This window comes from Passer domesticus, chromosome Z (assembly GCF_036417665.1).
Source record: "Passer domesticus isolate bPasDom1 chromosome Z, bPasDom1.hap1, whole genome shotgun sequence".
NCBI classification, from domain to species: domain Eukaryota; kingdom Metazoa; phylum Chordata; class Aves; order Passeriformes; family Passeridae; genus Passer; species Passer domesticus.
Window position 1 is genome coordinate 60,903,386 of NC_087512.1, and position 288,358 is coordinate 61,191,743.

At 38.9% G+C, this 288,358-nt stretch overlaps 2 protein-coding genes and 2 long non-coding RNA genes across 20 annotated transcripts in view; 3 read left to right on the forward strand and 1 right to left on the reverse strand.

Annotated features, from left to right (window-relative positions):
- SLF1 (SMC5-SMC6 complex localization factor 1) overlaps window positions 1-3,403 on the forward strand; it is a 34,444-nt gene extending 31,041 nt beyond the window's left edge. For 6 of the 7 annotated variants that reach the window (XM_064405533.1, XM_064405537.1, XM_064405538.1 and 3 more), the window contains 2 exons: window positions 39-221; window positions 2,590-3,403. In XM_064405533.1, the coding sequence (XP_064261603.1) occupies window positions 39-221; window positions 2,590-3,086 (680 nt within the window). In that variant the 3' untranslated portion in view covers window positions 3,087-3,403. Of the gene's footprint in view, window positions 1-38; window positions 222-1,453 lie in introns of all 7 variants that reach the window. The other variant, XM_064405539.1, reaches the window with a different exon arrangement.
- Window positions 3,404-10,306: 6,903 nt separating this feature from the next.
- On the forward strand, window positions 10,307-27,517 carry LOC135291395 (uncharacterized). Its single transcript, XR_010354201.1, has 3 exons — window positions 10,307-10,450; window positions 18,142-18,260; window positions 24,387-27,517. It is a non-coding gene; the product is annotated as an uncharacterized LOC135291395 (long non-coding RNA).
- Window positions 20,844-235,041, reverse strand: MCTP1 (multiple C2 and transmembrane domain containing 1). 9 transcript variants are annotated; one of them, XM_064405543.1, is made up of 21 exons: window positions 234,828-235,041; window positions 176,903-177,017; window positions 173,447-173,589; window positions 170,620-170,699; window positions 169,858-169,963; window positions 161,588-161,626; window positions 151,170-151,340; window positions 149,572-149,702; window positions 138,749-138,935; window positions 133,887-133,980; window positions 121,591-121,693; window positions 119,408-119,510; window positions 118,962-119,063; window positions 118,544-118,618; window positions 116,836-116,955; window positions 73,628-73,747; window positions 58,604-58,657; window positions 30,297-30,406; window positions 27,511-27,620; window positions 23,973-24,070; window positions 20,844-22,860 (listed from the first exon to the last, which is right to left on the reverse strand). In XM_064405543.1, the coding sequence occupies exons 1-21, from the start codon at window positions 235,020-235,022 to the stop codon at window positions 22,789-22,791; spliced, it is 2,328 nt and encodes a 775-aa protein (XP_064261613.1). In that variant the 5' UTR covers window positions 235,023-235,041; the 3' UTR covers window positions 20,844-22,788. The 9 variants fall into 9 exon arrangements, 7 of the variants coding, with proteins under 7 accessions (XP_064261613.1, XP_064261610.1, XP_064261614.1 ...); XM_064405540.1 differs by lacking the exon at window positions 234,828-235,041 and adding an exon at window positions 233,822-234,818; XM_064405544.1 differs by lacking the exon at window positions 234,828-235,041 and adding an exon at window positions 221,986-222,123.
- LOC135291394 (uncharacterized) lies at window positions 200,794-216,906 on the forward strand. 3 transcript variants are annotated; one of them, XR_010354198.1, is made up of 4 exons: window positions 200,794-200,912; window positions 208,772-208,904; window positions 212,829-212,931; window positions 213,698-216,906. It is a non-coding gene; the product is annotated as an uncharacterized LOC135291394 (long non-coding RNA). The 3 variants fall into 3 exon arrangements; XR_010354200.1 differs by lacking the exon at window positions 200,794-200,912 and adding an exon at window positions 205,065-205,311; XR_010354199.1 differs by lacking the exon at window positions 200,794-200,912 and adding an exon at window positions 205,928-205,960.
- Window positions 235,042-288,358: the final 53,317 nt, after the last annotated feature.

Consider the following 288,358-nt stretch of genomic DNA (forward strand, 5'->3'; position numbering starts at 1 on the left):
TTCTGCGGTTTTAAAACTTCCCTTGATTTATAATTCAGATTATGCTGGCTGGACGCCTTTGCATGAAGCCTGTAACCATGGTAGCACAGTGTGTGTCCGTGAAATTCTGGAGCGTTGTCCAGAGGTAGACCTGCTCAGTCAAGTGGATGGGGTGACTCCTTTGCATGATGCACTGTCAAATGGACATGTAGAAATTGGCAAGCTGCTACTTCAGCATGGGGGTGAGTGCATTTATGCTAAACTAGTTTAGGGAAATTATCCTCTGTTCTGAATCCATATGAAGTTCTCAGTGTTTTTCTTGATAGTTTCCTAAAATACAAAGTTATTATTAAATATTTTAGAACATTTTTAAGCCAAGCTGGTTTGTTTACAGTGAAAATAATACTGTTTTCACACTTATCTTGATCAGCTGAATATGAAATTAACCAGGATTTCCACGTTTTTCTAATATGGTAATGTTTTTATCCTGCATTTTACACCATATGTATTGCAACTATATTCTCCACTAATGGAAAAAAAAAAGATTACCTAGTCACCAATCAAGGCTAAGTATTTTCTATTGTTTTGATCTATTTTTATCACAACACAAAACCAGATCGGTTAAATCTCTATATTTTCATGTATATTAAACATAAATTTATTCAGCATTTGTGAAAATTGATGTGATGGTCTCTGAACACAATTAGGTTAGCAATTAGTTTAAGAAAGTAATGATATTGTAATCATAACTTCTGTTTAGGGATAGTAGTGGGAGGGATGCCTTAGTTTCTAAAAAACATACTTTTCCCCTTAGGCAAGCACACAATGTTTTAAACAATACTTTTTGTTCAGAGACGGGGTATTTGTATCTTGAAGTATGTACTGTACCAATGTATTTAATTCAGCATGTGTAAAAAAACCCCCAAATATCTGCAAAGAATCATCTTGGATAGCAACTCTTCCTTATTTTAATTAATTTATTAAAATGAGTGTTTGCAATATCTGTACCACTGCCCAGTGTGTAAACTGTGGCAGTGTAAACTGTGCTTTATGTGCTGAACCCAGAGTTTTTCAGTAAAAATCATTCTGTGCTTAGTCATGAGGCAGAAGAGTATATTTATGCAGCCTATTAATTAACATAGAGAAACTAAATTTTAATGGATTCTTGGCATATGACCCTCTGTATTTACAGTCTTCTCCTGCCCCCTAAAGGCTGTGTCTGTGTCTGTTGTGCAATCACCAGATGATAATCAATACATTCCTTCTGTAGTTCTACCTCTGTTTACAGAGTCTCAGTTCTGTTGCCCCCAGGTGTTTTATATCTCTGCTGTGCCATGTCACCTTGGTATCTAACATGCAAGCCAATACCTGGATTTGGTTCTATCAGTTGAAGTGATGCAACAGCCAATATTATAGTAAGCCCAGCTCCTCAACTGGAAATGGCACTGCACTAACAGATGTGCATTTTTCCTAGGCTGTTGTGAAGAATAGGTAGTGGAAGATCTTGTTATCACAGGAGAAGAGCTCTGTTTGCACTTGCATTCATCAACGTTTTCTGGCAAGTGTGAGGCTGTGTGTACGTTTATCTTTGCCTTTGTCACACTCTTGAGTTATGGCCTGTAAAGTAACAGACAGGCCCATGGTAGAAAGCATGTTACCTATTCAGTGTGAACTTACTTAGCTCAATAATTTAGAACACAGAAGTTAATGATACTAAATAATCAGTAATAATAATGATACAGCTTTAATCTGAGCAAAATTAAAATATCTATTGCTGATATGAAATGTGGGAGTTTACCTTTTGTGAATATATTAAATATATTAAAATATCAACATGAACACTTCTTCAGAAATATATGGTATCATTACTTTAGCATAGTAATACAAATTTATGTAAGAAGATTCCTGATGGTTCATATTTGAAGAATACTTGTAGTGTCTTAACAGCTTTCATTTTTTCTTACCGATGCAGCCTTTCTTAAACTTCCCAAGAGATACGTAAGCTCTTTAAATATTAATAGGTCCCTTGTACTAATAAACAGGAAATACCAAAAGGATTTATTTGTTCAGACTAGTTCTGAACAAGTATGTATGTCCCATTTACTTACTTTAAATCTGTTTATTAGAGTAATTATGTTTCGTGTTTCAGAAATCTGTTAAGATGAAACTTTTAAACTTCCCCAGTTGTTGGGGAAGGCTTGGATTCCTACCCCACACCTTTACCTTGCTGCACAGCATAAGGCATAAGAATGGCCACACCATTCAGAAAAGTAAAATAAAGACCATCATAGTAACATGCCTTTAATTTGAAGTCAATGTCAGCAAATAACTTGGTCTACAAAGTACTTAACAAATTTTGCAAAAGTAGTAATATTACATTTCTTCATACTCTATGCAAGTTTGTAAAGAAATTGTTACAAAGGGTCTCTCTACAGGTTCTATCTTGAGTTGCAAATGTGTAAGTCATCAGTTTTATTAACATAAATTGGTACAAAAAAGGAACATAAACAGACACCTGGCTTCTGGCGGTAAGCAACCCAAAAATCTTGTTCAGCTGCCAATTCATCACAAAATGTGCTGTTGTTATTAATGTTTGTGTTTTTCCTGAAGGGCCAGTCCTTCTAGAGCAAAGGAACTCCCACGAGAAATTGCCACTGGATTATGTTGAGTCAGTCGCAGTAAAGGAAGAACTTTTGAATCTTGTTTATCCAGGAGAGAGCATTGAAAATTTCTATGAATGCAGAGAACAAGATTTTTGCAATCAGAAGAAAGAATTGTGTTTGATTTCATTTACTAAGATGCTGATTAATTTTTGTTCTGTTTATAATTTGTCTACACCCCTGACTGTAACTCTGAGAGCGACAGCTTGTTCAAATGTACTTCCAGTAACGGTTTATGATAGCTTTGAGATGAAAAATGCATCTTCTGGAGATTGGGTGGTAGACATGTATTTTAAAGAGCTAGAAACTTTTGAAAAGCTACCACAGTTTCTTCAAGAAATATCTGAAAGCATGTTATTCTTCCCTGGTGAACAGGCAAAGGCCTTATTAGCAGTTCTGGAAACTATGGTAGAAGCATGTCAGTGCCTAAATCTTTCTAGCAGTTAAATTCCAGACAACCACTTTGGCTGAATCTTGAGTATTACTACCTTCTACTTGCCTGACAGATCTGCATGTGTGTGATCTTAGGAATGTGCTGTGTCATTTACACTCAGTTAAACTGTCTTGGAAGTTTGTTGTTTTGGTTTTTTTTTAAGTGCCTTGTGCCATATCCCTTTGGTTTTCAGAGGCAGTGACCCTGAACTTAAACCAAACAGTTGACTGTTTCATTTCCTGAGAAAGGCTTGTGTCTACACATTTTGTTATCCTTTTATAAAGGTAATGTTATAAATATGTCATGAAATAAAAACATATGGAAAAGCAAATTCATTCTGTTTTCATATTATTTTTTAAAAATATATTATGTAAATTAATTGCTTATTATTTTACATCGTATATGCATATTCATTAATATGCATGTTAATTTCATATTAATTGCCATTTAATTGCAAAATTCAAAAGAGAAGGCACTATATATTTACAGAATGAATATTTAACATTTCTCATGTCTTTGTTTGATAGAAATAGTCACACAAAGACATGTGGAAAACATTGTTCCTCATCAGCACTACGTTGCTTGTAGTCTTATTTATTTGTGCAGTGACCCAGTGAAGGAGACTGGCTCGGAGACTTGGGTGATCTGCAAAATTCCAGTGCATACCACTTGCTGCTTTCCAAGTCAATGATGCTTTGAAGAACTGAATTCATCCTCAGCAAAACTTAAGGCTGTCCTTGGCTCTGCTTCAGCTCATACTGGCTTGCAGTGATTTGATAAAACCATTACTCTGGCATGTAATGATCTGGTATCACTCCTGGGACTACCTCAAAGGAAGATACAGGTGGAAGCAGTGGCAGAAATGTAGTTATTGGCAGAGTTACAAAGGACAGAACAAGAGTTTAAGTATATATTGGACATCATATTCTGAAACTAAGAATAGATATCCTTAAAAATTATGCCCCACTTAATATGAAACTTTCATTCTCCATTCTGTGAGTACACATAAACTACACATGATAAACCCTCTAAACTAATGCCCTAACCTAACAATTTAGGATTGTATGCTACATATTCTATCAGACATTTAAATTAAGGAAAAGAGAAATTCCCATACTGTTCTTTAAAAGGTATTGAAGGCAAGGCAGCTGAATTACCTAATTATTCGTGAGAGTTTGGGTTACAGAAGAGTTACATGTTTTGGGGAGGCCTTACTGCTCTTTATATAGCAACAACTACAGTTCCTGCCCTGCATCTTTGCAGAGATCTAAGCAATTCTGGAAGAGACACAAACAGCAGTTTATCCCTTTCCCTTCCAAGCGAAGAGAAATAAGAGCTGCTTTAGAGTGAGGATACGTGATTTATTTTTTTCTAATAGATTCAGTAATAGATGACTTAGAAACTTAGCCTTTAAAAGGTAGGTATGAATAAGCAACATTCCAAATTCCAGTTCTTCTGTAATAGCCACTTATAATATTTTAAAAAAAGGGTGTGGAGTAAGAGCTGCTTAAGTAACTGATCTTGCTAGACCAGAGGGATTAAATTCCATTGATGCATCTGGCATGCAGCACATTAAAATTTCCATTTAGCCTTTCTGCAGCTGAGATATATGATCTTACAGCAATCCACAGAAGATGCTCAAACCAAGCTGACTTTGGAACCAGACCTTCCTTACAAATGTTCCATGCTTAATGACCTGTTATTATTTTTATATATGCAGGCAAAACAACCTGCTCTAATAGACTAAAATGTCAGTGCATATTGGATTTGTTTCTGTCTGTGCACTTTTAATTTTTCTCTAGTAAGAAACACTAAAAAAACCTTTGTCATACATGAAATGGGACTAATAAAACTTCACTATTTCCTTTTGTAGAACAAAAGGAAAGAAATGTTATGTGTTTACTTTCTAAGGAGTGCAAAACATAAGTTTACAATAGTAACATTTGCTTTTAGTTAGTAATTTTATGCATAATTGTGAATTTTCACTAAGTGGGACTCAGAGGATGCTGAAAAACTTCTGGTGGGTCTCAAAAAGCAAATCCTTTAGAATTTTCAGAATTCTAACATACCACTGACTAAAATGAAAGCAGAAAAAGCTTTCATTCCATTCATTTTGGCCTGATGGTGACTGCTTATTTAGGAAAGATGTGCCTACAATTATTTGTTATTATTTATATCATTTAGAAAGAAAAAAACTGCACATTAATCATTTAAGAAGTCATACTTCACTATTTAAAGTAATATCAAGTACCTCCCTCCAAGACAATGTAGGTAACATATGCTAAATAAACATAATTAACATTGGAAAACGAAACAGTCAAAAGTTAGCAAATATGTTAATTATGTTCCAGAAGTAGCCTCAGCTAAAACATTGTCTGTGCACATCATCAGTCTTTATATGGTAGCATAATTCTGTTCTAATGTTCTCTTAGTTTAAGGATCATACCTTCAAGGTTTTCCTGTTATTTCCCAGTTCTTGCAGTTCAGTTTTACATATACTCAAAACTGAAAACTTCATACCCTTAAAAGGTTTTAAGCATATCTGTCATATTTAACATAAAATGCTTAATCCAATTTGTCAGAGACCTGTTCTTTTTCAGTATAGCAAAACTTTCCTGTTAAAGTGAGATCTATTAATAAGTGATTGTTTGCTTTTTTAAATCTCTCTTGGTATGTAGGGTACCCTGTCTTAGCTAAAAGAACAAACTAAATCACACCTCTCTAAAGGTGTGATTTCACATTTCACACACTGCCATACTTCAGAAGCACACAGGTGTATCTTTCCATATACAATACAGAATGTAAATATACATATTTAAGTATATGATTCCCTCAATCAATCCTATTTTTCCTAAGCCTTTAAAAAGTTCTTAATTATGTTTCACGTTCATCATACAGACGAAGAATATATGTACCAGATGATGATGATGCTGCAATGCTACTTCCCAGTCAGGTAAGTGACAGGTCAGCAAACTTGACAGCAGTAAAACAAACGGTAGAGGACACTGGGATACACAAGTCAAGAATTTTACTTGCACACAAAGATGTCGGTCAAGCTTTGAAAGTTGCCCAAAAGGTTCCATTAAGCATTAATTTCAGTGTTGTATACTCTTGTGTCCCGTCCCACGGGAAAACGGAGAGTCAGGGAGGATTCTTTTTGATAGATTTCTCAGAGGAGAATAAAGCGTAAACGCAGCAATATTAGATCTGAGACCCGTTTACTGATAAAAAAAGGGTAAGTGTAGTTAGGAAAAGGAGCACAGAGCGAAAAAGAGAGACGGAGAAAGAAACCGAAGACAGGGACAGCGCTACCACAAGAATCCCGGCGCTCCGTCACCGCCGACTTGGCAGGCGCAGCGTGTGCGCTGCGAACAGCGCTGCGTTTGCGTAGCTCCCATGGCGCGCTGGGCGCCATTTCCAAACAGCAGCAGGCTGCGTGTTCCCTCCGTCGGCAGAGAACAGGCTGTTGTGGTCCGGGCGCAGTCCTGGAGGACCTGCGGGTTCCCAGGTCTGGGCGCCGCGGCTGCGGGCGGGACCGAGTGCAAGCAGCGGCAGTGGCTGCGGCTGCAGCGCGGGAAACACGGTGAGGGCCTCGGCGGCGGCTGGCGCAGCAGGCGGCGATGGCCTGGTCGCTAGGGGCTAGTGCTAGGGCAGGTTAGTGGGGCGGGCAGCGCAGGAAACACAGCGACAGTTAAAAATAGGTTAGAAACGTTTGTAAAATAGTTGATAATTGTTAAGCATATACTGTAGTTTGGTTGTTATATTGTAACAGGGGTTAAACGGATAGTTGTAAGAAATACGGTACTCAACGTACCATAATACACCTAAGCAAAGTGCAGCACGCCCCAGCGAAACGAGCCAACCTGGTCAGAACTGTAATGGGCCAAGCAAGCGCCTAAAACCTTCATGCAAATGAAGGATCCAAAAAGAAACCAATCCAGAGGGGCAAAAAAAAAAAAAAAAACAAACCAGGATAAAATGGGGCATCCGACGAACTAAATGTGTGCCGCTCACCTGAACGTCGGGGACATCGCTGATCAAGAAGACCCAGCGCCGGCGCTGCAGCATCCTTGACAGGAATGCTCCTGCTTGGCCCGTGGGCCCCCATGTTTCAGGCCTTTCTATTATAATAAATGCTGAATTCACTTTTAGTACCGGGAGTCTGGTCCCGTTTTTAACAGCGACGGTGGCGGCTGTGGCTGGTACAGGCTGGCGTCGGCTGTGCCCGGGAAACGACGGGGGCGACTGGATGCAGCGGTGCCCGCTCCGTCGGGGAGGCAGCAGAGCACGAGGTCGTCCCTGCAGTGAGGTGGTTCGCTAAAAAGGCGATGCAGGGCGAAGCACGTATGGGCAGAAAGCAGGACCACTGGGAGAAAAGGAGGCCGGAGGCGGAGGAGAAAGGCCAAACTGACCCTCCGAGCGGGCCCCCGACCCCTCTAAAAAACCCAAGGAGAAAATGCCTGGCGTTGTGTCGCGGCTAGATGCTCTCATGTGCTATGGCTCCGCCCACAGCCCGGCCGGCCGGGCATTTGCCCCACCCGATGCGAGGGCTTGCTCCTTGCCCGAGTATGGAGGTTTTCTCTGCCCTGCTTGGTTGCCAGGCGAAGCCTCCCACGGGACAGGCCGCCAAGCACATGTACGACCCCTGTGATACATGTTGAGCCATAAATAAAAATAAAATTGGTCTCTTTCACTGTCTCATATGTTCTTTGTTTCATGCTACTGCATTACAAGGTAGGAAGCGCATCACATCAAAAATTGTTTGTAAGAAGTTTTGCAGAGCATTTCTTGATTTCAAAATGGTCACCCACAGTGGCAAATAAGTACTGCCAGAATATCAGTCTGACCTCAATGGCAAGTTTTGCCATTGATTTGTTTTCATATGGAAGCAAAATTTAGCATAAGAAATTTTGAGTATTGCTGCAGCTTCAATACCCATTTAAAATTTGTTGTAACAGAAGAGGTTCAGACCTCAGAGTCTGAGCTCCCTTAAACAATCTAACTGAATAATCCTGAAGCTCTTCCTGCACCATCTACAAGTCTGACTGCAGTTAAGTCGCTGTATTGCAAAAGGTACCAAACCATGTTTCATCCCCCCCATCAACTTTTGAATACTGTGCTGTTTTGTGACCCTCTTGGCAAGAAAAATGCTGAGGTGACAGAGCATGTCCAGAGAAGGGCAATGGGGCTAAGGAAATGTCTGGAGCACAGGTCAAATGAGGAGTGGCTAAGGGAGCTGGGGGACTTTGGCCTGGAGAAAAAGAGGCTGAGGGATGACCACTCACCAGAACTGCCTGATAGGAGGGTGTCAGCCAGCCAGGAGGGGGACAGGCTCTTCTCAAGTAATAAGTGACAGGGCAAGATGAAACAGCCTCAAGTTGCACCTGGTTTAGGCTGGATTATTTTCAGGAAAAATCTCATGGAAGAGGTTGTCAAGCCCTGATACAGGCTACTCAGGGCAATGGTGAGGTCACCACTCCTGGAGGGATTTAAAAGTTGAGATGTGGACTTACGCATTTTTATGGAAAAAATGCATAAGTCCACATCTCAACTTGTAAATCTATTATGCATTTTTAGGAAAACAGCCCTAAAAATAACTTTGGAAAATATTCATCTCTGTGCTCATATTCACATAAAGATATGGAAGTGCACGTGATTTATCAACAATACTTCTTCTTCAAGGGGGAAAAAAGGATTTGATTAGTCTAAGAAGCTGGTTTAAGTCAGGCTATCAATAATACCATTATAATAGCATATTTTAGGCATCTGAGTAAATAAAAAATGCCTTTTTAAAAAAATGGATGAGCTCAGTAGAATGTCCAGGAGGCAGGCACTGAACTCCCTGCAGAAGAGGTGAAACAGTAAAGCTGCAGAGCTCCAGTAACAATATCTACACAGACATCTGTGAAACAGTGTTTGGAGACCACAATTAAATTGATCAAAAAATAATTAGAAGTATTAAGAAACAATATCTCTATCTCCTTATAGCTGATAATAATATATATTTGCAAAAAAAAGGGAAATTAGACTATTTTGGTGATTTTCAACAACATCAGGAAGTACTTTGTATTCACATTCAAAGATACTGCTGGCTGGAAAGGGAACAAAAGGAAGAAGAGACCCCAAGTTCAAGTCTAGCTAAGAAATTGAGATGCTATTTCAGAGTTCTTTCAGTGCTAATTTCTTTTGTCTTTTGAAAGAACTACCTAACTGATACTGGAAATTTGCCAATAATCTTGAATGTAGCAGAAATTAAACAGTCAAAGGGTGAATATTCAGCTTATACCAGTTATTAAAGAGTACTGACACAGAAGTTTGCCTCTTGTGGTTTTCAAGGCCCAAGCTGGTGTTCCAGGTAGTGGAACAGGGTATATCTCCAGCCATCCAGTGGTTCTTAACACCACTGTCAGAGCACATATGCCTGCCTTGGTGAGTTTGTGGGAGTGTGATTATCTAATTTGGCAGGTAATTAACCTGTCAAACATCCCTGTATTTGTAGTTTGACCATCATCCACGACACCACAGGGGCTGTATCTGTTTGGCCTGCTTGATCAGTGCATGTTTCACAGTTATGGATCACCTGGGAAGTAGCGTCCATCGTTAAATCCTCCCCATAGTTAAGGCACGAGCCCATCTGTATTGTTACCTCTCTTCCCTGCTGGCCTGCAGCATCATGGGCCCACCAGCCAGAAATAATTCACTCTTATGCTCCCAGTCCTGATCCGCCTGTGGCAGTTTAATCTTGGCAGCCCAATTCACCTGTCCATTCTTCAAATGCTCTTCAGTAGCCCAACTACTGCGTACAATTCCACCTACATGACATACTTTTACAGCCAACTTCTCTACCTGGGCAACAGTGTCTTCTCAAAATTCAGCAGCCTGGTCCAGCCACCCCTGCAGTGCATTTACTGTCATCCAGAAGTCAGTGCAGAGGTACAGCAGTGGCCATTTCTCTCATTCAGCAATATCTAAAGCCAGCCAGATGGCTTTCTGCTCTGCGACCTGACTTGATGCACCATAGATACTGTGACATGCTGTAAAATTGGCTGGTCCCTCCCGAGGCCATGCAGGTCCAATCCGACCAACTCTGGACCCTGGCCCCTTGCAGCCTTTACAAGAACAAAAGTAGAAGTCTGGAGGCACTCTTCTCCTCTCGAGACCATCAATCCCACAGCTTTATTGTGGAATTACTCCAGGGGATTGTACCACACGCACGCGGCACCCCAGGAAAAAAAAAAGAAGGAACACTTTATGGTGGGAGACTTTTAAGCCCGGGGGAATGGGGGGCGGAGGAACAGGACCACAGCCAATGGGATACAAGGAACAGGACCACAGCCAATGGGATACAAGGAACAGGACCACAGCCAATGGGATACAAGTGAGGAGAGGGGTGAGGGGAGGAGTGAACCTGGGACAAACCATCACCACCGGGGCTTTTGGGCGGGGGAAGGGGAAGTGGGACGGACCACCGGACAGTGCCAATTACCAAACACCCAGTGCAAAAACAACAACTAAATAAACTATTTGGTGCAATACAACAACATGCCATGTAAAACTCCATACAGCAGCTTTTTATTTTCCATGTAGCCCTACAACATGGCAGGAACCATCAGTAAAAAGAGTGTATTACTGTTTCTGGTATCTGAATATATGGAGGGACTACCACAGGACATGTCACCTTCTCCTCCTATGATCATGATGATAGTCTGAAATTTTCACGTTCAGGCCACTTCATGATGACTTCGAAGGTCCCTGACTGGGGTTTCTGCTTGAACGCACTGTATGATTGGTGCAATCCACTTACTGTATGTGGCATCAGTGCCATGGTGTGTGGAAGGAATCCAGCCCAGCACTGGCAGTCATGGTGCCAGGATAAGCTGTGCTTTGGTGCCAAACACTTCTGAAGTAGCTTGAACTCCTTCAGAAGCTTTTTTTTTAGTTGGGATGTAGGCCTCAGATCCTTTGTATCCCAGACTCCAGAACCCAAGGGTTTATCCTCTAGTCTCCTCAGTTGTTCTTCCAGAGACTCCAGGTAGGCAGTGTAGAGCCATTTTTCACATCTTTGCTGTCCTGACTGGCCCCAGGCTACTGCATCAACAATCTCCTGTTTGATTTGTTTAAAAGCTTCTCACATCATTCTCGGTCACATGACAAAGAGAGTTTACAATGTGACTGTAATCTGGAATATGCATCTTCCAAAAACCCACAACACCTCGGAAAGCCTGTGTTTCCTTTTTGGTGGCTGGTGTGGACACAGCTGTTACTTTATTGACCACACTGGAATCTGATGTCTCGATCTTGCCATTTTACTCCTACAAACTGAATTTCCTGGACACGTCCCTTGACCTCGCTATAGTTTGTGACAAAAGTTATTCAAAAGGATTTCTATTATCTTCTCTCCTTCCTCAAAAACTTTCTCTACTGTGTTATCCCACACAATGACATCCTCAATGTATTACAAGTGTTCTGTAGCCTCAACCTTTTGCAGAGCAGTGTGGATCAGTCCAAGGCAAATAGTGGGCATGGGTTTCCACTCCGGGCAGTTGGTTCCGATGTATTGAATGCTATACAAAATACCCTGTGGCCTGCACTCTGCTGCTGGAGAATGGAGAAATACATATTTGCAATGTCAGTGGTGGCACCACTTTGCTGTCCTGGACTCTAGCTCATACTGAAGTTCCAGCGTGTCTGGCACAGCAGCGCTCAGTGGTGGTGTCACTTCCTTCAGGCCACAATAGTCCATTGTCAGTCTCCACTGTCCACTGGACTTACACAGTGGCCACATAGGGCTATTAAAGGGTGAGCAAGTCTTGCTGGCTACTCCCTGACTCTCCAGTTCATGAGTCATCTCATGGATGGGGTGCACAGAGTCCCAGCTGGTGTGGTGTTATCAAAGGTGCACTGTTGTGGTAGTGATGGTTTTCTGCCTTCAGCAGTCCCATAGCAGAGGGGTCCTCTGAGAGACCAGGCAAGGTGTTCAGCTGCCTAACTTCTTCTGGCTCTACAGGTCTCCCAAAAGCCCGGCAAGGCTCTTTTGATCTTTGAAATACCCTTTCCCGAGGCAATCTCTGCCAAGGAAGCACAGGGCCGCTGGGCCAGTCACAATGAGGTGTGTTTGCCATTTGTTCCCAGTCAGAATCACTTCAGCTTCCAGTACAGTCACGTGTTGGGATCCGCCTGTCACCCCAGGAATAGAGATGGATTCTGCCCCTGCATATCTTGATGGCATCAGGGCATGTCATGTGCTGGTGTCAACTAAATCTTGATAGTCCTGTGGGACTGACATGCCAGGCCATTGGATCCACACAGTCCAGTGTTGCAGTGCGTTAGTTTATTGAGTGGATTGTTTTGTTATCTTGTGAGATGTTCAAGTGTCCCCTGAGTTAGTTTCTTTCCTGTGTTATGCCCTCCTACCCAACTGTCCCTCAAAGAATCCCCTCCCTCCTTACTAGATCTTTCCCTTTCCTTCAAGTCAGCCTGGCCCCTTTGCCCTGTCCATCAGCCCAAACCCTACCCTTTGTTCCAGAAAGTTCCCTGTCCCTCATCCTAAGATCCAATCCCTATCCCAACCCCCTCTTCTCCCATTGTTCTGAGTTATTATAGGCGTCAAAACCACACCTTGAGAGTTGCTTATTGGTCCCTAGATGGTGCCCACCCCCTGTTTTGAAAGATTTTTAAAACCTGTATACAGGTGCGCTTGGGGCTCTTTTTGCTTTTGTTCCCCTCCAGCTTTCCTCTCATGTGTATCTTCCCCCCTCCTCTCCTGATGGATTTGCTGGACTGTACAGCACAAAAGAGCCTCCTCTGCCTCCTTCACTCAGTCCTCATCACTCCTCCAGGGGTCTCTACTGCTCGGCCTAGATGTTCTGGCTCAGGCAAAACCCTGGCCTAGCCAGTTCCCCACTCTCGCCATTGCCCTCCAGAAATCACAGAGCTAGCCAGGGCTCTGGAGGACAGTGGCAGTTCAGTAAATGCTATTGTCCTTTTCCCTCCACCTGGCTGGAGGGAGGGCCCCTCTAGTTATGGTAACGGTATTTGTTGATTATTTCTCATAAATATAAAGTGGAGAATTTCAAGAGGATTGAAAAAAAAAATCAAACCTTCTACTTTTTCTGAGGACTTGCCCACTGGAAACTGGAGCTGCATTTGTACTTGAATTTCCTGTGGTGGTTATTCCTCTCAACTCGTGTATCTGTGCTGCCAGCAGAGAGCTGGGTTTTCCATCTCACTTCCTCATATCTTCTCTGGGGTCACACAGCAAAAACCACAGGTTACCTTGTGGTTTGTACCCTCTCTCTTGAGCAGAGGGGTACTTGTTCCAAATAGTCCACACTCTGGCCCACAGTGGAGGGGCATGGGACTTTTCCTCTCTAATCTGCTGAAGTCTTTTGAGTCTGTCTGCAGTCTTGGACAGTCTTTCCACAGGCAAGGTGCAGGTCAGTAGGGAGGAAAAAAGACAATCATCCCATGGCTGTAGCTAGATAATCACCTAAAGCACTCCTATCATGGACATCAATGCCAATAGCTGGTGTACAACAATCATGTGCTCCATACAAACTTCTGCCACGTGGATTGTGCACACCCGACCTCATCTGGATCTGCAGGAGACTGCACATTATTTGAAGAAATATCTCCAGAACACTCATTCTCCCAGGTACTGGATACCTTCCTCCATGGTGTTCCACCTGCCTGGGTGCACTACTAGATCATCCTTGAGAGAGTACCTTCCTCTCATGTTTGACAGGAGTCACCTCCAAAGGCTGAGAGCTTCTCTTCCCTTCCCAATGCCCTTGTCAACGCCCAGATCCTGGGACAGGAATTCCAGTTGCTTGGCTTCACTACCATGTAGTTTCATATCATGGACCATGATATGGCAGCATTGGAGCAGCTGGGGCTGATTCAGCTAGTGACAAAATCTCTTTGCAGATCTCACAGCTCACCCAGGGATACGGATCAATGATCATCTCTGGCCCTGCCTCTTCCTCCTGTTGTGAGGGTCCTTCTTCCTCTTCATCCCTTACTAAAGAAACTGATTTGGCTTTGGATTTCTTCTTCTTTATAGGGGCAACTTCTGCTGGCACTGGTTGTTCCTGCGGTTCACCTGCAGTTTGCATGGCCCCACTGCCTGTTTTTCTGCTTTCCTCCTCTTCCACTTGAGGGTGCTGTCTAGTTTCATGCAGTGTCCAATAAACAGTAGCCAGGGTCCAGGCTCATTGTAGAACTTTCTTCTTGTCTGGAAATGCCACACCATTTTTCTTTCAAGTGTTCTGCTACTTTAACAAGGTCCTGTAGTTGTTCAGGGGTGAATGGAGACCCTTCCAACAACAGACAATACCAGAGAGCTCCCTCTGCCACAATTTCTTGACTGGAAGAAGCTCTTTCTTCCTAGAAGAGAGTCCTTTTTCAGAAAGTGCAATGGCAGGAAGTGATAAAGAATGGCCTCTCTATGCTGGCCATTCCCACTCCCAGCTACTGCAAAAATTAACCCTGTTCTACCCAGAGTGTTTTTTTGGTTCAGTTTGGTTTGGTTTGCTTTGCTTTCTCCTCAAATTAAAAAAACCCTTTCAACTTCATGTTGTACCTCAGAAGTACAAGGTTTAAGACATGAAGGGTTGCTTTGGTATTATCTTGTTTGCCTATAGTGACTGCAAGCCCTCAATGAACAACACTCTGTGCATCTGCTCAAGGGTTTCATTTTGGGCTGTCCACGTGGAAAGAGCAAAAAAACTTCCTTTACATAATAGACTACAAAGAGGCAATCAGGCTGTTGTTTCAAATATTTGCTTTTTATAAATTTAAGCACAAATTTTGTGCAGGATTGTGAAGGAAAGGCCTGTAAATAAAAGACAAATGAGTTTCTAGCAAGTGTCTATTCCAGAGGAAAACTTTCAGGTCTCTTCTAGGCTTCTATGTAGTGACACTGGGGGAGAGAGGTCCCTAGAAAGCAGAATGGGAACTTATCTTTCAAAAGTGTATCCTACTCCAGAAATCTCTGTAGGTCAGAGTGTTGTAGTGCGCTTTTATATTTGTAATACTTTGTAATAGTTTTGGTTTTGTATCCCCTTATTTTCCCAAATGATGTACCCCTTTTTTGTACCCCCTTCCTCTACCTGTGTAATCATTCTCCTGTGTTGAGATCATCCCCCAAATCCCCACCCTGACTCTCTGTCAGTCACTCAGCATCCCATCCTCTCTATCTAGAACTTTCAGTCAAAGTCGTCCAGTGATTAGTCCGAGGCCAGGGGTCAGCCCCCTAAGTATTATTTTATACACTATCCCAAATGTCCATCCCTAAGGTTTCATCCCTGAAGGGTCTTTATTGGTCAACAAATGCATCTACCTTTGGTTTCCTCCTCCCCTTTAAATGTAACCTTGACATTCCTTTTGTTTTACTCTGAGCAAGGCGCATCAATGAGGTGCGGGGATCCCTGGGGAGTTCCGAATAAACCTTGGACTGGCCCCCTGCTGAGAGTCAGCCTTTATCCTCTACCGATGTCTCCAGTGTCTCCTCTGATGCAAAGGCGACTAGCCTAGCTGCCCTCGGTACCCTCGGGGCACCAGAGCGTGTCCCCCCCGCTGTCGCTCGCTTTGGGGCTGCCGCCGCGTTTTCTGCTGACCCGGGGCTGGCCGGGGTTCACTGGGAGGCACCCAGAGAGACGGAGACATCTTTTCTCCTGCTGGGGATCATATGTGCACTCTTTTTTCTGCAATATTTTCATGAAAATTGCACAAATCACAACTCTGCATGTCTGTACCTGCCCTCCATGAGCCGTGCTGAAGCTGACCTCTGTCCCCTGCTGGTAGAGGTCAACTGGCAAGTGTTCAGGGCTATATTGACACCCCTCTTAGCTATTGCCTCTATTACCAGAGTAAGACTTATTTCTGAGGTGGGAATATGACCTCCAAACACTTCTAACAGTTTATGAGAAATTGAAGGTGTTTTATCAGTCCTTGTGGAAACACGGTCTTCATTTTAGACAAGCTACAACGTAAGAGTGGCTTTTCCTTTGATGAGTGGAAAGCTTTGATCTCACCTGCTCATCCTCCTGACCCCTCATCATGCTTTAGCTGTGGGTTTGGGTGGTAGGATGCTTTCAGTTCTACTCTGAACATAAACCATGTCAGTTTTCAAAGCTGTATCCTTCTTCCACCAGTCAAAAGACACTTGATTTTTGAAAACCTGATACACATCTTCACTCTGCAATAAATCAACTGCACCAGTCAGCTTGGTGTCACCTGCAAATATGTTGAGAGTATGCTCAATCCCACTATGTCATTGATGATGATACTGAATAGTATTGGTCCTAGGACAGACCCCTCAACCACACCACTTACTACTGTTCTCTGTTTCAACATCAAACTGCTTGTTGGCTGCAATATTTTGGATTGCGGCCATTCAGCCAATTCCTTAACCATCAAATAGCTCACCCATCAAACTTCCTCCATTTTAATATCACTTCTTAGAAAAATACTTGTCCACTTGATCTGTGTCCTTAAGTAGCCTGGTTAGAAGTTAAAATTGAAAATTTATTTACTCACATAATAGCAGAATCTGTTTGAATATGTATGCAGTTCTTTCATGGCCAAATGTCTGCCTTTGGTAACTATTCAGACCCTATTCAGGCCTGAATAGGGCTGAAATTTGGAGAAAAGCTGCCAGCTGCATTTAGTCACTGAATGTCTGGACTGAGGAATTAAAACATATTATTTGTAAATAACATCAGAGTTTACGTATTTCTTATCATTGCGATATGTGGCCTTGCCTTGTTGCATTAATGTGTGATGTAAGGGGAATGGCTGCTTCCAGTATCAGCCCACTCTGTGCAAAGGAACTGAAGTTTCAGAGTGGGAACTGGGGTTTCCAAAAGCTCAGGACTTCTCAGTTAGCTGCAGTGATGTATGTTATGTATCCTTAACTATGTATTCATACTAGAAAGAGGGTTTATCATTCAGGTTGATATGGAGAAAGCCCAAGAAACTCCCTTCTTTTCTTACACCATTAAGCATTTTCATATTGTACACTGATCATTTAAATTAGAACTCACAAAAAAGATGAACTAATACACTTGTTTGAGATGAGGCAGCTGGGCAGATGCTCTGTAAAGCTCTTCACAGGAACTTCAGCTCGAGCCTCTTATGTTACAGCCAAGATAGTCTCAATTACTGTCAGCTATGCAGTGTTGGCAGCTCTGGGACAGCACACTTCAGTGTTCAACTCTGTACCCTCAATAAAACATGCGGCCAGTTTCCTACTACTGACTGGCTTTCATACCTATCTAGATGAAGTTGTTTGGCTGTCAGGTGAACCATAAAATGATTCCTAAAATAAACAAAATATTGCATACTTCTCTTGTGGCATCTGACTGGCAGGTGCAAACTCCCTGCATCATACAGGCAGTGTGCACCTCTGATTCTCTTTTGACTCTCCCTTCACTTTATCAGAACTATGCTTTATCACAACTTAAAAAAGGTAAACATAAACGCTGGTTTTAAACTTCCTGGCACTTGACAGCTTTGACACCAAGTGACAGAAAATGTCAGCTAATTAAAAAATTAATTTTTCAAGTGCCATTCTTTGTTATGAAAATGTCTACTCAAAGTGCAGCCTACACATTACCCTGTAGAGAAGGAACCCAAACTGCAAAAATCATAGTGCTGTACTTAATTATGAATCAGAGGATTTTACAAAGAACAGTATAGTGAAAGCCGGTTTTCTGTGATGGAGAATACATTAAAACAATCCTCTGCAACCCCAAGCACCCCATGCTTGCTACAATTGCTAATTTTAGACACAAACTTCATAAAAAATAGGTTTTCTGCTTTGGAATGCATCTATATTAATTGTTTTCCCCCCAGATCAAGTGCCTACTATGATCTGATGCAAATCACACAGAGGTCCAAATGCTTTAACTAGAGCAGAGCAAAACAGCAAGCTCAGACATTTCAGAAGCCAGTAACAACACCAAGATGAATGCATATTGCAGGAACAGTTATACAACTTCCAGAAATTTCTTCTCCTTTAAACTCAGATTTTAATTTCCTTGACTGTTCTTTTCTGCACTGTCATAGAGAACAGCTTCAAAATATATCACCACGAGGGAGGAGTCAGCAAAGTCTGAATGTGTGAGGACATTGGTCTAGATGGGAGTCACTGCAGGTCCAAGAGAAGAATAGCTGATGAAAGACAGGTATGTATGACTACTTAATGCAGCAGTGAGAAACTTAACATTGAGCTTCAGGTAGGAGGTATGTGAGGGAAACCTGAAGTGCTGACATGAAACCAGCAGCTGAAGCTTTGACCTTATTGTCAAGGAGCTGTATCTATGAAAAGGTGAATTAGTCAAAAAATGTGGATGAGGAAAAGCAGCCTATCAAAAGAACAAATAGGGAGAAGAAGCAGGAGAGGATGACATACAGTTTCTAGTTAAGGTTTAATTGCTAGTATCAGTGGTGACCAGGAAATGAAGAGTTTGGTCATGTAGAGACTGCAGGCCGAAGTGGACAAAAGGAGAGAGGGACCTTTTACATTCAGAGGTGTAGGGCCACCTCCATGGCATGCCACAGCAATGTCTAAAGTTGGGAAGAGATGGGGAATGGGGTGGCTCTTGGAACTGTCTGAATGCAACTGTGGTTTTGAGCTGTGGTCTTTATAGGCATGTCAGGGGAAAGTATGTGTCTGCATTGTGAAGAGAAAACAGGAACAGGCTGCTTCCAGCATTATAATCCACTATAATTATTCCCCAACTCTTTTCCAATCCTGTCGTCTCAAAACTGTACTCTGCCTCAGCAAATTGCAGTGATTGAACTTTCTTCTAATTAAGAAAGATGCTTCTAGAAACATAGTGGAGAAAGACTTGTCTTTTACTCAAATCCCAGTCCTTAAAAAAGAAAACCCTGCAAAAATTTAAGATATATTTAGGAGTTACCCAGTTTTTCAGTAAATATTTTATTTAAGCAATCCTTCCCCATTTCTTCTTCCCTTTCCCAACAGATGTGTTCAGGAACACTCAGCCTGAATAATACAAACACAGTTTGGGAAAGGTCTTGCTTTACTTTTCAGGGTCATTTCTTCTGATCAAGTCATTATCTCATGACTGTAAACAACACACTCCTCCTGATACAAATACATTTGCTTGTTGAGCTTGTTACATGTCCCAGGGCTAAAAATCCTATGAGGTAGGAAAATAGTTTTCATATTTTTTACCATATTTGTTCAAGAGGCAGCAAAAAACCCTCCTTTTATGAATGTAACTCAAGGATATACATGCACAGCAGTCTGGTTCTGAGGTCTAAACTTTTGCAAGTCAGAGAAATGGTCAGTGTACCACACTGCAAATCAGCAAGGTCAGTTCTATAATGTGGCAAAAAACACTGGAAAAGAGATTTTTTTCTTGACTACCCAGCTCAACAAAAAGCCAATACCTTTTGCTGTTACCATTCAGTGAGGAGGTGGTAGTGGCTTGGAGCAGATTCTGGGAGTTGAGGTCAGATGCAAGTGGGTCAGTGTCATCTGAAGAGTTTCTGCCACAAAGGACTCAATCTCTGTGTAAACCACAAGTTAGTTAAACCACAGGTTGGGAACCCTGCCTGCTGAGCAGAGAGCTGCAAAGCTTTTCATTATGTTTTGTAACATGTGTAATCTAAGAATGATGAAAGAAATTAGTTTTCCTTTACCTCCTTTTCTTCATGGAAAAGGATTATCTTCATGTTAAATGCCTTAGCATCATGCAGTGCATTTGCTGGCAGCTCTTCCTCCTGTTGGTGAAACCTGTGCTCTAAGGGACCAAATTAGCTGATAGACTGTATGCAGACTGCTTAATTACTTTCTTGTTATTCCACTGTTGGTTTAATTGCACTAGAAAAAAAAAAAAACAAAAAAACCAAAAAAAACCTTCAGGGTTATTGCACTTGGATCTAAAATACTATGTTATAATACAGCAGCACTTCCAGTTAAAAGCTCATTGCTATTATGAAAAATACTTAGGTATTCCTACAAAGAGGAACAACTGTAAAAACAGGGTAAGCAAGCTCTGTACTGTGAGTTATCAGCAGGTGGGTAACAGTCAGCCTATCAGATTAATCAGCTTTAGTGAATTCTGAGTGCTCTGACATCCAATCTAAATATGGACCCCAACTAAACCAATAATTTTCTATGAACTTACATAAAGTTAAATTTTATTTACTGAGAATAGAGACTATTCTCAGTAGACTATTCTCATCTCACAATGTTGTGATTGTGAGATGCCTTATTCTTTTTTGACTGTTTATGAATAGACAAGTTGCTTTCAGAATAAACCTGCCAAATCCAACAGGTTAGAAATGGACTTCAGAATCAGTCTGGAAAAGGATGGTATGTTGGAATATTCATGGCATAAGACAGGATTGGCTCTTTACAGAGGCCACCTACACAAAGCAGCATAGACAAACTGCAAGTAGTGAAAATGGGTTCACTCACAAACTATTTAAATTTTTATTTTAAAATGTCTTCTTGTGGCAGGAGAATCATATTTTAATCAATCAGCATTTTTAGCCTTCCCTCTGTGTGTTATATTTTCAGTGAGACCAGTTTTGAGTGACTGAGGCATTTAAAAGGAGTTCACCATTTTTCAACAAACAGATGCTTATTGTCTCTCCTCCCCCTGCCCCCAGCCCATCCCTGCATGTTATAGAACTTAAAATACTAAAATCCTGCACAAAGAAATTCACTTGCCCTTCAAAGCACTCATGGAAAAACGACAACATAGAATTTCAAAGACAGAGGATTCAGAATATCTAATAGAGCGATGCTTAGAAGTGTGTTTAATTTTGGAAACATGCATAACCAGCTGAGATATTACCACCAAAGTAGACATTTGAAATGGTGTACAATAAAAAAGACAAGAAATCACACGCAGGCTGGTGGGCAACGTTAAGAAGGTACAAGGCTTGCAGTGTATTAAAGAAATGTGCAAAACTGACAACAGGCAACAAACATTCACATCTTGTTGAGTCACAAATTTGGGTTTTTTAAAAATAAGATACGCTGACCAGTGCTTCTGATTTCATCAATAGTATGTTGCTCTTCAGGTAGGATACAGCCAAAAGGTTACACAAGCTGCAAAATTAAACTCTTTCAAAGTGATGTAACAAGAGCTTGTTTAAGTCCAAGGCTTTCTATAGACCATTCATTTGATTGGCATTCTTTTAAATGTACAAACAGAAAGATCAAAGTAACTGTCACATAAGAACTTGGCTATCATCTTATCTGCAAAACAAAGAAATACAGGATTATCCTTCATGAGCAATGCAACTAACACATATTTCTTTGGACAAATACATATTCACATGTGCTTGCAAAGTATTTCTAAACAGACTTTTCAAAAAGTATTTTTAGAGTAGTGCAATATAACTTTATCTTCAGTTGCAACCAGTGAGAGGTAATCCAGAGAGGACCACAGCCCCCCTGGAGGATACAGTCCTGTCACTCTCTCCTGGGCAAAAAATCCCCTTTAATGTCACTGGGAACTAATAATGAGGAGCTGTGCACAGGTAGTCCCTCAGGAATGAATCTCTGCTCACTATGTGGGGAGCTGAGTGTGGAAGTCTGCATGCAGCTACCAGAATATATCCCCAAGTACTCGTTATGCAGTGGCCACTAAGACATTTGAAATGTAAATGTTCTCATCTATGTTCCATGTAATTTATAAGATAATGCAGTTTCCATGCAGTAGGGAAAGTTTGTATCAGAAGAACTGACAGTATTAACTAAGAAAAAAACCCTGGTATATTAGTTTTACCACAACTGCATTTTTTTCCTCTACACGGTATTTCACATTGGTAACAGGCAATGTTATACCATAAAGCATATTAATATGATCTTTTAATTTGAATGAAAAAGCTTTTTTGCAAGATATCCATATTAAAATAGTTATATGCACAAAAAGTGTTCATAGCATGACACCCAAAGCAGTAATGGAGTTAGTTTTACCCATTAGAGCTAAGCTATGTAGTACAAATGAAGACTACTGGTACATGTAGAAAAATATGACAGGCAATCAGCTACAAACCTGGCAGTATTTTGAAACAGAGATCTTTAGGTCTTACAATGGAATGATAAAGACAGAAGGAACTGCTTTTGGGAGCTCCAGAAAGAGATTTGCACTTGGTGTTTCTCACTGTCTTATAAGCAGCCCTACCACATAGAAAAATGTTGCACCAGGAGTTAACATCAGGGTCCAAAATTTAAAAAAAAACTTCTAAAACTTAAGTGCAGTAGGCTCCACTACATTGTATTTCTCTTGTAATATATAAAACATAGAAAATTGTAATGATGACTTTCTGGATAAAAATATTAATGCTCACAAATAAAATATGAGAAATTTCTGAGTCAGATTTAGATGTTTTGTAGGTTTAGTTCACATGATTTGACAATCTCATGTGTCTTTGACCACCAAATATCAATATATATTCTCCATTTTAGATTGACTCATTTTATGTGTTACATTGTTTCTAACAAGGCTTTAAAATGACAAAAAAGCCCACTTGAAACAAATGTCTTTACAATGAGAAATAGATTTTACATGAGAAACCATTTTCCATGTTTTAATACTGTTACAAAATCTCTCCACTACATAAAAAGGCAAGATAAATAAAAGTCTTAGAGAAAGGAAACGCTTCTTAGGCTTGCTCTTTTATCTTCCCCTTGCAACTGCTGGTCTCCTCAACACATGATGTTGGCTAGGCAGGATTGTTTTTCTTTCTCTTGCTTGGGCTGTGGGCAGGATCTTGTTTCAGTTCATGGTATTGCATCTGTTTAGACAAAAAGTTCAGAAAGAAAATTGTCAGGTGGCACTTGTTAAGAAAAAAGAAAGGTATAATTTTTTTTGTCAGGGGATAAAAGCTTAAAAAAGGAAGACTTTCCCCCTAAAAACGACACAGGATTTGCAGATGTGATTCACCAACACCAGAATGACAGATCTAGAATAAGAAGGAAAATAACACCAGGAAAATCCTACCAGGAAATAACACTGCATGCTGATATAAACTTAGAAAAGACTAGGATTTTTTCTGTTTTCTCCATGAGATCTAGCAGACTAAACATTATTATTTTGACCATGTTGGATACTATTCTTCATAATGTTTCTTAAAAGCTTGGTTATTTCTAAATGCTTGCCACAGTATCAGATACAGAGAGAATGTTTGCACCCATATCTCCTACTTAATACCAGCTCTGAACTGAAACTAGAAATTTGGGAAGTCTATAATCTTTGTGACACCAGATGTGATTTATGTGCTTGATGCTATCTTAAATCTTGCATTCTCTGTGGGGATTGTGTACTGCATCATAAAAGCTTGTAATTCACAACCAGCTTAGGTTTTTTTGCTTGTTTGTAGTTGCTGTTGTTTTTTGGTTGGTTGGTTGGTTGGTTTTGGTTTGGTTTTTGGTTTTTTTTTCTTAAATGAATTTATGAGCCCAGTGGAGCTGTGGCCACAACAAAAGCTTTCACCCCTTGGAAGGGAAAGGCCAAAGTGTTCTCAGAGTGCTGAGGAATGCTGTCTGCCTCTTCCATTATTGACCTTCCTGTTCCTTCTCTGCCTTCTGAGAGCCCCAGCTCCAGTGTTTCCTTATACAGTGCCTTATCCCAGCCAGATTCACATCTTGCTGGATGCTGTTTAATACAAGCTCTAGCTACCATCTCACAAATACTTGTCCTTCTACTGATTGTTTCTAAGGATCCTAAGAGGCACAACCAATGCAGGAACTTCTTTCCCATTGGATAAAGATCTAACAGCCTCTTTCTGGTTAATGGATTATCCTCAGCTTGAGTTTGCAATTTCTTTCTGCCAAGGAATATAATAGTAAATCAAAATAACTTCTTTAAAAATTACCAAATCAAATCAAATGAAATAAATATACACACCACTTGCACATCGGAAGGGACTCTGGACAGAAAGTCAAGTAGCTCATTGTTATCAATTGCATATGGATTTCGAATCTTCTTTGTAAATTTATTGATGCCTGCAAAAGTGAAAGTTCAAATGTTACTATCATAAGATATAAGATATCAAAAGATACATACTTTTGGCAAGGTTTTAAAAGAGATTTTAGGATCCATTCTGAATCCTGACAGTGGTACCGAATGAATGCATGAATTGGAAACTCGGGCTCCAAAGGCTGGACTCTGCTTCTGTAGTTCTCTCTTTCAAAATACAAAAGTTCTAGGGACATTCTCAAATTCCTTCAATATATTTTTTTGGAAAGTAACAGAAACTGTGATTTTTATGAGGAAATTGGGAAAAGCAGAGGCATAAAAAGTATTTAATTTCTGTAACAGAGAGGAAGAGAAGAAATGGGCTTAATTGGAGGACACAAGATTCATACAAGATTCAGAAGATTCAAGGAAAGTATTTTTCATGCTAATAACAATGAAACATGTGGGAAGCATGAAGTCTGCATCATATGAAAACTTTAGAGGAGTTTACACAAACATCTGTGTGGAAATGACAGACAGAGACGAGCTGATGGCAGTGCAGAGAAGAAAGGATATGTCTCCCTTAGGCACCATGGTCTTATAATGCCATGACCTTATAACTGAGAATTAGTATTCAGAAGCACCAAGAAAAATTGTCCACAAAATAATCAGGAAGCAGGCTTAAATTAGACGTATTTTCTTAATTACATACCAAGTCAGATTCATACATTTTGACATGTCAGATGAGGTCTGTGGGCTCTGGGAACACATGTCTAAAACATGAACAGGAACAGTGCAAAGTGCATTGACTCTCATATGAGCAGGAGAAAGCTAGGACACTATTAAGAATATGCCTTTCTGTGTAATTTATCCAAGCTCTATCAGGTATAAGATAACGTAGTTTATCTTCCACAAAGTCTTTGGTGCCCAGACTTTTCAGAAAGCTTTAGCAAGAGCATAAAGCCTTTGGATAGGGCATGCAAGATTCAGTGTCAACAACACCCACAGCTTCCCACTGCATAAATCTCAGTTCTGCTGCATAGATAGGAGATGCTGCCCTCCCTTTATATGGTGTTGGATAGTGAGTGTTCAGAAGGAATATCTGACCTTCAAATACCATTGTTTAAGAAGACGTTTTGCATCAGCAAGTGTCTGCAAAATTTAAGGTTGAATGCTACTGTTTAGTGCACATGGCCACTGGACCACCCATGGATGATTTCCGGTGGTATGATATCACTTTATCACATCTGATAAAGAAAAATACCAGTCAGTGTGTGAAACCTCAAGAAAGGAAAACACTGCACGGATGAGAGGAGACTCTACAGGAGAAGCAGAATAAAACAAGGAGATTGGTCTTTTCCAACAGTTTGAAAATTTTCAGATTAAAATAATTACAGTTTTTTTTCCACATAAACAGCTGTAGCTGTTACCAGGACTCAGCACTTCATCAAGTGGGATTAGGATAGAGAGGTGGTTTCTGCTGCACCCCACCTAACACACCACATCTTCAAGGACTGGTAGCCTCCATTGAGAGAGAAACAGCCAGGAAAGGATGGAGAATTTCTTGCTAGGGCAGACTGAAAGGGGCAGACCCTGTGGATGCCATGAAGAAAGACAGCTATACAAAAGATGACACATAATATGAAGAAATTTTAATTTAAAATATCTGCCTTCCAAAGAACAAAATGGACAGATGCTGCTACCGATCAGCTCAAACATTCCTACGGAAATAAGTAAAAAAAGAGAAATCAATGGCTCCCCACAGGCAGGATGGATGAATAGGATGAAGAAATATACACAGGAGAGGCTATAAACATGCAGTGATGGAGAAAATAGGTAGGTGTTTGGAATACTGCAATTTTTGAAGGGACAGCTGCTCAAAGCTGTTCTCAGCATGACATGGCTCTGTGAGAATTCATTTCACCCTGAGGAGGTCTGGATTGTAGGACCTGCACCTCTGCAGTACCTGTCTGGTCTCCTGCCATGATCCAAGAAAAAAAGATTCATAAAGAGGGGATCCACATATACTTGCTGAGTAAGAAGTCACCTGAACTGAAATGCAGAGAAAAATGTGGAGTCAAAACCTCTAGTGAACCAAGGGGCTTGAAGTTATCTATCTACATAGCCTATGTAACTTGAAGGCAGGGAGGGAAGAGATGCAGAGAATGCAAGGTGCATTTATAATAATTTATGCTTACGCTATCCATCCACGGTTTGGGAGGCTTGGGAGTTGAGACTCTGCCTTATCTGAAACAGAGATATTTCTGTGGGAGTGCGACACTTCCAGGGGTATGAGTCATGAGCTTTTCAAAGAACAGTTCTGGCTCTAATTATGTGGATCTTGGAGGGGTATTATAATCTCAGATTATTGGATCACACCTGATGTAAAAAAGCAAGATGTCAGATCTGTCTGAAAAATTACAGACAAATACTTTGAACTTTCTGTGTGTGTGCTGGAAGAAATGAAATTTTGGGAACAAAAGTTTGGGTTATACTTAAGCGATGCATGGTATGGGGGAATAAGTGAAAGTCAAAGACAGGAAGAGAAAGGAAGCCCATTTGCTTGCTTTTGTTTGTTTTGTAGAAATACTTTTGTTCATAATCTTCTTTATTGTTTTGTCTATGATCATTTGAGAAAACATTCTAAGAAAATTACAAATACTGACTGATAAACAAAAAATAAATTCTTTGGAGTCCATTCAATGATTTTATGCTGTCTCCTGAATTCAAAACTTTTTCACGAAAGGCTGGCTGCTATTCTTCAGAAAGAAAATCTGGCAACTGATGTAACTGAGACTGTGCTCTTCAAAAGTTTGTGTTATTGGGTAAGGGTACAGCAGTTGGTGGTGTAAGATGTATGAAAAGATATACAAATGAAAACCTGGAGCATTATTTACAACAGATATGGCAACAGTAGCTTTTTAAAATCAGTATAAAGAATAGATATAAGCAGAAGTAGTAGTGAAGTAGTGAAAGCTTGGATCAATCATAATTCCATCTCCTTACCTGCCCAGAGTTTCTGATCATTATCAACCAACCAAATACCACATATTCCTTTCTGTCTAACTAAAGGTGACCCCTTAAACAGGTTTCTTGCTGCTATGTTTGCATACACTTTCACAAGATAAAGTACTGCAGTAAAAAAGGCGTATTGTCCTAAATGCAATATATAGATTGAAATGCCTCTGTTTGTGTATTGGTGGTGAAAATAAATCAGAGTAATATCTAGACAAAGCTACAGTTTGATATATGATGAATCCTCAGGGCTTCATGTTTATAGCATGATTGAGTATAAAATGCCAGCCAAGAAAAATGTACTTTGCAGGTGGGCCTAAATATTTACACTGTTGCTGTTAACTAACATGCCGAATTCCATTATAGGGTAGCTTCGTGACCGTAAATACCAACAAAGTAGTGCCAGTGTAAGTCATCCATTAAACACCAGGTTTTTAAAGCAGTACAGACAGTTTAAAAGGGCTTTACTTACCCCAGACAAGGACAATGTATCTCAGTGGAATGAAATACAGGATGATGGTGAACACAGAGAGGGCAACAATTGCCAGCCAGCTCAGGAATGGGACAGTCCAGTTGAATGTACTAAAGAAAAATTAACAAGAGTCAGAACTGAGGTCAGCCAACAAAGCCAATAAAGAGCAAAGGACAGTGGAAGAAATGTCAGTTTCTATCAGGGAGAACAAACTGAGTCTACTAATGAAAGCATGAATGAATTTGTCATTCATCGGGGATAGCCTGGGCTTGGATCCAGTGTCAGTGGAAATGAAAGGAGTTCCTAACTTTGCCCACTTGCCTGGTGAATTTCACCTCTCCCAGCCCAGCAGTGCACATCTGCCAAGTGAACAACTGCTCTGCTTTTTGGTATCTCAGTGCCTAACCCCAGTTTCAGCACCAGGAAAAACCCACAGAGCTCCCTACTCTCGAAATGTATTCGCACAGGCAATCTCCATTCCCTTCTCAACTCTGTGGTAGAGTAGGATACAATAGCTGGAAGACTACTGCTAAGGCTTTCTTGTTTTATCTCCTCCCTATTCCACTGTAAGGATAGCACAAGGAGTTAAAGGCTGAACAAGCACATTCCCCTCTGTCTGAGGTACAAGTGCACTCCTCAGACAGGTGCCTTTCCAGCTTTGGGGGAAAAGGAAAAGGTAAGTGCATAGCTATGCAAAGATGGAAGCTCATCCTTGTGCACAAGAAGGAGAGGGCCAGGGGAAAAAAAGGTGGTAGAACAGTCTGTCATGAAGACAGGGATATGCAACAGCAGTGGTTGAGGGAAGAAATAAAAACCTTCTGGATGTCAAAAAAAAAAAAAAAGATAATTAAAAAAACCTGAAATAAGTAAAGGTTATTTATCTGTGAATAAAGGAAGATAATTTCTGGGATCTCACGAGAGTTCCAGAACATTACGTTTCCAAAAAAAAGGCACAGATAAAAACATCCTCACTAAGGGTCCCAGACTCTATTCTGATTAAACTGTGCTGGTCACCACATTCTGCAAAACTGAGGTGTGAGGGAGAGTCAATGGATCTTGAAAAGGGTGCTATGGCTTTCCAACTCCAGTATTCAGTGAAGAGAGAAAGACCAGATGATAGTTTTATGCATATGTCCCAAAGGTTGAGGGGAACTTGGGTCAGTGAATTTGTTCCATGAAGGCACTGCCATCTCAAAAGTGTTGCATGACATTTATCCAGAAGGATAATGTGCCTTTAAATCGAAATAGTCTCTTGATACGCTTTAAAGTATTACTACTAGCTACATTCTCAGTCAATGTGATTACATGATTTTGGCTTCTCTAGATGAATAATTGCAATTACCTGAATTGCAAATCATATTTTTCATAATGAGCTCTGGCTTCCTATATTTATTTGTCTTCTTTTTTCTCTGGCAATTTTGATATGTCTCCACTAACATTATGTTAGCATCACTTAGTGTAGGATGCCTCCCTTTATCCCTGGGGACACCTGCTCTTTCCCCCTCTTCTGTAGGCATTTGGGATGAACAGAAGGTTGAGGGTCTGCTCATGTTCCTGTGACTCAGCTTTGTGCAATGGATCACAGACACACCATGATGTGTGGGAGCACTGGCTCCTCACTTAGCAAAGCTCCTTATGGGCTGTGTTACCACGGCATTCAGTACAGGTTTCCCATTATAGTTTTAGGAACAAATTACAAAGATTTATAGTCTCACTCAGTTTACAAAATTCTGTAGCTCCCATCTGGTATATAATAGGACAAACCCTACCTCCAAAATGCACAATTAGAAGTACTTAATCATCAAGACAACTTCAACGAATAGCCTGTTGATAAAAGACTTTTTTCAGAGACTGGTTCATTTTTCTAACTGGAGAACTTGTGTGATACAATATGCTTGCACCTGCCTCTCCTACTGTGAATACAGCCTGCCTGGAATTGTCCCTAGGGGAACACTTTCCCAGGCTTTCCTATTAGGGACTTTGCTCTTAAATGAATAAATGGCAATGTCCTTGTCATCAAGACTGAACAGGACAGCATTAAAGATTATCCTCAGGATTCCTGCAGACTGAACTCCACTCAAGGCATAGGTTTCCTAAAATTCACTTCCAAAAGTGAATTGGGTAGTAGTGAGATGCTCTTGGCTTTTGAGGTGCAGAACACCAAGTCACTCCTCTCCATGTTTTGCAGCTGACAGCTGGAAGGTGTTTTTCTGGAATCTGTCTCACCTCAAGTAACAAACCTTGTGCTGCTGTCCATTGACCATGCCAGAAATACACCAATACATTTCCTGCAGTAAATCTCAGAACCTCTCTTTCTTAATGTCCAGATTTGTTGGCAAATTTTATATATTATGTATTAGGTGTTACAAATTACAAATACTCTAAAGGAAAGGTTTTGCTGACCAATAAATAAAACTTCCAGCAAGGCAACATATTTACATCCTTAAATTATGAAACTCCTATTCAGTTCTGCTTGTTTCCTTTACCAAAATTGTATTTTTTTATTATTACTTTTAAATAACAACCTCACAATATTATGCTCTTTCTGTTTTACTTAAAAACCTTACTTTTTATTTTTGTCCCAATTAATATAGTTCTAAACTTCAGAATTAATGTAACAGAATTTCCACTCATTGAGGGCCTCCATAAAGCAAAGTAAATATAGGTGAGTTTGAACAATGGACTTCCCTGGAATAAGTAAGTAAAAATCTAACATATTATATCTCTGCATGAAAAAGATGTTAAAAAGTATTGAAAAACAATCCAGCACCTGTGTCAGCACTTACTTCTTGATCCTCTCACCAAAGGAAGCAATTTCATCTAGGATATTCTGGACAGTGACACACACCTCCTGGATGGCATAAAGTCTATTCATAAATCCTTTCTTTTCACTGTCCTAAATAAAAGAATAGGAGTAGTTGAGTAAAAGAATTTCTGACTGTAGGAAAAGGATTGTGTAGCCATCAATTAAGTATCAGAAGGTCCTGCATTACAGATTCATATAAAAGAATTGGTAAAACCTGGCAATAAGAAAACTATTTCTTGTCCTGTAAACAGTGCTTATTGCAATACATATGGTTTCGTATATATGCTGAGCTCCACACAATTTTGTCTGCCACTGCATTAGCTTCTAAACACATATTTTAATAAGCCAGCTCTCTAGGTTTTAAACATGCTGAAGGTGCCAACCTTGTATGTTGTGTACTCTTTCAAGTGACAAGTGTTATAAGTAGAAAAGTTATCAATTTTTCATAAGTTGCAGAGTTAACAAGTTAAACCAATTGCTGTTGTTAATAACTTCATGTTGTAATCACCTGCTGCTAATAGTTTTTCTTCAATTATCTGTTAATGGTTAGAAATCAGTTCAATTGTCCCCCTGCTGTTTCCTGGAGGACACCTGAAGCTGCAGGTAGCGTGGGGCGGGGGAGGTGATGTCGAAGCTGTTATGCAAATGAGGAAGCCTCTCACCAAATTTTGCAAGAAAAAGCCCTAAAACAACGAGCCAACATGGAATTAAGAGATCTAAGTGAGGTCTAAAGGTGAGGAACTGAATCCCATGTCTGCTAAGATCCTTTTTACCTCTCACCCTAACCTCAAAGGATATTGGCTAGAAAGAGGACCTTGAATGTCAGACTGAAAAGCTGGAATCTCCTACTGCTTCTCGTGAGGATGGAAGCCCCAGCTCTGCCTGTATTCCAGCAGACACAGCTGCATCATCCTCCTCCTCCATGCCATTCCTGGGAGCAGCAGCGATGTGGGCGAGACCCATTGTTTCTCCGCACCTGAGCTGATTTTTTAAATAAAGCCATTAAAAAAGGAGAAAGATCTCCTGCCCTATTTATTTCACCAAGAGTCATATAGTGGAATAAATGCAGTTTGTTGAAATGCTGGTTCTTGAGATGATGTAAGCAGAGGAAAATAAACATTTCTGATGGAAGGCACAGAGCAAGAAACCAGAAAAACTCAGCCCCTATAGAGAACTGTTCTTTTTCCCCAAAATATCTGTCTCTAAATCTAAACATTGCAGCACCAAATCCACTACAATACTGTGTTAGATGGGATTAAAATGAAGTATCACCATGGAAAAAAAAAATAGTTTGTCTTCATTTTATTCCAGACCACAGACAAGACAAAAGGTTATGTTCAACATTTCCAATGAGTTGTTGCCATATTACCCTGCCAAGTTTGAATGTGATTATTGTTTTCTGAAAATAAGAAATGGAAAGAAAATTTTGTGCTCTTAGGAAGACATTTCATTAATGAAGTTCAACTTTTTGTAGTCACAAACCACATGATACAACAGTCTCTGTCATTGACTCCAAAGTTCAGCATCTAAAAATATATATGTTGAATTTAATTTTTCTTTTCTTCCCCTGATGGGTAACTATCAGACAGAACATTTGTTCACTCATTTTGTTGACATTTTTGCTACCTTAATAAATTAGATTGGAAGAAAACATGATTCATCATTTAATAATTTCAACATCACCGGTTCACTGACAATGGAGTTGTCAAGATTACCTGTGAAGATGTTTGAAACACAGGTTATCTAAAAAACAACCACAAGAGAAGCAGACAGTGATTAAGTGTAATTTATAAACCAAGCACTTCAGACAAAGCAAAACCACCAGTTTCTTAGGCAATGTGAAAAACATTGTATTTCACATAAGATTAATAACATTTATATCACAAAGAATTTTGTTTTCTGAAAATGACTATAATGGATCAGAACTAGTGATATCAACTACATCCAGTGCTGCACAGCAACACAGACTCATTTATGTAAGTAATTTCCTTAATATTTGCTGCATTCTTGAAGCCTTTGCAATGACGCCATTAATCTCCTCAGGTATACAGCTTCTGAAGATGTGCATCATATATCCAGCGTGCTTCATTTGTCATCAGGAAATATGCTCAGAAAATGTCTGCTCTATTCCTTCATGTAAAACACATACTTCCAGTCTAATGTTCTCTTGTACAGCAGAAATGAACAATAAGCCATCAGGTATTTTTATGCTTTCTAAATATGTATACCCCTTGCCTCTTCAGTTTTAAGAGATTCTGCCCTCCATGTAAATTCGTTTTGGTTTATAATTAACTTGTGTGAAAAAAGAATTATGTCACTCTAACAAAACCTGTGGCATATCCAGAACTCAAGTGGGGTTACATTCAAAGGTCCTAAGGCTGTTTTAATTTATAAGTATCTAACACGATAAATTTGTACCTTTATTGGTGTCATGATTTAGGAATGGCACTCTCCAATTTAGTGCTCCCACTGAGGTTTCCAAATCCTGCTGCTGCATGCACTCTCGGTCCCTCCCTACCCCACTGGTGGGCTGGAGTGGAGGCACAAAAGATCGTGGTCGAGATAAAAACAATTTACTGGGAACAGCGATGAGATAAGGAAACAACAACAGCGACAATGTCAAAAACAAAAAAGTACAAAAGAGAGAGGGTGATTTACATGCAAAATGCTCACTACAGAACCTGACCCGCCCACAGGCACACCACTGGCTCGGAGCCAGTGCCACACTTACTCAACCAAAAGGAACCCCTCTTCCCGGAAGAGAATCCCTTTCCCCTGCCCCCAGTAACTATGTGAGATGGCAGAAAATAACCTCTGGGTTCCAGCCATCTCTCCTCCTGGCTACTCCAAAAATTCATGCAGTCCTAGCCAGAACCAGACAATCCAAAAATATGTCAGTTTTAAATCACTTCCCACAAATTCCATAAAGACAGAATGAGACAGAAAAACGATCACTATTTCCAACCCACTGCACCTTCTGAGCTTAAAAGAAATTTGTTGACATACTCTGAGGCAGGATTAGACAAAACAGCACAGGAAAGATGAGGCAGTCAAAAGAATCATGGTTCATCGTTGCTTAAACTATTCCAACTACTCCCAAATGTCCCACAACTATTAACTGTTTCTTATTCCCTGCTCCAAATATTTGTGTAAAAAAGTAGCTGGTCTAGGGAAAAACTGCAGTTATTTTCTTCCAGCAAGATGCCATGTTATCAAATACAACACATGAGCTACCTAGAGTAAACCAAGGTTCTTAATAATTAGTTTTTCAAACACTATTGGCATTTCCTTTCCAGAGAAAGATGCTGTGAGAGACTGGAGAAGATTAGTGGTTTGAAACATTTCAGTTGCATGAATGGGATAAGGGGTAAGACAAACCTTGCCCTGGTGAGGTTGCTCCCTCCACCCCACCCCCTAGAGCCTGTACCCCAGCCTTGCAATGGCACAGTGGATGCAATGTTCCAAACCTGCCCCTGGCGCCCCTAACCCAGCCCCAGAGTGGCTACCAGATGTCCCACATGGGGGAAGGACCCAGGAAAGCCAATGGGTACTCATGCTAGAGCATGAGGCAAACACTTGATCACTGGAACCACCAGTGGTAGTAATATTTTTTCTTTTCTATATCTCTTCTATATTTCTCTTTGTTCTTTTTCTTCCAAATACTTCTTCTTGAAGCCTAAGTAACTTAAAATCAGATGGGTTGGAGTTTGGCAAGTTGAATGGACTTGGAGCTTGCTCAATTAATGCCTTGTGAAATACGTTACGGTGATTCAATGTTGCTTTACACTTTTGCCAAAGTTCACCGATTTTCTGAAGTTGCCAGTAAAGTTTTTGTTGTTTTGACTCTTGAGAAATATCTTGTCAGTATTTCTCTTTTGCATCTAACTCTGAGTAAAAGAAAACACCAACCTGTAAGCCTCTTTAAGGGATTCAGCAAGAGAGTTCTGGGGCCTTGAAGATGGGCCGTGACTGGAATCAATTTCATCATTTGCACGACTACAACTGCCAATTTTCTGGAGATAATTGTCATTTAAATAGTAGATAAAATTTATAATACAAAGCTAACAAAGCTTAATACAAAGCTTTATTACTATTTCATTTGTGTGATTTATTTGTTTGCAGAAGGCTTAAGGTATCATAGAAGCAAGAGATTTGCTAGGGCATAGTTGTGAGCACAAACTGTGAAAGCAGAGTCAAATTGATGATGATGGTCTGACCTGAATTTTAAAAAGGGTATGAACCCAAAATAAAGACGGAGAAGATGTCCTACTCCACTTTCACAGGAAATTGTAAATTAAAGAATGAGATGCTGTTTGGTGAATAGTAATACTTAACATTTACACACTGATTTTCAGCCAGAACTGTATTTTCCTTTTGATGAAACCAAAGCAAAACAAAGCAAATTACTAGCTCTAAACTATGTCCAGCTAATTTACACAAATCCCTAAATAAAATCCATGTTATGTGAGTCTTTTTATTCAACAGACTGTTCTTCCAACCCCATGACGAAATAGGGTGACTTAGGAAAGGATTACATCTGTAACCCCAAACCTCTCTCCTCTCCAAGTGAAAGTGCATTTAAAAACTAAACATTTCAAATTACAAGGAAAGCAGGAGAAATAAATAAGCCAGACTCAAAAGTATACTCTGGTACAGGTTTAAGCCAGAAAAGGGGGGGAAAAAAGTTTTAAGTACAGAGAATAAAACTCTGAACATTTTATGGTGGATAACTGTCCTACTAGTAACTTCTAACTTGGAGAGAAAGGCACAGATCATAAGAGCAGAGTTTTGAATAGAGTTTTGAATAGAAGTAAATGCTGAAGGCCAGGATATTATCCCACCAGGGAAGGCCTGACCCCTTCCCCTCCACACAGGCATCCAAAACCACCTTGAACATCAACCTTTCTAGGCTCTGTCACCTGTGGCTGCAAAAGCAAATGTATAGCCCTGCTGCTATAAGTGAAGAACCTCTCTAATCATCCTTGACTTTTAGTAACAAGCTAAAAAATCTCTATTGCTTAAACAGAAACTTCTGTGAGAAAACTCTTCAGATTATTTCAACTAATAATTGGTGTTGAAAATAAAGTCCATAAATAGGCACCCATATCATCCCTCAGCAGGAAACTCAGCTATACACAGGGCTCTAACACTGTGGCAGACTGCCTTTGTGGACTGATGACACAGACCCAGAAGTAGTTGGTAGTACATGCATTAGTCCTTTACTGGCAGGAGTCATTAGTACTGACCAGAAAAATATACAGATACAGACTGTGAAATACTAGTCCATGGTGTGGCCACTGCTTAAAACCCCACCTCAGTAATTGCATTCCAAACCCTAACCACTGCTGTCTGTGAAGCCCACAAAGAAGAAGATAGTAAGCCAATACTGTTTCAGCTCTGAAGGCCTTTGATCTCCTTAAAGTCTTCTGAATCTCTATCAGAAGGCCTCAGATCTGGTGACAGACATCCAGTTAAGTTTTTATTTTATCAAATGTGGGAGACAGAAATCCTTCTGGTGAGCAACATAAAGCACTCTGAGAAAGGTTTAACTAGCGGAGAGGTGAAAAACAAGTCCTGTAACCAGAGAACGGGTTGCATGGCTCGTGTGTGGTCACCGTGTGCGTGGGGCAGTGATTGTTTGGGGAGATGCATGGACACCACGTGATCAGAGAGCTGCAGAGAGCCACTTGGGTAAAGGGACACGTGAACAGCGACACTGTAGTGGTAGGCAGCCAACGCATGCTAGGTTTGGTTACGTTTAGAGCACAGAAAGGCTTGGTTTGCTGCAATTAACAATCTTCTTCAGCGCAAGCAAGAAGGTCCATGTGTCTTTGTTTCCCATGGCTACAATCAAATTCTCAGATAAGTAGAAGGAGGACAGACAACCATGATATTGTTATCTTAACTGTAGTAGCAGGTCTTGAGGTAAAGCTGAATGGTCTACAGGATCTGGAGAGATGCATGATGTGACTTGAGACTGGCTTCCTTATTACATCCTATAATGAGCTGACAGAGTCAGGTTATTTTAACTGTTTTTCCCCCTTGCAGGCTATCACTGATGGAACAGCACAACCACATTATTCTTCCCAATTCTTAAACTGAAAAAGTATGGGAAGACTCTTGGAGATATTAAAGCTTCTCAGTGGGACCTTAATGATTCAGAAATTCCCACCCTTTCAGTAAGCCAGATTGCAACTCTTGAGACTTTCACTTATTTCAAATAGTGACAGATAGCATGTCCAGCAGACAGATACCTGTGTATGTTCTCTTTTCAGCATCAGCAAAATAGAAAACCTTTTTGGTACTCCTTCCACTCTGAAAAGGACCAGCAGGAGCAGGCTGCCACTTCACCTCAGACATCAAATACGTAGGTTATGTAGATAATCAGAACTGAGCTTTTAAACTTGGGGCTTCAACTTCACCCATATTACTGGGCACCACACCTTAAGTGACCACATTTTTCAGATACAATCAGCTGTCTACAAATGGTTATTACATCATCTTTAAAATCTATGTGCTAGCATGTGTCTTTATGTGTGCATGGTGATGAGGTCTGAAAATAATTGCTCATGCCTAACTGAAAATCAAGCTGAGGATTATAAAATATTGAGAAAACCACTTAATAATGAAGAGTAGAATTTTACAGAGAGAAATTATACTTGTGGTCATCATTATTAAAAATAGAAACAATAAACTGTTATTGACTAGTAAGATTCCATATTTAAAACAGGAGACACTAGGTACAACAGAAATTATAAAAACATATGGAAGAAAATACTGAAGATTAAGGAAAGAACTGTTAAACAGAGACTTTTTTTACCATTGCCCAGCCTTTGATAAGATCTGCAGTTGAAGACCTGGTGTGATAAGGGGCCATGAGCATCCATTGATAATGGGCCCATGATAGTGGCAGTGAATGTGCCCAGCTGTAAAGGTAAGTGGACTGCAGGGCCAGCTGACTATCACCTACATCGGGAATATCCTGTGAATATCCCGTGAATACTGTGTCCATGGTCCTAAGCTGGAGTGGAACTGCCCAGTCACTGCCATAAAGCACCACAAAGCTCTGTATAAGTGAGTGCACAGCAAGTTTGTCAGACACCTCCTCACCAACAGACAAAGGAAGAAGGATCTTCACAGGATGCCACAGATTCTTGGTGGTGATTACCTTTCTTGCTTTCTGTAGTTCTTTGTTTTTTCCTACTTTTCTGTTTTCTTTCTTGCTCTTTCGTTGATAGTGAGAAAATCAAAAGTTGTTGATTATCAACATTTGACCTCCTTTGTGTCATAATCTCACTCTGGGTATATTGGAATCCTACCCCTCCCTGTGTTTGCAGTTTAGGACACATTTCCAGATTGGGACAGACTCAGTTTATGAAGATACTACACCTGTGAGCATGAATAACCCGCTTTTAGCAGTGAGGTAAATATCTCCAGTGTCCCTTCCAACCTAAGAATTCTGTGATTTTGTGTGAATATTATAACAGTCTGTTCTTCCTCAAACCTTACACTGAGAGTTGATAAAAATAATTTTGAACCTTCTGTGACCTTTTGGCAGTACCACCTATGTAATGAATTAGATTTTTTTTCATGGACTGCTGAAGAGCTAGAAGATAAATATAAAACCGGGGGAAATATGCCAAGAGCTACAGTAATGATTCTAAAGAAAAAAGATATTGCAACCTTTCCAAAGTAAAGAAATAACACTGTAATGGCAATTATGTAAATTATATTTAAATTGAGATTTTTTTTACTAGTGCTCTTTATTTTCTCTTTCTTCCTATCACATTACACAGTGTTGCCCAGTGCTTTTTTTAAAAAATATGTTCCTTCCTGATCTCTCCTTCACTGCACACTTGAATGCTGTAAGGACAGCACCCCAGATAAAAGGCAGAAACATGGAGGCAATAGAGCAAGTTTATAGAGCAACTTGCCATTCCACCAAAGGGCCTTCTAGTGGAGAGAAACAAAAATTTAAATTTTCTTTGCATAATACCTTTCTGACTAATGCTAAATCTTATGAGGTATTCATTTCATATATACTCTAAGGAAATATATTACTTGAAAAGGGTGAAAGGTTGTTTCTTCATGGTGATACATACAGGAGCAAAAAGTCAACAAAAGGCATAAATTTTGCTTTGCCTTTCTTGGCCTTGTTTTGGAAGGAAACTCATAAAACTAAGGCTGTAGGGTTGAGCACTGGGGTGATTAGAACATACACAATTAATGTGCTTTAGGTATATGTTTTAAGTACCTGAAATTCTTCTTTTGTATGTCTTTTTCTTCACCCCTTTGACTATGCTTAAAGAAGGGAAGACAGAATATCTTACTTTACTTGAGTCAGAACAACAATGGAGCTTGACGGTGATCTCATTAATAGTTCTTTCGTACCCAGCCACATCAATGTAATCCAAAAGAGGCTAACACAGAAGTTTTGGCATATTGAACATCAGCTGTTTGCAATAGTTAATTTAAGAATGCAGTCCTCATATTCTACTAAAGAACAAAAGCTGGCCATGATTTTACAGTTGAGATTATAAATTCCAGTGGTTCTAATGTGTTTACCCTATGCTGAATGAAAGCTGCAATTAATAAGGTCTTATATAAATGTGAGGGATGATAGATACAAAAGTTAAATCTCAAGGGTCTAATAACCCTCAAAATGTAAGGAAAGATCCTGCTAGTTGTATTGGAAAGAGTTATTTTAAATAAGAAGAACTTTGATATGCAAGAGCCTTGAAGAATGGTGCAATAGAAACAAGACCTAACAGCTAGTATAAAAATTCTGCATGCAGGTAGGGATGAAAGAAACAGACGGAGAAACCAGAAAGAGAATGCTGAAAGACTGAGCTCATCAGAACATCTGAATCCTTGAGATAGTCTGTAATCATTGCTTATCTAAATCATACACACACATTTTTGTTATCCACTCATTATCAATAAGATAATCAAAAATAATCATCAAAATAAAACAGTACTCTCTTTTGAAAGTTAAATCTAGCCTGAAAATTTATCTTTTAATAAGTGCCTATACACGTGTCACTAACTGATATGCAGGGAATTGATATGCAGCAGTACTGCTGGAGTTAGTCATCTAAAATTTCAGTTGCAATTCTGAAATACATTTTCTTGGATGTAGCAGAACTAAAAGTTAATTTGATATTTTAGTGTATATAGAAAACAATTTTCATTTTCTCCTTGTAAATATTACAATGTTACATGTGCTTTTGCACAAAGATCAAGATTGACTGTTCAAGATTACCTCCACGCTGGGCTAAGACACTCTGCATTAAACTCTGCAGATTTAGATTTACTGTCTCTGGAAGTTTTCCAATCCTGTGTTGACAAGATATTGTGATCTTGGAACTCCTAATATGCCACATACCTAAACAAACAGCTCCGTTGTTTCTCTCTCAGACTCCCCACTATTAACAACATCTTTATATCAAACACAGAAAAAAGTAATTTTGTATTTCAAAATTAATGTGATCACATCTTGGACTGCTCATGTTTTTGGTTCTCAGAAATCACAAGACATTTTCTGAAACTTCCTTACCCAACTAGCACAGTATGGTATGAAACTGCCTGGGCCTGGTCAAGCACACTGCTGAGCAGAGTACTACAGAAATGTCTTTACTGTTAGTATTTGCTGCCCAAACAGTGCTCCTTTAGAAAAATCAATCCAAACTTTTTAATGTCTGTTTTTGATTCCGGTGATTTAACTCAATGGCAAGTTGCTATATGAAAAAAAAAACAAACAAACAAAACCATTTTCCTGGGGACACTGTTTGCGAAGAGCAACTGCACAGAGAGATAAAATTCTTAGTGACTATATGTTGCTTCCATATTCTGATGTCAACAGAGCCCAGATGGCCTACACCAGTTGAGGAACAAACCCTAGAATCTGAAACACTTGATTGCTGTCAAGTGATTAATCATTAAGAATATGATCTGGAAGAGAAAAATATCACACCGTAGCTCAGCTAAACCAGCAAGTGTAGATTATCAAAATAATTAATTCTAAACACAAACCTATAGCAATGAAGATGAAAACAGTAGTATGGGAAATCTGGTTGGGATTGTTTTTATGAGTTGAATGCTTAAAGGAAGTAATCTTGAAAGCACTCTGGGATTGAAAAGGATGGTCAAAAGAACCATGACTATTCAAAATCAAGAAGAACAATTCCATGATCATAATCACTGTTACTTTAGCTCAGAAGAAATCCTACCATGTCCAGAGTAGAAAAGATTACATGATGTTCTAAAGACAGTGGATATATAAATACACATTTCAAACAGCAGGCACAGTTATCCAAGGAATGTATCAAACTGATACATTAAAGAACGAAAGAAAACAAGCCATTCCAACCAACTCCTTTTTTACATGATTCCCCTGGATAAATGTTCAAACTGTGCTTTTGGAAAATTACATAGTGAAGAAAAATATTTTGGCATTTGAGGCAAAGCAATATAAAATGGAAGAAAACAGTAGCATCTAGAAAATAGATGCTAGAAAATGTACGGTGGACAAGGAATCATGAGTGAATCAGGAATTCTAGCATGTCTTTTAGAAAATCTTGAGAACAACCTGAAGGTGCTCTATTGCCCATTTTCTTTCTATGTTTATTTCACTGAACTCAGAAAAAATACCCCCAAAGCCAAACAAAATTAAAAAACCCCAAAACAATAACAAAAAAAAAGCCCAACCCAACCCAGCAAAAAAAAAAAAACCAAAAACTCCACAAAAGCCAAGAAAGCCCCAACAGACACAAAAAACCCCACGCAAATGAAAAAAAATCCCACAAACCAAACCCCACCCCTTTTAATTTGTTAGGAATTACTGACATTTTGGAAAATATCTAAATCTGAGCCATGTAGTGAAGATGGGGTGATATTGTGAATATGCAAAAATCAAAACAAAAGGCAATTTGTAAACATGTTATTTTAATGTCTGCCCACTACAACAGTCTGTTCTACATGCATTTTAAATATGCTTCAGCGTGCTAATTTCTCAGAAGTAAAAATGCACATATTTATGTTGGACCACAGTAAATCACACTGACTAAAAACTGTGAGAGGTGCTCACATTCAGCTGATGTACTGCAGACTACAATATCAGAAAGATAAAAAGTAGCTCAAAGGCATTTATTTTCTCAATTTTTTTTTCCCCAGAAGAAAAAATATTTACAGTGTAGGGAAAGGCTGGGACTGTGCACTTGCATGTATGTATCTGTTACTTCACAATAAAACATATAGAAAAAGCTACTAGCTTGTCTTCAGTGACTTAAAGCAAATTTCCTCCTAGAATTAAATAATAAGACTTGCTGACTTGAACTAATAATGAATGGACCTGGATTAGAAAGAAAAAGGAAAGCAGAATGTTGTTAAAATAAATACAAAAAACCATATGATTACTGTAATGTTGGAATGACAGCTGAAAAAAACAAATGGCAGGAAATACAAACAGTTGTCATTCTTCAGGAATGACTAACTCAGCCACTGAGCACTCATGACACAGGAAGCAGACTGGGTCACAGATATTTATACTAAATCTTGCAGTTAAAGAAGCAAAAATCCTGCTGAGACATACATAATATAAAAAATAAGTATTCAAAATAATTTATCTGCTTTCCTGAAGAAACAAATAAGCAAAGTGCTTTAACCAGTAACCATGTGACATGTATTTCCCCAATTTACCTTTTTTTTCCATAATCTCCTAACTTGCCTAGTGCCTATTTAAGAACTTTAAAGCACCAAGATCAACAGATCTACAAATGCCAGATGAGGAGGGCTGGGAAACCTGCAGCTGACAGCAAATTAACAAATCATTGCTGTTTAACAATTCAGAGTGGATATTGGACATTAAGGAAATGTATGAATGAGACAGACTCTAGAATGAGCAAAACAGGGCACCCAATAGCACTCAGCCTGAAAAGCTGCAAAAGAGCTGGCATTCAACACATGATGCATCCCTGCTCAAAGGGGATGCTTTTGAACACAGAATTATTTTCAGTAGAGAAAACAGGAAATTGTAAAGAGAATTGAAGACCCTCTCTCCCTTCCTAAATTCCTGAGCCTTTTGCATCTTTTTCACAACTGCCAGTGATCCATGTAGGAAGGCATCAGCTTCAAAGGTTTGCTGGCACCAGCTGTCCACAGATGCAGAAGCACTGTGCTTCTCCAGCTCCACTACTGCTGCTCTGATGGTGCATGTTGTGTATAGCGCATCATCCCTAACAAAGTGCAGACTGTTTAGGATAGCTATTTTATTCACAGAGGCCTTTTCAGCAGAGAGAACAAAACAGCCCTCCATACTTAAAAAGCTTGCTTCTTCCAAAATTTTAAGCTCATTGCTTGTTTTTGTGATACTCAGAAAAGCAACAACCACCAGCCACACTAAAAGAATTCAATGACAGCTCTCTTCTTCAACTTTCAGTAGTCTTTGTATTATTTATTGTCTAGTAATAAACTTGAAATGCTTTGCAACCTTGGTTGCAAACTCAGTACCCAGCTGCAGTCCGACAACAGCAGGGAATAATGCTGCCAATGTAAAAATATCTTTTTTTATTCCTTTGTGACTGCTTTCCCTAGATTTCATTATTTCTCCTGGATCTGCACTTTGTCATATCTAGGGCACAGCAATACTAAGTAAGCAGGCAGAAGGGATGTGAAATTTTTATCACAGAAACAACTGGCTAGGAGGTTATACCATATTCAAGCTTTTCCCAGAGAAAACATGGAAGAGAGCAGGTGCCATTCTTCTAGAAAGTTGTGCTATTCTAGTCTGACAATTTGGGATTAAACATACAGACACTTGAGATGCTCAGACTTTGTGGCACAATAATTATCTGAGAGGCTAAGCAATACCACTGGATTAAAACAGCTTTTTGAAAAGCAGCAGCTTTGTGTGATACTTAAAAATAGCCTTTTCTATTTTAGCACAGTTCTTTGCTATCAAACAGATGGAAGGATGGCTCATGCACAACACAGGGTGGATTTGTGCTTGTGCAGAAACAGAATAGCCAAGAAAAATGAGCACATTAAGGTCAAACAGTTATACCATATTATGAAAAGATTTCTCAGGCTTTTAGAGAATGGTGGGGTAGGAGTTTCCACAGCTGTTTTTTCCAAGTTACTCTCAATGGCTTTCCTTCCCTGAGTTTGCCCACTCTTATGTTGGACCTACATAAGCTTCAAGAACCCACACCACTGTTAGTGTTTCAACTATTTCCCCCAAGGTTCCTTCAGAGTTTTTAGGCAAACACCATCAAGTGCTGATAATTTGTTATTATTAATTTTGTTGATTTTTTTCTGTAGCTTCTTTTACCAAAACTGGATTTGAAGCAGACAAACCCTATGGAAACTTCACCATGGTCTTCCATAACGAATACACACACAAGAAATTACAATTACATCTCTTAAATCCAAGGCCCATGGGTAGGTTGTTTTGAGTTCCTAGTACCATACACTGAAATTTGCAAATTAGTTATTACAAAGTTCTTGAAAATGTCAGAATTTTAAAGCCATCAAATCAACAATGAGAAGGCAATTGATAACTTACATTGTGCTTAAAATAAATGTTAGGCTGTTGCTGGAAGAAAAAGGATATCAAAATAACTATGCAAGGAGAGTGAAGTAAAAGAGCATATTATATATATACACAGAAAGATTAATTGTAAAAATTAATTGAAACGATGTTTAACATATTTATAAATCTAGATCAAAAAGAAGGAAGGTTGAGATGCTCAGTTTGGAGGTGGCAGAATTACTTAAAGATATTATGTCAAACTTCTGAGGAATATAGTGAAGATAATTGATTACTAACACTAGTAGTTTACTTAGTGCCATTGTATAAACCTAATAATTTCAGCTAAAGTACTGAATCCAAATTAAAAAATAAAAATAAAAATAAAAAATCAGATTCAGAAAAGCAGACATGATATTTGACATAATGAAAATCATGTGAGGAAAATTAAGATGAATTCACTACAAATTAAAAAAAAGTACTAGGACATTTTAATTTACACAGAGGATGAATGAATATAATCAAGATACTCAAAAAAATGAATGGTTTAGAGAGAGTAAATTAAGACTCTTAATTACACTCATAAGACTGTAGAGAGAAATGGTCTAAGAATTTGAAAGGCAGAAATAAAGCTGATAAAAGTAAATTCCTTTTTTCCATTCAATGGAAAACTCACCGGTGGACCTTTCTGACAAAGCAGCATTAGTATGAAAAACTTAATAAAACCAACAGTAGAATTAAACCCATATACCATCATTTTCCTAGTAGGAAAGGTACTAGGTAGGACAACTATCCATCATTTCACACAAAAATATGACACTTCAAAAACATCTTTAGAAACTTGAACACAAGTTTAAGTCAGAATACAGAGCAAAACTTATTATGAGAATTAAGTATAGACAATATATACATGGATGATCTTAAAGGTCCCTTCTACCCTAAACTATTCTATATGATTCTATGAGCTGAAATCTTTCCTATTTACTATTTGAGGCACTTGCACATTTGTTAAAACATTTCAGAAGAGTGGTAGTAGAAGAAGAAATCAGTACACAGAATCATGGAAGTTCTGACATTTTAGCCTAGACAGAAAGTACTGAGAAGTACTGTCCACTACTTTCTATAGAGGATTGTACAGATATGAAAACACCTTAACCTTATAGTAAAAATAAACTTCCTAGGAACTTTCCAAACAAACAGGGTCACAAGATTGTTTTCCAATGACAGCACTGATTTCTAGTAGAAGGAAAAAAACCTTGCAAATACACATCCTAGGTGAATAAATGTGTAATTTTATTGTGGTTTTTTTTCTGGTTATGAAAACTGGGACTAAGAGAACAGCTGGCATGCCCACAGCTGCAACACTAATCACTTGCACCAATCCTGATGTCATAAGACCTATTTTGTTTCCTTCAGGTGAACTCTGCCAATCCACACTTTGAAACAGATTCATTTTTACTATACAGTTGTATAATGAAGAGAGCTCTGGTGTGCTCAGGGAAGAGATCTTAATATCAAAATATCTTCAACCCTATCTCAAACTGAAAATCACATGAGAACTTTTTTTTTACATATCAAAATACAGAAATGGGGAGGGTGGGAGTGGTGGTGGTGCAGGGGTGTTTGGGCTTGCTTACTTTTTAGGTAGAAATCAGCTAACTACGAGTCAGTACCTCTGTACTGTGCAGTAACTTCTTCCTCTTCCTGAGATATGAGACTTCACTTGGACTCCAAGCTCTGTAGAAGCTGGCACTCCTGAACACACAACTCCCACAGGGCACCCTACTGCACTGCCTTGGCCCCAGAATGTCACCACCTTTGTTATGATTTTAATGTTCTTGATTCATGTGAAGCTGAAAATACTAATGTAGTGGAAAATATTAATATAGTGCTACAAGGGAGAGAAACCAAGAGTGTTCTCTAGCCAGCCTTACTCAAAAGCAAGGGAGCACAGATGTGTGCAGAATTCAAAGCATTTCCCTCCAGTATCTGCAAGACATCCGTGTTGTGTTATGATAATACAAAGGGAATGTAGGGAAAATCCTGTGACTCCTAGGGATAGCACAACCTGACTGGGCATCCTTCCAGGGCTGCCTTTGAGACTGCTCCCCACCACACAGAGATGGATAAAGCTCTTTATTAGTAGCTCTATTGACATTAATATGTAATATTATTAATATTAATAAATAATTACTGTCATTAAGACGTTTTTGTTGTTTGTCCTAGGAAGGGAAGGGGGCAGCTGTCAGAGCAGAGCCTGCTGGGTCCCAGCATCCACAGAGGATGAGTCTACCTTGAAACAGGGGGCAGAAAAACAATTTTCTTCTCCAGAGAGGATGACTCCAGCATCAAAAGGGTTGAGATCTGCTCAGTGGCTAGAGGCTATTAACTATTACACCCTTATGCATGGCCATGTGTTTCCAACTTTTTTATATCCCATTTACATTGTATAAATCCCCTGCTTGATTTCAGTGGCAGAGTTGCACTGAGCTTTCTGCTCCCCACCATGACTAATCTTATGGAGCAAAACAGAAGTGCTGTTTTTTGCAGCACTGTTTTAATCTCATCCACATCACATTCAATTTTCCTTACAGTTACTACTTTCAATCAACATTTTTAAAACCACAGCCACCACTGAAGAGGTTTAAACCTCAACCTGTAAAACAACTAAATGCTGCAAAGTATATGTAGTTTATGGTGGAGATAATTTCATGTATATAATCAGTTTAAATTTTCTCCTAGGTCATGACAGTAGGATGAATTATTTGTGGAAAAAAGGACAGAAATAGAAGAAAATAAAGCTTTCGTAAGACACTTTTCAGTTTCTTAAAAACAGGTAATGTGTCTAGTATATCATACTTTATAACCTTGTGTCAGAGCTCTAGCTATGCTCCTGCTTTGTGTCCTTACATGTTTTTTAGGATACAACTCTGAACAGTGATATTGAGAGTGACCTGAAGAAAAGTATAGTGCCTGGGTGTTATCAACATCTCTAAAGGGAAAGAAAACTTCAGGAAGGTCAAGGTAGTATAGCAGTGCTGGAGTGCTCCCCATCCTTGACTAACCCCCCTCCACCAATGATGGGAAAAGCAAAGCAGGATATTTTAAGAGCATGATTTTGACAGTGTTCTGCTAAAACTAAAGTTTCATCCTTGATTAGATATATCCTTTCTGACTCCCTGGAAGCCATTACAGACATCATCCTTACAAATTACCTTATTCAAAATATTAAGGAACATTGAAATAAGAATATAGTGTAAGATGTCACTTACTGAAGATACTTTTATTTTAGTGTTTTTAAAAGGTAATACTATTTTTTTCTGAATGTTTTTCATGTTCAGATTATGAAAAATTAATTACTCCAACCCTACACAATTATTATCTATATTTTATAGTTAGTCTGATTTGGTAATCCAGAAAAAAAGTCCTTTTTTTCCCTACATATTTCATCAAACTTTGTATATTGTTCTACTTTTCCTTGCACTGCAATGTTGACCTGCTTTTAATAGCCAATGGTATTTTTAGAAACTCAATAGGTAGTGTTTATCTGCAGTGACATCTTAGGTCCCAATCAAAGCATTAATTTTGAATTGCAAAATTGGCTGAACTTTCCCTATATTACTCTCCCAGCAGGCTCCCAAGGAGGGGTTATGCTGTCCTTTGACCAGATTCAAAGATGACTTGTCAAACAGCTGTGATACTCACCAAATTCTTTTGGGGAGTTTCAACAGTGTGAAGTGCTGCCTTTCAATCTGGTAGTTTTTGATCGGACCTTTTTGGCATTATGGTAGATCTAAAAAGTCTAACTGACATCAGAGGAAAACATAGCCACAGACCAAACTGCTGTGGTTTCCTTTCAAAGGCAGTTAGTCTCAAAAACAAAGAAACTCCAGTGTTCAATAAACAGACAACATTTCACTGGGGAGAAAAAATCTTTAACATTTCTGTATTTATGTATTAAGACTCCAAAATTCAGCATGAATTCATTCTTCTTTCTAAAAACATTAAGGTGTTAAAATACATTTTCTTCTAAATCAATGTATCCTGAAATAGATGAGTTAAAAGGATTACACAATGTAAGAACTGCTTGAAACAATTATGTAGCAACAAAGTGACTCTTATTATATAATGTAATTTTTGATAATGCAGCTTCTAGCATTCCCTGAACAGACTATAAAATCTTAATCTTTAAGAGACTATAAAGGAACCGTAACTATTACTACGCAAACCATTCTTCTATCAAAATGCAGAAGTGTGTAATATATTTCAAAAAAATAGCTGAGTAAACTGTTTCTTGATCTTCACGATATGCTGTGTATTGATATTCAGGAAGCATTAGTTCTTTGAGAGTGGGAAGGAAAGCACTCCTATGAGTACAGAAAATACAAAAGAAGATACTTTGGTGTGAACATATCCACAAATTTCAAATTCACTACAAATTAAAAAAAAATCCAACTACAAATTAGCAGCAGAGAAGGCATTACAAAGAATTTCCATCTACTCTTCTTCTCCTGTTTGTATTTAAATTTTTACTCATACAGTAAGTAAAGGTCAACAAATGGCTTTTCCATAGTTAATTTTGAATTATAGCTCATACCATGCATTAAAGGCATAGCAAGGCACAGGCTAATACATTGAGGGTAGGAGAAATTGTACCATTCTTTTGTGTAAAATACTAAAAAGCACATCTGCTGAGCAGCTGATCTGAAATTACTATTTCTGATTGCAAGGAACCTTCAGATTAGCAATGCTGTTCCAAGTTATTCACTCTGCTAAGGACTAACCAACAGCAATACTTTTTCAATAGAATTATTTTCTCTCAGAGCTCTCTGTTACTCTGGCATTAAATTGTCTATGACATCACATAAAGGAGTGGTATCCATTTTGTTTTTCTAAAGCAGTTAGCCTTCAGAACAAAAATAGTTTACTAGGATAACTCTGTAAATTGTTTTTCCCATTCTGGACTTAGTTACCTTAGCACCTGAGCAGACCAAGAAAATATAGAAAAGAGAAAGGAAATAGGAGAAAGAGAAAGAAGAAAAAAACAATACTTAAATATTTATTAGTAATTTTCTTATATATTTTGATATGTATTAAATAATCCATACACATTTCTCAGCTCAATTACTTACAAATAACTTATCTGCAGAATCAAGTAAATCTCTCAGCTGTGGAAGTTTATTTTTCCATGTGCTATCTTGAGATAAGCAGGTCTGTAATATTATATTTCCACTGACATAATTGTGCATGAATTCTGATCTGATTTAGTATTACATGGTGCAAAAGGTGACACATTTCCTTTAATACAGCCCATTAGAAAAGGAAAGGAATTGCCAGTGTATGAAATCTAAAGAGTTTGATTGAAAGACTCTGGGACTTGGGGGGTCAACTCAGTGGAAAAGTAACTTGCTCAACTACCCCAGGCATTAAGCACTATGACAAGCAAACTTAATACCCTGGTGTATTTACTGAGATAATCAATAAAAACACTGCACTATCAGACTGATACAGCTGTACATTAACCTACGATATTACCTCAACTTCTCCTGAACCAGTCAAATATGCATTTGCTGATCATGCAGATAACACAGATACCTCACTGGCCCTTAAGTCACATTTAATAGCAAGTCAGAGTGCTAAACCAACCATTTATTGCTTTTCCATATGCCACAAATTCTAATTTTCAAATCTATCTAAATTGTACACCGAAGACTATATTCAAAGAACTACTGAGATGGCAAAGCCAACTGCTCTGAAATTAATGTATGGGATATTTAAGATACATTGCTACTTGGATTCTCAATCCACACCTGTTACTCCAGCACAACCGCACCTGGGGTTTTGTGGCCTCTCCCTGCCCCCTTGCCTTCTCCTGATACAGGTCTCAGCATCATCATGTCCTTGCCTGCCCGAAGACCAGCCATTCCTGCTCCCTAACTTGTCTATGTTTATTTTTATATCTTATTTCTGCTACTCTTTCTCCCAGTTCCAGCTCTAGTTCCTGCAGACTCTTCAGCTCACAGCTGCTCCAACAGGGTTCATGGGCGGGCGTCGGTACTCTTGCATGCAGCTCAACAGAAAAGTCAGTAAATCCACACAAAAACCACCGCCCTCCTTGGCACTTGGCCCCAGTGCTTGACCTCTCATGAGTCTGGGGAGGAACAGCCTGGACATGCTTCCTACCTTTGGAACTTTCCTAATAGTTCAGTAAATGCACAGAATCTACCAGAGAAAAAAACAGAAACAGAACAAAGCACTACACAATATGCACTATTTGTCCAAAAGCATTATGCTAAATTTGCCTCTTAATCTGCCAGCAGATTACAACTGAGTAGAGACAGACTCTGCTCTGTACCATGCTGTGATGTGTCCTAGATGCTGCTGCACAACACCAACTTTTTAATTCCATACCACACTTCTCTAGGATGAACTTTGTTCTTAAATACTTTGGGCCTCTTTCATTTTGTCAGGATTATATTTTGCCTAGATGATCTGTCCTGCAGCTTCATCACTAATCCATACATCAACATTAAGTAAACAATATAAAATTTTCCACTGACACAGATATTTCAAACTGTAAACAAAAATGCACGTTGCATATTGTTTGCATAATCTTGCAGTTTATTTTCCTGTATTCCTATATTTTCCTCCATAAAGCACAGCAAAGCCTGGTCAACTGTCCTGGCAAATTTTTGTAGTTGAGGTTGCAATTTTCCTGAGAAGTCTATCTGTGAAGTCCAACACCCACCTTAAGCTGTGGATTTTCAGCTGTGTTGTAGTGCAAGCCTCAGCATCAAATCTCAGTTGAAAACCCAGACTACAATACAGCACCCATTTTGCACACAGCTGTGTTGCTGAGTACCCTCTTCTCCCACAGCATCATCTCTGCCACTCATTCATTCTCATTCACATACACTGTGTCAACCATATGCTCCACTGGGAACTGGGTCCATGCAGCACTTACCTCATGCTAGCACATCCTAACCATCACTTTTCTCTACATGGCTTCCAAAGTTGTATCTCACAGTAATGCATTTGCATGGCCAGGTTTTGGAAGGGGTGGACTACAGAGAAGCTGCTGGAAGCTGCTGGAAGCTTCTGTGTCTGGCAGAGCCAGGATGGACCCAATGCTGGCCATGGCTGAGCCCACCAGCAGTGATAGTAATGCCTCTAGTAATGTGGTAATGTATTTAGGAAGGAAATAAAAAGATATTGCATAGATGTTATTGTGGCAAGGGGACAATGAAACGAAAATATGTTAGAGGAATAGCTTTGCAGACACTGAAGTCAGTGAAGAAGGAGGGGGAGGAGGTGCTCCAGGCACCAGAGCTGAGATTTCTCTGTAGCCCCAGATGAAGATCATGCTGAAGCAACTGTGTCTCTGCAGCCCATAGAGATGTCGCACCTGCAGCCTGGGAAGGAGACCAGGCTGGAGAGGGTGGATCCCTAAGAGGAGGCTGTGATCCTGTGGGAAACCCATGCTGAAGCACGGTCCTGGTAGGGACCTGCAGATCCATGAAGAGAGGAGACCTTGCTGGAGCAGGCTTTCTGGTAGGACTTGTTAACCCTGCAGGGGACCCACTCTGGCACAGCCTGTGCCTGAAGGAAGGTACTGTGCAGAAGAGTGACCCACATTGCAGAAGTTCGTGGAGAATTGCTGCCTACAGGATGGACTCAGGGTAGGGAAATCTGTCAAGCACTGCCTCCTGTGGGAGGGGCCCCATGCTGGAACAGGGAAAGGACTCTTCTTCCTGAGAGCAGTGAAAAGGACAATCTGTGATGAACTGACTGCAACCCACATTTCCCGTCTCCCTGCACTGTTAAAGTACTGGAGGTAGAGCTTGGGAAGGAAAGAGAGGTGGAGGTAGTTTTAAGATTTATTCTCATAATTCTGCTCTGATTTTGGTAGTAATAAATTACATTAATATCCACAAGTTGTCTCTTTTTCCTGTGATGGTAATTGGTGAGTGATCTCTCCCCATCCTGATCTTAACCCACGAACCCTTTGTTATATTTTCTCTCCCCTGTCCAGCTGAAGAGGGGAGCGATAAAACAGCTTTGGTGGATGCCTGGCATCCAGCCATGGTCAATCCACTTACACCTTACATCTCTGCTTCCTGTGGGACTCGGGGGATTTGTTGTGTATTATGGGCTCTACACTTTGCTGTAGAAAATGCTCAAAAGGCATCTCTCCAAAGCTGTTTGGGACTGTCCTTTGGAAGGTTAAAAAAATGGAGTTATGAATAAACCTGAAGAAATGTTTAGGTGGCTGGCAAATCAGTCGCTACATGGCTTGCTTAGAGTTGCAGGTGGTTCACAGTAGTAGGTTAAACAGAACTCAGATCTCATAATTCTGTGTGAAACTACTTCAAAGAAATTTTGTTAGAGAATGAAGAATGGTGATTGTCCATTCTCGCCACTTTTGAAATCACATGGAGCAAAGGTATAAACCAACCTGCACACGCAGGAAGGTTTCAAAGCAAACCCAGCAGTAAAGGGCTTTGGTTGCTTCCTTTCACACTCATTATTTCTCTTCCAAGTCATGGAGAAGACCATACAGATGTTTTTAATTAGACCCTAAAGTTACTTTTTGAGGACCTAGGTGAAAACAGCACTTTGCTTGGCCTCAAAGAACTTAAAACTGATTAGTTACATTAAGAAATAATATTAAGTGTAGAGGGAAAAGTATGTCCCATTTTTATATAGCTAACATAATTTAGACATTCTTTATTTGATTTAATAATTTATTGAATTATACTTGGATATAAGGAACATCACCCATACTATACTGGTCACAGGTGAAGAACACCATGTATAAGGGTAATTCATTCAACAGTTTATAGACTGTCCTGAGGTAATCCATAATGTAAGTACATTCCACATCTTTCTGCGCCCAAAGCTTGTTCCTGTATCTTTAAAACCTTGCAAACGAGGGCCTCGTGTGTGGGGAGTGCTTTTAGGGCGTTCTTAAAACCGGCCCTCCCCAGGCCCAGACCTGCCTTTTGCTGTGTGCTGTTTGCTTGGCTGGCTGTTTGGTCGTTGCTTAGGCAGAGTTTTGTTCCCCTTTTGGGTTCTGTTTTCAGTTGTTTGGGGTTTTTCCCCCCTTTTCTCTCGTCTCGGAGAGGCTGCCTTGGGGCGATTTCCACAGGCAGTTTCCCTTTCTGCCGAGCGGGAAGGGCCCCGCTGCCGTGCAAGCCGCTGCCCCTCACGGGCGGTGGCCAGCGCGGGCCTGCAAGCGCAGGCCGGCCCCGCCCGGAGCGGCCGCGTGCCTCCGCCGGTCCTGCCTGTCCCGTTGCAAGGAAGGTGAAGTTCCTCCCTGAGTTCTAGCCTCTCGATCCGGACAGTACCAGCTGTCGGGGAGAGGAGCAGAGCGGGGAGGGGGCAGGAGGAAAGCTGACACCGCCTTTCGCTTTGTCCCTCGAGCCACGCACTCGACTGCGGAGCACCACCTTGGAGGGGGGGATGTCCCCAGCGTTCTCCGGCCTCTCTTTATTCTCGAGATATAGCCATTTTGCCGTTATTTTTGCCTGTTGCTGTTGCGCTTGTTAGTAAACTGCTGGTTTTTTTCACTTACGTCTACTTTCTTTCGTTCCTTAGTGGTGGAAAGGGACTGGTGAAACCTATAAAGGAGACAACTCATTCCAGAGTATTCTTTAAATTGTCTCAAGCCGTGACATAGACCCATGGTCCCCCAGTGACTATCACATACATATACCCCCCTCCTCAAGTGCTGAACTTCAGATATAAGTCTTAGATTCTGATCTCATTAATTCTTATTTTACTTCACTGATTTTGATAGTATTTCAAGACTGCACCAGGACAAAGAAACGTGATCTCATTAAAACTAAACCTCTCAGAAGGCTGTCCAAGTACCTCTTTTCAAAGATGTGTATGTTAATGATGAAGACTATATGATGTCCCACTACACGGCAGGATGAAAACGGGTTTTTTGTGAAAGTTGCTGTGCAAAGGCTCCACAGGATCTAAGGTATATCCAAGCAAAAGTAACTTAATGGCTGTGACTTGGGGGTGATCCAATTATCAAAACCAGGTGATAGTCCAGAGTACACACTGAAGCAGTCCACACCATCATCCCATACTTTATGTACAACGGTTATTAAAACTACACACCTCTTAGCAACATATCTACATGAATAACTAAACTGAGCTGAAACCAAACTGTACTGAGAAGTATGACTTCTGCAACCATGTACTGTAGAATGCCCTGTTGTAGAGATTTTTTTTGTAAGTACACACAGTTGTATCAGCTAAGCTTTGAGAGGATAACAGATTCATACATAGCTACAGTTTTCACTGAAAGCTGCTGTTGTTTGGCTTTTTATTTACAGTTAGTATTTAGATGCTATGTTCATGTAGAATATAATGGTAGAATCCAGCTATAGGTGGACCAATAGATTTACTTGTTCTGGAATTTTAACTCCACTCTCTCTGTGTCATTTCCCCACCATTTATTTTATAGAAAATAACTGCCACTGTAATAGATTACAGTCTTCTCTTTTATGGAATATAAAAATGTAGGTTACGTTGGAGCTATCTTTCTTCCTCCTCACAATCTCCTCTCAGTAAAAATGCAGGGCATGCTTCTGAGACAGGATGCAAACACGTCTTGGCTTGAGAACAAAGTTGATGCCTTTCAGCAACAATTATTAGAAGCTTTAAAGCATATTTTAATTTGACTCAGCTACAATTCATTACAAAAGCTTTTCGTTATCTTGAAGTACAATTTCATTGACTGAGACCTGCAAAGAATTTTTCAAAGAATGGAAGGATAAAGGGTAACCAAAACCGCAAATGTTTTGAATATTTTTTTCATAATAAAATGTTGATGAAGGTAAAACAAAACAGTGGTCATAACATGCATCTTCCTCCCTTTATGCCTGCAGTGGTAGCAGTTTTCACTGGTCTAATTCTGTAGTGTGCTTTTTCAGGCTGACCTGAAAAATCTTTGAGATTATCTGAAATCTCACCTGGAGATTGTTAAAAGACTAAAGCTATACGAAAAGCATATATAAACTTCTTAAAAACTAAATCTTAGATACACAGACAAATTCTAGATACATAAATTATCCATATTGACTGCTACATTATTATAACGGCACAAAAATCCTTTTGATAGCTTATTAATAACTTCACTTCATGTAATTTAACTGACCTATATTTGCTAAGGTATTGCATAAGCCATTGTTTGAAAAGGAGCCAAAAGAAAAAAAGGAAAGAGAAATCATATTAAACTGCAAATCCCTGGTTGACATAGGTTTAGCAAACGTTACAGGACATATGGAATGCAGAATCCAGTGCTATTTCTTGGAAAAACTGGTATTAAATGCCTGAGCCGAACAAACTACATCTTTTAAAATTTCTAAATACGTAACAAGACAAGGAAGAAAAATCAGGAAAAAAGTGTTCTGCTGCTAAGCACCACTTTGTAACCAATACAAGTAGCATACCTGCTGCTTTAGTTTATTATTCATATTGCAAGTGAAGGTGAAAGTTAAGATTCTCCAGTAAAAAACACATCATGTGGCCTTAAATTAACAGTCCTGTCTTGACTGCAGCAGAGGGTGAAAAAGTTACTAAAATCCAGACCATTAGAATGAGACGTGGTAGTGTAAATCTATCTTGTCAGACTGCTCTCAGTATTACACAGCAATATTAATAAAATGCATTACATTAACTAATTTAATATATTTTGGCATTCATCATCCTCAGTTTACTACTTCTGTAACTCTGCAATTTGGGGATGTCAAGTAATGTCTGTCCATGACATAACCAACATCAGGGCATGCCCGCACTGAGGTAGTCACTTAGCAAGTCACTGACACCCAAGTCAGCTCTAAAGAAAGACACTTTTCATAATCACCCAACAATCTGATAAGTGAAAACATATGGATAGGTTTAGGTAAAGCCTGCAAGGAGCCTTTACTAAATGGAAAACAGGTGCTCCAGTTCCATGCCATGTAATACCCTATTGATCATAGAGCCCAAAGGTTACAGGACTAATAGCTTCCCTGTGGTAATCAGGGAGCAAAGACACTGGCCATGGTCAAACAGCTGGGGCATATTTTACATATTTGCAACATATGCTTCAGTTTTAATGAAAGTAAGGGTTTGGCACATTTATTAATATTGTAACTTTCTTCACTTAAGGAGACCCATTTTCCTGAGTTTTTTATTTTACCACATGAAAAAAAACCAAGAGAAATAACAAAAGCCAAAGGCCACTACCAGCTGGTGTTACAAAACATGCATTTATGCATTTTTTTCTCACAAAAATTAATTTTGCACATAGCTTTAAGAAAACACACACAAACTAAACACAAAACTGCACCCCTCCAATTAGTCAAAAGATGTAAAACGAATAGCAGGAGTTAAGAGAGTATGTCTAGTGCACCAGAAAGGAAAAACAGCTTCTAACAACAAACAAATTAATCCTAACCATGTGCTTATTATTTACAATTTAACCTAGTGAAAAATAACACCCACTGCAAACACCCTGAATAAATAGTCTATACATGCTTCTTTTAAAAAGTGTAGGGTTTCTTTTTCCAATTCAAACAGCATATTTAATCTTGAGAGCTCAAAACATTTGCAATAATGAAGACAGCTTTGAATTTATGAAAATCAACCTTAACACCTTCTGTATAAAAAACCAGCTCTTAAATATTCAATAAAAGGGCTCACTGAATGCACACAGTAATGTCAGTACTCACTTTAATTCAACCTTGGTAACTAGATCCAGAAAAATGTTTGAACTCTGGTGTCAGTTTGAGAAAGCTGAATATTAGATCATAACATTGAAACCTAGAGTGATATTTCTAATTAGGGGTGTTTGCTCAGAGAATCACCAGAGAACTGGGTGGAGGGAGGGGCTGACCTCTGCCTTCATCTTCTCTTTTAAAGGAGTTTGGTTAGCAATTTCCAAAACCCACTAAGCAGTAACTACACAGGCTGGTTTAATCTACAAGCAGTCAAGTACTATTCTTTGTGAACTAATCACAGTGGTTAAAATGTCCAGGATACACACACTACTGGTATGACACATTTGCACCAGATCTAATAATAAAGCAGAAACAAACAGGAGAAAATGGCCTCAAATGGATAGTAAATCAGTGTGTATCAGAAAACAAACAATGACTGAAAGCTAGCATATTGAGATAAAATTCAAGCCTTCCACAGCTACATGATAGATGGACTTTTACAGTCAATCATATATTTTATTGCTAGAAATGTATGCTCATATCATTTAGCATCAAAAAACATCCCATATGCATTTTGTAGAATAAGATTTTGTTAGTGCAGTGTTATGAAATTATGTAGCTAACAATTTAGCTAATGTGTAGAATAATTTCTCATATAAATTGTGAAGTGTTTGACCTGGCAATAGAACAAAGAAATACTCTTATTTGTATGAGATAGAAATCTCTTACATCTTAGGTGTTAGCTAACAGAAAAATAATCACTCAGGGAATTAACTAATTACAGTGAATTTTCTGGCATTTCAAATGCTGCTGCCAGCATATGAATTCTTACAGTGGTATATAAATGTACATCTCAGCCAGAAAAAAAGGTCAAGAGCATAAATTAAGATGCACTGTTTTTCTCCTCTCAGAAAAAAAGAAAAAAAAAAGCTATAGTACAACAGAAGTTGGGGAACATCTGTGAAGGTCAAAATAATCTGAATTTTAATACAGAGTTGTTGTAAAACTATGTATTTCCTTAATTTTTATTTTCTTTCACAAATATCACCCTTCTGATAGGAAAATACCAGCAAGTATTGGGCTGTCTTCACTCATCTCACCAGAAAGCCATCCTGCCAGTGCTGGCCATTGTTTCAGTGGTGCAAGGTCATTCTGATTTATTTTCTTTGGTTTTTCCCTCTCTCTGGGGGACAACCAATCCAAGAAGCCACATTGATTGGCTCAATGATATGTGGAAATGAGCTGTTATTTACTATGGTTGCAATCCTCAACCTACCTGGCAGCATCTAAACTGAATCACATCCACTCAAATAGGTGCGTGATCTGCTGTGGTTTCCCAGCTTGCAGGGCTACAATGCAAACTTCAAATCAAATGGATATCTATGAGAATTGTGATTATTTAAATGTCATATGTGATTATATAAATGTCATTCTTCTATCCAGCAATTCTTTGAAAATTTTAGATGTCAATATCCTATCCTTAACCAGAACAGAGTTGCTATTTCTACACCATTTTTCTCCTGAAGTGCAGCACTATTTGTAGTAGTCAAGATAGGAGGAATTTTTTGTCCTTCAAAACCTGTTGTTACCTTCACAAGAGCTATCAAGTTTCAGACTGGTAGAGATACTCTTGTTCCTGGCTGAAAAAAAAAAGATTGATCCAGCTCTGAACCAAGAAAAGAGAAAAAAATAAAAAGGAAAAAGAAGAGGGAAAGCAAAAAGAAGAAGAAAGAAAAAGAAAAAGAAGAAGAAAGAAGAAGAAGAAGAAGAAGAAGAAGAAGAAGAAGAAGAAGAAGAAGAAGAAGAAGAAGAAGAAGAAGAAGAAGGAAAAAAAACCCAGAAAAATAAAGAAAAAGAAAGCAGGATTTATAGTCCTATAACCTTTCCATCAACATGCTATATCTATTATTATAGGATGATAAACAGCTCTGTCCAATTTTCTGGACTAAAACACATCAACTCCTTTTTTAACTGTCGGTAAAAACAGTGTCATGTCTAAATTCTCCCATCCCCAGACACCCAAGTGCTAGGGAAGATAATTACCTTGTCATCTCTGTCATCCTCTTCTTCCTCGTCCTCTAGCATGTCCTCCACTACCTGCAGACAGAAACAGTAGTAGTTGTCATCATTTAAAAAGAAAGAGTTTTGTTCTGTCAATTCTAAGCCTTTGGTAGATGAAAACTTTATTAACATTTGAAATAAATGCACAGAGGGAAAATGTACAACTAGGAAAATACACTTGATCTAGTGATTCAAATTTAGGAGAGTATTATAACTTTAATTGACCTACATTGGGGAATTATATACTGAAAACCCTTCCTTTGCAAAACGCTTGCTTGACAATTTAAGTATTTAAAAGGTAGTTCAAAATTCAGTAAATGCCTGCTTTAACTAAAGGAATCCTTTGTCAGCTCCTCTGGTGCCTATGCAGCACACACACATGCTCACTTCAAATTTATGGTTACCTACATAAAAGGTCAACACTTTTAATAGAATTTACAGTATTCACCAAGAGATTCTTGAAGAATACAAAGCCAGAAATAAATTCACAGTAGCTTTTCTCCTTATCGTGTTCAACAGTGATATATACCATATGCTCTATCAACATTAGCCCTGTGTTTCTTTAATAATAATTTTGTACAATCTGTGCATCTAACTTTATGCACATTAATTGTGAGCTGCACCTGCCACTTGTCTACATCGACGTATTTTTCCATATATAGTTATTCAGTCCAACACCATGAAATATAAACATACATTAAATTCTTTCTCCAAATATTAATAATTAATAATCATGCCCTCAGCATGAAATAAGCCACTAAGTTTAGTTTACAGAGAGATCAAATGATTTTCTAAAGATGGACCATGGCAGATTCAAACTTAAATATCTCTCTCTCATTACACTGTGATCAATGACCCTAACAAGAAAATTCTCTGTTGATAGAAAGTTGTACCATCTTATAAACAGAAAATAGTGTGCCTCTTTATATTTTTATGTATATATAAGTACCTATTAGGATATAAGAAAATCCATAATGAAGGTCAGCAAAGATCCAACCAGCCCAGTGTGCTATTATGGGTGCAAAAATTTTATATTAAGTATTATAAAGTATGCATAAAAAGGAAAAATTGGAAGTAAACTCACTGATATGAAACAATTTTTGTGATTTAAGACAACATACTAAAATTAAACTTCATAGCCACGCCCGCAGACAATGCTGCAAGAGTGTTCCCACATCTATATACAAGAACTTCAGGGACTTCATCCAAGAGCCAAATTCAGGTAAAAGAACAACTGAAAAATAAAAGTATATGAATCAATTTACTTTCCCACAGTTAGCTCTACCATCAAGAAGGTCCCAATTAGCCATGTTACATGGACCCATGTAATGCATAAACAACATATGGTTTGATGTAACATGCCCGTCTAGTAGAGCACTGTGCATACATGCAAGTCACCACACAGTTCAAAACATTTGCAGTTTCAGCTATTCTTCCTTGTTTGAACCCTGGCCCAGAACCCCTCTAACAACAGTACTTTGGAGGGGAACCACCAGTTCTGCCTACTGGCTGCTCTGTCCTGGAGGTTTGAATGAGATAAAACTAGAAATGCAAAAACCCATAAAGAGCAAGCATGTCTAAGAGCATGAGAAGGAAGCATGACAAGAGCATGAGAAGGAAGCATGACTTGAGAAATGAAGGAATTACTTTTGAATTCTTCCATGCCACAAATAACAGTTTTAGCAGGAGGAGCCTGACTGACTAAATCTTCTGCAGCCTCAGACCTACTACCAGCCAGGCACATGTACTTCTGAGTCCGCTTAGACAGAAGAAGGAATCTAGGCTGTGCTCTAGCCACTATCCATGAAGAAGTTTCCCTCACCAGTCTATTGGCCTTTTAGGCCAACTCTGCTCCATCTCTCAAAGATGGGGCATCAAAGACAGATTTGATCACAGGGAAATGTTGAGAGCATGTTGCTGAAACAGATGTATCTCCTGCTTAGTTCAATACACCTTAGTTCAATACACAATTACATCCCATTTAGAGGTGTCTGAGTGATCCAGTTTTTACTGACCACTGACCACTCTGAAACAAAGGCATTTTCTGTTCCCACACACCTGCATCATCTTCTTGTTCCTCTCCGGATTGCTCATTGCTATATTCTGTGTGGTGTTCAAAGTCTTTGGGGAGCTGAGCTGTAAACTGCATCACTGGAGTAATTGAATTGTTCAAAAACACACATCCTCAAACCTTTAGTGCAGTTAGTTCCAGTGATCCAGTTTACTGAGCAGCTTCACCAGCTCTACAAAGAAAATGGTAAACTGAGAAAAGAGGAGGAAAAAAAGCTGTTAAGGGCTGTAGCAAGATGGAAACTCTCTTAGATCAGTTTTTCCACATGCAAAACACCCACTTAACTATACCGTTAGTTGACTAAAGCCCTAGATATAAATCAGATCTGTTGGCTCACACACTGCCTAATGCCCGGAGCTCACTAGGTCAGCAAGTCTCTTACTTTTCAACATTAACATTACCTATACACTTAAAGATCTCTTTTATATACACCCAGAAATTCATTGTCTTGAGAATGTTGAATAGCAGAATGCCTACCTCACATTAGCATTCAAGTTAGCATGGTGACAATTAGTTGAACTGGAAATCTCTAAAATTATTGTAAATGAGGGCATCTCACAGAAATCACTTGCATGACAATAATTCTAAAATATCCATATAATAACACTTCAGATTCAGGTGTGGGGTTTTTTCCCCACATCTAAAGATCTCAGACTACTTTGCAAGCTTCTGTAGAGAGGCAAAATGTTAGTTTGTTCAAAGGGCATAAAAAGTCCTTTGAAATACTTGAAGTATCACACTAAGCCCAGACTTCCATCTCCTCCATTCCATTTTTTAATTCAAAAGCCTATGCTCTTTTTCTAGTTTAGCCATGCTATCAATTACCTTTAGATCTGGAGTACTGAATTGTTTGGGAAGAAAAACAGAATTCAGTATTTGTAGCAAAATAAAGTGTAATGAAAATGTGCCAATACCCAAGATGCATAAATAATTCTTTAAAGTATATGCTTTCACTTGTCTTGAAATTCAAAAGAAAGGGTTAGAAGAAAAAAACAGAACATACACAACCATTAAGGCAATATGGATATTATAATATAATTCATTAAAGCACCAAAATAAGTGTTTTCAGAACTTGGCCACAAATTAAAACAAGGAATGTATAAACACAGTCATACAACATATTAATTACTGGCACAATGAAGCCTTACAAAAGCTGTATACTGAAGTAAAGTCTACTCCAGAACAAAGCAAGGCGGTTCAAGAGAGGTGAGGTAGATACGAACACAGGTTTTAGTTAAACATTGTATTAAGAATACAGTAGGAAAAAAAACCCCACAATTGATTTTTTTATCCTTTGATTCTACCTCATTTCTTTTCAAATAAAGTGCACAAGTGCCACTCTGTTTGGAAGGAATACAGTAGTTATTTGGATCCTTATGTTGAGCATTATACATGGAGGAGGTATAAGGGAGGGAGGGACGTCATGGGGAAGGAGGGAGAGGAGAGAGAAGGTGGGCAATAAAACAAAGACAAAATGTAATGTTACATTTATTTTAATAAAAGTTCTGTGGCAAAAAACGTACATTGTTCTTAGAACATTCACTCTAAATGATGCCTTCTGATATCTTGTTTGAAATCAAGTAGTATTAATCAAACAACGGAAGGGCACTAGGGAAATCAAGGATCTAATGCAAGCAGCTAAAAGTGACATGACCTTCTGTAACATCACTTGTCACAAACTTATACGCTGCATACTGGTAGATGGTCTTGAAAGAAATTTCTTGGTACTGACTCTTGAATGTAGTGTGAATACACATGACATTTAAAAAACCCCACACACAGATGGCCTCAAATACAACACATAAGCTACGTCTCAGCCAAAAGGTAAGGAGATGATGTTTAAATGTTGCAAAGTAAGACCCTCTGCAATACATACCTATTAAAAGCTTATAAATCAGAAGCAGCATGTAATCTAGTTCTATTATTCCTGATCCATTCCCAACATCTTCAAGGAACACAGGCCAAAAATACTGTACAACTCATAATCCATAAAAGACTGGAGGACCGTTGCTCTGTTGCAGCAGATACCTTAAACCAGGTCACCAGAAGGAAGCACAACCATCACATTTGCACACCAAAGTAAACCTCAGCATCTGTGGGTTACAATGCAGTCTTCTGAGTAAACTGACATTAAATATAAATTGCATTTATTGTAAAGATCTACTGACTAACAAAGAGGATAGAATTGCTGAGAAAATAATTCGCTTTGACTTCTAACCTCAACACCTGCAAAGCAGAGTTAGATTCTAGGTATTTACAGGCATGTTAAATCAAAGCCCTACAGCTGCAGAGGACTTAGAAATACCTTCTGAACCTAAAGAATCAGTGGCAAAGTGACTCACTGAAACTTAACACAACCTCTAATGAAAGGTCCTTCTTTCTTAGCATCAGACTGCCGTTTCTCTCAGTGTGTAAAGCATCATTAATTGTTTCTGTTCTATGTTTTTCAGCTGATCCAAAAGAAAAACCTGCACAGAAGATACCCTGATTATTTACATGTCAATAATACCAAGTATATGCTCTGCATTGAGATTTAAAATAAATAAAAGGGGGAAAAAAATGGGCACTAACTCTGCAGATAGCCATGATGACTGTTACCTTAATACTTCAACAATGCCCCTCATTAGAACTTCTTTAAATCTGCTTAGATCTTACTTGATGTAGTCCTTCAATGCTAGGTAGTTTCCAATAAAACCGAAACAGAAATATCTACATATGATCTCAAAATATCTGCAGATATTTGTATATTCATATGTAAGTATTAAAATTATAAACGAAATCAAAGGTGAGGGTGAAATTTGGTTCCAAATTGCATCTAAATGCATTTTAGATGTGCAATAAATGTAGTCAGAATTATACTGTTCAGGACTGTTTGGAATAAAATTCATATTGTCCTGCCATGAAATGTATGGTAAGTTTGTGAGCTATGCAACTCAGTGTACAGCTGTAAATGTAATATAAACTTATGCAATTTGTATGGATTTAGAAGGATGCATAAAACCACTTGGGCTTTTTCAGATAATTTCCTGGTACTTAATTTGAAGAAAAGATATCCATTGTCTACAAGCCCACTACAGCAACAGTTATGTGCTCATCTTCACAATATGATGTCTCCTTTGATGGAATTGCCAAGGAGAAACTGTACAGAGATAAATTTCATTAAAATGTCCAACTTTTATACCATATTTTAAAGGAAAATAAAAATCAAATTAACAGATTTTCATTTAGGAGTACAGTATATATATACTGCACTCCTAAATGAAATCTATAAATCTATATCTATATCTATATCTATATCTGTCTGGGTCCAACCAGATTTATACGTTTTGAACTTAGAATAACTGAACTACTAGATGTGATAATTAATGTGATATGCTTCTCAGTAACATTGAATATATTGCAGTACAGAAGACAGGAGAATAAAAACAAAAGCATTAGTACTTTTCTACTAAATTACTTGCTGGTTTTTACATAGGCACTCAAAGTATGTCTTCTAACAGAATGCATTTTGTTAGCTTATTCTGGGAAGGACTCGATATTTAGTCTGATTCTTAATAGGAAATGAGACTACTATGGCTATCAGAGGCCCTTTGATGCATGCTGCTGATAACACAGAGTACTGTAATATCAACAACACAATTTTTATTTACAGTATAATGCATTTCTTGGAAACATGTTTCAGTAATAAATACAGTTGATTATACAAGAACATGTAATTTTTTTGCTGTTGCCAGCTTGATACGCCCACAATATTCAATTGCCAATGTAGTTAAGAGTAAGTAACTTTTAACATTACCATGGTACAAGTAATATAACATTTCTTTCATTTTCTTTCAATATTTGGTTCTCATTCATTTTAGCTTTCTTTTGTATTTACACAATGCACTGTGAACTGAATATTATGTGTTTGTTTGAAGTATGTCTCCATCTAAAGGCTTCCATATGTACTGTACATTTGAAATGTCAGATCTCTCAGAATGCAGTTATTTTTAGTTCAGCAGAATAAAAATAACTGCATTCTTTGCTTGGCTTAGTATCAGTGAAAGATTACTATGCAGGACTATTAAAAATAACACATTCACAAAATATTGTGAACTGGAATTCTTAGGCAAAACCTCATTTTAAATTATAAAGAACACAATGTCTCATTATAGGTTTAGATTGTTAATATTATTTCTTTTCAAATATATTGTTTCCAGATTCTAGTAGGACCAGATATGCTTCTGTTATAAAACAGCATTTATCCAAGTTATATTAAGCTTATGGGTATGCCCTATTACACTCAGATTTGAAGCTGACTGAATTTTTGGTATAAAAAAATTTTATATTTCATATAAAGGTGAAAATGTATGTAATACACATATTGTTGTAATTTCAGTTAGCTATTTTTGCCCTGGTATTTATATATTTCTGTAAATACTGTAAAATCCAAAAATCTCTGAAGTCTTGGCTCAATGAAAATGTGCTAAAGTGATAGAAAGCCAAACAAAAATGAATAAAAATCTCACATTACTTTGCAAATTTTTTCTAGAAACTCAACTGACATTAGGTTATATAGTATTGATTATTTATAATAGCCACTACAATCTGTCTATGAATCTTGTTGCCATTTAAACCTTCAGGCAAATGCAAAAAAAATTTCAGTATAACAGTCTTATATAAAAAAATGCTTCCTCTGTGCTGTGAACTTCAATTTTATTTTACATACCGGCAATATTGAAAGACTGTGGAAATAAAAAGTGGAAAAAATTAAATTTAAAAACCAGTTGGTTTCTGACAAGAAAAAAAAAGATCCAATTTTTAAAAGAATGCTGGAAATATTTACAGCAGGGTTTTGGTTTCGGCCTTTTTTCTAAAGATGGCCAAAGCTTTCCAGTTCTGTAGTGGGTTTGGGTTTTGCAGCTGTTGCTGGGGTAAGAACAGGCATGTAAAGTTTTACCAAGGAGTTTACTATGTACTCTGCTACTGTGTGCAAACCTCTGGCACAGGGATTATGATTGCAGCATGGACAGCCTCTTTTATCTGTAACCCAGACAGCCAGTTGGAGCACCATATATTTCTTTTTACGCTGCAGAGGAGAAATGCCTACCACCCAGTGTGGATCTTTACATAGTGTACTGTAGGACTGTTGAATTGAATTGATGCACAATGCATTTAAAATATTTATAGTACCAACATTTAGTTAAATAACTTTTATGTAAGATTTGTGTTGATTTGTTCAAGTCTCATTTAATGGCAAATTATGGAGAGAATGTTTCATAAAGATAATTCACTTAAATGCAGCAGGCCACCAAACATTATGGTGCAATATAGAGCAAATTTGTCCAGCTTCAGTGATTATGTGCTATCATAAAAATTAGACTTGATCAACAAAATCTAAATGCATGATTAGGCTGACATTTTTGTGTTTCTATTCTGATATATTAAAAGAAAACCCACCCTTTCCCATGTGGAACACTGTATTATATATTTATTTCTTTACTGTATGGATCATATAGAAAAAAACCTAAACATCTGTGTGGAGACAGCAATGATTCTTAGCGGACTATGTAATATTCTGGCACTTGTTGCCAGAAGTCCTCGTTCTTCGACAGCACCCACCCTGCCCACATATACAGATTACAACTCATCTGCAAAAGCCTTCTAAATTATTTTAGTGATAATAAATGAAGGCAAAGTTTATGATTAGTTAGGAGCTAGAAAATACAAGGTAAAATCAGTTCTGCATAACATTGAAATAATTTTATAAAAACAATCATTCTTTCCTTACTTTTACAGTCATAAATCTGGCTAGCTTCACACACATACTTTTCTGTGGGTATCTCTGTGCACTCCCAGCAGCCCTCCTGCTGGGGGTGGTTTGTGGCTACTGCCATTGCCATTGTACCAGAGGCAAAACTTCTCAGGAAAGTACAGTCAGAAAGCAGGCAAAATTTACTTGCTAACCTGACAACATCCTTTTGTACCTTGTGCAAATGACATACTCCAGAACACTGTCTAGCTAGAATACAGAGACAATGACATTTATTTTTTCCAATAATTCACAGCAAGAATTTAGTCTGCAGCTAGAAATCTCTGCAGATTCCCTGGCAGAATAGAACTTCTGGACTTGAAGCTGAAAAACCCAAAGTACCACACTGGCAAGGGATCTGAAGCACTTGGTGTTTGCCCTGTATTCATTGGCACATGAAAGCCTTTGAATGTAAGGACCATAAGGACTCAGTCTTTAAGACCATTAAGTGAAGAAACAGGAAAAACTCAAGTTCCTGCTTTGTTTACTTACTTGGTAGCTCAGTTTTCAACTTCTAGGAAAATGGCTGGTTAAAGCCAGGCACTTTCCTGTTAGAGTTAATTTATGCATTGAATGTACTGCAAAGTGGCACTCTTAGCCCCAAACAGGAGCAGCAACAAATGCACCTGACAGTGCTCTGACAGACACTATTGCCTAGCTCCTAGAAAAAAGTGATAGGATTCTAATCAGAAAAGATTTCCTATGTGCAAGTGAGCTGGTCTTCTATGACTAACTCAAGCTCATTGTGCTGACCATTTTTTCTTGAGTGAAGAAAAAGAATTCACTGAGATGGATATATTCATAAGCATCATTCTTCCCATTTTCACTTTTGTTTTATTTTTAATTTGCCAATTTCCTGTACACACATGAAAATTTGAGTCATTGTACTGGAGACTACAGAAAAGTACCCAGAGAAAACTGCTTAAAATCTTAAAATAAAAGGCTGTTTTTAGTAAATTTTCTTTTCTTCTGTTCTCAAAATTTCATCCTAAACATAGGTAGTTCTAACTTGTAATAGAAACATACACATATAAATCATCAAAGTCTATGTAGGAGAAAATCTACAGTAAAATTAGAAAATGACTCATTGTCACTTTATATCATTCTTGAAATATAGGTTTATATATATATATATACACATATACACTCTATTATGCAAATTCATAAAAAATTGTGTATGGCACATTAACTCCCAGCTGTTTAGCATAATTTGCTATGCAATGACATGTGCCTCTCTTAAATTCAAGAGGAAATTGGCTACTTCATATTTCCTTAAAGGCTCTGAATATTAACTGTCAATGCAAGATGTGAAGTGATCAAACCTCTTCTCCATGGAAGTTTATATGGCAGAAGAGCATTCACAGGTACTTTCAGGAATGTGCATTATTATTCTATTAAATGTCAAACTACTTGGAAAAAAATCCCTAATAGATAATAGACCAAAAGGAAAGAAAGATTAGTATCTTCAGTTGAGAGAATATCAGAGTGGCAGATATTGGCAGGGCCATTCTATCCTCCGTAATCAAGCAGACAACATCAAGCCCAATCTCCCTGCTCAAACAAGGTCACCTCTGAGCATGTTGCCCCAGACCATGTCCTGAAAGGTCTTGAATATCTCCACAGATGAACACCTCACAACCTGTCATAGCAATCCGGCAATGGTTGTCACCACAGTCACAATGCAAATGCTTTCTTGTGGTCAGATGAATTTTCACATATTTTGGTTTGTGGCCATTGTTACTGTCAAGTGATGGAGCACCACTGAGAAGAGGCTCTGTCTCTCTCCCACTCCCTTAAGCCATTTATACACATCATCAAGAACCCTCCTCCATGCAGAACAGTATCAGCTTGCTCAGCCTCTCCTTGTATGCCAGATGCTTTGATCCCTTCATCATCTTCCCTTTGCTGGAATGAAAAGAACTCCCACTCCTCAACCCCCCAGCCTGCGCTGACTAAAAAGCCAGAATACATAACACTGCATTTTACCATGTCTCTGTGATTGTGAGTGAATGTAGCTACATGTGGACCTCTGAACTCCTACTGGTTCCTATATTATGCAAACCAATTACCTAATGTTCACGCTAGTACACTTCCCTCAGACATGCTAGGTTCTCAGAGAGGGTGTGAGGGACTTTTCCAGAGCCTTTTCCTTATTTGTGTGCCTATACCTGGCCTGGGGGGCACATCTGTCTTGTTGGATTGGTTTTGGCCATTTCCTTGGCCATTCACCCTGCACCCTTTTCTTGCCAACTCAGACCACCAATTTCACAACAGGACAAGGGGCAGTAGCTTCAAACTGACATAAGGCAGGTTTGGATTAGATATTGGGAAGAAATTCTTCATTGTGAGGGTAGGAGGAACTGGAACAGGTTGCCCAGAGAAGCTATGGGTGCCCCATCCCTGGCAGAGTCCCAAGGCCAGGCTGGGCATGGCTTTGAGCAACCTGGTCTGGTGGAAGGTGTTTCTCCAAATCAAACTATTCTGTGATTCCTCACTTGAGGAATCACTTTAATGGGTCACCATCACCTCCCTCCCCCATTTGTTTTTAGTTGAATGCTTTCCTCATCAGGTTGGACAGCTTCTGGGAAAAAAGACTTTGCTCCATGTGGTGAAGTGAATCTCTTCCTAGTAGTCTTCAATCCTCAAAAAGTATCCTCCAGTTGTAAAAACCAAGTCCCTGCTGTCAATAAGAGCTGTGCAACTGGTTGTTGTCCTTCTAGATCTGTACAGTCCTCCACAGGGAGGATGTGGGAGAAAATGACCTGCACTCCCTGTCTGCAACCTATTTGGTCATGGCAGAACAAGAACTTACAGTGTCACCAGAGGAGATCCAATATGCCTGTTACCTAAGTTAAGTATCAACAGCTGAGAGACTGTCATAAAAATCTCCACATGACATACTCCAACCTTATAATCAACTGTTTCATCCCAGGGAAAGGGACAAGAACAGCTGGATAGTGGGAACATTTTAAATCACTTTGAGAGATTATCTGACCATTCCTTAAGTTAGGCAGCTCCAGCAGGCAGTCAGAATACACAGAACATAGCCTGAAGTAGAAATGCACAAGTAACAAAAAAAAAAAAAAAAAAACAGAACCAGAGCCAATAATTTTTCCCCCATTAACTCCATGCAGTTATAAATGACTGTGACTTTTGCTTAAAAATAGAAGAAGATCCCAGACACCAGACAGGAACACTGCTGTTTTCTCCAAGTTACAAAGGTGAGGGGCTTTTTTTGGTGTATTTGAAATCATCAAAGTATTAAATAACTTCTTAAAAGTACTGAAAATAAGCTTTTAAACCCACCATACTTTCTGTTAGTTTGCAGTCCGTCACCATGCCATGCTTTATTATGTGTAGGGGCAGCACTTCTATGCTTCTTCCCACCACACAAATCCAGCACAGGTGACAAGGAGCAACAGGGAGTGGTGACAGAAACACAGCAGTTGATACCTACCCCACAGACAATGTGAAAAAGATGATGGGAAAAAGGCAGAAGAAGGAAAAAATCTCAGCCTGGTAAGATTCACTTGGTTCTAATCTCGTATGTTTAACTGATCATGGTTTAATATAAAAACAGCTGTGCTAATAATAAATTATTTTGTGAGGTCAGATACTCAGGAGTACAATTACAAGAAAGTGTAAGTATCTTTGGAGAAAGCAGCAAGGTGTACTTCAGGCAAAAATGTTACTGCAAAATTCAGAAGAAGGCCTTAAGAATGGCATCTTAGTAATTTTTTTCTCACTTAATACTGGCAGATTTTTCTACCTGTCACATGACTCAATGACATAAATTCATTTGTTTTACTTCAGTTCAGAACTATCCATTAAGTCTACATCTAACTACAGTCACTTACACCAATGTTTAATGCAAGAGTTCCTATTTCATGTAAGCATATCTTTCAGAAATACAACTAATCTTGATCAAAATGTACAAAAGGTAGGGAACCACTATTTCTTTTGGGAATATGCATCAATGTTACACTAAAACCACAATGATCATCAATCCTACAAGGAGTCCAACGGAATCCGTGGAGATATAGCACACTGCTTCACCTATGTTGGGCATTCCAATAGACTTATCTCCTACTAGGAAATACACTTGGGCCTCGCCCTTGCCCCAGCCATATTGCACCTTGAATTCAAGAAAGAATTTGCATATATAACTTGTTAGGAGTCATAATAAATGGCAAAATAACTGTACTTGCATTCAAATAAGTAGTACAGGTTCATGTTATAACAGAGGTACCCAGATTCTTGCTTGGCAGGTGAATTTCTCCATGAGGAAATAAGTTTCAAACTACTTAAAAAAAAAAACCTGATGCCGGAAAAGAAAAAGCAAATGGTATATTATCTAGAGAGACAGTCAAACAAGGATGACTTAAGGCTGGTCTGTCTGCCATATCCAGACTGAAACTCAGTGATCACTAATCATTGACCAGCAGAAGTGTGGTCCCAAGCACCTGAACTGATGAGACAATTGACAGTTGTTTTCTCAAAGAGATATTACAATGGAAATCAACTCTTCTGAGCTGCTCTGCATGATCCCAAATTTAAGTATGTTCCATAGACATTAAACAAGTATAAACCATATACAATTTTAAACTATGCTTTTCTAATATTAATTAGGTAATAAATACATTAAATACATTTATCTTTGTGTCTTACCATTAGCTTTAGGATTTCAAAGTAACTTCTAAAGATAGATGATATATCTAAGATAAGTAATCAATGATTTCACAGAGACACACAAGGAATCTCTGAAGACTTGGGGAGAGAAGCCAGATCATGTGAATGCTGAAACATCCTCTAGCCACTGCTTCATTAATTTAGATAAAATTTACACTCTGCATAGGAAAACGTAGGTATTTAAATTACTCCTGTTGTAATGATACTGAAGACTCATGAGTTAATTAGAAAGGCTTACAATAAATCTGCAAATTACTTCACTCAAGGCAGATGCTCAACATGATGATAACCAAACTTAAATCATTATATAAACAAGGTCGTTAATGGCACAGATACCAAATATTTGGGATCAACATGGTTGCTTGATATAGGCTATATTAGCTTGGTCTGAAGCTCTCACAGCAAGAGGAAAGTTTTAGGAGCAGCATTTGGTATTCTTAACTGAGAATCCATCACTAGTTTCATTATTTTGTTAGAAAAGTTACATGATCAGATAATCTTTCCAGGCAGGTGGTATTTCAGAGAGAAATTAAATGTATTTGTATGCTCACAAATGAAATGTCTCCTTTCACCAGGGACTTCAGGTACTCATAAAATCTTCAGATTGAGAAGCTTTAAGCATTTCAGCCATCAGGAGACAGTGGGCTGTGTTTTAAATCTTTTAAATCTTGATCTTAGGCTTTTTCCGTAAATGTAATCACATTTGGGATTAGGGAATACCTTTATCATTCCCACCCTTATTTTTAGATGACCCTTGCAAGCATAACAGTCTTAGTGATGTAGACAGGTAACAACAGTGTTGGGATCAGGGCTGTATGGGTTCTAATAACTGCAGTTGCAATACACTAGGGAATCATTCAGGCTGGAAGGGACTTCCAAACTCCTGCTCAAAGTGGGGCCAGCCATGAGGTCAGATCAGGTTCCTTAGAGTTTTACGCAGTGAGGTCCTGGAAACTTCCTATAGCAACTGCAGTTTCCTAAGCAACCTCCTCTATTGCTTAACAATACTTATAGCAAAAAAGGTTTTTTAGTCTGAACCTCTTTTGTTTCAAATGAAGCTTGTTGCCTCTTCCACCACAGAGCACTTGTACATCTTCTTGTTAACCTCCTGATAGGGCATTCCAGACACTAAAAGCCTTTTATTCACCAGGATCTCTCAAGTCCATTTCCCTCTTCAAGGGCTGGTTCATGAGGGCTTAAGCCCCTGATCATATTGGTAGCCCTTCACTGAACTTGCTGAAATCAACCAATGACTTTCTTGAACTGGCATGCACCAAACTGGACACTAGTCTAGATGCATTCTGGCAAGTGCTGAGGAGTGGAGATAACTACTTTCCTCAATCCACTACCCGTGCTTCTGATCACCTCGCTGTCTTCTAAGACCCCTAGGCCCAGTTCAGACAGCTGCTTTCAGACAAAGAGTTTCCAGTCCTTATCACTGCAACAGGTGATAGCTCCCCAAGAGCAAGATTCTTCCTTCTGAATTTCATGCAGGTCCTACCAGTTCATTTATCCAACCCACATAGATAGATCCCTTTGAGGGGCAGATCCAGAGTCAAATGGTCCCACACACCTAATGTAACCCAAAAACTTGATGGGGATGCATTATCATCTCCTATACATCACTGGAAGAGATGTTAAACAAGACCTTGTACTGTGGTAGGCCACTTGTTACTGACCACCACCGTCCTCAGAGACCAATTATCTAATCTGTTTTAGCTTTTTCTTCTGCCCATTCAGTTATCTATTCAGATCATAAAGTAGTAGACAATATGCTGCTTCTGGGATACAAAAACTAGCACAAGTATCAAATTCATAAGGCTCAGTAGTATAGCATGCAAAATCCTTTAACTGCCTGGATGCTAGAAAATTTGCACAGCATGGAATACAACTTCAACTTTTAATATGTACTTCTGAAAATCGAAAGCCAGTTATTAGCAAATGTTTGCTACATTATATCCCAACTACATATTAATTAAATGATGGCATTAAATGAGGAGAAGAAAATAAGAAAAGGCTAATATTAAGCTCAATGAATATTAATGATTTATTATAAAATACAGTAAAATGCTATACATTCTGAAACTGTTAACAAACTGGAATAGTTTTAATCTTTATTTCAACATGTTAATAAAATATGCAACATAAGGACTTAGCCATAAAAAATAATTTCAAAGAATTTGCCTTTTCCTCAACAATAAGCCTCTCTGCTCCCACACAGAACAGATTCTATAGATAGTGCATGTTCTATTGTATTTTTACATTATATTTCAAAAAAATCAGATACACTTTTTGGACAGTCAAATAAAATTAAAATGCAGGTGGGAAAATTGTCCACAGAACATTGTGAAGTGAGACATTTTGAAAAAGATAGCATATTTAAACCCAGTTTAAAAATTTTACCTAGTTAAAGAAAGAAAAGAACACATATGCCCTTGAAGTAGAAAAGACTTACTGTATCATGTTGCCTGTTATCTTTTCCTGATACAATCAAGAAGTAGTTCCATGCCAGCAGCAGCAACAAAGCCAGTGGTATCATGTAGAGCTCAAAGTTCCAGACCACAAAAAGAAAAAGCTAGAAGACAGAGCAGGAAAAAAAGTGATTGAAATCAGCATTAAACTCTTGTGCAGAGTTAAGACCAATCAATTGAAACAATTCTAAAGAAATCCACTTCTCCTTGTGGAGTGTTGTTCAAGCACCTTGCTGACTCACACTTACCTCCATAATACAACTGCTACCTTTCCCAATCCTTCCTACCTTAATTCTTGGAAAAGAAAAATTGATGTACTGTCATCAAGAGAAATATTAATTGTTGTCTCATAAAATAATGCTTTTGTGAATAATGCAAAAGAGCATAAAAATAAGATTGCATTTTAAGAAAGGTTAGTTGCTTTCATGAATCATAGAATGGCTTGGGTTGGAAGGGACCTTAAAGTCCACTTAGATCCACCCCCCTCAACACAAGCAGGGATATCTTTCACTAGACTAGACTGCTCAGAACTTCATCCCACCTGGCCTTGAACACCTCCAGAGATGGGGCATTTACAGCTTCTCTGGGCAACTTGTTCCAGTGCCACCATCCTCAACAATAAAGAATTTCCTCCTGATATCTAATTTAAACCTCTCCTCTTTCAGTTTCAGTTTTTCTTGCAGGTCACAGAGATGTGATAAATTTAAAGAAGACCTCAACATATTTATTATTGAAGCTGGTTATAGCTTTGAAACAACCCTGTAGCAGTGTAAAGGTGTCACAAGAATTGATTAAAGACTAATCTGCTATTTAGAAAAAAAGAACATGGTCATTTTGTAGTAATGTCATACAAACAAGCAGAAGTAGCAATCAGAAGTCTTTTGCATGGAAAACTAGCAAGAAATCACAGTAAAAGCTATAATCATATGATTATTTTAATGAAAGTATAGGAAAATAGAACTGACTACAGATTCATCAAAACTAGGTTTAAAAAGAACTCTGAGAAGCCACCTAAGTCCATCACTTTGAAAACTTTGACTTATTGCAGTGTTAGCTCAAAACAGCTCAAGTGCTCTGTGACCAGTGGCTGCCAGAAGCCTGGCTGGGTTACATCTCCTAAAGATGTGTGCCTAAATAACTGGGGCTGGTCTTCAGCATGGGATCATCTTGGTCATCCCACCACCGGAGAAACCCATCTCACTGCCAGCTCCATACACCACTGTCTAGACATTGTTCCCTATCCATGCTGCTACAAAATTAATGGTTTACAGGAAAGAACTAAAGATAATTGGACTAAGATAGGGCCAAACTAAAACCATTTTTACCTCCAATTTTCCTTATCCCTTTTTATTTAAGCCAGCTGTAGCCACAAACACAGGGGTTTGTTTTCTTCAACAAATAACAAAACAATGAAACACAACAACAACAAAAAAGTGAAAGCAAATCACACTATGTACTACAGCTGAATAAACATCCAGAAATCTTGATAAGCCTTTTCATCCAAATAGTAAATCTTTTGAATATTTGTACTTTTAATACCTTCTAAAACGGTTGAAGGTGTTGTCCTATAGAATTCGCAAACCTAAGGCAATGCCAATACCTAGGTAAACAAAAACAGAGCTCATTTTTCCAAATTAGCCATCAAGGGGTGTATAAAAATCAGCAAGAATAAAATGGAGATTTTAATAGTCTTCTGCTAGATTTTTGTTTGGAGTCTTCTGCTAAATTTTTGTTTGGAGTTAGAACAAAATGCTCTTATCAAATACAAGCACCCATGTAGAAAGCAAAAAATAGGTCTATATCTCAGGTAATTTTCTCAAGATCAGGTAACTTACCTCATCCCCATACTTTCTACCCCTTTTAACTATGTAAATAGTTAAAAGCCTATGAAACTGCAAGACTAACATGATAATTACTGAAAGAACTGTAAAAGCAGTGTTTGTGAGACAAAACCAAGGATATTGGCACTTCTAGATGTTTTTCATTTGAAAGAAAAATGTTTTTTTCAGGTTGTTTAGTTTAAAAGAAAATCTGTTAGACGTGGTAATGCATAAGAAGATATGTTGGTTTCAGCTAAGGTAGAGTTAATTTCTGCCCTAGTAGCTGTTTTGGATTCAGAATGAGAATGGTGCTGATGACACACTGATGGTTTGGGTTTTTTGATAAGTTGTGACTATCCAAAGTCAAGGACCTTTTTTTAAATTACCTCATGCTCTGCCAGTGGAAGGTATTCAAAATAAACTGAGAGGGAGCACAGCTGGCACAGATGACTGGAACAGATCAAAGGGGTATTTCCATATCACAGAACATTGTGGTTAGGATATAAACTGTGGATATACCCAGAAAGGTAGATGATGTGCTTTCAGGAAGAGGGGTCTGGCAAGGGTCAGTAGGTGGTGAGAAACTACATTGCATTGTTTTGTTTGGGTATTTTTTTTCTTTTTTATTACCGTTATTATTTTTATTTCCTTTTATTATGGCATTTCACTTTACTTTCAATTATTAAACTGTTCTTATCTCAACATAGAAACTTTACTTCAATTCTTCTCCTCATTCCACCAGGATGTGGGGGAAGAGAGGAGGGGTTTGAGCAAGTGGCTGTGTGGTGTTTCATCTCCAGCTAGGCTTAAAACCACAACAGAAGCAAGCAATATCTCATCTTATTCAAGAACTGTTCTGTGACCTTGCTTTCTGTAAGAAAGTGGTAAATTAGATGTAACCAACTTACAACAAATTTTGTGTCTCAAAAGAAAAGCAAAATCTCCTTGCATGCTTTAACACCAGAAATACCCTGAGTCAACAGATGCACACTGAAGGGTGCTCTGGAAGCCAGCAAAAAGCATGAAGTATCAGAAAAGTAAATATTAGAGATTACCTGTTGAGAACAGGCAACACATACAGTCTTTAGCAGGGCCCTAGCTGAACTTTGGTTAAAAAGTGGTTAAGAAATGAAGTACTATTTAAACACTCCCTGGCCCCAGAGGAAAAAAGCCAACAATCTACATACAGTCTCAGGAGATATGAACCTGACTGGAGTCTGAGGAACATGGTCATCATGTACTCTGTACTCCAGAATCTGTTGAATTGATGAATTCCAATACAAAAACTTCTCACTTGAAGTTTCTAAAGGCCAAATGACCTTCAAGGTCATTAATTCCTTGCAGTACAGCCATTAAAACATATTAAGATAATACCTTTTTTACAAATTGTACGGACATGCCATTAAAAAGTGTGGATATTACACCTGTCATCTCCTGAAGATGATTTTGCTGACCTGCCACCTTAATTTCCATCTAGTCTGACTGAATTTTAACCAGTTCCTCCTTTCAGGCAATTGTCTCAGCCAGGTACTACACAAACATTGCAGCACAAATGAAATGTGTGCTGCATGAGACCAGCACAGTTATGGCCCTCTGACCTAAAAGGCCTCATTATTCTTCCCAGACAAGAAATGCACTCATGAAATGTGTATGAGAGAAAACAAGCAGATTTCCAGTATCAGACAAAACTTTTAAGTAAACACAAGCAAACCCAAAATCTGGTGCAGAACAGCAGGAAAACTCCAGGACTCAGTTCTTATGGATGAAAGGCCTGATCGTAAAGGTGAAAGAGAAGGAAGTGATATGTACAAACCTTCATGAAAGGTAGAGAGATAAACCAACCTTCCATTAAGCAAGTATAGGCCAAAAAGTCCCTAACACAAACCAAACCAGAAAAGCTAATGAATAAGTATAAAAAGAACACTTCTGAGAGTTGCCCATGTCTGTAAAGCATCTAGTGGACTGTATCTGACATGACACCTTCCAAGAAAATAATGGGTGTGTGTGTAAAAAAGTATGCTTATCACTACTAAAACAAGCTAACTATTTTAAGAGATGAGTGTGAGTCTCAAAGGTTACAATTTAATACAACTGCCATTTCATATACAGAAGAATATAAGGAAGGGCTGTTTTCATCTCTCCCATGAGATCAAAGTTTTCAGAGTCACAGGGCATGAACTGGTCATTTTCAGTTTATACTCTTAGTGAGAGACACATGCATTAAATCATCATTCAGGAAGACACATGACACTATCCCTAATGTACAACACTTCAAAATTAATTTCAGATAGGATGTTGAATATCCTATTCTTTTACAAGCTACACTATATTTTAAAAAGAAGTATTACCCAAAATTATTAACACTTCCTACTGTTCAGAAAAAAAGCCTGCCCTTTCAGACTAGCAGCTGTGGATCATTAGCTTTCCAGTGATGAGATGTGCCTGATGAGTATTTTTCTTTCTAATTAAGAAACGAGATTCTCTATTTGGCTATCTTCTGATAGAATGAAGAGAAAGATTTATGCCTATGTGGAAAGGCCATATTCTACAGACAATTACTTCAGATTTCTTTTTATCTACCTCCACCCAACCTCTTTTCATTTTTAACAAAATCATGTTTGCACCCATTCACAGCATTAACCCCCGTTTTTCTCAACTCTTCTCCTTTTTTCCTTCCACTTCTGTTTTGACTGCTAGCAGGGAAGACCATGTAAAAAAAAAAGGATCATTCCCACAGGGGACACTGACCTCATCCTGAGGTACAGAAGAGACCAGAGGACATGATGAAGGAGGGCTGCAAGAACTACTGTTTGAAAGCTTTATGACAAAACTAGAAAATGTTAATTCCACAGAAATGCCTGAGTTCGGTGGACCAGGTATTGGCCCTGGTAGCACCCAAAGCCATGAGCTGTAATGTGTTGGGAATAAAGCAAAACACAGACATTCCCACTACCATTGTCCCGCACAGGGCACAACACTCATGCTGCAGTCTCCTTCTCAAATTGTGGCTTTCCCTGATCATTTTCACAGGACATCTTTACAGCCCCATTTACATATTATCTATATCCTTGCCTTGTATTTATAACCAATCTCTTGATTACCCTGGAAACACAAAAGTTGGCTGAACAGCATTTTGGCACAATCACAAACAATCACAAATGTCTATGGCTCCAAATACTGCAGTCCAATCACAGGATCTTCCATTTCCCATTTAAGCTTAAAATGAAAATTTTATTACCTGAGGTTTTGTCCCTTGATGTATTCCCACAGGACTAGAAAGAATAAGACAGAACCCATATATCTGCTTGATACAGACTGTGTACCGAGGACTGCAGGTTTTAAGGCTCCTGCATGGTGTTTTATGCTATGAAACACCGGCAATTACTTTGTATTGTACTTTGGAGAGATACTAGCTTCTTCCATTATGAAAGTAGTCAGTTCTAGCAATCACAACTCCTGTGATCTTGCAAAATACTTTTATAAAAAGATTAGAAAGGAAGCATTTCTTTTAGATGCAACAGATCTCAAATACACTAGCATTAATGTAAACACTTTTAGGAATCCACTCCAAATACAGTGCCTTCATTCAGATTTAGGAATCCAATCCACATGCAGTGTCTTCATTCAGTGCATTCATTCAGTCTGCAAGAAATATGTCTTTTAAACCTACTCTAAAGGATACTACAGCAGTTTTTCTTATCACTCTTGCAATTTTAGTTCCAATTACCTGAGTGCTAGGAGGAGGTGCAGTATGAAAGATTTGAGTTTGAAAGACATTATCTGTTACTCTGCTTTTCTGTACACATAAAAAAATAACTTGAAAATAATAAAAGCATGCAACATGTAAAAAAACCAAAAACAAAAAACAAAAAAAACCCACAACCAAAAAAAACCCAAAAAACCCCCAAACAAACAAAAACAAAAACAAACCAACCCCCCCCCAAAAAAAACCAGAAAAAAACCAATAAAATTCCCACTTGCTTTATTTTGACAGATTTTCAGTTCAATCTTGGATTAGTGTTGGTTCTCTTTTTTAAATGCATGAGGTCTTGGGAGTCTGAGAAATGCAGAATAATTAGTATTTTTGATTCTCTAAGATTTTTTCCTTTATCTCAGAAACTAACATGGATTTGTTTGAATTGTCTGTCTCTTTGCTGGAGTTAGAAGAACTGAGTTCACTTTAGATTTAGTTCACTGAGTTCAATTTAGATTTTTATTAGCATTCTTTCTATTTGTTTCATGTAAAAAGAGAAAAAAGAGATATATTCATGACAAATAAATCAAGAACTTAACAGAATGGATGAAGTATTAATTAATGCCCGTCCAAATGGGGCTTTTCATGTATTTTGATGTATTGAAAGACATATATTAGCACTTGCTAGAGCACTCGGGTCCTGTATCTAGAAGAACATACCAAAAGAAAATTTCATTAAACGATAGCATTAGATGAGAAGAAAATAAAAAAAAAGGCTAATGTTAAGCTCAGTAAATATTAATGATGAATTGTGAAATACATTAAAATATGATACATTCTGAAACTGTTAACAAATGGAATAATTTTAATGTTTAGCTTCAATATGTGAAATTTAAAAAAGACAACATAAGGACTTACAGGGTAGGATATTTTTCCTCATAGGTTTTCCATGCTTGTAATCTGTATAACAAATCCAAGGTTCCAAGGTTCTATTTAATCTTATTCCTTTTATCTATGTACAGTGCACACACTTGTTACTAAAGCAACAATTCTGACAATTCTAGATGTGACTCATTTGATCTGCATCAAAACACCCAGTTAGTGAAACACATTAACAGCCAGAACAACCTTTGTGCTGATACTGCTATCCAATCACACCACAATGTATGTTGCATCTCTACAAGACTGTCAGCACAAAAAAAAATGTTTTATTTAAAATCCTGAAAATTTTATTTAATTATTTGCTTACAAATAATTATTTCCCTTACAACTTCTAACTGATGTTTCAAAATAATTTTTTGGAAGTACCACAATCTTTACTTTGAGAATCTCAACAACTCCAAGAATGCAAACCTCAGAGCATGAATGAAGTGCCACTTTAAACAGCACATGAATTACAGATATAAAAATTGTAGTGCTGTAACCAGTTGCTATTCTATCTATAACAAAAGGTAGGTGGAAATAAAAATGATACTACCAAAAAATATTTTTAAAATGTGGAATCTCTTGAGTCATTTTTTGCCCTTCATTTAAGAGTTTCTGAGCTGCATTATTATATCTGGGTAGTTAGTATCGACAATAAAATTAAAGGGCAAAATATAGTTCACTAAGGTAATTCCCATACACACAGCTTTCTGTCATTCACAGGCCATTTCAAGATGGACTTTTTCTGTCAGACTGCTAAAATGCTGGCAAACTATGAGGAATTGACTATGAGAAATTCCTATGAGCACTGACACCTGACATCAATGACCAGCTAGGGTACACTAGATCAAAAGCACATCTAAGAATGGGGCTATTAGGGTCACTGAACCTCCATCCCATCTTAATACCACATTTTCTGAACAATACCCAACTGTTCACTGAACAGCCCATGTTTTATCTAAGTGACATTACCTAAAAACTGCTCTACATATTCTTTTCCAAGTAAAAAAGTGCTTTTGATGTCCCCGGATTGATTTTCAGAGAATCACAGAATGGTTAAGTCTGGAAGGGACCACACTGGGTCATCTGGTCCAACCTCCCTAGTCATGTAGGGTCATCCCAGAGCACGTGGCACAGAACTGTGTCCAAACAGTCCTGAATATCTCCAGTGAGAGAGAGATAATCACTGCAGAAGAAAAATCTAAGGTGTTGACTTTATGAGAATTGTAAAATCACAACATAGATCACGCTAGACAACTACAGGTATTTATGCACAATAAATTGATGATCTTAAGAGCTCTGTAAAGTTTTAAATTGTGTTGTGCTGAAAAAGATCACATGCAACCAGGGATCTACATATTCACATGTATCTATCTTCATTTTGTAGCCATTTTATCACTTTACTTGAGAATCAATTTTCTGTCATCTATGTCTTGCAATTCAATTTAAAAAATGTAATTTCTTCAGACAATCCAGGAACAAAATATTATCATTGCCCCCTTCCTTTCTTACTGCCTGATGAGAAGCTGATGGGCTTTGAACCTGCCCCCTTTTCTCCCAAAAGCCTGAAGATTGTAACATTAAATTGTCCATCAAAAGTTATTAAACTGGGTATAGAGAAAAAATATTTGGTACCTTGTTCAGCTTAATTATACTTCACTGTATATGTACCAGAGTTCAGACAACATACATACTCCCCAAACACCTGTATGGAAGTTGTTAGAAATACTGTTTTCTGTACATCAATACTGCATTAGATTAACTTTTTCTTAAGCTGCTCCCTCCCTTATCTTCTTTTGCATCCACTTTTGCAGATGAAGGAAGATCATTTAACATTTTAAGAAAACACAGCAAAAGTTTTAATAGGGTAGAAACAGTCACCATTACCCAAATAATGGAAAGTACAAAACTTTCAGACTTACTTTTTCCAAAGCAAAGCAGAAAATACTTTTTAAAATGACAAGTAAGTCACTTACTTTAAGAATTGTGAATATGAACTACATAAATTTCACAAATGCTTAAATTGTGCCCGGATTCATTGGTATGTCAGAAAACCTATATAAGCCCTCCTCACTACTCATTCATTAATAATCACCACCACCAAAATAAGGACCATTAGGACCAAAGGATATTAGGAAGCACAACCTTTGATAAAGTTAAGTCCTTTGGTTGAAGGAAAATGGACACTTTACCAACAGTCAGAGTGAAAAGCAACAGCAATAAAATTTAAACTGTATGAATGAAGACTAAAACCATGTAGCTAAAGGTGTTAAAGCAGACTGTGATTTCCAGCAATAAAATGCAAAAATACTGGGTTTTGGTTTGGTAACTACCAGTATGTCTGGAACACAGAGAGACACTGGCTTCCCTATGGAGAGACACTTCCATAAGCTGAAGTCTCATTTCACAGACTGGAATTGTAATGTCCTTATTATATTGAAGAAACTCTGTCCAAGTAGGTCTAATTATTAAATTATTTCAACTTTTCAAGACCATCAGTCAACCTCAGTGAGCTCACCAGGCTAATTTTCATACTCATGATTTATGACTTGCTTCATCATGTTGTTTTGTGATGTGTGGAGTATTGGTGGAATATAACTGTATAACAGCAAATAAATAAAAAGCCTAGGATTTGTTCCTCTATCACTGACCAGCTCTTAAGTACATAACCTGCAATTTGTTCACACAGTGTAGGAAAATGTTCTTCTACCTTTTAATGTACTTATTTGTAAATAAATTTTAATTAATAAATTAATTTCAGTAATTAATCTCAGCTAGCTTGCCATTCATTGTAACTTGATCTCCCAGTCCATATTGTATTTTAAAAAAAATTTTCCTTCATTGATCTCAAGACTTTGCCTCCAAAACTTCAGTTCTCGGAGTTTGCAGATGCAGATGTCTGCTGTGTCATCTATAGCTATGTGTGCCTGTTCCTATTAACAACTCTAATGTTAATCCAGGGCTGACGTTACCAACTCCTTCTAGTCTATTTACAGTCTTTGACTTTTTCCCTATGAACATCCTGTAGCTTTCCACCCTCAATTATTTGTTTGAAATAACTTTGATGCCAGATATATCTACATTTTAGCATGTAGGCTATATGTTTTTCTTCAGTATTTACCAAGTCTTTAAATTTCCCTGTGCACAGTACAATTGTAGGTTGCAGAAATGAGAACTTAGCAGAAAATAACAAGTTTAGATCACAGAGTGAAGCAGCTCCAGGTGTTTGAATAACCCGAATCTTGTACTTATAAGTCTGTCCCCAGGCTGATGTCATTGAGACAAGGAAGTATTTTTTGTTCTCTAGTAGGATAGCTGCAATTATATTCTGCAATGCTTTCTTTAAACAAAATGCAAAACAAAACTCTCCAAGGTCATTTTTAGCTGGTAATTTTTTGCAGTAGACTGGAGCAGGTCCCAAGAAAGCTAAAGTATATTCACATACTTCTATGTAAAATTTAACAAATTGCACTATAAAGAACACAATGACTTCTGCTAGCAGCATAAACAGTGCAAATTCCAAATATTTCAGTGAGATAAAGAGAAGGCAGAAGTTAGAATGCAGTTCATGAATATGTACATCTTGTACATTTTTGTCTCTTTTTATTGTAAAACACAGCACAAAGGAATGGGAGGACGTCTATTAACAGTCTCTTCACAATTTGGTGGAAGCAGCTATGAATTATTAAAAAAATGTAATTTATAACATAACTAGTGTATCGTCATGATATTTACTAGCGTATCATCACTCAGTCTTTGGCTGAGTTTACTTCTTCATGCCTTTGCTAAACTTCTCTGCTTTGCCAAGCTCCACTCAGGTGCATTTGAGAAATCACATTAGACTCATACAGCCTTTCCTCCAAGAGCAACATCCTGAACTGCTGGGAGTTGTACAAGAAATGGAGTCAGATACCTGGTTAACAAATACACTTTTCACACCTTACAATGTGTGATGCACTTTCAGTCACCTAAAAAGTTTCTGCCAATGTGTACATAACTGACCTGTTTAACGAGGGCAAGCACAAAACTGACATCTTGGAAAAACCAGAGGTGCTTCATGGAAAAGGAAAAAAAAAAGGAGTATCAGAAGTAGACTTACCGAACAAAACTGAATTATTTGTGTTAAGAACTATAGAAAGCCCCCTTACATTTTGTTTAAAGTTAAGTAACCATTTCTATAAGTGCTGGAAAAAGACAAGAGCGGTGAAGGCTGAAAGAGAAGTAAAGGTGAACAATATTCAGAAGATAACATTTTTGAATCATATACTTTTAAGCAACAGCAAGTTCTGTGAGCAGCAGTAAGTTGTTTAGGGCATCACCTATCCAAAACACAGAAAGACTATACCATATAATTAAACAGCCTACCAACATTTTTTGTATTTTTAAATCTGATTTTAACGTTCACTCTTGTAAAATATATTGAGAAATAAAATTTTTAATCTATAACATGCAATGTTATTTTTCAAAATAAATAAATTCAACAACAAAAAATCTTTTCTTTCTTATGATCCTAGAAACTGTCTTCTGATGCTTTCATTGAGTGATGTTTCTGCAGGGAGAAGTATATTTTCATGCTACTGAAAACACCAGTTGTTTTTATATAATAAATTTAATTATATCTGTATTTTTACAAACTACATTAAATCATATTTAGCACAGAGATCTGTGTCCTGGCAACTATCGTATGGTTTTTATAGTTTATCTTTCCAGTCAGCAAATGCTAGAATCCAAGCTGTATTCCTCTCTCCATATTTGCAGGAAGTAATGTTGTATTCTCCAAATATATGATGTTTCATATAATATACCTCATGTTTCATTGTTTTTTTGTTCAGCAGAATTACATTTCATTTATTTAGTTGATTGCCACTCCAACATGTTTAGCCATACTTTAACATAGAAATGTTCCACAGCTGTAAAAAGCATTTTTTGAGTCAGGACCATCATCAATAACATTTACTAACCAGGGAAGAAGAGCAGTACATTTTATAGATTCTTACTTCAATGCACATCCTTAAAATGTGAATAGGGAAATGCAGAGTATTTTACTGCTACCTACAGAATAGTGTATCATCATTAGTAGCCAGTGATATATTCTCAACTTTGTTTGGTTTTGCTTTGTTTTGTTGGGGTTTTTTTCCCTTTTTTTCCCCCTTTTTTTTTGTATAAAATAACATATCAATGAGATCACAACCAGTATTTTAAAAAGTACAGATTTTGTATGTGTGTTTAAACTTGCTACATATGGCAGGAAGAAGAGAGTTCTCTTTTAAAGGACCAAACTCTGGAAACATGTATTTCATAAATTTAAATGAGCAGGATCCAAGACCTGGAATTATACACATATGGCTTCTGTACTTTTACACTCTGTTCAAGTCTCAAGATCTTTCAGTCTAACCAAAACAGCCAAATATTCTGTTAGAGAATAGTCTATTCTCTAGGTCTGAGGTCTCATTATTAAGTTGTCTACAACTTAAAAGAGATTTTTTTCAATTTTATGCAAGATTTAATGCATTCATTAATCATAAAAAGTCTTTGAAACGCAACAAGAAACTGTCCTTAGGGCAAAGGAGTACAGTTTCTTGCTCAAACCCTGAATCATTAACATCATTAGAGATTTATGCACATGTGAAAAACCTCTCTACTCACTGTTGTGTTTCTAGCAAGGCCAAATAAAAATTACATTTAAAATTCAAGATGGAGGCTTGATCTTATGATTCTCAGAGTCACAGGTATGTACAGCATAATTACTAACCTTCCTTTTTTATTAGAGATAGAGCAGACTTGAGGTTTTAGCGGACTGTCTTTTCAATGACACTCTTCCTTCCCCAGTTCCCCGGTACCTCCCTTCCACCCGAGCTTTGGGTGACACCAAGGAGAGGAAGGCAGGAGTAACTTCACCTGGGTTTTTAATAAATCTGTAAAGTCCTGTGGAACTGACCTGTCACACTGAAGCAGATTGATGATTTGTAAGCAGACCTGGACTCTTCAGAGCTGCAGCTCATGTCTACCACTCGAGGTAACTCTCTCAAAATGGCACTGCTTGGCCAATGTCTTCACAACAGCATCTGGAGAGGGGGATAAATGTTTTGCTGATGCTCAAGAAAGCTTTTTGCAAGACTCAGGAATTCAACTACCTGTTCTCCAGGCAAGCGTATTCCAGCAGGTATAGACTCCTCTACCCCTCTGCTCATTCTCACCAGACCTCTGATCAGCTCTGATGGATGTCCTTCTCTTATTCCCTCAAAGATGATAGTCTAACCTTTGACCAAAACCACCATGTCAGCTAAACCACAGAACTATCAGGTCCAGCCTGTTTTGAATACATTCAGGGATGGTGACTCCATCCCTTTACTAGGCAGCCTGTTCCAGTGCTCAACCATCCTTTCAGTAAAGAAATTCTTCCTAATGTCCAACTGAACTTCCCCTGACACAGCTTGAGGCTATTTGCTCTCATTCCAGTATTTAACAACCCTTTCAGTAAAGAAATCCTTTCTGATGTCCAACATGAACGTTCCCTGGCACAGCTTGAAGCCATCTGCTCTCATCCTATCACTAACCGACTGCAAGAAGAGACCAACCCCATCTCGCTGCACCCTCCTTTCAGGCAGTTGTAGAGAGTGACAACATCTCCCCTGAGTCTCCTTTTCTCCAGGCTAAACAACCCCAGCTCCCTCAGCTGCCCCTCATATGGCCCTACTCTCTACACCCTCCACCAGCTCTGCTGCCCTTCTTGGACACATATTCCCACACCTCCATGTCCTTCTTGAAGTGGAGGGCCCAGAACTGAACACAGGACTTGAGCTGGGGAATCACCACTGCACAGGGGGACAATCACTGCCCTGGTCCTGCTGGCCACACTATTGCTGATAAAGACCAGGATGCCCCTGGCCTTCTTGGCCACCTGGGCACGCTCTGGCTCCTCTTCAGCCAGCTGTCAATCAGCATCCCCAGGTCCTTTCCTCCTGGGCCACTCTCCAGCCACTCTTCCCCCAGCCTGTGGTCCTGCATGGGGTTGATGTGATCCAAGTGCAGGAACCAGCACTGGCCTTATGGAACCTCACAGCAGCAGTGTGGGCCCCTTGACCCAACCTGTCCAGATCACTCTGCAGAGGCCACCTATGCTCCAGCAGATCAACACTCCTGCCCAGCTTAGTGCTGTCTGCAAACTTACTGAGGGTACACTCAATCCCCTTGTCCACACCAGCAATAAAGACACTAAGCAGGACTGGACCCAGCACTGAGCCTTGGGGATTCCCAGTAGTGACTGACCACCAACTGCAGCACCATTCACCCCCACACTCTGGGCCCAGTTCTTAACCCAGTGAAGTGTGCACTTGCCCAAGCCATGGGCTGCTAGCTTGCCTTAGTTTAATACAGTTATACAAAAGAGTGACTCAAAAGTGAGTTATTTCCCTTTAGTTTTAACCATTCCCCTTTAATCAATAAGGAAAAATGAATGTGGGAAGGTCTAAGTGAAAAAATAAAAGCTTACTAAAAAGAAAAACAGCAACAACCAAGATACTATTTTTTGTCCAAAACAAATCAACATTGCTGGGACACTGGAAGAAACTTCCCAGATGCTGCAACACTGACCACCCTCAGGGGCTGGAACTCACGGAGAGATGGTTGAACTTCCCGGCACAGCACAGCAGCTGCAGGCAGCGGCTGGAACTCGTGCAGTAGGTTTGATCTGTCCTGGTTTGGTGTGGCAGCTGGAGAGAAAGGTATTGTGAGATTCCAAAGCCCCAGGAGAACAAAAGAAAACTACTTCACCAAACAGCACAGCACAAAGCAGCAGCAGTGAAAAGTTGTTGCAAAATTCACTGTGGAGAAGTTTTGGATGGCAAAATGTAGCTTCTTGGTTGTGACTCAGAGATCTGCCCCATGCCAATCCATAGATAGCCAGAAGACAACAGAAGAAGAGCTCCACACACATTTGTTTCTAGTTTTTAAAGGGATCCCCGATTCCCCTTCTGTGAACCCAGTGTAAAACACCCAAGTTTGGTTTGCTGAGTTGCTGAATCTTAAAGTGACAGTAAAAACAGGCTACATGGATTAATGTAGAGGAAATATGGAATACACATTTTTTGGGTCACCTAGCACACAGCTTCCCCAGAAGAATGCTGTGGGTGACTGAAGTCCAAGGTAGACAACATCCACAGTCTTTCATCATCCACTAGGTTGGTAACCTCATAGTAAAAGGAGATTAGCTTGATCAAGCAGGATCAAACCATGCTGGCTGGGCCTGATCCCCTGGTTGTCCTATATGTGATGCATGACAGCACTCAAGACATCTGTTCCATAACCGTCTGAAACACCACAGTCAGGCTACAGCCCTCTAGCCCTGAACCCTCCTTCCAACCCTTCTTGCAGGTGGGCACTACATTGGCCAACCTCCAGTTGTCTGGGACCTCCCTAGTTAACCAGAACTCATGATAAATGACGAAGAGTGGCGTAGCAAGCTCTCCTGCCAGATCTCACAGTGTCCTTTGGTGAATCCCATCCATCCCCACAGACTTGTGAATGTCTAAGCACCACAGCATGTCACTACTACCTCCTGCATTGCAGGGGATCTGTTCTGCTCCCTGTCCCTGTTTATCAATGCAGGGAACTGGCTGTCCTGAGGATAACAGGTCTTTATGTTAAACACTGATGCAAAGAAGGCATTAAGTACCTCAGCCTTTCCATCATCCTTGGTGACGAAGTTCCCCTCCATGTTCAATACAGGATGAAGATTTTCCTTGGACATCCCTTTGTTGCTCATTTATTATAAAAGTACTTTTATTATTTTTCACAGCAGTGGCCAGGTTGATTTCTAGCTGAGCTTTTGCCTCTGATTTTCTCTCTATACATCCTTGTACTTTTCCTGGGTTTCCTGCTCCTTCTTCCAAAGGTCATAAACTCTTTTATCCCAAGTTCCAGCAAAAGTCGGACCAGTCTTCTTCCCTGATGGTTTGTCTTTCAACAATAGAGCATGCTCCTGTGCTTTTAAGATTCGACCCTTCTTGATCCCTTTGTCATCAAGGACTGTTTCCTAATGGACTCTCTGTGTCCTGAACAGGTAGGAGCTGGGTTAACCCCACTCCTTACTTCATCAAGAATCAAAACCTCTATAATTTTATGGTTGTGACACTCAGGATGGGCATTCTGACCACTGCATCACCCACCACTTTCAGTTTATAAGCAGCAAGTCTTATAAGCAGCAAGCACCACACCTGGTAGGTTCCCTTACCAGCTGTGACAGAAAGTTCTCTTCCACATAAACCAGGAGCCTCCCAGACTACCTCCTTTCTGCTGTGTTGAGTTTCCAACAAATATCTGGCGAGCTAAAGTCTTCCACAAGAAAAGGGCTGGAAATTGTGAATTACCAGTCAGCTGCTTAGTTACCAGTTCACCTGCCTCTTCATCCTGGTTGGCTAGTCTGTAAGACTCCAACAAGGATATCTGCATTGTTAGCCTTCTCACTAATTCTCACTCAACCTTAACAACACTATCCTTCCTTACCAAACAAGTTCTAGCTTCAAATCAGGATCCTTATTCCTTTCCTTTGCCTGGAGAGGAGAATAAAAATACATGGGATTTCCTAGTTAGCAGCTCCTGTATGTGGATCTCCTCGACCTGGGACCATTTGCAGTTCTTGGTGCTTCAGGACAGAGCATCAAGGCTGCTGGGGAAAAAAAAATCTATAGAAGATGACAGCCAGATAGACACATTGTACTGCTTTCATGTGAAGAGGTTTTGTTAGTGGGGGACTGCAGGTGTGGCTTCTGTGACATGCTGCCAGAAGTTTCCCTTTTGTCTAACTGAGTCAATGCCACCTGGCTCAAAGAAGGACTCACCGCTGTCCAAGACTGAGCCCATCAGTGATGATGGCAGCATCTCTGGGATATTGTCCTTAAGAATGTGAAGAAGAAAACTGTACAACTACAGTGAGAGAGAAGAGTGAGAATATGAATATATATAAGTACATGTAAATATACTCTGCAAACACCCAGGTACATGAAAAAGCATGAGGAACAGGTACTCCAGTATATATATATTGTATGTATGTATGAGCAAAACTCCCCATGCAGCCAGTTGTGAGGCAGGCTGTCTTTTAAGTCCGTGGAAGTCCACAGTGGAGCAAATATCCACCACGGAGGACCCCACACCAGAATACTTCAATACCCAGGGAAGGGACCCAGTCTGTGCCTGAAGGACTGTACCTCCTGGAAGAGACAGGCTACAGACGGACAAGCAAGGGCAAGAGGCAAGGGCCAAGGGCAGCAGCATTGTGACAGCAAAGGCTGGGAAGAAGGGCCAGCAAGGAGGGACCAAGAGAAGGCAAGGCCCGGGCCCAGGGTGATGCACTCCACGATTTTTTATATACTGCACAGCCTCGCCCACAGTCCAACTGCCCAAGGAAATCATTGGGTCATCTGGAGAAGCACCTCTAAAAGCAGGAAGGAGTTCTCTCTACCCTCAGGGAGAGTGGCCCAGAAAAGTCCTCCCAGTGACAAAGATTTTAAAGGCTTTCTCCAGCCCAAGAGGCACCCTGGGATAGTCCTCCTAGAGACAGAGCTCCTCTCCACCCCTTGATAGGGTAGATTGCCAAGAGACAGAGCCCCTGTTCACCCTCCTCCCTCCGCACCAGTCACAGGTCCTTGCATGTGCATGTGCTGTTGCTGCTAAAGCACGTGCACATTTTCCAGTAATTTTCCATTTAAACAACAGATTTTTGAACAACAGTTCGGAATAAAATCCAACGTTGAGACAATTTGACTCTAACATTAATAAGTCCCTCACAAGTAAGTAAGAGAAGAAATAAAATCTGAAACAAAAGAAGGCATCTCATGAAACAAAAAAGAGAAGTAACACCAGTAAATATAAAAATATGATGAACTAAAAGATGTTTTGGAAAGCTGTGTGTACTCCTTATGTTCTAAAACTGATCAACACATAAAGTCAAAAAACAATGGCAGTGTCAAAACCTCACCAGATAATTATATAACTTCTTTCTAAGCTACTCTTTCATTCCTGTAACTGTACCACATAATGTTCAATACTATTACATAGTATTCATTATATGTGAAACAACATTAAACTTGCTGACATATAACATCTTATATTAAATATATCTCAATTACAGGATACTCTCTTTAATTATCTTTAATATAATTCCAGAGCAAGTAGTGTCAGAAGGTAAAGAAAAAAAATTATTTTACATATATATATATATATATGTATATATCATATATGTTTTAGATATATATATATATAAAACATGTACACACTCACACACACACATACACACACACACACACATATATATACAGCATCTACGTACAGGTTTAGTTATATTTCTCCGTACAAACAGCAATTTTGGTTCTAAGAATAAAAAGACAATTGTTTGAATTACTTCTGTAGTGAACTTTTATACTAGAATATATAACTTTTAGTATTGCAGAAGTTGAACTGTGATGTCAGTCTTTGAATACTTAAGTAGGTGGGTGTCTTCTGTTGTTTTTCTTCTGCAAACCACTAACATGAAATTGTTATTCCCATCTCAAGCAGAAAAAAGGAGCAGAATGGGTTTTCCAGTAGTACATTAAAATAAAAAATAGTTTGCCTCTAATGATGCCTTTTTAAGCCCCCCAAATGCATTGTGAATGATGACTAGTAGAGAAGAAGAAAAGATTTATTGAAACACAACTTTAGCATACTGATCGACCATGATTTCTAAAGAAAAACAATCCTTGTTTAAAAAAATCAGTAAAATACTATTTACTGTCTGCATGAATTTCCTGTATTAAAATATCTTTAACACCTCTATTAATATTTCTGGAATTTCTTTTTCAAAGTTCTTTTGAAGAGTGACTTTTGTACAACCTAACTTTAAATATATAAACCAGCATAAGTGAAAGCTGGTTTTGCAGACTGGGAAAAAGGTACATCTCCCATGTCCCATTTGCGACAAGGATGGAATCTCCTCCTTGGGTAATTCCTTTCAGAAAGAGGCATTTCTGCACACATAAAAGCACACACAGAGTAAGAAGGGAGTGAATGCTGCTACGCTCTGCTGCACCCCTGCCAGACAAGGCAATTTTTATTTTCAGTGCTTACATACAGATGTTGGTGTCCAAGTAGCCAAGTACACTATGGCTACTGCCCTTAAAAAGCAAAAAACAGCTAATAGCTCTTCAGCTACTCCCAGCTCTTTCAAAATTGTGGCAGCAGAGAGAATTCATGTAAGTCATGGAAATTGTCACATACCTGGAGAAAGTTCTATATGCAATTGCTGGAATATAATTTATTCTGACTGTATGTGCTTCAAACATCAGAAACCAAAAGTTTATTTCCTATGCACTTGCTTTTTGCATGAAACCCCAAATGCTGCAGAATTATTTTCAGTGTCAATTTCTTGTTTAGCACATTTTCCACCCTCTATGTTTTGTAGTATCAGGGAAGTCTCTCTGGGATCTAGCTACATCTCTGATAAAGAGCTGTTTGACAACTCATTCTTGATACAAGATTTCTCACTCATTTTAACTACATACAAATATACAGAAAGGGCTTACACATATTTATTTATAAGTATAGGTGTTGCCAGTATCACATTCAAACACATACAGAAAGTAAATGCACGTGTGCTCACATATATACAGTAAAACAATGAGATTTCCATGGGGAAGTGTAAAAGTTATTGTTAAAATATCTGTCATCCATGTAAGAGAAACAGACATGAGCTGGGCATTAAATTTGCATACAGCCCCAAGCACAGAGGTTCCTGCATGTGTAGCGTTCTCCTGCTCTTGAAAATAGGCATATCTGGCAGGGAGAGTCTGTCAGGATTAGCTCAGGAAAAAACACCTGCAAGAAGCTAATTTGAAGACGTATTGAGAATTTGCCTCAGTATATGAAAATAAACACAACTATGCATACTGAAAGTTATCAGAAACACTATGCCCATACATCAGGGAATAAATTAACACACAGCCATACACCACACTGTGAAAAATGGTAGCCACTTAGGATTGATTTAGGTCTTTTTCGTAGGTTAAGAAGGAAGTGAGGTTTTTGGGAGGTTGTGGTCAAACCAATCAATGCTTGGCTTTGAATATTGGCACCTGGTTTGGCCACTGAAGGTATGGACTGCCTCTGAGAACACAGGGGGTTAAAAGCAAGAACTCCCAGGAGAACTCTCTCTCGGTCCCGGTCCGTGAAGGAGCTCAGAGCTCCCCTGCCCAGCTGGGGCTGGCTGGGAGAGGGAAGCCGTGCGGCCGGGTGAGGGAGGCCGGAGCCTCGGGCAGAGAAGGGGGGTGAAGGCCTTGCAGGATGGAAGGGTGGAGGAGCCCTGAGAAGCATCAGGCCCCAACCCCCTGGGAGATAGAGAGAGAACCACTGCCTGTGCTGCCTTGAAATTCTGTATCATGGACTGGCAGCACGGCCAGCCAGAAGGAGAAGTGGGGATGTGGCGAGAGAAGGTGCCCGGCCGCTGTGGGAGTGCTGGGCAGACAGAGGCGAAGACTTTAACCCCTTTGTAGAATAATGGAAACCTCACAAATACTGATCCTCCTGGATCAGAATGAGGAGAGAGAGGTGAAGCATGATGAAATGGGAAAGTGTGAGGAAAGTTGGAAGAGGTGAGAAGAATCCTAGGTGGATTCTCTCTCCCTGATGGACTAGAGAGTTGATTATTTGAGGGGTGGTGATGGACTGAAAATTGATTATCTGAGAGATGGTGACAGTGTGGAAATCTATGGTGTTATTTCATACTGTGGAGGAAAAGGGGGGAGGAGGAGGAATGTATTTAGAGGGTTTTCATTCTTAGTTTTGTGTCTGTTCCTTTTTAGATGTTGTAGTTAATAAAGTTTGTTTCCTTTATTCCTAAGATGGAGCCGGTTTTGCTCTGTTCCTGATCACATCTCACAGAAGCCACTAGGGAAAGAGTATTTTCATAGGGGACACTGGCATTGTGCCAGCCTCAAACCATGACAGTCTTGCACTGCTTAGATTTGGAAAAGAAAGGGCTTTTTGAATGTTCAGACTGAGAAGAAAGAAAAAAGTTATATAAAATTAAACTAGTTGTGATATAAACAGGCCCAGATTCACTTGATGGCTTAGTGAATAACAAGGCAGCATAAAGATGTCAATGCTTCTTTTATGAAAAATAACCAAAAGGTACTTTTCTTGATTTTGAAGCTGCTTTTGACAAAGACTATACTAATAGCTTCTGCTTCAAGTTACATTCAAGATTTTTTTTAACCTAATAACTTAACTTGTGTAAATAGGGTGTGTCTTTTACCAACAAAGCTGGCTGCTGAGGTAGAAGTTATTGTGACTTAAAATTCTGGTAGGAAATGTAGGCATTACTGCATGTGATTTGTATTTTAAAAAAATTATACAATCTATCTACATGTGAAAACAACTTGACCTGAAACAATTTAGCATGTCTTTCCTTTCCTCTTCTTCTTTTTCCCCCCAAATTAATCCTCTTTTTCTTTCTATCTTTTTTGTAATAAAAGAAAGCATGATGCCATTTCATAATTTATACTTTCTTAACACACACACGGACACTCAAACACAAGGAAAATAACTAATCATATCAAAAGTAGGACAAGAAAGCATATCTCCAAATGTTCACAGCTACATGTCTTATGAGTCTTTATTACTCTTAAATAGCAATTTAAATTACTCCAGAGATTTCACACATTTCTGGCCTGCTAACATGAGTTTAGTTATTCCATTGACAGTACATAGATACTACTGAAGAGTAATAAAATATATATGATTGGGAAAAAGCAGTTGAAGATTGCGCACACACCCCACAAAACGTTTTAGCCAGACTGCAAAGCAAGAATATTGAGGAGGGGTCACAGAACTCATCCAAAGAAAACTGAGGTATTATCTGTAGCACTTTTAGAATGTGCTCAGCTGGCAGTGGCCTCTGCACCTTCAAAAAAGAATGACTACAGAGGCATGGCTACAGTTTGAGGCAGTGACAGCTAGTCTCCAGGCACCTGTCTTTGGTTCAGCAACACTGCGCTCAGGATGTGACACTGAGTCTGCTGTCTTGCCAACAGTACAGTCAAGGAGCCTGGCATTGACTTCAGGCTTGAGTCCCCAGCAAATGTGAGGGTACCCTGTGCATTTCTGGTAAAGGCAGAAGGAGACAAGACTACTTAACAAGTAAAACTTTAAAAAAAAAAATTACTGAAAAAAAATCTGATTACTGCCAACCCTCCTTAAATAAAAAGTGTGTCCTTCAACATACACATGTCTTGGGGGCGTCTCATAAGGACAAGGTATCCCAGATCACAGAGGCCCGAAGATTGTTACTTAATGTTTAAGACTCGCAAGGAGAGACCTTGTGTGTGGAGGCAGTGGGGGAAGCGGGCATCCCTATTCCCCCTCACAGTTCGGGAGGACGCGCACACCGCCTGAAAGGCTCCCTGTTCTGCCCGAGGCTTCTCTCGGTGTGGGTCTGTCCTTCCGTGCTGCCTTGCTCCCTTCCGCGGGGGGACTGGGGACATCGGTCGGGTGTGCTGCAGAGGGTGTGTGCTTGGCCAGAGATATTGCAGCGCCGCAACTCGGCACTAGGGTCGCATCTGCCTGCCTTCCCCGGCTCCTGCGGCGCCGCGGTCGGGCACTGCCCGGCAGGGTGCCAGAGGCGCCATTTTCCTTCCTCCCCGTCCGCCGGGGCGAGCCAGCGGGCCCCGCGAACGCCCCCTGCCGGCGGCCGCGGGAATCACCACGGCGAAGGGGAAAAGCCGCACGAACCGCTTGGAAAACTCCTGCTGATGTTTTGCTGCTCCGCTCTCTTGCATACATACATAGCCTGGTAAAGAACTGTTATTCTTGTTTTCTACATTTTTGCTGGAAAGCTCCATAATTTCTGAAGTTACAATAATTCAGAGGGAAGGGTCTTCTCTCCATTCCAGGAACGTTCCTTGGTAGACATTTGTCTTTTAAACCAAGAAATTAATCCGTGCCTATTGTGTGGCTCGAGAGGAAAGGATGAAAAGAGGATAACAGCTCTTGGGTAACCCATTTGTGTTTGGGTTACAGAAACCTCATTAGGCATCACCATGGTCCAGCTTACCACAGTTCAGTTGGCAGATGATCATGGTCATGGTTTTTTTCCATTTGCGAATCACTATCTAAACACTAGCCCTAAAACTAATGCCATGATAACTGTTATCAAGTTTGTAGAATGGGTCAGTTGGGTGAGTAATTCAATGCTTGTAAACATCTTCTGGCTATCTAACTACCACAGCCTAAGATGCTGGCATTGGGGATTCGCTAATAATGGTAAATTCCTCCTGTTTGGAATGCAGGGGGTATGTCTTTCACCCACCTTTTCAGGCCAACCACAAGAGCTTTGGAAGGGTTTAAATTCCCCCCCGATGCTAAAGATACCATGTTTTTGATGATGTTTTTGCCAAGTTTATTCAACACGGTCCATTTAGTATTTAGAGAGAGGGTGAAGTTGTCTTGGGTAGCTACCCCAAAATCTGCCCCAGAGGGAAGGGATGCTGCCCAGATACCTGCTGCAGAGGCAAGGGAAACTCCCCAGCAGCAGCACCTGCAGTGAGAGGGAAAGGTCGGTAACACAGCAGCGCACCTGACAGATGTCATGGTCATTCTGGCTCCACGCAAACCAGAAGGACAGCCAGCAGCCATCACCCCATTATGCAGGCCAATAGGGTAAAGCCTCTGTGGCAAGGTGAGTGGCAGAATAAATGTAGGCATGGAGAGGTCTGGCAGGTTGCTTATGTCACACTGCCGCAAACCGTCCCAGGTAACCCTCTGGCATTCCTTTTGTGGTCTGGCAAATTTGGCTGGGGGTAGGCTCTCCCACTGGGGTTTTTTTTTGGGAACTGCAGCATAATGCTGCGAGAGGTGTTGGGCTGATCCAAGACTTGGCTGGGGATTAGGGCTCCCTTCTTTCTGCTTGTTTGGGCATCGAGCAGAGTGGTCACTGTTGGGGTTTTTATGTATTTGGCTCCGTGACTTTGCTGTGCTGCAATTCAGCACTCCGATAGAATCTGCCTGCTTTCTCTGCTTCTCCCTGCTGCTACTTGGTAGTGCCAAAACCAGTTGCTGCCTGTGGGAGTTTCATGGGAATCACTCCCCCTTCTCCCTCTTGTCAGAGTCTCTGAGGAGGGACTCTGAGGAGGGTCCATGCTCGCCCTAGAATACTGCAGCACCTCCGCCTCGCCCGAGCCACCAACACAGCCTGCCAGCCATGCTCACAACTACACCAGCATGGAAAAATAGCGCTCAACGCGTGGGAAGCCTCTGTTACTGTGTTCTTGTTTGCTCTGTTCTATTTTTTTTTTTTCTAGTAAGGAACTGTTATTTCTTTTCTTATCTTTTTGCCTGGATGTCCTGTGATTTTCAAAGTTATAGTAATTTGGAGGGAGGGGTCTTCTTTCCATTTGAGGAAGGTTTCTGCCTTCCTTGGGAGACATCTGTCTTTTAAACCAAGACACAGTGGTATAAATAAAGCCTTTCACATAAGAACCTGTAAGATCTGTGATGTTTCCAAGCCCATCTGTGTGCTGTTTTTCAAATAGGTGAATATTTTACAGTAGGGGTTCTTGGTTAATAGCCTTCACAATGCAGATGGGTTAAAGAAACCTTTTGTTTATGAAGGCAAAATTAACTAGATAGGATCCAGCTATTTATATGTATATATGAATAGCTATCTCTCTCTCTCTATATATGTATATATATACACAACAGAAAGCAAAAAACAGAGCAGTGTTAACATCCCACTCTAAAACCACCACACCAAAATGAACTATTTCAGGTGACAAAGAGCTCGCTGTAAGCCTCTTCAGTTGTCTTCTCTTGAATTTTTAACTCACAACTCTAATTCAGGCAACAGCACCCCAACAGCAGGAAATGGAAACCCCCTTCTTAGTGGGGACTGTAAACATAAATGACAAAAAGGCATGTGGTGGTGGAAACCCAGCCACGCCTTCCCAATGACAGGAATCCAGAAAGCAGAGACTTCAATATCCTGTTAGAACCCACCTAAATGAATTAAAGCCTCATTTCTAAAACATTCTTTCTCATCGACTGTCAATCTGCCCTGGCAAACTAGGCTCAGCAACAAAATGCCTAAAATTTTATTAAAAAGGGTGTAAGCGAGTGGAGAATCAAACACAGGCAAAACCCTGATGTAAAAATAGCCTCATGAGAACAGAATTTGGCTGTGGGTTTTTCACATTGTAGAACAAAGTAGTACTAGTAATCCCCTAAAACAGTATGCCAATAATGTTTATCCATGTCAGAACTCAAAAACAAAAATACATTAAAAGAAGAAGTACAATATCTCATGAAAGTTCATGATTGCATTCCCATTTTTTCCTTTGAAAATTTGATGTGTGTGACAAATTGCATGTTATTTGCTCAGTGGACTTTCCTGATAATAGAAGATATTCTTCCCCAAAAGAAGGTATATTTCAGGCAAACACATTCACATGTACTGAGTCTGTCCTTTACTGAAAAAGAGCTTGATCTAATAAGTAGAATGTCATCATGGAACAGAAATTTTTAAAATAGATTACCAGGTAAACTTTAAATTACTTCAAACATTGAAAATGTCTATTTTTCTTAAGATACTATTCCTCAGCTATTGATATCTGTGAAATGCAAGTTTTGCACTGCCATATCACCTGCTCAATGACAGCTACATAGTATTTATCTCCTGAATAATTCTTAAAGACCAGTCAGTTCACCTAAAAAAGAAGGAAGACAGAATAGAACAGAGCAAAATTGATCTATTACCATTGTAGCATAATTTTATCATAAGATAATTGTTTATACCCTTGAGATTTTCAAAGTTTAGGGGAATCTATTGTAAAGGAATATATATGTATTTCTCTGTAATCTTTCTGTCACAGAACCCAACAGATTTTTATATATAACTATCTAACAATGAAAAAGTTAAAAAATAAAACTTGCAGCTCATCCTCCAGACAAGCAACTGAACAGTTTTCTATCATGCTTAGGTAGAAAATAAATGCAGCCTTATTCTTTCACACAATGAGAACCGAAAAAGAGAAAGTAATATACAAAAAAACCCCAAAAAAAGAAACAAACAAAAGACATACCAGCCATGCCTGTGTACACTTTTAATTTTTCCTTGCTACACAAATATATAGCTGTGTATGACCTGCATACAAAATACCTGATGTAGAGATGTGTAGTGCTGTGAGGATGCAACAGCAAAGTAAAAAAATAAACTATTACTAAACCAAGATTTTTTCAAATGTGTATTAGATGGAATTGCCTCCTTTCCTTGTGTTAATGTTTTTCCTTCTTCTCTCTACACAGTATATGTTCTGTTTTGACAACAGTCAGTCATTATGTGGTCCTGCTTTCCTTGGTGCCCCAAGCTGGGAAATTACTCTCATGCCTTATGAGTTACAATATGAGCATTTGCTATGGACAGCAAGTGCATTTCTAACTTGGCCACTGACATGACAAATTAAAGCAGTGCCTTCAGAAACAAGTCAGCTTTCCTAGTTAACCATGCAGCTTTTGCTCAGGCAAAACAACCAATAAAACATACCTTCCTTTCCATTTTTTTTAATGCTTGCTTGAATTCGTGTAGCAATTTGAAAGATGAAAAGGTTTGCATTTTACAAAACAAAACAAAAACCCAACCCAGACAAAGAGTGGCTCAGTGCATGTGGGAATTCAATCCGTGCTTCCCTCATCCACAACAAAAATGCCTTCTATTCTAGTGAGAAAGGGAAAGGCTGGAAACTCCCATGCTGATAGTCCTGATGTTTTTCTGTTGCTACAGTGTGTCAAAGGTTGTTCCCTCCCACCTGCATCACACTTTTCTTCTTCTAATACACAACCAAGCATTCAGACAATACGATTAAAAATCATCTTGCTCATGGGAGTCTTTCTCAGACATTCCATGTTCCCTTCTCAAATATCCAGGACAGAGATAAAATCATTAGCTTGCACCTTAATAAGAGCTTGTATGATTTTTTTCTTTTTATTTTCTATTTATTCTTTCTATTTATCTATTTATTTTCTATTTACTGACTCTCACTAAAACTAAGCACAATCTCAGTAAAATCAAATTAATCTCAGCAGTTTTATTCAGCATGTTTGTGATCACGGGTAAGAGTGATAGACAACCAGACCTTCTTTGTTATGACCTCTTAGGAGAAAAATAATAAGCCTAAAGACATTCTGCATTATGTGACCTAAGAGCAACTCCAAAGGAAAACAAACTCATTTTAAGAGATGATATGCTATCAGTGGGTTCTAGAAATGGAAGCAGTGATATACTGATGCATATACTTGAGGGGGAGAAAAAGAAATGTTAAACTCCAAACATTTGTTTGCAGAATAGCTCAGATTTAAAAATAATGTCTATGTTAATTTTTTTTGATATTGCATGTTGAAGTTGAAGAAGCAAGTAATAGCAGCCTTGGTAATGAGTCATTCCCCAGTACTGACAGCAAGGTTGGTATTCTTGTGGGGTAGCCTGATCCTGCATTGCAGTGGTTTTGGTGCAACTCTCTGACCATCAAGCCAGCACCAGGTTAGTTGATGACTGTTGTAAGTGATGGGTCAAGCCCAAAGGGAGAAGGATGAATTGGTTAAATGTGCAGAGTTTACCTTACTCAGCAGATGAAAGAGACCGCTAATATAATTTAATTTACAGAACAGAAAAGAAAATGTGAGAATTATGAGAATTATGCTCGGTTATTAATACCTTATGGACAGTGCATTAAAACAAATAGTTATGAGAGAATGTTGTACATCTGAGGTACTTCATGAGAGTGATCTGCTGTTTTAAGACCACATATTGTCAACAAAGTCTGGAAATTATGCAAATAGTACTAGCTACATTTAGAGGTCTGCACAAGTAAATCTTTCCCACCTAAATAGTAATTGTCCCTCAGGAAAGGCAATGATTTTTGTATGATGCAAAGGTGCTACCTACAGGCTTGAGCAGAGAATGACATGCAGGGAAGCTCAGGAAGAAGGATCCCGTTTTATAAGGAAATATAATTGAATTAGCATTACCACTAAACTAAATACCTTTTAATTTCAGGCTAAAGAACATGTTTTACCAAAGTTTTAAAAATTTATAATATCAAAGATTTTCAGTCAACGCAATTTAACTCTAAATATTACAATGGTCTCTGTATTTTCCTGGGTTTTTTTTATTTAAATCAGTTACAATACAACAACAACAACAACAGCAACCAAAAAAAAAAAAAAAAAAAAAGAGGCTTTCTTTTTTAATCAACAAACGTCAAATAATCTGTATGGTCTTCTAATGCACTTATTTCAGGCATGTTTTTCTTGACAAATAAACTTGGCCACAACTATCAAAAGATCACATCTGAACATCAGAATTTATGTTTGGTCTTAAAAATACAGTTAAGTGACAGTCAGGAAGTATTTGTACCCTATTAAATATACATCTATCCTACACCACTTGTATAAACAATATTTTATTGAACTGTGCACAGCTGTACTGAGAATCACTTCCCTAAAAACAATAGCATGTCCAGTATTTTTGAGATAATGAAAAAATGCTTGGGAAAGTGCTTTAATTTAAGAGCATGCTTTCTCTTCCTCTTTTGCTTGTACCCAATCAGATCAGATGTGGCAAATATTTATAAATATGTGGAGATTTACTGTTGGGGATATTCATGCTGATTTGAATGAACTTAATTATATGAATTTAAAAGCACAGGCTCTGTTTGTTAACTTTTAGGAACAAAGGTGTGCCCACCACCCTATACATGATACTGCAGTATACATCCAGCATATAATGATAACTGCAGTAGCAGCAGTGTTCTCTTGCATTTACCTTCAGCTAAGACTAAGGCAAGACATGCAGTTGAAAACTAATATATTCTGCCTTTCAAAAAAATTCTGACATCCTTTTTTCTTTTCCATTTTTGGGGGAGGGAAACAGTTTCAAAAGTAGTACAAAAATAGAAAATAAAAATATAAATATTATTAAATGCATTTTGTATTATATAATAGAGTAATAATTGAGAATATTTTTTCTTTTAAATGTATAATTCAGCAGTTCTCTATTTATAGGCTGTATTTTTCATATCTATAGTGACAAAAAGACAGCACCTGTTCACAAGTACAATTATATAAATATTAGAATCCCTACCATGCTATGAAAGCATGAATTTTAAAATGAGATTTTCTTTTCTGTCCATTGGTTCAAATTCTGAATTCCTTTTAGGAAGGAAATGTCCATGTAAATTTTTATTTGTATCAAATAATTGCAATATTCAGAGTCAATTATCTGATGAGTTGAAAAAATGTCTTAGTTTACTGTCTCAGATGAACAGATAATCTAGATAAAGCACTTTTCTGAAATAATTAAGATATATTAGTAGCTAATTCCAGCTTGTCCAAATACACTATTCCAAAGAAATAAACCACAACATAAGCTTAAATGTATATGAAAAATAAGCTCAGGGAAGAACAGATGGTACTGATGTATGCTATAGAGTGACGAAAAGGGAGTTCAGCAACAATACGTATCTTTTGCTTTATTCTTAAGCAACTAAAATCTCTCTTAAGGACAAGATCCTATTCATACCGTTTCTGATTTTAGATTGAAATTATTATGCAAAATATCCAATTATTATTCATTTTCAGATGAAATTTCAAGAATGCTGTGGTCAAAACCTATCAGCTATTCCTATTCATATTTTTAAAAATTGAGTAAAGAAAAGGTTTACATTACTGTAAGTCTACATATACATTATTCTACATACAATATAATTACATCACAATTAAATAGACTTAATTCTATTTTATTTATGAAGATAATACTGAATAATTTTTAATATAAATATCTCATTATAATTAAACACTTCAGAGTACATTTAAGTGACTGTTGATGAGAGAGAGAACCACACAAGTGGCAGCATGTTCATAACAACTTTACTGTGAAATTAAAATTTAACTAATTTTAAAATACTTAATGCCTCCTATATAGTTGTCTGTAAATTAGTTCAAGTTGCCTTTGCCACTAGTTGAATTTATTAATATACTATTGAATTCTCCCAATTTTCAATCAGAAAGTCCGTGAGCATTAGTGGTAACGTTCATGGGTAGCTGGAGAAACAGAAATAAAGAGAAAAGTTCCTACTAGATTTCTCATTATGGTAACTAAATTTTCAATGATACGCTCAAATCCTTCTATTAATAACTTTTCTGTAACAAATCAATGCATCAAAATGTAATGCCTTTTTGGTGCTATTATTTTAGATTATATTTTTTCTCCCTTGTTAGATTTTCTGAACCCATAGCCAATGTTAAATTCTTCCAAAGAGTAGGGATAGCACATGTCTATAAACACTCCTAGTTTCATAGAGAAAGGAAAACAATGGCTTATGGATTACTACAAAAATATTTCTGACAGGGGAAAATTCAAAATGATTCAGTCACATGCAAATATTCTTAATTTTGCTGCATGTCTATGCCATACAAGCATTTCCAACATTTAAAACCCAACCGTGATTAGATAAATCATAACTGATTAACTAAATATTCATAACATGCTGTAGTCCTAAAATTAATTTCTTCTTTGAATTGCTATAACAGAATTTGCATGAAGTTCCTTGCAGGAAAACGGCTATTATTTTTTCCTTTGTACTTTTCCCTGAAATGTTCACAGAGTTCTTCAGAACACTGATCAAAACGGAAAAAGTAAAATAAAATAATTTTCTTTATGAATGCTTGATGACCTTTGACATCATTCACTATTTAGAGGCCCATAAAAGAATAGATAACATATATAACTCACAAATTACCAATTATGAAAAATTATCTAGGGTAGAATGCTACAGTAATGCAAAAAGATGGATTACTTCTCATAAACCAACAAAGCTTTTGTTTGCAAATCCAGTATCTCACTTCTTTTTTTCATGCTGGGAAACTTAAAATTATTTTTAAACTGCTTTAACTTTAAAAAAATGCATCCCCTCATTCAGGTCAACACTGAAAGTGACCCAGAAATAATCTGTTATTTTTTAACTGATATATATTTTATATTTGACTATCAGTTCTAAAAATCAAGATTCAGCAGAAATAAGATACATCACAGAGCAAGCAGATAGTCCTGTACTTCAGACATATTGGGGTTGCTGGTTCTACCAGCCAGATCTTGAAGTGGTCTCAGAAAAGTGCTGCATTTGTCATTGCCAGGTAGGCAACAGAAATTAATTAGTCAATAATCACATTTTATAGCACAGGCATCCCGTTTTAAAACACTCCTCCTGCATTAGAAATTCTTCAGAGTTTTGGGTTTACTTTCTTCTCTGCATCGTGAGGGAGACAGACTTTTCAATTTTTAATAGAAAGAATGTGAGAAAGAATTAATGTCTGCAGAAAATAATATAAATACAAGCTTTAGAGTACCACAGTGCTGTGTCATCAGCTATCGAGGAATTATCTATGAAAAACTCTGTCTGGTGATGCAGCTGAGCATTCATTACACTCTCTGACTGGTAAATGACAGGACTGCTCAAATGAGAGACAAACCAAGATGAACTTCATTTTCATCCAGAAACCAAAACCCCCCTTCTCAGCCTTTTGCCTTCCTTGCAAACAGTGAATCCATTGCTTGTGGCACAATGCTGAGAGAAAAACACCAGCAGGAATGCTTCTGGTGCTTATAAAAGTAACTGCTGTATCTCTCAGTTCCAGTTTAAGTGCTGACTCTCTTTTCACATACACCTTTTGCTCTGCCTATGCCAGAATCCATGCTAATCTTCGGCTTAATAACTTTGGGCAAATCAAGAGGGAACACCTGATTTATAACACCACCAGTTACAGTTCTTAACTGTCTTGCACTGTGAGAAACAGTGGAATGATTTAATTAAAATAATTTAATTCAAATCAGACATATTAGACATTGTAAGTAAAGCAGCAGAAGGGTGAGCGCAGTGATCCGTAGACAATGAAGCATACTAACCAGAGTTTCCCAGGTTCAGATCCCAGGTCAGATACTACTCCCTGCTCCCAGCTTCAGCCGAGAGTGTGCCCGGAGGTGGCTGCTGCTGCTTTGGGGAGAATGGAGGAGTAGGCTTGTGTGTCGGGGTGGGGAGGAAGGGGGGATTAGCTGCATTGTCATTCACTAATGACAGCTGCCGGATGATTAGAAAGCACATTAAGTTCTTAACTTTAACTTTGCTGATCAGCAAGATCAAACTCCTAACACCAAATTGGGGTTTTTTAATATTTAAAAAAAAAAAAAAGAGGAAAAGAGCGAGTTAGCACATTTGCTGCCTAATCAGGATGTAAGGTGGTGAACAAGCACACGGTTGTAAAAATGGACTTTGATGGAATAATATACTTGACTGTTTTGGATTGGCCTCAATAGCATCATTTGCAATGGCTACACATACAGGACTAAGGTTTTAAGCAGTATGAGTTCTTCCAATGAAATTCTGACATTCAAGAACCAACTAACAAAAAGGAAAGTGTATTTAAGTATTTTGACATCATATTCTTCAAGAAGATGGCACTTGAGAACAGCACAGCTCTGCTACATTTACTGTAAGAAAGCAAAACTAAACCAAACTGAAAACTTGTGGAAAAAGAGCTGAGTAGCCTTTATCATGGCTGTTCTCTGAGTAGCCTGTTGATCAAAGCAAATGTACATTAACTTCTGGGAAATGTGCAATTTTTCTATATTGTCCATATAGACAGAAATCTTACTTTAACTCTATGTTTGAAACAGGTTCAAAATAGATGGTTAATGGTAAACCTGTAATGAATGTATTTTCTTGACATTTGGTTGGGGTTTTTTTGTTTGGTTGGTTTTTGTTGTTGGGTTTTCTTTGTTTTGTTGTTGTTGTTGGGGTTTTTTTGGTGGTTTTTTTTTTGTATTTTGTTTGTTTTGTGGGGTTTGGGGTTTTGTTGTTTGGTTTTTTTGGTTGTTTTGGTTTGGATTTTTGATCGTTGTTTATTGTGTGTGGTTTGGGTTGATTTTTTTTTTTAACTTAACCTCTGGCTTTGATACAGCCGCTCTTTGATATGCAAGGGTTACCCAACCATTTAATGGCTTTAACAAACCCTTACTTTCTGCCTCCTATTCTATACAATGTAACCTCTATTTGCACCCAAGTGCTACTAAATTACAGATAAAGTTACAGCAAATTTGTTTTCTCAAAAAAGCAGTGAGGCCTAACATCCCTTGAGTAATAACAGCCTTGCATTTAATTCAGAAGTAGGTCTGGAATAATTTTCCCTCAGAAAAGGCAACAATAGAGCTGTTCTTGCAGGGCTGAATGGGGCATGTCTCAGTTTGCAGGTGTGCAGGTGGTGCAGTGGAGTGGCAGAAGAGTGCCTGACCTGGGTGGGCAGCCCAGGCTCTGGCAGGTAACTCCAGACTGGCCCACCATCTATTGGATGGGGCTGACAGAGCTCTCAACTCTGAAGCAAATAAACATGCTCCAGTAAATCAGTAATTTATAGAGATGTATCTTGCTTATACTGATGAAATCAAAGTAGCTAATAAAAATCTGAAGCACACTTGCAGCAAAGCAGGAATATTAAAACTCCATAAACTACAGCCAAAGCAATTCTTGAATGTGAAATTACTACATTATAAAGACCTACCAGCACACTGCAGTTATTTTCCAAATTTCCAGCTAATGGACTGTAATGAAGAAATAACTTCTTTTTAATGTGTTTCACTGGAGTTGTGTTAAAGAAGCTTCAGGATTAGATTCCCTTTTCTGGCTGATGTGAAGCTGCAGTGCTATGAAGAGAGTGATATAATAGAGAAACAAAGCTCAAGCAAGGCGTTAGTTACCTCTACTGTAAAATAAATCACTCCAATACATTTCCATGTTTACTTGCTGCAATATTTTGATACTATTTCGTAGAGATGAAAATCAAGCACATTTAAGGAACAAGCATTAGGTGTTGTTAATGTGGTCTTATGCTGGTAATCATTGTCTTGGGAAAAGTACACTGTGTTTTATACACTAATGCTACGAAGTGTTTATTAACTCAGACTCCCTCTGCTAACAAGCTTTAAGCAAGTAATAATTAATATGGTGGCAAATATTAAAAAACCTACCTTTAAATTTAACTCATGTTAAAGGAATACATTATCTGCTGGTATTATTTCTTCTTCAAGACAAAAGAGCAACAAGAATATTGTATATGAAACAAAAATTAGTCACTCTTTCTTTTTAAAGAAAAACATGCTTTAATAAACATTATTGGTATCCCTTACAGTATTGATTACCCACTTTCAAAGGAATTAGCTGGTTTTAATTTTAAAAACAGACTTTTCCTGGAAAATGAAGGATTTCTCATTGGAAAATAAAGATTCAAATGCATGCACCTGTGCCTTCTGGTCTGAGATAAGGAAGAGATTTTTTTCTCTGCCTTGTAAATGAGCACCAGGAAGAATCAGAGTGAGAACAGCTAAACAGTCACAAGCACTTAAGAACTGAGGAGAAAGGTAAGGTAATACCAAAAGTTCCAATGACACAATACCAGTTTTAACTCTGTAGTGCTAATAACAACTGTGAGAGTGGTGGTCAATACCAAATAAATAAGACTAAATTATGTTAATTTTTCTATTTTTGAAAATCAGTGGGTTTTCCATACAGTACTTGTATACCTGGAAAGCAGTTGTTTCTTGTAACTTCAGAGCAACAGTAATAGTGTAGATTTTATTCATGAAAATGTACAAACTCACAGATCTGCCATACAGTTGTAAGTCAATTCAACATCAGCTACAGCCATTTGGTTTACAGCGATCAATTGTTTTTTCTCTTCAGTAACAATTGGAGTCCCAGCTCTAGTTATTTCTACTGGTGTTAATACTTACCCTGGAATAAATACAATCTGCCACTGAACCCAAAATAAACAATACTTTTTAAATTGTCACCTTGTTTATTGCAAAATATTAAACAGATTGCATGTATAAACATGTCTTTTTTTTCTTTCTAAGAGTAAATAAGCTAAAAAAAAAAAAAGGAAAAAACCTGCTTTCATCAAACAAATGGTTATGACATTTACAGTCTTTTTACTTCAAGGTCAACTGAAATTCTTCTTTCCTGCAGAAGTTAAATCACTTAAGCATGATACTTGGTAAAAATTTAACATTCTGTCCACACTGTTAAGTTTCCACGTATTAAAAAACTATCTAGACGACACTGTTTCTTACACTGATGCTTAATTAAAATGATCTTTGAGGCAGTTTTTGCTCCTCTTTATATTGTCATGACCAGTACAAGAAGTTACTGTGCAAGATGGACCATTGCAAACATGCAGGCTTTACCAGTGGTGTGGCTAAAGCTACAAGAATATTTTCTTCACAAAACTGCAAACACATGTTTGGCCTTTAACTGAGAAATTTAAGAAAACATTGTGCCTGGATAGTAATTTGTATGATTCACCTTTGTCACCAAGATTTTAGGTGCTGCCTTGGGAAGGATAGGAGAAAAGCACATATACAAGTAGTTCAGGAAAGCACTAGTTTTTGGAAAATGTTTTAATCTTTCAGGGATGGAAAACAACCTGAGTGGAAACCTCATTAACCTTGACTGGCACTATACATTAAAAATTATGCTAATAAACTGCTGTATAGGTCATACATAATTTAGCAGAAAAGTAAAAATATCCAAACTTTTTAAACTTCATAAGTGTTTTTTTCTGCAACAGCGCCCTTCAGAGATTTGTCCCCTTGACATTAAAACCGTCTGCTCAGTACACAGACTTGTTATTCCATATAAGGGACAACTTCTAGTGCTACGGCTTTTTCACACTCTGTCACAAGGGAATTTCCCTGTCTCACAAAAAAAAAACCGATTGTAAAAGACCACTGCTTTCACAGGACTTCCCTACATATCTCAGTGGAGTTGCACTGGAAACAAAGCTTCTTGCATTGCAAGTCCACCTCACATGTGGGGTATCATCATCACCACAAACAGCATCACCACCCACCAGGGATCTACAAGAACAAAACAAGCTTTCAAACACTTTCCAGGTCCAAACCATACATTTATGGAATGGGAAGCATGCAGCATCTCTCTTTTGCTAAAAACATAGGATAAAGCTAGGTGTGGCAGACACTTCCTCTTTAGGAAAAAGAGACAAAACTTCACATGTAAAGTTTTGCAATGATGACTTAGGGTTGTTTTTGTTTTGTTTTGTTTTGTTTTGTTTTTTAAGGCTTTACTTACATCATGAATAAAAGCAATTACTGTTAGTCATATAGCATTATGTAGCACACATATAGCAGACACAACCTATGCTCTAAGGCTTTTTTCTATGTTAACAGCCTGGATTTCCCATTCAGCTACCAAAACTGAAATTATAAAATTGTGAGTTAAGCAATATAAGCAATATAAATATATTTCTTATGCATATCTGATATGTTACAAAATGGTCTAAAGTGTTTTTACTCCAGTAAAATCCAGCACATTGAAAATTCTTCCACTGTGACACTTATGTCATCCCCTACCAGCTATGTACCTACTAAAGAAACAACTACTCTACAGGAATAAGTACACTGAAGATTCCTTAAGGAGCAATAGGAAGAAACTGGTAGATTAATTTCTGAATTTAATTTCTGTCCTTTCTAAGCCTTTTGCACACTGTATTTTCAAAAAATTTGAAACAATTGCTTCTCTGTCTGATTTACCTTACTTGAGGTTTTTTTTTACCAAAACACAACATACCTGCTTCTTTACTACACTGCTACTTTTGGCAAACCCATAACATGACATTATTTTAACTACTGAATGGCCCAGAGAAATCAGTGTGTCCTACAGTTCTTTCATTTCAAAACAAACCTTATAATACCCATTCCTACTAAAATAAAAAGGAAGTAAAACACTCTGTAATGTGACTTTATAATGTGTTGGTTCTCATAATACTTATCATTAAAAGATGATGAAAAAGAGGTCTTATAACTCAACCATGTGCAGTATCTAAGTCATGAAAGTTTAAATGCCAAGATCTTCTGAGATAACTGTGAAATGGCACCTCAGGGAACTGGAGGATGATAGGGTACACAACTACCTTAGAATACCCAAGCTACTTAGTAATTATCCAAATTCAGTGTCAATGATGTCTGAATTCCTTCAAGTGCAAAGTTTTTAATTCAATACTTTTTTATGCAATGAGGAGAGTGCAAGTAAGAACTGGTGATGCAATGCAAGCCGTCTCTGTGAGCCCAGTGGTCCACTCTGCTACTCCTCCAGTAAACCAGGCAGTGGAGGACTGTCTTGTACTTACCTTGGGTTATCAGAAACATCCTGCATAGTAAGACTGCAACTCACACTAATTGGCTGCCCAGATTTTTAGTCACATTACTGTCTTAACAGGAAATCTAAGCTTGTTTTTAGAACTTTTTAGGTAATCCTAAACAGACCTTTTGGAGTATCAAACTATAATAGCATTCAAAAAGATCTGGTAGTTAAATATTTCCAGAATATTGTCAGCTTTCTAAGGAGAATATGTGGGAAAAATGGTATAGTATTGAAGGAAGAGTTTAAGACATGGGATACCAATGTTTTATGCTGCTGTCGACTCCTGTTTGATAAAACACAAAATAAGGAAAGTAATTCCCCACACAGCATATGTGTGGGGGACACATATAAGATTATGCAGAAACTAAGAACAGCATCTAGTTAGGTACTAAAATGTATATGCAGGAAAAATAAACGCCTAAGGGAGCAATTAAAATGCTTAAAGGTAGAGCTAGTGCCATTTTAGACACCCTTGGGTGGGCACCCCAGTCACCTGGATGGTAATGGCAGAAATGACAGAGAACCTAAGAGAGACACATACTCTTCTGGGACAGCAGCTGGACGGCACACAGGATGCTCTACATTACTGAAAATGGCACAGGTCTGTGTTGGACAATAAATCTCAGTGTTAGACTGGTTTAGCAAGTATGCAGGCACTCTGTGAAGAAAGTAAAATGATAGTGACTTTTTATAAACAAAATAAAATATTTAAAGAGGCTTTTACATATACAAATATTCCTGAGTCTATCTTTGTATCAGATTTGCAAACACACAATTTATGAAACAAAAGAAATGGACTGATAACACCAGTTTTTCCACACCACTATCATTACTTATTTGTTATAGGTAAGAGGTGTATATTAATCATAGCTGGTGCTGGTATGTTCTTTCAGTATTAATGGCTAATGGATCTCTTTGGTCCTATATACCAGGTTCTGTTATTTTTTTCTTTCCTATTCCACCTTCTAAAGCCTGGCAAAAAGGCTAGCTAAGTGTTATAAAATGCTTAAATTCCACTGTAACTTTGAAGAGGTCCAACATTAGTTCTGCTGATATATAGAAAATCAGGGGGAGAGGAAACAGAACTTAGAGCACTTTTCTTTTTGTCTGCTTTACTTTGGAAAAAAAACACCACCAAACCCCACAGCAGTCCTGTCCACTTATTCTTCTAACCTGTTGGTGTGGATACAGATGACAAAAAGCTGAAAGACTCTTACACATGTGTGTAACATGCATCAGAAATTAATCTTGTTCCTGGCCTTGCCATTGTCGTGTCACTTTACCTCTACAAATCTCTCTTTTGACAACAGGCAGTTTTGACAGCAACAACAATTTTTGGAAAGGCTTTTTTTTGGGAGATAAGAAAAGCTTTTCTACCTTACCAGCACTTATTCAAATTTCAAATTCTAGACAAGAGATTGCAAGGACAATTTGAAGATACATTTCACCTAGGTTTAGGAAAAAAAGCTATTTGAGGGTTGTATCCTCAATAATGGTATCCACAATGGGAACATCGACAAGTTTTTTAACAGATGTGGAATTCTGATTCTCTTACAATTACAGTGTCAAAAAATAAGGAAAATACGTAATAATTACAAAAAATGCATTCCAACCCCTGATGGTATCATATCAGATCTCTCTGGAAACATAACCTTTGTTTTTCTTCGAGTGACATTGCTTCCAAAATACACAGTAGTGATTGTTTCCCTTTTTATTGAGGAAAAGCTCAGTAAATTTAAAAAATTGCTTTGCTGTCTCATATCCTTCTAGGAACCAGTTCTTTTAAATCTTGTTTCCTTTTAAATTAATTAGTTGACAACTCCAGAACTAAATGTTGTATGTGCAAGAGAGCTAACACTTAATCAAAAGCTAGGGACACTATTATTTTCACACATGAATTCTGTAGTGTTAGAAGACAAAGTGAAGGTGAGTTAGAACTGACAAATGACTTGGATGCAGGGAGAGTAATTTTATCAATATTTGAGAGGCTGAGGAAAAAAGAAAGAAAAGCATCTTCTCTGTGTGTGCATGTACACATATAGAATGAATGAAAGGAATAAGAACAGGAGTAGGAGAATGTGTTCATAAAAACCTTTAATTTGAGGCTAACATGTATGTTCATTGTGTGAGGGCACTCTGCTTCCAAGTGAGAAATGAAATAAGTTTATTTTATGAGTAATACTTAAATGTTCAAGTAGGCAAATAAGTATCTTACTGAGGCCATTTTGGGATATCAAACACTTGGAAGATTATGCATTTCCTCATAGTCCATGTTGAGTGTACCTCTAAGTAAAATACATGGTTCTCTTTAGTTACTCAGTTATGAAAAATACCTTAAAGGCAAGGAAGTATATATTTTTGATAATGCGCATCTTAAACTTTTCATTAAACTACCAAATTTAAATTATAACTTTTTGTGCACTCTGACATTTTTGTCTGGCATTTCCATTAATTTTGCAACATACATAGCTGAAATGTTAACTGATCAATACATTGTCTCTCTCCTGTTGCACTAGAGCAAAGCTCCCTAAGGACCACAGAGCAGTACAGAAATTAAATGTGTATCAAATGTTACTGTTAAACGCAGCAGTACTTACTGTATAATGACTGAAATGGTTAGAAGAATTCCAAATGGACAGATGTTAATACAAATTATTTACAATCCCATTTCAAGACTAAAGTTTGTCCCATAAAATAATTCACTGACTCATAGCGCAGTGTGTCCTTTTACTGATAGCCCCATTGTCCAATTATTTTTCTGCTCATTACAGTGAGAATTGCTAGTATCGGGAAAAAAGTATACACATCTTTTTCCCCTCATGTTGTACCCACTGACATGTATAATAACAGAAATGTCTGGTTGAGAAGCTGATGGAAATTAGGCCAAACTTAGCAGACATTTCAGTGCCCACAGTGGATTAATCTGAAGAAAAAAATCCACTTTTGCATAATTTACTAAAGTTCTTCCTCCTGAAATGTACCGTATTAATTACCAATAGTAATAAAAAAAATTAACTACTATATACTTCAAAGGTCTGTTTTAAACAGAGAAAAATATGTGATTTTATAGCAAATGGTCTCTATATTCTGGATTTCCCATTGTATTTAGGTCTTAAGAAGCATAAATGTAAGTACGTAACACATTCTTGATCAGCCTAGATATGTGATATAATAAAGCTGTTCTGAAACTCAAATATTAAATTAATATTGTTGCTATGCACTTCCTTTATTTAATAGGAAAAAAAATACAAAAAAGCAGGAGAGAATATAGAATTATCATATTGCTCTAATAAAGTCATACACTAACCTGATCAACCTATAGTGCATGAGGTATTTATTAATATCTTTAAGTATCTGAAAAATAACAGCTATTAATACATCCCAGTTATATCACCATGACAGTTATATATATACATATATGTATATAATGTTTTTTCTGCTGTGAATTACCAAAGCATAAAAAACAGAAATGGAGTGAAAACTCTCAATTATTCAGACAAAATCCTCAGTGAAGGTGGTGAGCTTATGAAGTTTAATAGAAACAGGTAAAATAATGTTTAGTTGAGGAAATGCATCATCTAGAACATTAAAAACATAACTTGGAGTTTCTGTTATGTCTATGAACAGCACAGGCAACACTGGTCATTGAGCTGATGCCTTTGGACAGATTTTGGGAAGAATAATCCTAAAACATCAATACAGCTTTCTGTACCTAAAATATCCCAAATAATGAAAAAGTTTGAGACAGATAAGCTCAGGAGTATAAATAATCACCAAGCCCTTTCAATGAACATTGTTAGCCTTGGTGACTAACAGTGTGACTCTCCAAGAAGAATGATTTTAAAAAGAACTGCATATGAAGCAGATAACTGTAACTTGTTATAGTTAACATATTAATCAAAGTTTTCTGTAGGTTTCCAAGAGTAGTTCTCCTTTCCTGATCTATGTTAGAAATTACATTTTCAAAAACTGATCTATTCTGCCAGAATTTCTTCACCTGTGGTCCCCCAAATCCCCATCAGAAAGAAAAGTCACATGGTAAAAAAGTATCTATAATTGTAACACCAAGAACATGGGACATTGGGGGATACAAAAAATCAACACTTACATAGGCAACTTAGGTGAAATGACTGTAACTCTGTATCAGGATGCACCCATCACAGTACATTTTCAAATCCAACAGGATGAGGAAATGGTTAGTTTAAAGCTTTACTTTTCATATGTTGTTTCTTAGTCTGGCTAAAGGGCTGAAAACCTCCAGAACAGCCCATTTCTCATCTTGTTTCTGGAACTGACATTTCAGTGTGAGATTTTCTAGCCCCTAGAAGACAACTTCACAAGAAGATATAATTTGTATAATAGTGATGAGAAAATGAAACATATATGTACATTTATTTTATACATTCTATTAAATTCAAATGTAACCTTTGTGCAAGTATAATTCATCATAACACAAGCAAGTGGATCACTCTCGAGATTTCAACAGCCTATGAAAGTCCAGAAACCATCTAAACCCAAAGCTTATAATCAGGATAAAAATTCACATATATTTGACTTGGCCAGCAAAGGCTTCTTTTGCCTGACAGAGAAATGATTTGATCCTTGAAGAGGATAACATCAGGTTAAAAAGCACAGAATGCACTTTGGATGCAGAACTGGAATACATCTGTACTATCACAGCAGTAATATAATCATAAAAATTTACTGCAACACCTACATAAGCAGAAAAATATCCTGTAAGAAAACCAAGAAAACATATATATATATATATATATATATATATATATATATATATGTCTCTATATAAATAGGTATGAAAAATATGAACGTATCTACAAAAATATAACCAGGAAAATGTTTCTACTGCAATACGCTGTAACTATAATAATAACATATTACTAATTATTGACCTCCCTACTTAAATTCTGTTTTACATACTACTACTACTTATTATCACACTGATTTTTTTTTCTATGACCAGAAACAATTACAGTTTAACAACAACATCACTACTTCCATGGCCACAGCAGTGTGCCATGGGGGAGAAAAAAAAAGCCCAAAGATTAGGACGTCTTTTCATTTTCCTTGCTTCCACTGGCAACAGCTGAGTGTTCCATATCCATATTAAAATCTGACTTAGAGTGATGAATACTTACTGAAGCAGTAATAGCAATATGAACATTTGAGTTTTGTGTTGAAACCTGCATTTTCCTATGAAGTGTTGATAAATTTTAACTGAAATGATAGATCACATTTCTACAACAAATAGTAGCAAGCATATTTTATCTTTCCACACAGTGCTATTACTACATACATTGGTAAAAGTACAACCCCCTGGCTCTTTGAATAGCACATGTATCTCTTGTACTCCCAATGAACATGGCAACCAAGAGTTTAACAAACAACACAGTAAAAATGGAGCCTTGCAGAGAACGGAGAATGTACGGAGAATCTTTTTGCAAAACAGCCTGAGTTAGTGACAGACCCAACTATCCCATTTTACTGTACAGCCAGCTACCAATGCCTGTTTGATTTCTTCAAATTTGAGGCACCTGACCTTCAGGCACCTAAGTAAAAGGTACTGTCACCGGATGATGTCCATAGTTATTCAAAATTATACCAAAACCCTTCCCTGTTCATAATCATAGAGGAGCAGATACTAATCTCAGTATCTCTAAGCCTATTAAAAAAACTTAGAAATTACAGAAACTATGTCCATGCATACATTTTTACTCTGTAATGAAAAAAATAATGGTCTTGTTTGTAGCTCTTATGATTTTAAAAATAAAGAGGTATTTATCTGGGTAACACAATGCAATCTACAACTGTGCTTGGAATTCTTAAAATTTAACAGAAAAATAAGGTGAATACTAAAGAAAATAATGTTCCTGAAGAAACAGCAATTTTGTTTAAATAGCTAAAAAAAAATTCACTTAAAACCATTCACCAAAAACTATGACCAGAGCTTGCTATCTAAAAGGTACTAGTTGGTTTGCATTTGTGGTTTTAAAATTGGGTTTGTCTTATTTTGGTGGATTTTTTTTTTTTTTTATCTAGGAACACCACCTTTGAATAATTAGTTATCAAAAATACTTTGAGAGTCATTATTCAATATGTAAGGGGACCAAACAAAATTTCATGGACATAATTTGGGAGAAGCTTAAAATATATTATCCATAGTTCACTGACTCTAGTTTGATTTTCATCACCTGCTTGCACCTTATATAATCAATTACTTTTTTACTATAAATATACAATTATAAATTTTTAAAAAACCCACTCTATCTTGTTTGTGTGACATTTTAAACTTAATTACTTTTTAAAAAAACTGAATAAACATGACTTATGACATTATGGCAATGCGAACTTCTAAATAAATTAAAACAAAACCACCAAGCTACACAGTATTGTCTCTCAGTCTAGAACACAAAGACACTGGGATGATTAAAATAGTATAAAGAAGATCATACCAAAAAAGCAGCTAGACTTCTTGGTGGAGAATCCCAGTCAAAACAACTGCTAATATAGCAGACAGAAGTAACGAGCGCCATGATACAATGCTTCATCCGGATGAAGTTCCTTAACAGTAGCTGTTAAAAAGATAAAAGATTGAAAAAATTTCAAAACCCCAAAAAGTTTCAGGAGAGGCTCACACTAACAATACTGTCATTCTCAATTTGGGTGAAAGGCTGAGAAAATATTATATATTATATATATTATACATATAGCTCTCTAGCTCACAAATTGAGCAAGTTAGTTTAAAATCTGAGACTAGGAAGAGAGAGAATTTGTTGATTGTGTCAATTGGCATTTGTTCAATTTAATTCTAGATGGTATAAAAATTGTTCATCAATCAAAAGCCACTTGCAAAATTTCACGAATTATTTTGTTAATTAGATTTCAGTTTCATTAAGCCTTCAACAAATGTTGGCCATTTTTAATAAAAAGATGCTGCAGGACACTAACCTGAAGCCATTCAACTTACTGCTCTAATATAATTAAGATATCAGCACCATTTAACATTTTTAACAAATTTGTCTGCTGTGATGTATTTTGAAAGCACTCTTTTAAGTATTTACCAAAGTAATCTATATACTTTCAAATTACATATATGTAAGACATAACAACTCTAAGTTTTGATTCAAGAAAATGTACTTAAATCCTCTAAAATGGCAACACTTCACCACAAAAAGTGAGCAAACCAGTGAATGATTTGTGTACTGAGACACATAGAAAATGGTCACTCCTACTGCCATCTGCAAAAGTCACAATGCCATTTTCATTTATGAAAGTGGGAAGAAGAATGTATCTTGAGTAAAAGGCTTTGTTGCTTCTTTGCTGGAATGGTAGTGACAAATTCAGCTTTAGTAACTACATTACTCAAAATTGCAAATGAGGAAATATTTTGCCTCTTGAAATATTTTTATTTATGAACTATATCATAAACTGATATGAAATTCATCCAGCAGGTAATTTAAACCATGCTTCAGTATACAAGCTTTCAGAAAAAAAGAAAGCAGTTCTCAGACCTTTGACTTTTCACGGAAAACAACAAAAATCTTGTTCCCATAGTTCAACAAATTCTCTCCATGTAAGATACAACATTTGTGGAACAAGAAAAAATGAGTCCAAAGTAGTTTGAGTGCAGAAAAATATGTGTGTTTAAATATTTCTTTACAAAAGCATTAAAATTGTGTGTAGAAAAATATCCAGAGAAAAAAGAAAGAGTTAAAACATTTCCTATTCCTGGGATTCCAAACAATTTCAGTCTGCTATCACCATTGATGCAGACCTTACTCAAGTAACTTCCTTGAAATTTGGCTAAAAGAATGATGACTCTTTACCTTGCAACAAATGGAGAGCTTTTGGGTCAAAGTTAACAGCAAAAATTTATGCAAGACTTATTTTACATGCACCTGTGCAATAATCTGATATGTGTGAAACCTGATGGTTTCAACTGTTCTTATTCATGTATTTCATGGAAATTAGACAGCAATTTATAGAGGAGACACATTAAACCCATGTATTCTGTTTCTTACTTCTCAACCTATCATATTCTTTTGTAAACACATAATGAAAATGTTATTCTTTACTCTCAGCAGTATGATACCAGATATTTGAATGTGCACACTTGATATTAAGGACTTTAGAAGGGATTAGTGTTTCCTTACTCTTTACCTGTTTAGACAGTCTGTCTTCCTCTTCAATGTACTTCTGTTCTTTGGGCATTAAGGTTCGTATGCTGGCTTTCACCTATGCATTAAAATGCATGTTAGTATTTCAAGTTTACTTGCTCCTCACTAGTTACACAAGCTTCAATTCACAAAATTTACCAAGTTTCAAAGTCATGGCTGCCAAGCTCAGGACACATAAGCATACACAGAGACAAGAGTTGCTGCTCTGTACATTAGCAGCAATACCAGCAGCAGCAACAAAAAGAGTGGGTGTGCCAAGCAGTGGCAGAAGAGTATTCTGTAGTATACATCAAGGCTTAGAGAAAATGAGGAATGACAGAAATTCTCTACAAATCAGGAACAAAAGCTTTCATGAAACTGAACTCTTTAGCAGTACAAAAAAACCCAAAGTTAAGACTTACAGCATTAAAAATCACATCTATTTCAAGATAGATGACCCCCTTTGTTGGCCCTGTCAGCTGCTTGTTTTTCAAGACGTAGGCTTTCTGTTCACCATTTTGAATCTGCAGGAAAAGGACATGACAGCCGTCTGTCTTGCGGTCTCCGCTGAATACACCCCCCCGGTGACCCCTGACCCCCAGCTGCTGAAACTGACAGAGAACCCAAAACAACTGTGGCAAGTCTGACAAGTACCTGTTCATTACCAGGACCGAGTCTGTCAGGAAAAATTAACTATCATGGGATTCAACATGGCCGTGAATAGAGTATGTTAAAATTTTAGTGTTCTTATTACAGACCTTGGTTGAGAAATGACAGACTCAGAGCTGCAAATTTTTTTTATTTTTTTTCTCTTTCCCTCCTTCAGCGGGAAAAATTCAGAGCAGTATGTCAGGTGAATGAAGCTTACAGACAGCAATGGTATAGCAACTTTGCCTAGAAAGTCAGCACTTCGATCACGGTCTTCGTCGTAAACTGTCACTTCAAGCACTGAGTGGATGTCCTTTATATTGCTATAAAGAGAGAAGTACACACAGAAGAAATAAGTCACTTACACCAGTGGGTACCAAGGACAAAACTGTAAAAGGTTAACACAGATATCCATCTATTTTTCCAACCCATGGAGGAGAACTGAGATTAAGTGAATGAGACATCTCTGCATATGCGTTCTAAGGGCTGCAATGATTATTTTGTCTCTCTCTCTCTGCAAGGCTTTTTATAACCAAAATGCTGTCTAAGGGCTGCAGTTATCACTCTTTCTCTCTGAAAGCTTTTCCAGACAAGTTTTCTGAAGGATGTTGCTTTAAATCTCCTGCCTGGGGTTTGCACTGCATGACCTGCAAGGAGCAGCACTGAGGGATTTACAGCCACCAGCAGAAAGACAGAGAGAGCTTTTAAAAACTATCTAAAACACAGCTACCCTTGTGGCAGTTCTTACTGCAAATGCAGTGAAATCTGTAGGTTTGTAAATGGAAATAATTACAAGTTACAAGAACTTATCCTTGCACTAAGAACAAATTCCTTGTTTCTGAAATTCTCATTTAATTACAAATATACAACAAATTACAGCAAATAAAGAACAAATAATATGGAACAATGCATGTCTAAGGTACAACTGAAGAAAAAAGACTGCAAGATATTAGACTTTCCATTGCCATGCACAGGAAATGTCACTCAACATATAAACTTTTGGGTGAAAAATTCATATTCCTTATTTGAATAAAAAAATTATTTGAGAGAACCCGTATTTGATTGAATGGCTGACCCAGGAAATACAAATTCAAACAAAGCAGTTCAACTTCAGTAAAATATACTCTTCCAGATGAGGGATTGCTAGCCCAAAAATTAACTAAGAAATCTGAATATAAATGCACATGTACATAGAAGGAAGGCCTTGAAAGCTTTAGACGTTTTCTATTTGATTTCTGATTAGTCTTTTGTCCTCTATAAGTCTAGGCAATTCTTTGTGCACAGAACACGGTCACGAAGTAGAGGATGATTAGTTATTGGCTCTATTGGTAAATAATTAAAAATATATTAATGAACAATTTAGCATGGTTTTGCAGATATAGAAATGAGAACTACTATAATAAGCTGTTGAAAAGTACAACTACTGTGAGATTTTTTTTCTTTTGCTCTGAATTAATTTCTGAGAGCTCACTGCAGGTCACAAAAACCTGTGGATGGTAAATATACGAATGATAAATCTAGAGGGGAAAACCGAGATTAAAATCACACTGTGTTTTGACATTAAGGGCAAAATATAGTATTTTCATGTATGATAAAGTGAAGTAAGAGTACACAAAACTAAAGCTGCTACTGTTTTTGCAGAGGATTGTTTTTGATTTCAGCAGCAGTGATCAGTTTTTTTCTACACATTACAGTCAGATAGAGAGAAGGCAGAAAAAAAAGGCAATTGAGCAAGGCAAAAAACAAGGACACTTTGTGGAAGACCTTTTTTCTATTTTGTCAAAGCCTTTAACGGTCTTCAAAATAACACAAGGATAGAAAAACCAATCATATCACTCCCCAGTCATTTGTTTTAGACTGCATTTTTCGCAATAGCTGGATTGTAGTAGTATGATATTAGATGGTATTGTGAGAAGGGAAGTTAGTAAATGGAAACAAGTAGAAAGTATTTAATCATAATTCAGAGAAATATAAATGCATGCAGAATTTCCAACTTTATGTAGCTATCCATTGCTTTTTACAGTTAACAACCACATTTTAATAAAGGTCATACTCACAGTATCTTTTTTTTCCCTACTCAGAACTTAAGGGGCAAATCCATCACATTGGATTTGACCCTTGAAACTCTTGCTGAACCTAACAGGAGTCTGGTGTGCATAGCATTACTCATACATGCTTTCCCAGAAACAGTCCTGCATTTTTATGTTTAAAATTATACCAGTTCTGTATTTTTTTCATGTTTTTAATCCTCAAAACATATTTGGATGTTTAGTTAAGAAATATCAGTCACCACTATTCTCCTTTAGAACTGCCAGTTCCTTCCCTCTCCAACACCCTCACCTCCAAAAAACTACCCAAAACCCACTGTCCAACCGTTCCCCCCACCTAAATCCAAACACTTACAACGTGAAGATTTTGTTCCATTCTGGATTGAGATTCCTGTAGACAGTATGTGTCAGCAGTCTGTCATTGTTCAATTCAACTACACAAAATGGGTCACTTTTACCTGTAAGAGAAAATTTGGAACTAATTTTATGAACTAAGAAAACACATGATGAGTAAGCTTTAAATAAAAAAGTTTGGGGGGTTGTTTCTCATTTTCTGAGCTTTACTGTAATGGTTTGCACCATATTCAAGATATTCATACAACACTATTCATCTCCATAATCTACTAACAATCTTTGCTAAAAGAACAATTCCTTTGCTTTAAAAAAAAAAAAAAAGGCGGGGTGAGGAGACAACAAAATCACCATACAAACTCTTCTGATGAAACACAGCATGTTCCTAGAAGCTGCCCATACGAGACAGCTAAGAGAATGGTACCGAATTACTTCAATGGTACCGATGACCCATTCACTTTAAAGATAACATAATGCAGGTATTTTGATACGAAGGAAATGTATTGTTCTGTATTATTTGTAACAACATAGCACCTATTAAAATTATCCAAAGACTATTATGCTGTATGATGTTTCACATTGTACAAATCCTCTCCCCAAAATCAAAGATTATTGATGACAGCCTCACATAAAAGCCTGACACAAGACAAAATTGGCAAGTACAATTAAAGAATGAGATGGTATGGGCTGGAATGATGAGCTGTAGTCTCAGCACAACAGAAAGGCAAACATGGTTGATATTTTATTATACATTAAAGCACAAAAAAGTAGTTTTGGATATGTTTACAGAGAGGTCCTTCAGCATGAAAGTCACCAAATGAGAAAGTAAGAAGTTGCTGCTTTGAAAATGCATTATGTAGATAATTGAAGCAGGATAATGGAAATGGATATGGAGGTATATTTTTTTTCCTTTAAAGAAAAGTAATGGGCAAAGCAAGTGTGTGTGTGTGATATGTGTGTGTGTGTGTGTGTGTAAGTGTATGTGTGTGTGTGTGTCTCCTTAAATATTAAACAGGCAGCTTACAGGAAAGACTGCAGGCATGCAGTGCTTAGATATGGAAAGTGCAATAAAAACGATCACAACTGCAGGTTTAGGGGTAGAATATGAAACTGATGCTAAGACTTTTAAGGTTTTATTTTGGAAAGGTGTTGTGGTTTAAGCCACCCAGGAAGTTAAGCTGCTTCCCCTTCCCCAAATCGTCTTTCAGGTGAAAGAAACTAAAGGCAGAAAGGATGGGTTGAGGTAACAACTTACTGGAAATAGCAATGAGATAAGAAGGCAAACAGTAACGGGGTATAAGAGAAGGTGATTACATGCAAAATGCTCCCTGAGTCTGACACACCACCCTCCACACATGGTGTCACCCCACCACTCCCTACACCACGTTTTTTCCCACAAGCCTGAGACAATGAAAGTGGCACACAAACTTTCTACACCTGCAATTTTTGTCCCCAAGATCAAGACAACGAAAAAAACCCACAATGTTAGACAAATCCTCTGGGATCAGCACCAACCCACCACTCCACTCGCCACACACTTTCCCAGAAAGGGAGAAAATGTCTGCTGAACCTCTGCAGTGCCCATTTTCCTCCACCAGAAGCCATGGCCTCTTCATCTTGGAAGAGAGACTCCCTGACTTCCACATACCAGCAATGATTTGTGTGTAGAGTAACAGCCTAGACAAGCCCACATGCCTCCAGGCTCTACCCTCACACATCCTTGGCCTAAACTAGGACAAAAGGACAAGATAAAAAGTAGACACCTGAATCTGATGCTTAAGAACAGCTTGGCTGTCAGAAAAAGGAGTGCTACAAAGTGGGATGGAAGAAAGCAAAAGGTGGGATTGGTATCTTCAGCATTTCAGGGGAATCCTGAAATTACCTAGAAGGCTAAGCAGGGGTGGAGAGGTAGACCTAAGGAACAGCTATGATGGGAAAAACACAAATGAAAACATATGGGGCATGGTGGGAAGACCTCTTTCAATAAATCGTTTCAAGAGGCAATAAAGGGAAGAAAGCTTTTGGGCTAAACTATTTAACTTGTATTTCAAATTATGTCAGTAATGATAACTGCTATAAATCTGTCCAAAAAGAGACACACTATCATGCTTTTATATTTTTATTTTCTCCAGTAACTGGAAGAAGTAACCTTTGCTTTTGGCACAGTACAAGTGTACATATTATTTTCATGTAAATAGAAAGCTGAACAACAAATTGCTGCTTCCTGGACCCAGGGGAACTTTGTCTGATGTAAATGAACACTTGAGTTGCATAGTACCTCATGACTTGCTCTTCTCTTCAGACTTTTTTTGGTCAGTAAACTGTTCAAAATATATTGAATGTTGGCATTTGCCTTCCATAATTAAATTTAGCATACTAGGCAATTGTGTTTCTCAATGTCTTCATTAACTCAGTATTATCTTTTCATGCATTATTAGAAACCATAAACTGAGTAGCTACAGTACCTACATTGATATTAGGGAAGAACATAAGCTGTTTCATACCTTATACAAATGACAATGAAATCAATACTTAGACAAAGCTGTCCAGGGACCACAACTCTCAAACGGCAGTATTGATTTTGACTACACCAAGAGCTGATATGCATATTATGTGCATATTATGAACTTTAATGATAAAGAATAATTGTTTTAAACACTTTGTGAATTACAGTTAATTGGTGTTTACCTCCTCTAGAAAATCATATACTGCTGAACGTTTCCCAATATCTTGAAAAATGATACAATTCATTAGTCAGCAGAAGTTGATGTACCACACATCTCAAGGTTCTTCTATTTCACAAGTCTAGAAGGTGATAAGAAATCTAAACCATTTATGTTATTTGAGTTCTTTAGCTTTCAGGATTTGAAAAAGAAACACACAGAAGATAGTTAAAATAACAAGGCAGCATTGGCACTGCAGGTGGACTACTATATCTCATTTTTTAAAGTATTATCAATCATATTTGCATATGGTGATACAATGTGAGTTGAGCTTATTAAACATATACAGACACAGTAAATTACATTGCAGCATATACAGGCCATTTTCTATAAACAAAGAGAGGGTATTTACTACATTTATTTATTTCTGTGGCTCTTGGCATGCACTTTTTCAATGACTCTACTTACAGAATTACATGGATATCAATCATTAATATGTAGCATTAATTACAGAGCTCCTCAGCCAAACCAAAGACAAGTGGTTTTCAGAAATGAAAAAATGCCTCACTTATAGTCAACATTTCACACCTCCTTCCTCCTATCATTTGAAAATACTACAAGAACAAATTTGAATAGAGGCAATATCATGACATGGTTCAAGAGAAGGTTCAAATACCATGGCTGACAAAGAGAAGTTTCCAAGCTTTGAACATCTCTGCTAAGGAATGTTGGTTTCATCATATTTACTTGGTTACAAAGTTCCCACATGCACCTTCACCATTGCCTATGGGCATTTCTTACATGTGCTGAAACACTCATAACCAAGCTGGGACTCTGAAATACACCACTCATTGCTGACATGCTCAACATATGGTATGTGCAAACATTGTTAAGATACTATTAGTGAACGTGATCCATAAAGACAGACAGAACAATGCATGAAGACTTGGTGAAATTAATATCTATCTGTCATCTTTCAAGTTTTCATTATTAGAAAGAGTAATTGCAATCTTAATTCTCACTGACAACCTTGGCAAACTGCTGCATTTCAAGAGTGTTCAAAATAATGGGATAATTCCCAATGAAAGCCTTAACAGAGCACAAAAATAGTAAAAAATGTCCTTAGGTCTCCTTGGTCTCTAGGAGGACCCAAAAGATTCAGCAACACTATATTCAAAACCAGTACCTTAAGCACAACACACTCTAACAAAGTCAGCCTCAGACAATTTCTGTCAGTTAATGTAATTATCTATGTCAAACAAGAGATACAGAAATGGTTTTCCTTATTTTTTTAGAAAAGAGCCACACATGTTCAGAAGAGTGTGCTCTCCCTCTAGCTCTTCTAAAAGTACACACAAAAACCTCTGGTAAGTCTTGTGCTGCCTATGCTATGTTATCTTTAACATAACACCTTTCACTATTAACTAAACCACAACTGTTGTATATAACTGTATATAACCTATCAAGAAATTCTACTAAACCCTCTGTTTCTACTGAGAATCTTCCAACTAGCAATCCCTTCTGTGTGCTCTTTGTAGGCCTCCAGCTACTATTCCAGTGGCTTTAGAGACATTTAGCTATTGATCAGGCAGACATTCACAGCAAACTTCTCAATACAATCCTAAGCATGTGGTCAGTGCTGTACAAGAATAAGATGACCACTAGCTGCCTGGGGCACACATTAAAAGCATGCTCCCAGCAGCACCAACACCAACACCAACAGTGAAAATCTTGAGTATCCCATGACCACAGTGGGGCTAACTGTAACCACGCCTTACCACTGGTTGCAGGAATTCATGATACAAGTAGGTAGTGAAAAAACAAAGTACGCCTTCCAACTTACTGAAATCAAACCTGCAGAAAACTTCAGTACAAAGTTAAACAAATATAATTTATCCATTCTTCTGCTGTAATGTCTCATGCTTTTTGGTCTCTACTTGTACAGTCCTAAGGGCTCCTGAAATTATAGAAATAAACTGCTAATTTACATAATAGGCATAATTTGAAGGAAAAGCAACTTCTCTTTTGACAGATCTCCCTCACCCATTTTCTTTCTTTACCCATTATAGAAGTTGACTGTCTGAGAATGAACTGTAGGAGTTCTATTTTGTAATGTATGCCACCGCTGAAAAAAACCCTAAAGAGCTACCTATCTTTTGAAGCTTTGAATTCTATCTTTATTTTTATCTTTGAAGCCTTTAAATTTTAGGACACAAGTTGCATGTAGATTGAAAGATGTCCTTGTTTGTGTTATGCTATGTCTTTAGACAGTGCATGACCAGAGCACAAACTCAGATTGCCTTACTTAGATCTAAGAAGAGTATTTTACTTCAGTCAGCACTCAGTCCTTCACATTGCACACCATGCACACATTAAATTAAATTAGTCTTTTACTTGTCACCTTATTTCTCAGAACTACCATGTGTCCCTGGATGAACTGTACACCCATAACCTGAAATCAGCTCCAGCTCTCCGAAAGAGGTAGCAATGAGGAACTAGAGATATGTTACTTGCTGGTTTTGTCAAAACTCAAAGTCCCTCAAAGCCTAGGAAGTCCTTCACACACAAAGTCATTTGGCAGCTCAGATTCTTTATCTGTTTTGGTTGGTCACCTGACATTTTTCTCCTGCAGAAAAATATAAAAGGCACTTTTTCATGATGGAAAATAGACCAAAATAATGATTGATAAAAGCAATCTTTAACAGCTTCTCAAAATATTTAGAAAATCAAAACAACAAAGCCTCAATCTCCACATAATTTCAGCTTCTGGATTTTCTTCTCAAGAAGGCACAGCACCAAACAGCCTGTGTTTTTTTCTAGTGGAAAAATTCGAGAAAGCTCCTTTCCATCAGTTCAAACACCACAGGACTTTAATCTGGCTTTCTATGTTAGTACTCACAAGCAAGCACCAAACAAATTAGGTGACTTGTGAACCCTTGTATCATGATGGTCATGGGCTGGGGGGCTGGTCTCAGACATACCACTGCAGTCCATCTTCCAGGCTAGAAGCGAGCTAGGGAGCAGCTAGAACAACAAACCCTTGGGTGTCATCTCAAATTCATAAGAGATGGCAAAGACATGTGACCAATTCAGATGCAAGGATCTTTTACTTGTTTAATTATGAACTTTTCCTGAGTGTTAGAACTGTCAAACTGCAATATGATATAACTTATGTTTCTGGACAGTTTATATAGGCCTTCCTTCAACGGTCTCCAAGGTGAAAATAATCCAACATAAATTTTTGATTCTTGGCAAACTGTTTTCCAGCAAAAATTAATTTTGAAACATAGTAGTTCTTTCAAACAGAGACTTCAATTGAATATAACTCCACTTTCACACTCACTTCCTAGCTCTACTTGTATACAAAGCTGACTTTGTTGAAAAGCTCTCAAATCTTAAATTTGAATAACTTACTTGCCATGTTTTGTACAAGTTCAAGAGTGATTTTTTTATTATAAAACTCTGTTAAATACAAGTACTTGTCTCTAGAAATCTGTGTCATCTGCTCATTATGCAGTTAATATTGTAAAACAGGAGACTTTAGTAAACAAAAATATGGAAACAATATATATTTTATGCAATAGGATAATCCTCCGGTTTAGAAAGGAAGAAAACACTTGTGAACAGTAATAAACATGCTTCTCTATCATCAATCACTGAAATTCCAGCCTGCAGGACTGAAAATGAAAAAATCATGAAGACCATCAGTCACTATTGGAAGGTTCTTACTCACTTAATTAAGGCTGCCCTTCCTAGGAATTACCATTGATGTAACTGCTCTTCAGAGTATATGCAAGCAAGAGAGAACATGGCAGATCTAGCTGTCCTCCAAAAAACGTATTGCATTTCTAAAGCATTAACTCACAAGGGCCAGCATATAGCATTGGGTTAGATACCCATTAATCCTTTAGAGAGACTTCTACCATTGCTATGGAAAATATACTTTGCCTCAGTATAACTCCAGGGAAACAAATAATTTCATCATTTTGCCATTTCACAGTCCATAAAGTTACAAAACTGATAAAAAGTCAATTTCAGCATTAGCTAGTCCATGAACCCATTTTCATCAAATTACCAGCCTTATTCTAAACTAAATATTATATGAATTTTTGCATTATTGACATTACATTACCAAACTGAACTAAAAATGCTTTGGACAGTTTAAAAACTTAATGAGGAATTTCAACTGCATTTGTACATTCAAAAGTAAAGTTCTCAAACCATAACTTCACAAAGTTCAACCAACTTTAACATGGCTATAAAAGCCAAAATATTGTTTGAATATTTCATAGGCTATTATGATTCTCTCCTACTTCTGGCCATGCCTACCCATTACAGACCTAAGTCCCCACAGCAAAAAAGGCCTTTATTTTTTTAGAAGACAAGATAGCCAGTTCATGACTCTGGGGGGCAGTGCCACTCATGCAGACACTAATGTCACTAATGTTGTTCCAAGCTCCCTGCCAGCCAGCTGCTTGCAGCAGAACAGTCAGTCTGACCTTTGGCCAGGAGGAGGAATGGCTCAATAGCATGAGAAGCTGCCTTATCTAATGGATTAAGTATAGAATCCAAGTGAAATGCCACCTTTGACAAGGGCTTGCTCTGTTGGCTTTAGCTGAGTCAGTTAACCTTTCTTAGTTTTCCATCTTTAAAATGGGAATTATAATTCCACTCTATCTGTGATGATGCAAACATGTTGCAACACACTGATATGAATGCTTGAGGTATCTTACAAGGCAAGTCAGTGTAATGTCATAATCAAGTTAAACTCATATCCACAGAATACTTTAAAAAAAATTAATCACAAGTCATCCTTTCATTGCATGTATAATTATAAATGTTATGGTTAACAAAAAATATCTTTTAATAAAATATCTTTCAAAAATATCTTTTTAAATCCTGTTTTTTCTATTACTAGCTAGAACTGGTACTTAAAACCTAGTAACTTTCCTGTACATGATATTGGACCAAAGTCTTCAGGTGACCTATGTGACAGGACGTGATGAAATATTTTATCCACTACAGAATTCTGCCCACCTACTAGATTTTTGTACTTTGTGGAGATAGTTCCAGTGTATATTGAAATCTGTTTGCACTAATTGACAGAGCAAATTATTTTTGGAACCATATTTCCAAAGGGCCTCTGAATTTATTCCTTCAATTTTACACATATGGGCTTCCATACCTTTGTGAATTTAATGTTTGTGTTCATCACTCTGACATTTCCTAGCATTGAAGAACCATTTCAAAGACCATTTTTGCACAGGTGATGTTAGAAGTTTCACAAGACAGATTTTAGAAAAGACATTTACATTTAGCAAAATTTTAACATGGAATTTTCTTAGAAGAGAGACTGAATTCCAGACATTAAATAAACAAAAGTCTGACTCATTTTCTGTGCTTAGTTTCTCTTCTTTGGAGGAGGAAAAGCCTGAAAAGCTTTTGAAAACAAACCTAAATATCACTGAGCTCTTTAGTAAAATCTCTGTGATATATAAGGTTCTGAAATCACAGTACTTGGAAAAAACACAGATAATTGATTAATAATGAGGACAGAAATACAGATGAATTTACTTCTAATGAAGACTGAAGACACAGTAATTAAAGTGTTAAAAATTCATTTCATGCACATTTCATTTGTCTCTTAGCTGATATTTATCATGTAATTCTGTGAGAAAGTGGAGGCCTAAGATGCTCCAGATAAATGTCTCAATTAATTGTACAGAGGTAGCGCTCTTTGAGCTGAACCAGAGCTGTGAGCTCTTTATTAAAAGCACTATTCTGTAGCCTGTAACCTTGTTCCTTGACTCCTCTCTAGTTTCCAATTTAAACAAGTCCCCATGCGGCCCACTCTAAAGGGCTTTGTCTCCCTGTCATTGTTATGAGAGCCAAGGCATCCTGGAAGTGTGAAATCAGACCTCATGAGCTGAACGGTTCCCCAGGGAACACAAGACCTCGCAGAAGGTCAAAGTCATGGGCTGGACCATCTGAAAGCGTCTGATCACTGGTCTGTGACACAGCAAGAAGGATGGGGGCAGGGGGAGAAAGAGCCAGGGGGCTAGAATTGAACACATCTTAATTAAACCCAAAGACTACAAAACAAGCTATTTTGTAGTCAGGCCATCTTATGGAGCTTGAGTTTTGCTCTTGCTAATTAATCTGAGTTCCTAAATATTATTCCTTAAAAGCACAGCACTTTTGCTGAAATCGATCAAACCTGTGGCACATCTTTTTCCACTCTGCTTACTTTTTATGAATGATAAGGCAGAGATTTTGAATTTTATTTCATGACACAAGGAGCAACGTATCTGCCCCAGTAAAAGAGCAGACACTGCCTTGCAAACCCAGCAGCCTTCCATAACCACCCACCACCTATATCTGACTACACTGCAGAAGGATTAGATACATCTGACTATTGCCTAAACCTAAACTATGTCACAGTGAAGGGCCTATTGCTTTACTACCTGTAATTTATATAGGTTAGGTGAAACCCATGTGTATAATGTCAGAAGCCAACTGTCATGATGAGTCCATTATACTTTAGGTTTTACTGAACCACCAGAAAATCTCTTCATATCAAAGGACGTCACTGTAGGCACAGCACCTATCCTTCCAGGGCTCTACAAGCAGCCAAATCCTTGAGAAAGTCTGCCAGAGAAATCACAAGCAAGCAAAGACTTAGGGAAACAGGAATATAACTCCTTCTAACTCAGGATTTAGGGAGAAAAAAGCCATGTACTGAATAGCTAAAACACAATGGAAGACTCAATTGGAAGTTTCTTCTCAGACAGAGAAGGAAAAATTAAACTTCATTCTCAATATCTTCCCATTCATTAGATTACACTTTCAAAGAATTTAATCTAAATAATACATGACTTCCAGAAAGGTATATTTGCTGTCACCACAATTTCCAACAGAATATAATTTTGCATTGGTGGAATCCCTAAAATTGTGTATTGATCATGGAACTACACTGTTTTTCTGGGGAAAACAACCTCAGACACCAAATAATTTTCCCAAAGGCCCTGGTCCTGAAAGACACCCTATTTTTCAGCTCTCACAAAAACCAAGTTAAGCTTTCAAGCACTGGTGGGGAGTCTGTCAACCCCTTGGTGTTTCTTCCTCTCATAGATCTCAGTGGTTCTTCCTCTCATAAATCTGGCAAGTGGGTTGAGTGAGAACTCTGACTGTATTTTTCTGGGATATTTTTAATATCCACTTATGGCATGTTCCAGCAGCACAGCATTTCAAAACTGGTAATGTCTACTTGCTCCCCTGCCTACAACTTAACTGAATTTCAGCTTATCCTGGCACATTATTCATTGCATGTACATGTACGAGGATTGTAAGCTGACACCTGAACCACCACCCTTAAACACTCTCTTTTTTAAAAAACAGTGCATTTGAAGTGCACTGTGCAACATTAGGCTATTGCAAGTGGAGAAAAAAAACTGCCCTTGGCTATCAACAGTTTATTAAGGGCTTAACTAAAGTGACCTACTAGCATTCCACTGAGGGAGGCTATGAGCTTTCTGAGGAAAGGAGTAGAATTGAGGGTTTCATTAAAAAGTAATTTGTGCTTTTTACTCATTCATTCAACAGGAGTCTCACCTGCTTTTTATTCACACAGAGTTAGTACAGTATTACAATGCTGTTCAGTGCATGGGACAAAGAAAAAATTTCACGTTTTGAAAGGGAAAAAAAGATCTTTGCAATTGTAGCAGGATTGATGGCTACTTAAAAGATTACAGAAATCTTTTTCCCTCCGTGCTTACACTTAAGAATGGAATATTAAGGATTTTAAAAATCTACTCAGCTCAAATTAATAAATTTTCATTTTTTTACTTCACATGAAAAGATTCCTGGAAATGAAATGAGATATGTTTAGCAGACAGGAAACAGAGCAAAACACACAGACACAATATAGTTGTTCCAGCTGCTTTTCAGACTCAGGGGCAAAAGATTAACTCTGAAAACACACTACAGTAAGATAAGCAAACTAGTCCTTGGCTTTTACTCATAGGAGCAATCCTTAGTAGTGCAAGTAGTGCAAGTAACACCACTGATGACAGCACTTTCCACACTAATTACTTAGTTGAACAAATGTGGGTCAAGTTTTTACACAGTTTTTGCAAACATGATTTATTGACAAGCACCAAACACCTACTTTACTTCTCACTATTACTATTCGAAGTTTAATTTTAAATGAATGACCTGTACATAACTACAAGTTACTAAAAATAGTTATAAATTACAACAGCAGATAATAAAAAACACTTCATCCTCTTTTCAAAATTCCGAGTTATTTCTGTCCAGAATATACAAGATTTCTGTCACATCTGGAATGTGCAGCCATCTTACAAAATACATCTGCTGTATCAACCCTTTTTCTTACTAACAAGGGAAGATAGTGAGTATTCTTCCCATCATCCTGTCTGTCATCCTAAATACAATATCTGAAAATTTTTGGTAGCTCTATACATCTTTAATTGAATCAAATATATTTCCAAAAATATTGTTCAACCAGCACAAATAACATGTTGATTTGGAAAAGCTAAAGACTGAACGAGGTCAGGGACTAAATTATCCCATTTGCCCCCAGGTAACTTAATCTCTCTCTCTGTGTTCAGAAAACATTGGATTATAAGGTCAAACCAGACTTTAGAAGCATTTCTACAACCTCACCAAAAATAGAATCTGTTATTTTGTGTGCCACAAGCTGGATGATCAAATGTTTGCACTGATAAAATGTTTGCACTATTACCTTGTCTGAAATACTGGTAGTCATGTTAATTATCACAAAACTACTAAAAATTGTGTAAGTTGCTCTATAGCTGCTCCTTTAACAGAACATTTATTCTAGTTTTCTTTTACTTTCTTCCCATTTTTTAAAATTGTCATTATTATTTTAAATCAGAGATGGCTATTTTCTGACTCAGATGCCGCTCATTTTGTTCCATTCAACTTACGCAGTAGGAAGGTGATTGTGCCTACAGGAGATAACTTGGACATTGCTGGAGAAATATGGTCAGTATGACTGAAATACTTTTTCTTTATTTTGCAAGGCAGTGTGTCAAATTAACCATTCAACTTTTAACATAAAATAGAAAATTTTAAAAAAATCTTATTTCCCTTATCTTGTAAAGATAAGCAGTAGCTACAGCAAATTGCATCCAGTTGAAATGTCTGAAACCAGCAACAGCCTTGCTAAATATCAGACAGATATCAAGTGGTTCTTTTCACAACAATTTTAAGTCTGGAACATCTAAGTCAGGAACCTTTTATTTGCCTTGTACTTTGGAATTTAATGTTGATAATTTTGTATGGTTTCATCTACTAAAATAAAACAAGTTTCTTCTATGTAATTTTTATAGGCTGTCTGATGGACAAAAATGTATATTTCATCTTTATCAGAAACAATCTACTTAGGGCTCTGCTAGCATAAGAATAACTTGCTGCCTTACTCACAAAACTTTCATTTGTGTTTACATTTTTTCATTAATGAGCAGGAGGAGGAAGTGCACAAACAGAACATAACCTGTAGATTAAATTTTTTTTTAGCATTTTTTTTCACAGTTCTAAAACCACCAAATATTACTACGGTATTCAGTGTCACAGAAACTAAATGAATGCTTGCCTGTGACATCAGCTGCCATCAATGCTTCTGCCCTGATGACCTTCACCTGCAGAAATCCCACATCGCTGATGTTATGAAACATCATCATTGGACTCTAAAAAATAATAAAAAGAAAAATAAATCTGGATTGCAAAAGAGACAAACCAAAAGCAATGTTAATACTCTCCTCCCTCGCCCAGATGTAAGTTACTGTAATTCTGCCTCAATACTCAGACTTTTAAATATTATTTGCTGAAGAATGTGCAGTTTTTGCATTTCTTCCTGTATTTTGCAACTTTAACTTATCAATGAAAATTATAAAGGAAGAGTTAGAATATGACTGATTAAGACAAATTCTAGTGAATTAATCCCCTAATACTATGGGAATAACTGTTCTTCAAAATTTGAAATTATAGCAGTATATAAAGAAATTAACACAAAAAATTAAACAACTCCTTTCCCTGAATTATTTTGCAAGAACTATGTTCACATTTGCCCTCCGATGGCTCAAATATTATCTTGAGCAGTGACCTAGGGAAAATATAGATTTCTGTAGTTGACTATTGCATGCAAACTTGCATATACCATATACAACTGTAATAAACTTGTGAATAACATCAGCAAAAGCAATCAAAAGAGAATAACAACTACTTAATAACTGTAATAATAATCACATGCAGAAAGGATAAAAAAAAATAATTAAAATAAGTTTCAATTCCATGGCAGAAAGCTCTTAACATAAATAATTATATTTTTAGCACAAATTTCTTCAATATCCACATGTATTAAGAAGAGGAAGAAAAAGAGTTCACTACACTAACACTTGCATTTATTCATCCAACACAGTTTTAGAAAGCTTATTAAAAACTATGTTCCACTGCTGCTCTTTTTTCAAGTAACTAAAACTAACAAACTGGGAGTATTGCACTAATTATGTGTGACATGTTATAATTCTCAAACTCTAGCTTTTAGTATTATTTAAAATTTGCAGTTATAAATTATAAAACATTGAATGCAAATTTCATTCATAAATACTAGCTCATACCTGTAGTTTTAAATATTTTAAAATCTGGACTAATCTATTTAATGCCAACGATCCTATCTAAAATTTTTATGTGGCGAAACTTTTTCTACTGCCTATGATAATGTCCAGATTTCCACAAAAAGCAAGCATTGGGGAAAACATCAAATCAACAATTCCTTAATTTATTACAAAAGCAAAATTTACATTATGGGAAATGAGAATAAATTTCATCACTGAATCTAAAAACCACAGATGCTGCTTAAATGAAATTTTAAATGTCAGCTTGCAAAATCAGTATGCTTTTGCACAGAAAATCTACCCATTAGGAGGTTAGACATACAATATGTATTCCTGTCTTTCTAATTAATAAGACAACTCTAACAGTTAAATCACACTGATACTAATTTCACAAACCCTAGCTGACCATTTACTGTTTACAGCGAAAATTTGACCTTGCTACACTGAACTTAAAAATCCAATTCAGTATAGTTACATACATGCATTGTGTTATAATGGGATAACAGTGAATAATTTTTTACCAATTTTAATAAGTCATCATAAATATGACTTCAAAATACACTTGTGGTCAACTTTAATAAGCACACACTCAACCTCTTGCTTATGTGCTTACAAGCTGAGGGCAGCAGAGATGGTATTACAGACAGCCCTGGTGTAATTTAAAAGCATCTTTGCACCCCTCATGTATTACAATGATGATCAGGGTTTGGAAGCTTCTTACCAGAACTAGTACCAGAACAGAGATTATTCTGCTGTAATACACATGACGAAAGTCACAGGACTTACAAAAATGTTTCCACAGTCTACCCAAATTTCCCAACAACCAAAACAAACATCAAGTTGTAGAAATAAAACAAAGCAAAAACGGAATACAAAGCAAGACAAGCAATGGCAGCCACTTCTTATGATGCTATACAGTCCCCTTTTTCCAAATTTCATCCTGGTTAGCTCACTCTTCAAAAGGATGCCAGTGCTGTATTTCGCTTTGCCACCTTTGTTAGAATCCCACAGAATTTTTTAACCTTTATTTCCAGAAAGTAGCTGGCTTAGATTCATTTGCTGCACATACTGACTGGGTAGAGTGATGAAAATGAATACAATGCCACAACAGAGGCTCTTGGAGAAGTAAATTACTTTAACACATTACTTTAAATACATAACTCTAAGCAATGATTTATCAGATGATATTCTGCCTTCTTTTTTATGATTATTGTTGAAGGTATCAAAAATCCGCATAGTTTCTGAAGCCTAGAATTTCCATAGCAGAAGAATCTGCAATTTGCTGGGAATCTTTTCAGCCCTCAATAGATGGGAAAAGATTGAAATGCTCTGGAGATGACTCTTTATTTTTTTAATGAAAGACTGTATAATATATTTTCTGTATGGCTGCAGCAGCTGTCAGGAAGAGCATCTCAGTTCAGCTCTATTATGGGAGAAGCAATACCCCATCCCATGGCATTGAGATACACTGAGGGGCTAGTACTGATTGACAGCTTGTCACCATGACGTCTTATTCCATCTCTGTTATGGAGAAAATTAATGTCACACCACCAGCCTCATGACTCGCTGTCATCTTAGAACTGCTCACCTTTTATCAATTCTCTAAATAACATTTCAAGCCCATCGTCTCACAGTGGACAATCTGGTCAAGGGACATTAAATCGGATGACTGTGAAATGTCATAATAAAAATGGAATGCTAACAACTTCTCTAAACTAGCTCCTCTGCTTTTTAAACTGTGACAAGGGGGACCATGAGTTCAGCACACCAGTTCTGAAAAGGTCATACAATCTCTCTTGGTCTGTACCCATTAATGTGCCCCCCTCCTCACCCCAAAAGGAATTAATCTTTTCAGACAATCGTGGTAAAATAATAGTTCAAACAGTAATGCCTATTTAATTTGTAAGGCTCTGATGTTCAGCTACAAACGGTTAAGTGACAGTAATAGAGTCATTTTCTAAGGCTATTTGATCTGATGGCTAGGTCAGCTCATTAACTGTTTTTGGCCGTAGAAAGGGTGCAAAACACATTTCTCAAATGGAAGCTAGATTTTTTTAAGAGGAAATAAATCCAAAAAACCAGCCACTCAACAGGGAACTCTACATCTTGCTAATGACACATGCTGTCTTTGTATTGGTTCTGAAGTGCAGGTATGAATATCAAAGTCAAATTTAACATCAGTAAAAATAAACTACTTGAATTAAGTTAATCCTGTTAATTTCTTTCTTTTGCTGGTAATTTTAATAAAACCAGTAGAATTTATCAAAAAAGCAGGCAAATGCAACAATTTTCAGAAACACATAATGAGAAACTCATACCTCTGCAATATGAACATCTTTCTAAAATTTAAATGTTTTCAAATGCATACACCAATGCAAATATATGAACAGACAAATATCCTTGTATTTACAGGAAACAAGAATAAACCAGATCAATCTTATGCCACATAATTATGCTTTACAAAAAATTGAGGATTTAGGAAAAACTATTAACAGTACAGTCACAACATGTTTCTATACGGCTACTAAAACAATCAAAACCATCAGTATCACTTGTCTGCCATATCATCACACTGAATAAGCCACAGAAATATGTTATTGTTGCTGTTGGTAGCAGGAACTATGGCACCTCAAAAACATATCCATCAAAAAATTATTCTACTTATGGACATCTATTTTGACAACCACAGACTGTCTTGGTGGATTCCAAAATGCACAGTAATTCCCTTAATTGTAATTATTTTTCAGAGGTGGTGGACAATACCATAGCCTTCAATTCATTTTGGAATATTATACAAGCCTCACTAAGTCACCTCTATTAAACTGTATTTATGATAATAACACTATTGGTGTATGAGTTGTACAAGCATTAGCAGACAGCTGATTCAGTGGAGATAGACAGAATAAATTTGCTGAAGCACACATCCTGCTAATCTGTTTGAAGAATATTGTACAGCATTAGTGCTAGGACTTCATGTTATCTGCACAGCCTGATAAGGTACATCTTTATTAAATTCAGTTATTGAAAGGATGTCCGTTATGGAATAGGAATATTTTAAAATCTCAAAAATAAATTAAGCAGCCTCTTTGATAGTCAGAGGTTGGTTTAATGGCTGAGTGTCTAGAGAAGCCGTACTAAACACCTGGCAGCATTGTAGAATAAAAGCTTTGTAACTGCAAGTGGAAATAGCATTTTTTCTTTCTTTTTTCATGTGTAGTGAGACAGTTACTTTTGGTGATTTAGGTACTAGCAAATGCTGGAGTAAGAGCTCCCCTCTCTGTTGCTTTGATAAAATTACAAAGACTGTGTAATGTAAGGACACTAGGAAATTAAAATAATCTATTTCAGAATATTTTTAAATGGAAACATTGTTTGAAACAATCATTTTTATGTGCTCCAGCCTCTTAATATTTTAAGACAAAAAACAAGTTTTCTTGCCCTTTAACAGATGATCCCAAAAAAAGCTGAAAACCATTAGTACCTCAAATTATTTGGCATAAACAATCACTAGAAACTGTTGAGTTGCTGAATGATCCTTTAGCCACGTTGTGTTCCGTCAAAATCATCTGCAAGGCTGTAAAATTACCTTCATTATGTGACACCTTATCAAGCAGTTCAATTACCATGTAAAAAATAATGTTATTGTATGAAGAGCAATTGCAGCCTTCTTGATGTTACCTGTTCTGGCTGTAACTATTTGTACATTAGTAGCTAGTTTTAAGTGATTGTCATTGACTAGGTGTGATTAGAATAGAAGAGGTATATTTAGATTTTCCCCTCACTAGTTATTTTTTATACAGGCCAACATTTTGCTGACAAAGGATGAAAGAGAACTTCATACATATCTCTTCAGAATCTCCTCTCGCTCCTTCTGGTCCTCCAGGGAGTTGATGGAGAGGTCAGAGATAGTGACTGCAGCTGATGCTGTGAGAGTGACCAGCAACACCAGGTATCCCTCTCCCTCCTCTAGCGGCATCTCCAACTTGTGGGTTTGTTCTTTACTCAGAGTCGACAGGTCAATCTGGCACCTAGAAACATACGTTCTCCATCAGCATGTGGTTTTTCTCACACCAAAAAAGTGCACATTGAGCACATTGGCTCACTTGCATTCAAACGGACAAAAAATCCAAGTAAGCAGAAACTCCTGCCCAGCTTTTGAAAAAGATCTTAATTTCTCTTCAGCTTTAACCCATGCCCTTATTTCTTTTTTTTAGAGCTACACAAACAGTTTTGAAATGAAAAATCAATATTAATAAGAATGTAAAGACACTAGAGACAAGTTTAGCTAATATTTCTTACTCAAATGCAGTCAAAGAAAATTTAAAAAAATCCAGCTCAGATGCAAATGTTATTTTTAATTACACATCTTGTATACATGCAAAATGTAAGTTATCACAGGAACAGTTTTCACCTAACAACAGTAAAAACCCCTTTCTTAAAAAATATCATTCTACATGGATTTAATTGTGATGGCATAAAGATTACTGAGCATAGAAAAAACTCAACTTATGCATCCCCTGAAAGGCTCAGCTCTCATGCAGTAAGCTGTGTGTGGGTCAAATCCTCATGCTGGCACCCAGGGTAAAATCTGATGCCACAAACCCCTATATAATAAAATGTCTTAGGCTGTAATGAGCAGGAACTACATATAACTGTGCAGAGTGTGTGCAGAGTGCTGAAGCAAATCTGCCCTGCTTGATCTGCTTCTGAGTAACACTGGCTGTACCATACACTGAACTAATGAAGAATGATTCCATACATGCCAGACAGCAGAAACAGCTTTGCAACAGCTTTAGGAATGTAAGTTAAAGGAAGGAAAAAAAGTATCTCTGCTACCCAAGAGCTGACTAAAACCTTTTAAATAAAACAATAATATCTTAGTGTCAATTAGTCTGTGCACAGCTTAAATGTTTTAATACTTTAATTTGTACAGTGCACAAGTTTCAACTTTCCTAGATTGCAACTTTGAACATGTATTGAAATTCAATGTCTGTATCAAATGTAATGCCAGTTTGCATTGGACAGGAATTTCTGTGAAAAAGCACTATTCAGAATACTTATAGTATCCCAAGCTGAGTTTTGCCAACTTTTTGCTCTAAATGAAAACACCAATAATACTGAAATAAAATAAATGTATATATTTTATGTGTAGGTTAGCAACTCTACACTCTACTTTCAACAGTGATTATTTAATGTGACAAGCATATGTACTACATGCCACTAATTCACTAAACTAAGCATCAAGCAAACTCTTTTCATAAAATGTCAATTGATTTTGAAGACAAAGACAATGTGGTCATTACAGGGGCAATAAAATAAAGAAAAAAGGTGGCTGACATGAAAATATGGCCATTTAGGGATAGGAAATAGCCAATTATGAGAATAAATGCAGCCTCATAAAATGAGCATTGTGCTATCACAGGCAGACCAGATTTACTTTTGTTTTTTCAGAGACATTTATTGCCCGTTGTGCAGTTCACTTAACTAGTGCAAAGCTCATACAGTAACAAGGTTCAATTATCTTACAATAAAAAAAAAATTCTAACTCATGTAGCATTTAGAGCTTAATGCTTTTCTTCTATTCTGAACTCTTTGGATAATAGGGAGTGAGAAATTAAATTAGCAATAGTAAGGAAAAATAATGCTGTTGCTAACAGCGCAGGCTGATACTCAATATAAGCTCCATACATGTACATAAACAGTCAAATTCTTATTTAGGATGCAGTGAGGAATTTAAAACCCTCCTTAAGACAACAAATATTGTGATTAAACATTCAAAGTTGTAGCAGGTTAAAAGACCCCCAGTATTCAATACTCTTCAATAATTTATTTCAAAACAGATACCCCTCAAAAACAGAACTCAGCAACAATATTGAGTCTTCAACAAATAAACATTTAAAGAACCAGCCTAAACTCCCTTAAATTCAGTAAAAGGCTCAGAAAGTCATTATGATAATAATGGAGAAATAATCTACCCCTCACGCAAAAATAGGCAACAAAAGCTAAAACAGGCAACAAAAGCTACCCCATACATACCCATCAGAAAAAAACAATGAGTGTAAAATTACAAGGTCTGCATCAGGGCTACTAGATCTAATTTCTTAAATTCTTTAAGCTACAACCCTTTAACAATATGAGTAGTCCAGTTTTTTTATTTAGGCTGAAAGAAGAAACCGGAAATATGTTTTTACCTGTGCACCTTTCCTAAAGAAATGAAATATTTCTAATAGCATCACATCTAGAATCGATTACCTGAAAAATATATATCTATCATCTGCTTGATAAATCTTCATAAACAGGCCATTACTAGCTTGTTATTTCCTAAAATCATACAAAGGCAGGAAGAGATCTGGAAAAAATTTTCCAGTAAAAAGCTTTAAACATTTTAAAGGCAAATTATTCACTCAAGTACCCTCACAAAATTTGATAAAAATATAGGGTTATTCCATTAAGGACTGTCATCTTTGCACTTTACAGAAGTCCAGGTTAAGAGCACTTTTATGCACACATGGTCAGGTGAAAGCAGATTTCTCACCCCCTGCCAGGTGCTCTGCCCTGGCCTTGAAAGAGATGCAGCTTACATGTGGCTGAATTGAAACTGCTGAGGCTCAAGGAGCACCCAGCACAAGGGGAGCCTATTTACAACACATGCACTTCAGTAAAGTGGTAAGACTTTCCAACCTACAGACACTGTAAGAAAAATTACAATTTTTTCCAATTAGTACTTAAGTTTTTTATGATAAAAAATCAACTTCATTTAGTCTCATGCCAAATTATCATAAAAATGAAAAAATAATAATTTTTGTTCATTCTCCTCTGTCCTCATCAGATCTTTGTGCAGGAACAAAAAAAGTGAAGGAAGGCTGGTTTTATTAAGGTATTACCTAAACACTAAACTTATCCTAGAATAATCTTGACAGACTCCAAACTCCTTTTTGTACTACAGTTTTTTAGAAGGACTGAAGCTAACAACACATTTCCAAAAATATGCATCTGTTTGGAAAATACCTGTTTTCCAAATGTAAATATCTTTGGAAAGCTCAAGCTGAGAATGTCCCTTTATATTTTACTGAAATTATATTCAAGTATTCCAAACTTTAAAGCTTTAGCAATGCTGACTTTTGTATCAGTTAAGATGTTCTCTAAAAAGACATTTGTTTCCTACAACTGTGTCTCCATGGGGAACAAAGATACTTTGAGAATGAAGGTGAACTTGTACGTTACCAGAAAGTGGTGCAGAACAAATAAGAATTTTTTTCCCCATATTCTCAAATTGAGGACCATGAAAAATTGCACCCATTTTGAGAAGGCCAAAAGCTGCATATGACCAGCAGCTGTCACACTGGAAACATGAGAAAATAGTAACTTTGTACAATCCTGTTTCTTAAGGAATTTACATGGTGCTGGTAAGGGCAAAGACTTTTTCCACCTGTAATGAGATCAGCCTTAAGAATTATTGAAAAAAATGTTAAATTTACATTAACTCCACAGACAGACTTCCAAGCATGACTATAAATCACATTGCAGGTATCTGTAGTTTTTAGTGCAGTTTGAGTTTTTTGTATCTTCCATGCTGTATGGCTCCTTCAGTGCACACGGGTTTCAGCACTTCAAGTGGTGAGCAGGAGCACTGGAACAATTTCCCTGGCTGGCTGGCCTTTCGGAAAGAGACATAGGGGCACGTATCCCACCTATCCGTTCTGCATGTGAACACTACCAGACACCATGTGTAGCTGGATTTTCAGGACTTGAGAGATCAGAAGGGAGAAAAACCACAAAGTGCAACAAGCTCATGTGCCAAAGTTATCACAGATGAATTGCTCAAAAACAGGGTACAGCTCTCATGGAGGAAGATTTGAAGGTTCAAGGGGAATCTACCACTTGTCTGAAACTGTGTTTAATGTGTTAATCACACAAAATTTTAGAAATATATTTCAGATTTATTTTTAATTTGAATATATCTGGCCTTTGGTTCTTTTTATGCCTTTCCTTACAGGTTGAAAAACCCTTTAGTGTTTCATATTTTCTTCTAGCGAAGGAACTCATACACTATAATCATATCTCTTCTTGATCTTCCTTTTGATATGCTAAACACCTTCAGCTCCCTATACATTTCCTAGGAACATATCTCCTACAGCCCTCAAATGACTTTTTGTAACTTTTCTGATCCAGTGAAATTCTCCTGCATCCTTTTTAAAGTGTGGAAGGCAGAACTATATGTAGTATTTTATTATCAGCATGTCTAACAGGTAAAAATCACCTCCCCTCTTTAGTTCTAACAGAACCTGGAATGTAAGACTGTGTTGGCACCCTGGTGAAATATTCTTGCTAATGAATGAATTACAAAGGTAGCGACATGACATAGAAGGCCTCTTAAAAGCCAGGTGGCCAGGCAAGTGAGAGACAGCAGATAGTGGAATCATTTTCTCACATGACAAAATAAAGCATAAAAGAGGAACTGGCAAAATCCTAAGTGATAGGGACAGAAAAGCACCACTTGGCTACAAACCAGGCAACTTAATTACCATCATGACTTGTTCAGGAACACAGATTTTTAACTCCACTGTGATCCAGGTCTATGCTGCTCCAAAGGATGCCAAGGAGAGGAAACTGTGTGATTCCACAATTAGAACTGGGCTGGACACACATCAGAAGCAGCAAGGCATGAACTGCTACAATTTGTTAGACTCCATACCCTTTATGAGCCGATTAAAATGTTCCAGTAAAACCAAGAAACAAAAGGAGAGGGAAAATTTTGCAAAGCACTAGCAGAAAATGACACATCTCAGAAACACTGAGTGTTGACTGCAGTAATGTGAATTTCTTAGAAGAACTGGAGCGTGACATTTTTAACTGTAAAGATAATGAGAAATAAATTAAATTATGGACTCCACAGGATGCTTGTAGAAAGTGGTTGATAAAGGTGTTAGATTGAAAATCAGGGAATCTCCCAAAGGGGTAGGAGACAGTATCTCAGCTAAGTAGGACACTGACTAAGGACAAGAGTGGTGCTCAGCTGGGGAAGCTGGAGAGGATCCCTGGGCACCTGGGAGAGGAGACCTCAGCAGGACCTGAAAACAGTGCTGTCACTTGCCATGTAACAACACACGGCAGGCAGGAAAGAGTCCTGCAGTTTGGGGTAAGTCAGTCATGGTAACAGAAATATGACAGCTCTATGAAATACTAATTTTACCAGTCACCAAGCAATGCCTGAATACAGAATTACTGTTTACTGCTTGCTAAAAGAAATACAGTCCATGCTACAATAACCTGCTGATGCATTTTGAAATGACAGATTAACTTTTTCCGGAGCATAGTTCTTCACTATAAAATTACAGATTTACTTTTGATTTTGCACAGGCAGAAACTACTTACTATTGGTTTCTGATGTGATATTTCCTAGATTGTCCCCATGGCGCAACCACATACTACTGACTGTTAGTTCTGTTACTGGTGCAATTTCTCTGCAGCAAAATTAACACTTTCATCTGCTAAATCAGTCTATTGCTTTGATAAACATTATGTCTCCCTATATAGTTCTCTCCTCACTAGTTGGTCCAAGAATTTTTGCAAGAGCTTTCACACAGCTCAAATCTGTGCCTTTCATATATTGTCACAAAACCCTATTTGCACTCTTCACCATTTTCTACACACTGTCATGCTCCTCATGTCTAAACTGGCCATTCCATATTTCCTTCTCCCTTCCTCTTATTTTGCCACTCTGCAGGAAGTAGACTTCCATATGTGAGAAAACATAGGGTCAGAAGAAGGATTAATAAACAGCCCAGATTGCATGCAGCATTCTGTATCTCAGCAGACGTTGGAGAATGCTATCAATTTTGTGTCAGAACATGACAATAACAACTGTCGGTAAGAGCTGTAAATAATAAAGTGTATGGTAAGAGAAAGTTACTGAAGACTTGTGAGCAAAAACTGAAACTCTTTTGGCTTTCTAGCAGAGCAGAAAGAACTCTACTAACTCTGCATTGGTAGAGTGAAGATGTGCTCAGATGGGAATAAATAAGGTATGGAATACCTAAAAGCCAAATTTTGAGACTCGGTATTACATCTGTCTCCTTTTGACAACAATGAGAAATGGAGATGGCTCAGCACATCACAGGATTTTTCAAAGGCAGACCTGGCAGTAGCATTTTTTTATTTTAATGCTTCAGACATAATCTTAATTTCACATCAAGAAATGCATCTGCAATTAATTTAACTTTAGTCATCATGTATAATCAAAAATAATTATACACACAGACAGATCAGACTGCTGGTTGTGTGCTCTTTGGTGTTTGCACAGAATTGCTGTGGCACACATATGCACACAGTTCAAGTCAAAGTTACAACAGCATATTGACCATTATGTTTACATTTTTACTATAATACATCTTTCCAAAGTTCCACATAAATAAATTTTCAAACTGCAATGCAAAAATAATTTTTGAAAGACCAGCATAACAAAGTACTATTTCTATTTCCAGAGGAAGCCATATTGTTTACAGAGTTTTGCAAAATTGAGAAAACTTCAAGATTTTTCAACTTTGACATTAACATGGATTTCACAAATACTATTCAAAACCTTCTTCACAGGCAACAGAAAATTGCCAATATTTCAATATAAATCACAGCTTCCACAACACCTCTATAAAAAGATTTGGGAAGAAACACTTACAGCAGTATATTTAGCGTTCTTCACCTAGCATTAGATGCATGTTGGAGTACTCATATACAATTCAGTTCTCTATGATAATACTCAGTCCCCCATAGCAAAATTACAAAAACATCAGTGAGGGGAGAAAAAACCCCAAACCGTAAATAATTTATAATTTTGTATTTTTGAAATAAAATCTCACTTTAATTTAGAAATTCAATAGCATATTCCTGTGCTTTCAGACTAATCAGAGAATCATAGTTGCGCATCATTTGTATTTATGTACACCTGAAAACCACTCTTTGGTTGCATTACCACAAAAAAAAAAAGTAAACAGACAAGGGATAGCAGATTAAATGTTATAAGCTTAAATAAATAATTTTCAGTATTTTAACTTTTGTATTTCATAACATCCATTGTATGGATGCTCACAAAATTAATCTGAATATCTGCATCAATATTTAGTGAGATTATGGGAAATGCCACTTTCCAGTAGATAAAATTAATACACAGCCTTAATGAATTCGCTACATACAAGGTCTTTTTTCTTAATTTGCATCAAATGGGAAAAAAGACAATAGCATCTATAAATACTTATGAAAATAGATATAGATGAAGTCAGCAGTAATTTCCTGGCACAAAATAGGAGCAATTTCAATGTCATTTTAAAGATAAATGTGCATTTTTCACAACAATTAATCATGGTATAAATCCTACTGCACTGGATTGCAAATAACTTCAGCTGAATAAAATTGCATGACATGGGATTTACTTATTCTCTATGTTCACAGAAACAACTTGTTCTCTGACAGCACTCATTCTTGGCAATTTATTGCACTTGTCAGCAGCCCATTTGCTCAGATTAGTGCTATGCATAAAGGTGTAACAGTCATGAGGATTTATTAACTGATAATCGTAAAGGTGACAGTCAGAATTGCCTTCAAAAATATAAATTATAAGAAAGCTAAATTATTACACGATGATTAAATCATCTTCATTTTGATTTTAGTATTACCTACATACACTTACTGCAGTACATTTTTAATCACAGGACCATATTGACTCAACACAGTACATAAATTATTTGCTCATAGAAAAAATGTGAATATTAAATATATTCACTGAAAATATACACACATACATATTTCTACTTATCAGATGTAGCAATAACTAATGCCACTTATGCAAGTCTATACATTTCTTTAAATGCAAGAAGGCAGCCCATGTGGCTTTAGCACCTAGTGCCTTCCACAAAAAGAACTTCTAGACTTCATTTTTTGGTCCTGGAATGTTGATTGTTTTTTAAAAAGCTGTATTCAGAAGGATGGAAGAATTAATCTCCTATAAAACGCAGCTCAGCTCTAGTCAAGTATAGTGTTTTCTCATATGAATCAGCACATGATTGGAAATACTCTTTCGTCAAAGCTCTTGTATGAGGTCTTTTCCCAGGCTTTTGAAATACTGGAATAAACACTGAATTGGTTCTAAGGATATAGAGGATATAAGATTGTAAGGACATATGTAGAATATTCTGAGATGGAGGTTCACAAGGTGCTACAACCTTTAAACTCTCATGAAGAATGCACACAATTGAAATTCAAATGTATTTTATAAACAAAATGCTCCAAGGTAAGATTGGAAATCAACCAGTCATCATTTCATTTCAGACACTGCCATACTCAACATGCCTGGATGTGAAGATGAAGACAGAGTTGCATGCTACTTCTGTGACAGACGTCTCCCTCCACTTTTCTGAACTAGATATCATGCTGTCACTCACCCTTTTACCACCTTCCTCCCTCTCACAGGCAGATCTTACCAGCCATCCCTTCCACTTCCAACTTCACCACCCAAAAACCAGAACCTCACTTCCATATCCTTAACCTTCTTGGACATCTTTCCTGTGTTTTTCTGCCCTCAGAAATGGATTGCAAGCTCAACTCCTTGCACCATTGCTACTATGTCACATTCCCAGCTTTCACCTGCCCTTACTGTGCTCCAGCCTAACAAGGACAATAATATACAAGGGACAAAGAAGCCTATGTTCTTGATTTCCCACTTCTATTTCACGAAAGTGCAGTTGAGACATGGTATCATTCTGGGAGAGTTTACAGCATTCTGGTTCTGAATAGAATTTGCAAGTAACGGAGCTTAGAGCAGAAAAACCACAGGTTTTCTGTGCTATTTTCCAGGAAGATCCTGGAATTTTTCCCTTCTACCTTCCACCTGGGAAACCTTTTCTCAGTTTGGTCAGTTCTTCAATCTAGCGTGCTTCTCCCTAGGCATATTTTGTCCAGGCAGGACATCTTCAAGAAACAGTTGTTTCATTTGTATTTAATATAAATATTCTTATATAACATTACAGCTGCTGCTTGCACATTATTCAAGCAAGCAGGAAGATCTCAGCAAGATGAAATGGATTACCCTTCATTCTTGAGCAACAGTAGAATGCTACCAGGAAGTCTTTTGTTTCCCTCCCACAGCCTCATTATCACTTCTTCTGGAACCTGAATCAAGATATTCAACTTATTATGTGTATCTTGAAAGCCATAGAGCCTTAGTAATGGAGCACGACTCAGTTGGGCTTTTAAAAACTAATACACACTTACCATAACACATGCATAGAGCAAGTCTGTAGTGTGTGCACCAAAATATTTCCAGCTTTTAGGGACAGCCTTGAAAGGAGAAACTGGGGAAGAGAGGTCAGCATTAAGTGGAGCTGTCAGGTGTTGGTGATTTTTATCTGGAGTGACTGGAAAAGAATATCAGGGAGGGGGAATATTAAGACCTATTTTCATATTCAGATTGAGCTTGACAAATGACAGTTTTTCATGGAAATCTCCTTGGAGAAGAATTTTTTTGCAGGTTACATTAGCAGAGATACGGTACCAACAGAAGGTGAAATGAGAGAGTGTCTCCAAGGACAAACTGAAGAGGGATTATATGTACACTGACAGAAGGGTCAAAAAAATCAAGAGCAGCACGATTTCAGCAAGTGCTGCTTGGATGACGATGATCTGAAAAATCATTCATGAAAACTTTCTATCTCACCAGATTTTCCTAAGAAGGTTAGAATGGAAAAGAAAACTGGACTAATTTCCCAAGGTATATAACATGTTGACATAGGACTAAATTAGTACATTACTGCAGAAAAATATTGATAGTCATCATACCGTAATATGTGAAAGTGATAGTGAAGGCACCTCCAATAAAAACAATCAAAATATATAGGATTAATAATTATTAATTATTAATACTATTATTATGACTGCAAGGATATCAAGGAAAATATGAAGTAAACAAATATCTGTTTGCTTTCCAAACAACAACTAATTTGTAGTAGCTATAAGTACAAGACATTTTTTGCTCTATTAGCTAACAGTTAATGCCACCTCCTATTCGGTAAAATGGAGCATAGCCATACAAATATAAGCTATTTCTTGAACTCCCAGACAGATTCACTTTTCCTGAGTATGAATTAGGTGAATGATTCTGTCTCAAAATATGTGTGTAGTCCTTCAACTCTATTTTGATTTACCAAAAAGATTGGTACATAAATTTGGTCTTATGCATCAAGCCAAGAGTTATTTCTCCTCCAAGCTGGATTTTGCTATATGGAACCCCCTGCACCTTGGTAATTGCCCTAAACAAGGGACTTTTATATTTGAAAACCTCAGTCTATCAATTGGTAAAAGCTGCCACCTACTGGTCAATAAAAATTATATTACATCATCAATGTAAAGAATTACAGAAATGCAGCAAATTTTACTGGAACATTGCAGAAAATACTCCCTGAACTTAAAAAACAAACAAACAAAAAACCAAAAAAACCCAAAAAACAAAACACACACACACACACACACACAAAAACCCAAACCAAACCAAAACAAAAAAAAACCCCAAAACAAATGGTCATAAGAAACCGCTTCAATGGCAAAGCTCATTTTAATCATCCTCTCTCATGGACTTCTCTCCTCCCTGTGGACCAAGAAGGCTAAAACTGCACAAACCTGCCAATGAAATCATCCTTTTTGCCAACATCTTTGTCCCACACGGTAATATCAATAATTCCACCTCGTTCTTCATAGAGATGAAAGTCAAACTGCTCCCTCCACTGAGGATTCAAAGTTTTTGGAACAATCTAAAAGGAGAATAAAAAGAAAGTTGCATTACATTGCATAGGCATACATTTTCTTAAATTGTAATTTCGATCATTAAAGTCTGTTCAAGAAGCTTTTTCTGTCTGCAATATCAATATCTCAAGCAGTGAGAATTAAAAAAATGGTAATTAGGAAAGACTACTAGCCAGTTCTCTCATGCCTCTCTGATGTAGCAGCAACCTCCAAAATCCTGCAACTTGTCACCTTCAAAAGCCTCCTGAACAAAGAATTTGTCCTGGGAATGGAGCCATTTCTCTGTAGAAAAATTATGTTCTCTGTGAAGTGACAGTTAGCTATAAAGTTATGTTTCTAAGCCCAAAGTTAAAGAAAGCACCTGCAATGACAGATGGTGACTGTAAGTACTTAAACAAACAATTGTATCATGTCCTTTTTTCCCAGCTGCAATAATATTGCGAGAAACATGTAAATGGCTTAGTATGGCTTACTCTCTATGGAATAAAATAGTTCACTTCCAAAACTGTATTTTGCTTCCTTTCCTTTGAAATTCTGATGAAAGCAGCTTTCTTAATAATTTCACTCCAAATTTCCAAATTTTCTACTCTAATGCAAAAGCAGTATTCACTGTCCTAAATGAGAATAGAATACTCCTAATATCTTCCCTATTTAGCAAACACTACTCCTTACAACCACCAGTTCTACCGGCTTGAAAAAAAAGAAAATTTAGAAAGGATTACAAAAATATGTAATTCACAAAAGCATGACGTTTTATTTCTTCTAATTTCAGATATAGAGGCCCTAATGCAGGCTCAGAGGTCTACAAATATGACAAGAAAATGTTCCTGCCCTCTTCCTGAATTTAGTCTTCATCTGGCTATGAAAACCACAGTGACTGTCATGGCCATGAAGAGAGGAAGGTTATGTGCATCATTGACAGTCCCAGCATCTCCCCTGAAAACAGCAATTTTCAAAATGGCAGGGACCAAGAGAAAAAAAGTAGCAACAAAGTCTTCATACTAGTTATCTCCTCTCTATCGGTGAAACTCATACATGAAGATACCTTTAATGAAACTTGTTGTTAACGACATGAACAGGAAAGTGAGCTTATGAACATGACATGGTTTCATGATAAGACAATGCCAAGGGTCCACGAGGCACCCAGCATCAAGCCAGGCAGACCTAATCAGAATCACTCTGCATCTCCTCCCGGCCACGAATAACCCCTAACAGTAAGTAAAAGCCAACACAGCTCCTGTATGGAACATTAGGTGTGTCCCCCTGCAAACCCACATTTTTCAGAGCAACATATTTTCCCATCTAGTACTATTTTTGTTTATAAAGAAACAAAAAGAAACATTTAAACAAAGCTCCAGGAGCTCTGACAGGTAATTATTACAATAAATTTTCATCACCATTGAAAGTCATACAAGATAAGAACACCAAACAGGAACAAAGCATTTAAAAAAAAATTTGGTTGCATCTAAAATTACCTTGCTCTTGTACTTCTGATGCCCCAAACGAAACTTCACATAAGGATCGCTGAGCCCATTTGCATCCATCGCCTTAAGTTCACGACCTTCTATTAAGGTAACACTAACTATCCCTCTCCATAACTGAGACTTTCTGTGCAGGTCTGAGAGACGTAAGCTCTGGGTCTGAAACTTTACGGGAACAAAATCATAGATTTAGTTAACACAATTCCAAAAATCTCCCCTGCTTTTAACGTTCTATTTCATGTAACTATGAATATAAAACAACCACTAAAGACATTTTGAAGCTATTTGGACAATACATACGCAAACTATATTGCAAAGAATTATTTGGAGAGTAATAAAATTGTGACAATTACACAGGAAATGTCATGCTGCTTTTGCAGAAACAAGCAGAACAAAAAATGCCCAAAGAAAGGTTCATTTTTAAGAAAGGGGTTTCTTTCTGCTTCACTTCTTCCTCTGCTGATACAATAAAAATAAATGTTAGAAAGTCTCTTCTATTAGTAGCATAGATTGAATTAAATTGAACAAGCTTCATATTTATAAACATAAACCCTGTTGAGAATATAATCTTCCCTTAGAATAACATAATATAAACCCACCATGAGAAATATGTATCAAGGAAAAATAATTCAATAAACTCCTCTATCTCTGCCTCTGAAATGATGTGGTACTCTCAGAAACATGAATTGAGTACCAGAATGTAAGTTCCAGAGTTTGGAAAGAACAAAACCTCTGTTCAGAATTGTATAGAGGCTTGTGGATTTGTGGACTTGTGAACCCTCAGCCACTGATTCTGGGCGTCAAAATAAGATTCGCACACATAAACCAGGCAACTACAGCTTTGATCAATGAACTCCACTGGGGGTTTGAGAGCAGGAGGATATAAACTTGAGTAATTTAAGATAATTTCCAGTTTGCTCTGAGCTACAGTGGGAACAAGGTACCAGAACTGGGGAATCCCCTTTGCACTCCTAAGGAAGACAAATGCGCCTTGAATGCACCCAAGAAGCAATGCTGGTAAAGGCTCTCCCTTCTATTCTGAAACTTTATTCATTAAATGCTACCTTATCTATAATCAGAACACTAGATAGCTAAACTATATTTTAAATTGCAAATTATTTTCTCTAGGAATCAATAAAGGAAGGCTGTATGTATACTCTGCTGTAACTATAACTTTATTATGCAATGTAGTTTGAGCAACAAAGGCTTTGTGGGCTCAGCAACCCGCACACATGCAGGTCTTGCATGCCTGGCTTCATCCCTCGCAGACCTCCACTATCTCTCTAAGAGGGTTTCAGTGCAGGTTTGGGTTTAGTCTTTTAGACAGTAAACTCAGCTGGATGGCTACAGCTATGCAGGTACCCAGGACAGGGGTTTTACTCTATTACCCAGAGACAATGATAGAGATTAGACTGGATTACAATCATGCTCACCCAGGCTCCAGAGAGAATAGACATGAGAACTGTGGCCACTGGGCTTGGAGCAAATATGATTAACATACTTTTTGCAGTATTTCAGGTATTTTTTGGCATGCGTTTGTGTTTTCTAATGGTTATTCCCTCCAAGTATTATGGCTCAAAATATTTCACTACATTTATTAAAGGTTTCTCTTCCTGAAGTGAAGGATTTGACTGCAGAGAAACTTTTCATGAACATGCTGTTTCTACAAAGGCAAACAAGGAACTGTGTGTGGAATAATCTTGAACTTAACCTGCAACGTGTAGCAGCAGTGGGACATCAGATGGCAGACCCTCTACAAAAATTAGGGCAGAATTGGGAAAATCACTTGCCAGAAGAGATTTAATTTATAACTTGGGAGCATTATATAAACTTCTTCTCAGCACAAATACACCTCTCATTGAGGGCATACTGTCAATATTGCCAATAACTTGATTTGTGAAGAAGTGGTAAATTTTTTTTACTGTTCCAGTTTCTCAGAAGGCTTAGAGCAAAACAAAGACTGGTTAATAAATAACTGGCTCTGCCCTGAACACAAGATGATGAGAGATACAGAAAGAAGACCAGACATGCCTAGGAACGTATTTAATATTGGGATATAACCAGTGGTTGAGACTACTTCTGCAAAGAATATACAGTTCTTGGGAGTTTTAAGAGCTGAATGGGTATCTATATGATTTCCAGAAGTCTATCATGAGCTTGCATTTAGAACTCTTTTGAAGTAAATCTTAAGAACACTGCATAGCTCTCTACTTCTTTATCAGTGAGATAGTGCAAAATTTAGATAGTATACTTGACCTAAATTTGTTCTTTTCAGCAGCTCTTACAATAATTTGCTGCACTAGATCTGCCCCATCATCAAGCGAGATGATTTTTTTTCTGACCAGTCAGGAGTTTCATCAGTGTAATTCATCAGGGTAATTTCCATACAAGGTAGCCAGGTAAGATCTAGATGACCTAGAGCTGGGTGTAAAATGACAGACAGGTCAGACAGGAGTTTACAAGAGTCAGGCAGGAGGCTGGAGAACAAGTGTTCGTGTGCTGCAGGAGGAAGCCTTCCCAGGTCACAGCCACATCTTGCAGACAATGACAATCAAAGCTTTATGCAGACCCTAGTGGCATCCTGACTGACACTGAAGTTCCAGAGACTATGTCTTGCCATGCTGGAAGAAAAGCAAGCAGCTGCTAAAAAGAGGTATTGGTTGGTTGTGGCTGTTTCTTCCTCAAGGTAGTCAATGTGGACCACATTGAACAGTGCTCATTTCTGTATTTATTGGTAACACACAGATACATGGAACAGCAAAAGGGAGAAGTATTGAAAGAGCCAGAGCATAGCTCACTGAAGCTAAAGCATTGAGATTTCCTGGACATGAAAGGCATAGTCTATGTGACCTTCTCCAGCAAGAATAACTTCCAGCTGGCAATTTTCTTGTTTCTAAGCAAGACCGAAGAGAATCCAACATGCTTTTCTTCCAGTCAAAACCCCACTTATTCTCAGAAATTACTGATAATTTACTGACATAACCTCTTTTTTCATATAATGATTCTTGTAGGAAGAAAAACAGAAAAAAAGAATGTTCAGATTTCAAGTCAAATATGACAAAAAGGTAGCTGAAAAAAATGGGAAAGTAAGACTGATTTTCACATTCTTTCCTTATGAATTTAATTTCACAGTGGGAGACAGGCACATTTCTAGGTACATTTCCATGTATCTAAGAAGCCTGTAAAATCCAGCCCACAGTGAGATACAAATTCAGAAGGGTAACCATATGAATAAAACAATGAAATGAGCATGTATCTTTCTCAATTTCTCCTATTAAGGACTGTTTCTCAAGACTTATCCTTAGGCAACTTGCTTCCCTCAGAAAGCACGTAGTGAGTATTGCAGCCTAGATTCACTCTTGTGCCACAAACAGGAAAAAAAAAGAAGAAACTGCACAGCTTTTCATTTGTCTGTAAACAGGTGGGAAGTTACAAATTTCATATAAAATGCCACAATTTGGAAAGAATCTAGATCAAAATCTCAGTCCACAACCATCATTAATGTAGGAATATTGTTTACACTATTCACATTTTTGTGCAGGCATAGTGACTCCCATCTGATACGTCCTGAACGCCCAAAGAGAGGGGTGGTGAGTAAGTTGCAGCCTGCATGCAATGAAGTTTTCTCCCTCTCTTTTTTTAAAGGAAATTTAAATTTGACTTCTGAAAAGGAGTCTTTCATGCCAAAGGATGCTCAAGGCTACCTGTGAAAGAAAAACTCACATATTTTCATTTCCATGCACTCCTTTAATGCTTAATAAACAGCAAGCAAATCCAGCACTTTCTTATGTGAAAATCACAGTTTTTATTTGTGTTCCACCTATTCTGTGGAAATGTGATGTAGTGGGTGAGCTAGGGGCAGATGAGGAAAGAACCTTCTGACAGAACTGCACCCTCTGCTAGATGTGATTAATACAGCTAGCCAAATGTCAGAACTGAAAGATGATCTAATAAACATGACTTAATATTCTGCATGTGTTCAGGTATTTCTGGATAACATTAAAGGATGGGAAACCAACAAGGCTTAGTCAGAATCTGGGCATTGATCCCAGGATAATCAATACCACATGGCTGATGAGGTATTGTTATTTTTGTCAAAAGAAGAGATGCATTTTATTGGTATTTTTGAAAATCCCCTCATATTTTTGTTTATCTTTGGGTAGCTGTGTGTCCTCTGAAACTTTAGTCCATATGAAGTGGGAGAAACCCCACACATTGTCTTCTCCCAGCCCAATTTCATTTCTTCGTTGATCAGCCCTCGTGCCCTGCAAAGTACCACCTTTCCCACTGGTATGTGCTTGTACAAACAGACTCTGCTTTTATTAAATCCCCTCCTTATTACATGCACCCCAAAGACACACTGCTTCTCTGAGTCCTGGGACACAATAGACAGAAATAGAAAAGTCTACCACAAACTTATTAATTTTTTTAAAAAGCAAATCAATAATGCACTTATATGACCTGCAAAGGCACTTCAATCCAAAAAGTAACTTTGGTTTCAAAGCTCAAAAAAATATCAATCAAGAAAGTAGTGAAAAAATATAGAAAAGAAAAATACTTCTCTCCACCACTTAACAGAGCACAGATATAGAAATATAGCAAAGTGAATCAAAGTCAGTGTTGCAAATTACTGCTGTAAATTCATGTAAACAGAATTCCTCTCCCCCAGTTTCTAGGATGCTCGCAGACCTTGGATAAACAACGTAAAATAAAGATTGAGAATTTCAGTAGATACAACTGCTAGCTTAATGTAGAAAACAATGAAAAAATCAAGAGACGGTCACATGCATTTGCAGTGCTTTTCCTATATTAGAAGTGACAAAAAATACAACCTGAAAAGTCTACTCTATGTAGTTCCTACACTGTATGTCAGAGCAGAGTTTGAACTGGATTGAAATATTTTTACATCATGACAATGCAAAATATATAAAGTAATAATTTAAAATATCCCCACATGGTTTTTTCATTATACTAGAGTTCTAAACTTATAACATTACACATTTAGTATTATATGTAATAGCTGCAGTCAAGAATGATAGGAAGTAGACCTTCTCAAACCTTGAGGTACAGCTGTGTGTTTCCTGAAGAGTGTTTGGTGAGGGGAAAAGAGGCTGGGGTCAGCCTGTGTCCTCAGTCAGCCTTTCCAGGTTCTGAGAGAACACCTTGCATTACAAGTGATTTCTCATTCTCCTTCTACTATAGGCAAATAGAAATGGAAAATATGGTTTGAATTCACCAGCATTATAGACAATGAGCTACAGAAATGTCTTCAATAGGTTCATGATAATTCTTTCTTATTTTTTCCTCATTGTAACTAGAGGAAGTTTCTAAATGGACTGCTACTGATAATTATTGCGATACAAAATAATGTTTTCATTAACTTTTTATCATCTAGATTTTAGATTTTAGGCTGTTCTAATTCTAGGTGAAGCTAATAAAAAATTCTACAGTTGAGAAATTTACACTGCCCTATACCCTGAGTGTTTTAACTGTCACGTTAAGTCTGGTTTATGGAGTTTGCACTAACAACCCAATACTGCTTCTATACAGCAATGCTACGGTGACACCACAATATTTGTAATAACAGCTCAGACTTTTGTAGCATTTCACAAATAATAATAATAATAATTTGGCATCCTACTTAAGTGTACTTGCTGGATGCAGCTCAGGTGTAGTATCATGCAGACTGTGGCACTCACTGCTATTCTGTAACAGGATGAAACCATTATACCGGACAACAGTGTGCAGAAGCACTTTGCAGAGAGGCGGTGCCAACACGGTCCTAACCACCTCAATTCTTTGTCCCAGTAACTCCCCTTGGAAATTGTGGCTGCAACACATGAAAGTCAACAGGTCTTCTGATGATCCTGTTATTGTCTGGGATAGCCAACATCACCACAGTCCCGAAGCCGATATGGAGCTGATACAAAAAAGAGTGGCAATCAATACTTGATGGAAACTTCCCGCACTTTTGGAAATGTAGGAATGAAAACCCCACGGCAAAATGCTACTCTGCTGTTTTTGTTCTTAGCTGGATCAGCTGTTATCACTCACACACAATTAATACAAATATAAGCTTCACCAAATATTTGTATGATTTTTATAATTAGATGTCTACCAAACAGGCCTATCTATTCTGACTGGTTTTTATTTCCATTATTTTTTTATTTATAGTTGTTTTCCTTCAAGCACTATTTACAGCTGCTAAAAGCCACTAAATTAACAATTCATTCTTGTTTAAAATGTTCATAAGTTGTATTTTTCAGTTTAAAAGTATGAGCAAAAGTTTCTAAAGAGGAATTAAAGGAAATATAGTTAACTAAATGCAAAGAAAAAACACTTTCATTCACTTGCTTTAGGCAGTAAATATACTCTTTCATCCCCAAGTGCAACTAATCAGAAGTAGCTTCTCAATTGTGACTGAGGGGGCCCATAAAAATCTCATGGAGTTCAACAAAGCAAAGTGAAACATTCTGTGCCTTGGTCAGGGCTAAGGCAAGCACAGTTTTAGGCTCAGCAGAGAATGGAATGAGAGCAGACCTGAGGAGGTCTTGAGGGGTGTTGTGGATAAGCAGCTCAACATGACCTTCTCATGCACAGCTGCACCCCAAGACACAGATGACCCTCTGGGCTGCACTGAAGGAAGTATGGTCAGCAAGTCAAAGGAGGTGATTCTAATCCTGTACTCTATTCTCCTCTGTTGTGACCCCAGCTGAAGTACTGGATCCAGCTCTGAGATTCTCAATATAAGGACATGGACCTATTGGACTGGGTACGGAGCAGGCCACAAAGATGCTCAGACGCTTGGAAAAGACAGACTGTGACAGCTGAGGTTGTTCAGCATGGAGAAGCATCTGGAGAGAGCTTAGAGCCCTTTCCAGTACCCAAAGGGGCTACAAAAGAGCTGAAGAGACACTTTTGACACGAGAATGCAGCGACAGGACAAGGAAGAATAGTTCCAAACTGACAGAAGGTAGCTTGAGACTGAGTATTAGGACGAAATTTTTGACTGTGAGGGTACTGAGGCACTGGAGCAGGTTGTTCGGAAAAGCTGTGGATGCCCCACCCCTGGAAGTATTCAAGGCCATATTGGATGAGGCTCTGAGCAACCTGGTAAAATGGGATGTGTCCCGGCACAGGGGTTGAACTAGATGGCCTTTGAGGTCCCTTGCTGTAGTATTGCATTTTATTCAACTGGTATGCCCTGTCTCACCCTTCCAAAATGTATGGTATATCCCAAGCCTGTGGTCCTGCCCTGAACCATCCTGTGTCTGTAATCCCATTGGCACAAGTCTGATTCCGCGCCCATTTTCATTCTCCCTCTTAAACCGTGCGAGCGAGACCAGTCACTCTCTTAGCCTTTCTCCTCTCTTGCCTGCTTTTTCTCCCATCTTGTGCCTCCCCTATGCCCTTTCCCTCTCCCCCTCCCTCCCTCTTCCGCCCTTCCCCCCTCAGTAACCATGTTGTTCCAAGGGATGGGACCCCAAATAAACCCCCATTTAATTATTACCCTCAGAAGCTGTGTGGAGTCTCCTTGCCTGCCTGCTGCTGCCAGCCAACTCACAGCCTAAGGGGCCCCCCAATGACTCCCCAGGGTGCCCCCCCCAGAACGAACCGCATCACCTTGCAACCCAAACCACACTGTGATTTGATGACTTAGAGATGACAATGTATTTTTATCTTGGTTTATACATGTTACAAAACACACTAATTTATCTTCATTTCTGGCAAGAATGGACATTTCATTCTAATTGATTCATGTCACTCAGAAACAATCATCACATATTAATAGTATAAATTACAGTATTGTTATATTTTAGTACTTTCTAGTGGTCTCAGTTCTAAGCTACCATTGAAGTTATGAAACAGAAGAAAGGATATAAGAGAAGGCATATTACCTTTTCCTCCAGGCTTTACTGGGATGATGTTACTTGAGAGGGCATAGCAGATAAATTTTACATATATTTTTCCCATAATACGCTGGCTAAAACTGCTAAACCACTTGTTTAATCAGACAAATTAAAGCATTTACAAAGTTTTCCTGGTGTTTCCTTAATGAGTCAGTCTAAGAAATTTAACATGGTGTCTGATCATGTTCAAACAGCAGTTCTCCCACAGATGTGAAAATGGAAAAAGTAGACTCTTATTCAGAAGAAAGCAATTTTCAGTGAAATGGATGTTTCTGACAGAGCTCTCTCTCCATATGCTTTGGCTAAAAGGTATTGTCTTCACTGAAATAGCTTTGTTATAGTTATAGTCATGTAGGAAAACATGAGCTAGGCATGAAGTTCATGAATACAAGCCACACCATAGAGTGATCTGCCTTGCTACACCTTAACTTCAAGCTACCTATGTTACAAAAAAATGTAGGCTTCAAGGACAAACTTTAAAAAGCAAAGAACAGTACAATAACTTGTAAAAACAAATTAATCTATTAGAGGTGTATATAAAGTCTAGACAGACCCAAAATTAGCTTTAGGAAATTTTATAATGGTATCTTTAAAAAATTCTAATATTCAGCTTTTTTCTCAGCTCTCAGAATCACAAGACAAACATTTCCTGATGAAGAACGATCTCAAAAAGAACGCTTTCTCTATTACCTAACAGGATTATGTACCTACTTTTAGACACCTTTTTTTTTTTAATCTGCAAATGAAATAAGAGCCTTCTTTAATATTGATTACCCTATACCTCAGAGAATAAGTCTTTTGAATTAATTCTTCGAAAAGAGAAGGTTTTTTAATTTGGTTTGCTGAGAGCAGATCAAAGATTTGGAATGCTGGAATAGACCCACAAGGCAAATTATCTCCTGTGTTTTAACTGACGTACTTCTATATATAAATCATGAAGACAACAATGCATGTAAGATATTGTACCTCTAGGTTAAAATACTACTTCAGCTAAGACAACCATAGAAAAAAATGCAATGTTTAAACCATACATTCACTTTTTGCAAAATATTCTTATATGCTAGTTTGCAAAAATGCCAACTACTGAATAAAATGCTATCCAAGGAATGTAACAAAGCAGAACAGGGATAAATAACTCACTTGAAGATCTTTAAAGAATTCCCAGCTCTCACACTGTGCTGTTCATTCAGAATTATGGAAGCTCACAGTTTTGTCAGTTTGCAATGCAAACAACATGCTACCCAAAATAGTCAGCACATTGGGAGTTAACGCATCACTTACATGATGCAAACCAGTTCTACCCTTCAGTATTCTCACAGCTTCCTTATCTCTTCTTTAAGCACCTTAGATATTTCTCATAATTACATGAACCACATGAGAATAAAAAATCTACATATCACTTCACCATTATCTTAGTTTCATAAACTTCACAAAGGAAACAGACTGAGTATTGTCCTGCATCCCATAAGCAGACTGTGTGAAAAACCCATCCATAACCCAAGAATTATGAACACTGCTCTCTTTTATGTTTTAAGGTTGAAAATACAAATAGGTCTTAAAAAGTGCAAATATTTGTCGAATGAGCACCATATACTACACTGTTGACTAATAACCTCCTATTTAAAGTTATGCGTCAATATGCTAGAAGAGTAAATCATTTAACAAAATCAGTGAATCACCCCACACAGTTATTTTTTTTCCTTATCTTAACACCTTTACATGGTAAAGACTATCAACCTCACTAGCTCAGGTCTCTGCAAAATTTTAATTGACTCGCTTTAGGCAGTAAATACACTGGTTTTATCAATTCAGATGGAAGAAAAAAGGTAAAAAATTGGAAAAAAGGTTAAAAAATCCATTACTTTCAGTCAAACTCTCAGTCTTTCTCTTGTAGAAAACCGCACACAGTGCTCCATTTTTATCACATCCATAACTCCTAAGAGGGGAAAAGCCTGAAGAGCTCTAAAGAGCTCTATGAAGTGGAGTCCACTATGGCCTGGCTATGACTGCCACTTGTACACAACCAGTGATAAGGGAAATTTGTCTTCAAGAAACTTCACTGTGAAAACTTTGCACACAAAAACACAGATCAGTAAGAGAAGTACATAACAGGAAAATAAAATATACTCTTTGGCATGAATTCTTTGTTCACATTAAAACAGGAAATTGTTTACACTTGAGAAATTAAAGGTTTTAGAAATAGAATCAGGACATGTTGGCCGCTTATAAGAAGTCACTAGATGGCTTCCAGACAGGTTAAAGTACTGTGACAAAGATGAAAGGTTTCATGATTATATTAAAAGCTGAACTATACCATGATGTTTATTTAGTGAAACAGAAAACACTGTCATTAAAGCACACTTGGAAGGGCAATACATCCTGTGCCAGAAGTTTCCAGTCCTATATGGCATGCTTGGAAGAAATCATAGTTGTTCTAAAAAAAACAAACAAAAAACCAATGCCACCAGCTAGAAGACCACATGCTAAAAGTTACGAAGTTACCTTACTTGATCTTTTCCAACTCTTCCTCATCAGCATTGTCTGAAAATAAAATAGAGGATTTTTATTACCTTTTCTCTGCAATACAGAAAAGGAGGCCAACAGTCTCAAACAGGGCAATTCACATTTAACCACCACTACGACTGAAGCAGCAGCATGTACACTCCAGTAACAGATACACACAAGACTGAAATAAATCCAGACAAGTAGCAGCCCTGTGCATATCCAGGCATACTTTTCTGGGTGGTATGAGTGTGTCACTTTTGGACACAATCTTGCAAGTAAGAAAAAACAGAAAAGACAGAAAGAACTGGATTAAAAAATGAAAATAAATAATTATGCCATGATAGATAGTGATTTCAATTCTGACTGATATTCGAATATTTATTTATTAAATCTTAATAATAAGTACTACAACTTTTTTGAATAGTACTGATTTACTCACAGGTGTAGCCACAAAAGAGAAAACCTGCATGAGAATCTTTTGATGACATGAATCTATTATAACATCCTTAAAGTAATCACTGCTTGTTCATTTCACAGCAGTAAAAATAGTTCTTTGGTTTGATAATTACATACATGAAATAGAAAAAATTAACTCCTTTAAAAAACCAAATCTCAGTTTCCCTGTCCCATTACCTAAACAATCTGTAAAAGCTTGGCACTGCTAGGAGCCAAAATACCCATGACAGATTCCTAATCATTAAATAAAAGAGACATTCTAGTCAAGTACTTTGTGGAAGGTTTATCTGTAAACACAACTGTTGCTTAAAGCATTTCTGTGGAAATGCAAAGAAATTAGTTTACACAACTTAATAAGGTTTAGCAGCCTGTTACTGAGACCATGCAGAAATAAATCAAAGGTCATTAATTTCTACTGAGACTTTTGCCATAAAAAACAAACATAATTTTAATTTTTTATTAACTATTTCAAAAACACTTGCTTTTTCAGATAATTGAAATAAACTTTGAAATTAAAATATTTTCCTTGCTAAGAAATTCAATTATATTTTGGTTCAAAAAATTAAAATGAGAGAAAATGTGTGTGGGGTTTTATTTCTGAAATACCCAGAATTTTTCAAATAGACATAGCTTTTTGTAAGAAGAAGAATAACTGGCCACTGAGGAAACTTTTTTAATTGCTATGGACAGTTAATTCCCAAGCACTATGCAGTAAGTTAATAATAATTGTAGCACCATGGCTTTGGAAAAGATACTAAATGTTTTATTAAGCTAGAGAATGCCATTTAACTAGTTTTTCTAAAGAGGCATGTAAGAATTTAACAGCTTGAGGCTCACAAAGAAAATCTGAGTTCCTGGGTCCTGTTCAACACAGCACAGCCCCTCCCTTCCTCGCCATTTCTGAATCCTACACAGCTATCGGTCAGAGCACAAATGCAACTTCACCGCGCTTCAGACCAAGATGCGAGAGGGAGTCCTGACAGCTGAATTAACTACACAGGTTTAGATTAGATACCAGGAAGAAATTCTTCTCTGTGAGGGTGGTGAGGCATTGGAATTTGTTAGCCAAGGAAGTTGTGGCTGCACTATTCCTGCAAGTGTTCCTGGCCAGGTTGGATGGGGCCCTGAGCAACCTGATCTAGGGCAAGAGGTTGAGTGGAACTAAATGATCTTTAAAGTCTCTTCCAAACCAAACCACTCTATGACTCTTTCAACTCTGAGTAGTTCAGTTTGTGTAGTAGCTACAGAAAGGTATGACCACCCTTACTGAGTAAATGGCATCATTATCAGCTAAAACAGGATAAGCAGAAGCCGTAACAACTATCCTTAAAAGCCAAAGAAATAAATATATATCATAGGGCAGATGAGCATGGATGATCTACATGGTATTTATTAATCTGAAAATATTCCATTCTTTGAGTCTATTTCTGGAGTTTTTCTCTATTATATTAATGTCCCTCTGGCAAATAAATAAATAATGCACGATATTATTTAAGACAGCAAGCAAACAGACAGCACATTAATGTTAATAGTTCTATATTAAGCAAAAAATACTAAGCATCATTTGAGATAGATTGTTTTAGGAAAAAACCAATGCCTTGAACTTTAATCTCAATAAATAACAATATCCAAGTAGAACTTGTATGTTTCCTTTTTTTCCATTTTCTTTGTTTGTTACATTGCTGGCAGTGTTGAACAGCTGTCCCCAGTCACTGCTGGTCCCCAGCAATGCTTCTCATCAAGCTATCAACTTTGTAATTTCCTATAGCTGAAAACTGCCAATTAAGACAGCTGTGGTAGTGAAGAAATGGGTGCCATGCAGCGCTGAAGAACTTGCTTACTGCAGGTTTTCCAGTGGTGGAATCTGTGTACTGAGTGCTGATGGAAAAAGAGCCAAAGAGCCAGAAAAACTCACATGCATTGTGGCACCCATGACTAGAACACCAGACAGAATGTCCTGGAAGCCTGTACACATGCATGAAATCACAAACAGCACACTGTCACACACAGCACCACATGTATCCAAAAGTAATTAAACACTGTCAGAATTAAAGTAACAAGACAAGCTTTGTCTAAGAAAAAATATCAATTGCTACTTTTGACTTCTTTTAAACTGGTCATCAAAAGAAGAAGTTAATGAAAAATACAGAAACTACATCATAACCTCATTATTTTTATTAATAAAGTTAAAAGTAACAAATCTTTAGAGCTAACAGGTTTCAACATTTTTATATAGACATACTTTTCTCATATTTATTTATTTTACATCTTTTTAGTTTGCACTGGTTAGCTAAGGTATCTGTGCTCCCAAACAGTAAAACTGAAATGAGGGATTAATGTAAAGGACAAGTAGCGCTAAACAGGACAAAGCAAACACAAATTAATTGGTGGAACTAGTGCTACTTCAACTTATTGCATTAGGCTGGAAATAGATTAAACTTCCCTTGAACACTAAAAACTTTCTAATTTTTATAGTCGTATAGAAATAATTCATTAATCAATTTCGATTCATGATTAATGATTTTTCATAAATCCCAACAAATAAATTTACTTCAGAAGCCAAAAATCAAAAGAATAGGACTTTTAATAACTTTAGATATGCTATCCTTCTATATATGTACATAGTTTGAAGAGCCTTTACAAGATTATTACTTTAAATATTCAGATTTTAATGTCTTTAGGACAAGCACCAGGTAGCAAATGGCAAAGATACAGACAAGATTTTCTAGAAATTTTGATTTGTTTATCTACTCAATAACTGCAGGCTATTTCTGCATTTTCTTCAAATAAAATGTACCACAAAAATAAAATAACGTGTCCTTATTTATTAAACTGGTTTACTGAATCTCTTTATGATTGAAATTATGTCCAATATCTTCTACTGAAAAACCACAATTCTAAACTACTTAAGCACTGCTTTTCACAGTTCATCAGGACTCAAAAATAAATAATCCTCTTTCCTAGTCAGTGTAACAGTTTTACATATAGCTATATGATTGTATATTTATGTTAATATTTTTAATTGATATCTGAATCCCAAAATGTAACATTTTGATCTGAGGAAATGGGGCTTTCCAGCTGTACTCTCAAGATCATGTCATCAGTCATTACATATAAAATATTAATTTCATCAGAATTTTTTTCAGAAAGATAAGGAAAAAAATGCTCTCAAATGGACCAAATACCTCATCACTTCTTTTCACACCTCAAGTTTTCATCCAAAACAATCTATTACTGTGTCAAATTGGCTGCTTATTTTTAAAATAATTTGCAACAATACCTCTCTCACAGACAATATACTAGGCCTCTGAATTTGTCCCATTTAATTTCAAACTTGCACTTGGAATATTTTATCGTCCAGAAGCATCAATATTTCTTAGGCAGTGTAAGAGGATGCATTTTCCTGTAACATACTGCCACATTATTTTGAAACACCAATAAAATGCTTTGTGAGACCTGTCCTCCAAAAACACATCCTCAGAAGACTTTTCCTTTACCTGCACATCAGTGCATGACCTCCAACACAGCCTCGCTGAAGTTCAGGCAGTGAAAGGATCTCTTTGGAAAGTATAATCCACATCAAAAAGTTACCAAACAACACACATCACAAACAGCAAGTCTTGTTTTAAAGAGCTCAATTTGAAAATGGCTAGAGACCTGCCCAAAATACAGGATCAAAACACCATATGAGTGTTGTATGGGAAATCTAACACTTCTTTTTTTAAAGCTGTTCTATTTTTGTATTTCCTCCATGGTCTTAATAAACACTCTCATTTTAAACATATGGAATTATAGTAACTGTAATTTAAGTACTTCCACACAATTTCTGTAATCTTCAGCTTTACATTTTAACATCATTTATGTGTAACAACACACACGTTATGTAAAGTGGTAAAGTATTACCCTAATTACAAAATTACTTGCAACTCTCAATTGCAAGCAATGTAAGAGTTATCACCTGAGCAAAATAAAACTTATTCAGGAGAAAATTAATTTTTGAAATGTATGCTACGCAGGGATATCAAACCAACAGGATTTAAGGAAATTTGCAATGACAGGAAAACACTGCACATGATGTGAAGAGACAGTATATCTGTGTCTTCCACACATCAGTCATTAATGCACACTTAAAAGTGCTCAGGTTTCTATCTATATATTTCAAGGACACTCAAATTACTACCTGTATAGAGATATCCAAGTAGAAGGGGAGCATCAATCAAATAGTGTGCTACACAGACTTGGAATATGGGAGTTGCTTTTAGTGCTGCTTTATATCTTGTACATTTTTAAGAGTAGACAAGAATTAGTCTTAATCTTCTAAAATAACATTTGAAAATACATTGACCTCAATTCCTTTCATTTCAATAAAAATGTCTGCATTATTACCAAACCTTTCAAAACTAGCCAAAGATGACAGTTCAACTGGAGCCATAGATTTTGTAATATACCTCTCCTTCAAGAGTAAATAAAAGCTAATAAGTACATGTAATAACTGGAAAAAGCTATTGAGTCTTGAACTATTAAACCCTTAATACATTAAACATACATCAATTACATATTAATTTTGTAGGTCATCTTCCCTGCATTGTGACACAAATTCTCTGATTTTATTGCAACTTCACCAGAACTGCTCTGTGATCCATATCTTGGGAAGACTGGTTTCCAATAAATATTAAGCTTCAGATTAGGCATCTGATTCTTAATTGGAATCTTGGGCATTTTCAGACAAGTTCTATATAATAGTTTAAATGGGAAGAAAATGTGGTGACTTGAGTTAAATTAAAAAAGCTAATAATGAAATGTGTAATAACATAAACCCAATTCTTCATCCTATTATAACCAGTCAGTTGGATATCAAAAAATTTGCTAACCAGCAACTCTCAGCAACAGTCTCCCAACACTTTCAACATTCAGTTGCTAATTTATGAACACCCATATGAAAAACTTGTTACACTGTAGAGTCTTCATTTCACTTTCTCACCTCTAAACTTCTGGAACACTTGATATAATAGCAGACAACAGGAGGCAGCACAGTAGCTACGCTCTCTGTATGATGAAGAAAGGAAACTTGTGCTGTCCACATAATGGTATACCACATAAAAATACAGTGTTTCTGTGTTGCATGATTTAGGGTTATGGCAGGATAGTGTCAAAACAACTTGTAAAAACGGGGCAACCTGACTCAGACCTGACTGGTCTTACCCAAATAGAAAAAAAAAAAATTAATTTCTTAATTTAAGAAACAAAGACTCTTGTGGTGTAAATTTGCAAGACTTTGGAATTCTGAGCTTTATGGACAAATGTGTTGCTAAAAAAAAAAGAAAATTACACTCCTTATATAAGCTAGATGCACATAACCACCATATCTCATTATTTTTATTAAATGCCAGCAGAACGCCATGAGGAAAATTAACAGAGGATAAAATAATTTCCAAATTTCTACATCTTTGCATTACTACATACCAGACAGTTAGTTCCAGTAACTGACTTACTAGGCTATTTAATACTACCTGTGAGAAAAGGGTAAAAAGAACACTAGTAGAATCTGCCAGTACTCCACAGGTATGCAACAGGATGTCTCTGCAGCATACAGAAACATACATGTTCTTACAAAAACCTTGCAGCTGACCATATCCATGAACATTTTCATCAGAGTAATGCTTTTTCTTGGCCTCTGCTGCAAACCTGAGGCAGGGCAAACACGCTCATTGTTAATGGATCCTTACAGGTGGGTAAACCAAAACTATGTTAAATAAGCAATGTAACAAAAAATTTATTAGAATAAGTGCTTTAAAACCATAATTTAGGGGGGGAAAACCTGTGTAACATTGGAAAAGGCATCTCTAGCTGTCTTAGAGTGTTTGATCATCTTAAGAGTAGAAAATTCAGAAGAGAAAAAGAAAGAAAAAGAGGCAGTAGAAGAGAAAGATACCACCATCCATGGCTTCTGTGATGTGTGGGTGATTTTGGCCCATGGTTGTGATGTACAGTCCATCAGAGGAGGAGGCCCACAAAAACTGGGGGGGTTATAATCCTGGCTCTTCTGGTAAATGCCCCAATACCTCCTGCATGAGTTCTGGGCATGAAGAACAGTCTTCTTCCTGGGAGATTCTGGAAATCTAGCTGTTTTGCAGGTGCGACGGAGGGTTGAGTGCATATGTCTCTGTGTTTGAGTGCCTGGACAAAGTTTGTGAGTAAACTGAGTTTTGTGGCTGCACAGTGGTGGCTCATAGTACATGAAAGAGACTGGCATTAAAAAATCCAACAAAACACTGTTCCGCTTCCACAGGTTCCATTGCTTAGTGGTGTTTTTTCCTTTAATTGAAAACAAGATGGTTAAAGCAAAATTTAGCTGCAAGATCCAAATGCTTCCCTACAGTCTAGCTGAGGCCAAAGGAATCCATATTATTTTACAACCTCTCATAGTGAGAATAATCTCTTCTATTTCTGCCATAGTTCTGCTTCTACTGCTTGTCAACAGTCACAGATGCTAGTAAATTATTGTCTTAGGTTGGAAAATGTAAGATGTGACCAGGGTGTGTACTCCATTGCCATCTGTTAGAGCTGGGACAGTTATCTTCTGTTAATTGGGCCACCTGTTAAAACCAGGTGGGGCAGTTTTCTTTATCTCTTCCAGAAACCATCCTCCTTCAGGGGAGACATCTTCTGTTAATAGGCCATTGAGTGTCACTGCATGACTGATAAAATTGCATTATCCCATTGGGAGATGCTCCGCCGCTGGGGGAAGAGTCAAGCATTCCTACCTAGATATAATCTGAGATTTGGAACACCACAGGCAGCCTTTTCCCACCAGACTCCCAGAGGAGCACCTTTCTTTTCCACTGGATTCCCAGAGGAAGACCAGGCCCATCTACACCACCACTGGACCTTCAGAAGAAAACTACATCCTTCTACAGGATCACTGCTTCAACAGAACCTGTCACTCCAGGAGGTCTGCAGCCACCATTCAATCAGACTGCTACCAACACCCTGACCCACAGGGTGTCAGGTCGTATTCTGACTCTGTCAGTGTTGTTTTGTATTACTGCATTTTTTATACTTTTATATTTTCTTTGAATTTTTTTTTTTCCTAATAAAGAACTGTTATTCCTACTCCCATATCTTTGCCTGAGAGCCCCTTAATTTCAAAATTATAATAATTTGGAGGGAGGGGGTTTGCTTTTTTCTTTTCAAGGGAGACTTCTACCTTACTTAGCAGACACCTGTCTTTTCAAACCAAGGCAATTATAATAGAAAGAGTTTGTCACAACTAAGAGTATCTAGAAACCTGGAAACTATTTTCACTTAAAATTGCGCAGCTCAGAAAAGTAAGACTGATGAAGGAATTACAATAAACTTAGAAAATTATACTATCTTGTAATTGAACTGTAAATTTAAAAAATTGAATTAAAAATAATCCTTTAACATTAGTTGCCAAAAAGCAGAAACACTACCTTTTTCAACTTTATTTTTCATATGGAATAGGATTCAAATCTCTTATTTAGAAATAGCAGACTAGGTACAAAATTCTTTAACCAATGGTTTACTGATGTTTCTCCATATTAATCAGCACTATTCACCTACAGCTGACTTTACTTGATCCATCTGAATTCCTTCTTACTAACTATGTAAGGGAGGATTCAACTTAGGTGAAATATGCTATACTGTACCAGAAATATCGTTCAGTGTTATCTTAAGAATTAGAAAAGTCAAATTAATCTTATAATTTGATATTTACTCTTGAGCTTTATGTCATTCAACAAGACCTCAATCACAGGAGTGATGACATTTATTAAAATACTTAAAATTACCACTTCTCGCTGGTCTCCTGGAGCCAACAGAACTGTCAGGAATATACTTCCCAGATCATGGTCAGGGTAATGAGGATCCTTCAGACTCAAGGTAACATCTGTTTGCCTAGGAAATAAAATCTATGCATTTACTTGGATTTCAGACTCTTAGATAATGAAACTTCTCAATCATAAGAATTGAAAGCATCTGAATTAATGTGAAGCTACTTAGAAAACAGTGGCACAAATTTGCCCTAAGTCTACTTATAAGTATTTCTGCTGAATGCTCATAAAAAATACAAAATATTTTTACTCTGCACTAAGTACTGTATTACATGTACTGAAGTAATTAAATCAAAAATGTAACATTAATGGGTTAAAAAACACAAAAAAATTTCAAACATTAGGGGGTGATGCTGTGAATGAAGCTAATATGAAAACAAGATTAACATGGTTGTAAAGCAAACCTCTCCATAGACACTGTGAAAACGTGCATAATCAGCTAATAAATTAATTGTATTCATACAATTAATTGTATTAATAATAAAATAGTTTTTAAAACTTAAGTGGTTTTCTTTAGTTAGTTTTATGCTAATGTAGTTTGCTATGTAGGTTTCTATAATTATAGAATTATACACTAATTATAATTATAGAAACCTACACTATGCTAGTGTAGGTTTCTATAATTATTTTCTAGCATGAAGTTTTACTTACAACTCCACAAACATTTTTATTAGCAGATAAAATATATATATATATTCCATAGGCTTGTTTGTGCCATACCTGTTTAATTCCAGGGACGTGAGATCCAAAAATGCTGAACCAATGAAGTCATCTTGAAGTCCAAAGTCATAATCAAATACCTATGATGCACAGGAGCATTTTTTAGTACTAGAAATGTTTCTCTCTTTAGAGCTTTTCTGACTACAAATCATTCTTCAAACTCTTTTTCCAGAGCTGTAGCTTCATGTCTCTCACTTCTTGAATCAGGACTGCCTGAAAGTAACCTGAAACTTTCTGACCAGAGAATCAAGTCTGAAACTGCTTGTTTATAAATCAGACTGCATCATATAGAGACACTGGTGTATACTACTATTAGACTATGCATGTGAACGACAGTAACTTTAAAAAAAGAAAGAAATATTTTTATAAACATAGGCACTGAAAGAAGGAAAATCAAAACAATAAATCAAGTTAAGAAGAATCACTGATTTCTTATACATTGATTCCTTTATGAATTCTGCAAAGTAAGGATTCATAAGGAAGCAGGAAGGCAGGATATGGTTATGAAAAGTGCTTCTACTTTTATTATAACAGTTGCATCAGTATTTGAAAAAATATAATTGTAGCTTTTGAAGGCTATGCAACTTTCAAGGGTTAGAAACATTACAATCTAGATTAAAACTGAAGGGGTATGAATAGGGAAACAATGGCAATTAATACTTTACCAGAACTCTGCCTTTTAACTTGCTACCTAAACCAGAAAATACCTTGATAAATTTACTGACATCCAGACATTAATCTGGCCAGTACATCAGAAGGTATTACTTGAGATGGGTTATAACTTCCTAAGTCTGAAGAAAGAATAACAAATAATCCAGGGGCAGCTATTGCAGGGAAATAAACAAAAAAGATGGACAGCAACAAATGAAAAATGCAACACAAATTAAAAAATCAAAAAAAGGGAAAAGATCAATTACCAAAATCAACTTTTAAGGTAAATTAACTTTTTTTTGAGTAAACATGAGGTTTTCTGATTACTAGAACATATCTTCAGCTAAGTAAGAGTGAGATGTGTTAATAACTTGTAAGGAGAAAAGAGAAAAATTGAGAATATGACAGGACTAGGTTCAAGGTCTTCAACTCTAATGTAAGTACTTCTACTATTGTACTACAGAAACTATTCCAGAAGGCAAAACAATTAATCTTCAACATAATAATCTTCTTCATACATTAATATGGACAGTAGTAACAGAAATCCTTTGGCCCAAAGGCTACAGCACAGCTGCACAACTCAATGCATTGGATACAAGTATGTGAGCACAAGTCTCTCACATGCATCAATCTACCTGAGTAGATTGCATTTTCTATATCTGTTAGTCATTCCAGTGGGGAAAGAAAACAAATTATGAAATCTCAGTTCATGGTGCAATGTCAAAACTGTTTTCTCCCTTTCTCCCCCTCTATTTACCAATTTATCATGGTAAAAATACCAAGTATTTTTAGCTTAGTAAAATTCAACCATGTCTTAAAATATCTGAATAAGCTGTAAAACCTAAAATACTTCACACACTGTGTTCAGAGTACAGCCATGATAGACATACAACTTGGCACACTTTTCCTAGGGGAATAACATACACACCCTACTGCAGGGCTGATAGTTGGCATAAATAAACTAAAACAGGTGGCTACATTGCAAGCCTTTGCATCTCCCTCTCTCCTTCACCTGTTAATTCCTTATGAGTCACCAAACATAATAAAGGAAGGAAAATGCCATTTGAGGATTCTGTTTAGCTTTTAAGCTTTTCTAGTAATGATGTGAGCAGCATGAAACATAATACTGATTAACACTTAGAAGATGTTCAAGTGGCATTGCACTACTAAAAAAAACAAACCTACAGTTTGACATTTCAGTTAATTTCTGTAATGAATTTCAGATTAAGAATGATACTGATCTAAAAACATCATGTAATTTCAGATCATCTAAGAGGATTATATAGGTAACCCAAGTTTCCATACTTCCCAAAGTATTTTCAATGTATGCATGTATTATTTTGAATCCTAGGACTACAGTTTTTCTAAATACATTTTTGGGAACATAATTTTATCTACTTTGTTTTACACAACTAACAATCACTTTTGCATATAGATCACCATAAACTACCAAGGTCAGAAAAGCACCTTTCTCTTCTGTGGGCACAAAACAACCATCACACTTTTTCTGATTTTCATTCCAATACCAACATCTAAGAAACACTAGTGGCACTGCTGCTTATTAGTCAGGACATTGCTGGCCACTTTTTGATCTCAACTCAAGCAATCTCTTATTTCAGAATAATTGGTGCCTTTAATATGACAAACTCATCCTCGCCTGTGATTTACTATGGAGAGCTACCACGTAAAAATTGCAAGAGCAAAAAAACAGTATGAAACACAGAAGCAAACTCACTATGTTCCATGGAAACAGAAAAATTAGAAAATTCTGGAGAATCAAGTACACATCTCAACAAATTCTCAAAAGTTGACCTCAACATTGAATTGTTTTTAATGGGGCAGATTATGTTTCATATCATCATTACGCAGTGATATTTCCATAAATAAAATGGGTAATGAAATATAGTTTTCTTTCTCGGTTCTTCTGCTAAAATTACACTAAATAAATATAAAACAACTATGACCTGAAATAAACAAAAATGCCTGTATTCGCCCCTTTTTAAAATGTTGACATCATCATTCTACAGACAAAACTTAAATAATTTTCATGCTAAATAGTTTTTAGTCTTCACTATTGCACAATGCATTTTCCAGTATACAGAAAATCACAAAACCTGAATTCTTCCAATAATTCTTCTGTTCTAATTTATCAGACATACATATGCTGGTGTCTTACCTTTATATACAATGGTTCTCTTAGGTTATCTATAAGAATGTAAGCTTTTTCTTCCCACACAGGATTGAGGTTCTTGTGTACTGTTTTACTTCGAAATACTTCTTTTCCTCCAAGTTTGAACTTGACATATGGATCACTTGTTCCTGGTAAAGACAAATATCTATATACTGTTAATTCTATCTTTGTAATAAAAAAAGGAAATGGAAACTAAATTACTTCAAACAGAACTAAATATAATTTCTATAGATAGTCAATCTTAAAACAGCATCAGAAGAAAAGAATATTTTGTTGTCACAATCTGTTACTTCCAGGGTGTCAATACTTAAGTTAATTGACTCCATTAACATCAAATGTGTGTTTGCATCAATTTCTGTTGTTTGCAATCCATTCTCAAAATCAAATACTCAACATGCCTTCTGCAACAATCACCTACTCACCAGAAAGCTTCTTGAACAAATCCTCTTGAAACAACTGATTAACAATTGTGATCAGAAAAACGACCCTGACGGGTATAAGTAAAATGTTAAATATGCTATAAGAATGCCATATGATGAGACATGTATGTGGAAGTATCACAAGGACTGAACCACCTGTGAGAGGAGGAGTCTCAGGGTGGGTGGGCACAGAGACTTGCAGTCATCCAGGAGCGAGACTAACTGACCAAAGACTATCTTAAAATAAACCGTAACTCTAGCTTCAGTAACAACTGCATCTTCATTAACAGCAGCAAAATTTTAAAACAAGGCTTCTTTTTTTCCTTTAACTTTTAGGGCTTTTCAAGAGACCAGCAGATTGTAGAACTCTGCACTTGTATCCACTGGAAAATACATGCGAAAGATTGTACATAGCTTTTCTTAAAAAACGGCAACATGCTCTTCTAAACATAAATTAGAATGGTTATGAGCAGCATTCTTTGCAATATTTCATCCAGCCACAAGATGTCAGTATTCTTTACCTGAAGTTAATGTCTCCTTGTTTAAAAAAACGACAGCAGTAGAAAACTATGGTCTCTTGTGTTACATTCATTCACACCTGTAATTCCTGGGGCAGAGTTTCCGGGTCACTTTGTCTAGCACAAGTAACTTGTTCCTTGGTTATTCAAGCAGTGGTGATGATTTTGAAGTCAAAGATCAGGTATTTAAATTAATTCTGTATGGACACTGTGTTATGGTGTGCCCACCCCGCTGCCCCTTGGAATCACTCTACATCCTCAGGAATTCTCTTAGGTCTTGACTTCATGTAGAGAGTTTGGCAACGAAACATCCCTTGATGTACCAGGAACTTCTGAATGGTTAAAATGGGAGTGGCATTGAGTTGGAAGAAAAGAGAGGGAAAAATCAGACTTTTGCTGACAGTCTTGTAACATCCAAAAGAGGAAAAATGCTTCTAGGTTGTGAGTTGGAAGGGTTGATTGAGAGTGCTGTAAACTAGGTTTGAAGGGAGGAGGGGATAAGACCTCACTCACTAAAGATGAGCCCGAGGGCAGTACACCAGTGTCAGGGTTGAAATTGATAATGCAACTCCAGTAAGGATAACAAACTCCAGTAAGGATAACAAACAGGAGGAACTGGAGGCCATTCTGCAGTAGAAAAGCTGTGAGACAAGTCACCATTACAGAAACATTTATGACCTGTTTGACTGGAGTGCTGCTGTGTATGTTTAGAAGCTCTTCTGAAGGGTCAGGCGAGGAAGAGGAGGTGATAGGGTGGCTCTGTATATTACGGAGTGTTTCAGCTGTATACAGCTCAAGGACAGTTTGAGTGCCCAAGGTTCAGGGGCAGCTAACAAGGCAGATGTCCTGGTGAGAGTCTATTACACACCACTCAACCACGATGAAGAGGTGGATGAAGCATCGTATAGGTGGCTGACTGGCATTTCCCAATTAGCTGTTCTTGCTCTTTTGGCAGATTTTAACTGGCTAGATGTCTGCTGGAAACTCAACACAGCAGAGAGGAGGCAGTCTAGGAGGTTCTTGGAGTATGTGGAATTTCCTGTCACAGCTGGCAAGGGAGCCTACCAGGGCTGAAATTCCACTAGACCTGCTCTTTGTGAATAGAGAAGGGATTGGTGAGAGATGTGGTGGTCAGAATGTCCGTCTTGGACATAGTGATAGAGTTTTTAATTCTTGGTGAAGTAAGGAACAGTGAAGTTAGGAACAAAACATCTGCCTTGGACTTCTGGAGGGTGGACTTCAACCTGTTCAGAAAGTCTGCTGGGAAATAAAGAGGTCCAGGAAGGCTGGACATGATTTAAGAAGAAAATCTTATAGATGCAGAAGTGAAATGTCCCTATGTGCTAAGAGATGAGCTGTTAGGGAAGCCTCACCAACAAGAAACTTTTGCTGGAACTCAGGGGAAAAAAAAGAGGGCTCATGACCTTTAGAAGAAAGGGCAGGCAACTAAGGAAGTGTAAAAGATGTCATTAGGTCATGTAAAGAGAAAACTAGAAAGAAAAAAGCTACAACTCAATGTGTCTGCTGTTGTGAAAGAAAATAAAAACTATTTTTATAAATATATTAACAACAAAAGAAGGGCCAAGTAAAACCTCCATTCTTTTTTGAATGCAGGGGGAAACACTGTCACCAAGGAAGAGAAAAAGGCTGAGGTACTTAATGCCTTCTTTGTCTTAGATGGTAACAGTAATACCAGTAAAACCAGTTATTCTCAGAGAAAGCAGCCCTTGAGCTGGTAGACAGGGATGGGGAGCAGAATAAAGATCCTGTAATGCAAGAATTCGTGACCTGTGAAGCCATTTGGACAGTCATAAGTCTATGGGACCAGATGGGAGTTACCCAGGAGTACCGAGGGATTTGGTGGAAGAGCTCACCAAGCTGCTGTCTGTTATTCATTTATCATCAGGTCCCAGATGACTGGGGATTAGCCAACATGCTGCCCATTCATCAGGAGGGCTGGAAAGTGGATCCAGGGAAGTACAGGCCTATCAGCCTGATCTTAGTACCTTGGCAGGTTATGGAGCAGATTGAGTGTGATCTCTTGAGTGTGATCATACAGCACATACAGGACAATCAAGGGATCAGGCCCAGCCAACACGGTTTAAGAAAGGCAGGTTCTGTTTGACCAATCTGATTTCATTTCATGACCAAGTGACCTGCCTGGTGGATGATGAAAAGGCTATGAATGATGGAAAGGTTGTGTACCTGGTGGATGGTGGAAAGGTTGAGTACCTGGACTTCAGCAAAGCCTTTGTTACTGTCTTCCACAGCATTCCCCTGGAGAATCTGGCAGCCCACGGTTTAGGCAGATGCCCTCCCCTCTGGGTTAAGAACTGTCTGGATGGCTGGGCCCAGAGCATGTGACTGCATGGTGTCACATCCAGCTGGTGGCCAGTCACTAGTTATGTTCCCCAGGGCATTTTAATTTTAACACCCACATATAAATTTACCAAATGAACATGAAACTTCCCAATTATTAAGGCAGTGTTCACCAGCTCACTTACCTCCACGGTCCCGTGCAGCTAGATTCTGTCCTCTTCTTAGAGTAACATCCAACTGGTACATTCCAGGGTCCCCAGAGGGGAAATCTGCATTACTAGTTCCAAATGAATTTGTTCTCTGGGGAGGAAAAAAAAATGCAATAGCTAACGTTACTAAAAATTTCATATAAGGTATATGTATATAACCTTCTGAAGTACTGAACTAAGAAAAGGCCACATCCCATTCCCCCACCTCAGAGCTACTACCCAACATCAAGGAATCTTGTTGTTGTTGGGTAGTAGCTCAGTATGACAGTGTCATCAGTATGACAATTACCAAGATTCCTTTAAAAGCAAAACAAAACAAAACAAAACAAAACAAAACAAAACAAAACAAACAAAACAAAAACCAAAACGAAAAAACCAAACCAAACCAAAACACACAAATTAACAAAAAAACACAAACAAAAAAAACCCCCAAAACAGCAAAAAACCCAAACTAGTTGAAAAATAATTATTTGATACAAAGGAGTTGGAAATTGATAGTCTTTAAGGTCCCTTCCAACCCAAATTACTTGATGATTTTATGAATTACAATTGCAATTACATTCGTATCTAGTCCTGGCCCATTAAAGCAAAATAAGTAAGAAAAACACAAAGTTAGAACTTATAGCATTATTTGGACTAGTCATTACCAGTATCCTCAAATCCTGTGTTGATTCAATAGCTATAATGTATGCATCAAATAACATACATAAATTAAGGTTTTGTGCTCTACTTTGCAAGCTATGTGGGGCTTTTCCACAGAGTTTTGGGAGAGGCTGTGGCAGAAAAATAATCATAAAAACATTACATGCATCTGTAGTTCTGTATGCCAGGGCAAATATTCTGAGATTAGTTATATGTATAGAATGTGTCCTAAGAAAATACAATAAAGGAAGTCAGAATGCAAGAAACTCTCCAGGCCTCTGGAGTGCATGAGCAATAAACACATTTCTGTCCAAAAAACAAAGTACAGTAATTATATTTCTCAGTATACACAAGCTTTTGCAAAAAAAGTTTTTAACATATCTCTCTAAGTAGGAGAGAGCACACACTTGGAACACCACATTTAATTTTAAGGCTAGAAAAATCAAATCAATTATACATTCACAGTACATACAAGAACTTCATCTGTTACACACTTTGAACACTGTATTTAAATATGCTCGTGCTAGGAACTAAAAGCTAAATCTTTTAAGAGTAGTGCTATTAATATTTTATTACATGATTACAGGTCCTCTGCAAGAAAAAAGATTGCATCACGGAAATATCTCAAGATTACAAACTATTAATAAGATTACAAACTTATTTTTCAAGAAAGAAACCACAGCTTCCTTGCCAGTTCTGCTACACATTGCTCTCTCCACCTTTCTCCCATGCCACTATCCTCCCTTGTTTTATCACAAATTAAAAACTGTCTTGTGATCTCTTCTGCAAAAAGCAACTACTGCAATCATACCAGTTTATTAGTTGTTTCTTACAAACACAATAGGTCACCTACAAACAATGAATTGCCAGCACAGGGATTTAGACTCTTAAGTTTTTCAAGGACTGAAGGAAGTAAGTTTCTTACTTTTACCCTCCTTTTCATCCTTCGTATTGACTCAACCTGTTTCTATGGGTCTGCGTAACAGGTTTTTTAATGAAATCATTTAACCATTTAGAGCAATTCCAGTTCCAGAAGAAACTAATAGTAGTTACTGGGTGAACACTTCCTTTTATCAAGAAGCAGACAAACCAGTCAGTGTGCAAGTACCCACCAACATCTCTTATGATTGTACGCATATGCAAAGATGTAACCTCCCCAAAGGAACAGGACACTAGATTGTACTGATGAAATCAGGACTTCTGCTGGAAATCACACACAATGCACTCAAACACTTCATATGGGCCAATATAAATAATCCTTGGCTGATACCAAATGGAATAGGATGTTATTGGATATGTGGGAATAAAGCCCATAAAGTGTTGCCCCTAGGCTGGAAAGCAATTTGTACTTTCGAAGCTTAGTCCCTAACATAACAATAACTGATAAAGAACAGGTGCCCTCAGGACTATGGATAAGGAGCTATTTGGAGTGTACAAAATACACGTTAAATGCTGTAACTGAGTGACCAACTAAATTTTATAGCTTTGTATGGTGGTTTTTAGCCTGGCTAGGAGCAAGTGAATTAGAAAAGACAATAGTGGACTTTTTTCTGCTACCATAAAATATATAGAGAAAATCATACAATAGATGTCACTGCAGAAAAAAGTTAAGAGTTTGTCCCGTGTCACTTTACAAAAACAAATGGCACTAGATCTTCTCTTGACATCACAAGAAGTATGCACTGTCATTAACACCAGTTGCTCTGTATACGTTGATCAAAATGGTAGCATGTCTACAGATGCCCAGGAAATCTGGAAACAAAGACAAATTTGACAATGCACAGGTCGAGATGACACCTCCTGGGGATCTGAAGAATTCTGGATCAAACTTACTTCATGGCTACCCAGATGAACTTTAAAACATGTTTGTAATTGTCACCATGGTAATTGCTCTGTGTGTTTTAATTTGCAGTGATTCAGCTGTTGTAATGTCTTACACTATAAAATGAAATATAGATGTTTATGGACAAGCTCCCTTAAGGAACTTAGTCTCAAAAGAAGGGGAGACTTGATAAAAACAGTGGAACAGAACAGCATATTACTCTTATAAGGACAGTCAAACAGAACAGCACAACGTTGGAGAAATAGATAAAGGATGTAACTTAGGCAAACAGGACCTATGCAAAACGCAAGCAGGATGCCAGCTCAGCTCTGCAAGGCTGGCAAAGCAGAAGTCATGCAAAACAACAATACTGTGCTAACTCAAAAGCTGGGGTTGAGGAAAAGCCACCTAAAAAGAACACCTGACATTGAAGACCACCAAAGAAGACCTGAGAAGGACCATATAAGGACTTTGACAAGAGGTGTGGTATGTAAAATACAGTAATACATATACATTACATAATCAGGGATAGGTGATGAATATGTAATCATTGTTTATGATAAAAGCTCTGTTTACCTGACCTTCAGGGCACTTGATTACAGGAAGGATTCTCTGAGTGACCAGCAAAATGCTAATCACTGAGAGGATGAATGCCTAATTTCTAACACTCAAAACTGTGTTAGAAGAATGTTTCTATCTGGCCAATTTTGGTATGAGGAATGAGACACTTTATGCTGTCCAAACACTGGAATAGGTTGCCGAGGTGTGTCTCTGAAGACCCCTGAAAACTGCTCTGATTTTGTCCTGAGCAATCTTGCTCAGAGCAAGGGGTTTGACTGATCTGTCTCCAGAAGTCCCTGCAAACCTCATCCATCCTGTGATTTTTTTTTATTATTGATTTGAAATGTCATAGTAAATAAAGTATATGCTGACCTTTGCTACCTTTCCTCGATGAACTGTTTTGCCTTCCACTTCTGGTTGCCCTCATATGTGAGAGTTGCAGGTGGCATTCAGAGCTACAATCCCCTCCACCCCTTAAGAGAAGAGTATGTCCAAGATACGAAGATGCACATAAATACTGAATTTTTCAAAATAAGCTTATATATATGCTTTGCATTTATGCTGCAGTGCTTATAAAAGTTGTAACCATTCCCTGAACATTTCAGTCTTTCTCTGTGAAGCAACTCATTACTTTCAAAGGCACATCAAGCCATACTGTGTATGACTCAACAAACATGAAGCTGCTTTCTACATATACTTGTAGAAAGCAAGTTACCCGCACTCTGAAAAATCCCAAATATGATCTTTTTCAAAAATGAATAAAGGATAATAAATTCAAGTCATCATGAAACAAATCAGATCTGACTTTCAGAAGAATTATTGCAGAATTACTCTGTTTCCAAGACAAGGAAAAAGACTGAGCAGTTCTGTGCCATTTTGGTTTTAAGAAGATTTTTGGAACTTGGCTTGTCTGAGTACATTTTTGCAAGTACACATGTACTGCACTCACAGACACATGATGCATGCACAAAGTAAAAGGGGAAATAGAAGCAGGGTCTAAGGGGGTGAAAATAACCCTGAAAATACAAAAATTACACATTTCTTTCCCGCCAAAATCAGACCCTAAATTTCCAAATTTATTGAATTGTTAAGCATTAAAATTATACCCACATTTTATTTTTCCTGTTTTTCCCAAAGACTAAGTCTCAGACAGATGCAGCACTATTCCAATTTCTGGCAGCTAGCATTTCTGTCACCTCTAGAAAAACTTGCACTATCACACAAAAAAATTCTCTCACTTGCCTGAAGAGTGCAGAATTACACAGCAAGTGATGTCAAACAAGGCAGATGAAAGACAATTCAATAAAGAACCAGACAGAGGTGTCACATCCAAATCAAAGATGATCTGTGAACAATTAGGCATCTCCATTTCAAAATATGATAAATACCTGAAGTCAACATAAATGCCATATATATTGTTCACTTGAAAAAAATAATCTCCAGTCATTGTATTTAAACTTAAATCATTCATATTTTCACTACAGAAAACAATCCTAATATATTCCTACCTCAATTTTCCATATTATTAATCCCAGTTATTTATATAAATACATATAAACACATTTTCCATAACTTGCGTTATCCAGAATTAGTATTTTTTATTTAAATTATACGACAAAGTTATCTTTTACATTTTAGGAAGTATATCAGAATGTGATACATTTTGATTTAATGTTAAAGTAAATACAGCAATAGTATCACTATCAGTAAAACAACACTAAACTGCTTCTAAGATGAACTTCCCTAGTGCTTTGTGTCTCACAAAGATATCTGCAAATCTGAGCCTTCTGAGCTGGCAACTACTCAGCAATACTATTCACCTCCAGCTGGTAGCAACAGCTCTGCACAAATATCATTTGACTGCTGCTGGAAACTGCAGCTACTCAGAATGAAAGTAACATAAATCTTGCTTCAATTTAGCTTGAAACTTGAATATGGAAAGTAAAATGTGTTCCCTTAAAACCTCTACGTATCTTTTACATTTTGCAGTCATTTCAGCTTTACACATTCAGAAATCCAACAGCAGACTACAGCGAAATGGGTAAAATTCCTTTCAGTAGTTCATATTTTAAACATTTAAATAACTGATTCAATAAGCATCACTAATAACTGCAATGAAACACCAAGACTTCCCTCAACAGCATCTTGCTGGAAAAGAGAAGGATTTGGTAGAACTCTAGCCTTGGTCAGTCTTACACCTTTTTTGTAATTTTATCTGTGTTTATAAATTCAAAATTGTGGAGTTAAATATCCTTCTGGCATTCACTTCAAAGCTAAAAAAGGTAATAATTTTTTTTTTAATCACTCCTAAGGAAAAAAAGAATATATATCAAAATCACTATTTTCAGGAAGAAATAATGATTTTGGAAGGATCTGTGTCGCTTTTGTGGCTTTACATACCAGACATCACCCATACCCATCTCATTTAATCCCTCTAGGCCTCATTTTTCACCACTGGAAGCAGCTTAGTAATTCTCCCTTAGTTTGCAGATGAAAGGCAGAGCACTCAAATTATTGCTGTGAGAGGGTTCACAAAAGGACTAGCACATTTGCTATCCCCCTGACTGCAGCTCTGGAAAACAATTAACACATTTTTAAGTATCACATAACATTGCTGTCCTCCTTTAAAGGCATTTTCAAAGAGCCTCACCATTTTCCATAGAGAAAAAGCAAAGGTGTTTGGAGAACAAAGATATCCCCCTTTTGACTGATGCCTCATTAACTCCCCATCATCCAGTCAGCTCCAGCCACAATTCTCCTGGGCCCTCATACTGAGAACTTCTCCCAAAGCCACTCATTACTGCTCTTCCATGATAGCAAAGGGGCAAAGCAAATGAGTATGGACTGAGAAGCACCATCCAGAGTGATGCTGATGGATGCTTGGATAAAAATGTATTATACCAAGAATTCCACACTGCAACGTACACACAACGTTGATACTATCCACAACAGTGAGTCTTTTGATTTCCTTTTCTTTAATTTTCATAATGTGCCTGTCTCCTTAGTTTCTAAAGACAAATGATGATGCATAACAATGCTAAAAAAAGTTTTGTAAATTTGGTTATTTTGAAACCCTCCTACTACGGATAAGGGATCAGTTATTTGGAAGGTAAACCACATGTCACAGCACTTTGGTATGAGAAATTAAACAGCACATAATGAAAGTGTGACACTGAGAAAGTGTGCTTAAAATGTGCATTTTCTGCTAAAGTTCACAAAATAAAAACCCTTTCTACAGAATGCATGTGCACATTTCAGGCAGATTACTTCACTTTTGAAACAATCATCTGAAGAAGTTCATAACTTATGTTATAAATGAATACTCCAATTTAATAATTAAAGAAATTTATTAAATTATCAAAGTATAAATTTGGAATAAGCCACAAGCAAGTCGACTCTGAGCCAGGCAGTCAGGGTTGGGGAGACTCAGGATTTGGCCTCTATTGCACCAAAGTCCCCGTGGGTCTCCAAAGATTATTTCTATATATAGTTTTGCAGGCTCTGGAAGGGGCTCTTCTTTAGCATATTATTGTATTTGCCAGAACCAGTGGATAATTGCTGGAATCCTGTCAGGTGAAAACCTTCCAGGATAAACTGATGATGCCTATCAATATGCCTCCTGCTGGAGTCTTGTCAGATGAAAAATTTTTTGGAATATATATCTCTGGAGACAGTGTCTTCCTGGTGTTTAAATTTTTATCACTTAGTCTGTTGTCACTGATGACGCCTATCAAAATGCCTCCTGCTGAACTCTTGTCAGTTGAGAGAAATCCCTTGGAATATACATTTCTGGAGACAGTCGCCTTCCTGGGGTTTGAATCTTTACTACTTAGTTGACTACTACTTGTTGCCGCCACTGGTTTTAGAACACAAAATGCTGTGGGTTTTTAAAATTTCATTTAGTACGAATTATTTTATAACATATATTACAATCCTTCCCCTTTTATATTAATTTATTAATTCATGCTTGTTGTGAAAAGTTTCACCTAGTTCGTTCATTACACATTTTCAAATTAATTTTTAACACTTATACCAAGAAATAACAATCTGTGGTTAAATACACCTCAATCTATTCATTTGAGTAACATGCAAGTTCACCTAAAAGACTGGAACAATTTATTTCACTTGTTCCACTTACACACCTGTAGTATTATTTTTCTTCAGAAAGCTATCCTCATGAGTAGCATCCAGTTTCCCAGAGTTTGATGCACCATTCAAATGAAAAATACCAGCTACAAGAGCTCTGTAATGGTACTTCCTGATTTAACACTCTAAATTAATACGGAATTAATGAGATAGGTCTTGTTAGAATTGGTATGATAAGGGGAAAATAAGATTTTGTTGATGAAAAGAAAGCAATTTTAACACTGCAATGTTTTATTAGGAGGATACAAGCATACTACATTAAATATTGAAAACATATGTGCTGTATTACTTTTAACTCAAGAACTCTGTTTAATGGGATAGCTTTTTTTTTTTAATTTCACAGAATGCAGAGACTATCACTGCTGGTGAGCTACTCTTCTCATCACAGGCAAATTTAGCAGCACCAGGACTGCTCTGTTTGCAGCACAGCAATTTTTCAGGCTACAGGTAGAAAATGCCATCAGACCAATCCTCCTTCCTTCCTTCATTTCATTGCCAAGAGACAGATTGGTAAGAAAAACCATTGTTGACAACTGTTAACTAGAAATAATGACACAAAAACTATGACGCACCTTTGAAATAATTGAGGTGAGTTAACTTACTAAAGCAAATTTCCCTATGCCTTGATCAATGCCTCTGGTTCTTCTCTGCCTAATGACAGCATACTAAATTCTCTTATAAATAGTTTTAATGCAAAACCTGACCTTGGTTGTTCAATAAAGGGCTGGTTTGATACTGGCCTGTTTACCATGTGGTTTAGACTGTATTGTGTTTAAGACTCCACCAATAATTTTAAGACAGTGTTTTAAACTTTTGAGGAGAACTATTTATATAGTATATAGTATTTAATAAATTAGTATATTTTGTCAACTTGAAATGTCAACTTACGTGTAATTTTTTTGTTTGTTTTTTTAATTTAGCAAAAATAGCCTTTACGGCAACTCAGTAGTGGAGGAACAATTTCAAAACTTAATAAACTGAAATCACCCTGTCCTATTTTTAATACTATACATTTTTTCCTGTGACCAGTATAGATGTACTAAAGTCTGAAGAGTCATCCTGGAATCACATCTGACATTTGCTACACTATGAGAAAGTGAAGCTAACAGCAATTGTATGCCTCCATTGCTTGCAGAAAGGGAACAAATAAATAGAACCTATAGAAAGAGCTGTCTCCACAGCAAATTTCTGTGTTCATTCAGATGGAAATGTAGTTCCTATCGTTTTCACCAGACATAATCTTTTCACAGCTTCATGTAACTTAATGTGTAAACATTTTACAAAGGAGACAAGGGGGTAACATAACAGCATATTCCTCCTGAAGACAAAATTCACTTTTTGCTCAAACTCAAAAATATGAATCTTACAACAAGATTCATGTTGTGAGCAGTTGCACTCTAAAAAGAGTCACCACATCCCAGGCTACTCAAAATGAAAGCATCTTTTCCAAAATGAAAAAAAAGAGCATGAAAAGAGCATCTGTTCCTTTAAAACACTGCTGAATTATGCAAATACAAAATGCATTTTGATACATTTAAAAGTTTAGTCTAAACAGGGCAGTGATAAAAGTTAATGGAGTGCTACTTATTTATTATCTTTTTAAAATTACATTTACTTACTCTCAATTAGGAATTTAGTTTCATTGCTCATGCATAGTGGAAGATGATACAGTATTTATTCTCAGCTCCTGGAATTATTTCTCCAGCCCCTCCTGGATTACATACATTTAAACCCATTCTAGAGCTTCATTACAAAATCAGTTCCATTCATACCTGTGAGACAACCAAATAGAGCTTTCACTGATTTTGGTTGCACTGCAACCTTGCTGTATAAACCAGGCAATCTGCTCAGTATGCCTACAGCCAATGCAATACCATGCAAAAACCCCTAGCTAGCCATGAACAAAATCAGAAGCTCAGAACTCGGCACAGATTAACAATTCATACTGACACACACAGAAAAGCCCCTCAGGCCTAAAAATGTGAATTTTTTTTTACATTGCCCTTTGTTGATCTCTAGAACTCTACAGTGACATGTAAATGGGAAGAGCCAATTCAGGACAATACTTGCATTTTTTCACATTCTCCATGAAGACATTCTTGGGACTCTCAGTCATCATGAAAACTCTTTTCACATCTTTACACAAATGGGATAAGGAAACCTCATCATGTGAAAGATCTGGCAACATTTTTGGCACAATTCACATGCCATTTCCTTGGGGATTTTTGTTCCTACCCTCTGGCTTGGAATACTTACAACACGCTGTTTTTCTTGTCATTTCCTTTGGGCAGATCTCTTCTGTGTATTTCTTCTCCCTACTCTAATATGTCTCACGTCATAAAAATTCTTGGCAGAAGAAGTCTATTTTGATAGTAACATGACAGACATGCTACTGCAGCTCTTTAGATTTACTTCAGCCATTGTATGGAAATTACAGCTTTCTTCCTGTAATTGAAGAGCTAACTTTTTGCAAGTGGATTTGACAGTCAGACCTCTAGCTTTTTCCTCTGACAGCACAAGTCACAGGATTTTGCCCTGAAGGCCTGAAACAGTCAGTCTGCCCTTTAGTAGCACAAGTGGAAACCACAGCTAACATTCAACAACACAAACTCAGATTAAGTACTTACTCTTTCCATAATAAGAAGCACATATTTTATTTGAAATCTCTGTCTCTGTTCCTATCACCTACAACATAAATCTCTTAACTCAGCTGAGTAAAATAACTAGAGATAACACAGTAAAGAGCTGTTGAAATGTTTATGGAAATCATACTCCTGGTAAAGAATGCACCCTAATACAAACAGTATATAGAATTTATTGATTTTATTATATGGTCCCAAATGAGATTTTATCTTACAAGAAATTATAGTTCTATAAACACAGTCTTGAACACCACCGATTCTCATTTTTAAAACTCACAATTTTGAAATGTATCAATACTTTTAACCCTGCTGTAACTCCCAGCACCCAATGCATGAAGATGGGGTTCAAGTCAGTGCAGAAAATTTGAGGATGAAAATTTGTATAAAACATATGTACACTTCTATGATTTCTTTTTTCTGTCAAAGTCTTTATTAACTAAGGACCCAATAAAGCTATCACAGAAGAGAATTTTGTACAAGGCCTTAAATTTTATCTGATTTGAAAAACATTCAAGATTTTGAAATAAGTATGTATGTGAGAGACTATCCCCTCACAGTTACATACTTAGGTAATAAGGGAGCTACTGTTAAGGAACACATCTGGTGTAGGTAGCTCAGTTTGTAAGCTGCAGACAGAGATGCAGGCAGAGCTCCGGATGGGAGTCCAGAGAGACAAGAAGCCATGAACTCCCAACCTTCTGCATAACAAAGGGCCCAAACACTGGTGGTCAGCTGAATGGACACAGAGACACAGCAGGAGCCAAAAACTCACAGGCACCTGGACTGTGAATTCGAAAAAGCCTAGAGATTCTTTTGATCACACTCCTCCAAGAGGCGACAACTCGAGCTTTACTTCTGTAAAGCCATTTACTGTCAATAAATGGCTTTACAGAACTAGAGATACGAACATCTCCTATGGGAAACCTGGGGTCAAACCAACAAGGAAACCTGCTGTGACTGCATGTGTGTGCAGTGTATGGGGGGCACCAAGCTCTGGTCGGCTCACTGAGCAGCCGGTTGTGAAGGGGCCTCAGCCCCAGCAGCTGAAACCTCCAGCACTGGGAGTGTGACTGCCGGAGAGTCTTGTGAATAGCCAGAGTGAGAAGCCTTCTTAATGTCTGTCATCTTTCTAAGTAGAAGTGAACTTTAACAAAAAGCTCTGTGAAGAACAGAACTATCTTGGTTTACATTTGCATTGCAGAAGCAATGTACTCACTGAAGACACGAATTTGATTCCTGAGAACTGTTCACAACTCTTTATTTTAACCACCAAAAATGCATCTTTTACTACATTCACAGGCACAACATGCAGTTTCTGTGTTTGTGCGTGTCTCTTATCCACTATTTAAAAATATTATTAACAAATATTATGTCTGAGGGTACATTTTAGATGGCAGCTAAAAGTGCTATGGCAGATATTTGCCTGTAACAGAATCCTAAATTAAGAGAGAAGAAGGTCCAGAGAGTGACAAAACAGGCAACACTTCTACAAAAAATGCCACACTGAAAAAAAAGAGAAGTCTATGCTTAACTAAAATAGCAGAATTAATACTAAAGCAACTAAAAGTAGAGGAGTTTGTGTAGGTTTATGGAATTGTGTACATCCTCTTGTAGAACACATCATGTTCACCACAGACACTGTTTATAAACTTTAATCAGTTCTGGAAACACAGTTGTTTCAGCAAACAGCTCAGACAGCAGGAATATCTCATTCACCTAAGGTGCACCTTCAAGTCCCTTGACTTTATAAACAGGGTTAAACTTTGACCCTTATTCTAAAGCTGTCTTCTTCAATACATTAAGGACATGACCACCATGAAAACCTTCATGCTCTCATTAGTCAACTAATTTTGTAAAAAAGATTTGGAATATATCAAAGGGCCAGCACAGTTTGTTTTGTGGTCACACCGCAAGCTTAAATTTGCACTTGCAAACAGAAGATGTTACTTAAGAAATAGATTAAACACAGAAACAAGCAGAATTCTTGCTACAATTAGCAGTTATTATGACAAAATAAAGACTTAAGTTACTTACAACACTTAGGAATTTCCATTGGCAAGAAAGCTGAATTTAGACCCTGCACACTAAAGTGCATGGTAGCCTGATGAGGGGTACCTCCAAATCCTCCAGATCTGCCATCTACCCTGGAGGGTACCTTCTCTCAGTTCCTACCATTGCTGTTCTTCTGAAATAAAGATAAAAGCACAGATCTTCTCACTTGCTCTGAAGACTGCGTCCTGCCTCTGCAACCCAAACCCACCTACATTCCTACCCAACGTACCTGACAATGTCAGAACTCACTGAGCCTTTGGCTTTCACAGTCATTTGAAAAGTGCAACATATGGCTGGGATGACAGGAACTGCCTTGCATGACACCACCACCAACAAAGATAAACACCTTGGCTCATCCACAGGGTCTGCACAAGGGACTCCAGTCCCACAGCTCTACTCCACAGATCCTGCCCCGAGGACCACCAGTGCCAGCTCCTTCTGCAGCAGCTGTGCAGGGGAGGGAAAGTAGTTGCCCATGGTCCTGCCCCTTCTCTATGTTTTTAGCTGTCTTCTCCAGCTTACTTTAAATTTCTGTTCTGGGAGAGGAGATTGGAAGTCAGGGCTACCTTCTGAAAGGCATACCACCCTGACATTGAGTAACAGCATCATGCTGTCTAGCTGGCACTATTTCCCCCGCCCCATCCTTAAGCCTGTTTTGTATAAAATGAGATACTGATTTGATTTAAACTGGCACAAGAAATGAAGAGGGAGAATGATATTATAGGGAAGATACAGATAGACAGACAAATAGATATATATAGTTCTTCTATATATAAAGACTGAGACACTCTCACTATACTCAGAGGGATAGAGCAACCATAGCTTCTCTGGGCAGCCTGTTCCAGTGCCTTACCACCCTCGCAGTCAAGAACTTGTTCCTAGTATCTAATCTAAATGTACTCTTTGTGACTTTAAACTCGTTGTTCTATCACTTTGCGCCCTTCCTAAAAGCTCTCTAACAGTGTTTTGCAGTACGTAAATGCACCTGTCTTCGTGCAATAGACCTTCATAGAACAATGCAGCGGGACTGTCGTGGTTTGACCAGGAAGTGAGTTTCTGGGAAAGTTACGGTCAAACTAATCAGTGGCCAGATTTGAAAATTAGCACCTGGTGTAGCCACTGGAAACCTGGATAGGCCTCTGAGAACAGACAGGGATTAAAAGCAGAAGACTCCCAGAGAGAGTCTCTCTTTTGAGTCCGGTTGGTGAGTAGAGTCTGACCTCCTCCCCTGCCCAGCTGCGTCTGGGTGGGGGAGGGGGAGGCCATGCGGCCTGAGGGAAGGGAGGCCGGAGCCCTGCAAGGTGCAGGGGTGGAGGAGACCTGGGATGTTTGGGCAGCACCCCCGGGAGAGAGTGATAGAGACTGTGCTGGCACCACGGCCAGGAGAAGACTGGGGGGGGCGGACAAGGTGCCCAGCTGATGGCAGACTGCAGCTGAGGTTTTAACCCCTTTAGTGCTGAGACAATAGAAACTATAAAAAACACTGATCCTCCCTAGCTGAGAATTGGAAAGGGATGCAGGATGGGCAAGAAGAAAAAAGCTTAAGTAGGTAAAGAAATGTCAGCAGATGAAAAGTGCCCTGGATGGAGGAGATGATGGAGTAGCCTTCTGAACTGGACTTTTCTCTTACATGGCCACAGGATGGAACCAATGTCTTCCTGTAATGTAGAGACTGCACCTTGGGGGAGGCGGTTGGCCAGAAGCCAAGAGTGACAAAGCCGTTATGAAAAATAAAAGGAACAAAAACTGATGGGGAGCATGTATTAGAGCTCTCTGCCTTCAGCGGAGAAGGATCTCTGTTCATGAGGCCTCTCAGCCCCAGGGGGTGAAATATTCGGGGGACAGGTGTCCCAAATGGTGAGAGGCGGCCACTTCTTGGAACTGAGCAAGGCATTCTTAAAAGGACCTAAGGAGCAGTTTGGATCCATGGACAGTGGTGAGACCACTAGACACAGAAAGAAGATAGTTACCACAGCAGATTCTCTCCAGGTGGCTGCCACGTGTGACATAGAAGCACAGGAGGTTCCACTGTGTTTCCTGGGGAGTCCCATGGTGCAAGAGGGAAACTCCTCTCTCCTGCTGAACTGGAGAGAAGTTGTGTGAAAGATAATATTAGACTGAAAATCAAATGTTAGAAAGGATTGAGTGTTAGAGGGGTGGGGGAGGAAGAGTGTTTTGGAGATGTTCCATTGTAGATTGTTGTGTGTGGTTTTTTTCTTTTTTTCCCTTTTGTCTCTAAGTTGTAAATTAATGAAGTGTGATTTTTTCCCCCCTCCATTTCCAAGTTAAAGCCTGCTTTATTCTGTTTCCGGGTCACATCTCACAATAACCATTTTAGAAATATACCTTTCATGAGAGCACTAGCATTGTGCCAGAATCAAACCATAACAGGGACCAAGAATGTGAATTCAAGATTGTGACTACATCAGTTACATCTTAAATGCATTTAGCTTTCTCACAGAAATCATTTTTCCCCGCATGAAAACTGACGCTGCTAAGAAATGTGAGAGAATAGCAGGGCAGGGTTTTTTCCTCAAAGAATGCAGAACTAGAAACCATCAGGTGCCAGAAACACTTCAAAGAATTGTGACTTCTTTAGCCAAATTCACTAATGCATGCTGTGGACATATTTTGTTGTAAAAAAGAATTAAATAAAAATTGGAATGTGCTTCTTAAATTATGATTTTATTTATTCTTTTGGTAAATAAATCTTATACAAACATATACTGGAACTACCAGTATTTCATATAAACTATACCTACTCACAGTAACAGTCAGTTACTAATGCTCTACTAATGTTAATTTGACCAAACCCATAGCAGTACCATTTCTCCACTCCTAAAGTCATAAAAGGGGCACATTTGGTTTCCTAGATTTTTTTAATTACATAAAAATTAAAATTATTTTCCCCTTCCTCTTTCTATTCACACAAAAAGTCATTTCTTTGGAGAGTTATTCCCAATGCATGATGAAAAAACACAAGAGAAGTTTTTGAGTGAAACTTAAATTCTTGTTTTACCTAAAGCTTTTACTGTCCAGCCACGCAAAAATCACCTGTCTTAGTATGATCAACAGCTGTTGAAATACACAAGGAAAAGCACACAGTAACAGTACTGGCAGTCAAAACCTACATATGCACCTTGCAGTTAATATAAGCAGCATCTTATAAAACAGAAGCAACAGTTGTCTAAATGCTTTCCAAAGAATACACAATTCTAGACATCTAGATACAGTCATTAGTGAGACTAAAAAGAAAAATCAAGGAGGAGATATTTTGTCTATATTCCAAATAACATGGGAATTTTCTTAGATGGGAAAGCTGAGTTTATTTCAAAGTTGTGGTGATGGGAAGAAAAGAGATGAAAATGTTGGACAGATGACAACAACAATAAGCAACCTTGATGACTTATTCCAGCTTTTTCATTAGGGTAAAATGAAGTGGACAGTTTGGGATAGGTCTACATTTGCTTCTGTTATGCTTTCAACATCCTTTCACCAATTGCTGCTCCAGCTCAAGCCTCTCAGGCTGTCACTCACAAGACCTACATTTTATAGCATAAAACTGGGCTAAAGAAGAAAAAAGGTAACTCAGTTTGGCAAAAAAGTTCCTATGTTTTTTTTTTTTTGTATTTGCAAAATGCCTATGCATACTTGATATATATTACAAAATTAAGTATAAATGTAGAATGGAATACCATTCTACAAAAGTTTCTACTACTTTTTGCCTTCATTTGTTTACTCTGAACATTTTCTGGACATCCAGAAATTAGTGCTTTTTCATAGTAGCAAACCAAAATTTTGCACTATGTGCTAAAAGTTTTTAATACACATTGCAGTAATTTGTTCATTGCTTTCTGTACTTTTCATTAAAGTTATAAGACTTTTATAGCCTAAGTGACTAGGCAGAGAAAGACTATATATAATATGCTTCAGAAATACAGTTAAAGAGACACATGTATTTCCAGTAACAGTCAACCAATAAATAGGTTTGCATCACGTCCTGACCAAAATACTTCTCAAAGGCGAACAAGCCTCACAGAATCAATCTTAGTCGTCTGTATTAAAGCTACTTATAGTACAGGAAAGGAATGGCGGGAAAGGTACTGCCAAAATCCAGAAAATTCACAGGAAACTGTTACGAGAAACAGGAGACAGATTGCAGTGCTAACAGGCAAGACACCCATTGGTTTCCCAAATACTATTGAGCAAACTGTTTTTGTTTTCTATTCATTCAGCTGGAATACAATTAATGATCAATAGGAGCTGTTAAAGGGTAACATTTTAGTTTGATCTTCATGAAGATTCACTTTAAAAAAGTAGGCTGGAGTCTATGAGCTCTATCAGCCAAGGATTGAATTTTGACTTCAAATATAAATATAGAAATAGTATCATGCAGGGAAAAATGAAAGCATAAAGTAATTTTTTGCAAGGATTACTTATACCTCTACTATTTTGGCCCTTTCATTTTAATAGTAATACGTTGATAAAATTTCTTATTTCAAATAAATGCATACTTATGTGCACTCACACAGTTCCGTGTAGTGTAACAGATTTCCAGAAAAGGTGATATATTTTTCCTGCTTCCTATTATTATGTACATTCTAAACCATGCCAGCTTTGTGCCTTGATATTGTATGTGTCACAATACCCCTTGTGTAGTAATTTCATTTGGCTTTTTAAAAAATTCCAACATTTCTAAGAAAGGGAAAAATTTGGACAATCACTGTCCCTTAGATTTACAGTAACAGAAGCTTAACACTTACAGATGGAAAGTACACACAGTGGACAAATAAAGTACACTGAATTACTCCATGATTTTATTTTGTATGGATGAAAGCAGCTAACATACAAATAAACATCAACTGTCTTCATACAAAATTGAGCTTATGGAGAATCTTAGTCCAGTGCAGACATTTTGCATCTCCTTTTAACAAACTCCCAGCTCTGCAGAAAGTTACATAACAAGATGCCTCAGTCTACATGTGGAGAAAATGAGTCTACTTGACTAAATCTTGTATGGAATTATAGACCATAGCCTAAGTTTCATTCTGCAGAGTGGATTTCATTCTGCAGAGTGCTAAGAAACAGCAGTTAGAAGTGAACATCCTCCATTGCTATTATACATTAGTGAAATCTTAATTTATTACATGGCAGTGACCTCCTCTTAGGAAATAAAAGTCATCATAAAACTATCACTGAGATGACATATATTTTAGAGTACTATCCAAAAAGAATCTCAGTTGTGTGGCAAGAAAATATGTCATATATTACAACTATCTAAACTTTTATGATACTTTCCATACTAATGATAGAATGTGCTACAGAATTTGGAAAATACTGTAAGCATTTTTACTTTTCACATTCTCAACGCTTATTTCTATTCCCTCCTTTAAAAGTGTAGCCTTTTTCCCCCTATGTATTAGGAAATGGAGAATAGCTTCTCTGAAAACAAACATCTGAAATGAAAAATAAAGAAATAAAGTCCATCAGAGGAGGATTGCCTTCTAACAGGCCTCAGAAATCTCATGCCTAAATTAAAATTTTATCTATAAAAAGTTATGTGAATCACTGAAATGCTATTGCCATGTAGCTTAAATTATCAGCATCTTTTGTCAGTCAAAAAATACTCAATTATTTTTTTAAAAAAGGATGCAGAATGGCTGTTTAACTTTTTTAGTTGCTCTTCAGGGGTCTTTTCTTCATCTGCAGTTAAAGTTATGAACGAAAAACATGAATGTCAAAAGTATGTAAGCTCACATCAAGATTTTGGAGACCACTTTACTGGAACAAGAACATGTAAATTAAACCATAAATCTGTACACCAAAAATTTATTACAGTAGTCTTAAAAATCTGAGACAAACTGAAGTGTAAATTTAACTTGTGCACAGAAATTTTTCAGTACATATATACATATATACATACTTACCTGATATTATACTCATTAAGTAGTAGTATACAGTTATTGACCTTGGTGCCCAACAAATCAACAGCTCTATCACCGCATTAGATTTCTTCCATTATATCTTGCCTAAGAGAAGAAGAATCATCAGGAAGCTACACCCCAGCATGTTCCATTTTTATCATCAAATTATACAAACTCCACACAATGCAGAAACTGTACTTCTGTGCCTTGTTTTATTTCCCTGTCAACATTAATTCAGTAGGATCTCAGTAGTCACTCGTTAAATAATTCACATCTGTAAACTCTCAGCTCTATAACATCATCTCCTAAGCCTCTATAACCTACTGGATTCTCATCTTCACTGTGCAGAGATCAGAAAATCATTAATTATCTCAGATCTTGGCCAAATGTCTTCTAGCCAATTCTCTAGCTGCAACCAAGATCAAAGATGAGTAACAGTCTTAACACTTTTCTGCAACTGCTTCATTATTTCATATCCTTCTCCTGCATTGCTCCTATTGACAGAAACACTTTCTTGAATTTTAGAGAAGTTCACTGAATGAAAGTAAAAAAGTGCATTATTTTGTAGGTTATTCTTGAACCCAACCAGCAGATAAAAAGAAGAAAGAAATTATAAGGGAATTGTACTGATTTTAATAATTGCTTTAAATTTTTTGCCTTCTGTATAGAAGTCGGCAAGCCATTTAAATACAGAAAAAAAGTTAACTTAAACAGAATGTGTTTTTAAATCAGTCCATTATTTCAGAGTAGACAGGGTAGTAAATAACCATGCAGTGTCTTACATTAAAGATGTTCCAGAAAACAAACAAAAAAAAAGATTTGTTTCCAATGGTTTTCCATAAATTCCATTATTTTTCTCCATAATTTTGCTACATACTATATAAGATGCAATAATTAAAATCTCTGAGAAAAAAAATTATGTGGGTTTCTCATACTGGATAGAAAGTGCTAACTCACGCACCCAATGCTGAGAATACTCTTCAAACTTATTAAAAGGAGTAAATCTTCTCATGTTAAATCAACTATTATTGTCTTTCTACCCACATTGTATTTAATAAAATTATTTAAAGTCTCTATGAAAAATCACGAGGAAGGATCACCAGATTTCACAATTGGTGCTTTGCTTTACCCACTCACTGTATCTACATTATACTTCCTCCACTCATCTCAGGACCGACTTCAGAGTCAATGTCCTGATCTGAGATGCCCCAGCAAAGGCTAGGCCTTGAGCTACTGGACAAGACACCTAGAGTGCTCCAATATTATTTACAGCTTAAGTATATTCCCAGTTTAAGAAATAGTGTCAAAGCATATACTCATATAACCTAATATATCCCGTAATTCCCATTACTGAGGTTTTCTTCAGGAAAACTGACTACATGTCAAGTCTAAAAAGACCCATGGAAAACCATATCAATAGGAGGCCATACTAGAAGTCCTGCAAGAACATTAATTCTGCCTTTTAACAGATAAAGCAGTAATAATCCACAGGCAAAGCAAAACAAGGAATCCATTCACCACTTCCCAAAGACTGGCTGTTGTTCCCAACATCCAGGAAAGCAGGACTCCATCATGCCTAACAGTGACTTGGTAAGACAAAACACTATCACTCTGAATGCCCTCCGCTTCCTTCTTCTTCCTCCACCTTTATATACTGAGCATGAAGTCATATGGTCTGGAATATTCTTTGTGTCAGTTGGGGTCAGTTGCACCACCTATTTCCCTCCCAACTCCTTGTGCATCTCCAGTCTAATTATGAAGAGAGGAGAGTATCTTCCCTTGTCAAAACAAAAACTTCAGTCACTGCTTTGGTGCTGAAGGCCTCTATCTAAATAAAAAGCAGGCTGTAAATTACAAAATGGTAGTAATGTAATTCAGTAAGTAGCTGACGTGCTGGTTCCCACCTGCCATGTTTCTGTCTTGGAAGAAAAATAGAACTTCACAGCATTTTGATTTGCTGTCAGGTACTGGGTGTGTCATGAATAATGCTGAGAGGGGATGCTTCCAAACCTGCAGAACTTGTTTTTAAATGTTCTAAAATAGTACTGGTTTTGTAAGCCACAGATGACTACACAAACTCTGAGAAATACTCTCCAATTACAAATTACTTGAGTATTATATTCAAGTGTTTTGGAGCAATCATCTGCAGTGTTCAAGTTCCTGTCTTTCATAGTTACATTCACAAGATCATTGTTTAGAGTACAAATGATCTTTAACACCATCTGTATACTGTGAAAATGCCAGTTTCCAGGTGAATGTGGTTTATGGGATGTTTCCACAGGATGACAGAATTACTAGGTTTGGAAGAGACCTCCGGAGATTATGTAGTACAACCCCTTTGCCAAAGCAGACTCAATTCCAGGTGGGTCTTGGCCTTCTTCCTTACATCCCTGCATACTCTGACAATGTTCCTATAGTCCTCCCACATGGTCCATTCCCTTTTCTACACCTATAAATTTATTTCTTGCATTTGCTTCCTATGAGCTTCCTGATCCATGCTGATCTATGCAGCTCTTTTGGACCCCCTTCCGTCCCAGAGCTCTATTCCAAAGAATTCTTCTAAGCAGGTCTTTGAAGAAGCCAAAGTTGGCCTCTCTGGAGGGTCCTAGTCCTAGTACTGCTTTGCTTCCTCCACGCAAGATCCTAAGTTCCACCATCTCATAGTCACTTATAGACAAGGCTGCTCCCAATCTTTACATCATCAACCTGTTGGTTTGTTGGGACGAGGTCCAGCAACACACCTCTCTTCTTTGGCTCCTGCACCATTTGCACCAAAAAGTTACTTCAGTAACTGCAGTTAACTTCCAGGACTGTGTGCTCCAAGCCACGTTGAACCTCCAGCAAATATCAGGGTGGTTGAAGTTCCCCAGGAGAAACAGGGCCTATGACCATGAGGTTATTGTCAGCTGTTCATAGAAAGCCAATCAACTCCCTTGTTCTGATCAGGTGGCCTACAGCAAACATCCACAACAGTGTCACCCACATTAGCCTGCCCCTTAATTCTTACCATAAACTCCCAGATTATTCATTTGTCCCTGAGTAGAGCTCAATGTATTCTAGTTGCTCTCTCACTTAACAAGCAAATCCACCACTTTACCTGTCTCACCAGACCCTTCTAAAAGTACATGGCTGCCTATGACAACATTTCAGTCACGTGTGCTATCCAACCATGTCTCAGTAACTGCAATGAGACTGCCTTCTCATCACACATATATTTCTAGTTCTTGTTCATTGCCTATGCTGTGTGCATTTGTATAAAGGCACTTCAGAGAGGTAACCATGCAGCCAGGTTCTCTAGAAGGTATATAAGAGGCTTCACCATAACCATAAACATCCTTGATATGTTTAGCCCTACGATCCTCATCTTAAGAGGCAGTCAAGGAACATCTGTCGCTATGCTAGTTTGTATGACCTGTTCCCCAGGAGGAAGCAAGGGCATGAACTTTGGATCCCACCTCCCAAGACCTTTAGTTTAAAGCCCATCTCACCCAACTGGCAAACCTGCTTCCAAGGACTCCCTTGCCCTTTTTAGATAGGTGGATCCTATCCCTTCCTAACAGCCCACAATCATTAAAGCACAACCCACTGTCATAAAAAACAAAAACCTAGATGGTGCCAGTCAAAAACAAGATAATTATCTGCATTATTTATCTGCTTCTGGCTGTCCCTATTTCTCTAACCAGTAGGATAGATGAGAACATGACTTTGGGACCAGTATTTTTCATCTGCCTCACCAGGGCTTTATAGTCTTCCTTTATCCTATTTATTTTTGGCTTGCAGCATAATTTGTACCCACATGAAAAAGTAATAGCAGGGAGTAGTCCATGCTTTTGACAATCTGGGGTGCCCTCTCGGTAAGAGCTGCCTAGGAAGGTGGTGGAGTCACTGTCCATATATTCCACTGCACGCCCAATAAAGAATGGAGGTTGCCCCTCCATTTCCTACCTATTTATAAAAACATATTTTATTATCCTTCACAGAAATTAGTTTCTAACTGGGCTTTTGTCTCTCTTATTTTCTTCCTACATGACTTTGCAACATCCTTAAACAATGCCTGAGTTGCTTGCCCCTCTTTCCAAAGGTGATACACCCTCCTTTTCTCCCTTAATTAATTCAAAAACCTATCAGGGCAATCATCTTCCCTGTCAGCTCATCTTTCAGCACATAGGGATAGTCTGCTCTTGTGCCTTCAAGATTTTTTTCTTGACAGCCCCTGACCACCACATGTCCCTCCAGCTCCTCTCTGTTTGCAAACAGCAGGTCTAGCAGAGCCCCACCCCTGCCAGGCTCGCTCACCATCTGTGACAAGAAGCTCTCCTCTGTACACTCCAAGAGCCCCTAGACTGCCTTTTTGCCACTGTGTTGATGCCTGGCAGGTTAAATCTCCTACAAGAACAAGGGTGGCAATCTTGAAACATCCTCCAGCTGCTTACATAATAACTCATCCATCTCTTCATCCTGGTTGGATTGGACTTCTGCTTAAATCCACAGATTACACATTTTACAAGCCAAATTTAAAGTAATATAAGTATGAAGAGGATGTAATTACTCACTGAAGCATCAAGGCTCAGCTTTTCACATATCTTAGTTAATTACTGCTACTATAAATATAAATTCCTCATGTGAGAATGACATTCAATATCCCTAAATTCATTATATTGCAGGAGGTCCAATTAAAAAAAAATCACATAACTGAACTTAATGCATTGCTGTTGATATTGGCCATATATGTTCTCTAGCACTTAATCAGGGTACTACCATTAACAGTGATCCTAAAATTTGGATTAGGCACAATAAATTATTTTAACATAAATTTATCACTGAGATTAAAAACCATTGTGGAAGACTGAATCTGTCAAGAGCATGAATGAGCAACTAGAATATTCATGATTCAAAAATTAAAATAACAACATCACTAAATTTAGAATGTAATGTTACTATTGCATTTTGGCATGGACTAACTGCAGCTCAGATAAACTGTGCTGAGATTACAGCTCCATTTAATGGAAAAAAACCCAACTTTTTAAGCACAGGGTTCTTAAATTAATTGTTTCACCCTAGTGTGACTTTGTGACTTTTGATTAAAAGAACACTGTAGAACACAGAGCTTTTTGACTTTGGAAAGACACAGGTATCTGAAAGATAAACTGAAAAAATCGGCCATTAGATTTTAGTCTTTATTTGAGGTCCCAATGAAAAACAACAATAAGAAATTTTCTCTAATTTTTATTTCTTCTCTGACTTCATGGCCCATACTCTTCCAGACAACTTAAACAACTATCTCAATCATCACTTAAACATAAAAAATTATAATGGTATGCTATAAACTTTTTTTTTTTAAAGTTTTTTTAAAATAGGGTTTTTATATTATGAAAAAAATCTGATATCACTAGACTGTAAAAGGCAGAGAGCATTATTTAAGGAAGACTGACTGAAAAAATCTTTTATATTCCCTGGTGGCTGTTACAGAAATACAAATTTAATTACACTTGTACTGAAAGCACCAAGTCTCCATAGCTCATTTATTCTCTACAGAAACCTGTATAATTTCTACAGAAATCAGCTTACCTTGTAAATGATATTGCAAATCCATCAAGTTCACATGGCAGAGTAGGTACAATTTCATATCCATTAGAGATTCACTCATAAATCTGACAATTTGGCACACTTTGTACTCAGCATAACCAGGACAAGTTAGAGTAAAAATTGAATCACACAGAGAGGCAAGTTCAAGTCAGTGAGGATAAAGAATACTGACAGGACAGCAATAAAAGAACATTCAATTTTTTCAGTATCTGGCTTAGAACTCAACTAAACCATCCATTTTGTTTCAACTCTGATAGGTATCGTCAGCATTAAACACTAAAATGTTTTTTCTGTCTAAAGAACTATAAATCTTCTATTTAAAGAGAGATTTAAATGCTGATGGTCACAATTCTGAAATACCTGGAATCAAACAGAAATTTCCACACACCTACACAAAGTTCTTGGAAACAAAATGCTTGCTTCAGGAGGACTCACCAAGAGACTATAAAGGATGGGAATTACATTTTGCTAATTGGCCAAAAACAAAGTTGTTCTGTTATAGCAAAGAAGAACACAGAAAATGGAAGCAACACAAGCAAAGTCAGATGGATACATTTGAAAACGTAACTGGCAGCCCAGAACTTAACTTCTTTTTCACTTAAAACCTCCAGGTACATACAAATAATAGAATAATCTGCAGCTTCAGCTAGACAGGAAATTGCAACCAGATGGCAATGGAGATGAGGCAAAGGAGACAGGCTTCATCTGCTGCACATCTTACCAAACTTTAAAAATTTCATTTTGGCTTGAACTGTTTTTTGGGTCATCATGTTCAACTATCTGTCTGTTTAGAAAGATCACATTGGGAGGTCCTGCACTAGCTTTAGTGCAACAGTCCTGCACTACTACTATGCAGCTTATATTGGGGTCCTAAGCTTTTCTCATTTATTTCTCACAACAGGTGAAGAAGTATCAAATAGTGTAACACTGTGATTCAGAAAGTACCTGTCAGCCAGATGTTCTGTGTGATGCAGTAAAATGTATTCTCTGAAAGAGTAACTGAGTGGTTTTGATTATGGTAGAAAATTATATGAGGAGCAGTATAATGTACTGCATCAGGAGTCCTCAGCTCAACCATGCACTTCATTAATATCCTCCAGTACGAAAATATTCATTCAGTTTGCTCTTACCTGTTTCCAAACTGTCAGTAATGAGGAAAATGACATAGTGGTTCAGCACCTGAAGTGGTGAAGCACCAGGATATGTGCAATAGGATACATGCTTCAGGACCAGCCTTCCACCCTTGTAACCAAAACTACCCATCTTGGCAGTGTACTGGGATTCTCATCTTTTTCAAAGAAATCATGGACAAGCTATGATGATTATTTTTAGTAATTTTTAGTAAAATTAAATTTGGAGAAAAGTTTGGAGCAGCAATAAATAGGAATGTGAAGTATTTAAATATGAATAAGATTTATTTTTTAAACAGCAGAAGGATTCCCTGACAGGAAATCTATTCTAAAATATTTTCTAATAAACCAGTCTTGGTGAACAAAAGTATTTAATAAATAGTTTGAATATAACCTTTCAGATGGTTTCTCCAGAACAGTTTCTTGGGAAAAAACATGCAAACAGCTGTGCATTATTTTTAAGCATTTTGAGGGCATAAAAGAGGTGAGACAGAATCCTTGTCTCCATAGGCATACTAGCTAAATACATGAAGCAATGTATGAACTTCTGCTTTGAAGTACTGCTCTGCAGCATTTCTGCCAGAATTTGGTAAAGAAAGATAATATTCCCTAAATTACACAATATCTAATGCTAACATAATCACAGCATAAAAATAGCCTTTATATAATTATGCTTATGAATATTTTTCTGTCTCTTAGCATGATCTGGAAAATGATAGAAAAGGTGCAACTAGCAGGAAGCGGATGTGTCCCTAGCTTCAAGCAGCAAAGTGTTTTAGCAAAAGAGATGACCAGCTTATGGGACAACTGTGGGTCAACACAGCCTCAAATCACTATGTTCTCACCATTTAACATTTAATATTTTTTAAAAGCAGAGTACCTTCCAGGCCATGAATGTTCTATTCTAGACAAGGGACATATGTCACATATGACTTGCCAAGTAGCCGTCAAGGTATCCTACATAACAATGCTCTCTCCACTTTCATATTTCATAATGAGCACATCTGATGCATGCATCTCATTTGTTCTACTTATTTCTACTTTATTCTCCTCTACTAAGAATATTCTACTATTCTGCTAAGTTCATTTCATAACTGAACAGTGACATTACTAGATCATTTCATTGTGAGTGGTGGCAATGACATGACTATTAGGAGAAACTCAATCATAATAATACACATGAGCATTTCAGATTAATGCAGTTTGAAAGGTTCCATCTGACTGGACTGCTGCCTCTGAAAGTGCTGTCCCTCAGCTATAAGTGCCCCTGGATCGCTCTACAGGTGACACATCTGATGTCTGAGCTGCCCTCTGGGGAAGAGAGGCACTCGAAACTAACCTCTGAAGTTACTCAGTGAAATAAGCAGAGAGCAATAGCTGTATGTTGTATCAACAATGTTTATTGGCAAAGCAACACAGACTCCACAGGCTGAGCAACATCACCAGGGAAATCCATGGTCCTCCAGACCAACAAAAAGATTGGTCATATTTCTAGTACTGCCAGAACCCCCTCCAAAACATGTACCCTCATTTCACTTTATGGTTTTCATATGTGATGAGTATTTTTACCAACATAAATGAATCTCTATTTCTCCTGCCTTGCCCCCTTAAAATGTCTCAGTAATAAGTTGCTGGTTTTGATATTGAATTACTTAATTAATTTTTAAAAAATATGCTAAATCTCAAAAGTGCTAATTTCATATTCAAGTTTCAAAGACTCCATACACTTCCATGTACTAGTAACTCATCTGCAGCTGCTTAAGCACTGAATATATCAGTCACTAAACATGACACCAATTTATGTCATACACTCTCAGGTTTTCTCTGGTTGAGATGATCCCGAGGTATGTTGAAAGTCTCTTTTTCCCAACCCAGCCATCGAAGAAGGAGTTGAGAAGTCTTTGGCTCATGGTCTCTTATTTTTTATCTAAAACATTTTCTGTCTGGCCTGCCGAGGTCTGTTCAGCAGGTCAGTTCAAGGCACACTCTCCCCCTCTCGGGCTGGTGCTATCTTTTATACTAAAAACTACGTATACACTCTTTACAATTATGTTCCAATACCTATCAACTATGTTAGACAGTGACTTTCTACTCTAAACCAATCTGTGAATGCCAACATCATCCTGAACATGGATGCCAGGGAGAAGAAAGAAGGATAGGACATGCCCAAATCCCTCCATCTTGGAACCCCTGACCCCCATGTACAGAATTCCAATGACACCTCCATACCATGCTCCAAAATTTTTTCCTTCACGCCATGATTGCTACTACTATGCTAGTTAAACTTCTGTGACCTGTAATTTTTCATGCAAAGGTGGTAACTTGTTCCATGGGTCAAACTCAAAGCCACAGGGGTCTTTGGCTGCATGTCAGGGTCTCCAACCCTGCTGCGAGAGCTTCATAGCCCCCTGGGGCTGGAGCTCAGATCATTCAGGACTATCAGGGGGACGTCCTGGGTTCTGACAATACTCAACATTCCTATTCCTAGTCTAATATGTTCAATTACCAACCAGACCAATTTAGGGCCCAAATTTCTTTTCCACATTAACTTACTTGAATATTCCTTTATCTTACATATGAAAAATAGCAATGGATTCAAACTCCCCTTTTTTTTTTTGTATTGTGCATTTTTTATACATTTGGTAATTTTCCTATTTAACATAAAAGGACAGACATACACCCTGGTTTGATACTGCAAACATTACATAATCGGAGAATTGCAGAATAAGCTGAGTTGGAAGGGACCTATAAGGATCATTGAGTCCAAGTCTAGGCTCTGTACAGCACCCTACTCAAGTGACACTATCTGCCCGAGAGCATTGTCCAAATGCTTTCTTAATTCTGTCAAGCTTGGTGCTGTGACTGTTTCCCTGGGGATCCTGTTCCAGTGCCCAAACACCCTGTGGGTGAAGAACCTTTTTCTAATATCCAACCTAAACCTTCCCTGACATAAGTTCAGTCCATTCCCTCAAGTCCTGTCACTGGTCACCAGAGAGAAAAGATCAGTGTCTGCACCTCTTCCTCCCCACAGAAGGAAATTGTAACTGTCTCTTTTTCTCCAGGCTCAGCAGACCAAGTGACCTCAGCTGCTCCTCTTGCAGCTTCCCCTCAAGGCCCTTTGCCATCTTTGTAACCTTCCTTTGGACATTCTCTAATAGCTTTATATCTTTCTTATATTGTGTCATCTAAACTTGTCCCCAGCACGTGAGGTGAGGCTGTCCCAGTGCAGAGTAGAGTGGACCAATCCCCTCCCTTGCCTGGTTGGCAATGTTGGGCCTGATGCCCCCCAGGACACGCTTGGCCCTCCTGGATACCAGAGCACTGCCGGCGCACGTTCAACTTGCCATTGACCAGGACCCCCAGTCCCTTTCCATGGGGCTGCTTTCCAACTTCTCATTCCCGAGTCTGACCATCCATCCAGAGTTGCCCCACCCCAGTGCAGAATCTGGCACTTTCCCTTGTTGGACTTCAAATGGTTGGTCATCGCTCATTCCTCTAATTTGCTGAGGTTTCCCTGCAGGGCCTCCCTGCCTTTGATGGAGTCAACTGCTCGTCCCAATTTTATATAATTTGTGAACTTGCTTAGTATCTCTTCCAGTCCTGCATTCAGGTTGTTAGTGTAGATGCTGAAGAGCACAGGGCCAAGAATGGAGCCCTCTGGAACCCCACTGGTGACAGGTCACCAGTCTGTTGTCACCCCATTCACTATCACCCTCATGCCTGACCTGTGAGCCAGTTGCTCACCCATGCCATAATGTGTTTATCCAGCTGTGTGCTGCACATTTTGTCCAGAAGGACACTGGGAGTGACACTATTGAAAGCTTTTCTGAAATCCAAAGAGTGCATTCACTGGTTTCCCGCGATCAAGAGAACCCATAAGGTGGGTTATTTTGTCATAAAAAGAAATCAGGTTTGATAAGCAGGACTTTCCTCTCATGAAGCTGTGCTGACTCTAACTGAAAGACTGCATTGTCTTTCTGGTGTTTTTCACTACCTCCCTGAATAATCTTCTCCATAACTTTATCAGGCACTGAAGTGAGACTGACAGACCTGTAGTTTCTTGGGTTCTTCTTGCCCTTCTTGGAAATCAGGACAACATTCACCAGATTCCAGTCAGCAGGGTCTTCTCCAGATTTCCAAGAACGGTCAAAAATCATCAAGGAAAATTTTACAGCACCATCAGCTAATTCTTTAAGGACTCTTGGATTAATCCCATCAGACCCCATAGATTTGTAGGGATCTAGCTGGAATAGCATATCCCACAGATTTCTAGGGCCAACCAAGAATCGATCATTCTCATAGACATGACCTTTCAGGTCACAGAGAGAACTTCTTGTTCCATCATTTATGATGAAGATGGAGACAGAGACTGTATTAAACACCGTGGCAGTGTGTTTTTCTGAGTTATTTTGATTGTAATAGTGATTTGAATAATGGTTTGATCCTTGTACCCCCGTTTTGTCCCCTCACAATGGTCTCTCCCAAGCTGTTTACCCCTAAGTTTTCCCTCCACTAGGTTGCCACTCAAGGTGTCTGTCCTCCTGCTCCTCCCTTTTCTCCCTTATATGAACTTGTCAATCCAAGTTGTGCTGGCCCCTTTCCCTGCCCGTCAACTCAGACCCACCCCTTTCATTCTCAAAAGTTCAGTGTCAATTACCCTGATCCTAACAGTTGATTTCTCCCAGAAGCTTCTCTGCTCCCCTGTGTTGATTTCATTGGTTCTGCTAAGTTCCTTGCTCCTCCCTACATGTTACCCTATTGGCTATGTAATGCTCCCACCCTCTGGATAAACCCCTTGAAAAACCCCTGACGGAGCACTACTCCCTTGTCACTCATCCCCGACCCATCCTTTGAATGGAACTTCTTTGGGCAGTATATGAGTGTCCTCTTCTTTGCCTCTTTGCCTTGGGATCCTTGTGGTGTCCTGCTGCAGCGTCACCCACGTCGCTGCTCCAACTGCCACCTAACAGGCCTCGGCAGAGGCTCAGGGGCAGCCTCTCTTGTGTGTCCTTTTGGTCACACGGGGAGCTTGCTGGCTGGCTTTCCAACGCTCCATGACCGCAGGAGAACCACAAAACACTTCTGCTTTGTCCATGTCCCTGTTTGTGAGGTGAACATCCTCATCCTGTAACAGGTCAATGCTATTTTATACACGGCTAAGTGACAATATACTTGAGAAGAGCTCTTTGGCTTTGTCTCTCACAATTCTGGACAGCTTTAACTCCAGCTAAGCTTTGGCCACACAGATTTTCTCACTAGAATGGCAAGCAGCATCTCTCTATTCTTCCCATGTTGCCTGACCTTGCTTGCACTGGGCGCACCTCCCTTTTTTTGTCTTATTTCCAAGACAAAACTCGCTCATCCAAGCTGCCTTTCTGCCCTTCCTGCTTGACTGTCAGCATTTGGGAATTGCTGTTCCTGTGTCCTTTGGAGGTGATATTTAAAAACTGACCAGCACTGATGGACCCCAGCACCTGCAAAAACATTCTCCCAGGGTATCTTAGTAATTCCCTGAGCAGCCTGAAGTCTGCTCTCCTCACATCCAGAACTGAGGTTGCCAGAATGCCAGAATTGAGGTTTTGCTGGCACTTTTCTTTCTGTCAACTGTGATTTTAAACTCCATCATTTTGTGGTCCCTGTGGCCAAGACAGCTGCCAATCTCCATTTCACTCACAACATCCAAGCTGTTGTCAAGAAGTGAATCAAAGAGGGCAACTTTCCAAGTTGGCTCCCTAATGATCTGTTCCACGAAGTTGTATTACAAGTTTTTTAGGAATCTTCCGGCCTGGGTTGTACTGGCTATGTGATACTCTCAGTTAACTTCTGGCAAGTTGAAGATCTCCATAAGGACAAGGGCAGTTGACTTGGAAGTGTCCCTTAGTTCATCAAAGAATAATTCATCAGTATCATCATTCTGGCCAGGAGGTCTAAAGTAGACTGTTATGATGATATCATCATTATTTGCTTGCCCCTTGATTCTAGAAGCTCTCAACTATTCATTTTGATCTGTGAGCTCTATACCTTCTAAACTTTCTGTTACAGACAGTGCCACTCCTCCACCTCTCTCCAGAAAAATGAATTTTACCTAAAGAAGCACTTTCCAGCATTAGAAGAGTGCTAGAAAGCTGAACTTTAACATACAAGAGAGAAAAAAAAAAACAAAAAACCAACAACAGCTTGGGAAACAGCAGCACAGTCATCCTTTATAGCAGTTTTGGAGACAACTGAAACATTTTTGAAAATAAAAAAAAATCCCATTAATTAGGGAATAAGATTATATAATGCACTGTCAAAAATGCTATGGGTTTGACTAGAAGATGGGTGTGACAACTAAATAGATCTATGCTACAAGAAGCAAGCTGTGAGATTATCATTTACAACCATAACACCTATAATTTACATAATGGTTAAATTATTAATTTCAACCATAATTTATTATTCAAAATCTAAATTATGCAGGGGAATGCAGAGCTCAGAAATACTGGAAAAAATCCAGTGTATTTTTCTAAAGAAACCAGAAGTTCAATATTTCAGAACAGGAGAACAATGCAGGCAAGACTTTTATCAGTTACAATAATTCAGATATTTTCCCAGAGAAAACAGAAATCAAGTGTTGAACTGGACAGCATTCAGTAGCCAACCAACTGTGGAGAATATGCATCCTTTTAATAAAGTAGCCAGCACAACCCAAGTCTTTTGGGATCTTATAGTAGCCAACTATCATAGGTCAATATAATGGTACTGGAAAGTTATCTAAACCAAACAGATTTCTACAGATGCCATTAGGAGTTTTCTGCCTCTCTTAATGTACTTGCAGCACTCTTGTGGCAAAGAATTTTCATTAGTAAGTGTGCTTTACCAGATAAAATGCAGCACAGCTGAAATGCATTCACTTTCTTCAATTTGTGAGGTCTCCTATTTCAAAAAAATAAGCCTTTGAATTGGTACTAGGAACTACTTTAATTCATGCCATTGTGTGTACTAAGAGAATGACATAAAATTACCTCTATATCCAATAAAACGTAATAATTTCCTACAGAGAAGAGTAGAAAAAATTATATTGCTCATTGTATAACGTTAAATTTTAAAAAGAAAGGTCCATCAGGAATAGTTAGCTGAAGATAACAAGCTAGAAAAAAAGCAGGTAAAAGTGTACTGCTGCATATTCCTGTCAAAATTATCATATACCTAGGAAGACTTCAATATTATATAAATCTCTCAAAGCAAGGAATGACCAAAACAAAATGCCTGGTCAAATTTATGCTTTCAAATTTACTTCCTGATGAGTATTATTCTGTGTGCAAATGGTAACTTTTTTCACCATGTTATTTTATTGTAAGAGAAATCCTGTGAAGAATCAAGATACCCATGTTTTATGGATAGAACTTTTCGGGAACAGTGAACCCTGTGCCACCAGTGCAAATCACAGTCCGAGCACTCCAATTTCAGCACCTTCTGGGAACTTGCAACAAGGTAAGAAAGCCATGTATTCTCCATGTCAGTATTTAACTACTTTAACCTTGTCCATCATTCTCTTCCTGACCTCCTTTTCTCATTTGCTTCTCTACTGCCATTTTTAAAACAGATAAAGGAAAGGATTTATAAAAAACTGTCAATCATAGTACCACAGCTCATTTCAAATAACTGTGTCTTTACGAAGTATGGCATGATACCACAAGCAAAAAATACAAACACAAGACCTTGTACCTAAGGACAGTATAACTCATTTTTGAATGCTTGACTGAAATTACTAGTAATTTTTAGTGTTTTCAATGTTATAAAAATCAGTTGCACAGTTGCAGAACATGCTGCATTTTACCATACTGGCATCTTTATGCACAGTTACCAACTATCAAAATACTTCTGATAAATACGTGTATGGATTTCATTAGAAGCACAGAAAAATGTAGCCAGAAAACAAAAATTGATTGTTTTTATCTAGTATGTGCCCATAAATGTTTCATTTTTAACATTTTAATCTTTACAAATAGTACTTGATTCTTAGTGTATTACATTCCAATTACCACATAAAATAACTCAGACAGCAGTGCTGAAACAATGAAAACACCAATCATGTTTGTTTGCAGAGTCTCGTTATTAAACAGCAACATTTGACAGCTCTTAGAAAATGCTGTAAAACCTGTGGTATCAAAAGTCATCGTACAAGCACTATTACTTTTCTTTGTACAAATGAGGATATTCCTGATATAAATCATGCTTATTTGATCTATGTGTCCAGAAAGAATCAGCAGTCACATCTCTCTTCTTGACAGCAAGACTGCCAGAGGCTTACAAGATAGAAAAGCGATTGTCAACCAACAGATAAATAGCTGAAGAGAACACTTTTCCAGAAAGTAATTAATAAATAAATAGATAATAATAAATAGTATATAATAGGCAATACTATTTCCTGAAGAAAATCTGTGCAGGGTACTCAGATAATCTACTTATACTGAACACCTTCCATATCTTGAGGTTTTGAGCATATGTAAGAACTGTAATAAGCAAACTGTGTTTATGCAAGCAGACTAATGACTTTTAAAATAAACAGAGGGTTTAAATAAACAGAGAAAAGAAACAGAGAGTTATATAGCATGGAAATAGATAAAGTGGGACTGCCTTCAAAACTTGTTGCTCAACAATGCAGTTATTGCTATATAGAGCTCTTATTTCCCATTTTCTAAATATGTTAGTCAGACTTCCTTCCTGATTAAATGGGTCTGAATCTTGAAGCATTTTTGTTAAAGTTTTAACTATATGATAAATGCTGATCAGGATGAAAAGGGTGTGAATTCCTCTCTGGGGATGAATGATTTTCTGCACACTAGTGTCTCTGTATGGGCTGAAGAGGAAGATGGTTCACCAAGTAGACTAACACTCACAAAATAGGTATCACTAGGCAGAAAAAAAATTCAGTCTTTCCTCACCACATGGATGCTGTAGAATCTGCTTAAATATGAACAGTGACAGAAGAGGCTTGACATTTTTGTTTGTTTTAAAGGGAGGTTTCGGATGGCCTTTTCTTTCCCCAGAGGTGAGTAATGAATAACTACTACCACATAATGACCTCAAAACCAGCTCACTACTCCCCTACAAAGCTGATACTTTTCTTCTGCTTTCTTTCATAAAAATGATGATTAACCAAAGACTATAATTACTTTCTAGAGGAACACTTTGAAAAGATTGTGTCTTCCTGAGCTTCTTACAAAAAGTGGATAGGAACATTAAAAAGCTTCGTTGTCTTAACATCTTCCTGGTGAAAAACAATTCATAATATTCCTTTCATACTGCTCTCTCAGACTTGAGCCAAGTCTGGCAGAAGGTTCTGGAAAAAGACAATTCATCATGCAACTATGCAACAAAAATTAAAACCTTTTTTTAAAGCCCAGCAAAACAAAGCAGAGACAAAGAAATTAACCAACAATGCAGATGGACACAAAATAATCTAAAGAAATTTTAAAACTTGCTTGTAGCTCTTGGTCACAGTACCAAGGATTGCCAAAGTCTGGAGATAAAAATAAAATTGCTTGTAGAACATAATTTTTCATGGAAACAATTGAATGAGTAGAACATAAACATGCCTGGAAAGGACTCTGCTCCAACTTTCAGGCAGCACAAATCTGTCTAATAGACAGACAAGCTGCTGCAACAGTGATGTGATGCTCAATGCCCAGTTTCCTCAGCTGCTGTAGACACCAAAGCAGCTGCTGATGTCCTGTGGAAGCAAATTTTGTTTTGGACAAAAAGGATTCAAGAAAAAAAAAAAAGCTCAATGCTTCTAGACCAAAATACTTCAAAATATTAACAGCAAGAAAAAAAATCAAAGCAAATAACTTCTGTCAGGCCTTTTTCACAAAGTGAAATTTCATTTCTTGAATGGCCTTGGGGTCTTCTCTGTAGCTTGGACTCAAGTTTCACATTAGGTAGAAAAGTGTGTTTTCCACCTCTGTTCATATATTTATGTTTAAGGTAGATCCCATTCCTGCTTAGGAAATTCCTTTGTTGTACAACAATCTCTTGATAACATACACAGACTGCCACTAGGAACATCTATAGTAACTGGTAATTTTAAAAAAACAGGTATGTCCACAAAACTATTAAGTAGGCTGAAACAAACCTCATAATATAAATTTTATTTATTCATTTATCAGTCTTGTTACTTGCCTTCTTCTTTTCTATTTTTTATGCCAGCTGAGCTTTTTTGAATAACAATTTCATTTCAGGTGAGGGTGAGATGAGTAATAAAGTTTGGTAGTACAGAATTTATCCAATTTCAGAGAGTGGAAAGTTAAATTACTTGTTAAAAGGTATTTTAAATCATCAAAGACATAAAAAACCCTATCCTCTTGAGAAACACAGACTGCTATACTTCTATATTGAGAACATATTTTCATTCATCTTTGCAAGCTCCATCTCCTTATCAGCTCTCAGTATGAACTAGACCTAGAATAAGACTTTCATTCAGTAATTATTAAGTCTTTAGGCCAATTACAGTGCAAGAACCAAGCAGTGCATAAAAGTGTACTGCAATTGTCAACATACAGAGGAGGTTCTTGGCTGAACCTAAAATTCATCTGTTAATCCAGTGCTTGACCTCCCTTAACATGAACTTGCCCTTGGAAATTATTTTCTGCATTTTCAGTCACAACCTGTTAGCTTTCTTACAAGAACTCTTGAACCAGCCTCAGACAAATTGCCTCCTCCACCCACCAGAAAAAGTCTTATCATTTACACAGTACATCTGCGACTAAGTGCACACAACCTGCAGTCACTACTTCTGCCAGCAAGAATGCAGGAACTTCGGTAATTTGGGAACAGCTAAATATCAGAGATGCGTTATACTGCATATGCCCATTTTATGGTGTTAGCCACAATTTAGATAAAGCAAAATATTTATTTCAAATGCTGCTGCTAAATGCCAGTCCACACAGAATTAAAACCACCTTACAAGACAAGATTTTGTATGCCTTCAGAAGAACTTTCAGTTAATTCACCTTCAAATATTCTCCAAATATTTCCCCGAAGCTAATATACAAAAATTCAGAAACAGTAACATTCAAGCCATCTTGATTTCCCTTGCAACAATGGGGCTTACACTTAATGAAAGAAAACAAGGTTTGAAAATTAAAACTTCTGGTATATTTACAGACTATAGCTGAACTGTAAGGTGTCTTAATTCATAGGGGATCTTGACAAAACTAGTGCTAATATTCCAGAAAAAAACAGTAAGGTGAAGCTTTGCAAATAAAACTCTTACTTGTGCTTCACATTATACTAAAATTATCATTATCTTGATTAAAACACAGATTCTACAGACTAGCTGTTCTGAAAGTTCATTATCAAACAGTGAATTGAGTAAAACTGGTATTTAAACTAATATGTTTCCTTCTTTTCAAGTATGAAACATTGCCTAGAGAACAACAGTGCTACCCAAACTCTCTCCAGTCCTGGGTGCAAACTGCAGGAATCAGCCCTGCTCAAACATCCAGATTATTTCAAGGTAAGGACACAGTAACCTAGAAAGCATGCAGAACCACTGTGCAGCCCAGGTGACTGCTGCCAGATTGAGACGCACCGGGGCCATGGACAGTGATGGGATTGGAGCCTTCCGTGCAAAGGAACAACAGCTGGAGAGTTTCCATCCTGCAGCACACACTGCAGCAAGGCATTGCTCTGAAGAGGCTCACTGATTTTCTCGCTCTAATTCATTCCTAAAGCCTGTCTGGAAGTAGCCTTAATGTGAGAAGGGGGAGGAAGACTGAATGAGTAGAATGTAGTTTGGAGAATCTCAGTGGGAACACTAAATCAGGGAGTGCCATTCCTAAATCCTGACAGCCTTATGTGGTGCATAATGTGAGGCGCAAAGGGCTGCAATAACAGCTGATCTGCCCAGAGCAGACTGGAAATAAATTTGGTCTAGGCATTTGTTGTATTATGTGTGGAGCCACTGTTGACATTGTTGCTCAGTCTGTTCATGTGGTTGTGATACACCAACTTGTATATATTCCCATATGTGCAGTATGTGTTGGCATTTTTCAGAATGGGAGAGAGATCAGGATGGCTTTGTTGATGTACAGCAGGATATCCGTTTATGACATTATAACATTGAGGGCAATGAGGGTCATTTGGGATGTGTGTTCAGTGCTGCTCTCCTGCTTTGCCTCAGGTGCTACCTTTGGGAGTCCATTAATAATCTTACCATGCCAGTAAGGGGGAAACAGGGTAGGATTATTTTTCCAGCCTTTCACTCCAATTTCCTCTTTCAGGCCTGCTACCACAGCTTTTGAGAATTCTTAAGTCCCTTTATATGTGAAAGAAGGTATCTTCTTGCTCCTAAGTCTACCATGTCTCCTCAGAGCTGTCTACATCAACATCAAGAAATCTACATCAGAGCAAAGAAAGAGATTTCTAGGAAGATTGACATTCAGAGATCTTACCTAAGGGTGGATAGTTATAAGTGGCACAGAATGTGGGAGAAAAAAAGAGGCCACGTTTTAAAGCACTATTCTTCTCCAATGGTTTGGAAGTTCACACCTGAATAACTACAGGACCCTGTTAAAGTGGCAGAATATTTGACAGAAAAAGGCAGTTCTAGACAGGGGGGAAGTTCTACAGTGTCCCTGGACCTTGGCAACTATTCATTGAATATGGCTTGATACTAGATAGCACCCTCACCAGGAAGAGGAGGAAAGCAGAGAAAGATGCACTGTGGGCACTCAAACGGCAGCTGAACCACAGAAATGACTCATGCTACTCAGTAGCAGTTGTCCCTATACAGAAGAAATCCAAGTTAAAATCCGTTCACTTCGTGAGGGGTGAAGAAATAGAGCCCTTAAAACAGGAGGCAGGACCAAAGATAATCACTTAATTCCTAGCCCCAAGTCAGCTGTGAGATACACAAGATTTCAGTCAGGTGAGTCCTTGGTGACCTGTCTGCTCCAATACTGGCACAATGTGGCTCCCTATATGAAACTAATGGTAAAGAATCTAAGAAACTGGGATTCCTGTCCTGGAATGTGGGCATTGATAAGGGTGTTGGGAAGAGGACAGTACATTACCATCTGGAGTCATGGACAAAAAGGATCTGAATTCCAAGAAAAATGAGATCCTTGCATTTTATTAAGGGGCTCAAGCCACCTCCAAAGTGTTTGGCACCAAAGCACAGCTTCTCATGGCACCCCGACTGCCAGTGCTGGGCTGAATGTTGAAAGGGACAGTCTCTTACACACATCATGCCACTGAGGCTGTGCAGAGTAAGTAGATCGCACTGATCAGATAGCAAGCTCAAACAGGAAAACCCAATTGTCCAGGGATCCTGGAGCTCATAATGAACTGCCCCAAAAGTGAAAATTTCAGAGTATCCAACTACCAGACAAGAAGGAAAAGATGACACATGGTGAGGAGGGCCTGCCCACCACTTAACCAGCTACCAGAAAATGAAAAGAACATGCTCTCTTTAGTGATGGTTCCTGCCATAGTGGCAATGTAAGAGTGAGTTATTTTTGGCTCAAAGGGCCCTTGACTCCTCCAATCATCCAGTAAGAGATGCTGCATACACATGGGCTCACGACTGAGGAGTGTACTTAAACACGGACACTATTTCCCAGGTGATGCATAACTGTGGAACATTCACTGCAATCAACAGGCCAAATGGGTAAAGTCTCTGTGGTATGGGGGATGATGGTCAAAATATAAATATGAGCAGGCCTGGCAGATTAATTACATCACACTCCCACAACACTACAAGGTAATAGCTACCTTGATATTCGTGTAAAGAACAACTGAATGGCTGCAGATGTACCCTGTGCCTTATACCACTGCCTGGAATACCATCTTGACCTTGCAAAGCAAGTTCTGTACATGGTACCCCAGAAAGAACTGACCTGGACTACAGGACTCATTTCAAAAATAACGCCTGGGCTAGAGAGCATGGTATTGAGCAGGTATAGCACACTCCCTGTCAGGCACCAGCCCCTAGTAAAACTGAACCTGTGCAAGCAATTCAGCAATTTCAGATCTTGAGACTTCACAAGGCTAAGAAATCATACACGTTGGCTGCTCTCCAGCATACATAAAGTATATTCACCTGCCACTGTCCACCACATTGCTTGGGCAAAACAGATCCTCTTGAGGTGCAAAGGGATGGCAAGTCTGCTGTGCACCTTGATAGGTTGCTCTCAAAGCTTATCAAGCTAATAAATACAAGTCAGATGTGTCTTTCTCCATAACAAGAATCAAAGGCACATGTTTGATGTGCCTAAAGATTTATCTAATGTTGCAGAAGCAAGCAAAATACTGTCTCACTTCACCCTGCTCTCATCACTAGCAATCCTGCAGGGATAAACCTAATGAGAGACTTTGTGTTCTCCTGCATAATAATAATTTCCATCTTTGTTTAGGTAAATTGAATACTGAGCTCAGGTTTTCTCTGATCAGCATTTTCTTCACCTGAGAATTGTATGACAAGCCATGACTTTCTTTTTCAACTTCTTCCTAAAAATGCATACAGTGTGTGCAATTTTCTCATGTCCTTCTCAGCCACTTACTCAGTGGTGAAATCAGCTCTCTTCACAGTCTGAATATCAAGTTTTATACATTTGGAGGCCACTGTAGATGATTTTGCTGTCATGTTATATTAGGTTCTCTTGCAGAACTGTTTGTTAACTGTGACTTCTAGATCCCTTTTATAGTTTCTCCTTTTGAAAATACTATTCTACTCTTACTGAGATGAGGCTTGCATTTCTCATTGGTTGTATTGGTTTAAATACAACCAATTGTGACTGTATTTAAAAACTGCCTTTTGTTTAAATTAGTTTTGTTTAATTTTTCAAGTGGCTTCAGAAAGCCATAGCTTTCTGCAATGTGACATCTGCCCATTTTATTAACAGCAAATCTATTTATCTCTAGATCATAAAGTGTTGGAAATCATTGGATAGAATGCTCTGAAGAACTGCAGTAGAAATATTTCTGTTCAGTGATGCTAAAAAATAACCAATTTTTGTGCATGACTATCTTAATAGGAGTTTGAATGATAATTAGCAGCAAAAAAAAAAAAAAGTAGCTGCAATTGTACAGTATTACACCAGCTCTCAGTAATGCTGCCAGTAGCAAAAAAGGAGAAGGCCAGGCTTATGCCCTAAATTTGTGCCCTGAACATAAAGTCACTAACATCCAGAGCAGGGCAACAGAGCTCTCCTGTGCACCTTCTCTGCCCTACCTCCTCTCTCCTGGCACTGAGGGCCTCCTGATCACATTGGTTCACCAGACTGGCTCAGGGCAGCTTCAGTGTGCCAGCTGTACACTCAAGCACAGCAAGAGAGCATTGCAAGGTGTGACACCCTGGTGTGCTGAGAGAGGACTACAACTTCCACTCTAAAAGCACACATTTCAGAGGCATTTTCAACAGATGGCCTTAGCATGCACAATTCTTTTTCTGATATGCTTCAACAATATTACCAGAGGTATGCCAACAAGAGCATCAGTTACAGATTTCTGTTCAGTCTGCAGCCATATGCTGTACTTAAAACATATCATATTTATTAGATGAAGACACTAAGTTTTTTTCATTCTTATTTCAATAATACACATCAGGAGAACTGGGAGTCAATGTTTTGCCTTTGTCAGCACTATTTCCTATATATTTTTTTCTTTGGCAACTGATGTGTTTAACTGTTTCTGCAGTCACTTGCTCCTGAACAAAAATACCATTGGAATAAACCACATGATCTTACAAACCTAGTATTAGTTGTGTCCTGTAATGAGAATATATTCTTAGAGTCACAGCAGAAAATGTTACAGGCCACCAGTATCCAATTATGAATTCCAGCATAAGATGTGGAGCACATTCAGACAAATCTATTTTCAATTCTTCCCAGACTATTTCCCTGTCACAGGTGGGTTGTTTGGTTTGGTTTTTTTTCATAATTCATCAGTGATTGTAACAAAGACTTACCAAGGCCTCACCATGACTTTAACAGGTTATATCTCCCTCTACAGAAAAAATAGTGAGCAAAACTGGGCTGGTAACCTACAACTGGCCAAACAGGAACTAGTATCTGCTTTATAAGAAATGAGAATGGGTAGTTATCACAAGCACAGATTTGGATTTCCTATACTCACCAACCAAAATTATTTTTAAAATAATAATAATAATAAAATGTTTCCTCCCGGAAGAGTAACCTGAAGGAGGAGGAAAAAAATGAACATAGAAACACTACATTAAGGTTTAAATACTGACTAATGTTAGTCTTCCATGGGAAAATATGAGGCCAAACCTCAAAACTTCAAAATGAACACACAACTTCAAAACATCCTGCAAAAATCTGAGGTCACCAAACCCCAAAACTTTCTGGGATTAACCCCACTTTGCTTTGGCTCCAGCTGTACCATCTTCAAAAAAGAAGGATAAAAGGCCTGATAACTGCAGTGTAAATGGAGGATGGCAAGTTGGAAAACTGGTATTAAGGAATAGGGCAGCATGACACTCCATGGCGCGAAGAAAATAACAAGGCTTGAAAGAAAGGGAGAGAATGTGAAACTGAAAGTCCTTACATCTAACAACATCAGTCTGTGACTGGATGCTACCAGTACAAATCTTGCTCAGAAAATACATATCCAGGTACAGGACCATTCACATGGTCCTGTACCTGGATATGCAATATCAGAGACTTCTGATATTGCAATTAAACACTGAATATATTCCAATCCAGAAAAGAATGCAAAGACTAAAGAAACTGACCAAAACTTTCAGAGGGATCTGCAGCAATGAAACAGGCAGAAAGTGTTTAGACTAACTCACATTCACTATCTTAAAATTCTAGTTATGATGAATTTCCTGTACAAATGTAAGGTGAAGCACAAATCTAATGTGCCAGCTGGTGCTTCAGATAGTTGTTTAATAGTGCCTACCAGCAAAACATTTAATGGGAGAATGCAATCTGCTTGTTCTGTTAGAATCTATATATAAAAGAAAGATGAATAAGCATAAAATAAATTTAAAAATCCGCAATCAAATTTTCAAGATTAAGTTATATATTCTTCAGGCATTTTTTTAATATCTCATGAGATCTTTTTCCTAATTTTCATGAACATTTAATTCATTTATCTTGTACTTGAATCAGTCTTAAGACTTCAAAAATCTCTTTGCAGGCTGGTTTCTATCTATTTCAGATATTCTAATTCTATTCTTAGATCTCTTTCAGGTATTATTATAGCCCTTTTTATTTTTAAACATAAATAATTAACACAGTAGGAAAAGTCAGCAATTACAGCAGCAGTTCTTGAGACCCCATGACTGTAATTCTGCTTTCAGTTTTCACAGGGGATGAAACAGCTTCTCATCATAGGAGTAACCAAGTATGGCATCTGGGTAGCTGGCACTGGCTGGAAGGCACACACAGCCTCACAGTCATTTCATAGGATTTCAGTGGGCACTTAGGGAACAACTTCAGTTCTCTCAAACATCACTGCTGGCACTGAAAGACACAGATATTTACAATATTCGCTACTGATGCTTATTAAGGTACAGGATGACATTTCTGAAACTGTACACATTGCCAGTAAAAGCACAGTCATTAATTTATAAATAACCACTTAAATCACCATAAAAATAATTTAAAAACCAAAACAAAATAATAAAATAATTCATTTTCTATAAAGGATGGAAACAGTACCATTCCATCATACACTTTGGAAGGATTAACAGCTTGGTTTAGTGACTACTATTAGTAACGTGTTCCTCTTCCATCACTAGGCAACAGTCTGCTGGGTTATGCTGTAGGGTTACATCAAAAGCATGTTGGAAATATTTTCTAGAAATACAGCTTTTCTCCTTTGACAAGTAACTAGTACTTAACTTTATTGATATTAATCTCAAGTGACAGGCAGTATAAAAGAGCTACTTATACCCACTCTTAAATAATTACTTATAGACTTCTAGTAAGCTTAATGAAAGAGAAAATTAGTATGAGCAAGCATAACTTATATAATACATTGGTGTTTCTTTCAGAACAACTGCATAATGATACAATTAAATACAACTGAAACAGTAAGAGTTTATTCACATGTATCACTGCTCCAACAGATCTCCATCTCTCTCAAACATGCTAAAAGGCAAGACAGTAAAGCAACGGCTGAAAAACTTGCTATCGCTACAATCACTGGATTTTGCCTATGGAATTGAGATACTTGCTAACTTGTAAAATAAACTGAATCTACCTCAGAGTTTTCTTATTATATTAGAACTGCTGAAAGATTTTTTGCTTTTTCTAGATGTAAATGAAGACCGGCTTTAAAACCTGCCTACTTAACATAGTTTCTTTTCACGAGATCCAGTTTCTGAGACACAGAAAGCCAAGCTCTTCTCTCTGCTCCTTGTTTGATTTAAGGAGGCTGCTGCAAGAGTGCTCTGCCTTCATCCACAGGACCATCTGCTCATGGACACACAGAAAAAGCAACCTTCTACTTTCATGTCCAGTTACTCACAGCATTTCGAGTTCCATTGTCCACACAGCCTCTGAATCTAGTCAATCTTGAAGTTGAGTCACTTGTTCACATTCAGAAAGGCAACAAGTTAATCAGTTTCTCCATTACCATGATGAGGTGCTATTTTACCTCTACATGTATCCCAACTGTATATTTTTAATATATTAGTTCACATTTCAGGACAATATGCTCTTTGCATCTCCTCCATTACACCTGCGCTAGATTAAAATTTTACTACAGAACAGAACACTTCATCCCAAACCAAATAAGGATTTGCAGGAATGTCAAAGCTAATGTCCTTATAGGACCAAGGCTAAGCAAACACAGTATAAGACAAAACACAGACACCTAAATTACACAACAGTATCAGTATCAGCAAGGCCTTAGTGTAAGATAGACAAACCTAGTGGTATGTGTTACTGCTCCCCTGCCTTTACACAAGGCACACATTCTCACTCCTCAGTTCCGTGATAAAACATTCCCCTTCATGACCACACTAAAGATATTCAGATTCAGTTTGACATCAACACAGAAAATTACCATGAAACTGCCACTGAGAAGAGACACAGACTTCCTAATGCCGTGTTACTGAAGTGCAGTGACACCTCAAGTTTCTTTCATTGTAGCAATGATGTACATAAATGACACATACCTTATGCATACCCCTGCATGTAAACGTGTCTCATAGGACAAGAAGACATATTCTTAGGGCAAGAGGACACACAGTTGTAAGCTATGCCAGGGAATGTTTGAGTTTGTCTTTAGGAACTTCTTCACAGAAAGAGTGATGGGGCATTGGAGTGGTCTGCTCAGGGAGGTGGTGGAGTCACCATCCCTGGAGGTGTTTAAGGACAGACTTAGTGTCATGATCTAGTTAACAAGGTGGCATTGGGTCATAGGTTGGACTTGATGACTTCAAAGATCTTTTCCAGCCTAGATGATAATGTGATAAGAATGTACATACACACTTGTTTAATTATTTCCAAAAAAATCTTCACATGGAAAATCCAAAAATCTCTCAATGGAATAAATCTGAACACTAGATTAGGTTAGTTAGTAAATAGGTTATTAGGTACCTGGCTTTCAAGTCCAAATAGTACAGGAGTACTCACTCATAGTACATAGTAAATAGTACAACAGTACAAGAGTACTCACTCATACAGCACGGGGGAAATTATTATTTATTATTATTAAAATATGCATATGTTTAAATATATACATAATATTAGGCTACGGTCAAAGCCATACATTAAAACTTCTACAGTGGAAGAGCTGACACCTTTAAGGAAAGATAGCTATTTTTGAGACTCTGTTCCACCTAATAAAGCAAATTTGTACTGCACTTCATTTTGGATGATGCAACGAAGTGCAGCATTTATTACCATTTAAACCATAAGCTGTAGAGTTTTCCAAAAGCAGAATAATGCCTCCTATTTTTGGCCAAAAGGGAGTCTGTTTTGGGTATCATGTACCTTGGTAGCTGCAGATGGCTGAGATTTTACTTCAAGCTACCTATGTAGCTCAACTGTGGTGCTAAATTTAGCCCCAGCCAGATAAATTGCCACGAGAACCTGCAGCTGTGTACTTGTGCTGGTTAACCCAAGCCAAAATCCTTATTGTTGAAACTACAATACTTGATGGAGAAGTTGATGTTTAATAATTAAACTGCCTTTACCACCAGGACACTGATGAGAAAAGTAGAGTATTACCATAGAAACTGAAGAGAAAAACAAGACTTGGTGAAATGATCGCAGGGAGTTTCCCAGTAGATTTTCCAGCATGTTGGATTAGCATCCCTCCCAAAGAAACCTATTATCTATTAATAGAGGAGCCTTAATGCTACTGGAATCTACAAACCAAACAGGACAGGAAACCACCAGACAGGAAAAGTGAAGCGGAAAAATATTTTTTAAATGAATTTTAAAAAACCCTAAACACCAAAGAGAAAAGCAGTTATTAAATTATTAAGTTACTTATGATGACGAGGAGTATTCTGACAGAAAAGTTCACACAAGCTCTCATCAAAAGCAGATCAGGCAATTACTTCAAATAACCTGTTAAAACCACTTACCCTTTTTTGTAAGTCTTTTTCTTCCTGTGTTTCCTTGAAGCCCCAAGAATACTTCTGGAAGCACACATGTATTTGTACACATTCATAACACCTTCTTCCTTCACACACCACTTCTTTTCCCATTCAGGTCTAAAGCCAAGGTAAATACTTTCACTTTTCTTGTAAGCAAAGAAAACTAAGATTAGCTTAAGCCTGTGGAATTGAAATTTACAAATATACTCCCAGCACTGTCTGAGTGATGTCTGTCTTGAAAGCAAAGCAGGCACAAGCACTCATATTCTATGCAGCAATCTGACTTCCTACTTTTGTCTGGCTTCTCAACATCAGCTGTGACCTTCAAATAAACTCAGTCTTCAAATATGCTCAGTCTAAGCATATAGAAACAGGAATTCAGGCACTTAAAAGAAGTCTGAAAATGTAAGAGGAACTTCCAATATGATAAATACCTGCTTATATCACCCATAAAAATGTCCCAGTCTTCAGGGTCCTAAATGTCTCATGAAAGTCTAACTATCAAGGGATTATTTGAATCCTTGATTTTGCTGTTTGGTTCTTCTGAAGGTTTCTTTTAAAAACAGTAATGTAAGAATTAAGAAAACATCCTTTTTAAAGTTTGGGGGTTTTCCCTTTCTTTTGTTTTTCTATGCGTTGACCTTAAAAAACAAACAAAAAAGAAAATACATGAAAAGTGTTTCAAGTTTGCACTTCCAATAAAGGGTCAGTGGCAAGTTATAATTAGGTACTAATATGAAAACATTATTTACATATCAAAATTCTAAACTTCTTAACAACAAAGAATCTTTGTTGTTTGGAATCTTCTGACTGCATTTATCTGTACAAAAATGTGCAAAGTCTCTCTCATCTCTTCCAACTTATTTTATATTTTGACAATATCAGAGTTTAGTCATAGAAGTTGTGAGGAGCCACATTTTGAAAAAAGTTACTTATTTTATAACAGCTCATTTGAGTTTAGGGTACATGGTTTTTTCCTCAGTCTATCATACCAGATTTCTTGGTCTAAATGTGTTTCAATCTATTCATTTTTAATACCACATACTTATTTTTAGGCATTTACTTTCAAGTACAGGAGCCCTCCTTTCTTCTATTTCTTCCAGAAATTTCTTCCAGGATTTAATAATGCATACTACTGAAAGGTTTTGCAGAATTTTTGATTTTCAATTTTATCAATATTCCAGAATTAAATAATAAATGATACTATTTGCTATTAAAACATACTTTTTCTCTTTTCCCATCATTTAAAAGGAAGCATTGTCACATTTTTCTATGAATTCCTTAATCTTTTACTTGAACCTAGATTTTGAATAGATTGTGGTAGACAGGAAGTCAATCTGTCTTTACGTACGTATCCTACACTGCGAAAAAATCCTGAAGTGCCAGATTGGCTGTCTCATTCATTGGTAAAATAAATCCTGTGGACTTCTGCTTCTTTCTGAGGTATAGTGTAGGTCATAAACTTATTTCAACTGGTTTTGCTTTTGGAATTTTTCTTTTTTTTCCAGCTATCTCCTCAAATCCTTTAGGACAACCAAAAGGAGGTCTCCTAAAGCTGCACACGTAGGCCCCTGTCTCAACATTACCGAGTTTCTGTCAATATTGCTTTTGCCTTTCCTGCTCTTCTTTCTTTGCATTTTCTCTTATCAGAAATCTTGGTCTCATTTATTATCAGGATTTCCTCTGTTGTTTATTACTTTTCCTTACTAATCTTGTCTATGTAAAACTTTCAAACTAAAAACTTGCATTAGCACATCATAAAAAGATTACTCAATTTGAACACAGCCTGTACCTAGGTCAGAAATTTCTGCATCAAAGCTTATTAGAGAAATAGATTTTACCAGAATCAATTTTAAGTATTCATTTAAAAAATCAAAATTCTTTATTCTTATTGGCTTTGTCCTGCTAAATGATAACATGAAAATATTATAAAGAGTTCAGCTTGTACTGTAAAAAACAACCAAATTTATTATCTAAATTAAGGTCAGAAGCAAGATAGCAACTGTAAAAACATCTTCCCAGAACCACTCCAGCATTTTCCCCACACACCTTGTCCATGGTAGTTATGACATATAGTGGCAGGGTCAGCAACAAATATTACACACACAGTTCAGTATTACAGACTATTCTCAACCAAGATTCAAATCTCCTTGGGGTACACATCATCTTTCCATGACCCTCTGCATTATCCGCCAAGCGCACCCAGGTCCTTGAGCAAAAAACATCCTATGGATAGAAGGCAGAACTAATCAAAACTGTTCTCCCTAACATATTTTAATATGTACCATGGGGACTTTATACTTCCTACAGTATGTGGAGGTTTTGATTGGGCAAGGGCAGCTCAATTGATAAAGTCTTGGATATTAACAATCAGATTACATTTGCTAAATGTAGGTCCAACCACCCACTGCCTTCAGTGTGGTATTTAACAGTCCATTGTACCATTCCATTTTCCCATAGGGTGCTGCATGGCAGGGAATATGATACGCACTCTCTCTGGCAAAGGTGACTCTGTGAAACATCTTTAAAGTTAGTTTCATTGTCCAACTGAGTTCTTTCTGGGGTGCCATGTCACCAAAGGACTTGGTCTTCAAACCCCAAGCTGGTGTTCCAGGCAGCGGTGTAAGGCACAGGGTACATCTCCAGCCATTCAGTGGTTCTTTACACCACTGTAAGCATGTAACAATTGCCTTGGCAGGTTTGTATGGTGTATGATGTAATTAATCTGCCAAACCTCCTCATATTTATGTTTCAACCATCATTCCCCAATACCACAGCGAGTTTACCTGCTTGGCCTGCTTGACTGCAGTGAATGTTTAACAGTTGTGAATAACCTGGAACATCCTGTCCACCCCGTGATCACAAGCCCATCTCTATTTTGCCGCTCTTCCCTGATAAACTGAGGTCCATCATGCAAGAAATAATTCACTCTTATGCTGCCAGCCCAGGTCCACCTGAGATACTATAATCTTGGCAGCACAATCCACCTGTTCATTGCTGTGATACTCTTCAGTAGCCTGACTTGTGGTTATGTGGGTATGTGTGCATCTACTCAATATACTTTCACAGCCAAATCCTCTACTTGGCAAATGATGGCTCAACACAATTCTTCAGCCCAGATGAGGGACAAAAGGCAGAAGTAGGTTGAGATAACCATTTACTGGCCAACAGCAATATGATAAGAAAATAAACATTAACAGCAACAATACTAATAACACCACTATATGGAGAGGGTGATTTATATGCAAAATGCTCACTGAGTTCAACCCCATGTGACTGCACTACAGTTAGAGCTGGAGCTGCTCCACCACGACATTCAATGCTTGCTCCTAGGGGAAAAAGGGAACAAAATGGTGGCAACCCTCCATATGGTGACTTATTCTTCCACCCAAAGCCACATTCCCCTCCTTGGCAGAAATGTAAATCTCTTACTCCTGCCCCTTACAATGATACGAATGGTGTAGCACAACAACGCCGGGGTGCCTGCAAGGCTCCAAGCTGCAACCCGCTCATGGGAACTGTCAGAAGATTAACTCTGGCCAAAATTAGGACAACATTCTAATCCTGCTAATTCAATAAATTACAAGATGTATTATAGTAATTATAAAAAAATCCCTTTGTGTCAAATTATCCATGTAACTGAACTTGTACCCATCAGTTTATAAGGCACTATGAAATGATCCTTCAGGTCCTTCCAACACAATCCACTCTGTGATTGTACGATTTTATTGGCTCAAATGACTATAGACAAAAGTAAATCAGTAACATCCAAGTAGAGCACAAAGGAACAAGACTGTTCACCATCCTTATTAATTACCTGACTTGATAAGACATAGTCTTTCTCCTCACCAAAAGAGTCACTCACATGAAACATAAGTTGCCTTTACTGACAAGTACTGACAATAAGTATTGCCAGTGCTGCAATATTTTTACCCCCAGATCTCACATCTCACACTGAGTCTGAACCTTTCAAAACTAGATGTTTTGACAGTGATGGTATATCACTATTCCTAAGCCTTTGAAATATGAAACCTCTGGCTTGCTGCCAAGGTATGAATCACTGTGGTGGCTACAGGATAAAGAGTGCCCCTATGGGTGTAGCCAAACCATGTATTCCACACCCACCTACATTATTCTTGATGAATTGTTAATGGTGGATCATTTGCAACAGCTGCTCAGTGCACACCCAATGCCAGGCTGCAAACTGGATATTAAACCAGTGGCAGGACGGCATTTACAACAAGACGCAGCCCAAGGGGGCCATCTCTGCCAGTGGGCCATAATGGCTCAACAGCCCTAATGTGGAGCTCTATCAACCTAAGTCACCAAGGACTCCAAAAGATGTCAGGACTCATGAGATTATACCAATCCATTGCAGATTTTCCTTCCCTGGGGAAAGTTCTGAACATTCCTGCCTGAATCTGACCATATATAACCTGGGGCTTTGGGACTGGGAGAAGAACAACAACCACCAATGGGCATCCAGAGGGGGAACCCAAATCTCCACAGGACAACTGCTTTGCACAAGACCACAACCATCATTTCAGCAGCCTTGCAGCTACTGCTTAAATGGACTACAACTACCACCCGACCAACAGGGGCCAGGTTGTACTCTGTCAGTTTAAGCCAGTGTTTTTGTACTTTCTGCCTTTATTTTAATTTTCCTATTAAATTGTAACTCCAAATTGAAATCTCTCACAAGGTATTTGTGTGGAGTTAATTTCTGCTGCTAGTTTACCTTCAAACCAGCACAGCCATTTACCCCATAAGATTCAATATATAAAAATACATTCTGGTATTTGTATATTCTACATATATAAGATAATTCTGGTGCACTTGCTATGGTTTGTCATCAGTTCACACTTACAGAAATACACTGAAAGGAATGAACACTGAGCAGAACACAAACTTCACATAAAAAACCTCCATACTGGACTAAAAAAGATCTAATTTGTCATTTCCGTAAATTAAGTCTACCATAGATAAAAATTAAGAGAAATTCTGCCTTCTCTTACAAGGAAGAGAAGATATTTCTCTTTTAAACTTAAAAGCTTCAGAGATTACATTATAGCTACCCTCTTAAAATTATCTAGAAGATAACACTTGTAATATCCAAGATCTAGGATAGATAGTAAGATTAGTGAGGAAAAGGCAAATGTAATCTTCAGATCAATTCTCAGTCATCTTGCCAAATACCAGAAATTTATCCAAGAATTAAAAAAAAAAAAAAAAAAGACACGGGTCTATTAATTTGTTAGCACATAACACAAGACAAGCCAGTTAAGCTAGAACTTCCTACAAAACTGGGTGCTAAATGACATAGTGGCAGTTTTAAAACTGTTTTAGTAATATTTTTTTAAAACACTATAATTTTCTCTGTAACAATATAGTAACTGATGATAAGTCTTGCTGGACTGACTGATTTTCTGCATTCAACATTTCAAAAAGAGGGAAGGAACATTTTTCCGTATTTATTGGGGGAAAAAAAAGAGAGAGTCTAGTACTATAACCAAGTTTCTCTATCTGTATTTTTTAATTTTTTAAGTTCAGTACAGATCAGTAGGTTTTGAAACACAAATATGAAGTACACTGAAGTAAGAGTTTTGAGACAGTCACTTGAAATCCAGATAAAACCCCTGAAACTTCAGCACTTCATAGCAGAGTCGCTTGTTAAAAATAAGCATTTATTTGATCTTTCAGTGCAAGGACTGTGGCAATTCCTGTCTCCAAACATCTATTATTCTCAATATAATTATTTTAAAATAAGTACCTTTATATATGAACAGTAAATGCAAAGGGTGAGGAAAAGAGGAAATAAAGTTTAAATGAGGTCATGGGTAAACAGCCACTATTAGTACACTTTAACATAGCTAAATATTATACATGAGGATAAATACAAACTGACCAATACTGAAAAATCATGTAGGTCCCTTTGAAAACTCTGCAGATCTTTAGTTAATTAATCAGATGTCATTCAAGATATAATTAAATACAACTCTATTGTACCATATCTTGATTTCTCTTCCAGTAATATATACACACCATATTAAAATACCGTAAACTGACAGTCTGGTCAGATGCTGACAGAGTACAGAAAACAGATTAGTACATCTCAAACTGCTGAAAGATTAACCTTTTATTAGAGATTAATATAATGAAAAATTGGGCAATGCAGAACATCCCTTAACAAAATCAGATGTCTAATTAAACTCTTGGAGAAACAAAGAGCTTTGATCAGTTGCAACAGCTGTCCTACAAGAAACAAACTTCAGCAACAGCTTTTTACTCTTTATTACTATTTCTGTGTAATTTAACGAGCTCCATGGTCTTCTCACCCAGCCTAAACATTGTTTCATCTACTCATTCCCTGTGTGTCAGTGGCCACATCCCTAAAAGCAAATGTTCTCCTGCTTTCTCAAATATTGCCCTCTCAATTTTCAGAATTATGCTGCTCTCAAATCATGTTCCAAATACCTGTACAAAACAGCTCTCTCCAACTCTTTCTGTTTTGTACCAGCATTGTGTTAGGAAAAGGTAAGTAATCCTTGACAGTCAGCAGTTTTCAAATTTTCTCACCACCTTCATCTTTCTCAGTGAAATTAAAGTAGCAATTAAGATCCTCTTGGGTGATATTATGTGTGCAGCTTTTCATTGACATTTCAGGCTTTTGTCTTTTCTTGTTCTTTTTCCTTCTTTGGCTGGATCAATTACGCCAATTACAACAAACAAAATTTTTCCCTTGTGTAACTTCACTGACTCACATGACTCTAAACAAATTATAGATTCATTCTGGTATAGGCAGAGAAACATGCACGGTATGCCAGTCTGGTCTTCACTGGCTCCTCACACTAAATTCAAATTCCCCTCTCTTCTCTTCAGGCTTTTTCCCAGTTCAATCTGTACTCCTTTCTACTAAGATTTCCTTTCTCTTTCCCAGCATCCCAGTACAAGCCAATGCTCTTTGCCCTGAGAAAGCAACGTCTCCTCCTACAACCCAGCTCACTAAACTCCTCTTCCTTCTGCAGGTTCTCCTCCTGTGCCGCACAGCTCACCCTCTTACATCAACTTTATTGACTAATAGTTATCTTTATTTGTAAGAATGGGAAAGAGCCCATTCAGGGTATCTGGATGCATCTCCAAGTTTTCACTTCATCTCATCTCATCTCTCATCAGTCTGTATATATATTCTAGGCCACTGTTTCCCAATCCCTGCTTATTAATGAAACAAATAGCTCCATGTGTCACAAAATAAATGACTTCCTTTCCTATGGCTAAGAAATTAGAGGTTGAGCAGCAGCCCTAGCCAGCCCCATCTTCCCTCTGCAATAACCCCAGTGCTCTTCCACACCTCCAAGTTATTCACATAGCCACTCACAGAACTGGAAACATTGATGGAAGGGGTTAAGAACCTGTCCACTCTTTTGGTGTAATGGATCAACCTGGACACATTTTAAGAAGTCACGAAATTACACAATTTGTTGTTATCAGATTTGTTGTTATCTTTGAAGAAAACACACTGGAGAGAAGTGCCCACAAGAGCTCTCACTGCAACAGTCAGACTGCAGCCTGGACATCCCTTCAACCAAGAACCCTCTCCCTAAACCTTCTTCATGTCCACTTCTGATTCAATATGACATGTGACCAGATCCATGTTCTTTGATTAAGACAGTGAAACACTTGTAGGGTCTCTATTACTGCAAATCTTAAGAAACGGAGATATTTTCACCCTCCCGGTTTTTACTAAATTACAAAGTGACAAAATACAAGTGACATAAAACTTTTCATGCAAAGCTATGTCTCATATTAAAGAAAAAGGCCATGCTGGCACAGGCACTGTCAGATAAATTTATGCTCCAACTGGCACAGAAAGGGAAATTAAAGGGGACAAGTAGAAAAACCCTTGCCTCACTGCCTTGGGCCATGGCAGCACACTCAGACACTGGAAGCATTGTGAGGCTCCTGGAGTGTTGTTATCATCTCCTATCCAGGAGACACCCCAGGAGGCTTCCATCACCATCATCTAAGTCCTTCAAGGATGCAGCACGCACATGGCTCTCAGCTACAAGTCAGTGACTGGCCATGTGGCAAGTTATGAATTGGCCAAGGAAACCTGTCTCATAGTCTTTGGAAACTGGAAGAAGGATTATGTACAATTGCACGTGTTCATTTCTTTGTCCTGAAAACACACATTTACATTTCAGTTCATGTGTAAAAGAAACCTAAGTTTCCTGCCAATAAATACTTGAAATGCCCTTTCCAAAAATATTCATAGACAGCTGCAAGAAGTATTCAGTCATCAGAAAAAACTAGGTTAGTATTTAGCACTCAAATATAATAGGTATTGTTTGCATAAGACTACACTTCTGTTTGTGCCATTCTGCTCAAACCAAGATACTAATCCTATTCAATGCAACAGAAACTTTATTCAATACGGAAAAACTAGGTCTCTGCTAGACTGCCCCTGCCCAATGCAATAGTGTAAGTTAAAATTAAATTTAAATTGCTTGATTATGCTAAATATATGTACATTTCATGATAACATTTTAGATTGTAAGTCTTCCCACCCACTAACTCATGTTCCCTCTCACTGATGACAACTGCATTATTTCAGCTTAAAAGCACAAAAAAATTTGACTCATTGTGGGATTTTATTTCCCTCCACCACCTCCCTTATGCAGTAGATCCTTTTGTGTGCAGATTTGCTAAAAAATTCAACAGTCTTCACCAAATGAGGCAGTAGCTTGCTCTCTATTTCAATAAAATTTTACAGATGTTTTAAAAGAAGTTGCAATTTTATGTTGATTTACTTTTAGGTAATTTAATCTAATTTTAATGATTCTGACATACTTTTTTTAAATCTTTGTGCATGTAAGGCCACAATGAAAGACAATGAAAATCCAGACACTGCTGTATGTCTGCGCTGCTGTGTCCTCGCTACATAAAAAATGGAATGGAGCTTTTAATGCTGTTTATTCTTTACCACACATATCATCAGTGTGGTCCCAGCAGGAAAAGCCAAGGAGCAGGAAGGGAACTGCACCATATTGCCTGGCTCTCTCCAGGGAGAAGGTATTGGGATAAGCCAAGTGGATTCAGCCCCTCTTCACCATCGTCGCTCCCTTTTCCCTTCCTCTGAGCTTTGGCTTTAGGATGTGGTGCTGAAGGACAGCAATGCAAGTCCAAGACAACAGCTCCAGGAAATATTAGAAAAGAGAGAGAGAAGGGGCACAAGCTCAGCTGAGCCATTCAGAGCCCAAGCCCCAGCAGAGCGGAGTGAGTGGTGACAGGGCCAGAGAAGGCTGTGCAGGACACACTGGAGAGGTCTGAGGTGGCAGCATGGTGCAAGATTCAGAGGAGTTTAGACTGGGCTGGAGGGATGAGAACATTAAGTCACCAGAGCTCTCATGGCCATATTGCCTTTATCTGAGTACATACCAGGCACTGTCTGGGAAGCACTTTTTCTTTTGTTCCCAGTGATAAATGTCCTTTCGTGGTGGGACACCCTCTTTTTATATACTTTCTCACTACTGATATTGCTGTGGTTATTGTGATTTTAGTAAATTGTTACTTTAACTCGTGATCTCTTACTCTCAGAAGGCACAGGGGGAAAGGGAACAGCTTGCTTGGAGGTTGGTTCCCTGCAGTTGTTAAAAGCAGCACGTGCTGTAAGTAAAACATGGATTTGAAAAATGCAAATTATTCCAAACTCATGCTACCAGATGTGTAATCCCAAATCCTCAGAAGGGTGTAAAGGCCGTGACTGAGGTTAGGCCCTGGGGTGCAGCCTGTAAGTATGCAAAACTTGACTCCTGAGGTACACTGAAATGGAAACTCCAGCTGCTCACAGTGGAAGGTCCTTGCTCTGTTAACACATCACTGAAGCGTACCAGGCATACTTGAAGATAATCAAAAATGCTTTATAGTTGGAGTCTTACTTCCCCAAATATCCTATAACTTAATGAAAGTGGTGAATTAAACTCGATTTAATAACCCAAGTAAGATTATACTTTAGAGTTGAGAAAAGCAGTGAATGTGCTTATTATAAAATAGCAGAAAAGCTATTCTGTTTCAGATCATCCCTCTGAAACAAGCACAATCAGCAGCTCTGCAAACTTCATCAACACACAAGCAAGCTCTTTTACTATCAAAACCACCAAGTCTGGTGTCCAGGCACAGCCCAAATTAATACTAGAAAACACCTGGAGGAATTGGTCATAATCCTGCTAATTTAAAATAAGTATTAGAAAGCCTAAAGTGATTTGATTTAGCAGTATTCTTTCCAAATGATATGACTGTACCTTGTTCTAAACAAGAGTAATGCCCTCACAACTAAAAAGCATTTGACATGTTTTGTAAACAAACATTTACAATTCTTTACTAAACATAACAGCAGAACAACACTGAAGAAAGTCACACATGTTCATATTGCTAGATGCAGCAGTCTTTAAAGCAGAATGATGTCCTGTTGTCTTAAACAACAGCACTTAAATATTCAAAATATACAATATATTCTTGTGAGCCAGCGGTTTGGGAAAGAAGGGATTCACTACTGCAGGGAAATGCTCACTTTAGAGACACCTGTCACAATAATCCCACCTCAATAAGCAATGATCTAAACCATTTACAAGTATTATATAAAAGATAACCACAGTAGTTTCCAGTCAGGCCAGTGATTACAAGCAAAGCAACCCCATGACATAAAGTTAAGTCTAGGTCCCATATTTGTGAAGATGAACTCCTTTGAATTCTGCAGAGGGACATTAAAGTATCACTGACCTCAAGGTACACTTGCAAATAGCTGCAGAAGTACTGTCATCCTTCATTAGCAGAGGTACTGCCCTGGCAGCAGCCAAATGCATTTATACAGCCTATTTTTGACAACACACAGAGCATGTCTTTTACTTCAGCTACTCATTTCTCCCTAATTATGACCTAAGACAATTTATAATAATATGCATTAGTCAGTTATTCCTGAGAAAGGTGGATGACTGCTTAGAATTACACAAGAAAATACTCATATGTTTTGCACTTTTCTTGCAGTAAATTTACTCCAAGATTCAACAGTCCCTTTCAACAGTAGCTTCACCATGCAATTTAAAAACTGACTGTTGGAAGAGGTATGGCTTTGTTTACTGCCTTCTCCCAACAGCCAGAACGAGTCTCATAGACTGAACTGACAGCTGCATGAGACAGTACCCAGCCAATAATTACCTACAATCTAGTAAATATGTACTAGTGGTTGTCGTTTGTGTGTCTTGCAGAAATCAAAAGACACAGTAATTCAAATTTGGATAACCAAACAAGGAAAAAAGCCGAGGTCACCTGAGGAAGAGCCGTGCTGCATGCGTTAAGAGCAGACACCAGCAGAGACGGCCCTCACAGAGCTGCGAGGTGTAAGAGCGAGAGAAGCCTAACTCCAGCCTCCGAGACACCCTTCCTCTGCATGGTTTATGCAATGAAGGTCTGAGGGAGGTCGCTCCTGCAGCGGAGCAGGAGCAGGCTGGCAGCGGTGCTCCCACGGCTCAGGCCCGCGACACCGCCTGTCACGGCGTGCTGGGGGAATGCAGGGCTGGCGGGATGCGGGCGGGACCCGAGCCGTTCCCCCCTTAGGCGAAGGGCACTCTTCAACAGCGAGCGAGAGGAGCGCTGAGACTCAGCCGTCCTCCGCCTCACCTCAGCTCCCTTCCCCAGCGGTCGCCCTCCCACCTCTCCTTATCTCAGTTCCCTTCCCACCTCCTTTCCTCTGTCCTGGGATCACCAGCCCTCCCGCTCAACCTCCCCACCCGGCCCTGTAGGCAGAGAGGCGACGCGGGCCGGCCCTCACCGCGCTGCTGTCGCCGTCCTCCGTCCGCTGGTCCTGGATACTGCCGGCGGCGGGCGAGCCCTGCAGCAGCTGCTCCAGGCAGGCGGTGCTGGGCAGCGAGGAGCTCTTCTGGTGGGACAGGTGCGCCCCGGGCCGGCGCCCCTCCCTGCCACCCGCCGGCCCCTCACAGCCAGCGGCGGGCTCCGGGCGGCGGCCGGGCGGCGGGCCCTTGCCTTGGGGAAGCAGGTGCTCCCGCAGGCGGCGCAGGGCGGAGCCGGACTCGCCGGCCGGCTCCAGCGGCTCGGCTGCAGAGCAGCATAGGTTGGGCTGGGAGGACGAAAAGACGCGGTCTAGCACTTGCCGCCGTCGCTTGAAGCCGCTCCACTTGCCACCGGGCTGGAGGTCCCCTTTGCTGCCGGCCGGCGGCGGCGGAGCGAGGGGCTCCGCAGTGCGGCGCTCGGCTGCTGCCCGCCCGCCTCCGCTCCGGCCCTTGCCCCCCAGCTGCAGGTTCTTCCACAGCCGGGCCTGGAAGGAAACTGCCGGCTCTGCTTCGCTGGGCTTCTCCTCCGTGGTCACTCGGGGCTCTTTGCCCGACTCCATCCTTCTCCTCCTGCGACGGGGGCGGCGGTGGCGGCAGCAGCAGGAGCAGCAGAGCCCGCCGGAGCCTGCCGCCCTCTCTCCGGTGCGGGGCGGACCGAAACGGAGCGGCGCCCGCTGCCGGAACGAGCGCAGGGCTCCGCCGCACCGCCCTCCGCTCAGCGTGGCGCGCCCGAGGGAGGATGGTGCTGCAGCCGTGAGGTTGAAGATAAAGGCAAGACGAAGCCGCCACCCTGGCCCATCTGGGCAGAAGGTTTGCCACTCTGAGCCCACCACCACCCTCGATGGTCGCTCGGTGGCGGCGGGCGGCGCGAAGCCTGGCAAAAAAAGTTATCGGCGAGGCGCAGGGGGAGCAGCGGCTCGCATACAGATAGTGCGGCAATGCACACGAGGACTTGGCAGGAGAGGTTGGCCCTGCCCTCCTGCCCACCTGTTTCCGTACGGGATTGTGGGAGGCCGGCGTGGCGGAGTGTGAGCGCCCCGGCGCTGCGGTCTCCGTGGGGTCGGGAAACACCCAGATCCTCAGTGAAGGTGGGAATGTGAGGCGGCTCCCTGTCCAGCGGACATCATCTCCGACCCGCAGTAACTTTGTGGAGGGAAGGTTCAGTGGGGTTTCCTCATGCATGTACAGAAAGCGCTGCGGGAAATGCGGGCCTCGTCACTGGCTCTGTGCGGCAGCGGTGGGTACTGAGTGCAGAGCCCGGCCCGGCAGGACCCGCCAGGCACGGGGGGAACAAACCCTCTGCTCGTCTGCCGGTCTCGTCTCTTTTAAATTAAAGAAAACGTTTTCTTATCACATCATGCTGTACTAGTAGTCACATCACCGTATTTTTGGATGTTTCTGTGATTTCAGAACAAATCTTTTGCGTTTCATGACACAAAGAAGTAAAAGAAACATTCTTGTGTAGCGTGAGCCATACCTTTGTGCAGTGTACTTTCGGTTTCATTTAAAGGGACACGTCTCACAATGGAGGATTTGGCCTCCTGTATTCAACTTCCCAATAAAGTTTGCAACGAGGCATTTGACAGTACAACTTGTGCTGAACAGAATGTGAGGAAAATTAAAAATACTGAGATAAAATCATCAGGGCCTTGGGAGTTCAATCTACAATATTTGAGAAAATAGCCAAAATACCCTCTGAACTGCTGGTGGTTATTTCTGAGGAGTCCTGCCAATTAAGTGACATTTTCGGACCAGAAAAAAGCCAAAGATAGTAATAGAAAAAAGAATAAACCAAAAAGTTTTAAGATAGATAATTATAGATAAGTAACTGATTTTGATCCTTCTAAGTGAATCCAAATAATCAGCTTTTAACTACCTGAAAGAAAAAGCATGAAGTAGCAAAGCTCAAATGGAGCAAGGTCTGGAGGAAGCTTATGTGTCCAAATATTTGAGTTGACATCTTTAGATCAAATAAAGAATTTGCTAAAATGAAAACTTCTCAAAAGATTTGTTTCTTGTAAATAATGAGTTTGCTCAATGAGCAGGAATCAAAAGAATAAAAAATAATTGTGTTCGACAGTGAAAAAGGATTAAATATATTTCAATATACTTATCTGCCTTGTGTTTGACTCTTTTTATTTCCACCTTATACTTGAAACATACAATAAGCAGCTCTTCCGACAGATTTTCAGTTAAAGTGGTGACTTTTCATAAAACCAGCTGATATAGGAAGACTACAACAGTGTAGTTTTACTTCACTAAATATACTGAACTACTCTCGTACCTTTAAATGACTGTTATTTTATCCAGTGATCACATTTTCCTATTAAAAAAAAAGGACCAGAAATTTGTTGTTTGTATAGACATATTCCCTTCAGCAACTAATCTTGGAAGTACATGGAAGCTTGTAGTCTGGGAGGAGTGTACACAAGCCTTCATGTGGCTTGTGCTGTGTTTTTACAAGGCATTCATTGAGTGGTTTCAAGTATCATACTGACAGGCCTTCTGATTATTTTTCCACAAAAGCCAGCATAACGTTCCTTACATGAAAATTGTATCATTACCAAATCTGTACAACCTGCCTCCTTTTTATCCAACCAGCAAGTAGATTTGCTTACAAAGAAAAGGGTCAAAGTATCTTCACCTGTTCGGTTGCAGAAACACTAATTGTCCTCAGGACAAAATCTCTCTGGGCTGACAAGACAGTAAATGGCTATGCTGCAACAGGCAGAGTGGGGTTATTCTAAAATTAATTCAGATCAGGTCATCATAACCAGTTTTACAACACTGTGAGTCATTCTGCTCATTGAATTACTTGAGCTATTTTCATTTGTTAAAGTTGAAACAGAATTTGGCAGATCACAGCAGAACCTCAAGCTATATTCAAACAGAAATCTCAACACTTAACAATAACATGGATTTAACACCTGTACAGGTGAGAACAATACTTCTGAATATACAGATAAACATTTATTAGCCTTATAAGCAAGGATATCTGAAAATATTTCTTTGTGCCAAATTGCTTCAGTGTTTTGAAAGCTAAAATAAAATAGGACAACAGTAACAATAAAAAAATTATTTGGTATTTCAAACTGAAACCCCAGGGGATCAAGAATGTCTTCTTTATTTCCAGCATATATGTCAAAAAGGAACTATACATGTCAAAAAGCAAGAACATTTTCTGAGAAAGGCAGCTATCAGTCCCCTCAGAACTATATTTCATATATATATATATGTCATTACTTTAAGTAGTCTAAACTTATAAAACAAATGTGCCATTCAAAGCTAAGCACTGTGTATTTTTTTTTAAATACTTTCTAACACTTTTGCAGGCTTTGTGACCCAAAGCCCCAAATTTCTCCAGTGCTTTAGATCAAATAAAAATTTTTGGGTTGGTTTTGCTTATTTTTTGAAAAAGTAAGAAGTTACTATGTTGCTTCTGATATTTAGGTTATTATATATATGTATCTATATTTAGAAATCTACTTAATTTTTTAGTTAACTCCTCTGTTTGAAACACCCTTCCTTTTCCCATCATTCAGAATACAGCAAAGATGGTAATATTTTGAAATACATACCAGATATTTATGGAGATGATATTTGTTTAAAGATGGCCTTAGGCTCAAAGACTGAGCATGATTATGATCTCAGCCTGGAACCACATTTTAAACTCCATTTGCATGTTACTTTGCCTTGTTCTTTCATAATGTTTCTTCAGCCTGAATCATTATAGATTTGTGTTTAATTTTTTTAAATTAAGAGCTATGTTTCAGATCTATAACACAATTTTTAAGTATAGCCTCAAATGTTGTGTTTTGCTTGGTTTTTTTCTCCACAATAGCAATGGAACATTGGCATCCCACTAATGAAATTCAGGTCTTAGCATGATAAACAGTATCTCAGATGACTTCTCCCAAGCTGCTATAAGCAAGTTTCACATTTTCAAGACAAACATATACTCTTTAACTCTTCTTGTCCATGGTTGTTTTCACCTGAAATCTTCTAACTGATTTTCAGCATGAGACAAGAAATGCATTCGAACATTGAGAGCTTTGAAATTTTGAAAGTATTTAAACTGTGTCATATGATCTTCAGGCAAACATAGCTATAAACAGTATTATAAATCCTATCTTCACTCACAAGTACACAATAATGAGTACATTTCTTCTTGAATTTTATACAGATAATTATGCTCCGGCCACATAGGGCTCCTCTAATGTGATTAAACATAGCATCTCACAAATCCAATTGCAGCTTAGCTCTGCAAAATGCTTCATTGCCTTAATGTAGTTTTGAGTATTTTTAACCAGCTATTGAATTTTTTGGTCAATATGGATTCAGCCATTAATCTAGGATAGTTCAAGCTTCAAAATGTTTTTCTGAAGCAGGAGGACCTTTATGGAAGTACCATGAAGATTATAAGTTGCACTGTTATGAAAAGTTGATTCAATTTACTGGAGACTGATTTCCCTTCCTTGTCTCTAATATTTTAACCATATTGCCAGCTTTCTGCCCATGTTCTTTAGCTATTTGTTTGACTGTTGTTTTTGATCCCTGACACAGTTCTTCTAATGACATTTACAGGAAGGTCTTGTGCAGCTTCTGGGAATAAAGGAAAGAAAAATCCAAGTCACAGAGCTCAGCACTGGTCTATATAAGCCATGTTCAGCACTTCAAAATACGTAGTCTGCCCACATGCCAGTCTACACACAACGGTGGGAAATCTAGCAAGGCATTCTCACAGCTGAGAAGAAGGAGGCTGCCCCTAAGCATCAAGATCTGGCACTCCTAATGTTAGCAGACATTCCACCTTCAGAAAGGGAAAGAACAGGGAGTAATGGCTTTAAACTGAAAGACAATAGCTTTAGATTAGTTATTAGTAAGAAATTCTTCACAGGAGCAGGCTGCCCAGAGAAGCTATGGATGCCCCAGCCCTAAAAACATTCAAATCAGACTGGAAGAGGCTCTGAGTAAACTGGTCTGGTGGGAAGTGTGTCTGCTCATAGCAGGGAGTTGGAACAAGATGACCCTTAAGGTCCTTTCCAGCCTAACCATTCTATGAATCTATGATTCAGATTGCACCACTGACCATACAGCTCTTTTTAAAAAAAAATAAGTTCTGGCCCAGTTTTTTATCATCAATATTAGTACTAAATACAAGTGATGTTAGGGTTAAATTGTAGGATTAATTTTAAAGTTTTCAGTGCAAATCTTTTTGGCAGTAGTCCCTGACAGCTTTCATATCTCTGTTGGAGCATCACCAGTGGTGAACCTTTTTCCATTCCTGCTATTTTTTTCAAGTGTCTCCTGTTGATGCTCCAAAGATGTATGAAGAGCTGAATATGTACACCAACTACGGCAACACCCAGAACATTTATGGATCTTTACACTTAACCTATGTTTATTTCAACTGCCACTGAATGAATTTGGAGAGAGTGATTTTTTTCCTTTCTTGATTTACTTATTCACAGATTATCTCTGCTTAAAATCATTTCCCCTTCCAACAGCATTCTATGCTCTCAATATCCCAAGGAGATATAAGCATTATGGCATTTTTTCCATTAATATTGCTGACATTTAAAATTGCCTCTCGATTCTGCAAGTGGCACTACTTGCACTAATGCAAGTGGCACTAATTGTAATGAGCAATTTCAATTCCATTTGAAATTAAGGACTGTAGAAGACTCATGTGATCTCCTTCATTTCCTCCTCATCCTGGCACTGGCATAAGAAGGAGCAGGAAAGGAAAAGGTTGATTGGAGAATAATTTGGAGCTTGCATGTGTATATATATAGATATAAAATCTGAATCACACTGTCTTTTCTGTTCTTTCCTCAAACCGCTGAGCTCATTTAAATACAATTTCATATAAATTTCTACTTTGGTTCCTTTCTATTCACGAATTAGTAATAAAGTATAAATACAAAGCGATAAATTATTTATTAGTATAAAGCAAACAACCTATATAAACCTACATTATGACTCTTTCTTGTTTTGAACATATTACATATACCTATGTGTTAGACAGATTGTCTTTTCTTAAATAAGTTCTTCCATAGACCATAGTAATTTCAGGCACAGAATGTAAATATTTCATTTTTCAGTCTTTGGAGTTCATCACATGGTGTATGTTACATGCTACACAAGACCAGCAAAGTTTAGTGCATTTTAAGGAATAAGTAATATTTCTTGACTGCTAGATTTCTGGAGTACTGGCTTGAGATACAACTGTCTCAATTCTAAACTCAGTTATTTTAATGAGTTCAGTACTATATCATTTTCCCCCTGTTGTTTGACCTCAAATTTCTCTCTTTACTGCATTTCAATCTGAATATTCCATGATCTGTCATTATACTAGGCCTGGACCTGCCTTGTTTATGTACCCATCTCCTCTGCATCTCCCAAAGTTAATTGCTGCCTTTTTCCTAAAAAGCCCTTTACTACTTCCTTATGGATACCCAGGATTTTCTAAGACAGCATTATTATTTTAAATATATTTTTTTCCTCTCTTTTGCAAAACTTCTGTTCTTGGAAAACCATTGTCTGCATTTCTGCTGCCTGCTGTTGGCTCATTCTGAGTTTCTTCAACCAGGTGTGAATTTAGCAGCTACATGACATGGCTTCTACAAACCATAAATCTAATTGTATATAGCTGGCTGATCTTTTCCACTGAGTCATATTCTTTAAGCTGTTTTCTTGTCTGAAGACATTGAAAGCTATCTGGTATGGAATTCAAAAATACCTTGTTTCTTAATTTTAGCTGAAAGTTTTAGTTCCTATTTTATCTGCAAGTTCAGCTTTCTTGTTATAGCTGCCTATGAAGTTACCCAAATAAAATATCACTTGGCTGTTTCTGTCCTTATGGGTTTTTTTGTTCAATTTGGCTGTCTCCATGCTTATTCTTTTTTTCCCCCAAATTTCTGGCAGCTCCGAGAATCAAAAGAGATTTCTATAACTGTATACCTGTTCTTATTGAATATCCTCTAAATAAGGTTTTTGCTTTGATGTATCCATTCAACTGCAATCTTATTTGACTGCCACCTTTCAGGCTTTGAGAAACTTGTTTCAAGCCACAGTGGCCCCTCATTGGTGATTGAGAGAGACGGGGACAGGTGACTGGTGATCAGAATCCAAATTTTCTGTGGGCCATGTATGCCTCTATACCATTCTAGGAAGCCTAGTAATTTTTTTACTGCAATTAAAATTAATCATCACACAAACTAACTCATACATTTTTGCAATGTCTCTTCTACTTGCAGAAATTGATTCAAGCTGCTTCCCTGTTGCCAGTTTGTTCCAATCCTCTTGTAATCTTCAAAGCTCTGTTTGTTCTTGCCAAGGCATTCTGATTATCAATTTTTTTATGCTAATCAGTTCCAAATTACTCTCTCTTTTTGCAACAACAGCCCCCTGTACTAGTCATAGAGTAACAAGATTTTAACCATAGCCCCAATATTCTGATATTTGACATGACAAAGCTACCATTGTCTCTTTATCTCCAAAATCTTCCTCAGTATTAGGACCCATCTTTGTACTTTGTAGCTGTCATTACTAATTTATTCACTATTATGATCTTCTCTCTCTCTTTTTTTTCCTTCTTCTTCTATAAAAATATTTGGGTATTGTGTTTTGTGTTATTTTATTTTATTATTTTGTTGGTGTTTTTTTTGTTCTGGCTCCCAGAACAATCCCTTGGCAAAAGTTACTGATGCCACTGTTGTATTGCTATTCACATAGCCACTGAGCCTATGCTTGGGCAGTTTCCTGAGATTACCTTGCTGCTTTTCTGTTCTCCCCATTCTTTACATCTTTCAGAGCTGCTCATCACCTGCATGGTGGATAAATGACAAGACCATCTGCTGCTCTTCTTTGGTCTGCATCTATTATCCATCTCCCTTGTGGCTGCATTAATCCAAACATAAAGTACATTTGGGAATGGAAGAAGGAATAAAAGAACTGTTCCTACCAACTAAGTCCTTATGAGCACCACATCCACTGATCCACTCTGACCACAAAGGTCCCTGCTGCTATCACATAACCTGTGAATTCGGAATGATGGAAGGAGAAATAGCTCTGCCTCCAGAGACCAGTGAAGGCAAATGATAACTTTATTCCTTTCCCTTAATGCTCAAAGAGTGACAAGAATGCATGCTGTCTCCCTGAGCTCTGCTAATGCTGTGGTGGACTTGTCAGCAGTGACAGAAGGCCAGGCCCTTAGACATAAGACATGCCCCTTTGACTGCCCTTGGATAAGACAGTGTCCCGTATCATTGGGAAGTGCTATGTGGTGCTGCTTCTGATGCTCAGGTTCCATGCCAGCAGGTGCCAGCAGTGCACACTGTGCAGTACAAACAGCACAGGTTTGAGGAGGCTTTGAGGTCCTCCACGTTGCCCTCCTACCTGCTAATGGAAGTACAGAATGGACCCCAGACTTCTTAGTCACTGCTTTGCTCTGTGATCTGCTCAGCAAGGAGACTCTCTTCCACAGCCACATTATCTATCAGCTTGTTCTTCCCACACTGGTGAGGGAGTTGGAAGCTGTGGGAAACGGGAGGCTCTCGATTATCTTCCTGAACTCTGGTAACTGAGAGAGCTCAGCCTCTCTCTTTGCCTTGCAGTGAGCATGTATTGTAGGTTGAGGTGGAGATTTTAAGAGTAGATCCACTCCCCATTCCTGCCACAATCCCTCATCCTTGGGTGCCCCATACCTAAACAACTTCACTAGGAATATGCCAAGACTGCGACAGATTTAGAGATAACTAAACTGGTTCCTCAAAAAACTACAGGGCATTCACAAGTGAACTAACCCCAGCACAGATGATACTGGAGCAAGAACTACATGTCAGTAGTTCAGACAGCACCAAATGTCAGATGAACAAACCTCCAGCAGCCTGTAGGGATAAGAAAATATAGTGCTTCTATCCCTCTCTCGTCACAGACAACACCTCTCGTGTTGTCTGCACCTACTCCCACACTCCTTCTGGAAATCACAAAACTGTGAAGTCTTTCTTACACCTTGTGTTGTGGTTTAGAGCAGGGAAATTGGAAATAACAGTGTAAATAAATATCCCTAGGTTGCCTGCTTTTATTTTATTAATGGAACTGCAATTAAATATGAACACGTGTTCCAGTGTAATCCCCAGAGAATAAAATCCTTCTTTTAAAATCATAACTAGTAACTCTAAATTCTAAGAATTCTTTTTTTTTTTTCCCATGGGAAAGAATTTCTACACAACTGCTTTATGATTTGAGTTGTTTTAAAGTGTTTATGTAAGTGATTTTTTTAACCATTATTTTGCTGTGGGACTTGATTATCCTGTTGGCATTTTGGATATTTACTCTTTGCCTTCTGGCATTTGAGTCAGCTTTTTAATATTCTATAGTTTCACTATAATTTATGTCTCCTTTTGGATGGCATTTAATCTGAGAAGAGAACATTTACTGGCTCATTAAATGACTAAGGCTGGAATGTTTTCATCTTGTCTCCGTGATGCATTTTTCTATAAGCCACAACTATGTTTTTTGTAATACACTAGTACAAAAGAGTCTTATTTACTTATCTGAAACACTGCAGCAATTTGCTGCTCTCAATAAAGTAGAAGAAAACAACTTTAGTTTTTCTTAAGTTGACATAGAAGATGAACACAGATATTTCACATCATGCTTCTTACAAAAACCTGATATAGCCCCATTTAGGAATTACCAGTGATTGCAAAGCTGGACGCAACAATCAGGGCAATATACACAGTCAACTTCAGGCCTATAACATATGGTATTAGGTGGGTATTAGAGCTTTCTGAGGGAAAGACATACTCAATTATTTCATAATTCTGTGTGTAATACAGAACTTCATGACTTTCAACATCTCAAAGTTGTCCAACACAAATCGATAATAAAAGAACCATTATCATCTAAGGGTTGTTCTACCACTAGTTCAAACAAGGCCGTGATGCTTTTATAAGGCGATAGAATTGATAGATCTAGCTCTGTCTGACATTTTTGTGATTGATTTTAAGTATTTCAACAGAACACACAAATAAAAAATTATTTTCTACTTCAAAACTTCAGAATTTTTGTTGTCCTGGGGAACCAACATCATATCTCATTATATTATACATATATACATACAACATTATATCTCTGTATCTGCACAGCTGACACATTGCAAATGAAAAACCACAATAAATCTGATTTTTCTCTTGTCCAGGTTGCGGGGGCTGGAGCTTAGTGCCATGTGAGTATGGCTAGGTTGCTATTCTATACCACTCTCATCATTACTGGGGGAGTTGTCCCAGGGGAAGGAAAGATCAGCACGCCCCTCAGTGGGGAGAACTGAGCTATTTTGTTCCAGTCTCCTCAGCGGGAAGATTGTTGGGTTTGTTGCAGACCACCTCCTCTGGTGCTGCTGCCCATTCTCTGCCTGTCACTTCGAGACATGGCTCTAAGATGTAGTGTTAAAAAGTGGCAACGCAGCTCCAAGGTCTGCTGAAAATCAGCACCAGTGTAGAAAGCAACAGAGGAGGCCAAGCAGCTGAGGCAAGCCCAAGGCCAGCTGAGCCTGACCAGAGCCAAAAGGAGCCAAGCTGAGCCGAGCTCAAGCTGCTGAGCCAAGGGGAGCTGAGCAGAGCTGGGCAGAGCGGTCAAAAGCAGCAGTGCCAGAAACGGCAGTAGGGGATGTTGCCCAGCCTCTGAAGCCATGGTGCCTCACAATGCATGTTATCTAGCTCTTGGGTGCTTCTCCCACAGCTCTTTCCATTGTTGTGGGCAGGTACAGCCAACGGCAGGAAGCAGCTGCCATCTTGTATTTATCCCATGGGTCATATGGACACAAGCCATGGCGGAGCCTCTGCCATCTTGTCTTTGTCTCAGCAACCACATGAAACCAAGCTGAGGTAGTGAACACCTTTTCTATATGTAAAGCACCTTCGCTCTTTGTATTAATGTTTTAATGACTTTTTCTTCTGTTACTTGGTGTAACTTGTTCCTTTTTGTGTTGTATTTCAGCAAATTGTTATCTCAGCCTATAGTCTGTATCAATAATAGGACCTAATCTAGCAGCACCCACATAATTCAATTCAGGTAAGCTAATTTTCTGCAGAACATAAAAATAATTTTATTTGCAAAGCTCTTAAAAGCAAATTTACCTGTTACACAGCAGCAGAGTAAGTATTACCCATCTTTGTTACTTTGCAGAGAAGCATTCTTACTTTGATCAAATAATTTAAGAAGTCCCCTTCATCTGGGAAGTTATGATCAGAGAACTTGAGTTGGAAAAGCAGAAATTTAGAAAAAGTAGAGTAGCTGACAAAAAGGAAAACTATATCAAACAAGGAGGAAAAGTATGTGTGAGATGATTTACTTGGTGTGGTGGTCTTAATTGATGTCATCTGTAATGGGAATATTCTCAAGTGAAAAAAACAGTAACGTTTCATAATAATGAAAAAAAAAATCACAGTATCACAGAATCACAAAAATAATAAATAATGTTTATTTTGAAGCAAAGACCTATAAATGCACTTTATATTCCATTAAGTATGTGAAATATATGTATGTATATTTATGCGTATACAGATGAAACCTGGTTAAGAGTGTTTGCTTGTGTTTCCCCACTTTGTACTGTGTTTTCTGCTGGACAAGAACTGGTTGTGTAGAGAACGGAAAAACATGATTGTCTGATAGCTGTGTTGAGAGTATAAGGTATCAGTCCCACACCTTTACCTGCAAAGAGTCACCCTAACTGTCCCAATTCTTTATGGCAGGTGTTTGGAATTATATAAAAATCCAAAGTATCTAGCATTGAAGAAACAAATGTGGATCTTCTATCCTAGAAGCAAGCCAATTTGGTTATGTGACATGCAAGAGGCTTCCTTAGCACCTGCTCTTTTATGGAATTTGTAAGGAAACCAGAAATCACTGTTTTACTTGAAAGATTTTCCACACCTTATGGTTGCATAGGAAGGGTTTGGTGTTTCAAGATTAATCAACTGCTGCCTTTGCTGTTCTATGCATCTAGTAGCTGCAGTATGATAAACTTCCCCAGTGAGATTTGTTCCTTCTCTGGTCCCCATGGAACAGCATAGTGAATATTTATTTTTCTTCTTTTGGGCCATTGTGTGCAGAATGTACGATATATTAGGCATTCAAGTCTACATATTTGTGCTGAGTTATAGCTCTCTCCTAGAGCATGATAGGATCTTCGGACAGGATCCTAAAACAAGGAAGCTGGCCAAGCTGCTTTTATCCTCTAATAACCAAGTTCCTCTTGTGATTCTTTCTAACCACATTGCAAATGCTCTCACTGCCCAAGTACCCATTCCATCATTTCACTTCCACTAATCCTTCTCAGCACAGTAATTATGCACTGCCTTTTTTTATTTATTATCTGTGTTATTTAATCTCTTTCATTCTTCTTTTGACTAGTTTGCTTTTTCAGAGTTGTCTTTGCCTTTTCATTTCAAGTGAAATCAGAAATTCTGTCAAAATCAGTTGCACAGTCTGTCATAGCATATTTCAACTCTGAGTGCCAGATATAAGAAGTTCAAAGTGTCAAAACATTTTCAGGAATATTATGATAAAAAGTAAAAGGTTAAAATCCATTTAATCATCACTTGAACATTTCCCTGCTTGCTTATACTACTTAGATATTTAAAGACTTTTTTCCAAAAAATACTTCTTTTCTTTCTTATTTATGACAGATGTGCTTTTTTTCCTGGTGGTATTTTCTCCATCCTTGAAAGTATCCATGAGAAATACATTCATTCGCAGGAAATTAGGAACTAAGTTTAATGATTTTTCTTTCACGATGAGCTCTTTTTGTCGTTTTCTCAAAGAACCTGTGACAACAGCTGGTCAAAGAGTTAATTATGCATAGAAGAAAAACAATTTTGGTCTAATGAAATTTTTGGGAACATTTTAAAATCAAAAGGGCTAATGAGTGATGTTGAAAATCATTTGATGTATTATGTGACCCAGAAATGGAGACTACAGTTTATGAAACAAATTATTTAAAAAGTGTTTGTACTTAAAACCACAAATAGCTACAATTGAGGATCAGTGACAACTATCTCAATGTTCACATTTTTGTATACTCTTGGAGGGTGACGGGTGTGCACTGTTTAGCTAATGACCGACAGACTATGCCATGAATCCTTCATCATTTGATCTTAAGGTATTTAACTGTACACTGGCACATACAGAAAACTCATACAGACAAATTTTAGAAAAATCTGGAAATTAATTAATACCAGGGAAGCTAAGCTGCAGATCTCTTTGACAAATTGCAGGGTTTATAAGCCCTTGCTTCTACTGCCAGAATCTTGGAAGCCCTGCACACCTGTGAGGGCCCTGGTTCAGAGGCAGCAGTGCAGACACTGGGCTGGGCTGGGCAGAGCTGGTTTCCCTAGGCCCCTGCTGAGGTGCTGTGGGCAGTCAGGGTCACCTGCAGCCCCAGAAATGCCATCAAGGGAACCCCAGTGGAATCTTACCTACATTTCTACACATCTTTGCCAAACCAACACACTCCTGTTTGCAAAGGTCTTGTGCAGACTCTCATTAAATATCCTTCTGAGACACAGCTGTTCAGCACAGCTCCTGTGTCAGCTTTTGTGGAAGAGCAACTGTTTCTGAATTCAGTGTTTGTGAAGAAAACTTTGTACACGTAGCAAAAAAAAAATCTGTTGATCAGTCACATTGTCAGGACAAAAAATAACTACACACAACAGGAGCAGTCCTTTTTTTGTTCTTTTTTTTTCCTTGTGCTGCAGTATGGGTATCATATGCAGTATGGATTGGATGCATTTATTCTTTAACACTGTACTTTGAAGGGGTTTAAGGATGTGGCATCTTTCATCTCTGATGTTTTGGATTAGTGCTAACACTACCTCAGGTGTGTAATACTAGTGACCCAGAACATCCTAGATGCAAGATGCTACAGACTAGTATCATTCCTCTCTGAAAAAGTTGTTCAATTGGCCTAAAAACTGCATAGGAAAAAACAGCATAGGAATCAATAATGTTCTTTATTACTAGTCCTGAGGGCTGGGATGCTGAAGTATACCTAGTCTGTCATGACCCTCACCTGCTATCCTTCAAATTCTGTTTCTGAGACAGTCATGTTTCTAAACGCTAAGAATATGTAAAATTCATACTCCGTGGGATATGCATGATTTTTGATTCTGGATCAAGAATGACTGACCTACCAGTTAATTTACCAAAAAGAAGTCAACATGGATATAAACTCCATAATCTTAATTTCTCATATAAGGTTTGCAGTAGATCTTTCTAATTAGCTCTTTCTAGTGTTTTATTACTGGATTTCCAATGACAAATGACGGTGTGGAATAGAGTCCATAAAAAGCATTTCTCTGCCTTTAACTTTCAGCACTGTAGTGATCTGGTGTACAGATCCATTTCTTGTTTGGTTTCATTAACACACAGGAATCTGGCCTGTATTTTGTTCACAAGTAGAAAGCAATGAGTAAATACTGCCAACAATTATTTTGTCCAAAATAGATGGCAGTGCTTACTGGGAAGAGGACAACACTTTATAAGAAATAGAATGTAAGTGCCATGATACTGTATGAGGAGATTTTCTGTATTCTAGTAAATTCACTTCTACATAAGTAATTCTGCACCAGGACCCCAAATTCTTACCACCTGAAACAGCCCTGTGGCACTAGACTGAGACTAGCAATAATATGTGTGGACAAGGCTGCAGGTTTTGCTTATTTAATAAAATTAGACTGTCACATGCTGAGAAAGCCTGCTGTCCACATCCATGATTACCTATACTTTGTAATTACAATTCACAGGGGACTGCCTACTGTGCTGCTTCCTTGCAGAGACCTAAATAACCTGCCATCCACTGAGATCTTCAGACTGTGCACCTGCATGGATGTGGGCAGTAAGCAGGGTAATCCCCTTTTGAGCTAAGTGGAAATGACGTTTCTCTTACCTGAATTCAGGCCACGTGCATTTTAGGGTTAAGCCAAGGTGAGGGACAACAAAAATAGCAATATTCTGAAGGAATTTGTAGTCAGGCTTTCTGTTCCTTCTCTCTTGGTGCAGTCAATGAAACCCTCTCAGACATCTTCAAGCAATCATATTAATTAATATATGATAAATGACATTTTAATTCAGGACACATTCTCCTTAGTGAATATGCACAACAGTGCTCACTGTCTTGTTATGTATAGGAAGATAAAACCACCACCTGACAGCAAGTGGTTTGGGACAGCATAAATACGCCCAAAAAATGACATATCCAGTCCTTTACAAATTTCCTGTGTTAAATTTTGATCAAATTATAAAAATGTGCTAAAACAATAAAGAAGTTCATGAGTAATTTTCTTCCTGGAAGACACAAATATTCTCCACCATCATAACTTTAGATATTCACTGTTGGGTAGGAAAAAATAACATGGCCCTCCCTGCTGTACTTTGCACCTGGAGTTCGTTACTCCAGATGTCCTACCACTGCTTACATATGGGAATGGGAACATGTCACTTCTCCCTGAACAACAGAGGAGGCTGTTCACTGCCTCTGGTTATGCCTTGTGTGACCTTCTCTAGGAACCACAAGAAAGGGTCACCATGTCGGCAGTCTAGTCTGCACAAGCTTAGAGGAATCAACCATCAACATTTTTTGGAGGGATAGTTACAATGAAATATTGTTTGACATGTGCTAAGTAGATTAAATATCCTAGATTTTAGGGAAAAGTGTTGGTGAGATGCTTATTTGGTAATCCATTTGAATTGACTACATAGTCTTTCTGATCTTCACAAGCTGATGATCTGTCATTGACAAGGACTTAAGCATTCTATGCCACAGGAATGCCAGCTCATTTGAGGTAACATTATCTTCATTGCACTGCATTTTATTTTTGTGTTCCTTCTTTTTTTTACAATAAAAATACTCATTTATATTTACACATTCTGTTTAAACAAAATTCAATTAAAAACACAGGAGTTATGAAATAGTATTTATGAGTTCAACAAACCTTCTTATGCTTTCCATAGGAGCTTTTATTCTGTAAATAAAATTGCATAATTCTTATTGGGCATCACAATGTTCAGCCAAATCTCTCAGAACTATAAATGGAAGAAAATGTTATAAAATGTTACAAAATCAGTGTACTCAGAGTTGTTTCCTAAGGGACTCCTAACAGTCATTTTTGAGTCATAAGGAAGGCTGATATTTTTGATAAATCTAACTCTGGTATTTTAGTATTTTGGAACAGGGATGGGATTTGAAACGTCTTTTTGCTTCTGCATTCATCCAGCATGAGGGTGACGGAAAAATTCCTCTCTTCTTTGGCAACTTTCACTATTTTTCATAGGCAGTACTCTTCATTGGCAATACTCTGCCAATTTCATAGGCAGTATTTTTCATAGACTCTCCTATGATTATTTTTCTTTATGTTTGTTTCCATCCTGGACTATATGCCAGTTTCTATCTAATTTGTTTTATTCTATTGGCAGCAAAATATTCTACATTTTTTGATTGAAACATATTTGAACCAAATGTATTTAATTCCTATCAACAACTGCAAGCCAAATTTCTTCCTTCAGTTGCATCCCACAAAACATTTCTCTGAGTCAACTTTTACTTATTCCCCTAACAAAAATAAACTTGCTCATGTTGACATTTTTTGTGTCTCAAGGTATTTTAGAAAAACATGACCACGTCTGCTCTCTCTATGGAGATGACTACATGCATGTATTTCAAACTTTAACCTACATTACTTGTTCTTCTCCATGGCTACCAAGAGAGTAATTCTTCATGGCTGAGTCACTCAGAGTGACTCACTGAACCTCTCAAAGACACAATACATGTCTCTTAAAGTCATAGTATGAGCATCTTGCAAAGATGCGATGCAAGTGTTGACCAACAGAGATCACACTAAAACTTACTCTTCCTCAACTGCTGCAAGTACTGCAATTTCTAAAATAATTGTGATACCATTCTTGCAAGAAATAGGAGGAATGCAAGCAGTAAGCAGCCTAACAGCTGAACTGAACCATATAGACAGCAATCTCAATGAAGAGCTGTCCTCATGGAACACAAGGAAGTCTTGAAGCCAGAGCCATTTATTTCCCACTGGATGATTGGCTGATGCTGTTCACTCCCAAAGCTGCCTGCCATGAGGACTAGCAAGGGTTGGAAGGGTTAAATAAATTGGTGTTTTTGAAAAGGACTTTAACTCACTGCACTGAGCTTTATTAAGTGTTTTCCACTCCTAAGCACTGACTGAAACAACAAATTATTTTGAACAAGACATGTTCTGCTCATCATTGAAAAATATGATGACAATATGATAACTGAGATAAGTGAGGCAACATTTCCTACTAATGTGGAGCTAATACCCTTCATATAAGAAGCCGTAAAGTCTAATTGGAATAACTGTCTAGTCATTCAGTAAATAAAAACCCAATAAAGCAGCACATCTCACTAGACCTAGTAGTCTGATGTGTAGGAAAAGCTATATTATCTTGCTAATTTTATCAAAATTATCCTGAGTATCAGGATAATTTTATCAAAAAATATCCTGAGTTTGAAGCTCCAAAATGTTGCATTTTACACTGACTCTGTATGCACATATCTACAAACCACTGCACTAGCATCACTGCTTTCCCTGACACCCACCCTCATCTTTTCTATTCTTGCTGCATACACCTTTTTTAGCTCAGTATATACAATTATATCATGATTCTTGCTAATAGAATCAGGAATTGCCAGATTTTGAACTGAAACGTACACAACAGTAATTTTAATTGCTGAATGTGACAAAAAAAATCTCCAACCACCACCAAGTCAGAGTTCACAGGGTAGGATTGCTCCCAACAGAAGTCTTCCTGTGGAACAGATAAAAGTGTGGTGATATCCGTCTGATTTAAAAAAAAAAAAAAAAAAAAACAAAAAAACCCCAACCCACAAAAAAAAAAAAAAAAACAACCAAAAAAACCCAAACCAAAACAAGAAAACAATCAAACAAAAAAACCCCACCAAAACAGTTGAGAATTATAATGAAAAAAAAAGATAAAAAATAGAAAAGTAAATGTCATATGAAAAGGGACCTTAACCCTTGGTGTGGGAAGATTTACTGGACCCTTAATGTTTGATTTGTCTGTCAGCATCCCAGGAAAGCTGAGAGCCTTGTGCACTCTCCAGTCTCCCTGGGGAACCCTCCCTGAGCAGTCCTGCTGGGTTGGAGGGTGGTTCCACTGACTCAGTCAGGGAAACCACCAGTGTAAGGGAGACCCCTCAGCAGACCTTCCTCTTTTGGAGTGTGTTATCCACTGCCAGCCACTGCTAGTGCCCATGAAGGGCACCTACCAACAGTTTATGAAGTAACACTCTTTATTCATGTAAAATCGTGACAGCTTAAGGTTCAAAGGCTGTCAGTGATAGCACCTGACTGAAAAAAGTATATTCTAATTAATCCACAGACAAGCTCTAATCCCCAGTAAAATGTTCGGCCTACAGAGAATATGATTGTTGCCCAACAAGTGTCACTGTGGAGGAGAAGACAGGTTCAGCCCATTGACTGATCCCAGCAGTTATGATGGACTCTTCCCTACCTTTTCCCCCACTCTCAACTTACTTTTGTACTATTTCTCTGTGTTTAGGTGCAGCTTGAGTGACTCCAGTCATGCATATCTTAGTTTCTGATTGGTATAAAGTTCTCTCACCTTGCTTACTTTGCTTTTAAAGGTACAATCAAAAAGAATACGGACCAGAATATGCCCAGTGAGGAGGGGGGGTTGCCCCTTGGAGGTGGGTAATTTTGGGATGGAGGTGTGTATTAAGATTAGTTTTAGGGTTTAATGAAGTAAGTTCATCTGACAAGAGTGATTTAGCCATAGCTGTCTCAGCAGCAGGACATGTTCCCTTCTCTCCCCTGGCTGACAGGTGCCATGCAGTTCATCAGCTGCAAAGTACCGTCCAGTTCCCTTCCCTGCTGCAGCAGACTCTGACCATGATAACACCACATAGCTCGACCTTCCATTTCATTCCCCTTAGCATATGTGTGAATGGGGAATCATTGAAGAATAGGTTTCAAGTCATGTCAACTGCATTCCATCCAGGGAGCAGCAAGTGTGATTTAACCTACAGTTTCCATACTATTATAATCCCTGTTAAGATGCCAGTACAACTCCTCAGTTTCTTCTAATTGTATACCTAATTACCTGTCCACAGGTACCCAGATATTTTTCCACAGTAAGTGTGTGTAAATTTTTAGATTCTGTGTGAGAGACTCTCTCTGGTGTTTCCTATAGAGGTTTTCTCCAGAATCTTGGTCCTGACCCCAACGGTGGGCTCCTGCTGACTTTAGGAATCTTGGGGATCAAGTAACTTCTGGTCCCCACACAGGGGCCTTGCTATCACGTTGCCCCACCAATGGTCCCCCTGCTTTTCAACAGTATCTTGTCTCTCCCTATGCTTCTCCCTGTGACTACCTCCTCTGTGCCCAGCTGTATTAAAAAGTCATGAGATTATTTCATTATGTTTTGTGGGATTTTCCTTGCATAGTGTTTTCTGTCTCAGCTTACAAAAAACTAGGGTCCACCTCTGAGCAAGCCATACTCTATTTATGATTGTGCTTCTCTGAAATTTGTATTTCTTTTCCACAAATGGGTGGATTGCTTATTTTCCTTTTCTTCCCACTTTATAAGCTGTCTTAAAAGAACATTGTGTTGGGGTGCATTAGTTTTAAGTTGGTTTATTCCTGTACCCCCCATTCCTGTTTATGGTTTTGCCCGGGCTCTCTCTCTCTCTCCCTCTTCTGAATTGTCCCATCAGTTACACTCTTATCTTTCCTAAATTCCTCCCTGACTGTCTGTCTGTTATTCATGGTCCTTGCCCACTCATCCAGAACATTCTGACCTGGACATTGAATGATTGGACTAGAGGTCAGGGTTCAACCCCTAATTTATTTACACTGGACATCCGAGCTGTTTGTTACGCGTTATTCCCTCCTCTCAAAATTTTAGATTGGTCGCTGTGTTCTAGTCATAAGACCTTGCCGGACAAGCTTTTTTGTCCGCGCCCGACGCACCATCAATAAAACACCTCCTTTTTCCCTGTCGACGCGGTCCAAGCCTTTTCTCCTGCGGGACGCAGCCCAGCTTCTCTCCTCACGGCTCTGGGGGTTTCTCGCCCTTCTGAAGGCATTCCGCCTTAAATACTCTCCCTAGGAGGTCTCCTAGCGGGAGAGTGCCCTTCCCCCCTCACTGCTGCTGGCGGTGCTGGCCTGTGCAGCCGGGCGAGTCAGAGACCAAGAGGTCAGCAGTAGCCGCTGCAGGTTGGCGTCTCAATCGTGGGGCAATCCGCCACCGCGGACCCTACGACAGAGAACCCCGGAGCCGACGGGCGCGATCCGTAGGACTACCAGAAAGTTTCTCGCGAGTCGTTAACCTACCCTGTGTGGGAGCGGACCCATTTTCATGGGTATCGTCCTCACTTGGGGACTGGAACTGGGAGCTCCGTGCACTCCGGAGTCGAGTTCCTCCGCGGGAGTCAAACCACCCCTGGAAACGTGAGTTCTTTTCCCTTTCTTTCTTCCTCTCCCCCCCCCCACCTTTGTAACTTGCGCCGGTTTTGCCTGGTCCGCCAGTTTCGCCCGGCTCCCCGGTTTCACCCGGGTTTCTCGTTTTTCCCTAGCTGGCCAGCGTCTTGCCGGCGTAGTCCGGCTCCGGGGGGGTTGCCCCAAAGGTCTTCTCCTTCACGTTATCCAGGGTTGGTGGGCTTGAGCTTTTTACCATCTCATAATGGGTGCTCATTTTACAAAAGCTCAAAAAAGGCACTTTAACTTTGTTTCTGTTATCCTTTCTCGGGGGGGTTTTGAAAAAATAGAAAAAAAAGAAGTTCAAAAACTAGTCCTTTGGCTGTCTACTCAGTTCCCAGAGCTTTCCCCTGAACAAATTCACGATTGGCATTTTTGGGGACAAGTTTGTACTAAATTAGGGGAATTAACTCGAGCAGGAAATTCTTCGCTTTCGCAGACTGCTTTCTGGGCTTCCCAAATTAGGAAAGTTCTAAAGTCCCAGAAGAAACTGAGGGGGCAGCCGTCTGACTCCAGTTTTGTTCCCAGTTCATCTTGTTCCTTTTGTTCTAATCCTTCCCCCTCCCCCGCTTCCCCCAAGCGCGGAATCCTGAAAGCAGCAGCCCGCGACAGCACCGCGCGGGGCTCAGGTCACCGCCCCGGCTCCTTTCGGGAATCCTGTTCCCCCCGCCCGGGAAGTTCTGGCCAAACTTCCCGGGGCTCTCCCTGTCCACCCCCTCTTCCACCTAAGATTGCTCCCAGTCGTAAAGGTTCAGTTCGTCTCAATATTCCCCCCCCCTCTCCTCCTCCTTCCCCGCCATCTACCCCACTCTTCCAGGATAGCTCACAAGGAGCCCGAAATGGCGGACACCGCGTGGGGCTTCCCACCGACATTTCTTCTTCTTCCCAAAACCCACTTTTTTCTCGCCACGACTCTTTCCCTTATCCGGTTTCCCCTCCCACTGTTCCTCCCTCCGCCCCTCCCCTCCCTTCTCCCGGTCCTACACCCCGCGGTACTCCCACTCCGGCATCAGCGCCTCCCCCATGCCACGTCTCCCAGGCGGGGACAAAGTCGTCAGCCGTCTCCGCCCCCAGTCTTATCTCTCCCCCTCCCTCTTCCCCTCTCAGCTCCGGTTCCCACGCTCCGTCCGGAGCCGCGGGGGAGGGAGCTGAAGGCCAAATCTCAGAGCCGCCAGTCCTCTCGGCGGCCCCGGTCACTTACCAGCCCGGGGGGGGGGGGGCAGAAACCAGCCACATTGGACTCCATTTCCACATCATTCGATAAAGGAGCTGTGCAAAGCTCAAAAAGATTTCTCCCGGGAGAGTGAATATTTTCGGGGAATTCTAAGAGCTACACTCTCTGAAACAGTGGTCACCCCTGCAGATTTAAGGCGGCTGTTCTCCTGCCTTTTAAACCCCACAGAATTCCTTGTTTGGGAAAAGCACTGGCGAAGAGAAATTAGTAACATCTTACCCTCGCTGTGGGAAAACCAAGCCACAGCTTCAGATCTGCAGGGGGGTGTGTTAACAACCGACCACTTGTGTGGGACAGGGGCATGGGAGGATGGGCAAACCCAAGCGTAGTATGTCCCAGTGGAGGCTTTAAGGGAGGGAGCCAAAGCTGGCTCCCCGTCGGGGAATCGAACCCTGGTCTCCCGCGTGACAGGCGGGGATACTCACCCTTTCCTCACCTTACGGTCTCTTGCTACCCCCTTAACATCGTATGTGAAAATCATGCAAGAATCTAACGAGCCCTTTTTAAGCTTTGTTGAGCGCCTCCGCAGGGCGGTCGAGACGCAGGTCCATGATGAGTCAACTAAGAGGGGAATCCTCACTGAGGTGGCAGCGACGAATGCAAATCCAGCTTGCAAGGCCGCCATCCTCAGTCTGCCGTTAGATCCTCCCCCAACGCTGGATCAGATGCTAGACGTCTGCGACCGCAAAGTCGCCATCATTGCGGAGGAGCTGGACAAGCAGCCCAGGGCTCCAGCTCGAAGGGTAGCTGCCACCGACCTGGAGGAAGTCACCACAGCTGCTGCTGCTGCCCCGTCCCGACAGCCCAACACGCCAAAGCTGCAACCCTGGACGGATGCGCCGTGCCACCTATGCAACCAGTCTGGGCATTGGATGCCGGACTGTCCCCTGAGGCGGGAGTTTTACGAATTTAAAAAGAAACATCGGCCTCAGGGGACCCCACAACACCAACCAAAAAACTAAATTGCAAGCGCGCCTCCTCCCCGCGCCACGATAAAAATAGGGCAGGTGTCACCATCCCACCACGCGGGGAAAAGGGGAGGGAGGGGGACCTCCAGCAGGACCTGCCTGCTGCCACAGACTCTAAAACTTTACCAAACTCAACTTCTCACGAATCTATTTCTGATCTTTTTCAGGAGGTGCCTCGGCCAGTCCTAACAACCACCTCCAGGACGGTCCCCTTTCGGTTGCAGTTGGCGGAACCTCTCCATCTTATTGACTCAAATATCCAACTCGTCTCCGTCAGCCCGGAGTGCCCAGGTACCTGGTATCGGACCAAGGGTAGGTTCGTCACAGTTGGAGATTCCAAATTTACACCACAAGACATTCACATCATCCCGGGTCTCATATCATCAGACCCGAAAACATTCGAAGTAGCCATGTATTGTGCCAGCCCTCCCACCTTTCTGCCTCGGGGTCAAATTGTGGCGCAAGCCATTCCTATCCCTGAGGAGCTCTGGGACTCCAAGCCACCCAAAACATCCACATCCTCACACCTCCCATCGGTGGCTTGGGCTCAGGCCCTAGGCAAAGAAAAACCAAGAATCACCTGCAGCCTACAGAAAGGTGGGGACCAGAAGCTCGTTCACGGGCTTCTGGACACTGGAGCAGATGTTACGGTCATTCCCTCACGGGATTGGCCGTCGCATTGGGAATTGCAGGACGCAGCAGAACGAATCCGAGGTGTAGGAGGGATCCAATTGGTGAAACAATCTAAGAGCATTGTGCAAATTATGGGGCCGGATGGACAATTAGCGTCTGTACGTCCATTTGTTTTAGATTACACGGAGCCCCTGTGGGGGAGGGACCTGCTCGCCCAGTGGGGAGCCCGAATTGATCTACCAGCAGCTCCCCAGGTTTTTGGGGCAGCGGTCACTGAGGAGCGCCCTACCCAGAAATTGAATTGGCTGACTGACACACCTGTCTGGGTAGAACAGTGGCCGCTTTCAAAACAGAAATTAAAGGCGCTCGAGGAGCTCGTAGAAGAGCAGCTGCAGCGAGGTCACCTGGTGGAGACCACGTCTCCGTGGAACTCCCCAGTGTTTGTCATAAAGAAACCTAGTAAAGAGAAGTGGCGGCTCCTTCACGACCTTAGACAAATTAACAACGTCATCGAAGACATGGGTCCCCTCCAACCAGGGATGCCCTCCCCAACAATGCTTCCCCAAAATTGGAATTTAGCTGTAATTGACATAAAAGACTGCTTTTTCCAAATTCCACTACACCCCGACGATGCTCCGCGTTTTGCTTTTTCGGTTCCTACCATCAACCGAGAAGCCCCTAGGAGGCGCTACCACTGGAAAATTTTACCCCAGGGCGTGAAGAATAACCCAGTCATCTGCCAGTGGTATGTCTCTTCCTTGCTTTCACCAGTCAGGGCAAAGGCAACCAACGCTACAATTTTCCATTACATGGATGACATTCTCGTCTGTGCTCCAACTGATGACGAACTTGCTCACAGTCTTGACCTAACAATCAGTGCATTGGTTGCTGCAGGGTTCGAGTTGCAGCAGGACAAAATTCAAAGAATGCCACCCTGGAAGTATCTAGGTCTTACAATTAGCAAAACAACCATTACACCACAAAAAATTAAAATTCGGAATTCCATTCGAACGCTTTCTGATGCCCAGCAGCTGTGCGGGTCTCTGAATTGGGTAAGGCCTTGGCTAGGCATTCCCACCGAAGACCTGGCCCCCCTTTTCAATTTGTTGAAAGGGGGAGAGGAGCTTAGTTCTCCTAGGTCGCTCACCCAAGAGGCGCAAGCTGCGTTGGAAAAGATCCAAAAGTCCATCTCGGAGAGGCAAGCCCATCGTTACCAGCCGGGTCTGCCCTTCAAATTCATTATTCTTGGGAAATTGCCACACCTCCATGGAATGATCTTCCAGTGGGAGGACATCAAGAACACCAAAAAAGATCAAGGGGCTAGGGACCCTCTCTTGATTATAGAGTGGGTGTTCCTTAGTCACCAAAGGTCCAAAAGAATGACGAGGCCACAGGAGCTGGTGGCGGAACTGATCCGTAAGGCTCGCCTTCGGATCAGGGAGTTGGCAGGTGTGGATTTCACATGTATTCACATACCACTCAAATTAGATTCGGCCCACTTTACAAAAGCTATGTTGGAACACCTTCTCCAAGAGAATGAGGCCCTGCAGTTCGCTCCGGACAGCTACACCGGTCAAATTTTTATTCATCGGCCGGCTCACAAAATTTTTAATTCGGAAGTCCAGTTTAAATTATCTCTTCAACAGATTCAGAGTAGGACTCCTCTGAAGGCTCTGACCGTTTTCACTGACGCATCCGGCGCCTCCCACAAGTCAGTTATGACTTGGCGGGATCCGCAGACTCAGCAGTGGGAAGCTGACATCAAGGAGGTGGAGGGATCACCTCAAGTAGCTGAGTTGGATGCTGTCGTCAGGGCTTTCGAGAAGTTCCCTGGACCATTCAATCTGGTCACCGATTCTGCTTATGTAGCGGGCGTAGTTGCCCGTTCAGAACAAGCGATTCTGCAGGAAGTGTCCAACGTAGCCCTCTATCAATTGCTCACCAAACTAGTAAATTTAGTCTCTCACTGAGAGCAACCATTTTATGTGATGCATGTGCGGTCCCACACTAACCTGCCAGGGTTCATCGCCGAGGGGAACAGGAGAGCGGATGCCCTCGCTGCCCCTGTGCAGGTGGCCCCACTCCCAGACGTATTCCGCCAGGCTAAGATGAGCCACCAGCTCTATCATCAGAATGCGCCTGGTCTGGTCAGGCAGTTCCAACTTAGCCGTGACCAGGCCAAGGCCATTGTGGCCACATGCCCCCACTGTCAATCCTTCCAGCTTCCAACTGTCAACGCAGGGGCTAACCCCCGAGGATTGGCGAGTTGCGAAGTGTGGCAATCCGATGTTACACACGTCCCTGAGTTTGGCAGACTGAAATTCGTTCACGTATCAGTAGATACCTTTTCCGGCGCAGTTTTTGCCTCCGCCCACGCAGGGGAGAAGGCAAATGACACCAAGAAACACCTTCTTTTAGCCTTCTCCACGCTGGGCATTCCAAAAACATTAAAAACTGACAACGGCCCAGCATATAAGTCCAGGGAACTGCGCAACTTCCTGCAGCAATGGGGAATAGAACATAAGACCGGCATCCCCTATTCCCCAACAGGTCAAGCTGTAGTGGAGCGGACCCATCAGAGCCTCAAAAGGGTCCTTCAACAACAACGTGAGGCAATGAAGATGGAGTCCCCCCAGGTCCGCCTTGCCAGGGCCCTTTTCACAATCAGTTTCTTAAACTGCTCTTTTGAGAATCTAAATCCACCAATTGTTCGGCACTTTGGGCAACACCAACAACTGCAGCCGAAAGAGAAGCCTCCAGTTCTCGTAAAGGACCCCGAGACCTGGAGGACGGAGGGACCTTTTGACCTTGTCACCTGGGGGAGGGGATACGCCTGCGTTTCCACTCCCTCGGGTCCAAAATGGGTCCCTTCAAAATGGGTCAAGCCATACACCGCCTCCAGTAAAGTTCCAACTAAGAAAGTGGCACAGGTCGAAGAGGCCTGCTGGAGGAGAAAAAAGAGGCCTTCTGAAGGAGGTTTAGACCTCCCGGAGCAGAACCATTCCTGATGTTTTACCTTTATGACTTTTTGTCTTGTTCTTTTCAGAAAGCCCGAGAAAGCCCATCCCCATGACCCACATCGAGCTGATCATTCTCTGGAACCTTTTGGCCATCGCGAGCTCATGGATTGTTCTTCAACCTAAGCAAAATGTTTGGAAGATGCTCGCTGGCGCCCTCGGCAGAGATCATTTGTGCCTCACCGCCACCTCGGCAGCAGACCCCTTGTCGACCTGCCTTGTGGGGATCCCACTTCCTCCAAAGGAGTTTCCCGAGCCCCTTTACTCCCTCCTTAAACCCCTTTCCCAAAATAAAGTTTTCCGTCCCTCTAGTCCCAATCCCAATTTAATCTGGAGGAGGCTAATGTCCAAATTGAACATATCTAAATCTGACCCCACCGAATTTAAATTGCTCGGCTCCGCATCAGCAAATTTGTGTGTTCAATTTTTCCCTTTCCATGACCGCGACGAAAAATCTTTTACACCGATCATAGAACCTAATCAAAACTACGCGGCAGGAAATTGGTGTTCTGTTACCTCCCATATTACCATCGCCCTCTCCTTTGAAGATAAACCCAGATCCCTTCCCAACGGTATATTTTTCATTTGCGGAGACCGAGCATGGGCAGGCATCCCCCCTCGCCTTCTAGGAGGCCCGTGTACATTTGGACGGCTGACGCTGTTTGCTCCCAACAATTCCCAAATTAAAGATTGGAAACAGAAAATTGTCGCACACAATTCGGCCCGTGTAGCAAGAGATCTTAAAGATTTAAATGAACAGTGCGACTCCAATATTGTTCATTGGTCAAAGCCAGAAGGTGTCGCATGGACAGTGTTTCTCCCGTGGGTGTCTATTGCGAAGTCTCTAGGTGAATTAGCCCACCTAGAGTGTTGGGTAGCCAAACAAGCCAATTTTACCTCAGCCGCTCTAAGTAACCTCCTAGCAGACGAAGAAATAACAAGGCAGGCGACTCTCCAAAACCGGGCAGCAATAGATTTTCTATTGCTGCTCCATGATCACCGGTGTGAAGAGTTCGAAGGGCTCTGCTGACTCAATTTATCATCCAAAGCCGGGGACGCCAGAAGATCTATTGACCAAATGAAGGGAATGATCAGCGACATTAAGGAGAAAACATCAGACTGGCTGGGAGACATCTTTACGGGATGGGGTCTCTCGGGCTGGGTAGTCTCTATTTTGAAAACTGTTGTTTTAGTCCTTTTCATTTTACTGGTCATTTCAATTGCAATTTCTGTCGTTTGGAGAATTCTTAGAGGGCTTATCGTTAAGTCGATGTCTGCTGTGGAAGTGAATCGAGTGGTAGTCGAAGAACAGGTTATGGACGGAAGTCAAGAAGAAGAAGGCACCGAAGAAGACGAGCAATTAAAAGACAACCCCTGGTCAGATGAATCCTCAGAAGATGGTTTTTAAGTTACCCCACTCCTCCTTTTTTTAAACAAAGAAGGGGGAGATGTTGGGGTGCATTAGTTTTAAGTTGGTTTATTCCTGTACCCCCCCTTTCCTGTTTATGGTTTTGCCCGGGCTCTCTCTCTCTCCCTCTTCTGAATTGTCCCGTCAGTTACACTCTTATCTTTCCTAAATTCCTCCCTGACTGTCTGTCTGTTATTCATGGTCCTTGCCCACTCATCCAGAACATTCTGACCTGGACATTGAATGATTGGACTAGAGGTCAGGGTTCAACCCCTAATTTATTTACACTGGACATCCGAGCTGTTTGTTACGCGTTATTCCCTCCTCTCAAAATTATAGATTGGTCGCTGTGTTCTAGTTATAAGACCTTGCTGGACAAGCTTTTTTGTCCGCGCCCGACGCACCATCAATAAAACACCTCCTTTTTCCCTGTCGACGCGGTCCAAGCCTTTTCTCCTGCGGGACGCAGCCCAACTTCTCTCCTCACGGCTCTGGGGGTTTCTCGCCCTTCTGAAGGCATTCCGCCTTAAATACTCTCCCTAGGAAGTCTCCTAGCGGGAGAGTGCCCTTCCCCCCTCACTGCTGCTGGCGGTGCTTGCCTGTGCTGCCGGGCGAGTCAGAGACCAAGAGGTCAGCAGTAGCCGCTGCAACATTGGAATCATTTAGGTGACAATTTATTTGGGTCACTACTGAAAAGCATACTAAAAATGTGTAGTTTAATTTTTGTTCTTACTGAGTTTGTGGCCTATGGAAATATATCCAATTTGCATAGCTGAGCAAGAACTTCTTTACTGTGCTGTGTGGGTGACTGTGCAGTGGAACAGATTGCCCAGCATGCTTATGGAGTCCCCCTCGCTGGAGACCATCTGCAATTCCATGCAATGTGCTCTAGCATGACCCTGCTTGAACAGGGAGGTTGGATGAGATGACGCACTGTTGTCTCTTTCAACTTCCCCCATTCTGTGATTCTGTTATAAAATTACTGAAGAAAAAAATACCAAAGTAAGTCTGAATAACTAGAAGAAATTGAAACAAAGATACAAGTGCAGGATGCCACATGCCAGAGTAGACAGAGCAATCTACACAGAACACAATGATATTGTTGAGGAAAGTTTCAGTAAATGGAAGGCTTCCAAGAAACTTGATTTTTGAGCAGCCCACAATTCCTGTTAGAAGTGCACAATCATGAAAACACAGCATGGGAAATTCAAGCATGTCTTCCCTGAGAATTGTGCCTATCTCCATTTAATCCCTGTCTAGACAAGATATGCATTATTTTCACACAAGCCATGTAAGCAGCCCATCTGTTCCTCCCCACACCAAACGGTGTGCTGGATCCTGCCATGCAGGGACTTGCTTCAGAAGCACGTGATTATCCAACAGCCCTAACAGCTCCCCAGATAATTTTCTAAGGTGCAAGATATGTAGGAGCCCACCTGTCTGAAAATACAGCTTGCCACAGACACCATGAGCAGCATTCTTCATCTGACTCACGGGGAAAATGGAGCAGAAGGGCTCATTGGGCAGCGTTGGGTTCCAGAAGAACATTGCTTGTGCACTCACTGGGGCAACAGCAAACCCAAACCCACACACACCCTTACAGGGCCTGGGACTTGCCCACCCAGCCAGGAGCTAGAGTGCCACTCTGCCAGACAGACACCTAAAACCAAGGTGTTTCAGTCACTAACTTAAGAAACCAGTTCCTCTATCCTATTGTCTTCTAAGCCTATCTGCTCTATCTTATTTCATTAATATTTACTCTAATATTCAGATTGTAACAGATAACACTACAGCTTTCTAATATTTTCCTGTACAAATGAATTTAAAGCAAATCCATACTACTCATTAAGAGAACATTCCTTCTCTTAGGAGGGGTTACAAAAAAATTGCCCCTTACCCATTGTTGTATGAGTATGAATTTTACCTCATTATTAAAGATGGTATATCAATAACAATGTATTTTAAAGGTAAGAAGAATTATATCCTTAATTCTTACTACTTACTGCTTAGAAATAACTAAAAAGAGGAACACCTCTATATTGGAAAATACAGAATTTTCTAATGCAACATAAGGCTTTTCAGTATACTTAGGGCTCCTGACTTAGACTTGGCTTCCCAAAGTTGAAAATGCAGCTGTGACACCAGAAAAGTCTGTTAGAAAAGGTTTCCTAGTCTTTTTTTTTCCCTAAAACACTCAGAAGTAACAATAATAAAAAGAGAAAATCTAGATGCCCAATTTGGATATTTTCTCCTTGTGTGAAAGGAGATACATTCCTTGCAGACATCCCTATATTGCTGTTGGTGTGCTTGTTGGGAAAAGTCAGGACTAAACTACCATCAGATCTGTTTAACATGCCCAAGAAATTAGAAAGTTGTTAAAATGCTGTGAACAGCAGAGAAACTTAAAACTCTTGGATTTTCTGCAAGTTTAGAGAGAATTAGTAGTCATGCAGGGCTGCAGAGAAGTGTCACTACTGACATTCAGCATGGAGGTAATTTTATATAGTTTTGCCTGATTTTTTTTTGGTCTTCTGACCAGACAGAAGTGGAAAAACAGTTTGAAGCTACCCCAGGTCTTCTGTCTTTGTGCTAGTGGAGAAGATTCACAGGCTATTATACTGGGAGTGAAGGAGGGAAGAAGGAAAGGAGGAAGTGAAGCAGTGAGGGAAGGTCTCCAGGCCACCATGGGAAAATGAGGGCACCCCAGCTGGAGGGATGGGAAGGGTCCTGGGAAATGGGGAAAGGAAAAGAAATTATTTTGGTGAGAGGCTGTAAACCTGCAGATTTTTGGAATGGCGTTCTGTTCACCAAACAGTGTTTTGAGTGGGGTTCTGCTTGGTATAAGCATAGTGGGGACCCCAGCAGCCTGTGGCAAGCCCTGGTTTTCATTGTCCTGAAGAGACTTCCGAAAGAGGGTACACTGGGACCTGTAGGTGCCTCTGCGTTTGTCCAGTGCCACTCGTCAAGGGTAGGAGACATGCTGAGGCTGCCATAAAGAAGCACTTTCATGTTTATCCTACTAGAGGGCAGTAGGATAAACATATTTGCGTGCCTGGCTCAGCAGGGGTTTTAGGCAGCAGATTCAGAGGAGGCAGTAGTTGAAAGAAAACTTGTCAGATTTCCTACTCCTTTAGAGTAGCTGTATGTAATACATAATATGTAATACAAGCCAAGCACAGGCACAGGGGTTGCTGGTCTTGCCCACTCTCAGTCAGGAAGCTGGGGATATTCTCTACAAGCATCACCGTATTCACTAGGGTGTTTGGACATTGTCACTGACCACGTTATTTTTGCCTTTATTTAAACTGACACAGGAAGAGCTTAAAATGAGGATTTTAATAATGGCATTACAGAAGTAGGTCAAAACCTCTGCCTCTGAACATTAGCCTAGATCCTGATGCTATCTGGGTTTTGCGTAATTGCTACCAAAATATCATTTACATCTCCAAGGCCATTAAGGGGGCTAATGCCCAAATTAGCCCTCCATGTTGCTGTTTCTAGAGCTAATGCAGAGATGCATAAGCAGCGTGGGGGACAATCAAAGACCCAGTACATCAGCCAGCGTTGACAGCCGGGGTGAGACTAGCCCCACTGCAGACAGAGATTGACCATGCCTAGCATGACACAGAGATTCTTTGTTTTCATAGGACAGTCACTTCCTCTCCTCCTTGCCTTGGAGACAGGGCTTGCCTGCTGGAAGAGCAATTATCCAGTCAGGAGGGGACCATGGCTTTCCATGTCTCCTACCTTAAGGGAAGCAAAGGTTCTCAGCACAAGGAGACTGATGCCCAGCCTCCTAAAAACCACATCATAAGCACTGTCAAAAAGCTCAGCCAGGATTTTGAGGTAACAAAGCAAAGAGCATTTCCCTTCCTCTAGCCCATGGTCCACGCAGCACTAAGACTGGCTTCAGTGGCAGCATGTGGCCACCACATTGCAGTTAAATTCTGATTTTTTTCCTGTATAGTGGCACTTGCAGTTACTTATGAAAACAGAGGGGAGGGGACTCAAAGTAAAGGAAAAAAGGTGTATGAAATAAAAAGAAGATTAATGAGTCTTGGTGGTGTTTTAGTTCAAAGGCTTAGATTCTATTTGCCTTCAGTATTGTTGGAGTGTGGAGACTGAGCTCAAGGGAAATACAGATAGTGCAGGGCCTTTTGTTCAAGGGAAATAAAGAGTGAGTGTATTTCTATCTAAAGTATAACATCAAGACTCAAGTTTTGGTTTACTTCTTACTTTTCCTTACTCAAATATTCTAATATTCTAATCTACACAAACTTCTTCATAATCAAAACTTCACAAAGTTCAGTACAGATGGCAATGAAAGTTCAGGCTCACTTTCTGTTTAAACTGATAGATGGCTTTGTACTGGAGAGGCATAATGGGTTACCCTTCTTTTGCCTAAAGACCTTTGATTATTTACTATTATTTGTCATATTTATATGTGATATTTACCAACCCCTGTTTCAGGCAAAGACATAAAGTACAAAAATATTCAGAAATAGAATTTCAGACTTTGTTGTTATTTTTGAAGCCTCAAAAGTCTTGCAAATGCCACTAAATTTAATTGGTTTTCTGGGTACTTCAATAAATAATTGATCTTCTATACACTTATCTCAAGAACTATACAGTCATGGCTTATCTGAATTTAATTTGAGTTAAAATTAGGGTCTATGCTATTTCATACTTTTTTTTTTTCCAAGGCTTTGATACCATGGTATTAAGCAATGCTACAAAATCACTTCCATATTTTAGACTATCCAGTTCCTCTAACACTGTGTGCAGGTCAAGTGTCTGCAGTACAGCTTTGCTAGAAATATGCTCTAAGCATCTAAATATGCTGTAAGCATCTAAAGGTAATCTTTTTCTTTGTTGTAAATTACTTTTCTCTAGTTCCTAATCTCAGGTGTGTATTTGCTTAGTGTATTATGGTTGTGAGGATTTGATAAGGGTAGAGCACTGACAGCACAGAAAACAGTGAAGTGAGAATATGTCAAAGCCTCTAAAGAATTAGCAGAGATTTGGAGAATTGAGTTTGGCATGTCGCAAATCAGAGTGGCTGATCAATGTTGATTTCTCAAGCATTAACATAAAAAGAAAGGCTTCATGAGGAAATCTTATTCACTCATGTTATGAATAGAAAGTTGTAATTTTTTTTTAGTTTCAGAGTTAAAAAAACCAAGCCAGACCGAGTCAGACTTCTTTAGGTTCCCTGCGAAGAAAAGCCCTTAATCACTCGTTGATGGTGGGTGATTAACTGATTGTTTCCCTGATGCTGGCTGCATACCAAGAAGATACCAAGAGAAACCCTCCAGGGTAAAGAGATGAACAGTGACACCAGAGACAACATGCAAATGAGAAACGCAGTGCACCCTGGATTGTTACAGTTTTACAGTTTTTATAAGAAAAACCCCTAAAATCACGAGCCATAAGTGACTTAAAGTGACGTCTAAGGATGGGAGCATTGTCCCGTACCTGCTTGAATCTTTTTGTTTCTCGCCCTGACCTGAAAAGAAACTGATTAAAGAGACCCCCCGGGTTTCTAAACCAACAAACTAAGGACTCAACGACTCTCCCGTGAGGACAGAGTCCCCAGTTCTGCCTGCAGACCAGCGGACAGAACTGCATCATCCTCCTGCTTCGTGCCACGCCTGGGAGCAGCGGCGGCGAGGGCGCAACCTGTCGATTTCTTCCCACCTGAGCTGATTCTTCTTAATAAAGGCATTAAAAAGGAGAAAGATCTCCTGCCCATTTATTTCAGCTTGGGGGCTCGTCCGGGATAGCCACGCCTGAAGAGGACACCAGGACTGGGACGGCCGCCCACCCTGGACCTGCAGGACAGCTGGCTATCAGGACCAGAGAAGATCGGCTTGGGACAGTGACACGGAGCAGCGTCGGATAGGTGAGAATATCCGGCGGCGGGAGAGGGAGGCGAGCGAGTGTGTGTGCGTGAGACGAGGGCCGGCAGCTCGGCTCCTCGAAGCGAGTGGGGACCCCTCAGTACCGCGGTTCCGCACCCCCGCGAGGGGGCCGGCCGGGAACAGGGGGAAGCGAGTGGAACTGGTGATTGAGGCGCCTCCAAAGGGGTAAAGAGGACCCCCCTCCGGGCGTGCGGAGGAAATAGCTGTGTGAGTGGCACGCACCCCACAGGACCCCCCTCCGGGCGTGCGGAGGAAAAAGCTGTGTGAGTGGCACGCACCCCAAAGGCCCTGATACAGGTCCTAACGAAAGAAGTTAGGGTATCAGGCAGTTTGGCCCAGACAAAGGGCGCCTCAGAAGCCAGGGTTTCGAGGTTTGACTGTTTGAGCCTTGGCAAGGGAAGGCCAAGGTCTCTCTAAGTCCTGACGAAGGAGGTCAGGCGAACCTCAGAGGTCAAGACCTCGAGGATGTTTTTTTGTATTTTGGTTGTTTGTTGAGTCTTGGCAAGAAAGCCAAGGTCTTAACAAAGTCCTGACGAAAAGGGTCAGTGAAATTGGAGTTTTGGCAGGAGGCCGAGACTTCTTAAATAAGATATATTTCCTTTAGAGAAAAAAGACATCTTTGTGATTTGTTTAGAAGCAGAAGAATATGGGAGGGTGCGGTAGTAAGAAGAGTGGCCAAAGATTAAAGAATATACCTCCCCACAGTCCCCTAGGTGAACTATTAGAGAAATGGGACTTTATAGAAGGCACAGAAGGATTAGATAAAGTTAAGATGATTCATTACTGTTCAGAAGTGTGGCCAGAATTAGAAGTGCAAGGAGGATGGCCATGGTGTGGGACGAAAGACAAGTGGATGTGTCAACAGCTGAGTAACTATCTGACGGCTAGAGAAAATACTGATGCTGAGGAATTATTATATGTAGCTTGTTGGTTGAATGCTATACAGAAAGAAGGAGTGCAAATTTGTAAAGTGCAGAGCAAGAAAGAAGGGAATGAAAGAGGAGATGCTAGAATTAAGGAAATTGGTAAAAGGTGGGACCCTCTAGACTACTTGCCTCCTGATGCCCCTCCACCTTATAACCCTCTCCTTCGAGCACCTCAAATAGCAGATCCAGTTCTTCTCCCGGCTGCCATGGGGGCCATTCCCTCACCCCCCCCTTCGACTCCTTCAGCTGCTTCTGCACCACCACTAATACCTACTACACCTGCTGCATGCTCCACCCCTTCTCCAGCTCCACCTAACCTGCACCCAAGCTCTTCTCCCCCTCCTACGGCAGTCCCTCCACCTCCTCCTAACTGTGACATAAATACCTCCTTATCTAATAACCCCTTATCACCAGGTACAGCCGTTGACTTACAGCAGGTCCAAGTTAATGCTATTACCCCTCAAGTGAACAATCTTGTGTCTGAAGATGGGCCATACTGTAGTACCCGATCCAGGACCTCCAAGGCAGAAAGACTTTTTCCCCTTAGAGAAGTTCCTATGGGAGGAGTAGCAGGAGGTGTTGGTTTTGTAAATGCTCCTCTAACTGCTTCTGAGGTGAGAGGATTCAAGAAGGAGTTAGGGAATCTAGTTGAAGACCCTGTGGGCATTGCTAACCAAGTGGATCAGTTTTTAGGTCCAAATTTCTACACTTGGGGGGAGATGAATTCCATTCTAAATATATTATTTTCCCCAGAAGAGTCCCGAATGATTAGGGCTGCAAGCATAAGAGTTTGGGAAAAAGATAACCGTCCAGGGCCCCAAGTGCCATCAGGAGAAGAAAAATTGCCACTAGTGGATCCCAATTGGAATCCTAACCAGGAGGAAGGGAGGAAGGCCATGATGGAGTACAGGTCCTTGATAATTCGAGGGATAAGAGAATCAATTCCCAAAGGAACCAATACAAAATTGGCATTTGAGGGTATACAGGAGAAAGATGAAACTCCTACCGCTTGGCTTAATCGCCTGAGGCGGAACTTTCAATTGTATTCTAGAACAGACCTGGACACTAGCGAAGGTGAAATGCTACTAAAAGTCCATTTTGTTACTAAATCTTGGCCTGATATACGAAGAAAATTGGAAAAGATTGAGGATTGGCAAGGAAAAGATATTAATGAATTATTGAAGGAAGCATTGAAAGTGTATTTAAGGAGAGAAGAAGAAAAAGCAAAGGCCAAAGCTAAGATCATGGTTGCTGTAGCCAGAGAAAGTGTAGGAGCAAACAACCCTTCCCTGCAGTACAAAGCTACAAAAGAGTGGGGGAGTCCACCACCAGGAGCAGGTAAAGATAAGCCAGTACCATCATATACAGGAGGAACGGAGAGGCCCCAAGTCCCTTTAAGTGAAAGGCGTTGCTATTACTGTGGGAGAACTGGGCACATTAGAAGGTTCTGTAGAAAGCTGACTCTGGATGAAGCAATAGCCAGAGAACAAGAAGCCTTAGAGAAAATGCTTAAAGGCGATGATTAGGGGTGTCAGGGGCTCTATACTTTAGGGGACCCGATGCAACACCTAGAAGAGCCCTTAGTAAACTTTGAAGTAGGACCCCAAAATGAAGAATTTGAATTTTTAGTTGATACAGGAGCAGATAAGTCCTGTCTTAACAAATTACCAGAAGGTATGGTAATTGGTAAAAAATTTTGTGAAGTATTAGGGGCTGAAGGGAAACCATTTAGAGCCTCAGTGATTGAAAATGTAAAAATAATTGGAAATTCAAGACAGTGTGAAGCAGATTTGATCTATCTGCCTAACCTAGAAAAAAGTTTGTTGGGGAGAGATCTACAAGTTCATTTGGGAGTAGGAATTATCCCGAGAAAAGGGAAAATGGTAGTACAAATAATGAAGTTATCCCAAGGTGATGTTGCTGAAATAAGCCCAGAGGTGTGGGCTGAAGGAGGAAAGCGAGGCCTACTGGACATTCCTCCAATAACAATAAAAATGCAAGATGGTACTTCACCCATACGGGTCAAACAGTATCCAATTTCCCTAGAAGGAAAAAAGGGGCTAGCCATAGTTATTGAACAATTGCTGCAAGAGGGAATTTTGGAACCCTGTATGTCACCACATAATACCCCTATACTAGCAGTTAAGAAAGCTGAAGGGAAATACAGGCTGGTACAAGACTTAAGAGAAGTGAACAAAAAGACCATTGCTAGACATCCGGTTGTGCCCAACCCATATAATCTTCTAAGCCAAATTCCAAAGGAACATGCTTGGTTCACTATTATAGACTTAAAAGATGCTTTCTGGGCATGTCCTCTGGCAGCTGAATGTAGAGATTGGTTTGCTTTTGAATGGGAAGACCCAAATACAAAAAGAAAACAACAGCTAAGATGGACCCGATTACCGCAAGGGTTTACTGAGTCACCCCACCTCTTTGGACAAGCCCTAGAGAGTTTGTTAGAACAGTTTGTTCCTGAAGAAGAAGTACAAATCCTGCAGTATGTTGATGACCTGATGGTGTCAGGGAAAGGAAAAGATCAGGTCAGAACAACTAGCATTAAACTTTTGAACTTTCTGGGAGAGAAAGGATTAAAGGTCTCACAAGAGAAGCTACAGTTCGTACAATCAGAAGTAACATACCTTGGGCACATAATAGGAGAAGGATATAAGAAATTGAGCCCTGACAGAATTTCAGGCATCATATCTCTCCCAGCTCCACAAACAAAAAGAGATGTGAGAAAGCTTCTAGGTCTGTTCGGGTACTGCAAGTTATGGCTAGATCAATACTCACAAAGTGTGAAATTTTTATATGATAAGCTGGTAGCCCCAGATCCCATAATTTGGACAGCAGAAGACGATCAACAACTAGAGAACCTAAAAGAGAAGTTGTCTTCTGCTCCAGTCCTAAGCTTACCAGACCTCAAGAAAGGCTTTGATCTGTTTGTAAGTGCTGAAAGAGGTATAGCCTATGGTGTACTAACCCAAGAGTGGGGAGGCTGCAGAAAACCTGTAGCTTACCTCTCCAAATTGTTAGACCCAGTAGCTAGAGGTTGGCCAGTTTGTATACAAGCCATAGCAGCAACTGCTATTCTAATAGAAGAGACCCAAAAATTAACCTGGCAAGGAAAAATTAAAGTACATACCCCTCATGATCTTAAAACAGTGCTGAGCCAAAGAGCTCAACAGTGGCTAACCAATGCAAGAATACTAAAATATGAAATAATACTAACTAACACAGAAAATTTAGAATTCATCACATCAAACGCCCTCAATCCAGCACAATTCCTTATGGGAGAGCCTATAGAGAATCTAGAACATGATTGCCTTGAAGTGATAAGTCTCCAAACCAAAGTAAGAGAGGATTTAGAAGATCAACCTTTAACAGCTGGAAGAATTTTGTTTATAGATGGCTCTTCGAGAGTAGTAGATGGGAAAAGAGCTTCAGGTTATGCCATCATAGACGGAAAAACTTTACAAATTAAAGAAAAAGGAAAACTACCCCAAACCTGGTCAGCCCAAAGTTGTGAAATATATGCCCTGAAAAGAGGATTAGACTTATTAGAGGGGGACCGGGGAACCATTTATACAGATTCCCAATATGCATTTGGAATAGTACACACTTTTGGGAAGATATGGGAGGAGCGTGGATATCTAAGCTCAAAGGGAAAAAACTTAGCTCATGAGAATCTAGTCAAGTCTGTATTAGAATCTCTACAAAAACCAACAGAAATAGCAGTAGTCCATATAAAAGGGCACCAAAAAGGACACAGCTCCGAAGTTAAAGGAAACCGATTGGCTGATCAGATAGCAAAGAAAGCAGCTTTAGAACCAGGAGATCCAGTAAAAGTTTTTAAAGCAGAAACCACACTCAAAGAGAATGAAAGAGAAACCCCCATATTTAGTGAAAAAGAATTAAAGGCTATAAAAGATTTAAAGTTACGCCAAGGGCAACGAGGGGAGTGGTTAACATCAGACGGACGGGTGTTCTTAAACAAAGCACTTGCACGGACAGTGCTAACAGAACTACATAAATTAACCCACTGGGGAGTCCAAGGACTATGTGATCATTTCCTAAGAAATAACCTGTGCATAGGTGCATATGACCTAGCAAAGGCAATCACAAAAGGGTGTTTAATTTGCCAAAAAGTAAACCAGAAAGTCATGAGAAAAGTAGCACCTGGAGGGAGAGAACTAACTCAAAGACCTTTCCAGAGCATACAAATAGATTTTACTGAGATGCCACCAGTACAAGGATACAAATATTTACTAGTTATAGTAGATCATCTCACTCACTGGGTAGAAGCTTTCCCAACCAAAAGAGAAACAGCCCAAGTAGTAGCAAAGGTAATCTTAGAAAACATTATCCCCAGATATGGAATGGTGAATACCATAGACTCAGACCGAGGTCCACATTTTGTAGCTCAAACATTGCACAATATAATTGAAGTATTAGGAATAAAATGGAGATTGCATACTCCGTGGCACCCCCAGAGTTCTGGGAGGGTGGAACGAATGAACAAAACTCTCAAAAATGTATTAACTAAATTGATCGAAGAAACAAAAATGAATTGGCTAAAGTGTTTACCCCTAGCGCTCTTGCGCATCAGGACAAGACCCCGGTCTGATATAGGGATTTCACCTTATGAAATGATGTTCGGATTGCCATTCTTGTTAACACCCTATAGCACAGGAGACTACCTGGAAGGAGAAGAAGCTACAAGGAAATATTTAGAAGTAATTGGAAGGACCCTAGAAGGACTTAGAAAAAGAGGATACCTCCCCCAAACCTCCCCTCTTGATACAAAAGCACACAACATCAACCCAGGAGATTGGATTTTAATAAAATCCTGGAATTATAAACCATTAATGCCTAAATTTGAAGGCCCCTTTCAGGTACTCCTCATCGCTAATTCGGCTGTGCGAACCAGAGAGAAAGGTTGGACTCACATTACGAGAATTAAAGGACCAGTCCCACCCCCGAGCATTGGACAAGATTCTTCAGTGTCTGGTATTGGACCAGATTCCACACCACTCTCACCCCCGGGCATTGGACAAGATTCGTCAGTGTCTCCTTCTGGTATTAGACCAGATTCCACACCACTCCCACCCCCGGGCATTGGACAAGACTCGTCAGTGTCTCCTTCTGGTATTGGACCAGATTCTACACCACCCTCACACTCTAACTCAGGACAAGATTCAACTGCATCAGGAGTTAATTCAGCTGAGTATACTATTATAAAAGGACCAAATGACTTAAAATTGACATTCAAAAAGACTGATGAACTGCATAAGAAAAAAAGTTTAGAATCATAACATGCCTTAAAGTGTTTAAAGAAATTTGTAAAAGTTAAAAATTGTTAATAAGTAATTCTGGTTAAGTCGTCCCAACTTGGTACCAAAGACCCCAGGTTAATCTTCTCCAGAGTGCTCCCCTAGGAGGGACCAAAGTAGCAGGGACAGATCAAGAGAGGTTTAACCAGAGGAGCAAGAGACTCTAAAGAACTTGGAGACTTCTTCTCAGTAAAATCCTCAAGAGGCAAGGCCGGGTGGGCAGGCTGTGCAGGATGACCCATACCGGACTCTTGGGAAGGGTAGTAGTGCTGGCTCTGATTGCTGGTGGTGCTCTGGAGAGCCCAGGAGAGCTGTGCAATGAGTACTACCAATCTTTCTATGAGAAAGAAGTAAGCTCCTTGCTGAGAGTCCACAAGAATTGTGTTAACCTCTCCCAATTGATCTTTTATCAAGAGAATAAGAAAATATATTGGATGACCCAGAACACTGCCACCTTTAGGCAGCCACTCCTGAGAGAGCACCCTGTAGGAGAAACCTGGTGGTGCCTTGAACGTAATGCTACTGAAGCAAACCTAGTAAATCTGGTAAAAGGAAAAAGTATTTCTAAATATTGGAAGGGCACGACAAAAATTAATCTCTTTCAGGAAACCCCTAAACACCTGTTTTGGGTCAATGGTACCACAACATCCACTGAATTGCCAAGAGACTGGTCTAGTGGTGGCATCATTAGAATTATAAAACAAACTGTCTGTATAATACACAAAGAATCTGGATCAAGTTTAAGAGTTCCTATATATGAGGATTTGAGAAAAACAAAACTGAAGGAACAATATATGTTAAACAAAATTTTGAAACTACAATCAGAATTAGAAGTAATATCTAATCAGACCGCATTGGCTCTTAATCATATTAATGACCAACTCAACCAAACCAAAACAGTAGTTTATCAAATCAAATTAATTGTGGCAGTCATTAGAAACACTTTAAACGAAATAAAAGAACTAGCATATTTACAAAATCAAAAAACTCCTACACTTGATTCCAGTTGGTGGGATAATCTATGGATTTTCAAAAAAAGTTGGAAAACTATAACCTTCACTGTGGGTACACTTGTTAGTCTGTTCTTATTTCCATGTTTAACAAAAATAGTGACATCTGCTGTACAGAATAACCTAAGAATCTCTAAAGAAATTAACCTGAAAAAACCAAAAAAGGTAATGAAGCTTAGTAAATATGATCACCCAAGTGCTGAGGAAATGTATGATCAATACAAAAAATATAGGAAATTCTATGTTAATGAGCCAAAAATTATAAGTTGATGCAAGCTTAAGCTTGATCAAAGAAAAATAGGGGGGAACTGTTATGAATAGAAAGTTGTAATTTTTTTTTAGTTTCAGAGTTAAAAAAACCAAGCCAGACCGAGTCAGACTTCTTTAGGTTCCCTGCGAAGAAAAGCCCTTAATCACTCGTTGATGGTGGGTGATTAACTGATTGTTTCCCTGATGCTGGCTGCATACCAAGAAGATACCAAGAGAAACCCTCCAGGGTAAAGAGATGAACAGTGACACCAGAGACAACATGCAAATGAGAAACGCAGTGCACCCTGGATTGTTACAGTTTTACAGTTTTTATAAGAAAAACCCCTAAAATCACGAGCCATAAGTGACTTAAAGTGACGTCTAAGGATGGGAGCATTGTCCCGTACCTGCTTGAATCTTTTTGTTTCTCGCCCTGACCTGAAAAGAAACTGATTAAAGAGACCCCCCGGGTTTCTAAACCAACAAACTAAGGACTCAACGACTCTCCCGTGAGGACAGAGTCCCCAGTTCTGCCTGCAGACCAGCGGACAGAACTGCATCATCCTCCTGCTTCGTGCCACGCCTGGGAGCAGCGGCGGCGAGGGCGCAACCTGTCGATTTCTTCCCACCTGAGCTGATTCTTCTTAATAAAGGCATTAAAAAGGAGAAAGATCTCCTGCCCATTTATTTCAACTCATACTCTACATCTTCCAAAAAACAGGAAGAATATCCTTCAAAAAAGCCTGTGTTGGAGAAAATGCTGGCTTGCTGTTCCCACTATGATTGAAACTGACCCTGACTAAAGACAGAGGCAGAGAAATGTCCCAGTTCCATCAGGGACATCAAAGGAACTAGTGTCAGGTGGAAAAACATCAGTGGAATGGTTGTCAATGGAAAGGGCATTAAAGATCAGACCTTTGATAAGACTTCATTCATCAGGCCAGGACAAGATTGCAAACTGCAAGAGAAAAATATTTCTACTAAAAGTCTTGGGGTACAGGAGAGATGTGCCTGTCATCAGTTCTGACAACACCCATACGGTATTCGTGTATCTATTGAGAATCTGCACACAGACTCAGGGTGACCATCAGCCAGGAGCAGGATGGCTCCATTTTACCCAGGCATGGTGAGCTCCAGGACAGTAATGCTGGTAGGACAGCAGGGAACAAGATGGAGAAGGAGACTTTTGATTTCCCTCAATAATGCCCAGGATACTCAGTATTTTGGTTGTCCATACTCTGTGTGTAAAGGGGGGCGAGGAATAGGTGCATAAATGACAGATTTTAAATTATATTTTGTTTCAGAGTTATTACAGCTTTCTCCATCACCTGTGCCCCAGTTTTGGTGGATGCTGAATTGTCTTCCTTTTCTGGAAAAGTGCGACTGACACAACTATGACATAACTCAACAGGACTGTCCCTGTGCCCTCCCATAACTCCAAGCCTGTGGGACCAACAAACCCATCAGGAACAATTTTTGCAAACTTTAGGCATTTACAATTGAAATTTTGCTTCATATTTGTCCTTTTCCGTATTATTAAAAAAAATAAAATCCACTCAGTGGGGAACATTTTGACTAAAAAGCCAATAAAAGAAATTGAATTTTACACAATAAGGTACTTACTTTTAAAGGGGTTACAGCTGTGCTTTGACTAGATGAGTGATGTGTAGTGCTGAATTACACTGAAATATCGGCCTCAGGCCTCTCTTTTCAGCTTGACAAGTAAAATCAGGTTTTACAAACCATTCCCTCACTCCTCTCTGTATCTGTTAAAGGTCACAGAAACTGCACAAGAGTTTCCTTAAATTAATATTTGTGGCCTATTCAGATACCATCAGGATGAGTCACTTCAGAGGAACTTACTCCTTCCATCTTTAGATCAGACTTCTAGAACTGCAATGAATCACATATCAGGACACATACTGAATTTTAAGGGTAGGACAAGATATTAAAGACCTACTTCTGCTGGCCTGTATCCTTGTTCAGGGCTGGTAGGGTGTATGCGTAAAGCACTGTTTGACAGCAGGTCTGTGCTTTCACTGGAACCAAACCCTGCCCTGCACACAATAATGACAATCCCTTCATGCAAATACCTTCTCCACTTAGCCACTGACCCTTTCCTAGGAGACACCTGGTATCCCCCGCTAAAAGGAAGCCAAAGTAGTGTGTTATTCTTTAAGAGCTGCACTGTACTGCAGGTGTTTGGATGGGAAAATAAAATTAATTTCCCAATTTTTGCATGTCCTAGTTTCTTGTACACTTTTCAACCTAAAGTGTGTTTCTAAAGGGAAAGTGGATGTATTATTTGTGCAGATATAGATTTTTGAGAAAAAATGTAGTTATTTGCCCAAGAAAGAAAAACAAGTTGAGGCACTGAAAAAGGTTGTTCACAGAAGTCGTAGATGCCCCATCTGTTCAATGCCAGATTGGTTGGGCTTTGAGCAGTCTGGTCTAATGGAATGTCTCCCAGGGAGGCTAGAATAAGACAACCTTTAAGGTCCTTTCCAGCCCATTCTGTGATTCCGTGAGTCTATGACCTGTTTCCAGAAACAGTGCTTTGAATTGTATTTTGAAATGTTAATTTTGAGATGCAAGCAGGAATACGGGATTGTGCCACTATAGAAACTAATTTGGCAGTTCAAAGTCTGACCACAAATACACCTAGTATTGGAGACCTATGTGGAAGAATGTGTTGTGGTTTAAGACAGTTTAAAAGGTGGACACTCCAAAATGAGTTACCTCCCCTTAGTTTCAACCAATCCCTTTCCACCAACAAGGAGAAAATGAATAAGAGCACAAATAAGGGAAAAAACCAACAGTTTGCTAACAAGCAGCTTGGAACAGCAACAGGAAAAAAAGAGGATAATCAGTAGGTACAAAATCTCTAGATCTCACAAACTCCTCAGGAACATAGAGAAACCCAGAATGGCAGAGTAACTCCCACCCTTCACAAGATGAAGACTGCCACAGGAAACCTCATGTATAGAGAAAATGCTTCCTTCCCCTCTTTACTGCTCAGAGCAGCAGCACTTCTGCTGAGAAAGGCAGCCTGGCATGCTTCAGCATCTGGCACTTGATCAGGGTCTCATCAAGGGCCTTTGCCTTCCTCGTGGCCTGAGACAGCAGGGCAGGCAGGCAGGGCAGGGCAGGGCAGGGAGGGCAGGGCAGGCAGGGCAGGGCAGGGCAGGGAGGGGAAGGCAGGGCAGGGCAGGGCAGGGCAGGGCAGGGCAGGGCAGGGCACGGAGGGCAGGGCAGGCAGGGCAGGGCAGGGCAGGGCAGGGCAGGGTAGGCAGGGCAGGGCAGGGCAGGGTAGGCAGGGCAGGGCAGGGTAGGCAGGGCAGGCAGGGCAGGGCAGGGTAGGCAGGGCAGGGCAGGAAGGGCAGGGCAGGGCAGGGCAGGGCAGGGCAGGGCAGGGCACGGCAGGGCAGGGCAGGGCAGGGTGGGGCAAGACACAGTCACACCAGGATCCTCGACCAGGCACAGAGTGAAGCCACCTGGCCCAGAGGTGCTGCAGTTGCAGGCAACCACTTGCAGAATTTCTCTTGAGGCAGTGCAAAAGAGAAAATAATAATTAAAAAAACAAAAAACCAACAACAACAACAAAAAAAAAACACCACAAAATCAAAAAAAAACAAACCAACCAACCAAAAAAAAAAAAAAAACCAAACCAAAATAAAAAAACAACAAAAAAACACCCCCCAAAAAAGCAAAAATCAAAACAAAACAAAAAACAAAAAAATCCCCAGATTGGAGAGAGCTTGCCTTCCCTCCTGGTGCTTTGACCTTCTAAAGGGACCATGGCAAACTTCCCATTCTTGCAATTCCATTTCCAGGAGCACCCCTGGGCATTAAAGTAAATTTTTTTTCACAGATGGATATGCATTTTTGTCACAGATGGATATGGAATACAACAGTGTTTTGGGTTATCCTAGGACACTCATTTTAATTTCTGCTAGCCCATTGGTGCAGAAATGATTCAGAGTAGCATAAATGTACTTTACACTCATTTTATATCTCCATTTTAGTACCAGATATGAGCTTTTGCTCTGTCATGCTAGAAAAAAGTTTCAAGCCAGGAAAAAAGTAACTGTATTGTCATGTTTTATTCTTCATCACACACTTAAAATTTTGGTGAATTTTTTTCCCCTTTTCTAACGTGTCTTCATTTCATCTGTAGTAGTTATTTCTTCCTACTTATAACTCTCAAATTTTTTTTCCAGTAAAATCTGTACTTTTTCTTTTGGAAAGTAGGTCTTGTTGAGTAAAGTTGAGTTATTCCTTTGATGAGATTATAAATTTCCATTGATACAAGTAATTGCATGTATTTAACATGTGTGGACTTTCATGGGGCCCTTTGTAACAAAAATACTATGATTCAAAAAGAAAGATGAAAGTGGGCTATGTAAGAGAGCACAGAGATCAACAACTGTCTGAATGGATATATCAGAAAAAGCAATTATTAAGGAAACAATCTTCTTGAAGTAGCTTGCATTTTTTTTTTTTTTAATTCTGGAGGCCACATACACTTTTCATATAAAACTCTGCAGTTGACATTTATGGTTAACACAAAAATAGATCAAGTAAGAATGATGCAATAATAAAGAATAACCAGAACTATTGTTAATATGGTCTGACTGAGAAATTCTAAACAAGAGATATTTCATGACTGAGTGTCCCCTGAAAAGTTTGGGGAATACAGCAGGTAAATAATTAAATAACTTTTGTAATGATGCAGCATCAGAAATGCCAGAGTATGACCTTGGGCAAGAGAAGCACGGAGAAATAGGAAGCTAAAACCACTGGTTGTATGGAGCAGAGATTGATACCAGAATAGTCTACCAAGCCCAGCATCCTCCTTCTGAAATTAAGAAAATTATATCATGTAAAGAAGAGCCAGGAATGCAATGGTGGGATAGGGAAAATTGCTGGATTAGTGTCTCTGCACAATTTTTAGAAAATAAAAAAGAAATGCATCCAAAGATGTCTTCCTTTCCGTGTATAATTACCAGGAGAGCAAGGAAAAAATCATAGGGTTCCAAAGGATTCCAGACTACTTCAGAGAGAGACAGGGAATCCAAGATGAGAAATTGATGCCAACACATTCAAAATTGGCACAGAATGGTGTGAGGGCATTTTAACTCTGCAGCTGATTTACGTTAGAACAAAGTAGGTGATCCTGCAAGAGTCTCCTGATGTTTTTTAATTCAGGTTGACAGACACCCTAGGCTTATGCTTTTAGGAAAGCCATGACCTCATTCTCCAGTGTTTTCCTAAGTGTGATGCATCTCTTCATCATCTTCACTGGAGCTTGGTCCCATCTTCTGTGCTGGGGTATCTGCCTGCAGTAGCAGGAAGAAAAGCAATTTGGAAAAGAAGGACAACAGGATCATTGTGGGCAAAATGTCTACTTCTACTTGCATGAAGAAATAAAAAACCAACCCACACTCAGACAAAACAAGAGGCTGAGCACTTACGAAGTGCCACAACAATACTATGACTCCCCCTCTTCCTTCCTTCTCCATGTATTAGGTGCAATGGTTAGTGTTTCTCACATCTGAAAAGGGGGATCTCAGAACAGTATTGAAGATAGGAAATTACAATGACAGCACCAAAGTAATCATCTTATGATGCGGCAAACAAAGTCCTTAGCCCGTTTTTTTTTTTAAGTTGAGAAAAAGGAAAACGATATTAAAGGGAAGCCTCATTAAAAGCAACTGGAATTGCACTTCCCAACCTGCCATTTCAATAACAGTATTATAATAGAGTTTTATGTGGATGATTGCCATAAAGCTAAGGCATAATGTAGTTTGATTCAGGATTCATCAGTGCTTTCTTGCTTTTTTTGCTGCTGAAGTTCCCTTTGGGAAATAAGCTTTAGCCAAGCTTTAGCTGCGTACCTGGCACCAGTACTATGGTTGAGATGTGAGCCAGAACTGACAGAGGGCTGCCACTACATCATTAATTTTTCACATTTTCCTGTTCTCCAGTTTCAGGATTTGAAATTGTTATGTACCTTCAGAACAGTATAGAGTGATCAGAGACAAATGCCCATGTTTATATAATTTACACTTATTTACACATTTGGAAGATGATACATTCCAAATGCAAACTTGTGATGGTCATTTTCCTCCTCATTTGTAGCCCAACCTTAATCCAATACTATCTGGGAAAAAAACAAACTTTAAAGGGAGTATCTGCTCTTTCTCACAGCACATAATATATTCTCCTGTATTCTGTCATGTATAAAATATTAATGTGGATTGGTTCTTAATTCAGATTGTGTCTATTATTTTACTGTCTCTTCGCTTGAAAAATAGATGGATACTTGCTTACTGTGGTGCATTTTGGTAATGTTCTGAGTACATTTCTGCACTATGTAAATATTTATGTGTCAAGTAGCAGTGATCTTTTAAAAAACAGCCTTCAACATCTTAGCTATCCTGACATTCCCATTGAATGAAATATATATTTAATTTGCATCCTACCTCTTAATTAGAATTTATTTTGGCATGGGAATATTTATTACAGTAAGAAGAATTAGGTAATGTTAGGGATATGGTAGAAATTCATGCCAATGGATTATATATATGTGTCAAACATGCTATTAAACGGGCTGACAAGGGTGGAACTCGGCATTAACATACGAAGGAAACTCGCCTGCACAGGAGATGGTCGTTCATGACGGCATGTGCCAGAGGACACCTAGTGATGATGGCCCACCAAGATACACATCTGAGATAACCAGGGCCATCAACACCTTCCACCTGAATACAGGATTCTGGGAATTGGAGGAGGAACATTTGTCTCTTCCCGGATGAGGTTTTGTGCAGCTTTGAGTGAAAAAAGAAACCAGCATGAATATGATGAACTTTGAAAGGAGACAAAGGGACTCTGCCGTGGGCAAGAAAAAGAGTATAAGAACTGTCCCTGTGGAGCAGCAAGTGTGGACAAAGGGGGATTTGGTGCGATAGAGGCCAGATCTCCTTTCATCCAGCCTGTGTCCCGGGGTCTGCCCTGTCATTTTTTTTATTGGTGGCTGTCGGGACTGTAATACAGTCACAAATAAATTTTTTTGGTTTTATTTTTATTACGATTGGGTCAATTTTTATTTTTTACTTATAACAATCTTGGTGACCTGGCCCAACATGATCTGATACTGCATTCCAGGGTCCCCTCTCCAGGTCCGGCTGACGCCCCGTTGAGTTCAGTGGCCGGACAGTTTTGTGAAAAGCCCAATGGAACCAATCCGATAACACGAGCTATTAGCCAAAAGCCACAATTGAAAGATTAAAAATGGGCCCTGAGCTCTCAGGAACACAGAGTAATTCTCCAAAGCCGGAAAAAATTTTTCACTCATAAAACTATGCGCACGAAGATTCCACACAGGAGAAAGGACCATAAATATCATGTGGGTGAGTGGGGTGTGATCAAGTGTGTGTGTGAGACGTGATATTATCATGAAGCAAGTGTGGACCCCAAGATCGCAGTTCCACTCTTCCGCAAGGAAAGTGGTCGGTCGGGGGAAGCGGGTGAAAAACTCGCTAAAAGCGCACACATACACCAACCCAAAATCCTGGGAATTAGGGGAGGAAAAAGGGGTGTTTTTTGATCATGGGCTGGATCAGAGGAAGGACAAAAGGTCCTTCGATGACCAGGAACAAGGGAACCTTGCTGGATCCAGGGAAAAGATAAGAGAGCTCTTCTTTTTCTGTCAATTGAAAGTCTACAGACTGGTTCACTGTACAGCTAGTAGGTCGGCAAGTAGTTTTTTTTTAACTAAGAATCAAGGAGTGTATCCGTAAAAGGAAAACAGGCCGATTTGGGAGCTTTTCTACCCAAAAAGGCAAAAGGTAAGCAAGATTAAGAAACACGGGACTGAAAAAGAGTAAACTACAAGGGGAAACCCAGGGGAAACCAGAAAAGGTGGAAAAATATTGTACTCCCGATATACCAAGAGACAGTCCTCTGGGGTGGATGTTGGAACACTGGGAGAATTGCCCCACAGGGAGGGGGAGGTCTAAGGAGAGAATGATATTATTGTATGGAGAAATGGGCTCATGTGGAGGTCAAGAAATACTTATTTTGGCCTATGTTTGGGACTTTTGAGAAGGAAACATGTCGGGCATTGGAGGAATTTGTGTTGGAGGAGAAAGGGTCAACAAACAAGGAAAGGGACTATGCACGGCTATGGGAATATGCCAGTACCAGGTTATTTCCTGTAAAAACCTATAAACAACCTAAGAACCTCGCAAATAACTGGGAACCCCTGGAAAACCTCCGTTCTCCATACTTGAATCCCCAGGTGCAGGGTCCCCCCCCGAACACACGAATCCCGTGCATCAACAGGCGGTGCCACGGGCGCCGCCATCTAAATCCCCCTCTACAGGAGTAAGCTTCGGCAATGCCACTCACACACAAACAAACTTTTCCCCTTCCCCATCCTATGCAACCAAAGGGGAACACAGCACACACACACACATCCACGGGGAACGAGTACCCGCCCTCCAGCCAAACGAGACACAAGACTCAGAAGGTAATGCGGACGATAGCGAGGACGAGGAAGGACAGCAGAGTCTCTTTCCACTCAGGGAAGTCCCAACAGCTCCAGGAGTCATTGGATATGTGAATGTGCCAATAAACTCAGGTGATGGGCGGGCATGCATTCAAAAAGGAAATGGGAAAAATGGATAATGGACGATCTGTTGGAGGTGGTGGCAAGGTTGGGTGAGTTTTTGGGAAACAGTATTTATTCCTATAATGACATTAGTGCCATAATGAGGTCTTTATTTAATATGGAAGAACAAGATATGATAAGGGTGGCAGCAATAAAGGATTGGGAACCTTGAAACCCACAAGGGGGGAGCGGGGAGGTCAAATGGCTCAGTCAAAGGCCATCGTGGAATGCACAAGCAGAAGAGGACCAACAAAAGATGGTACAACTTAGGAATACGGTAATTCAAGGTATCCGGGGTGCGGTACCAAAGGGGCAGAATCTGCGTAAAGCATTGGGGGAATGCCAGGGGAGGGACGAAACTCCTACCAAGTGGCTGGAGAGGTTAAGAAAAATTCTCCACATATTCTCAGAAACGGACCCGGATTCTCCAGTAGGAGCCATTTTATTAAAAATGCAGTTTGTGGCTAAATCCTGGGAGGACATAAGGACGAAATTGGACAAACTGGAAAACTGGCAGGAAAGAATGTTACAGGAATTATTGCAGGAGGCTCAAAAAGTTTATATGAGAAGGGAGGATGAAAAGCAGAAGGCACAGGCAAAGGTCCTAGTGGCAGTTGTAAGGGAAGCACAAAAACAGGAATAGGACACAAACACCAGGAAAACAGGTCAGGCACAAAAAGCCCCAGGGAAACCAACATATCCAACATGGAGGCCTGCGCCCCGACCAAGAGAGGCACAAGAGTGCTATTATTACAAACAAAGAGGTCACTTTAAGAGGGAATGTAAAAAGAGAATGAAGGATGAGAAAATCTTCCAAGAGGACTAGACATGTCAGGGGCTTTTTAACCTGGGGTCTGTAACACCAAAGGAGCCCTTGACAAAACTAAAAATAGGACCCCACAAGCAGGAACTGGTGTTTTTGGTAGATTCAAGGGCCAAAAGGAGTACGGTCCAACACCTACCATGAGGGTGCACAAAGAGCAAGTACCATTAATTAAAGATGTGGAAATCAAGTCTGAAAATAAATTGTGTTTGGGGAATATACTGTTGGTGGAAGAAGCAGATTATAATTTGCTGGGGAGGGATTTAATGGTGAATTTGGGTATTAGTCTTGGCACAAGACTCTCAACTTATGGTAAGCTTGTATAAACTCACTGCTGAGGACGAGGGGAAAATAAACCCTGAAGTGTGGCACACAAAGGAGGAGGTGGCGAAGTTGGAAATGGAACCTATACACATAGAAATTGAGAGACCAGAAGACCCTATTAGGGTCAAACAATATCCAATACCCATGGAGGGAAGGTGAGGGTTAAAACCAATAACTGAGGATCTAATAAAAAAGCGCACCTTGGAGCTGTGTTATGTCGAGACATAATACTCCCATTCTTGCAGTCCATAAACCGGATGGGAGTTATCGCTTGGTGCAGGATCTAAGACCCGCTAACCAGCGAACAAAAACTTTTCCCACCATCTCAAATCCCTATATATTCCTCAATAATGTGTCACCAAATGATATCTGGTATAGCATAATAGACTTGAAAGACGCCTTCTGGACTTGTCCTCTAGCAAGGGAGAGTCGGGACTATTTTGCATTTCAGTGGGAGGACCCAGAGGCGAACAGTAAACAACAGCTTAGGTGGACCTCCCTGCCTCTCAAGCAATTATTAAGTGAGTTTGTCCCGATGGAGAGAACAAAACGATTACAATACCAGGATGATTTATTAATACCGGGTCCTGATGAAGATGGGGTAAGAGCAAACACAATAGCTCTCCTAAACTTTTTAGGGGACAAAGGCTTAAAGGTTTCAAAACCCAAGCTGCAATTCACTGAGCCCCAGGTGAAATATTTAGGACACTGGTTGGTAAAAGGTAAGAAAAAGCTAGACCCTGACAGGGTGGTGGGGATCATTGCATTACCCTCCCCTCAGTCAAAAAGGGAAGTAAGACAGGTACTTGGGCTTCTGGGGTTCCGTAGACAATGGATCGAGGGGTACAGTGAGAAAGTAAAATTTTTATATGAAAAACTAACCATGGACAAACCTAAATGGACTGAAACAGACGAAGAAAAATGCAGAGAATTAAAAGAGGCTGTCATAGCAGCTCCAGTACTGAGCCTGCCAGACATAAAGTGACCCTTTCAGCTGTTTGTGGACGTAAGTAATCATACCGCTTACGGGGTACTAACACAGGATTGGGAGAGATCAAAGAAACCTGTGGGTTACGTATCTGAACTCTTGGACCCTGTCAGCTGGGGATGGCCCACGTGCTTACAAGCTATTGTGGCCATGGCTATGTTAGCAGAAGAAGCCAAAAAGATAACTTTTGGGGCACCTTTGGTAGTGTATACTCCTCACAATGTGAGGAGCATTTTACAAAGGCTGAAACATGGCTCACTGATGCACAGCTTCTTAAATATGAAGCTATCTTAATACACTCTCATGACCTGAAGCTCAGAACTACAGCAGCTCAGAATCCAGCTCAGTTTCTATATGGGGAAACATTGGGGGAGCCCACTCATGATTGCGCTGAAATTGTACAATTACAAACCAAGATAAGGCCTGACCTAGAAGAATTAGAAGGAAGAGGAAAATGGTTGAGGGAAAAAGGAAATCAGGATATGCAATAATAAATGGGGTAACTGGGGAGATGGTGGAATCGGGACCTCTAAATGTGGGGTGGTTGGCACAGGCATGTAAATTGTATGCAGTACTAAGGGCTTTACGGAGACTAAAGGGTCAAAAGGGTACAATCTTCACAGATTCAAAGTACGCCTAAAGGGTGGTTCACTCTTTTGGCAAGATTTGGGAAGAAAGAGGTCTAACTAACACTAAAGGGAGGGGGTTGATGCATGGGGAGACATAATAAACAAATTCTAAAGGCTATCCAAGAGCCACAGGCAATTGCTGTAGTCCATGTTAAAGAACACCAAATGGGAGCACAGTTCTGAACCAGGGCAAACAATTTGGCAGATCAGGAGGCTAAAAATATGGCACTCCTGCAGGTAAGCACTCCAGAGATTTGTGAGGGGGAGATTCAGGAATGTCCTCCAAAACTCTCTCACAAAAGGAAATTGAGGGGTATGAAAAGATTGGAGGAAAATTAGACGGAGGTAAGTGGAAATTACCAGATGGAAGGGAATTACTATCAAAGGAATATACTCGGAAAATTTAGAGAAGGTTACATTCACAAACTTACTGGGGGGCCCAAGCTTTAGCAGAACAATTTTTAAAATTCTGCCGGGGTAAAGGGATATATGAATTGGCAAAACAGAAAGTGCAAGGGTGCATGATATGCCAAAAAGTGAATTGGAGCTGAGCCAGGCAGGTAGCACTGGGGAGCTGACCAGTACCATACAGACCGTTTGAGAGGGTCCAGGTGGATTTTACTGATCTACCAAAGGTAGTACAGGTGTCTGCTAGTAATAGTAGACAGACTGACTCACTGGGTGGAAGCATTTCCTAGTTCTAGGGCTACTGCGCAAGTGGTGTCTAAATTGTTGCTTGAGGTACTTGTGCCCCGGTATGGACTGGTAAATACATAGATTCAGATCAAGGGACACACTTCACTTCTAGGGTGATAAAACAAATGACTGAAGCTTTAGGGATCCGATGGGAGTACCGTACCCTCAGAGTTCTGGACAGGTTGCACTAATGAATCAAACCCTAAAAGCACAATTATTCAAATCGATATTAGAAACAAAAATGTCTTGGGTAAAACGCCTCCCTCTAGCCTTGCTAAATATTAGAACACTGCCCTACTCGGAGACCAGAATATCACCCCTTGAAATGCTATATGGGATGCCCTATGAACATGAGATGCCTGTAGGGCATCCTAAAATTGAGGATGGGCAAATAAGACCATATCTCATAGCAATAAATAAAAATTTGCAGGAACTGTGGAAACAAGTTCAACCTTCATAATGCAAGGTACTCCATTAGGCTTTGCTATACACCCCATCCAGCCCAGAGATGATGTCCTTATAAAACTTGGAAAGATGTACCACTATCCCCACATTGGAAAGGGCCATTTCTTGTTCTTTGAACTATAAATACAGGAGTGCGAACGACCAGAAAAAGGCTGGACTCACACATCAAGGGTAAAGCGAGTGGAACCCCGAGCAGAGACACCAGACTGGGAGGTTGTTTCACCTCCTGGAGACTTGAAGCTCACGCTGCGTTGACCAAGCTAATGACTGAGAATGACCTGATAAGATGTAAAGAGTCTGACTGTCCGTGCTATCCGTTCGCTGGGTTCAAGTGTCTGTATTGTAATGAAGTGTGGGTAGTGCATCGGGAAAGGGGGATCTGACCTAGGGGTTTGTGTAATAAGTGTTTTGATAACGAAGTGCATCTGACTAACCTGATCTTGACGCTCCTCACAGAGCTATGGGTGATTGAAACAGTTTCACTAGTGTGGTTTCAGCTTTTTCAAAACGGGGTAAGGGGAAAATTCCAAGCTCGAGCCCAAGTCTTAGCAGGTGAGTGCCGGAGATTAAGCAAAGTACCTTTGCAGTGACTTCCCTGTAAAACTCACATGGTGGGGTGTGTTTAAACAGAGATACGTGGCTCGATCAGAATATGACCT

Excerpts from the sequence above, each read along its gene's own strand:
- MCTP1 (XM_064405540.1), bottom strand. The coding sequence starts at position 234,400 with ATGGAGTCGGGCAAAGAGCCCCGAGTGACCACGGAGGAGAAGCCCAGC. Across the intron at positions 173,590-176,902 it reads AGCTGCACGGGACCGTGGAG|GAACAAGTGATCCATATGTC; the intron begins GTAAGTGAGCTG and ends TGTCTTTACCAG. Across the intron at positions 149,703-151,169 it reads ATCAGAAGTACAAGAGCAAG|ATTGTTCCAAAAACTTTGAA; the intron begins GTAATTTTAGAT and ends TTCTCCTTTTAG.